Source organism: Lissotriton helveticus, chromosome 6, assembly GCF_964261635.1.
Source record: "Lissotriton helveticus chromosome 6, aLisHel1.1, whole genome shotgun sequence".
In the NCBI taxonomy this organism is placed as follows: domain Eukaryota; kingdom Metazoa; phylum Chordata; class Amphibia; order Caudata; family Salamandridae; genus Lissotriton; species Lissotriton helveticus.
The window spans coordinates 1,657,375,661-1,657,664,018 of record NC_136067.1 but is presented as its reverse complement, the minus strand read 5'-3'; the positions used below and the strand labels follow the sequence as shown (position 1 = coordinate 1,657,664,018).

At 43.7% G+C, this 288,358-nt stretch overlaps 1 protein-coding gene across 2 annotated transcripts; it reads right to left on the bottom strand.

Moving 5' to 3' along the window:
- Positions 1-148,340: 148,340 nt before the first annotated feature.
- Positions 148,341-281,477, bottom strand: CRLS1 (cardiolipin synthase 1). 2 transcript variants are annotated; one of them, XM_078649517.1, is made up of 7 exons: positions 280,987-281,477; positions 242,168-242,305; positions 230,047-230,176; positions 215,001-215,086; positions 178,210-178,278; positions 174,123-174,214; positions 148,341-148,637 (listed from the first exon to the last, which is right to left on the bottom strand). In XM_078649517.1, the coding sequence occupies exons 1-7, from the start codon at positions 281,314-281,316 to the stop codon at positions 148,553-148,555; spliced, it is 930 nt and encodes a 309-aa protein (XP_078505643.1). In that variant the 5' UTR covers positions 281,317-281,477; the 3' UTR covers positions 148,341-148,552. The 2 variants fall into 2 exon arrangements, 1 of the variants encoding a protein (XP_078505643.1); XR_013596251.1 differs by lacking the exon at positions 148,341-148,637 and adding an exon at positions 165,149-169,271 and having other exon boundaries at positions 172,736-174,214; positions 280,987-281,413.
- Positions 281,478-288,358: the final 6,881 nt, after the last annotated feature.

Below are 288,358 nucleotides of genomic sequence, written 5' to 3'. Positions count from 1 at the left end.
TATATTACCCTCACACACCCTAATGGTGTCATGCTTCATCATCGGGTCACCCCGACCCCTACAAGTCGGGGTGGGCTCGACCACAGTGTTGGGAAGCTCTTCTGATATGTACAAAAAGAGGGGGCTCTAAAATAAGGGTCATAGGACCATAATATCCTGATAAGACCCACTTGTATATATTTTTATAATATTTTAATAACCCAGATAGACCCCAATAATAAAGGGATACCGGGGATCTATCTGTGGTATTTTATTTTAGAGCCCCCTCTTTTTGTACATATCAGAAGAGCTTCCCAACACTGTGGTCGAGCCCACCCCGACTTGTAGGGGTCGGGGTGACCCGATGATGAAGCATGACACCATTAGGGTGTGTGAGGGTAATATAAACAAACTAGTTTCTTCCCCCACATTCATGGTTGGGTTAGACACAACCTTACACTAGGCAGTCCTCCCTTACCTCCCCAGTTCTCTACCTCGGGTACAGTTCTAATTCCCACTCAACTGACCATTACGCGGTTATAATACCAAGCCAAATTGACCGTTTAAAACGGCATTCAGTCTGCAATGGCAGGGCAGGGAGATGTTTTAAGGGACTACTTAAGTGGATGTCACAATAAGTGCTGATGGCCTACTAGTAGCATTTAATTTACAGCCCCTGGTATATGGTATACCACTATAAAAGGGACTTATAAGTAAGTTAAATATGCCAATCAGGTGTAAGCCAATTTTACCATGTTTTTTGGAATGACCACAAGCCCTTTAGCACGGCTTATCAGAACTAAAGTGTACAGTGTCCCAACAAAAATTAATTCAACAAAAATAAGAGGGCTGGAGGTAAAATGTTTGAAGGAAGACCACTCTAAAGCTGACAGGCCTAATAGGTTATGATTTGGGTTTTGTGTCACTGGACAATTCTAGAATGAAAGGAGCACATAAAATACAAGGTGTCAGAATTGGAAATGAGATGATACGGATGGCAATGCCGTGGAAGAGGAGCTGTGAATAACTCTGAAGTGAATGCAAATATTGATTTGCTGAAGATGTAACTTCTGTGTTATTGTCATCTCTGTGGTAAAATCGGCCCTTGTGTCACAAAAATCCATAATGATTTTGTTTTCCAGATACAATGGAACATGAATCAGTTGCAGACACATTTAGCAGCCTCAGCTCAATGATATGTCCACCGCTCCAGTGTTGCTGCAAAACATGAGAAACAAGATGACTTACAGCCCATGGTACTACAGAATCCATTGATTCTGAATAATGAGTTTCTTCAGTTTTCCTAGAGACTAATTCCCAAAGACGGTGCCTGAGTGGGGAGGAAAATTTGCTTACTTAGAGCAGTGCAAGATGTAAACCAAAGTGGACGTTATGTAGATGATGATGTAAATGGCCACTCTGTATCAAATTTTCAAATAATAGAGTGTTATAGCAATTTAAACAAGCATTGGAAATGCAATAGGTCTCGGATTTATTTGAGTTTGAGCTAATGGCATTGTAAATGGCAATGTCTTTTAGCCATGTGTTATGGAGTGTATGCATGTGGTGTGTAGTGGAATTATGTGGGTTGGATTGGAATTGTAGCAATAGTGGCATGCTGCGCTTTAGATGAATATGTTTAAAAGTAAAGTGCACCATACTGCAATTGCTACAATAGTTAATTGTGGATGCGTTAACAATTGATGTGTGCACTGATCGCTGGTGGTGTGTGTGCCTGGTGGAAGTGTGCACTGCCGGCTGGAGGTGTGTGTGCCTGGTGGAAGCGTGCACTGATGGCTGGTGGTGTGTGTCCCTGGTAAAAGTGTGCACTGACGGCTGGTGGTGTGTGTGCCTGGTGAAAGTGTGCACTGACGGCTGGTGGTGTGTGTGCCTGGTGAAAGCGTGCACTGACGGCTGGTGGTGTGTGTGCCTGGTGAAAGCGTGCACTGACGTCTGGTGGTGTGTGCCTGGTGGAAGCCTGCACAGACGACTTATGGTGTCTGTGTCTGGTGAAAGTTTGCACTGACGGTGTGGTTGTGTGTGTGTGTGCTTGCGTGTGTGGTTGCATGTGTGGTTGTGTGTGGTGGTGAGTGTGTGGTGGTGAGTGTGTGTAAGTTTGCACTGAGTGTTTGGTGGTGAGTGTGTGGGGTCTTATGTGTGGGGTCTTATGTGTGTGGTCTTATGTGTGGGGTCTTATGTGTGTGTGTGTGTGGTGGACTTACTTCGAGTTTTTGTACCATGCACACTCACACACTGTTCACCCTACACACTCACCCAATGTTCACCCTGCACACTCACACACTGTTCACCCTACACACTCACACTGTTCACCGCACACTCTCACACTGCTCACCCTGCACACACTGCTCACCCTGCACACTCACACACTGCTCACCCTGCACACTCACACACTGCTCACTCTACACACTACACACTCACACACTGCTCACCCTACACACTCACAATTCTCACCCTACACACTCACAATGCTCACCCTACACACTCACACACTGTTAACCCTGCACGCTCACACCCTCTCACCCTGCATACTCACACACTGTTCACCCTGCATGCTCACACACTGCTCAGCCTGCACGCTCACACACTGTTCACCCTGCACGCTTACACACTGCTCACCCTACGTAATGCGAAAAGACCTAGCTCTGCCCTTTGGCCTGTGTTGTAATCGTACAGTAGGTTGTGAGTAGTTGCGCTTGATTGGTTGGGGCGTTCCCTCCTTCTGCTCCCCTCACAGAGGGCCGGCTGCCTCCATGAAGCTCCCAAGACATGTGTTCAGCTGTTCTTTGTTTTAGCTCCTGTGTGTCAGTGCACCGTGTAAGCGCACAAGCATACCCTGCTCTCTCTGCACTCACTCACTCTGCACTCACTCTCACTCTGCACTCACTCTGCACTCACAGTCACTCTCGCACTCACAGTCACTCTCGCACTCACAGTCACTCTGCACTCACAGTCACTCTCGCACTCACTCTGCACTCACAGTCACTCTGCACTCACTCTGCACTCACAGTCACTCTGGCACTCACTCTGCACTCACAGTCACTCTCGCACTCACTCTGCACTCACTGTCACTCTGCACTCACTCTGCACTCACTGTGACTCTGCACTCACTGTCACTCTGGCACTCACTCTGCACTCACTGTCACTCTCACACTCACTCTGCACTCACAGTCACTCTTGCACTCACTCTGCACTCACAGTCACTCTCGCACTCACTCTGCACTCACAGTCACTCTGCACTCACTCTGCACTCACAGTCACTCTTGCACTCACTCTGCACTCACTGTCACTCTGCACTCACTCTGCACTCACTGTCACTCTGCACTCACTGTCATTCTGCACTCACTCTGCACTCACTGTCACTCTGCACTCACTGTCACTCTGGCACTCACTCTGCACTCACTGTCACTCTGGCACTCACTCTGCACTCACTGTCACTCTCGCACTCACTCTGCACTCACTGTCACTCTCGCACCCACTCGGCACTCACTGTCACACTTGCCCTTACTCTGCACTCACTCTGCACTCACAGTCACTCTGCACGCACTCTGCACTCACAGTCACTCTCGCACTCACTCTGCACTCACTGTCACTCTCGCAGTCACTCTGCACTCACTGTCACTCTGCACTCACTCTGCACCCACTATCACTCTGGCACTCACTCTGCACTCAGTCACTCTCGCACTCACTCTGCACTCACTCTGCACTCACTGTCAATCTCGCAGTCACTCTGCACTCACTGTCACTCTGCACTCACTGTCACTCTCGCAGTCACTCGGCACTCACTGTCACTCTGGCACTCACTCTGCACTCACAGTCACTCTCGCACTCACTCTGCACTCACTGTCACTCTGCACTCACTCTGCACTCACTTTCACTCTGCACTCACTCTGCACTCACTGTGACTCTGCACTCACTGTCACTCTGGCACTCACTGTCACTCTTGCAGTCACTCTGCACTCACAGTCACTCTCGCACTCACTCTGCACTCACAGTCACTCTTGCACTCACTCTGCACTCACAGTCACTCTCGCACTCACTCTGCACTCACTGTCACTCTCCCAGTAACTCTGCACTCACTGTCACTCTCGCAGTCACTCTGCACTCACAGTCACTCTTGCACTCACTCTGCACTCACTGTCACTCTCGCAGTCACTCTGCACTCACTGTCACTCTCGCAGTCACTCTGCACTCACAGACACTCTCGCACTCACTCTGCACTCACTGTCACTCTGCACTAACTGTCACTCTGCACTCACTGTCACTCTGGCACTCACTCTGCACTCACTGCCACTCTGGCACTCACTCTGCACTCAGTCACTCTCACACTCACTCTGCACTCACTCTGCACTCACAGTCCCTCTCGCACTCACTCTGCACTCACAGTCACTCTCGCACTCACTCTGCACTCACTGTCACTCTGCACTCACTGTCACTCTCGCACTCACTCTGCACTCACTGTCGCTATCTCACTCACTCTGCACTCACACTCACTCTGCACTCACTGTCGCTCTTGCACTCACTGTCGCTCTTGCACTCACTCTGCACACACTGTCACTCGCACTCACGCTACTCTGCACTCACTGTCGCTCTCGCACTCACTCTGCACTCACTGTCGCTCTCACTCTGCACGAGCCCTAAACAAGTGACTAGTCAGTGAACGCTGCACTACTCCAAAACGCGAACATGACATATCACTGTATGACATCTGCTGGAGGGGAAGCAGCCATCTTAGTAAACTGCACCGCTAGGCCACATATCTTTTACCTGCATGCAAGATTTAGGCACCGCCGCAGGCATACACCGAGGCAAAAGAAAATCAAACACCGAGCCCAAGTAAAATCATTAACAGCCCACCACAAACAAGCTAATGATTCTGCGAACGTGGTAGAGAGTGGATGGGCCAACAATACGACGAGACACTAGGAGGCCTACCCACCCCCAACGACAAGTAGACTGTAAAAGACCTCTCTGTCTGCATTGTCCCCATTAAGAGCGAGACAAAGGATCGGCACTAATTAACATAACAGACACACTAAATAATGTGCGCCCATCATCCCTGGACGAGTTAAGTTTGACAATATTTGCTTTTTAATGTTATGTCAGACTTATATCCTCTGGAAATCAAGCTTCTTCGTCTGGCAGATGCAGGTAAAAATACTGTCCCACGCGTGGCCGTCTCGCGGAGCACAAATTAACATATGTGTGTAACTGACCCCCGAGTGGAGATGCCAGGAGCCTCGTTAACGTGCACGTTACCATGAAGGGTTAAGTGAAACACCAACCCGTAGCCAGCCTCTCTGCAGGTCTCTCTAGCAGAAGCGGTCCTATGCACGAGACCCAACAACAAAATACAAAGGGTTTCTGAGGACACAGATCACAATCTGGGAAAATAGGACAATCTGCCCACGGGCCATGGGAGACACAGGGAAATACTGAGAGAAGGAATTAAACACAAAATAGTTGTCTAAAAAAACAAAACAGACTGCTAGGGGTACAGTGTGTAAACATACAGCGCCTGTGTCTAAAACAAGCAAAACAAAAGGTTTTGAAGTTCAATTCCCCAAATTGTTCAATACTTTCACATACCACACATGCCTCAGCAGAGACAGGAGACATGCCAGTCTTAACAACACAAAGGCATAAGCTTCTATAAACAACACACAGGTAGGCAGACAGATGCGAACGGGCCGCACACTAAATGCTTAGTTAAAACACACAGCATCCTACAAAAAATACAGGCTTCAAAAGACCTGACAAAGACAGAACGCAGCAACACCAAGACACACAGCATAGGATAAAAAGATATTGGTTGCATAACACATCAGGCGCTTGTTTTGTATTATATGGTATTGTTTCAACAGTTTCACAGTATACAAAATCTATCTTATCATAGGTCCACTTAGAAAAGTACACGAACTCTTTAAAACTAAAAACCGAACATTTGTAACTTCGCCAACACAAGCCAGGGGAGGCGGCGGTCTATGTTGTTATACTGAGTGTAGGTTTAAAGGTCTCATGTTGCACATCTCTGAACACAGACAAATGCAGTCTCTGCCTTCCGTCCCGCCCCCAGAACTGCAATCCGTAGACAGGGAATCCTCCCACCTTCAACGAGGCTGCCCGTAAAGCACAACAACATTTAGAAGGGCCTGTATATTCACAAGGAAACTTTAAATCGGACGTATTAAACCCTATGCTTTAACACCAATAAAGTAAATGTATTGTATTTCCACCTGCCATTTTGTCTTGTAGACCAGATGTGTTCCTAGCAGCAGCACCTGCACCGCTTGTAAACAATGTATTTTTCTACTCTGTGCCTCGGCATGAAATCAACAAACTGATTGAAATATTCGGTTTTCTATCAGTTCTTTCAAAACCTATTTAACAGTCAAGGCAGCTGAAATTCTCAAAAAAACAAAAAAAAGGTTAGAGGCTGGGCACTCCTTGTATTATAAAGTTATTAGTCTAATTATAAACTCTTTAAATGCGTGCTGCTAAGGTGAGCACAAAGTCCAAATTGTGCTATTCAAACTAAACAAACAACTGAAGTGAAAACCACTTGACCTTATGCGCACTGTTGCGTTTCCTGCTGGAAGGCTAATGATAAATCTGTTATCATAAATTGTTTCAATTATTCATCAACATCAACTTAATTCAATTCACTCAAACGTTATGTGATTTGTTCATTGTTACTTTACTTTTTTTCATATTCGGAATTTCGATTCAAATTTTCAAACCAATTGCATATTCATTGGATTACAATATTTCACAAATTGTTCACATATACAGTTAATACTTTTTTCAATGCCCTATGCATTTCGGGCCTCTTGGCCCTTCATCGGGGGCTGTATCTGAAAATAAACAGACAAAATTCATGCTATTCATTATGATCCTTCAGCGTAATAGAGAATGCAGTTCATTCATTTGTTAACATCGTGACTTTGTATTGTGTAAAAGTGGGTTCATGCTGTTTGGCTGTGACTTCGATTGTGAAGAAATGAGTGAAAATGAAGGAAGATTAAAGAAAATTAAAGAGAATTAAAGAAAATTGTAAGGGTGCTCTTTTTAAAAAAATGCGTAAAAATGCGTAAAAATGGAAAGGTAATAGCCCAAAGGATATCGTCCTCTAGTCATGCGATGAACTTAAATCACTGTGGAAACTAGGGCTGGAATGTCACGCAAGACCTACTGTGACCTCATTAGTACTGACCTTCACAACGCTGGATTTAATCACATGCGTTTCAGCTAATACGTGCCGTCTTGTATAGATCCTGAAACCACGAAAGAATGCTACTAAGTTACAGCTGAATTACAGCATATGACTTGAGATTCAGAAATACCACTATGAACCGTTCCTACCTTCTCTTCAATCTTGTGCTCTTAGCGGATAAGTCATCGGAATTCTAATACGATCTTAACCCCATTCTGAAAAAGTAAACGGCATGCGGTCACAATCACGCTCATAACTGAACGGAGGACCAAAAAAAACCAAGCAGTTAAGCACTCGGCGTTTACCTTACTCGGGTCTCGAAACTCTGTGTCACTCCGCAAACGGGGAACCGCAGTATCTGCTACGCTCCGGCGGAATACGAGTGCTTGGGTGGGTCAATACGTGCTGTTTTAAAAGACGGACTACCGGAAAACTGTTGTGTGTATCGGCGGCCATGTTAGCTTGGGCTATCTGTTAGATATATCGTGTGTAGATAGTGTAAAAGTGAATGTCGTGTCGAAACTGAAGTGTAATGTTCTAGTCAGTTCGATGTGCAATATAGAAAAATAAAGTAAATGTACATTAACATTTATTATGACTTTTTTCAATTACTATGTTTACAATTATACAATTATACAATTATATCAATATATGAATTCAGATCGCACGCAGGCGACATTCGGGCAATATTCATAAAAAGCATCCTACATCCACCCTGTTGTTGATCCCTTTCGGATCCTGTGAGTCTAGTCTCCTTATCCAAAAAATCTCTCATTGTAATAATGCCTTGGTGAGGTCCTTACCGGGGGTGGGTTTGGAGGATATGAATACAAGATTAGAAATATACTCCAAAGATATACAAGAAGGCAAACTAAGAAAGTACAAACGGGACACTCTGGATTACAAGTTGAACGAGGTTTATACTTGGGCAGAAGTATACGCACAAAGGAAAACATATTTCAAAAAAACATCTACCACCTCATCTCAAGAAAGTGTCACCTCAGAAAGTGAAACAACAACCAATCGGGCTCCTCCAGTATTGACCCACCCAAGCACTCGTATTCCGCCGGAGCGTAGCAGATACTGCGGTTCCCCGTTTGCAGAGTGACACAGAGTTTCGAGACCCGAGTAAGGTAAACGCCGAGTGCTTAACTGCTTGTTTTTTTTTGGTCCTCCGTTCAGTTATGAGCGTGATTGTGACCGCATGCCGTTTACTTTTTCAGAATGGGGTTAAGATCGTATTAGAATTCCGATGACTTATCCGCTAAGAGCTCAAGATTGAAGAGAAGGTAGGAACGGTTCATAGTGGTATTTGAATCTCAAGTCATATGCTGTAATTCAGCTGTAACTTAGTAGCATTCTTTCGTGGTTTCAGGATCTATACAAGACGGCACGTATTAGATGAAAAGCATGTGATTAAATCCAGCGTTGTGAAGGTCAGTACTAATGAGGTCACAGTAGGTCTTGCGTGACATTCCAGCCCTAGTTTCCACAGTGATTTAAGTTCATCGCATGACTAGAGGACGATATCCTTTGGGCTATTACCTTTCCATTTTTACGCATTTTTACGCATTTTTTTAAAAAGAGCACCCTTACAATTTTCTTTAATTCTCTTTAATTTTCTTTAATCTTCCTTCATTTTCACTCATTTCTTCACAATCGAAGTCACAGCCAAACAGCATGAACCCACTTTTATACAATACAAAGTCACGATGTTAACAAATGAATGAACTGCATTCTCTATTACGCTGAAGGATCATAATGAATAGCATGAATTTTGTCTGTTTATTTTCAGATACAGCCCCCGATGAAGGGCCAAGAGGCCCGAAATGCATAGGGCATTGAAAAAAGTATTAACTGTATATGTGAACAATTTGTGAAATATTGTAATCCAATGAATATGCAATTGGTTTGAAAATTTGAATCGAAATTCCGAATATGAAAAAAAGTAAAGTAACAATGAACAAATCACATAACGTTTGAGTGAATTGAATTAAGTTGATGTTGATGAATAATTGAAAAAATGTATGATAACAGATTTATCATTAGCCTTCCAGCAGGAAACGCAACAGTGCGCATAAGGTCAAGTGGTTTTCACTTGAGTTGTTTGTTTAGTTTGAATAGCACAATTTGGACTTTGTGCTCACCTTAGCAGCACGCATTTAAAGAGTTTATAATTAGACTAATAACTTTATAATACAAGGAGTGCCCAGCCTCTAACCTTTTTCTAAGTTACTGTCCAAAAAGCCGGAGCACCCACTTCATAAAATATGTCATTTGACGCGATAACAGGGCTGACAGATAACAGAGCAAAAACTTTGGCCTACACAAAAGAACAGGCCACGGAAATATATTCATTAATTAAGGATATACGCTCCTTCAACGTACAGGGAAGCAGTCTTTCTCAACAGATTAAGCAACTAGAATTCCTAACGAAAAGACAATTGAACCAACGATTGCACGCATCCACTTTGGTGCAATATCATTGAGCACAAAGAATCCCGAGAGGATTAAGAATGCCAAACCGATGTTATTCAGGTTCCATATGAAAAAGGACTTTATGGATAAATGGTACGCTGTACTAAATAAATGTTCCTTAGATTTGTTGTTACTACTTATTGAAGAGTTGGCAGTAGTGATCAAAGAGATCACAGACGAAATAACTCAAATAGAGACAGATTTAGAAAGCCGGATGGACCCCACTGATTGGACAAAATTTTTGGAGGATAACAATAAAAGATTAGAAATATACTCCAAAGATATACAAGAAGGCAAACTAAGAAAGTACAAACGGGACACTCTGGATTACAAGTTGAAAGAGTTTTATACTTGGGCAGAAGTATACGCACAAAGGAAAACATATTTCAAAAAAACATCTACCACCTCATCTCAAGAAAGTGTCACCTCAGAAAGTGAAACAACAACCAATCGGGCTCCTCCAAGTGCACAAGCAAGTGATAAGACTCCAGGAACATCAGGTGAACCTAGCATAAGTAGTGAGCCGAGCACAAAAGGAGCAGCGGGCGGGAAGCCGTCTTTTTCCCAACAGGACGGGGATTCAAGCCAACCACCAGGCAAACAAAAAGGAAAACCAGGCGAAGTAAAAGAAACAACAAAACCAAACCTAAGGAGCACCAAACCAACATAGTAGTGAATATATCTTCCCAAACCATAACAAGTCAACAAATCAAAATACTCAACAAAGGCTTCAACTTTGTACCCACCTACCATACCAATCAACTGGAAACTGAGATAGAATTCTTCAAATTCATGAGAGTACTACGTCTAAAATATTTCTTCATGAACATTCCAGATTCAGGAATCACTCCAATCACAACCGAGTATGAGGAGTTTAAACCCAAGTCAACATTTACAGCTCCAACGACACACAAGATTTTAGACGCATTCGAAAATCTGGTACTTAATGACATAAAAAAGATTCATACATGGAAGAAAAGAATAACGAATTTCACTAAACAAGAAAGACAAATATTAAAACAATTAGCAGATGACCCAAACATACGGATCGAGAGAGCTGATAAGGGAGGAGCAATCGTTATAATGGATCAATCGTTCTACGATACCAGCATTCAAGAACATATTGACGACACTGAAATTTACCTGAAACTAGACAAGGATCCGATTGAAGAACTCAAACACACTCTTAATCAGTTGCTGGATCAAGCCGAGAATATGAAATGGATTACAGCCAAAACCAAACAATTCCTGACAGTACAGCACCCAAAGCAACCAAAGATATACATGCTACCTAAAATTCATAAGGACCTCTTGAAACCACCATTCCGTCCCATAGTAGCAGGGTGTGGCACAATCTTTGAGCCCCTGGGCAAATATCTGGATCACTTTCTGCAACCATTTGTACAGAACTGGTACTCGTACATTAAGGACACCACCCATTTTCTACAGAAGCTTGTTACAGTACAATACAGAGAAGGATTGATATTGTGTACACTTGATGTAAAAGCACTGTACACCTCCATTCCACATACAGGTGGAATCGAAGCAGTAGAATGGGCTCTTCTTAAACAAACGGAAATAAGGGCAGATAAAGTATTTCTATTAGAAATGCTGCATTTTTGTCTTCATCATGGATACTTCAAACACAAGAATGATTTTTTTCTTCAAAACAAAGGAACGTCTATGGGATTTTCTGGAGCACCGGCATACGCCAATACCTACATGGCGAAATTTGAGGAAGAATTTATATTGGCAGACCCTGAATGGACAGAAAACACAACCATGTATTGTCGTTATATCGACGATATCTTTTTGATATGGCAAAACAGCAAGAAAATGCTTGAAGAGAAAATACTCCAATTGAACACATTCAATGAAAATCTGCAATTCACCAGAACCATTGAAAATAATGAAATATCATTCTTGGATGTACTTATAAAAATAGAAGAGAAAGAAATTGTCACGGAGGTCTATCACAAGGCAACAGATAAGAACACAACCTTAATGTACAATAGCTTTCACCCTAAAAATCTAATAGAGAACCTGCCATACTCACAAATACTAAGAGCTAAAAGGATTTGTACAGATTCTCAATCTTTTGAATGTAACCAAGAAAAAATCATGGACAAATTTCTTGAGAAGAAATACCCAGAAAAATTGTTACAAGATACCATTAAGAGAGCTGCAGGAAAAACCAGAGAATCATTGTTAACAACTACAAATAAAACTGAGAAGACTCGCCAAGTGTTTGTCTCAAAATATTCCACTAGCTCTCGAGAAATCAAAAAAGGCATTAATAGACACTGGGAGTTACTTAGTAATGAGAACGACTTCCAAGGAAAGTTCAAAGAAAAACCAATATTTGCCTACAAAAGATCTAAAAACATTAAAGAAATGTTGAAACTACCTCAAACAGATTCTCAAGAGACGTTCAATGGAACTAAGAAATGTCACAACTGTGTACAATGTAATAACGTTATTGTGAGTAACAGTATCACACACCCTCACACAGGTGAAACCATTAAAACTAAACATAATGCTGACTGCAACACAACAAATTTGATTTATGCCATAAAATGCCCCTGTGGGCTACTATACGTCGGAAAGACTGAGCGAAAAATAAAAACTCGTATATCTGAGCATAAAAGCACTATACGAAATAACAACCCTAACAGCAGCTTAGCAGTACATTGGTCCAAAAATAGACATACCATAGCTCAGTTAAAGTTCCAGGTACTCGAGGTAGTTAAACCCACCCCCCGTAAGGACCTCACCAAGGCATTATTACAAAGAGAGATTTTTTGGATAAGGAGACTAGACTCACAGGATCCGAAAGGGATCAACGACAGGGTGGATTTAGGATGCTTTTTATGAATATTGCCCGAATGTCGCCTGCGTGCGATCTGAATTCATATATTGATATAATTGTATAATTGTATAATTGTAAACATAGTAATTGAAAAAAGTCATAATAAATGTTAATGTACATTTACTTTATTTTTCTATATTGCACATCGAACTGACTAGAACATTACACTTCAGTTTCGACACGACATTCACTTTTACACTATCTACACACGATATATCTAACAGATAGCCCAAGCTAACATGGCCGCCGATACACACAACAGTTTTCCGGTAGTCAGTCTTTTAAAACAGCACGTATTGACCCACCCAAGCACTCGTATTCCGCCGGAGCGTAGCAGATACTGCGGTTCCCCGTTTGCGGAGTGACACAGAGTTTCGAGACCCGAGTAAGGTAAACGCCGAGTGCTTAACTGCTTGGTTTTTTTTGGTCCTCCGTTCAGTTATGAGCGTGATTGTGACCGCATGCCGTTTACTTTTTCAGAATGGGGTTAAGATCGTATTAGAATTCCGATGACTTATCCGCTAAGAGCACAAGATTGAAGAGAAGGTAGGAACGGTTCATAGTGGTATTTCTGAATCTCAAGTCATATGCTGTAATTCAGCTGTAACTTAGAAGCATTCTTTCGTGGTTTCAGGATCTATACAAGACGGCACGTATTAGCTGAAACGCATGTGATTAAATCCAGCGTTGTGAAGGTCAGTACTAATGAGGTCACAGTAGGTCTTGCGTGACATTCCAGCCCTAGTTTCCACAGTGATTTAAGTTCATCGCATGACTAGAGGATGATATCCTTTGGGCTATTACCTTTCCATTTTTACGCATTTTTACGCATTTTTTTAAAAAGAGCACCCTTACAATTTTCTTTAATTCTCTTTAATTTTCTTTAATCTTCCTTCATTTTCACTCATTTCTTCACAATCGAAGTCACAGCCAAACAGCATGAACCCACTTTTACACAATACAAAGTCACGATGTTAACAAATGAATGAACTGCATTCTCTATTACGCTGAAGGATCATAATGAATAGCATGAATTTTGTCTGTTTATTTTCAGATACAGCCCCCGATGAAGGGCCAAGAGGCCCGAAATGCATAGGGCATTGAAAAAAGTATTAACTGTATATATGAACAATTTGTGAAATATTGTAATCCAATGAATATGCAATTGGTTTGAAAATTTGAATCGAAATTCCGAATATGAAAAAAAGTAAAGTAACAATGAACAAATCACATAACGTTTGAGTGAATTGAATTAAGTTGATGTTGATGAATAATTGAAAAAATTTATGATAACAGATTTATCATTAGCCTTCCAGCAGGAAACGCAACAGTGCGCATAAGGTCAAGTGGTTTTCACTTGAGTTGTTTGTTTAGCTGAAACTCTCAAACAAAAAATACGCTGAAGTAATGTTTGCGATCATAGAGATGAACACATTTGTTCAAATCTTACATAGCAGGAAAAGAAGATTGTCCAGCGGAAAGCCAGTCTGTCATAACGCGGTCCCGAGTGTCCCTCTCTTTTACGCGATGGGGAAAGCGTACACACAGAAGAGGCGCTGACAGGGAGAGCTCCGTGAAATGGATTAAAAAAAAAAGAAACGTGCGCTCAGCATCTGTCTTCAATTACCGCGGCCCCTGACAGCTGGTAATTGAAGAAATATGGCCTTCTGGTGCGCGTGACCGCACACAATATGCCATAGGCGGAGCTACTCTACCGCCTAAGGCCTACTGCGTGCTCTCTTCTAAAAACACACGCATGCGAGGCCCAATTGCCATGCAGCTGGCAAAAAGAAGGACGAAAAATCACGAGCAGCCAGGAATTTGTTAGGTAGATTTTCAGAGACCCTCAGAAAAGGACTCTTAGGCTCTGCCTACACTGCTAAGCAGTGTGACGTAGGCCCGAGCCCTAAAAACCACAGAGAGAGAGCCTTTCTGGCTAACTGTACCATCCATGTCCCTTCCCCGGCACTAGGATCACACCTTGATCTTCGTGGGGGTATCCTTCCGGCTTATTGGGCATCTCTTAAGCAGCTTGCACACTCCATTCGCAGGCAATAACCTGGACCCGCTACTCAAAACTATTGATGCGCTTAATCATTGGACCTCTTAGTTTGCCGAATCGTGGTTTCTTATGACCTTTCCGCCCAGTACTGTTCCAATTATTCCAGAGCTTCAGCCTTTTACTATGTGTCCCTGCTTTATCCAGTTTATTTATTCTGATAAGTGAATTTAACCACTCTTCTACTGTGGGGGGGAGGGGATTAGCCCATTATATACAAATTTCCCATCTAGCTGCTAACACCATCATAAATAGTACATTTCTAAGCCTTTTATTAATGCTACAAACCCCCGTATCCTCTAGTTTTACCCCAAAAAGAATCAAATGGGCGCACACCTGAATTTCTTGTTTGACGACCTCGGAGAGGATCTTACCTACATTATCCCAGTAGGATCGGGGATGCGGGCACTGCCAAAACATATGGATGTCGTCCACTCTCTCTTCACTGCATTTGGGGCAACTCCTTATTCTCCCTTTGTTGATTTTCGATAGCCTCTTGGGTGTCCAATACGCTCTATGCAGAGTGAACAAGAAGTTTTTTTTCAAAGGTGCGGATTTAATCACATCCCCACATGCAGCCGCAGATACTTGCCATAGTGCTGCGACATCCTGCGACGGCAGCGCCTTCCCCTATATCTAGTTTGGTAAGGTGAAATCCTCTCATCCCTCATTGATAGGCGCCCAGTACCAGTAGGCTACTTCTTTCTTCTCAAATCTTTGTCGAAACTTGGCCTCTAATACTACATTTCCTGGTCCATCTTTTCCTCGGGTATTTGCCCAGCTTGCACATTCTTTAAGCATTCGGGCGTGCCAGGTGAGTCCCAAATTGGGGCACAGCTACTGTAATAGGGGATCCTCCATAAGCGTCTTATCTGGACCCATAGTCTAATGGCTGTTCCCAGGATTTTCAGTTTAATCTTTTTGAAATACTTTGTGTGGCCAAATTTGTACAGAAAGTAGTCCCCTTCTAAACCTGTCATTGCTTGCAGGTAAACTGGAAAGCAGTTAAGTGTTTTAAATAGCATTCTAATATTCTTAAAATGGAATGCCCTATAATATTGAAGAAGGTCTGGGCTAGCTATCCCTCCATGTTCGTGTTTCCTCGTCAGCTTCTTCCCTGAGATTCTGGCTCCCTTGAAGGCCCAAATAAAGCTAGTGATTTCACCCTGTATTTTAGCTATCGATTCTTTTTTGAACTCTAATGGTATCGAGTTGAAGAGGTAGGTAAATTTAGGTAGGATCATCATTTTGACCAGATTGGAACGGCCTATAAATGACAAAGGGAGAGAGCTCCAAGCATTAAAAAATGTTTGACCTCGGACTGTACCTTATTAAGGTTTATCTGGGCAATTTTATCGATCTCCTTCACAATTAAGATCCCTAAGTATCTGATTTGAGGTTTTTCCTGAGAATAATTAGCCTGAGTATTCCAGCACATTATCTCTGTCTTTTGCTGGTTAATTTGGTAACCTGCTATGTATCCAAACTGTTGTAGTGTACCTATTATTTCGGGAAGAGAGCCTGTCAAGTTGTTTGTATAGATCATTAAGTCATCTGCGTAAAGCGCGACTTTCTTTTCCCATTTCCTACAGATGAAGGGAGATATATGTGGGTTAGATCTTAACGCACAAGCCAGGGGCTCAATATAGAGAATAAATAATATAGGAGATAACGGGCACCCCTGCCTAGTACCTCTTTCTAATTGTATTTTCTCTGTTAAGGATCCGTTAACCCACCCACATGAGGTTGGGGAGCTGTAGATAGCTCTAACTGCTCTTGAGAAATTATTGCCCAGGTTATAGGCTTCTAGTGTGTTATGTAAAAATCTCCACTTGACCCTATCAAAGGCCTTAGCGGCATCAAAGGTGACAATCGATAGGGGAGATTTTTCCTCTGTAGCAAGATCTATGGCTCCTATCAGCTCATGTGTGAGTTCCAGAATCTGCCTGCCCCTTAGAAACCCTTTCTGATCTATGTGAATCAGATGACCTGCACAGGTTTCTAATCTCTTAGCCAATAGCTGCGTGAAGATCTTATAATCACAGTTTAGCATTGAGATTGGCCTGTAGGACTCAGAACGTTTAGGATCTTTCCCTGGTTTCAATATTATACAGATGTTAGCTTCGTTCCATGATTTAGGAGGTAATTGTCCGCTTAAAAAATATATAATCAAACAGGTTGGTAAGTTCTGGGACCAGCACCCCTCGCAGTGCTTTGTAGAATTCATTGGGCAAGGCGTCAGGCCCCACTGATTTTGCGCTTTTTAAACATTTAATCACGTCTTCAACTTCAGATTCCATAAATTCTGCATTTAGTTTCTCCTTCTGATCTTCTGACAGAGTTTGTTTTACCCATTTCCTGAGGTATTCTTGAGTTAGGGCCTTGTTATTCATTGTATCATCCCTATTTAATTGTGAAAAGAAGTTGAAAAAGGCGTTTTTAATATCTACTTCTTCCACCAAAGGTGTAATACTGTTTGCCTCCTGGATGCTTGAGATTTTATTTTTAGTTAGGTCAGTCTTTGTTTTCCAAGCTAAGAGCTTGCCACACCCCTCCCCGTATTGATAGTGAGCTAACTTAATCGCTTCCCACCTCTCCTAAATTCTAGAATCTATAACATTTAGTAGATTATTTTTTGCCTTTGTCAGTTCCTTCCTAAATGTTTCTGTCCTCTCAACTAATGTTTCCTCATTAATGTTCTCTTACCACCTGTGTATTTCCTCCTCTAACCTCTCTATTTCCTTCTTTTTTACTTTGTTTCTGTGAGCCGTTATGCTAATCATTTTGCCTCTAAGCACCGCCGTATAGGCCTCCCATCTAATCTGGCTCGAGGTCTGTTCCTGGTTTAATTGAAAATATAATAAAGTTTCATCCCTGAGGACCTCTACTATTTTGTCCTCTAAAAGTATAACTTTATCTAGAGTCCATCCTGGCCGAGTCCGAAGTTTATCAAACTCAATTTCCAGGGTTACAGCGGAATGGTCTGAGAGATGCTCAGGTGAATGTCTAACCTTTTTAACTTCCCCTAATAGTGCTTAAACTATTAAAAAGTAATTGATTCTAGAGGAATGTCCCAGTCTTTTATTTTTGAATGTGAACAGTTGGTTTGTCTTTTCTCCCTTGACTCTCCATACATCCAGTAGCCCCAAATCTTCTTGATAAGCCACCTCCTCATATTAGGCAAAGTGTGTCTGTTTTTTGGAGGGCTCCTATCCAATACCGGATCTAACAGGATGTAAGTCACCCCCAAGGATAATAGGCCCTGGTGCGTCCAGGAAGTGTGCATAAAGCTCCTGCAGAGCTAAGGGATCTTCGATATTGGGCCCGTAATACCCTCCAATTACCAGTGTTCTACCGTCAATACGTAAATTTACAACCACCCATCTCCCTTTTACATTGGCTTTGTAAGCCTCCATAGTCGCTTTTGCTGATTTTTTGAAAATAATGATTACACCTTTAACACAACATGTTTGTTTCGTACATATATAAAAATCTACCCATCGGTGTCCTTTCATTATTCCCTCCCATTCAGATAACAAAGATGGGTTTCTTGGAGAATAATTATGTCCCAATCCTTATTTTTGAGGTATTCTAGGATCCTTTGCCTTCTTGTTCTAACTCTCAAACCGTTCACGTTCCATGAGAGAACTTTAATTCCCATGGATTAAATTGGAAGGGCACTTGCTCGCTTGGCTTTGCGTGCTTTGCGTTATTCGGACCAAAAATGTTTTCGTTTTTTTCCCTAATATGCTCCCATACCCTGTGCACCATATTTTATGTGACGACCGTGTCCCCCCTTTCACCCCCAGTTTATCCCTCCCCTGGAGAACTCTCCCTTTACTTTCGGCAGGCCTGTCCTGCCTGTTCGAGACCCCTACCCCATGGGCAGATATTCTTATTTGACATCTTTTACAGTCCGGCTTTTCGCACCTTAATCGTATCTATAAGTGCTTCTACTTCTTGTGTCTCTTTCAGGTTATACATATGGTTATCCCACATAATCCTCAGCATTGCGGGGAATTTCATTTGCACATTAGCCCCCAGGGATTTTAGCTCCTGCATTTATTGACTTAACTGCCACTGGTGATCTTGTGTTGTTTTAGAAATATCAGATCTTACTCTAAAAGACCCCTCCCCCTTTTTGTAAGATCCCGCACTTATTGCCTCCTTAAGAATTCTTTCTTTTAGTGCATAAGTTTTAAAGTTTACAAGATTCTTCCTGGGGTTTGTCCTGTTTTTATTTTTTGTGAAAGGATCTCTGTGAATCCTCTGTATATCATCGGAGAGATATTCAGTTTTAATCCAGGGAAAAAACTATTTTAGAAGGTTTATCACGAAGACCTTTATGTCACCAGTCTCTTGGCCCTCTGGAATTTGCAGGAGCCTCAGGTTATTATGTCTAGCCTGGTTTTCTAATGACTCAATTTTGCTTCGAGGTTCTTTCTCAGTAGTCTGCAAAGCCCCGTGGTTTTTTCGTTACGGGTGAGCCTCTTATCTATCTCTTCCACATTAGTTTCCAGAGTAGTGACCCTTTCCATCATAGAGTTCCTCTTGGTCTCCAAAGTCTAAATACCCCCTGGATTCTGAGCTGGTTTATCTCTGATTTCGCGAAGCTCGATCTCATTTCCGTGATCAGAATCTCCATTAATTGATCTGCATTTTTGGCCCCTTCTTTTTTCTCCTTTAAGGCTGGGGGCTGTGTATTTTCCTGCATGTTTTTCTCACTTTCCACTTCCACTTCCTTATCTGGCTCTGATGGTGCCAGCTCACTAAAGCGGTTGAGGGAGGGGGGGGGGGGGGGGGGTTGATAGACACAGGAGCTACATGCTCTACAGTTAATTCTGTGGAGGTTCCAAATCTACCCCTCTCTGGAAGAGTAGTCCAAGTAGTAGGCATTAGCAAAAAACAGATTGTTAACCAGATTACAGAAGATTACCCATTTAAAATGGTATCGATGCAGAACAATCCTCAGTTAATATTGTGCAACTCGAGTCCTATTTATTTACTGGGCAAAGACTTGGGGCCAGATTTATCAAACTTTCACGCAAGACAAAGCAGCAAGACACCTTGCTGCGCTGTGTGAAAGGGCAGGCATATGCCATATTTAACATTATATGGAGTGTTCCTTTCCTTGCACTGGTGCACAATGTGTTGCCTTGCACCAATGGAGGCACCCCTGCCCCATGGTGCAAGGGTGCCTGCATTTGAGGCACTTTTGCGCAGGGAGGGACACCTTCCTGCACAAACACAATTCTCTAAGGCTTTTACCTCTTTCATGCTGCAAAATACAGCACATATAGAATAGTCCCGGCCCCTTGCTATACCTTCTTAAAAAAATGTTGTCCAGAGATTTTCATTTTTGATTTCTGTTTTCGGATCATTAGAGAAGTAATTTAGCTTGAGTAGACATTGCTGAACAGGGCCAAATGTTTCTGGACAACATTTTCAAAATTAGCGGATGTGTTGCAGTGATGATGTAATATTTCAGGGACCTTGAGGCTTATATACTTCATTTTGGCTTCAATACATAGGTTTTGGGAGTCAAGTAGTGTTACAGAAAATAACTCCTCAGAGCAACACTTTGACCATTTTCCAAAATGGCGGCTATAATAGAGGAAAAAGAGACATATATAGAAATTAAACAAATAATAATGGTTTTTATTCCTTTTATGTATAAACCAAACAATGTTTATGATCTGAATATGGACAAAAAATTATGTTTAGCACTCCTGTTTTAGACACATTTTCATAGTTCACGTTAGTTCACGTTATATATTTGTTTCAGCAATTGCTCGTGGTACATTTGCAGAATGTTGGACATTTGAGAAGACCATATCTACAGGGGGATAGTTTGCAGCACAGGTTTTGCGTGGACATGTATGTGTAAGTTCTGTGGGTAGAGGTTTTAGAAATGTCATAGGTTTTAGCACACCATCAATATCTTCTCAACCAAATTCACATGGATCTTTCTCTCCATAAGCATGATTCAAAACATTTACACATCTTCTGATCAAGTAGAACTCTCTTTTCATGTGCACAGAATATGATGTCGGTGGAAGGTCACCTAGCAGGACTAATTTCGTAAACCCATTGTACTAAAGAACGTCAAAAGGGTGACAGTCAGAACTTGTTTTCCACACATGCACAAGGTATGTTTCTACGTCATTAATGTCACATTCTTCTTCTGTCTCAGCAAATCCTTTTAGAAAGTTCACAGGTTCAGATGTTAAAGCTCCAAGTGTTGTTCCAATTTTGCTCATAGTGTCATCATAGTGTATTCACACATAAGAATATGTGCCTTGATAAGAACACTGGAACACTTTGGGTAAGGGTTCTTGTACAGAAGATGAAGCGGAATTAAGTGACTTTTCTCGCCTGTTCCATAACGAATCCATAACTCTTACAATCCTTGACTTATGAAAATTGCAAACATTCTAAGTAGCACAATAATAACATCTGTGTCTTTTGCCAGAACAATGACTCGATTGGAACATTTTCGAACAGCCCACTCAACATGAGGTCAGCTCCCTCCAATTTGCTGTTAAATTACTAAACAATATGGCCCGTACCTTTTGAAAACATCTCTGCAGGCAACAGCTCCTCATTGACAATAATTCCACTTGCAATAATTGGAAATTAAATGATAACTAAAGCATCAGAAATGTATTGGTGAATAAACATCTCCAAGTTTATCTTATTCGATGTTGATGACCAGAATTTCTCAAGTTGCACAGGTATAGGTGTCAAATTGTTGATGCAAGGAAGGTCAACTGTTCCACTTGTAGACATGTGTCTGATTCTAGCACATTCTTTGACAGATAGTTCAAGATAACTGTCAAAGGCAATGTGCAGTACTTGCAAGGTGCACACTGACTTTGATATCTGTAGAACAGTCTGAACTGCCTCTCCGAAGTTTTGCATGGATTAAATCTTGACCATTCGCAATTGCAATATAGACCACAACAACAGCGTTTTTAATGAGGAGACCTCCAATTGAAAGTCTTTAGGTGAAAGTTTTTCTCAAGCTCTTGTACGAGTTTGTGCTTCACTGGTTTGGTTGCAGCATCTCCATCAAATAATGCGTTTGTTTGAAGAAGATCATGCAACAGAATGTCCTTGATAAATTCATCCCTTTCTTTTACTACATTCAACTCTATGTGGTTGCAAAAGTTCTTTTTTTGTATTCTGTTTTGTAGTGGCTGGTTGGGCGAAACTCTTACTATGACAATAAAAGCGTGGAAGTTTAGCTTTAGCTATTTATGTCAAACAGCTTTTTCTTTCTCAATACAAATCTCTACTGCTTGAGGTCTGCATATAGTTTCAATCCATGTTCCAGAACATCTAGCAGACGTGTCTTTATATTGTTTGGTCACAATGTTTTGTAGTTGCACAGGCTTAGTCATTTCAAAGAAGTTTCCTTGCTGCTGCATGAAATGAAGAAGACTGTCAACATGCTTATTACCAACACAGAAAGGTATGCAGTTCCTAATAAAGAAAGGAGACAAGAATGGCTAAGTGTGAGGCACTGCTCACTTCAAAACAGGTGGAAAGAAGGGGAATTCCTCCTTCGGAATTAGGACCCCCACACACTTCATCATAGGGTCTTCTCCTTGTCAGGTCGGCGCTGCAATACCTGACGGGCACCCTATGAGGGGCTCCTTGGCGGAGACCTTTTATTCTATGCTGTTTGGTGCACTGGGTGTGAGGGACCTAAAGAGTGTAGATGTGAGAGATGTGGGTCACTATACCGTGTGAGGATTAAAAGAGGGAATACAAGTCCAATCAAAACAATTTTAATGGATAAGGGTTCTATCCTGATAAAAAATAGATGTTGTGATGCTAGAGGGTACTGTGCTCGAAAAAATAGAGGTCGACATGTTTCTTCCCATCATGTCAATTAGACAGCAATTCTTCAGGACCTAAAAGCAATCTATCTACACTTGTTGTTGCAGTCTGGTATACTAACAGTGATATACCACAAGCAGCACCCTACGTGTGGTACCTGTAAGTCTTTGATAGGCCAACCTGTAGAAACAAAAATCAAAACACAATGTTTACATGGATGCGATTAGTAGTCCACTGCATAGTTCACTAACCGCTGTACAATTAATAACGTGGTGGTGAAACAATTATAGTGTTCAGAAAACATGCATCAAGTAATTGTGGTATGCTCATGCATGAGACAAAGAAGATAAAAACCAGCGGGTATTAAAGTGTCCGTAATTAAAAAGTAGCCAAAATAAGAGAACTCACCCCAGTAGGGTCAATGGCTCATGCCATCGATTCCCGGCTACTAGAGACATTATAGAATGCAGTGTCCCAAGATAGAGAAGGGGTATAAAAGTTACACTAGGAATTGACTCACACCTGATCATGTGGTGCAACCACCTGTATAGGTGACCAATGATTATCCAAAACAATCATCTCAAGATTGCAGTCTAGCTGAATCACGAGTCATGAGCGGGGGACGCCATGGAACCCCGTTGGAATAACTGTAGATTGACGCACACACCACAGGAGAAGACACGGCCCCCCAACATCACAGCTCACCATGTTGGAACGTGATCGCACAAACTGTATGCATTGTGGGGTCGTGGTGGTTGCATCATGTACTATGTAGTGCCACAATGCTCTTTGTCACTTAACAATGGTAACTGGTATGCTTGTTGTCAAATCAGCCGAGAACACCATAAGTGGCTCATTCTCTCTCTCTTTGCACATTCTCACCAGAAATCAATACAGTTTCATCAATGTTGACCATTAATTCATGGATCTCACTGAGTGTGAACCCGTAACCAGTACTCAAGAGGGCTTTAAAATGTAATTTTCTTTTTCAAAGAGTGAAAACTTAACTGAAGGCTAGCGGTTACATTGCTGATTGGAGTTCATTGTATATTCATATTTTCAAATGTGTGTACGCATGCAGTTTGGGTGCACATACAAATCCGCTGCAAATACATTCACCTCACTGTTTAGATCAGTTACTCAGCTAAAAACTTTATCTTGGAAGAAGCTAGCTGCAGATAAAAACATGTTTGCCCTTTAAGACTCACATACTCTGTACTTTGTTCTTTCATCAATCCCTTTGGCTCTTGTTCTGGCTCAACCACAAAAAACACATTGAAGATCCTCTGATTAGTTGCTGGAGGTGGACGAGGGGTAGCCATCGATCTTCTAAGCGGATGGGCATTGCGTTTGGTTGTCATCGCTTTCTCAGAAGCCTCGGATTCTTGTTGTGATTCGCTGGTTGACAATTTTTTTCCATGCTTTTTTTATTGTATCTGGCTTGTAGCACTTGTTACAATGATAAAATATTTAATCCTCTTCACCCATCAGTTCCAATCTTTTGTGAACTTTGTCTTGCCGCATTTCTGCAGCATCTCAACCTCTCTTCTGTCCAGCAGCAGTGGATGTTAGCTTTTCTTTCAGATTAGTTTGGCATAGAACACATTTTTCTTTGTTGAAGGAATCCTCAGATTTTGTAGTTAGCAACACTCTGTCAGGAGGTAAAGATCCTCTTCTACCACCTGCTTCACTCATGTGTACGAATTTGAACCAACGAAAAATCTGAAACAAAAACAATATTAAAATAAATTACCAGTATGATGGCTAAATACATCATTATAGAGCTGCCATTTTGGAAAATAGCGGAACAGTTGCTCTGAGGAGTTATTTTCTGATAAGACTACTTGAATGATTAATGATGTGGGAAGAACAATAATAAGGGAGATTAACTATATGAAATTGTGTGGTACAGGAAACTGGTATCGCTTATTACGCCAGGGCCTGAATAATAAGCTTATTGAGGAGATGCTCCCAAAAATCTCACAGGAAACAGTCTGTAGTTTAAAATTAAAGAATGGCAACCAGTGAGTGAGATTAGTCACAAAGCCTTGAGAGCAGCCAATTCAAGACGATGACTTTTCTATCTAGATGGTTGACATATTATACTCTTAGTTTGCATAAAATGTTCCCATCTACACCAAATCAATGTTTTAGATGTAAGAGTGATGGGGCTGGGGGTGGGGGTGGGTACATATATATATTTAAATGCCCTAAGCTACAGCACATTTGGGAGGTTGTTTTTAAGTTTATTACTCACTGCATGTCAATGGTTATCCTTCCATCAAGGTTGTTGGCCCTATTTGCGTTCTCTCACGTAGGGTTCCAGCTAACAAAATATCGCCAACATTTTACTTTTATTGCAATAGCAGTAGATAGGTCCTTGTTGCTGCAGAATTGGATATCATCGAAGGTACCCACAATAGGACAGTGGCTTTTTAAGTTGGGCAGGACCTATCAGTTTGAGGAGACATATGCAAAGAGGGTAGGGGCACTCCGCAGATTCAAGGCTACGTTGGTGGACTACTCTTCTGTCTTGTTCTCAGTAGGAGTATGATAAATCTTTGCTATAGGTGAAAAAGGATAATGCTGCTTTATAGATCCTAGTAATGGTTATATGCATATTTATTGTCACTGTTTGTTTTAAGGAATTATTGCACTATGTGATAGGATAACAAGAATGCAGGTGTTGCTAATATGGAAAATACGAGTTTATCGTATTTGATGCTAGAAGAATTAGACAATTATTTTTTATGAAGTGGTTTTTATCTGCCGTATACCTGCATTTTGATCAGTAATGTGTGAATCCTTTTTGTATGACCTGTTTGTTTTTCTCGCGCAATAAAAAATTTATAAAAAGACTACTTCACCCCAAAAACCTATGTTTTGACATCAAAATGAAGTATGTAGGTCTCATGGTTCCTGATATTTTACTTCATCACTGCAACACATTCGCCATTTTTAAAAATGTTGACCAGAAAAATTCAGCCCGGATTAGTAATGTCTACCCAAGCTAAATTACTTCTCTAATGATGCAAAAACACAAATCAAAAATGAAAATCTCTGGACAAAAATTTTTACTGAGGTATATCAAGGAGCCAGGACTAGAAAGATGAAAAAAACGAGGAGAAATAAAGATATTTCTCCTCATTTCACCTTCCCTTGGAAGGCTTAGCATTTTGAAGCATTCCAAGTTTTACCAATAATGATAAATCTGGCAATGTGCCAAAATCCATGAGTGGAGGAGTGGCAACACCCACGCTCCATCAATGGAACGCCTACCTGGGGCAGAGTAACATAAGGCAGCAACTTGCGCTGCCTTGCATTATTCCAGATTTAAGAAGGACTGCAAGACTATGCAATGTGGCCTTGCCTTGTTTGGTAAAACTATGTTTAGTGTTGCATTGCCCTTGGGTTCCCTTGCATAATGCAAGAGCAACGCAACACTGTGATAAATCTGGCCCTTGCTTTGCAAAATGAACTGTTAGATTTATTGTAAACCGGATAGTATCACAATAGAAACCCCAGATACGACTCGGGCCAGACTTATCAAGGGATTGCCTTGCCCTTACCTCAAGCAGGGTGACACAAGGGCAACACAATCCCTACGTCAGATTTACCAAACAACGCAGGGCCACCTTGTGTGGCCCCACATTGCTTGGTACATCTGGAGTAACGCAAAGCAGCTCAAGTCGCTGCCTTGTGTTATTCTGCTCCAGGGAGGCATCCAACTCAGTTAAACCTGGAAATGCATCAAAATGCTATGTCTTCCCAGGGAAGCCGTAACGGGGAAAAATATCTTTATCTTTACTAGTTGTTTCCTCTTTCTAAGTGTGGTACATTCTGCAGCACACTTATAGAAAGGAAATGCCTCTGAGGATTGTTTTTGTGCAGGAAGGTTTCCCTTCCTGCAGATAAACAATCCTGCCTGCAACACAGACACCCTTGCATCACGGCGAAAGAAAGCACAGAGAGGGCAGGAATGCACCATTAATGTTAAATATGGGACATTCCTGCCCTCTCCCATTCATGCAGCACTGCAAGTGTACTGCTGCATTGCGTGAAAGTTTGATATATCTTCCCCTCGGTGTTTAAAATTAAATCACAAGATTCAAGAGTTCAGTAGTTCTCAGTTCTAATTAAAGATAATTTGCCTCTGGATTTAAGGTACACTGTCATGTGAAAAATTAGTGCGTTTTGGTGAACATTATCTGCGCCATCTTGCCTCTTCCCCTGATGCCACACTTTGTCGTACGCGCCCGCCATTTTAAGATGTCCCGATCAGAACAAACCCTTTTTCATGCCGCTGGCCCCTGACATAGCCCTTTGCCTTCACTAAGCCTGCACGCTGACCACCCCCTGCTTGCACCTGCCTTGAGTCATAAACCCCTCTTCGGCGCTGCTCTACCCCCCGGCCCTCATCCTGTTCCCAGCGCGACACCTCCCTGCTTTCCTTTCATGATCTCCGGCCCTTAGATGCAAACCCCCTTTTTTTCCCCGTGAGCCCGTTTTGTCCTCCCCGTTCCCAAGCCGACACCCAGCTCTGCCGATACCATCCTTGCCCCTCCCCGTACAATAGAAAGCTTCCCCCATCAAAGATTCCCCGGGTTGATCAAAGCCCCCCCATCCCACGAGATCCGATCGAAACCCGCACACTCCGTGAATCGGCGGAATACCCAGCTGCGCAATGATCATCACCTGTTGTGAACGGGGCGGGGACTTCCACTGTAGCCTTGCATGGGAACGGGCTGGGAAGGGGGGATTCTGAGGATGTCTTTCCGTACATCAAAGTATCGACGAGAATGTGTTACATGTAATAAAGAGATAAACTCGTGTATAAGAGGCCAGGCCTCCGGGATGCAGTTAGAGCACCTCAGAACGATACCTTCTGTCCGTTTCGTTGTGTTCTCCTCCGGAGAGAATAAAAAACCTTGTTTCCTGCTTTCCAGTCTCCAGCGCCTGCCTCTTCATTGATTTAAATAACTAGAGGGTCACAGAGGCAATACCGCCGGGCAAATATCGATTGTCCCCGACCCGATTGAAACTGTTTTTACAATTGGCGTCCCAAGCGTGGGGCCCATCAGCGACTCGTGGATCCAGTGGGAGAGGTCCCGACGACAGAGTGAACGACTGCAACGATCGGGAGAGCTCTTGCCCAATAGACCCTCGTCTGGCAGCCGATCATCCGAACTTCACTAGTTCCGAACAGACCTCTCTCGAGTGATCTACGGTCCTGACTGGGAACCATCAGGAGTGCCGTGAGAAATACGAGAAAAAGAGGACGATCGGGCGCTGGATTCGGAAGACAAGAAACTGTCCACATGGTCCGGGTAAGGTCGTGTTGCCACGACAAGTTGCGAAAGAATTTGTTTTGATTGCTTGATTGTTCAAAAATACTAGTATTGCCTTGTTTATTTTTATTTAGAGATTCACTGTCTGCAAACGGAGAAGCAACAGGCTCTCTCTCCCTTTGCAAGCAGTGGAGGATAAGTAGGGTAGCAGCCGTGCTTGTTCTTTTTCTCCCCCACTCAATAATTGCTTGAAACTGAACTGTTGTTCACAAACTATTGTTTCCTGGAGATTCTCTGTCTGCAAGCAGGGAAGAGACCATCCTTTTTGCAGATAGTGAAAAGGGTAGGTAACGCAGATCTTTGCGGTCCTACTCATTCTCCCCATTGTTATTTTGTTGGTCTATTGGTTTTTTTTGGATCCATGAGGTATTCACTGCCTGCAAACAACGTAGAATAGAAATATTCTGTCTAGTCTTTGCACCTAGTGATAAGATAGGCAGTGCTGACTTTTTAGTCCCTCGTTACGAGCCGTCATGTCTGTCTTCTCCCCATTGATAAATAGCCTGTTTAGCCCGGACCGGGTGTTAGAGGTGGACCATATGGCTCCACTAGAAGGCACCCCTAATAAGGACATGTTCATAAACTATGGGTTAGTCACCATAGCTTATAATAAATTATGGCACAGGTATACCGAAGATAGCCAAGACAAACAGTGGCCACTGGCAGGATCCTTTGACCTTGATAAAATAGAAACGTTAGAAATAGCCCTTCGAAATAATAAGACGACGCCAATTATGCTCGACAGTCTCGGTATGTGGCGCAGAGAGGCTACGAGACGACATAGAAAAGACGAGGATAAACCAAGTAGGGAAATATACCGACAGGACAACCCCAGGACACCGCTACCCACAACTTATCCCCCGACACTATACAAAGGACGACCAGACTTAGGGTCAGACCAATGCGCTTTTTGTAGGTATGTCGGACACTGGAAAGCCCAATGCCCGACTCTACTGAGCGTGAGTAAAGGCAAAGGGCCGACAAGAACGACAGACCGACAGTACGAGAAAAGGCGCGAGACAGAGAAGAACCCGACTTACATAGACGGACCAGACAGAACTACCACGTTTGATTATGCCCGATGGCACAGATTTCGCCAGGAAAATCTCAGCGGCATGATCAAGTTCTCCTAGGTCGGCCAATGTCAAGACGGGAACCCAGCCTCGTTTAAAATTCACAGACGGAAAGAGATAATTATGACCAATAACTGTTTTTATATTTGTCTTGGGTCTTTGTATGTCGTACTTGTACTGTCCCCCGTCTGAGTTCGTGTGTATGTAATGTACAAATCTGCGTCATCCCTTTTACACGTGTTTCCGTGTTACTCGACCCCTGTTAGCAGAAACTTAGCATAAAAGCAACCTGGAAAGAAAGAAATGATAAAACAAAATCCGTAGAACATTAATAAACTTGAACTTTTAATTTAACACAACAAACAAGGAATAATAACGATAAACTGTAGAAAGTAGAAGTCAAACAGAACATTCGCCCCCCCCCCCCCATTCTGGAACCTTCCAAAGTAGGGCAGGGTTACGGCTACGCCCAACCAACGGCAACCCATATAAGGCGAGCCCCGCCGCCAACTCTTGGTCAGGAAATCTTAACGTATGGGGGAGCCGGAGGAGAGGCGGGAGCCCGCAGCCTGGGCATTTGCAGGTAGTCCCGCCACATGTCTCCTTGGCCGGCCGCAACGGGCCTGGAAAGACTAAGGTAGTCCCGCCACATGTCAAGAGGAGAGCGAGGCACCTCTTCCTTTTCTCTTCCGTCACAGCCGCAGCAGTCCTGGACGGCGGGATGTCCTGCACGTACCTCCACAACAATTTGTCCAAGTTGGGCTGGGAGGGAGAGGCGACGCGGACGAGCCTCTCCCACCTCCACCGGTAGGAGGTTTCCCAGCCCCCAGCCCGGCGCCGAACACCCCCAGTCAGGCGATGGTGCCCATACTTCCACAGCACCGGACACACCATGGTGGCACCCCAGTACTTGCGCAGCACCGAACACACAATGGTGGCACCCCAGTATTTGCGCAGCACCGAACGTACAATGGTGACGCTTGGGGAACACCGGATGTGGAGAGGCCTTCATGCAGGGCGATGAAAAGGAGCGGCATGGAGTGCACCGGGAGAAGGAGACGATGTGAACGAGTCTCCCTCGCCCCCCCAGGTGGGGGCATCACAGCTGCACCCCAGCTGAACGTCCCGCTCTCACAAAACAGGGACCTCTTCCCTTCACTCCAAAGGGTCTCTTCCATTCTTGCAAACTCGACAAGAGTGGCCCCTGTAGGGCCTCAAAATGGCGTCCGGATCCGCTGGAAGGCGGGCCCCGGCCACTAGAGTAACTTTGGCCAGCCATACAACTCGAACATTTGTCCCATGGAGCACGAGCCCCCATCTCCGACAGCATCTCCGCAGCCTTGAAGATCATGCAAAGGTCCCCGGCGGAGCCTTCGGCCTTTGCAGGTTTCCGGTAAGGGACGGCTGCTTCGATCGCCAACGAAACAAACATGACATTGCCACACCTTCTGTTAGCGTGAATTCTAGAACTGCCGAAAAGGACTCTGGTCCAAACTGCCAGTAATGGAAACATTTCCCCCTGATGCTGCTTCCGGACTGTGCCGGCCCCGCCCAAAATGGCGCTGGTATCAATCGGAACTTACGAACACCTCGTGGTGTTCCTTCGCACTAATATAAACTTGATGTTCTGAGATTTTTGTGATCCTTTGTACACTTGGCTAGAAAAGACAAGGAGAGCTCACTCGACGAACAGTATGAAAAGATCCCCGTTACAAATGTTGACTACGAATATACAATGTATTATATTTTTATAACTGATGTAAACCTCATTTACGATGCATACGTATGGTATGCATATAGGAAATCTGATTACAACTGTTATGATTATGTTTCTAAATTATGAAAATATATGCCCCCGAACCCCCAGCCAATTAATAGACGTTTTAGTCTCTTACAAATGAATGAGTAAAACTTTTCCGATGTTTTTACTGTTGCAAACGACACCCCCCCCCACTGTACGCACTTTAGCCATTGCCACGACCGACCAAATACGACCACACCCTCCTAATCCATATGCTGAAATGAATTTGCAAAATAAAGTCTTTGAAACTATGAACGGGTATTGCATGCTTTATTTTAAAACAATATGGGATGGGTAGGAAAGTTCTTTTTCTGTGCACCCTACTCTGCTCTCTCTTTAAGGTTAAAGGAAGATGGTTGCCCAGCCCTGGAGGACGGATCGGATCGACAACACGACACTCCGTCTTAAAAGTACGCGACTGACTCATGAACTCTCGCGTAGAGGAAGACCGTGACTTCCAAGGATGGGTAAAACGAATGGTGTAAATGAGGGAATGTAAAAGGAGGGTGAAATGAAATAATGTAAATATTGTAAAGTACAACGTTCCGAAGTAGCAGGGACCCAAGAACCGAAGAACTTTAGAATGCCACGGCGTTGAAAGAGGTTTAAGGATCCCGATAGTGAGATATATCCTTTGACTAGATACCTCGCACTAGGCACCTCTGGTTTCCTTCTTATGTTTCCCCGCACACGCCCTACATGAACACACTACCGCCCCCCGACTCCGAAAACTATATCCCCGGGGACCCTGCCCCAAGGAGGAAAGACGAGTAAGAGGTAAGTAAAAGACTTATGAATCCATGTATTTGAATGCGCGCGAATGCTGTCTCCCCCACCCCCCCCCCCTTTTTTCCTCCCTCTGCAGGTTACATCAGAGATTACGGCCAAGGTGTGGCGAAGATCTGAGACCTTGCCACGTCTAAATACGCGAAACGGACTAGCGCCGCGGGGTGGTGTCTAAGCACGCCTGCAAACTACTCACGTATCGGACAAACCCGAAAAATTAGCACAACCTGATAAAAAGTGATCACCCTTAAACCAGACCGGACGAATGAACCCACGTCACGTATGATGCGAAACTGTGAGGGAATGTGTGTGTGTGTGTGACTGAGGCGTTGACCCAACTGGTCAAAGGACCGAGAATGCGAGAAAGTGCGACAAAATGGTACCTCCTTTTTTTCTTCTTTCCTTTTCTCAAAGCACGTCCCCTCTACCCTGTCTAATGCTCAAACTGCATGATTACAAGATTCTAACGCGGACTCGTGAATACCCTTTACTGTGTAATGCACTAAATAGCCTTTCTTGAATGCACTGCCGCCCTCTCCGTTGCACGTGCACTATTTAGCCTGCCGTTGCACTCTCTCTCTCTCTCTCTCTCTCTCTCTCTCTCTCTCTCTCTCTCTCTCTCCCCCCTCTCTCTCTCTCTCTCTCTCTCTCTCTCTCTCCCTCTCTCTCTCTCTCTCTCTCTCTCTCTCTATTTTTGCACTACCACTCTCCCGAGTGGTTAGCCCCGAAATTGGCAGATTGCCGCCCCTAGCACACCACCTAATTGGTTTCAAATACCGTCAGTATTTGCACAAACATTTGTCTTTAATACAATCACCCTGAGGCCGCGTCATTACCTCTCCTTTTCCGCTAGAAGTCAATGAACCCAGGTTGGGCCGTAAGGGAAAGGACAGGTAAGACGACAGAGGTTCCCTAATCTGGCCCGAAATGAGGGAACTACATGTCAACGGCTCCTATAGTATAAAACAAGGACCTCAGAATACGCGACCCTCCCCTCCCCGAATCGTCGCAATACCCAAACCAGAAAAACGATCACCCCCGCTACCTCCCCTGTCTATGTCCCTGGTTGTTTCCCATAAAACCCCTGTCCTTCCTAGTTAAGTAACCGGGCTGTAAAAGGTTACGTAGGACCCAGAATGATGTTTTACAAGGTTAACAGACTAGACCAAGGTAAAGAAATCATCAAAATGAACCCCGCAGTAGTTGAAAAACAGGATGCGCCGATAGAAAGGAAATGTTTAGCCATGTTCGTCTCTCAGCAAAATACCTGTGTAGTACCATGTTGACGACTCACTGTACCCTTTTGTAAATGTGAAACTCTAGAGAACGGCATATCTTTGCCAGATTTGTCTCCCGAAGGTGGGTTACCATCAGATGAACTGTCATGCCTGTAATAAATGATTATGAAGGAAAGTCATAGTAAATCCAGCAGGTCCGCCACCGGTCATTCATATGCCAGTTGTGAACGTTAAAAATAACGGACATTTTCATTCTTTGCCTGGAGCTGGGAGAGAAATAGACTTTTTTGATTATCTTCATCCGCGAATTTTTCTAAAAGACTGTCTTTTCAAACTTGTTTAAGGGTACTGCCGTTGGAGGAGAGAAGGACCGGATGTGGGAGCACGAGGCCTGACTGCAGACTAAGGGACACCTGCGACATTAGCCAAGGCGAGACCACGACTGAAAAGAGCTGCAGGACGAGGCACTGTTTTCGACGGCATGAAAAGAAAGGGTCGACCTGATGCCCCTGCTCGACGTCCAGTGCCTGTCGACAAGTCCCCGCTCTCTGAATTCCGTCACACGCCCGCCTATTTGAAGTCTCTCGTTCCCCTGGTTTGTTCCTAATTTGGCCTTGCTCCATCCCCCTTTTTTTCCTCTGACCTACCCTATGGACTGTTTTGAACGCTCTTCTTCCATCGGAACTTTCTGACAATCACCTCAAAGGACACAGGGCGAAAAGGACCTTTCCGACCAGAAACGCGAGGAAAGGGGTCGTGCCCTGCAACGCAGAACTTAGAACAGAGCTGGACTTGTAGCTCCACCGCCGGTGCTCAACAGCGCCAACGAAAGACCACAAAGAACAATGAGAACTCGTAAACTTCGAACATTTGACATCCTCAATCACCGTTTTTGCCTCATTTCTCTCCCAGCCGCCATTGTATTGAGCCTGCTCCAAACCGAATCTGAAATATGTATTAACCTGCCAGTTCACGTTATGATATGTACTTGCTGCTCGCCGTTTTTTGTATTTCATTCCTATGACTTTCCTGCTGAACAAATTTATCAAAGTTTATCAAATAGGTGCACCTCCTAAAAACTAGGAACCTCAAAATGTATTGTTTACAACTCTTTTTTTCGAGGGTTCCTACCGGTCTTCTTTCTCATGCCCACCACAATAGACCCGAGTAGAAAATGAACCAGCAAGATGTCTTGAATATGTTAAAGGGAGAACTGTGAAAAATTAGTGCGTTTTGGTGAACATTATCTGCGCCATCTTGCCTCTTCCCCTGATGCCACACTTTGTCGTACGCGCCCGCCATTTTAAGATGTCCCGATCAGAACAAACCCTTTTTCATGCCGCTGGCCCCTGACATAGCCCTTTGCCTTCACTAAGCCTGCACGCTGACCACCCCCTGCTTGCACCTGCCTTGAGTCATAAACCCCTCTTCGGCGCTGCTCTACCCCCCGGCCCTCATCCTGTTCCCAGCGCGACACCTCCCTGCTTTCCTTTCATGATCTCCGGCCCTTAGATGCAAACCCCCTTTTTTTCCCCGTGAGCCCGTTTTGTCCTCCCCGTTCCCAAGCCGACACCCAGCTCTGCCGATACCATCCTTGCCCCTCCCCGTACAATAGAAAGCTTCCCCCATCAAAGATTCCCCGGGTTGATCAAAGCCCCCCCATCCCACGAGATCCGATCGAAACCCGCACACTCCGTGAATCGGCGGAATACCCAGCTGCGCAATGATCATCACCTGTTGTGAACGGGGCGGGGACTTCCACTGTAGCCTTGCATGGGAACGGGCTGGGAAGGGGGGATTCTGAGGATGTCTTTCCGTACATCAAAGTATCGACGAGAATGTGTTACATGTAATAAAGAGATAAACTCGTGTATAAGAGGCCAGGCCTCCGGGATGCAGTTAGAGCACCTCAGAACGATACCTTCTGTCCGTTTCGTTGTGTTCTCCTCCGGAGAGAATAAAAAACCTTGTTTCCTGCTTTCCAGTCTCCAGCGACTGCCTCTTCATTGATTTAAATAACTAGAGGGTCACAGAGGCAATACCGCCGGGCAAATATCGATTGTCCCCGACCCGATTGAAACTGTTTTTACAGTCAAGGAAGAGGTATGTGATTTTACAGGAAAAGATATATGATTGATAAGAAGTGCAAAGCCTGCCTGGATTGATGTGATACCAAATTCATTTTTTCCTAAAATTAGACAATACAGACTTTCAAAAAATACAGAAGGAATGAATCCACTCATTGAAAAAAATATGGCACAATGTATTCTGCGGTAAGTGCTTGGTAGACCTCTTAATTCTCCCATAATGGGCATTAAAAAAATGAGTGGTAAGTGGAGGATACTGCAGGACCTTTGAAAAATACGTAAAATGGCGATCCCATGTTGTTCAGTGGTACAGAATCCAGCAGCAATTGTGTTCCAGTTTCCATCAGATGCAGAATGGTATACAGTCATCAGCATATACAAAGCGTTCTTCTCCATTCTTCTGCACGAGGACAATCAGTTTCTTTTCACATTTCAGTTCCAAAATACAGTTCTTGTTTGGTGTCAAATTCCATATCGAAATCCTTCAATTGTTAGCCAGATTCTAAATGAAAATTAGGACAGCTTGCAGTTGCCCTGTAACTCAGTTCTGGTGCAATATATAAATGACCTACTGGTGGCATCTCAGATTAAAGAATACTGTAAACTTGAAATGATTGTGCTACTGAATCATTGAGCAGACAAGGGTCACAACATTTCCCAACAAAGATTCAGTTTTGTAAGAAAGAAATAATTGATCTTAGTAATTGCATTGAGAAAAGAGCTAGGAATGCCTTAAAACAGTGTTTCCCACACTGTGGTCCACGGACCCCCAGGGGTCCCTGACACATTCCCAGGGGGTCCGCGGGCAGCAGTTTTAAAAGCACTGCAAAGTATCTTGTTTAATTAGCAGCTTTCAAAGAACAATAAAAGAGTCAAGATAACAACAGTGATTAATTTCCCTGCTGGAGAGACATGAGAGTTTTGTCCAGTGGCAGCTGTGACTGAACTAATGTAACACAGAGGGTTAATATGCCTACTGCAAAGAAGTGTACCATGCATTTTAAAAAACAGTATTTGATATGCATCGGTCAGTGAGTTACTGCTTTTGTCAGAGAGATTCTTTTGTTACAGTGCAGTTCATAAGTGACAATCGTAATCTAGCACAGTGACCAAACAACTGTCATCAAACAGCTGCTTGCAAACTGCAAGGTACAAGTTAGTGACATATTTTTTTCCAGTCTTTCAGTATCCTGATGCTTCTAAAAAGGTTTCTTTGGGTGGAAATACATTTTTATTGTTAAAGTCAATACTAACCACTGTGTTATGTTCTGAATCCTGAGTTTGCGCTTCTCCAGACCAGCACTCCTTGAGTTTGTGCTTCTCCAGACCAGCCTCCTTGGCTTAACCCCTTCGATGCTTGTGACGGAACCATTCCGTCATCAGTCACAGTTGAGCTGTGCTGATGACGGAATGGTTCCGTCACGACCGCACCCTGTTCTGGAATGTCCAGCACAGGGGGGGGGAACGGCGCCGCACGGAAGCGTTTAACAACACACTCTACTACTTCAGAAACGCAAGGCTGCACCATATTTACACGAATATGGTGCAGCCCTGCGTTTCCCCTGTGCTGGCGCTACATTTAACAGGGGAAGATTGTTTATGTGCAGGAAGGTCCCCCTTCCTGCACATAAACAATCTTGAAATGTTATTTTGTCACTTCTATGTGTACTGCTTAATGCATCACAAATGGAAGTTACAAAATGTCTTTTTTTTTTTAAACATTGTTTATGTGCAGGAAGGGGCGCCTTCCTGAACATAAACAATCCAAGGCATTTTACAAAAATGATGAGAAATTATGCATTTCTCATTGTTTCGCCAAGTTAAGACTAGGATTTCCATGGCCTTAATTTTGGTGCGGCTTCCCATTTACACTGCTCTTGTAAATAGGGGGCAGCGTCAAAATCAATGGGTGTCACAGGAAACGCCTACCACAACACGCACTGCCCACCCCTTTCACGCTAAGCATTGTGTCAAAGGGGGTCTTATTTACAAGGGACCGTTAAGCCACGTTAAGTGGCTTAACGGTGCCTTGTAAATAAGGCAAAGCCCCTATCGCCACGGGAACGTCTCAGAAAGTGATGTTCCCATGGTGATAGGGGCTTGTAAATATGCCACTAAAATCATTAGTAATTTGAGTATTTGTTTTGTGTGCCCATGTGTGTTAATTTTTTCCGAATTACTGTTTTAATGTTTCAAATTTAAATCCTACAAATTACTTGGGGGTCCCCGGCTTCCAGTGGTGACTGTATGGGGGTCTTCAGGAGTCAAAAGTTTGGGAACCACTGCCTTAAAAGAATGAGTTTATGCAATTCTAGAGATGGGCCCCCTAACTACCCGGAGGGAGGGTTGGTTCTAGGGATTGTTGGCCTCTGTTGTCAGTGGAATCCAAACTTTTCCCTGATTGCTAAGCCTTTAATAAAGTTGATGCACAATGATATCAAAGATCCGATAGCGTTGGATGACAAATGTTTAGAGTTCTTGAGATAATTGAGAGATTATGCACCCACCTTAGGAATTCCTGATTAAACAGAGTTGTATCTCTTTCGTCATGACAGAAGTGGGTGTGATTTGTCGATTTTGACCCAAAATGTTTAGGCCTTTAGCCTATTTGTCAGCTGTGTTGGATACAGTAGATCTTCCTGGCTGTCTGCAATTGGTTGCAGCTGTCTGCATTGCAATTGAACAAAGTGAATGAATCGTTCTGGGACATACGTTAATTGTGTTAGTTTACATTCAGTTGAGATTTTGCGTAACTGGACTCAGCACATGACAAACAGTTGCTTGACCTTATACGAGCCAGTCATATTGGCAGCTGAGAACATCTCTATCAGAATCCTACAATTCTGCTTCCTGTTTCAGATAACAATGAAGCAATGAGAGAGATCTATATACCATACCAAGACCAGACATCAGAGAAACTCCTCCTAAAATGGCTTATCTCATTTTGTTTGTAGATAGTTCTTGTTTGAGAGACCAACGCGGAGCATTGAAGGCTGTTTATGCTGTACATTAATTGTCTGGATTTCTTGAGGTATCATACATGCCTATCATAACTTCAGCACAAGTGGCAGCGTTGATTGCACTGACAAGGGCTTACTGCCTTACAGAAGATTTTAATGTGATGATTTATACAGACAACAAAAGAAAGTGCCTGAACTGATGCAATTAGTCATATATGATTAAACTAAAGGAAGAAATTATATTTCCACCCTTGGTTTTGCTAATTAATAGCTTTTTATTTATTCATTTTTTAAGACAAAGACATTTTTGAAAAAGATTAATGCATGTTATATACAATAGGACACTACTTTTTTTTGTTGTTCAGATATAAGTGCTCAGCCTAACTGATTAGAGCCAACTCTTTGTTGCTTATAGATTTATACAGACAGCATGGTTTTGGAGTGGTGCATGACTTTGGTCAATTATGGCTACAAAAGGTTTTTTATGACATCCTCAGGATCTCCCATCAGGGATACTTCCTATATTCTTGATTTTGTTGGAAGTGGTATGAATGCCAAGAGAAGTTGCTGTGGCCAAGCTTACTGCCACTAAAGCTGGATAAGAAATGTCCACACTTGGAAATAAATGTGTGGACTAGGTGACAATATTTTGTGCACTTGAGAATGAAATTGTGAGATCACATGTGCATATTATGATTCAAGAGGCAGACCAAAATGAATCAAGTGAGAGTTCTGCTTCTGGCTCCTCACCCTTTTACTACTGCTGTATCTCTAGCCCGCCCCCGACCTTGGTTAGACTTGTTATATTTTATGGCTTGGTATTGGTCTGGAGCTTGTTTCAATTTTGACCTTGGGGGGAGTTGTGGTTGCTCTTACTGTATTTGTATCTGTTATATTTTGCTTTCTTGTCTGTGAAAGTTCGCAGGTGTATTGCTGGGGGGAGGTGGATCAGGGAGATATGAGTGGCTTTAGGGGTGGCAGAATGGGAGGAGGGGGGGTACTTTGGCAACTCAATGACTAATGTTGCTAATTCTCCTCCCAGCTACAATTATCTATCCTGGAGTGAGCGGGGGATGGGGAGCCACATGGGGGTTCATTTCACCTTGAGGCTCACAGTTGGGAGTAAATAGTGGCATCTCTGGGGATATGATTTCATGTTACACAGACAATGTATTAATATTTCTCCGAGATTAGCACCGGGGCTTGCTTGGGGTGATGGAGGCACTAGAAGATGTTGGTGGGGCCTCTGGCTTGAGGTTGAATTGGTCTAGGTCCTGGCTTTTCCCCCTGCGTAAAATCCACGATGCGGAGCGGGAGGCTCCCCACCACTCTGGTCTGCCTTTCGTTACCTCTAAGTTGATGTTTGCCATGCAGAAAGTGATCTAATAGAGGGCAATCTGGTTGGACCCTGACAAATATGCACCATTCCCTGACTTTCTGGAACACACTACCGCTCTCCCCAATGGGAAGGATATCCATTGAAAAAATGCTGGTGTTACTTTGTTTGCTTTACTATGTCTCGGCCCTGCCAGTCTCTTTATCCCAGTGCTTCTTTAGGGAATTGAGCGCACTCCTTTTTCTCTTGATCTGGGGCCAGAAAAGGAAAATAGTGGGCTTGTATAAGCTGTTCACCGCTCTGGAGGAGGAAGGCCTGGACGCACCACAATTTGAACTGTACTATGCTGCTGCTCACTTGCAGTGGCTTTTGACAGGTCCAACTCCCATGCAGGCTTGCACCGTCTGAGACTTGGAGGGACAGGACACCCTGGACTGGATCATGGGTTCTCTGTGTGACGTGCAGCAAGCAGGGTGCCTAGCCAGAATGGCTAAACACTGTTGAGATAGATCCTTGACCACACATTGCAGCCCAGTACCTTATGTCCCCTCATTACTGCTGTGGGTTCTTCCTGCATTTTGCTGGATTGCTAACCGCCATGCCACGTGTAGGTGGATGGAAGCAGGTGTTCTCACATTGAGGAACCTGTGTGAGCACCAACTCTTGATGTCCTTTCAGGACCTCAGTGAGAGCTATGAGATTCATGTGGGCCAGTTGGTGGCGTAAAACGCCTTGGTATCGGCTGTCGGGCTTGTGTGGGGGCTGAAGTGTGATGAACCAGCCACGACCTTAGCGCTACAAGTACTGTTGGGACACGGTTTGGGTAAGGGCACAATTACACTGCTCTATGACGGGTTGTTGGAACTTCGCACCCTGACTCTCCGGGCCCTAAGGGATAAATTTGCTTGTCTCTTGACCAGGAACTGGCAGACAGGCAGTGGACCTGTATGCTGGAGCAGGTACTGGGTATCTCGAGAAACTCCCTCCTGAAAAACAACCAGTTAAATTATGTCTACTAAATATATATGTTTCGGGTGCATCTTCATTGTATCTTTCAGGGTGTTTATTCAGGATGCTCCTCATGTCCCTGTCTTGAAGCTGAATTTTATCATATGGTATTTGCATGTCCAGAGATTGCACGCTACTGAAGCAAAGCCATTCAGACCCTCTTTGATGTTATGGTCCGCCCTCTACAATATGATCCGCTTTACTGCCTCCTAGGTCTGACCGCTCAAATCGACTTCACAATCGTTCTCCTGAAGCACTGTATAGCCATGGCTTGGAAATCCTCAGTAGCCTCATCGCAGTCACTCTGGTTGAAGGACCTTCTTAAATGGGTACCCGCTGAGACAACGACATAGAGGTCACTGCCCTTGCAATGCGGGGTGGTCCCCTCACTGGATACTTGGGATGTGTATATTGACAAATTGTTGACTAAGCCAGATGAGAGCCCCCCCGTTGAAGCAGAGTGTTTGCCGGGTAAGGCCTAAAACCACTGATTTCTCACCTGCACTCCTGGTGATGGGATCAGGAAGTTTGTTATCTTTGGTACGCGCCCTACCCCTCACCCCTGACCGACAGATGGCTGGCAATTGGTTTCTCATTATTTACCTCCTCCCCTCCACCAATAACTGGCACACATCATACTATGGCACCTATCTTGGGGGCTGTACTGGGTGATCTAGCCTTCACAGACATTTTTGGTTATCCTTCATACTTGGCTGTCGTCATCACATCGCTTCTTCGTATGTGCACCTAATCCCTTACAAGGACCCTATGTGGTCATTGTGTCTACTGCTGCCCCCGTCGAACCAGGTAAATGGGAGAGTTATCCTTTGGTCTTAAAGATATCACACTGAGTCATTCTGTTTATGTAAGACATTGATTGTGTTTATCTGTTGCTCAATTATGAACCCTTCGAGTACGATGTCTGGAAATGTAATGGGACATACATTGTTCTGCTTGCCTAAACCTGTTGTCCTATTATATTTTAGTGATGATCATGATGTTAATGTATGCTCTCAAAATCTTAGTAAAGAGTTTCCTGGAAAAGGAAAAAAAAGTGAGAATTCTGATGAAGGTGCAGAAAATACAGGTTTCTTTGAGTAAATTGAGGGAGCTCCAGGATGCGGTGCCAGAGGATGAATTGCATGGTGCAGTATTTACATGGTCAGTCACATGTTGGGAGGGATGATATGACCAGAATCTTCAATGAGTATTGTTCTAATTTTAAATTCAGAAATGTTCAGAGATGATTTGTGCCAAAGGCGTGTTGTTTGTCAGAACAATAGTCATGGAAAGAGAACGATGATCCATATGTCTAACATTGGCAGATCAGAGGGTTCATTTACAAGACTTTAAGCAGACTTCATTGAGATGCCAGTTAACTATGGCCTTAAGTACATTATTGTGATTGACTGTTTATTTTCTAAATTAGTTGGGGTGTACCCCACCCAGAGATCAGACAGCATGAGACAGTAGCCAAACGTTTGTTGAGTGAGTGATTACCGTACTTTGCCTGCTAGCTTCTATTGAGACGGATCGTGGCTGTTAGAAATTGTGTTTATGGTTGGCAGAGGTATGCATCCTGTCCAAGCAGGAACCACTGTCCTAGTCAGGGTAAATCAGTAATACACTTTAAATTAACCCGTGCTCACCATCTGGTAACTTGGCACAGAGCAATCAGGCTTAACTTAAATGGCAATGTGTAAAGCATCTGTACAACACTTCAAACAGTAAAGCAGTGAAAACACCACACAAACAGATACCACACTTAGCTAGAATAATACAACTTAATAACAAAACAAGACCAAAACGACAAACATACAATAAGTGTAACTAGAGTTATGAATTTTTAAAAGAATAAACTGAAACATAGGTCCTGATTCACAGAACTAACTTAAGACAAAATCCTAAACTTACTACCATTTTAGTATTCACAGAACGTACTTACTACTTTTGGTATTCACAGAAGGCACTTACTACTTTTGGTATTCACAGAATGTCCTTACTACTTTTGGTATTCACAGAATGGATTTACGACTACTAACGTTACGTCCACACTCGGTCCGGAGTTTCCGCACTTGGAGCAGGAATTCCGTTATTGGGCCGGAATCTCTGCTTTTGGGCCGGGATCTCCGATTACGGGCCGGAATCTCCGATTTTGGCCTGGAATACCCGCACTATGGCCGTTGATCATTTTCCTCAAGGGTAAACACCTGTCCAAGTGCCTACCATCCCCCACCATGAATCAGTTCACGCATTGCACCCAATCCCAGCCCTGGAGCATGTATGAATGCAGAGCAGACACACACAAACCCATTCAAAATGTCGCTGAATGTGTTTGTTGCTCTGCCCCTTGCCAAGCGGCAAAACTACTTGAGGAGGAGGAGGAGAACAGAGAGGATCTTCAAACAGAGGATCAACCTATTTGGAATGTCCAGCCAAGATGTCAGGGCCAGGTACCGTTTCCCTCCAGAATTCATCTTGGAGATGGTATGTGAGTGGGAGCAGGAACTTGACTCAGTGACCTGCTGTTCCCATGCCATTCCAGCATATATCAAGATCCTTTCTGCTGTCCAATTCTTTGCCACTGGGTCATTCCAAAGGATCTCCAGTGACCATGTGGGCCTTTCCCAGGCAAGCCAGTCGAGGTGCTTGCATCAGGTACTGAGATGCATCACTGCTAGAGCCAACAACAGCATACAAATGCCCCATACACTGACCAGGAGTCAAAGAGCAGCTCGAGATTTCTATCTCATTGCTCGCTTCCCATGTGTGTTGGGTGCAATTGATTGTACCCATGTGGCCCTTCAGCCACCCCGCCGCATTGCACATAACTTCTGCAACTGACACAGATGGTATTACATCAATGTGCAAGCTGTCTATGATGCCAGTGGGAGATTCATTGATGTGCATGCAGTGTTCCCAGGCAGTACCCATGACAGCTTCGTATTCCGCATGTCACCTCTTGCCCGGCGGATGGCTGCGGGAGAATTTTGCAACATGTGGCTACTGGGTAAGTACCAAGCACTAAAAATGTGGTTTATATGTAATTGAAATGTCTGAATGCCACCTAACATTAAGCATTGTACAATGAGAATCATACAGCAACATACATGGTCTCAAAAGACACTGCATGTACCAAAGTATAGATCAAATCTTGTGCAAATCAAAGAGGGAAATGTAACCAACTGCCCTCCTCAGGCGACGCTGGCTATGCACTCTACCCACAACTCCTCACCCCTTACAGGCGTGTAAACACTGTACCTCAGTGTAGGTACAATAGGGCACACATACGGACTAGAGCCATCATAGAGCGCACTTTTGGTCTGTTGAAGTCGCGATTCACATGTCTTGACCGTAGAGGGGGTTTGCTGCAGTACTCCCCTGCAGTCGTGCGCAAGCTCATCTTAACCTGTAGTGTTTTGGACAACATTGCTTTAACGCATGGCTTACACATACCTCTTGGACCTCGGCTAGCTCTGAACCTGGGAAACCGGGCCATTGCACATAACCGAGGTCAGTGTATGCAAGTCTGTGATCAGCTCGTTGCAACGTTTTTCACATGAGCAACCTGTAGTGTCATGGACAAAATGTGGTTTGCAGGCTGTTGTCAATGATGAAACTTGGACATTTACGACTTTGTCCAAAAATTCCATCCTGAGACTACTTTGCAAGCCACACTAACTGCATGTAAATCACAGCTGTTGACAGTAGTCAAAAGGTGCCCATCTCAGCGATCAGTGTAGTCCCTAAAGAATCTACTGACGCAGATGAAAAAACAATACATGTTCTGAGAGACCTACCTGTACCTTATGAGGATGGGTTATTAATCACAAAAGGGCATAACCATTGCATTCTCAGGCCTGTGCCCTCAACAGATTCGACTCCCCCACAAATGATGGGCCCACAACGTGAGTGACGATATCATGGGTGAATCAGGCACTATGTGTCTGTGATACACAGTACTGCTTGCCCCCCAATTTTCCATAACACAACACACAACTCTTGTGTTGAGCACTAAATATGGACTACATGTACCGTAATGCAAAGTAGGAGAAAACGAAACTCAGGTTTGATGTTGTGTCAGCCCCCCGCCCCCACTGTCCGCGCAAAAATGTCATTAAATGGTCTGTCCCCCCCTTTTGTGATATGTTTATGATTCTCACTTGCACTGTCATTGCAGGTTCTTCCAGAACGGTACAAAAGGGGGTGGTCAGCCATGTCTGAACTGGGGTGACAGAGTGGGCTAAAGAAAGGGTGATGGATCAAACCCAGATCTTTTGACTGGGTGTGAGTGTTTGATTGGTTCAGATGCTCCGTCCATCACCACCCCCTTTTGTACCGCTTTTGGACGCCATAATTGTGGCAGGGTATGCTCAGACGTGAGTCCCTTGCTCACTTTGCCACTGGATTCAAGCAAGCCGGGCTGAAGACGGCTGTAATGCCAGAAACCGGTCCTCGGAAGCTTGTTTCCGGTCCAGGGAAGGCATGGCTTGGCAGTTCGGGCTGGACTGTTCCCATGAGGCACAGGGTCAGACTGATTTGCATATAGCCATGTCTGAACTGGGGTGGCAGAGTGGGCTAAAGAACGGTGATGGATCAAACCCAGATCTTTTGACTGGGTGTGAGTGTTTGATTGGTTCAGATGCTCCGTCCATCACCACCCCCTTTTGTACCGCTTTTGGACGCCATAAGTGTGGCAGGGTATGCTCAGACGAGAGTCCCTTGGTCCCTTTGCCACTGGATTCAAGCAAGCTGGACTGAAGACGGCTGTAATGCCAGAAACCGGTCCTCGGAAGCTTGTTTCCGGTCCAGGGAAGGCATGGCTTGGCAGTTCGGGCTGGACTGTTCCCATGAGGCACAGGGTCAGACTGATTTGCATATAGCCATGTCTGAACTGGGGTGGCAGAGTGGGCTAAAGAACGGTGATGGATCAAACCCAGATCTTTTGACTGGGTGTGAGTGTTTGATTGGTTCAGATGCTCCGTCCATCACCAACACCCCCCCACCTCACCCCCTTTTGTACCGGTTCTTCCAGAACAGCAGGATGGCAGTGGATTGGATTTGTGATTGTGGATGGAACAGGATGAATGCAAAATAGCTGTCAACAACTTTCTGTGATGTACTTCAAATCAAAATCACATTAGAGGAGATCATACAAAAAGCAGTAGATGAAGGAGTCATCAATGAGAAGGTCAAGAAATACTTGATTCAGGAAAATCCTACAAGTCCTAGTTTTTATATGGTACCTAAAGTGCTCAAGGACCTCCTAAGACAACCATGTCGACCCATAGTTTCAACTAGAAAAAGCTTGCATGAACCTGTGCGGAAGTTTCTGGATAAATATTTGCAACCGTGTGCGATGAAGATGAGATCGTTCCTTAAAGACACAACGGATTTTCTCAACAAACTCAATATGATAACCATCACAGAAGAACAGCCAATAGTGTTATGCACGATAGATGTAAAATCCATGTATACATCAATCCACCACCAACAAGACATTGAAGCGGTAGAAAAAGCATTACTGCATAAAGAATGCAAGGACAACATGAAAGTGTTTTTGATGGAACTACTAGAATTCACACTAATGCATAGCTTTTTGAAATGGGACAACAATTGGTACTTACAGAAGAGTGGAACATCTATGGGCAATTGCGCAGCACCAACATATGCGAACATCTTTATGAGTGATTTTGAAGAAAAGTATATCTTGGAAGAAAAAGCATGGAAAGAACAGACACTACTATACCTAGGATTCATAGACGACACCTTCGGTATATGGAAAGGCACAAAAGATACTTTGTCAACTCAAATCACTCAACTAAACACCATAGACGAAAGAATCCAGTTCACCTCCGACATTCAGGAAAGTATCATCCATTTCCTGGATGTAGAGATAACCAAAAAAAGCTACAGGATTTGAAACAAATTTACACAGAAACCCTACTGACAGGAACAACATTCTTAGGTATGAAAGTTTTCATCCTCAATCTACCTACCCTATTCTAAACTGTTAAGGGTAAAAAGGGTAGTCTCAGAGCCCAATAATCAAACAGAACAAATTGAGCATATGATATCTCGCTTCAAACAACGTGATACCCTGAAGTTTTATTGAAGGAAGCCATCAATCGAACAACAGAAAAAACAAGAGGGGAGCTCTTAACATCACAGCCCATAACCAAGGATGACAGAATAACCTGCGTGAGTAAATATTCTAACATGAGTCAACATTACAAGAAAATAATCAGAAAACATTGGGGCTTACTAAGATTGGAACAAGATTTCAAAAATATTTTTGAACAAGAGCCATTGTATGTATACACGAGGTCTAAAAACGTTGGGGAAATATTGAAACATCCAACAAGAAGCATTGGATCAAAACAATATAGTGGTACTACCCCATGTTGGAACTGTAACAACTGCCATAACATAATCAGAGGAGGTTTCATCACACACCCTATGAAAGGTCATAAAATTTGTTTACAAGTTAATGCCACATGTGATACCACGAATATTGTCTATATGCTTAAATGCCCTTGTGGAAAAGCGTACATAGGCCAAACTGAACGCAAACTGAAGACGAGACTCAATGAACACAAGAGTAACATAAGAAAGAAAGTCATGAAATCCACAATAACAACCCATTTCATAGAGTCTCAACATCACATAAGCCAATTAAAAGCATGCGTTTTGCGATTATCCTGTATTTCTCCTGCCCCGGGAAGCCCTCCTTGCTGTGTTTCTGTATTGCGGGCACTTTGCGGACACTTACCCATTGCTCCGGTGATCCTGAGCGCTGTCGATCCTGTGCGGTGGTCCCGCTCGGAGCCTTCGGGGCGGACTGGCCTGGACCTCCTTCCAGCGACGGGACGTGGCGGAGCGCGATGGTCGGCCCTTGCTGGCGCTGTGGATCTGGTTGCAGAGGCTGATGTGCGAATAGGCCGGCTGTGCCCGTTGGCGGACCCGACGGGCCTGGGCCTTGGGGTGCGGGCGCTGCCTCCCGCGGAAGAGCCTCCTCGTTTATCCGGCTTGGTCTCCCCCTTTGTTCCCCGGCCCGGCCATTTTGGATTTTCCGCCCGGGCTCGGAGAACGGGGCCGGTGGCACGAGGGGGCCGACGAACATCCTTCTTCTGGTGGGTCTCCTTCCTGCCTTGGGGCACCCCGCCGCAGTTCGGCTGACCTCCTTTTGCTTTGGTGTTGCTCCGGCCGGGGCCCCCGACGACCGAGGGCTTGCTGGGCTCCTAAGATGGCGGCCGACCCTGGGAGTCTCCGCCGGGCCTGGGCGAGCACTGGGGGCCCGCCGCACGGCCCGGATGTCGGATCTTGTGAAGGGTTTCCTGCACTTCAAGTTGTCCTGGATGCACTATACTCCTGGCAGTCTTCCGTGGCTGCGCCTGTTTCCCCTGTGGAGGCCGACCCACTTTTCGAATTATACGGGCCCCCATCGTCGGATTTGGCTTCCTCGTTGCAGGGTACGGCTGGTGTGCTCCTGGTCTCTGTGCCTCCGGCGGAGACCGCATCCTTGGATTGGAAACTCTCCGACGCCCTTCGTCGACCTGCTTTGTTGCCTCGGCCGCTGGTCTGCGGTCCGTTTGCATCCTGTCCAGGCTTCGATGATCCTTTCTGTTTCTCATCGCGTCGGCTCCCCGGCCGGGGCGCCTGTGCCGACCCAGCTGGGCTTGCCTCGTTGGACCTGTCCTTAGAACTGTGCCTGCGGTGCGAAGGTTGTACCGTAACTTTTTTGTATCCTCCGTATTTTCTTTCACGTTTCTTCTCAGGACTGCCGCTGGAATTACTCCTGAACCCTGTGTCCCTCGTCGTTTGGACTTTGTTTGTTCGGATGATTACAACCTTGGACAAAAGCGGACAGGGCTGAAATGACTTATTATAGGCGGTAGTCTTGTTTTTGAACTATGACCGACTTGTGCTGTTGTGATGTTGAGTAACTTCGTGAGACTCCTGAGACTCATCCTGATATTAACTTCCCGTGGGCCCTGCCTCTCCCCTTTTCACAGGTGGTGGGATGGTTGCAGATAATCCTGTTTTTTCGCCCTCTCCCGTGTGTATTGTTCCCTCCTTTCCCTGGCCCTTCTTTTTTGCCTTGTTTCTACCTTGTTTCTTCTTCTATATTTCGGGTTCTATTTAGGGCGACAGGCACGCTGCTGGGGGGTTGGCCGTAGCCTTCTGCAGGGGTGTAGGGTGGGCTTGTGGGGTGGGTGGGGGGGTCTGTTGCTGTTTTTGGGGGGTCTTTTTCCTCCTTTCTTCTCCCTTTTTGGTTCTATGGCCCTTGTGTATCCCTTCTTTCGGGGCTCTGTCTCGTCGTCTGTCCCCCTGGTGTCTTTCTGGGATATTTTTCCGGTATCACGATGATTCTGATTTGCTGGGTGTGTTTTCTTTATTTTTAATGTCTATTTTGTACCGGGTTATTGTTTTCCTGTTTCGTCACCCGGGGGCGGGTGTTTGGGTAGGAGTCCCTTCCTTTTCCTTCTTTCCCCTTCCCTTCCCCCCCCCCCCTTTTGTGGGGTTCTCTTCTTTTATTGGGGGTACATTTCGTATTGTTTTCGTAATTGGGTCCTTTTCTGTGCTGTTCGGTGGGACGGGTGGTAGCTGCGGTGGGCGGGCATTGGATGATGTGTGCAATGGCCTTTCCTCATGTCCGTTGTTTTGACCGGTGCTTATTGGTATGCCTATTTCGTATTTGTTTCTCCTGTGTTTTTTACGATCGTTGTGTTGCTGCCCGCCGCGGCCCCACCCCTCTGGTTTGTTTCTCGGCCCGCCATACTCCTGTACTCCCTAACCCGTCCTTTAAAAAAATAAGAAAGCTACCTTTCTAATTCTTGTCTCCTGTGACAGCTCTAGGATGCTTGTTATTTCTCCTGTTTCTTCGCCTTTGTATACTGTGATACTCTGTGCATTGATCCTGACATTCTGCTCTGTGGTGGCCAGCCCGGTGGGTTGTAGGCCCGTATTTGTGAGCTCTTTCTGTACAATAAAGGTTTTAAAAAAAAAAAAAAAAAAGCATGCGTTTTGGAAGTAGTAGAAAAGACTGAAGGAGATGACCATAGGAACGCTTTATTGAAAAGATAGAATTATTGGTTTTACCCTTTGAAACCTCATGGTTTGAATGAACAGGTTGAATTTTCATATTATTTGTGAATTAATGACTCGGGATATATGGCCACGCAGATTACACATTTTCACCCACGGACTACTGGCATGCAGCGTTGAGGCTTATATAGCACTAAGGCCACTCACATGAACTTTGTAAAAAGCTATTTTCATTCAGAGTTTTATTTAATGGTATCACATTACGGTTCATTTCATTTAGCTTTATTATTCTGTGTTAAGCACATTTTTATTTATCATTGTGTCGATCATGGACATTGAAATCATTATCCTTAGCCCACTGAGCAGGAGAGATTTGTTCCACCCTCTCGTTTTAGCTCATGATTAATAATGCACCTCACTTCTCACAGTAGGTGAATAACAGTAAATAATCGCGCCGTAACATCATTTTTCAGCCTCGTTAATATTTTAATTTTTTTATCTTCGTTGATCTTTATTGACGATACTAACTACTATCACTTTAACACATACGTCAGCATTGGCTGCTAGTACGTAAAGACGCACGTTCACGCTCTAAACCAACAACCGTCGAAACAGCCGACACACATCTCCAACGCAGGAGAGATTTTCACTGCGTTTTGAACTTTGGAAAGCAACAAACTATCTCGCATTTAAACCTCAGTTTTTAGCATCAGCGCGATAAACGAGTGACTAGTAGTATATTTAGAACGTGTATAATACGCATGTGTTTAGATTATAACATAACTCACGAGTTAACTATTGACTACAGACGGCACGCAAATAGAAAACTAACACACAGGAGGCATTGAGTAAACGCAAATCGGCACGTAGATAACAGCAGTTTCACGTTTTAAAAGAACCACACATGATTAACCCATCTTAACCATTCGGTGGTGGTTAAAAAAATCGGTGATTCATCTGAGCATAAAACGTAATATGTTGCATTTAATTTATCCTTTAGCGATTCCCCTGACGAAGGCTTACATAGTCGAAATGCATTGGGAGGGAGGAAGTAATATGCATGGACAGCATATGTGAAAACAATGCATTATGGGAAATGAAGTTTGCATTTTCATATGAAGAAATATGATGTGAATTAAACACATTGAATGGATAAAATACAAGTCAGGAAAGAGAAATAAACGTTGTTTTCTTTAAACTTGGCTGGATACACAGCACCTCGAGCCTGTGCCTAGGGAGACAGACCAAGGAATATTGGGACTGCTACCTCATTGTTCATTACACACACTCATGAGTGGGGAGTGATTCCCCGGAGCACGGCCTACTGGTAAAATTGGGACAACACATCAGTGGCGCACGGTCTATACCTTATAGTCATACACACGTCCTACTCGACGATCGTAGCACGCACATTAGTTAAATATGCAGTATGAGGAGATAACCCACCTTACTGAGTCAAGGGCTTAGACATTTGCATTCGCCGAAGAGGATTTTGTATAGCGTTGTAGGACCCTAGTGTAAATTTTCCCGATTCATGCCCTTATATAGATATAAAATACCGGATCCTTATATAGGCATAGAAATCATAACCATATTAAGACATAACTCAAGTAGTCCTAATACGGCTTGGCTACTTCCACCAGTTCCGAAAATCTACAACGATTTCTTGGAAAAACCCGCCTTCAGCAGTCAGGGACTTCCCCCTGCATGAATATTAAGTTATCCAAGAAATCATGGAGTTTTCAGAGAATTAAGTCTATGATGGCGTTATTATGTCCGATCTTACGTCAAACTCGGCACCTTCAAGGTATAAATATGCCCACACTTGTCCAAACAAACACAGTGGTTTGGAGCAGTTCGACTATCTACTTGCCCGACGCGCCCTGCTGCAGCAAGTGCCGAAGGAAGCCGACCCTCCAGCTGACGCACTGAGAGACGCTGTACTTTCTCCTGCCGAGAAATCCAGCTCCAGTGTTTCCAGGCTACCCTTGCGGGTTGCGGGGAAATAGAGTCCTGAGAGAGAGATACAAGACCTCCTACATTCTAAAGCAAGGTACGGAGCTGATTAGACCCTAAGAGAATTCTTGGAATAGATTCTTGGCAACTAATACTAAAACTAGGCTACACCTCACTTACCTCTTCCCTTGTGCTAGACCTAGGTTAGCTACACCGGGGTAGGCGTATTTTAGAAGCACCAGTTGAGTACTTTTAGTCATTATTTATCACTGTTTGTATTTTATGTATTTTAGGTATCTTATGGCTTAGAAACCATATCATGCTTTTACAGTATTATTTTATAATACTCATCGTATTATATGCTCTGTACTTTACATCAAGTATTACGATTGCAGCAGTTCATTTCTTATGCTTGAGAAAGAAGACTGTTCAATATTATATTATTTTATTGAAAACGCCCGTCTCTCTATTTCTCTGCACCTCTGGTGAAACGAAGCATGCACGATTGACTGAGTGAAATAACTATCTATTGTTTCCGCGACTCTAGAGATATATTTCTTATTCTTGGGGAACAAAGTTGTCATGTTTTAATTGGTTGTCAGAAACTAATCCCTCCTTGTTTATTCGAGAAAGTTTTTAGTGACCTCTGAGCCAGCTGGCACACACACTATTAAGTTTAGTATATTCGGTAGAGACCTAGTTGACTTCAGTCCTACGTCTAAACTGCAGGATACACTATTCCAATGCGCAGAGCCTATTGGGAATATAGGAACTACACTACATGGCGCCCAACGTTTGGGAAGGCGATAATTTAACGCTAGATACTAGAGTAACTCAGTCGTTTTCACACAGACCCCTTTTCCCCTTAAAATACTCCAATAGACGCCCGGAGTGGGTTAAAGGATAAAATATCCGCTTTAAACTGAGTAGGACGAAAAAATCCTATGTAATAGTTTTTAGTTTGCTCAACGTTGAAGGATACAGTGTTCCAAAATATTGTGCACCTAATCTTTGTTTCCTTGAAAACTTGCTCTGCAAACTTTCATTAAACAATGCCGGATAACGGTGACAATAACGCAACCGGTGGAGCTGCAGTAAATGCAACACAGCCGGGTGTAGACGTTACAGGGTTTAATGAAGAAGATGTTGCTATAATCATCCCGGAAAACTTAAGGAAAACCATAGCTATAAAACTTATAGAAAATGGTCTATCACCCAGAGGTGGTAGAGTTATATTTGTCATAGAGGCACATGAATATCGGCAGACAGAGGTATTCTATTCATGGATTATGTTTCCACAAGCAAATCCAACAACACATATGTTCCACTACTACAAAGAAGAGGAACCTCCAGCGGAATACGTTCCTTTCGAGGACGTTGAAATTTAACTAACTTACCAAGTGCATCAGCTCTGGTTTAAAGGTGCCCTACAGCATCAAAATCACATTACCAGGCTCAGTCCACTAGGTAGACCAGGAGCAACATGGCCGGTACTAGGCAGCTATACACCACATCCTGACATTGAAACAATGACAGGTCCTGAACTATTAGCTCAGCTAAAACAGCTGATTAAAATACACAGGCAGTTGGTCCAATATGTCATGAGGACTGTAAAAGTCCAACCAGCTGTAATAATTCCACAGCACATCCCTTATCAAGGGAACACAAACAAAATTACACCACAGACTATACAGTCAGTCATTGGTAAATTGCCCGCAAAACGAGAACAAATTCCGTTCTGGTTAGCACAAAAAATTACTTAAATAGAGGCAGTATTCCCTGATAGTATACTTCATGAGAAACACAGGATTCTGACAATCTGTTTACCAATGGGGATTGAACCACACGTAGAGGACTGCGACACTTGGGGTACAGTCTTTGCTTCAATCTACACAAAAAGACATGGTGTCCCATCTATGGTGGTAATACCAGACGTTCTAAGACAGATTCAAAAGGAATACGGTCCAGAAACGGCCTTAAATCTGGGTATGAAATTACTGAAGGATTTCAAACAGGTCTCTGCAATACTATTAGCCAACATTAAAGGTGAAGCAACATCAGTGGCGATCCACAAAAAACTAAAAGAAACAGATATTACTGAGCAACCGTACGAGCTTGCCAGAATTTTTGAAAAATCCGATGAAGAACTAGGTAGAGATAGTTTGGGTGGGAAACCATTAAAACCCCAACTAACTGAAAACCCTGAAAAAGTTTTTATTAAAAATAATGTCACTACTCCTAAGAAGAAGTGGGAAATCACTACATAGACACTTCCTAAAGAGAAGCGTTTCCAGTCCAGAGGAAGGTCTCCTCAGAAGGAACCCTCCGAAAAAAGGTACAACCTTAGAAATAGGGATAATTTGAGAAAACCTGATAGATATCAAGATAATAATATACGTTCCTCTCGTACATTTCAGACTTCCTCGCAGAAATCCGAAAGAAGAGGACGTTCGGAACAAAAAGAAGAACAAGTGAAGTCCAAAGATGAACAACACGTTCCAAAAAATAAGAAAAGCCAATTTCCAAAAAAGAAGGAAGCAAGTCTAAAGATCAGACATGCCGAGGATCTTGAGGACACAACTCAAGAACGGGAGTGGGCCCAAACAATGCTAGACAGCGCAGCAGAGGTAACCATAGCTCGCAAGATCCTGAAGGATCATCTGGAGACAGTGGACTTGAATGAAAGAATCCAAGTTGAAACAGCAGATTCCAGGGTTAGTGTACCACATAAGTTATATGAAGTAACACTCCGATGGAGGGTGACAAACCAAGAAAAATCAGAGCACTCTTTTGGGAGAAGCTCTCTAAGGGTTAAGACATCTTACAAGCTGAACAAGACTGGCCGCCTGAATTTGTCAGGGAGTGCCCACATCGCGAAGATATAATTATGCCAGCCTTCTCAAATCACATTCCAATTCATAAAAAATACACATAGGCTAGGAAATGGGCTGTGGCCCAGGCCCCAGCACTATTCAAAAATCATGTAGGATATGATGAGGATTCCCCTCACCAGAAAATCCAGTTGAAAACTCAACCAACAATGCATAGGCAATATCCTGTAAAACAGGAAGCTAAAAAACAGGTCAGGGAGATTTTAAATCAACTTGAATACCAAGTGGTGATTGAAACATGCACCTCATCAATGAACAATCCTTTGTTTCCTGTCTCCAAACCAGACAATTCATATCGTCTAGTTTTGAACTACAGACATCTAAATTCCTGTTGAAAAACTTTTGCAGTACAAAACGCCTATAGTGCAGCACTGATGAATAACATCGTGCCCAAAAAATATAAAACTACATTAGATATCTCAAATGGTTTCTTTTGTCAAAACATTGCACCTGAAAGCAGGCATTTGACCGCTTTCTCCATAATGAGGGCACAGTGACAAATTTGCCGTCTCTCCCAGGGATTCAAGAATAGTCCAGGGTTATTTTCAGCCAGAGTAACAGAGTTGCTGCAAATGTACGATGATGAGGCATTTTCCTATGTCGATGACATCTATCTTACAGATGATGATTTGGACGTACACTTGAGAAGAGTGAACACCATAATACTTGGGTTTGCTTCTAAAGGGTATAAATTCAATTTCAAGAAATTACGAATTGCCCATCTCAATGTCCTATTTTTGGGATATGAGTTATCAAGTGAAGGCAAAAGCCTGGCAGCAAGCTTTTTAGAGAAATGTGCGCTGCACCAACCTCCAAAAATGCTGAAAAACTTGGTGTCAATTCTAGGTTTCCTGAATTTTGGAAGAAGTTATGTTCTAAACTACGCAGAAAGGGTTAAACCTCTCTACGAACTAATCAAACCTGATTTCAAACCTACTAATTGGACACAAAAACACACAGAAATTTTGTGTTCAGTGCAAACAGACGTGTTAGCAAAAACTCAGTTACAAACACGCGACAACATGCATAACTTAGTGATCCGAATCATCCCCGGGATATGCGGATTCACATACCTAACCTTTAACGAAGGTGAAACGGTACCAATAGCATACAAGTCACACTTGTACACACAAGCTGAAATGAAATTCACTTCAACAGAAAAGATACTGACAGCGGTTCAGACTGCAGTAGCAAAAGAAAGAGCCCTCGCACAGGCTAAACACATAAAAAACTTTACACCTGTACCTGCCTTAGAGGCAGTGACAAAGGCAAGCATTCCAAATGCTAAAGGTTTACATCCGAGATGGATACAATGGGTTAATTCTCTTGCTGCAACAGACGTTGAATACGTTTTTGACCCATACTTGAAGACACAAGAATTTCTACAATACGAATTAGAATGTCCTCTGCCGACTGAAATTCTGCCACTTGAACATTACGGCTGTATAATATATACAGACGGATCAGCACAACCCGCAATTGGGGGTAAACAAGCTTACAGTGCTGCGTGCGCGATTGTTATAGGTCGCTGGCGCAAAGGTAAATTTAGAACAATGGTCACTAAAATTCAATCACTAGCATACTGTACAGCTCAGCGAGCTGAACTACAGGCTTTCAAGATGGTGCTTGAAAATACCAATCGCCAATTCCCCACACTGATAGTGTGCGATTCGTATTACTGCGTCCAATCTTAAAATGAATATTTGCAGAACTGGGTTCAAAACGGTTTCAAAGACGCTAAAGGTGGGACAATTAAGCATAAACTGCTATGGGAACAAGTAGTTCTTTTGCAAAAAGAACTACAAAAGACTCACGTGATTCATACACTGAGTAATTAGCGTGATGGCGTTCACGTTACAGGGAATTCATTGGCTGACGAAGCCGCAAAGGCAGCTGTGCAAACGGCTTCCGTAGCTGCAATCACTCGTTCAAAAACGAACATAGACAGCGAAATAATGCAAGCTGTCACTGCTTCAGTAAAAGACAGTGGTAAGACACTCCCGAAAGGCTTTCAAGTAAAGTACTCATATATAACTGATGCAAACAATGTTCCTTTTGCTCAAATCCCTGGAGTGGGGGATAGGGCAATCCCAAACATGGAACATAGGTTAGGACTAATCTTAGCAGCACATGAAGGGCTCGCCTCTGTACACGCAGGAATTTCCGCCACAGTATCATTGTTAAATTAGAGATACTGGTGGCCAGGCATGAGGAAACAAACTAGAAACTATATGCTAGAATGTGAAATCTGCCCAAAAATTTAAGTTTCTACAGTGAAACGACCTGCGCAGACACCCCTTCTAATTTCAGATAAACCATTAGCATGTGTTTACCTGGACCACTGTGGTCCCTTACAGAGGGATGTTAACTATAAATATATCCTGGTCGCAGTGAATTCCTGCACAAGATTCATTCGGATGTGGCCCCAGCGCTCGGCTGACGCCAGAACTGTTATAAAAGATTTGCAAGTCTTTATCGGCACATATGCAATTGGCACGCTACATTCTGACCAGGGTCCTGCGTTTAGCTCTCGAGCTTACAAGGAGGCCATGGCCAGCTTGGGCGTTGCATTGCGGTTCTCGAGTCCCTTCCATCCTGAGGGAAATGCAGTAGTGGAACGAAAAAAACGTGACATAAAGCAATCTATAACAGCTAGGGTATTAGGTTTGGGTGACGTGTGGGTCAAACATCTAAATATTGTCCAAAGAAGTCTTAATAATCTGCCAAGAAATTCTCTGGGGGGAATCACTCCATATGAATTATTATTTGGTACTAGAATGCTTATCCAGGACCTTGATTGTCGCACTTCAGAGTTGGAACAGAAACCCTTTGATATCAAAGACCGTTTGGCTGTTTTACAGGACTTAAATGAAACAAGAAGAAGTCTGAGTAACACAACACAAAGCCCAACGACCACTGAAGAAAAACCACCTGTCCCAGCAAGACCTGTCTGGATTTCAAAGATTGGGGATCTAGTCAGGGAAAAGATCGTGGTGAAGAAGGAATTTGGGCCTTCTTATAGAAAAGCAGTACCTGTCTTAGCAATTCTTAGAACAAGATCAGTGTTACTACCACCGCTTGCTGGTAAAAGGGAGAACAGAACAGTATCAATTGACCTGGTAAAACCACATCATGTGGCCGATAATAAGTAGTAGGCCCAGTGGACTCCCAAGAAGTAGCAGACGACCAAATCTGGCTACTATTCAAGAGGTTCAAACTGAAAGACTTATCACCTTTGATAAACCTACAGTGAGAAAAGAAGGACTAAGCAACAAAGCTATGGAACTCGTCCCTCTTGATACCCAAATATCAGTTCATCAAGAAACTCCTGTCTACAATGATGTAGCATCTGACTATACAAACATGTCAAAGGAAGAAGCAATTTCAGTGATTTCAAAGAATCCGGATGCAATACCAACTATTGACAGAACTGCCTCTAGCTATTTTATCAACTTCGATAACTTTTCTGAGGATCCCAGTAAACCTGAAACAACGCCAGCTAATAAAACTTTCAAAGAAAAAATAACAGAACTCTTTCATCAACTTGAGAAACCATATCTGGTTTCGGCATGGGTTGAATTTTGGGCAGGATTAGGTATACTTTTTCTACTACTATGGCTCATTCTTGATTTGAGTTTGGGACAAATGATAGATGGAAAATACAGTACAATGGACACAGCAAGTAAGAACATCAACTTACTCCTGCAACCTTACAAATCAGCTCATCGAGAACGAAGAGACCTGTCATCAGTGAACATCACAGCCGTTCCTATACCTGGTGGTATAGCATGGTACTCAACTGACTATGGCATTTTGGGCCCGGAGGAACTGTTGAAAATTCCACACCAGTTCAAGGTTTCTTTAAGTGATTTTGTTTCATCAAGCACCTTTTCAGATGATTGGGACTTGGAAACTGTTAATAATATGATGTCAGACTTAGAAATGTCAGCACAATTTGAAAAAACATGAACACTTAGAAGGTTTAACAAGTTATGAAGAACTGTATTGTTATAATCATTTTGGTCACCATTATTTGCATAAATCTGTAAATCCTAGAAATGTTTTTTCTTACAATCAATGGGAACATTCTCCAACGCCGCCAAAAGGCAGCTCTAAAACATTTTATGACAAATTTCCATACTTTACAGGTTTTAATGTCACAAACCCAGAACCGTTTTATTTAAAAAATGTGAATAAGACAGGGATGAAAACGATGTTGTCCAATACTAAACAAATTTATTCTGCAAACTTTTATGCTCAGCTTTCTACATTAGGTTTTAACTTTTGGAAAGACAACATTGAGACAAAAACTGTCTGGGGCACAAAAGAATGGCAGGTGCAGGGTTCAGAAGCCTTGTTCAGAGCCTGCATTATACCAGAACAAATCATATTTTTGAACGACACCGTTCAACAAACATCATGTATTGACTTAGCTAAGATAAAAGATTTAAATAAACCGTCCATACCTAAGGCCACACGTGACAGTATTGGCACTGCAGATTAGGAGTTAGACGTAAAACAGATTTTAAAACAAAACAGAACCAATCCTGATTGGAAACAATGGTTAATCTGGCCCATAGACATGAATAACTGTCAAGATAGATTCATGAATAAAACAAAATGAACAGGCCAGATCCAAAGTACTCCCAGAGACAACATCCAGGGATAGTCACCACATACAGTGTAGGAAAACTATGCCTTGATTGGCTACAGAAATCCACACTCCCAGAAATTAAACAACACTTGACTTTACTTAAAGGAGGCGTTGACTTACGAGACTTCTTACTCGGGCCTCGCGAACAACGACAAAAACGTTTCATATACGCCGGTATATACGCTGCGTACAACGAAGCTTTGAAAATACTGCAAATGGAAACCGCAGAAAAAATACGAGAAATTGATTGTATTAATTTAGAGAAAGCACTCTCTGTAGTGGACAATGGGTTAACGACTCTGTCCTCCAGAATTTATTCTTTGGACAGCATTGTATCATCTGCCATTGACATAATAGAACAGGATTTGCTAATGTTACAACATGGCCAGTCTCAATTGCGTTCTATAATGCTACTAGGCTGGACGTTGCAAAATCTCCATTCAGGCTATGTGCCATGGCGTCTAATCAATACCACCTCATTGTTTACTGTCCTTAACCGTACAGATAAACACATCTCTTTGGCACAAAGAGGCGCAGACTATATGGTGCTGAGCATTGAAAAACTGGAAAGATTACTATTGACAGTTTATGAGAAACCTGTCATTGAATGGATAATACATGGCACCATCTCAATACCAGTGACGATTTTCCAATGTCAGTATTGTCTACAGCACATACCAGCAGGCCTGTATGAAAGGTTGGATAAAGGATACATTAAGTCAACCTGGAATTTACCATATACACACAAGTGTTGGAGAGGGGGAAAGGAGGTATTTCTTAGTACAAAGAACTGTAAAACTTACTAAGCGGTACACTTTTATGTAAAGGTATTAATTTACATGGAGCCTGTGAAGGTTCTTTAAATACCCTTTCTTGCCACATGCACGGTACTTCAGCTGCCGTGATAGAACCAATTTTTAGGCAGCTTTCCAATGGGAGCTACGTTATGCTCAACGATCACAGCTGTTGGGCATGTTGCCAGGAAGAGCCTATCTGGTTAGTGTGTCAGCCAGGGTCACTTGTTGTATGCAAGTTTTGTATCCAAAGAGTACTACAGACAGGGAGACGGCGTTATGGCCTTCACTGAATATCTCTTCTATACGAATTGATACTTTAAGCAGAATGAAAGCCATTCTTTTACAAAAAACTGTGCTACTGACCTCGTCTAGAGAAACGTATGATCTGCAAGTTGCAAGGACTTCTGTAGAGATACATGCATTATTATCAACAAAATACCCCGTACATATTGCAGAAATGTTAGGTCAAATCTTAAACATGTCTGATACCAGTGGCATCGCACATGTATTTAAGACGATCTTTTCGGGACTGTTAACACCATTTGAAGCAGTCCTCGGCATTTTTCCAAATTTTGTGCACTCTGTGTTCCGCCGTCTGCCTCTCATTTTGGGACTCGTAGCAGGAATTCTATTTTTATTTCTCCTGCTCCGATATGGCAAGTCCAGTGACCAACGATACCCAGACTACCAAGGAACAAGCTCTCCTAGACATGCGGTATTGTGACAGAATTACAAAGATTCTTGGCTTGGCTCTTTTAAGAGATCTGAATACCACTTGGTTCCTTTCATTCAGACCAATCTGGCAAAATTGCATCTTACCTGTTCTACGATGCCTGCTTTGCGGAGAAGAATGCATGTTAGACATCTGTCTTACACTTCCATCAGCACTGCCAACGGATGTTGATGCCTTGCTAGGTCCAGTAACGACTCATGCATCGTGTTGCCCCCAACGGCTGCCAATCCTGATGACGGCATTCATTGAGATCCCGCCAGCAAATCCAGCTCTTGGTGAGGTACGTGGAACAACAGGCACACAGGTACCATCTACATCGAACATTGCTAATGCGACTGACGCCGACGGCGATGCTTTACATCTATGCACATTTGATCTACTTTAAGTACTTCCACTTTCACAAACTATGGTAGACGGTTTCTTTGCCAGCTTAGATAATTTGATGTTTTTTCCCGACACCGAGAATAACTTTTGAAAGTGCACACAGCGTTCCATGAACTCTGAAATTCGGCCTTCGGTTTTTCAAAACAAACCCTCTAACTTGAGAACTCTATGTTTCTACAATCTACATTTGAAAACTGTTTTCTCATCAACCCAGAATAGACCCTTTTCACTTGGCACAAAGTAATCTGCTTAAAGTAGAACTATTCTTAGAGAACAAGAGATTCATTTGATACTTCCTATAGACAAATATTTGGCATTATTTCATAAAAACTTTAACTGTCTATATATTATGATATGGAATGGTCTCGACCTTTTTCTTCTGTAAATTTAGAGCCATTTCATAACTATCATTTCATGTTTCGTTTAGATAGCATTTGTTAATGACAGCGATTGCTTGTAAAATGCGAACAAGACAAATACTCATGTATGTGTATAAACCATGTTTAATGCATTGCATGTATTTTGGGTGGGATTATGAACACATGCTTTAGTTATGTTTTTTATGCTTATAGATTTAGTAATATTAGACATAGTACGTGGAGTGGGTGTTGTATAGCGTTTTAGGACCCTAGTGTAATTTTCCGAATTCATGCCCTTATATAGATATAAAATATTGTATCCTTATGTAGGCTTAGAAATCATAACCATATTAAGACATAACTGAAGTAGTCCTAATACGGCTTGGCTACTTCCACCAGTTCCAAAAATCTGTAACGATTTCCTGGAAAAACCCGCCTTCAGCAGTCAGGGACTTCCCCCTGCATGAATATTAAGTTATCCAAGAAATCATGGAGTTTTCAGAGAATTAAGTCTCTGATGACGTTATTATGTCCAATCTTACGTCAAACTCGGCACCTTCAAGGTATAAATATGCCCACACTTGTCCAAACAAACACACGGTGGTTTGGAGCAGTTCAACTATCTACTTGCCCGACACGCCCTCCTGCAGCTAGTGCCGAAGGAAGCTGACCCTCCAGCTGACGCACTGAGAGACGCTGTACTTTCTCCTGCTGAGAAATCCAGCTCCAGTGTTTCCAGGCTACCCTTGCGGGTTGCTGGGAATTCGAGTCCTGAGAGAGAGATACAAGACCTCCTACATTCTAAACCAAGGTACGGAGCTGATTAGACCCCAAGAGAATTCTTGGAATAGAGTCTTGGCAACTAATACTAAAAAAACTAGGCTACACCTCACTTACTTCTTCCCTTCTACTAGACCTAGGTTAGGTACACCGGGGTAGGCGTATTTTAGAAGCACCAGTTGAGTACTTTTAGTCATTATTTATCACTGTATGTATTTTATGCATTTTAGGTATCTTATGGCTTCCCGATATCATGCTTTTACAGTATTATTTTATAATACTCTTCGTATTATAATAATAATAATAATAATAATAGGACATTTATAAAGCGCATGGCTGCACAACTGTGTATCCCCGCGCTTACTGCTAACAAAAAACTGTCAGAGGGAGAGGGACGGTAGCAAACAGAATATAGTTATTGCGGGAAAATGTGAGTTTTTAATTTAGCTCTGAATAGAGTTTCTGAGGGTTCCATTCGCAGATGAACTGGGAGGGCATTCCAATGTTTCACTCCAAGATAGCGAAAGGATCTGCCCCCCATTTTTGCTCTGAGAATATGGGGGAGTTTGAATTGTGTCATTCCAGAAGATCTTAGGTCTCTGATCGGGCGATGAATAGTTAGGAGGTTTCTGAGATAGATAGGTCCTTTATTGTGGGCAATTTTATGGGCGTAGCAGAGGGTTTTAAATCTGATTCTTCTTGAATCAAAAAATAGATTTATCTGCTCTGTACTTTACAGCAAGTATTACGATAGCAGCAGTTCATTTCTTATGCTTGAGAAAGAAGACTGTTCAATAAATACCCTTTTATTGAAAACGCCCGTCTCTCTATTTCTCTGCACCTCTGGTGAAACGAAGCATGCACGATTGACTGAGTGAAATAACTATCTATTGTTTCCGCAACTCTAGAGATATATTTCTTATTCTTCGGGAACAAAGTTGTCATATTTTAAGCGGTTGTCAGAAACTAATCCCTTCCTGTTTATTCGAGAAAGTTTCTAGTGACCTCTGAGCTAGCTGGTACACACACTATTAAGTTTAGTATATTCGGTAGAGACCTAGTTGACTTCAGTCGTACGTCTAAACTACAGGATACACTATTCCAATGCGCAGAGCCTATTGGGAATATAGGAACTACACTACAAGGAAAGTTCACAAATCTATTCTTTGATTCAAGAAGAATCCACCGAGTACACCACCACCCGAACGAAAGAACAACATGTGAGACAATTACTGTATTTATCTAGGAAACAAATAAACCAATGCCTCCATGCCAGCACAATGTTTAGGTACCACAAAGCTCAGAGAATCTCGAGAGGCCTGAGAATATCCCTAAAACCATCATTATGTAAGAACTCACAGAAATTTACTGACAAGTGGTATGCAGTACTGAATAAGACTTCTTTGGACCGGGTCCTTTTGATAATAGAAGAATTATCAAATATTCTGGAAGAATTGAAAAAAGAAATTGACATAGTCAAGACGGAATTGGATAAGTCAGTCACAGCCGAAGAAATGTTGAAGATTCTAGAGGATATTAACAGCCAATTGCAAAAACACTCCCAAGAAGTCAACGAAAGGAAAATAAGAAAATATCGAAGAGATACTATCGATTACAAGTTAGGGGAAGTGTATACATGGGCGGACATTTACGCAAAAAAAAAGACAAAACAAACCTGACACCACCAATATAGACACTTCCTCAACGGACAGTGGCGCCTCGTCAAGAAACATATCACGGGGCAAGAACATTGAAAGACAGCAGGATGTAGCAACCACATCATCTACTGGTCCTTTTTTAGGAACAGGGTGCGAAGATCGGGAAGACCCCGGCAGGGAAAGAGATAAAGTAAAGGAGAAAGAAAAAGAACCCCCTCAAACGAGGAATGTTACAGCGAAGAAGGACAAAACCAAGAAATAAACTCGGGAAATAATTTAGTAATCAACATTTCAGATTATCAGCTTAATGAAGATCAAATACGGGTATTACAAAAGGGAACATCATTTGTAACAACAGCCCATACAAACACGTTGGAATTAAACGTCAGTCTTTTTAAACTAACAAGAAAGTTGAGATTACGTCATTTTTTCTACAACATTGTTACAGAACAAAGAACAGAAGAAGAAGATCAGCTTAAAGGATTAAGACCTACCAGCACTTACATGGCCTGACAAGTCATAAAACCTTGGATTTATATGAGCAGCTACGCAAACAAGACATTTTAAAATGAAATGTACATAAGAAAAACAAACAAAAAAATCTAACGGCCAAATAATTTTGAATGCTACAATCCATTGCCAGCAATAAAGAAGTAACCTGTCAAAAAGCTGATAAAGGGGGCGCCTTAGTGTTGTTGAACAGCTCTAACTACGTGGAGCAAGTAAAAAGCCATCTTGAGGATGAGAACATCTATATGAAATTGGATTTTAATCCAACAATGGAAATCAAAATCACATTAGAGAAGATCATACAAAAAGCAGTAGATGAAGGAGTCATCAATGAGAAGGTCAAGAAATACTTGATTTGGGAAAATCCTACAAGTCCTAGGTTTTATATGGTACCTAAAGTGCACAAGGACCTCCTAAGACCACCATGTCGACCCATAGTATCAACTAGAAGAAGCTTGCATTAACCTGTGGGGAAGTTTCTGGATGAATATTTGCAACCTTGTGTGTTGAAGATGAGATCGTTTCTTAAAGACACCACGCATTTTCTCAACAAACTCAATATGATAACCATCACAGAAGAACAGCCAATAGTGTTATGCACGATAGATGTAAAATCCATGTATACATCAATCCACCACCAACAAGGCATTGACGCGGTAGAAAAAGCATTACTGCATACAGAATACAAGGAAAGCATGAAAGTGTTTTTGATGGAACTACTAGAATTCACACTAATGCATAGCTATTTTAAATGGGACAACAATTGGTACTTACAGAAGAGTGGAACATCTATTGGCAATTGTGCAGCACCAACATATGCGAACATCTTTATGAGTGATATTGAAGAAAAGTATATCTTGGAAGAAAAATCATGGAAAGAACAGACACTACTATACCTACGATTCATAGATGACATCTTCATTATATGGAAAGGCACAAAAGATACTTTGTCAACTGAAATCACTCAACTAAACAGCATAGACAAAAGAATCCGGTTCACCTCCGACATTCAGGAAAGTATCATCCATTTTCCGGGTGTAGAGATAACCAAGAAAGCTACAGGATTTGAAACAAATTTAAACAGAAAACCTACTGAGAGGAACAACATTCTTAAGAATGAAAGTTTTCATCCTCAATCACTTAAACAGCACCTACCCTATTCTCAACTGTTAAGGGTTAAATGGGTCCTCTCAGAGCCCAATAAACATACAGAAAAAATTGAGCGTATGATATCTCGCTTCAAACAACGAGGATACCCTGATGTTTTATTGAAGGAAGCCATCAATCGAACAAGCAGAAAAAACAAGAGGGGAGCACTTACCATCACAGCCCAAAACCAAGGATGACAGAATAACCTGCGTGAGTATATATTCTAACATGAGTCAACATTACAAGAAAATAATCAGAAAACATTGGGGCTTACTAAGATTGGAACAAGATTTCAAAAATATTTTTGAACGAGCCATTGTTTGTATACACGAGGTCTAAAAACTTTGGGGAAATATTGAAACATCCAACAAGAAGCATTGGATCAAAACAATATAGTGGTACTACCCCATGTTGGAACTGTAACAACTGCCATAACATCATCAGAGGCGGTTTCATCACACACCCTATGAAAGGTCATAACATTTGTTTACAAGTGAATGCCACATGTGATACCACGAATATTGTCTATATGCTTAAATGCCCTTGCGGAAAAGCGTACATAGGCCAAACTGAACACAAACTGAAGACGAGACTCAATGAACACAAGAGTAACATAAGAACAAAAGTCATGAAATCCACGATAACAACCCATTTCATAGAGGCTCAACATCACATAAGCCAATTAAAAGCATGCGTTTTGGAAGTCGTAGAAAGGACGGAAGGAGTTGACCATAGGAACGCTTATTGAAAAGAGAGAATTATTGGATTTACCACTTAAACACTTTGAAACCTCATGGTTTGAATGAACGGGTCGAATTTGTATGTTATTTGTGAATTAATGACTCTTGATATATGGCCACGCAGATTACACATTTTCACCCGCGGACTACTGGCATGCATCGTTGAAGCTTATATAGCACTGAGGCCACTCACATGAACTTTTGTAAAGAGCTACTTTCATTCAGAGTTTTATTTGATGGTATCACATTATGGTTGCTTTCATTTAGCTTTATTATTCTGTGTTAAGCACATTTTTATTTAGCATTGTGTGGATCATAGACATTGAAATCATTATCCTTAGCCCACTGAGCATGAGAGATTTGTTCCACCCTCTCGTTTTAGCTCATGATTAATAATGCACCTTACTTCTCACAGTAGGTGAATAACAGTACATAATCGCGCCGTAACATCATTTTTCAGCCTCATTAATATTTTTTACAAATTATCTTCGTTGATCTTTATTGACAGTACTAACTACTGTCACTTTAACACATACGTCAGCATTGGGTGCTAGTACGTAAAGACGCACGTTCACGCTCTAAACCAACAACCGTCGAAACAGCCGACACACTTGTCCAATGCAGGAGAGATTTTCACCGCGTTTTTAACTTCGGTAAGCAACAAACTAACTCGCATATAAACCTCGGTTTTTAACATCAGCGCGATAAACGAGCGACTAGTAGTATATTTAGAATGTGTATAATACACATATGTTTAGATTATAACATACCTCACAAGTTAACTATTGACTACAGACGGCATGCAAATAGAAAACTAACACACGGGAGGCATTGAGTAAACGCAAATCGGCATGTAGATAACAGTGGTTTCACATTTCAAAAACATCATTGGTGGTACAATTCCGTTCAGACAAAATTTCACTTTCAGCACTGTCAAACATATTATTAGATTGGAAATGTAAATTATCAATAGCTTCATAAAAACCAGTAAATCCATCTGTTCTTTCCCGAGGATCAACAGAAGAAAATGTGCCCCCAGAATTGAATTTAACTAGCTGATTTCCTGAACAAATAAGTGTAGTTTCCTTTTCATGTGATTTACATACAGAAATGAGTCTGACATTCCCAATCTTTCCACCTTCCACTCTAGCAGCTTTACTAAAAATTTCAATCATTCTCACCGGCTCTGACCATTTGGACAACATTTTGTTTTCCTGTCCCCCAAATCTTACTTGCACCCAATCACCCACTTTCAATTTGGAAACATTAGATCTTCCTTTTGAATTATAGTTTACCATTTTCTCTTGATACTTTTTCACACGTTCTCTAACTTCTCTTAAATCCAAATCAGTATCATAAGAATTCTTCAACTTTAACCACCATGGCATGAGTTTAGAGCCAGGTTTCTTGCCTCCTAGCATTTCAAAAGGAGATAAACCTGTTAAAGAGTTGGGAGACGTGCGATAAGCCAATAATATTGCTTGCAAAGCTTCCCTCCATTTCAATCCACTTTTATTGGCCAGCTGACAACACTCTTTCACCACTCTGTTGAAACGTTCCACTTGACCATAGGCCTGGGGAAAATAATTTGAAACTCTTTTGTGTAAAATGCCACAACTTTTAAGGAAAATTTCAAACTCCTTACTGATAAATTGTGGACCATTATCAGAAATGAGCTCTTCCGGCAACCCTTACCGACAAAAAACTTGATCAAGAAACTCAATAACTTGCTCAGAAGTAACCTTTTCAGCAATTTTTAACTCCAGCCACTTCGAAAAATAATCAATCAGGACTAAAGCATACATGTCCTTGCCTGATTGATACTTAAAAGGACCTATGATGTCAATGCCTAACTTCCTCCAAGGACCTTGAGCAATTTCAATGGGAGTAAGATCAACAGACAATGGTTTTCACAGATTTATCACTCTGAGTACATGGAGAACAATCCCTAACCCATCTGTCAACCATGCTGTCATTGACGGGCCACCAATAAAATTCTCTGATTCTCCTTTTAGTAGTAGATAATGTCCTTCATGGGATAACTTACAAATTAACTCTCTGAGCTTCTTTGGAGGAACAATTTTGTCGGCCCTAACAACCATACCTTGTAAAAGCATGAGCTCATCCTTTATTTTAAAAAATGAAGCTAACTCACCACTTAATTTTCTTTCTTCAGGCCAACCTTCACGTAGGAACACTTTAACTTCTTTCAAAACATCATCTAGTTCTATACACTCCTTCCACTTTGTTTCAGAAATCACAATGGCTAAATGTTCTTCTCCTAAATTCTTGTTGATGTCATTCATAGTGTAAGCTACATCACCCTCTTCACAGAGTACAGGATCAGAAAAATTCCCTACATGCAAACGTGACATACAGTCAGCATGAACATTAAATCGACCTGGGACATATTCAACCTCGCAGCGAAATTCTTGTAATTTGGCAGCCATCCTCCAGCTGATAACATATTAATCAAAGGCTTATGATCAGTTCTTAAAGAGAACTTTGTACCCCACAAAAATTGACGGAAATGCTGAGTGGCCCAAGTACAGGCTAATAATTCTTTCTCAATAGTTGAGTAATTGAATTCTGAATCACGAAGCATTCTTGAAGCATGACACAACATATTCACCTCCTTTGTCTTTTTGCATCAGTACAGCTACAAGTCCTACATTGCTTGCATCAACACAAACTATTCATTCTTTACCAACAACATAAGGTTTCAAAAATGGTGCATCAACAATTCTCTTCTTAAGAGTGTCAAATGACACTTGTTGATTCTTCCCCCATACATACTTAGCATTTTTTTAACAGCAAACGTAGTGGATGAACAATGGAGGAATAATTTTGAACAAATTTTCCATAAAATTCAGTTAAACCTAAGAATTACAATATTTGTTCTTTCGAAATTGGAGTAGGAGCATCCATGATGCTTTGGACATGGTTGAATTTGGGTTTAATTCCTTCACTAGAGATTTCGTGACCAAGATATTCAACCTTACTTTGTTAAAATTTACATTTTGAAAAGTTTAATGTAAGACCTTTTTCTTGAATATTTTTCAATACAGAATCTAAATTCTTGTCATGTTCTTCACAATTACTTCCAAAAATTAAAATATCGTCATGAAAAGCAATAGCTCCCTTACAATCTTCTAAAAGTTATTTCATTAACTGTTGAAAAACAGAAGCTGCGCTGGCTAAGCCAAATGGCATGCATGAAAACTGAAACATGCCTTCAGGAGTTACAAATGCAGTTAATTTCTTAGAATCATCATGCAACTCTACCTGGTGATAGGTGGAAAAAACAGCAGCACTGGAAATTAATTCAAGAATATTGTCAATCCATATTTCTTTGTTTAAACTGCAGGGATCCACACATAAACGAAGATCTCCTGTGCCCTTAAGTGATAAAACTATTGGAGAAACCCACGGAGAGGATTCAATAGGCTTGATTATGTGTTTTTTTGATCAAATAATTTAACATATCCTTGAGTTTGATCCTGTAAGCTAAAGGTACATTTCTGAGTTCCTGTCTAACAGGAATGGCTTCATCATTGAGAATAATTTTATGTTTAAAATTGGTAAATTTGCCTAATGTGTTGTCAAAAACTTTAGGATAAGTATCTTTGATCTTATTGACATTATTGGCACCCAAGCCAACCGAACACGCACGCAACCTGGGCTTCATCCTGGACCCCTCCCTCTCGATGACCAGACAAGTCAACGCCGTCTCCTCATCGTGCTTCAACACCCTGCGTATGCTTCGCAAGATCTTCCGCTGGATCCCGACCGAGACCAGGAAGACTGTCACCCAGGCACTCGTCACCAGCCGACTGGACTACGGAAACGCCCTCTACGCCGGAACCACAGCCAAGCTACAGAAAAGACTCCAGCGCATCCAGAACGCCTCCGCCCGACTCATTCTGGATGTCCCCCCACGCAGCCACATCTCCAGCCACCTGAGGAACCTGCACTGGCTCCCCGTCGACAAGAGGATCACGTTCCGGCTCCTCACCCACGCACACAAGTCTCTCCACGGCCTGGGCCCCAAGTACCTCAACGACCGCCTGACCTTCTACACGCCCACCCGCCAGCTACGGTTCACCAGCCTCGTCCTCGCAGCCGTACCACGCATCCGAAGAGCCACCGCCGGAGGAAGATCCTTCTCTTACCTGGCTGCCAAGACTTGGAACTCCCTCCCCATCCACCTTCGGCTGACCCAGGACCATCTCGCCTTCAGGAAACAACTCAAGACCTGGCTGTTCGAGCAGTAGCATGCCCCTCCCCCCAAGCACCTTGAGACCCTCCCGGGTGAGTAGTGCCCTATACAAATGGCATGATTGATTGATTGATTGATTGACATACATCTCATTAATAGTAGACACAACACTTAGTGAAGGAGAAGGATTAGGATCTAGTTATATACTTAATTCTTGTTGGTGTGGCCAACCTAAAATTGATACACCTTTCGTAGCAACATACACTTTACCTCTTGTACTTCTACCTTCAAATTCAATATTTTCCCCCCCAAAAACCTTCCAGATCAATTTTATGTCCTCAATACCCACCAGGTTGGATGTTAGGAAGAAATAATTTTTTGGTACTACAAAGTTCATGAAACAATTTTTTCCCGATAATACTGTACCAAGAACATGAATCTACCATCAACTGAACTGGTTTCTTATCCAATTCCATTGCTGTGCATGAAGGAAATTTCTTTTGTTCAGATTCGTTAACAGAAAGTATACAATTTAATTCATGAAAAACTTCTTCTTCCTCGTGAGAAATATAATTAACTTTCTGAGTGGAACGACATACATTACTAAAATGCCCCTTTTTTGCATTTCACACACACTTTGTCCCACGCAGGACACCCGTTATAATTACCAACATGGTTGGTGCTGTCTCATCTATAGCAAACAATTGTATTCCTTTTAAAATAAGATTTGTTCTCAAAACTTTTCTTATCAACATCTTTCTTAATAAAACTTTTTTTATTAGTTTTAGTACCCATTTGACGTTTAACTAAAGAAACTTCAAGCTCTATGTTTTGTACTTTTGAGGTTTGGTTTCTAATCTCTGTTACAAATTTTTCAGATTGTTCAATTCCTTTTGCAATATTAATGACAGCACTAAGAGAAGATTCTGTGCCCAACCAAAGTCTTTCTTGATTTTTTTTACTTTTCGTTTTCATCATTATTTGATCCCTGAGGACTTGTACGTACGAAATAGTTTCAAATGCGCAAGAGCAGGCTAGGGAACGCAAACCCGAGACGTAGTCCTCTAATGATTCTTCCACTTTTTGAGCATGAGAATAGAATTTGAATCTTTCCATTACTATGTTGATTTCTTTTCCAAAACGAATCTTCATCTGTCTAGTTGCTTTCTCAAAAACATCAATATCACCAGCATCTTCAATAGGGGGAAGATTGTCAAAGCCTTTTATACCTGCACCACCTAAACAAAGTCTAAGAAGAGTTAGTTTTCATTTAGCAGAACAACCATCTTTTTCAAGAACGTCTACATATGCCATAAACATAGGAAACCAAAGATCCCATTCAATATTTGGTTCGCCTGCTACTTGCAAAAAATGTGGAGGTGCAGCGATATTAGCCATTTAAAATTGCAGTTAAAAGAAAAATAGTAGAATGAAATGGCAAGAGAATAGAAATTATAGATAGTACCTTCAAGTGATGATGATGATGGTGGAAAGGTGTGCGAATCACCGTGATGCGCCGGGAACTAGAAGATGAAAATTTTAATTATGAATCCACATGTGAAGATTTGTAGCGCAAACATAATCTATGCGCTGGTATAGATGTGCTTAAGAAAACAAACGCTCAAACTGTGAAAATATCTATTGGTGATCCTGAAGCGATGAAACTAAATCCAAAATGGTGGCACGTAGGTCATGTCAATCACGTTGCGTGAACTTGGACCTCGCAGAATCCCAGAATGCTTTGCAGGAGAAGCTGAGCGTTTGGGCAGAACGTTGGAGCGTCAAAACAGATCGTTGAAACATTGGAGCCGTGTTTACCGATGAAATGAAAAGCGTTGGTGAGTAGCGCGAGCTCAATGGGTGGTGTAACCTTGTTCAATGTAGAAAATACCACATATAAGTAAACGCCAACTCACAAGCAGATGCAGGAATGATAGAACAACAGCGGTAACACCTCCAGGGCTCACAATGATAACAGCTTCAGGGCTCATAAAATAAGTTCCACTACAAAAAGATAAATCCTACCAAAAGAAAATGGTAGCGATGGTTGCAGTCGAAATGATAGCCAAAGTCAAAACATAAATGGCTTGAATACGAGTGAATGCTGTAAAATCCCTTTAAATCTTCTTTCTCCCGATCGTCGCCAAATTCAATGTAGAAAGGAAACTCAGAGGTGGTGGATTACGAAATGAAGATTTATTGTCAGGTACAGATAGGTTAAACACTAACCTTAGAAGCTGGATACAGCAGGAGCGATGCAGGTAGCTCAGTCACCCTCTCCCCTTTAATGGAAGTACCCGAGAGCCGCCAGATAGTGCTCAACAGGCAACACCACTACAGGGGAAAGGGAAAAATAAACAGGGAATGAAAAGAACCAAGAATGAAGTAGCTGCAGAACTCTCTGAAAGGCTGGTCTAGAGTTGAAGTCTCACTCTAGTTGTGTGCCCTCTTGTACCCTGTAAGAGAAGACCACAGCGCCTTGTAGTCTCACTTGCTTATGCCAACACATAGACATGTATGTGGAGTGGAGCCTGACAAACTGTGACACTTACGTAGCTACTAACGAGGTCCTGCCGCATTGCAGCCCCAAGAGAATTTACCGTATTCCCCCCTGCAGGCACTAGGTGTCGTGGTTGTCCTTTCGGTGAATCACCTCGACAAGCTCAGGGGAGAACCAACCACCCGCCTTCTGATGTTCGATGGCGTCGCTCTCCGAGCCTTTCAACCGGCTCCAAGCGTGCTGTTGCACAGAATGAGACTCCGCTCTCCGAGCCTTTCAACCGGCTCCAAGCATTCCGCGGAACTAATAGCGCCGGCCCAGAGGGAGTTCCTCCGGGACTGCTCCAGGTAGCCCCTGTCACAAAGCAGTCATAAAAATACAAAGTAAAAATGTCCAGAGAAGCTGTGCCGTGCTTCTCAGGGGTCACACCGCTTCTTTCGGCGTACCTCAGGCGAGATTCTTACCGGGAAATTTGCTGGCGTAGTACCGCTCTCCAGTGCTGTGACCCAGGAGGCAGGTCGCCGCTCGTCCATCGTCAAGGTAGAAAAGCAAGTCCAAGGATTAGAAAAGCTTCTCCGGTGGGCTCCCGGCGGGAGCTCAGAGGGAACAAGGTGTAGCTGCGCAGCGCGTCAAGCGCGGCACACAAGGTGAATTAAGTCGGGATGTGTTCGAGTCCATCTCAAAGCCCAAGCTAATCAGGACTAAAAAGCACCGGAGGATGTGAACGCGGAGCCTTTATAGCCCGTGTTCAGATTGGTTTTCGGGTCCTCTCCCAGGGAGTTGTGGGAGATGTCGTCCTGCCCGGTGTAACTGCTGTTTGTGTAGTTACATGGCCTAGCCCGCGGGTGGATATCTTCGGCAGCGTTGCATGACATTTATTCAGGGAATAAATAACAGCTTAGCAACCACTAGAAAGAGTAGTCACAAGAGCAACTGTCCAACAGCAACCCTCTCCTGCTCTCACGTAGAACAGTCTTACCCATACATTCTACTATGACCCACCAACATTCTAACAATGACATAAATAAGAATACTACATTAATATAATGAGTGATCCCACATATAACTTATAATGGGCCCACTACCTAGAAGCGACGTCTATCAAAATTACATGACTACGAATCCTGAAGTAAGGTCCACTATCGTGTTTTGTTGATGGCCAACAAACAAGCTATCCAATAAAAAAAGTACACAACCAGCTGGGTGGACTGGGTGTTTTTTATATATAGTGAAAACATTCTAAGTTGGACAGTGGATGCATTGTCAATACTACTGACAATAGTATCTCACTTTTTGTTCATCATTGTCATATTTGTTAACATTGGATTTCTTGATCAGGTCTACAGAAACAATTACAATATAGTGGGGACCCCCTTTTGACTTGTTGTGGCACTCGATTCCAGGATTGAGTTCCCAGGTCTGGGACTGTTGGTGGAATACATGTTATGTTCCCCAATTACAAAGGTATGATGAGCCAAGACATAATATATTTTGTCTTTCGCTATTCACAAATGTAATTTGCTAAAAGTGAATGTCCATTGACAACTCCAATAGTTATTAAGCTAGTTTTTCATCTCGGGTTACCTTTCATATTCGGGCACTATATGTCCATCTGTTGTCTGCTGACAATAAATGCATTTTGACCATCTCCTGACCAGTTTGACTTACCAGTTAATGAGGGTGGTAAGCGTTGCTCTGGATGAAGTAGTTTTCTCCCAGAATATGCAGGCACCTCTGGTACTGCAGTTGTCTGTGGTCGGGCTGAATGTGTCAATAGGTGAGAAGAAAGAAAAGTAACCAAATGGGAAATGTACATTTGGAACTTGTCAGGCATTTCCCCATATCTTCTGCATGCTAACAGTGTTGCGAAGTGCAGCCGGTGCAGGTAGGAGCAGTGGGGCGTTTGGGATGTAATGGAATGGCAGGGTGGGAAATGAACAACGGAATATGCGAATTACATATTTTGATCTGAGGATTCTCTCACCTTCTGCTTAGTGATTTTGGTTGGCACAGGGCGAGTTACTTTTTGGATAATTTGGGGCAGATTTACAAACCCCTTGCGACAGATTTACGCCGCTGTTGCGTCACTTCTGTGATGCAGCAGTGGCGTAAACCATGTGCCGCGTTGCGACTTATTTACAACGTGACGCATCTAGGGAGATGCGTCACGTTGTAAAGCCCTGTGTCACATTAAACCTGCGTCAGGTTTAATATAAGCAGGGTAAGCGTTCCATCAGAAAATGCCTCGTAAAAGTGACGTAGTGAAATCTACAAGATTTCACTGAGTCTCTTTTCAGAGGCCGATGCGACTAAACCTTACACCTGCTTGAAGCAGACATAAGGAGTGGCGCAGCACGTTAGGTATGGGCGGTCCCTGAACATTGCTGGAGTTCCGTCACGCTTGCGACAAGACTCCAGCAAAGCGCCGCCCTTGCGCCATTAGATGCGACACGCATCTGTCTATCCCTGTGCCACAGTACGCCGCATTGTAAATGCAACGCATCTGTGGTGGCGCAAGGGTAGAATTGCGTGTCGCATCAGGACTGGCCCATGCCTGCTAATATGCAGGGATGTGCCAGTCCTTGTAAATCTGCTCATTTGTATTTTCCCAATTCAGTTGTTAGTTGATTTTCCTATGCTCCGCAACCTCTACCCACTTACGATTTTGACTGGCCCAGCCGCATCTGGATAAGTGTAAAGGGCACTTTGTCAATTGCTACTTAGCAGGGTTAGGTATATACTGCAGCAGTACTGGGCCCATGTTTTCAATAGTGGGAGAAGGATTTGCCATTTCTAATACAAAAGATTTTGGGACTTGTGGTGCAAATATAGAGGGTAACACATGAGTCTCTGACTGACTATATTTTTTATATACACTTTGGACAACTTCCTTACTCACAATGGCAGTGCAACGCAGACAATCTTTTCATATACATATTCTTGTCATCCCATTTACCTGGTGCCACGTTGCGGACATCACTCACAGACAGCCCATGGAGCATGTGGGGGTGGATTGTGGTAAGGATATCCTCCTCTAGTGGGGTGAGACAGAGGCAGGGTCCAGAGTGTGGGGCAGGGAGTACCCTGTTCAACTCGACCCTGGAGCACTTCTCCTTCACCCTCTGTTTTTCGTCCTGCCACTTTTTCCTGATGTCCCGGACTGTGCGCCTCTCCAGCCCCAAAGCTGTGACAGCTGTGGCTAAATGCTGCCATAGAGATGCCTTCTGTGTGCCACTGGAGCAGTAAGTTGGGAGACCATATAGGCGTTTGTGGTGCCTCACTATGAACTCCACAACCATGGTGGTCTCCTCAGTAGTAAAGTTATTCTTCCTCCTCATTTGTTCCATTTTCCACTGGCGATGTACAGCAATTATAACATGAACTCTCTGTGGCCAAACCTGTTCCTTCAATGTGTGCTGCTTTTATATGTTTGGTGGTGCTGATCTTGCAGTTTGTGTTAATTGACTTCAGCTGGAGCATGGTGGGGGGTGGTAGGCACTTGAAATGATTATTAGGCCAAAATGGTGGTATTCCGGCCCGGAAGCTGATATTCTGGCTCAGAAGCGGATATTCCGCCACAAAAGCGGAGATTCCGACTCGGATGCGGAATTCCTGCTCCGGGTGCGGGAATTCCAGCCCAAGTTCAGACGTAAAGTTAGTAGTCGTAAATCCATTATGTGAATACCAAAAGTAATAAGTGCACTCTGTGAATACCAAAAGTAGTAAGTGCCTTCTGGGAATACCAAAAGTAGTAAGTACGTTCTGTGAATACCAAAATGGTAGTAAGTTTAGGATTTTGTCTTAAGTTAGTCCTGTGAATCAGGCCCACAGTGCTTAACAGCATAAAGCGCCAATTGGAGCTATCTGGTCGCACTAGTCTGGGTTGAATCCAAAATTTCAGGTCGACCAAGATAGACTCTGTAGCAGCAGAAACCTACCTCATCCGTGAAGATTCTAGGAAACTGTCAGAGAGGATCACTGCTTTGGAGACCGCTGCGAATTCCCTGACACCCACTGCATAGGCTACGGCCTTCACTTCACTGAGTCGGAAACCCAAATGAGGTGCTTAGCTGCTATACTGGACGACCAGGAGGGGTGGGACTGTCGAAACAAAATCCAAATGGTAGGCCTCCTGGAACATATCAAAGGTGATTCTTTGTTATCCTTTCTCGAAGATTGGCTCTAGGAGGTTGTGTCCCCGTAGAGTCTGTTGAAGCATTATGCACTGAAGCAGGCTCACTGCATGTCCTCACAGCCTCCTTGTCCGAGGGATCGCCTTGCCCAGTAATAGCTTGCCTCTTCAATTCAGTGACACAGACTACCTACTACAACAGGCCCTCACACATGGGCCGTTCCTCGTGCAAAAAGCTACGGTTTCCTTATTTTATGACTTTACTTTCCATGACCAGACCTAGATGACCTCGTTTCTCATAGTTAAAAAAAAGCTGCATGACCTGGGTCCCTGCTGTTTCTGGGATGGCTGAGTCTCTAGGCAGAGGACCGGGTGTATTTCTTCACAGATCTGCCAGCGGCCTGCGACTAGTTGGAGTCATATGATCAAGGTACACTATGCCTGGTTCTGACAGAGCACAAGAATCTTCCAAGATCCCGGAGCAGAGATCCAGCCATAGAGGTACAAACAGGCCTACCAAGCTGCAAGCAGCCTTACAGCAGACAAGAGCAGTGGAAACTGCAGCATCCCTCGGGCCGAGCAAGCAAGCTACACAGCAGGCAACTTCGACCAGGTGCAGTTCTACTACTACCTTGGAGGATTCTTTGGTGCTGGGAATGGAGGTTATATAGTTGGGGGTAATCCTGGGTATGGCAGAAGACCTTGTTTGACAGGCATCTGGTGGGGTTTTCCTTGACGAGTGAACTGCTGTTTTCCTGGGGCTGTAGAGCAGCAGTGACTGCAGGATTCTTATTGCTGCTGATCTCTACCGTTTTAGGATTTGCATTGCCTGGGCGTGGGAGGGAGGTTTGCAAGTAGTCTTCCACAGCACTAATTGCTTATATTCTCTCTTTCTCCCTCTAGAGGTGGTTTCCCCACATATTGTATAGCATTACAGATTTCATTTGTCTTACTGTTGGGACTGAGTTGGCCCTGTGTTAGTCTTGGTTTGGACTGGATGTTGTAAGTCACAGTCCTTGGGGGGGTGTTAAGGGGTTGTGTTTATAGGTTTGTGTTTACAGTGTTGCTTTCTTTTTTTGTTAAGGTACGGGTTGCACCGAATGATTTGATCTATACTTTGTAAAAGGGGCCCAAAATGCCTCATGGGGGGTGGGAGTACTCTGTGAATATGTGCCCAGACTGGTCCTCATGGCATCTCACTTTACGTTGATCAAGTGGAACGTGCAGGGCCTCTCCACCCCCTCTAAGTGTTATAATTTTCTCAACTAGATGAAGCGCAGGTGGGGAGTAGATTGCGTTGCTGAAGGAGACTCACCTTATGGACTTGTGCATACGATGGAGGGGCCACCACTTATTCAGCTTTTGAAAAAAGAGTATTGGTTTGAATCCGGCCTGGGATGATTTCCCAGTAGCAACAGAGTGTTATCAAACCTACTTAGATGATATGTGCTGGAACCAGGCGGGTTAGATGACAGGGATGTTGCCCTCTTGAATATATTTGGCGAAAGACATACAAATGATGTTCAGAATGCAGAACAAATCAAACATTCACCCCTAGTCAAGAGATCTGGGTTAATTCTATTGCTCTTTTGCTCATCATGCCACCCCAGTTTAGACTTGGCCATTTGCAAATCAATCTTGATACTGCTCCTCATGGGAACAGTCCAGCCGAACTCCCAAGCCAAGTCCTCCCTGGGCCAGAAACAAGCATCCTGGGATCAGTTTTGGGGTATTACCCCTCAACAGCCAGGCTAGCTTGAATCCAGTGAACCCAGGACCCACATTCCCAATGTGTACAAGTGGGGATTGAAGTTGATGACATGGGCAGACTGTGTGAGAGACGCGATAGGGAGGGAGGCCAGAGGGATGCGCCGTATACCTATTCTGCCTGAGTGGGATGCTATATTGGTGGCTTGCCCTAGGCTGAGCCCGTATGGCCAAATTCTGGATCTGGAACTGTTGTTTGCGGCCCCCTCTAATTCTGCCCAGTGAGGCTGACCGCACAGTTTGGTCCTTGTAAAGATTGAAGTGTGATGATCTGATAAATTGTGGACACTAGGCTTAGGATGACTTCACGGCTGGCTACTCGAGGTGGTTGAATGTGGCTGTTGTACTCTCTGGGAGTTTTGCGTCTGAATTATGGATACTTTGGCTTAGTTACTATCTTCCATCTGATGCATTTCAAGGGAGATTCATTACAATGCAGGCATTACATCGTAATCGTAACAACACAACTTTTAAACGCAGGTGACATTGCATCACATTCCATTATAATGCATATGCCATTACAAAGCGTGCCATTACAACGCATGCTATCATATCGCATCGTAAGGTAAGTATTGGTTGTATTTGAGGTAAGTTGTTATTTTTGATTATTTTTTATGTTTTAGGAAAGTAATAGTTAATAGTAATAGTATTAGTTTACAAATTTTTTGTTTAAAAAAATATTTTTAAATAGATTAGAAAAAAATATACCATATATACTGTATTTAAATTGAATAGGTTTGAGTTGGGTAGTGAATTGATACTCAAGCTTATTTTAAAAATAGTTTTATTAAAGAATATTAGGAGTTAATTTATTTTAAAAAAATCTATAATTTAATAAATTAAATGTATAAAATGTGCTTTACATTTTTTCCCTGGGATGGGATGTATGGAAAATATGGGTATTCGGTGGGGAGGGGGGGGGGGGGTATTAATACTCGGGTATTAATCTTAATACTTGAGAATGTAATGATATTTTGTTTTAGTCATATACATTTTTAAAATTAAATATTTTTAAATTATTAAAAAATTGGCACATATCCTCTGGGATGGGAAGTATGGGTTTTGGGTGGGGTAGTGTTTTAATACTCAGGTAATATTCTTTTTAATTACTATTACATTAACTTTAATTTATATTGATTGAAATATTTAAAAATTATTGTAATTTATATAATTGTAAACTGTCTAAGCTTCTATAATTTGGGGATAGATGCATGTGAGCAATGGGTTTTGGGTGGGAGAATGTATTAATACTACCGCATTAATATTAATACTTGAGAATTAACACATTTAGTTTTTCTGCTAGATAATTTGTGAAATTAATTTTAAAGTAATTAAATTAAAAAGTATTTTGCATCAAAAATCTGGGAAATATGTGTTTTAGGTGGGGAAGTGTATTAATGCTCAGGTAATTTATAAAAATTCTAGAGTATTAATTGATATTCAGATTTAGTGATAGTTAATATTTAAAAAGGCATCTGCACCTATCCTCTGGGACGGGATGCAAGGGAAACAGATGTATTGGATGGGGGAGTGTATTAATACTCTGGTATTTGTTTTAATACTTGAGTATTATGTATTACTTAAGTTATATTTTTTTAATTCTTTAACTTTGAATCGAACTATACAAATGTTTTTAAAGTAATGTGCATATCAATTCAGGGAGATTTTGGGAAGGGGGTTATTTGATGTAAAGGAAAAAATATAATTAATAATTTAAAAATTCTTTAATAATTTTAACTTTAATTAGAAAAAATCTTTTAAAAGTTAATTAGGATATTTATAAAAGTTAATAGAGCATAAATATACAACATAAGTATGCATAAATAGACAACCTCTGCAGAAGAAAAATGTAATAAAAAAATAATATTTAATAAAACAATCAATAGACACATTAATAATATTGTAAATGTTTATTGTATTTATTAGAAATATAAAACAGAATAAATAAATGCTCAAAAAAATTTTTTTATTAGCAGTATTTTTTTTTTAAATTAACTGATTTTTGTATGTATTGTAACATATATTTTTTTATTTCTGTGTAGGTTTTCTCACGGTTTCCCATTGAAGCCAATGGTGAAATTGGCCTTTTTTCCTTTTTACGGAAAGAGATGACGTTAACGCTTGTATGTAAGTTTCGTCATTGTGAGGTTTGTTGCGGTCCGGATCAGAAGCAAGGGAGAGCTGCGTCCAGGTAAGGCAATTTTAAATTATTTAAAAAAGATTAAGGGTGGGAAAGTTTATTGTAAGGAGAAAGGAGGGAGGTAGTAAGAACTAGGAAAGTTGTATTTTGATGTTATTGTGCGTTGTAACTTAAAAATCTTTTCCAAAACAGGTAGCAGTTGTAGGCCCACGCCGGGTTGATTGCTTTTGTAACACTTTTTGTTTAATAGGATTACTTTAAAAAGATGGATTCTTTTTTCTATTAAACAATAGTGTCATGAAAGTAAGTAAAGAAGAATAAACATGGAGAAAGACTTCATGGGTTGGATAAAAACTTTTTGGGCCATTTTTAAACCATTGCTCCATGGATTTTGGGACTTCTGCTGGACTTTGGTTGAGACAGGATTTCAATGATGGTTTTTTGCGTTGTGATTTTTTGCAAAAATGTATTACTTTTTTTGGTTTGTTTTTTTACTTGAATTCGAGCGAGAGAGGATTGCATCAATGTAATCTTTTTGCGTTTGTTGCCAAATAAGAGTTATTTTTCGGGATTTTTGTTGGGGTGTGTTTTTTGTAGGTATGCAGAGTATAGTTTACAGCTCAATTCTTTGCTGTTAAAGTATGGCTTTGCTGAACTATACACTTTTTGGTTCGTTTAACTCGGGTCAAGGATTATTTAACAGATTATGGATTATTTGCAATGATTTAAAGGACTGCTCAAGACTCTTGGTGAAAGGCTGAATTGTACGTAAACCCAAGAGTTGAAAAAAAGAAGACAACTGAAGGTAAGAAATCCAACTTTAAAAAAAAAAATGTAAATGTTTTTCAAAAATGCCAATTTAATTAGGCGGATTCTTTGTCAAAACAGGCAAGTAAGGTTGTTTAGGAGTTAGTGTAGATTAGAAATGTAGGATGTGTGCAATATTAACTAGGTAGTCTGAAGCCACCATCAACGAAAATTGTTGAATTGCACCCAATAGTCTCTCGGACATTTATTTTGTTCTTTTAGAGATTCGTGGGATCAGACTACCAGTTAATGATTGCGCAATTCTCATTTCTTGGAAACTTTGCTCCTTCTTCACCGATAGATTTGTTAAAGGAGTTGTGCCATCCCAATATGGCATTATTTCTTTTTGCTCCTCCCTCTAAGCAGGTGAGGTAGTAGTTCGACCACTTCACATGGAAACGTGGTTTCCTCCGGCGGCCTGACCTGCATAGACGGCCAATCCATGTGTCTTCAAAGTAATTTAGAAGGGGTGCCAATTTGTCCTCGTTTGCAGTAAAGTAGTCTGATTCAGTAATAGATGTGTAGTATTCATCTACACTGTCAGGAGGAACAAAGCAAAGTGCAGTTAGTTTCTTTAATTTAAATTGCAGATTGCTGTCTGATATATAATCCTCAACGAAGGATTATTTTTTTTTTCGCCAATATGCCTGTGAAAAGTGAAAAAAACATCCTTGAATTTGGGTATCTGTCTACATTTTGGTAATTGTGTTAATCATAGGTAATTCGAAGTCAATGAACACTTTTCTAGGACTTATGTTCATGGATTTAGCTCTAATCACTGAAAAATTCAGTGTATGTTGCGGATTGTTTCTCGGAGAGTAAACTGTACACAAAGGGCACTACTGTTTGATTAATCTAGACATAAATAGTGTATATTTGGGTGAATGGATGGGGTGTGGATTTAAACGTCCCATCAATCGTCCAAATATCCCTACTCTCTAATTTAACAAGATTATGGGGTGTGCTAAAGATTCATATTCTTTAAAGAGGGTTTTTGTTGTCATGCAAAAGAAAGGGTTCATTAGTAACAGTTACAGAAAGTTCAGGTGGAATGTTAATGAAAGAAAAGGTTTGGGGTGTTACACGTAGGGGGTTACTTGCCTGTTTTTTACCCTGAATAATTCTGCGCAGGTTGGGGATTGTGGACATACAATTTGCTACATGTGTTGGAATGTTTTGAGACACCTTCCTCAAAACTGAGCCACAGGGTTCATTGGAGGTGGATACCAGGGCTTTAATTTCATTTAGATTCTCTCTTACTTCTATCTCTATTGCAGAGGCAAAGTGGTTCTGCTCGGTGGTCCTTTCAACAGTATCAGCAAGAGTAACCACTCTGCCTGTGCAATGGGATGAGTAATAATACACACACCTCATATGACACCTGGGCTCAGTTAACAATAAACATAGCCACTGTGATGTAACAGTCTATTCCCACGGCTTGATTGTATATATTTGCCTTCTTTTCTTGCTGCCATTCTCTGTAGAAACAAGAAAAAGAGAAAAGGATTGTATTAGTGATTTTAATTGTGGTCGTTTTAAAACCTAATTTGCCTGTAAGTGAAAAGTTAGTACACACTGTTTATTTTACAGCTTTAACATTTTCGCAAAATTGTACCAGGTTTTAATTGCATTGCTTTGATAATGTGTTGTTGGAATTGTTTCCTGCTTTTGTTCCTTGGATGAAAACAATGGTTAATTTTGGTTAGATTTTAAAGAATGGTAAAGGTTACCTTTTTAAGGTTTTTCTGTTGTCTTGTTGTCTTGTTGAAAAGGCCTGGTGTATTTGCTGGTCTACTTGGGGTTTTTGCTGCAGTTCTTCACTATGTTTTCTTTGTTGGTTTGGATTCTTTGGTTCTGTAAAAAATGGAGAAATATTCATAGTTTGTTATTTCGATTTTTTTTGTTTTGCAATTAGCCTGCAAAGAAATTGATTAGTGCTTTTAACGTTGAAAAAAAAGTAATTTTGCTGTTGCTTATAAGGCTGACATTTTCACTGCAAAGATACTTTTTAAAATAAATGGATTCTGTACTTGACTGAGGAATGTGTACTTCTATTCTTGCTGGTTTTTATGGTACAATCTGTCGAGAAGTTAAAAGAAAATACAAATGTTTGACTGTATGCTTGACAAATAAACAAAAATAGGAAAGTTACCGTAATTTTGTTTATTTTTATACATTAAGTAGAATGAAAAATTTCCTAGCTAACGTAACGGAAAGTATCAATTCTGTTAAGGACTCAGAGGCGAGTATTATGCCTTCTTTCTTCACTTTATTCACATAGCAGCAAGAAGGTATAACACAAGACTACGTTCTCATGATCCAAAAGGAAAGGGTATTGAAACAAAACAGTGTTATTAACCAATCAGAACAAAGTAACAATGTCCAATCACTGTCGTCCAGCAGCTCTATAGCCTCTTGCCAGTGGCCTTTCCTTCTCTTTCGAAGCGCGGATACAGCCCCAAACTTGCCCTTCAGGCATCCCGTTTATTGGAATCCGAACCTGAAAAGATCAGACAGGAATTACTGCAGGTACTACCCCATCACCCTACAAGGAAACGTGAGGTAAGTACTAACACATGAACATCAACCATCAACATAGTAAGTCAACGAAAACTGATACTTACTATTGTACGGGGAGGGGATTCCTCCAGGAGCAATGGGCGGGATAATCCTCGCCTCCGAGTCCTTAATAGAATTGAAACTTTCCATTACCTTAGCTAGGAAATTTTTCATTCTATGTCAGGACTGGAGGTGAGGATTATGCTTGTTCAAAGCTTGCCCACAACAGTATGCGCCATAGCCAGAATGGGCTTGAAGTAGAACCTTTTAAAGGTGGAGTCAGAAGACCAGTCAGCTGCATTGAGTATATCTTCCAGGCGAGCACCCAGCCTGAACGCCTTGGAAGCCATGGCACCTCTTGCTGAGTGGGCCCCAAACTGACTGAGACTGATGCCTGCTTCCTGCATCACCCACCTAACCCATCTGGTGATGGTAGGAGAAGAGACTGCCTTGAAAGGCTTATGCTGAGCAATCAGCAACTGCTTTTCCCCCGGAGGGCGAAGCTCCTCTGTCATCTCCTCATAGGCCTTGAGGCAACGAGCCACACAGAGTTTAGGGGAATCCGGGAATTGCGGGTAGGATATGACCCTAGTGAGGCACTTAGTGAAGCTGAGCAAAGTGAAAGTAACCCCGTTAGGGGTGAAAACTCAACCAGTAATGTCCAGGGCACGCACATCCGACACCCTTCTACAGGACACTAAGCACAAGAGCATTGCTAACTTAGCCGACAACTCCTGCCTGGACAAGAACCTATTAGGTTGCCAGGATAGGAAAAGATTCAGATCCAAATTAACATCCCACATAGCGGAATAACACGGTTCTGGAGGGAAAGAAAGTTGAATACCCTGTAAAAGTTGACAGAGGAAATGGCAGACCTGAAGGTATTAATCGACCGATAGGCCAAACCCTTCGAGGTCAACTGGGCCAAAAACGTCACCACGTGGACCACATCCGCGACCAAGGGATCGACACCCCGTTGCACACACCAACGGGACCATCTGCCCCAAGCGGATCTGTATATCTTGATGGTACTGTCCGCCCACGCTTTAGAGATGAGGATTTCAGCTTCTCTCAAAAGGCCAGGGGTTTGCCAACTGCCCCTGAAATCCTCCACACCATGAGAGACAATGAGCTTGTCACTATCAGTGGATGAGGATCTCCGTTCAGGTCTTTCAGAAGAGTAGGAAACCAGGGGGAGTCGGATTAGCAAATCCCAAGAAAGTTCCCGAAGAACTGGAAACCACACTTGAGACCTCCAGAGCGGGGTGACTAGCACCATGTCCGCCGCCTGTCTGCGGACTTGAGCAGTTGTCCGCGTAATCATCGCGAAGGGGGAAAAGCATACCCCCGTTCCACGCTCCAGTCCGGGAGAAATGCTTCCGTGGCCACCACTATAGGGTCCGGCCTTCAAGCAAAGAGGTGGATCGTGCAAGGCCCCCACAGGTCATGGAGGGAAGCAAAGACCTCCTGATCCAGTTTCCACAGACGGCAGTCCCTGAAATGACAGGAATGGTAATCTGCCGTCACATTGTCCCAACCCAGCAAGTACTCCGCCGTCACCGAGACCCGACTGTCCAGGCAATACTGCCAGAAGCTCGCTGCGAGATCTGAAAGAGCCTTCGACCTGGTGCCCCCCAGGTGATTTATGTAACGGACTGCTGATACGTTGTCCATTTTTAAGAGGACGCACGACCGCGCTGAATCTTTCGTCCAACACCGTACGGCGAAGTAACCTGCCAGGAGTTCGACAGTTTATATGTAACCTCTGTTCTTCGGGAGACCACAATCCTCCTGTAGAAAAGTCTCCGCCGCGGGCGGACCAACCGAGTCTGCTGGCGTCTGACTCTATGACAAGGTCAGGGGCCGACCTGAAGATCGCCCTGCCATTCCAAGCATCCATATGCTCCAACCACCACCGGATTTCTGCCTTGGCTTCGGCGGACAAATCCACCTTGTGCGAGTATGGGTAGCACTTCTGAAGAAAGTAAGCCTTGAGGCGTTGGAGGGCCCGGTAGTGGAGAGGGCCTGAGAAAATGGCCTGAATCAGGGCCAACAGAAGACCGACCACACGCGCCAGCTGGCGCAGGGAAACTTGTTGCTTGGACAGAACACACCGCAACTAGTGGTGAATTTTCACCACTTTCCTGGTTGGGAGGCTGAGAGTGGAGGATACGGAGTTGATGACGAACCCCAAGAATGTAACCGATTGGCTTGGAAGTAACAACGATTTTTTCTCGTTGATTAAAAAGCCAAGACCCTGCAGGAGAGTCACAGCCATCTGAAGCTGTTCCGACAATTGACGGGGGCACTAGGACATCGGAAGAAGATCGTCTAAATAAACAATCATCCTGACCCCCGGGCTCTCAGGAATTCTACCGCTGGCTTGAGCACCTTGGTGAAACACCAGGGCGCTGAAGAAAGCCCGAAAGGTAGAGCCGTGAACTCTAAAACCTGTTGGCGCCAACAAAACTGGAGAAAGCGGTGGTGGGGCAGAAATATTGTAATCAACAGATAAGCGTCTGTGAGATCCAAGCGGACCATCCAATCTAAAGGACGAAGAACATCCCGCAGGAGGTGAATGCCCTCCATTTTGAAATGGCGGTATACCAACCGTTAGTTGAATCCGCTCCGGTTGATCATTGGCCTTTTGCCGCCATCGGTCTTGTCGACCAAGAAGACATTACTGAGAAAACCCTGTGGATGAAGCAACGCGGGGACAATGGCTCCCTTGTGGAGGAGAGATGAAACTTCCTCGTCCACCAGGGACGCATCTTGGGCTGAGAACTGGATGGGACGTGGTGCCACCTTTTGCAAGGGAACCCCAACAAACTCTATATGGAAACCCCTCACGGTCTGGAGAACCCAAGCATCCCCGGTGAGGGCCAACCAGGCCGGGTAACAACTTACCAACCTCCCCCTTATGCTTTGAGGGGAAAAAGGGCGAACACTCACCGGAGTTAGAATTAGACGTTTCTGTCCTGAAGCCTCTGCCTTTCCCACGTGGCCACGAGTGGGGTAGAAGTTGCCAAACTTGGATCGGTCCTGGTAAGTTCCGGAGCCTCTTTGGGTGGTCAGCTGATTTTGACGACCGGTCGAGCGGCCCCTTCCTCGACTGGCCCCCCCGAAAAACACGAGGGTAAACCTTCTTAATGGTAGATTGGGCCCTGTCTAGGGATGTAAAAGTATTAACGAATTTTCCTAATTCTTTTATGAATGGCTCTCCAAATAGTCCACCTTGAGCGACGGCGCCGAATCCGCTAGGTCTCCTAGCTTCGGATCGATCTTAAATCAGGATGGACCGGCGGCGCTTAGTGGAGAGGGCACAGTTTGCGTTACCTAAAAAAAAGATCACCCTCTGCGCCCAACCAGACAAAGTCTAGGGGGAGATAAGCAAGCCAGAAGCCTTGGCCTTCTCTGTCATGTCTAGAATCTTGGTGGCCGGACCGAGGGCGTCCAGGAGCTTGTCCTGGCACCCCCTCCAGGATCTATCAATGCCCTTTTTAGGGTCCCTTGTACATTTCTGTAAGAATGTCGACATTCTAGGATCAATGTCGGAAGTGAGCGCCACCTTCCCCTCCAAGGAAGGACGGGGACACTCCGCCCGAAGGCAGTTACCGGCCTCATTTTCCAGAGGGCGGCGTATGTGGTCTGCGACATACGTGGCAACCTTCTCCGATGGGGACCATTCAGAAGATCAGGGATGAACAATTTCGTTGGGATCTAGCACGTCAGATGGTGGAGTAGCAGACAGAGTCTTTGGGAGGACGGGATGGGAAGTGGAAGCGGGGTCTGGGTCTCCCGAGGGGCCGGAGGGAGTGCAGGAGTCAAAGGTTTAACTACAGATGCAGAACCTGATGGCTGAATGTCCAAGAAAGCCTTCTTTAAATGCTCAAATGCATCTACATCCACCCCGGGTCCCCTAGGGCGCTTGGTAGGCGGGGAAGACCTGGGTCCTGGGCCGAAGTGGAAGGAACTTGGGAGGGGGTCGCCCCCCTACGTTCAAGGCATTCAAACACCTGCTCAATCTGGCGTGAAAGCCTATTTTCAAGAGGTGAAATGGCCAAGTCAACTGCCTTATAGATAGATGTATCAACTGCCTCATAAAAGGCATCCCCCCAGGGCATGTCTGCCAAGGGGTCCTACTCCTCCTGGTACTGATCGTCATCGTAATACTCCATTCAATAAATGAATAATAGAAAGGCTAAGCCCACTTCTCAAAATGTCCCGTTCCATGGAAAAAAATATGTATATATATATATATAACAGCCACTGGGTGTCAATGAAGAAATATTTGGATGGTGAAAAAATGCAATTTGTGGGGTTCTAGCCCCTAGGGGACCACTGCTGGCCAAAAGGAATCAAGTACACACGGTGTCCCCTCAAGGGACACTCTGGTCCGGGAAGTCCCCTTTATATATGGCCTCAGGGCCATTACAAGACCTCAAAGAGGCGTTCAAAGGTGGAGTACAGACTTGGCGCTCTAACGGGCCTCACAGAGAAAACAAGTGTGCAAGAAAAATCATCAACAACACTTTTAAATAGGAGCGCTGATGACTACAGACCATTCCAGGCATTCACCTCGGACCAGATCCTGTCAGAAGTTGCGCGCGCCGTTAGCCCGTTCCATAGAGGCTTCGGCAGCGCGACTTCTATACCTTCTTGCTGCTATGTGAAGAAAGTGAAGAAAGAAGGCATAATCCTCGCCTCCAGTACCGACATAGAATCAATTTTCTACCAACACCAGCCAGCACTTTCCCTGAGGCAAGCACAGGTTGGAGTAGGAATAGTACATTTGCCCCCCACCACCATCCAGCACTTTCCGAGGCCAGTACAGGTCAAAGGAGGAATAGTAAATTTGCTCCCCCCACCATCTAGCACTTTCCCTGAGGCAAGCACCTATTGGAGTAGGAATAGTAAATTAGCCCTCACCCCCATCCAACACTTTCCCTGAGGCAAGCACATGCCGGAGTAGGAATAGTAAATTAGCCCCCACCACCATCCAGCACTTTCCCAGAGGCAAGCACCTGTCAGAGTAGGAATAGTAAATTTGCCCCCACCACCATCCAGCACTCTACCTGAGGAAAGCACAGGCCGGAGTAGGCCCCTGACCACCATCCAGCACTTTCCCTGAGGCAATCACCTGTCGGAGTAGGAATAGTAAACTTGCACCCACCACCATCCAGCACTTTCCCTGAGGCAAGCACCTGTTGGAGTAGGAATAGTAAATTTGCCCCCACCACCATCCAGCACTTTCCCTGAGGAAAGCACAGGCCGGAGTAGGCCCCCACCACCATCCAGCATTTTCCCTGAGGCAAGCACCTGTCGGAATAGGAATAGTAAATGTTCCCCCCACCATCATCCAGCACTTTCCCTGAGGCCAGTACAGGTCAGAGTAGGAATAGTAAATCTGCCCCACCACCATCCAACACTTTTCCTGAGGCCAGCACAGGTCAGAGTAGGAATAGTAAATTTGACTCCACCACCATCCAACACTTTCACTGAGGCAAGCACCTGTCGGAATAGGAATAGTACATTTTCCCCCCACCATCATCCAGCACTTTCCCTGAAGGCCAGTACAGGTCGGAGTAGGAATAGTAAATCTGCCCCACCACCATCAAACACTTTTCCTGAGGCCAGCACAGGTTAGAGTAGGAATAGTAAATTAGACTCCACCACCATCCAACACTTTCCTTGAGGCAAGCACCTGTCAGAGTAGGAATAGTAAACTTGCCTCCACCACCATCCAACACTTTTTGCCTCAGCCTGTTTCCAGAGTTAAAAACATGAAGTAGTTAAATTTGTAATATTTTAAATATAATTCTGATCTTTGTCTGATAATGTTTTATTTCTGGGATTAATAAAGTTGTTTTTTCGTTCAGATTATTAATAACAGTTTACTTAGTTTTGATTCTGTAAGGGGTTATTTCTTCCTGCTTGGTATTTGGTGTTGATTTATGTCCAAAATCTGTTAATTTCAAAAGTAAAATGCAATTAAAAAATGTTCTAGCTCATGGGCTTTTGAAATTTCCGTACATTTTTTTCATTTAATTACTTGCTTTTTTATGTTAAGATAAATTTGTCGAATATCTGCTTTAGGCTGCTTTTCAAAACATGTAATTCCTGCAAATTATTGTAAAATTATATTGTATTTGTGATTTATGTGTTAATATTTTGATGCTGTTTTATTGTAAACGTACACTTACTGCGGTTTGTAGATGGCAGTGTTCAATTTGGCAAACAGCAATATTCTTCTGCTACTCTTGCTGTGTGTGGTCACCTCAGAAGTCAGGTTACCACCGAGCACAAAATGGTGGTCAGCTTCGTTTTTTGAGGGTAAACAACAATTTAAAAGAAAATAGGGATTGGAAACAGTATTTTCGTGCAATTCACAACCTGACAGAATGTATATTTATTTTGTCATGTGTAAAAATGTTCGTTTATACGTTCCTTCTCGGAATGTCAGCCATTTTGTGTAGTTGCTAGCACAGGGAGTGTAATAAAAATAGTTGAAGGATTTAAGTGGTATGTTCTTCGAAAAAGATTGTATGTGTAATATTTTTCTGACTTTGAGAATAGTGTTTTTTTATTTTTGTAAAATGTTTTAAATGTACGCTCTTTCCCCTCTCTTTTTGAACATCTTTTTAGATATGTTTATTAATACTCAGGTATTTTAATGGAAAGGTACTTTTAAAAGTACACAAGTATTAACATTAATAATCTCCCCCACCCAAAACCCCCATTACCCTTGCATACCGTCCCAGGAGAAGGTTAGAATTTTTTTTAACAAATTTAAATATAAAATATACGTTGTAATGGTATGCTTCATAATAGTATGCATTGTAATGGAATGCATTGTAATGGTAGCTTTAATGTATCTCAATTTACATGCGTTGTAATGGTATGTGTTGTAAAAACTGCGATGTAAAAGCATGCGTTGTAATGGTATGCGTTGTAACGTAATTTATTTGCATTTCAAGTGTCTTTTGTTACACCGCGTGACCTGCTACCGACATGCATATATCACTATTCATTCCCTATTGCTTCATATGCCTGTACTACCTTTGTTGATTATTTTGTGATTCCTTGTTTCATTACATTTAATAAATAATGGCATTGAATGCAATAAATGGACACATAGGGAAAGTCTAGGCAGTGGATTTACTGATAATAGATGTACTAAAATATTGGGCGAGTATGTAGACATGATGGTGGTTAAGAATTGCTTGGTATTTACCTTTCTCTTTTCTGCAGATGAAGGTGCGACCTACATAAAGCTTCTAGTTTCCAATGGATTGTCTTGTAATGTGCTTGCTGGACTATTTAATAAGAATGAGCTTCTAGAAGATAAGAGAACAGATTAAGGTAGAGAAAGAATTCAGGCTTTCGAATTTGCATCCAACATTAAAAATGGAGCTAGAAAGAATGGGCGAGTTGTGTATGGTGCATCGTGAAACTACAGGAGTTAAGTTAAAAGAATATATAGGCGAGTGAGTGTGAAAGAAGTTAGGTTGTTATTGGTGCTTTTCTGGTTGCTGAAGAACCAATTCTGAGAAGGATTGATTATATGTGTGGTAAAACTGCTTATTTCACCTGCCTCGTAATTGGGTGGGTTTGTAATATCTATCTTTAGTGTTTTCCTAGAGTCTATCATGTGAATGGGGAGAATGAGGCTGTTGAGTTAAGGAGAATAAAATGTGATTTGGGGACAATAATACACGATATATTAGGAGCTATGATTCCATCTATAGGAGTGGCTATGAATGATGTTAAGATTAGAAGGTTGCCTACGCTTGAGAACCGGTTTGCTTCTAACACTGCTGGAGCCATGACTTGGATGAATTCTCAACAAATAGTGTGGGCAATGATTCTGTAAAACCACTTAGCGCTCAATATCCTTTCTGTAAAGGAAGGCAGTGTTTGCAAGGTCTTGAAGGTTAGGGTGGGCTGCACCTTTAAACCTGATAACAGTAGGGCTATTAATGATTATGTCCAAAACATAACTAATATCTACTCTGAAGTTCAATCCTTAGAAGAGCATGACTTGAGACACCGTAGGTTCCTGGGTTAGTGAGATAAGAAAAGGGTTTAGCAACACTTGTGAATAGTTCGATAGTTTGAGTGGTGTTACGTTTAGATTACTAACCCCTGTAATTATTGTTTTAATTTGTGCAATTGTCCTGTTTCACTTGTTCAACATTTTTCAGCACATATTTCTAAATTGTGGGTGTAAAGAGAAAAAAAGGATCTTCAAAGAGGAAAAGACAAGAGTTTGAAATGGATGATACCAGAGATCTTGATTATTGATGAAAGAATCAACTTGAAAGTAGCTGAAAATTATGCTGTCTGTGTTATAACTGTTAGAATAATTAGATTTTTTTAGTGATTATAGAATAATCGTAAGGGGGTGTTTTTTTCCATTCATATTTCTGTGCATCATTAATAACGTGCAGTATGTGGTTTTATTTGTGATTTTTAATGTATACAGTGCTTTTGTATTTAAAACAAATTTCCTATGACATGCAGCAGTGTGTTTTCCTGATTCCTGATAGCTAGGTGTCAATTTAGTCCTTGGTAGGCATCCTTTCCAAAATGGATGTATTTTCTGTACATTTCACTTATTTCTGAAGCACACAGTCAATCAGTCTTGTTTATATCCAACAATCTTATTCCGACTGTATTCTTTCTAGAATGGTCATAATAATGTAACATCCCCCAAGGAACTTCCACTAGCTCCCTATACCATAGTCATTCATAATAATTTGCTGTTGTTCACAACTATTTTGTTCTACCGTCTCCATATGACATTTGCATAGAGTGGGAAGAATCAATATTCATGTGGTAGGAGAGTGCTTATGTGATAAGGAAATATGACATTTAATAAAACTGTGCTCTACATTTGCTAATAATGTAACACATTTGATCATACCATGATGAATTTGGAGTTTTAGTGAAATCTGTGAAAACAGTATATATAAACCCTTGATTTTAGGATTGAGCCAGAAGACTTTCCTGAAGACAGTGCCAGATGTATCACATTAGGGATTGCGATTTCTTTAAATTGGGGTTCTTACCGAATAGCAATTTGGAAATCTCGATTCCTAATGTATGACAGCTTTATTTTTAAAATAATGATTCCTATTGGGTAGCAAATCGACCTAACTCATGAATATTAATGAAGTAGGACGCAATCTGCGACCCACTAGGAATCACAACCATCACAGGGATGGTGGCCTGCTGGGGTGAGCAGACCACCATGCCTGTGATTGCTTTTATTGAGTTTAGAAATGCTTTATTAATTTGAATGTAGAACAAACACCATTTACAAAAATCTAAGAAGAAAAATACTTCACTCAATCCAAGCAAATATCGAAGAAATAAAGTACAATGAGATAATAATACATCTATCTTATTAACATAAGAAGGAAAAAAGAAAGAATAGAAAACCATTTGAAAAAAACATAGCTTACGATATTAACCCCTTCCATGTGCAAGGACAGCAGGGAGCCGTCCTGCGCCACGGTGCTCGTGTGCGCAGGACGGCTCCCGGCCGTCCTTGCACATGGCAGGGGAAATCCCTCTGGTGTGGGCACCAGAGGGATTTCCTCCCTCCCCCATCCCACCCCCCTCAGGCTATCTCAGCCCCCGAGCACGAAGAAAGACAGGAGAGGTATCACTGGAAAGGGGAGAATCTCCCCTTTCCAATGGTACCCCTCCCTAGTCCCCAAGCAAGGATCCACCCACTAGGCACCAGGGAGGGGGGAGTGGCCCCTTGGGCAAGGGCCTTTGCTCCCCCCATAAATATTAGGCTAAAGTCAGTCTTTCTGCCGCCCCCCCCCCCCCAGGGGGGCAGAAAGCCCACTAGAAACAAGGATTTTTTTAAACCCATAAATTAGGGTGGGGCTGCCAAATATGGGCACACCAATGCCCCCACCCCCGCACAGAGTCTTTCTGCCTCCCTTGGGGTGCAGATGGGGGAAGTAGCCCCCAATCTGCCCCCCGGGGGGGGGCAGAAAGCCTACTAGGTCTACAAAATTCCAGTCTTTCTGCCCACTAGAAACCTGGGATTTTATTATGTAAATTAGGGGTGAGGGCTGCCCAATATGGGCAAGCCAAAGCCCCCCCCCCTGCACAATAACAGTCTTTCTGCCCCCCCGGGTGCAGATGGGGGCAGTAGCCCCCAATCTGCCCGCCGGGGGGGGCAGAAAGCCAACTAGGCACCAGGGTTGGTTTTTTCATGGTGAATTTAGGGGTAGGGACTGCCCAAGATGGGCATGCCAATGCCCCTACCCCTCCCCCCCAAAATTCCAGTCTTGCTGCCACCCCTGGGGGCCAGATGGGGGCATTAGCCCCCAAACTGCCCCCATGGGGGCAGAAAGCACCCTAGACACCAGGGATTATTTTTTTTATAGGCCCAGGGTGGGGGCTGCCCAGAATGGGCATGCAAATGCCCCCACCCTACCCCCCCCAAAGAAAACTAAAGACTCGTTGCCCCTCCAGGAGGAATATGGGGGCAATAGCCCCTGATCTGCACGGGGGGCAGAAAGTACATTAAGCGCCAGGGAGTTCTATTTTATATAGGATGGGGTGGGGGCTGTCCAGAATGGGCATGTCAAGGCCCCCACCCCCCAAGAAACTGGTATAGTCCTTCTGCCCCCCCCCGAGACAGATGGGGCAATATCCCCCGGGTAGGACAGAAAGCCCACGAGCCACCAGGGATTTTTTTTTTTTAGAAAGTTCGGGTTGGGGGTTGCCCAGAAAGAGCATGCCAATGCCCCCACCCTCCTTTCTTCCCCCCCAGGAGGCAGATGGGGGCAGTAGCCCATGATCAGAACAGAACAGAGGTGCTCATCCTAGGATCTTCCCCATCTGCCTGGGACAACTCTTGGTGGCCTTCCGCTCTGGGCACAGCACCCACACCCACTGACCACGCACGTAACCTCGGCTTTATACTAGACTCCTCTCTCTCGATGTCCAGACAAGTCAACGCAGTCTCATCCTCCTGCTTCAATGTACTTCGCACTCTCAAAAAGATCTTCCGCTGGATCCCCCTCGAGACAAGAAAGACGGTCACCCACGCACTGGTCACAAGTCGACTGGACTATGGTAACACACTATACGCCGGAATCACAGCAAAATTACAGAAAAAACTCCAACGCATCCAAAACGCATCAGCGAGACTCATATTGGACATCCCTCGCCAAGATCACATCACCGGACACCTTAAAGACCTCCACTGGCTTCCCGTCAACAAAAGAATTACATTCAGTCTTCTCACCCACGCACACAAGGCCCTCTACAATCTTGGACCCGAATGCCTCAACACTCGACTGTCCTTCTACAAACCCACCCGCCAACTAAGATCGTCCAATCAAGCCCTCGCCGTAGTCCCGCGCATCCGGAAATCCACCATGGGAGGAAGATCCTTCTCCTTCCTGGCGGCCAAGACCTGGAACTCACTCCCCACTCGCCTCCGCCGTACTCATAACCACATCTCCTTCAGAAAAGAACTTAAAACCTGGCTATTCGACAAACAATGAACCCCTTCCCAAGTGCCTTGAGACCCTCTGGGTGAGCAGTGCGCTATATAAATGCCCGAACTTGAACTTGGATCTTAGCCCATCTTAGCCCACATTGAATTCCAAGTATGGACAGAAAACTTGTGTTGAAGATCAGTTTCCCACAAAGCTCTACTTTGTTTTTTGTTTTAAACTTAGACGAACCAATCAAGAACTTATATATGCCAGAGGCCTTCATTTGTGAGGAAAAATCTAGCGAGGAAGAGGGAGGTTGTGTGTTCGAAGTAATGGTGGGTTGTTGAGAATATAAAGGAGAAGAAGAGGTTTAAGGCATTGGTATTGAGTGGCATACTGAGAGGATATATTGTATTTTTCCTGGAGGCCTGAGAAATCTAAAAGAGAACCATTAGAGAGTAGATGACCTATGATTATAATCCCTTTATTAATCCATTCTTTCCACAAGGGAACTTGATTATTTAATTTTATGTTTATTGCACCAAATTGGAGTTTAAAAAGGTTTTTAAAGCAAGAATAAGAGGAGATAAATAAAGGTTTAACAATAGCTATCGAGTGAGTAAGTATTGGAGAAAGAAAAGTCTTGGGGGGTGGGGGGGGGGGTGAGAGATGTGAACCACCTCCATGAAGGCAAAAGGTGTAAATTGTGTGTAGTTTAGCTGACCCCCACACTGTTGATGAATCTACTGCAACTTCTGATAAGGAAGTCCAGATATGTTTCAATGTGAAAGCCGAGTGATATGACCTAAGATTAGGAAAGTTAACCCGACCAGTATCTTTGGATTGTTAAAGACGGGCTAAGGAGATTCGAGGTATGCATTTGTTCCATAAAAAAGTGAATCAAACAACCGTTAATAGTTTTGAAAAAGGCGTGTGGTAATGAAACTGAAAGCATAGACAAGTAAAAATTCACAATTGGTAGCAACATCATTTTAATTGTAGCCTGCCTACCCCACCAGAACAGAAATAAAGAAGACCAACCCTCTATTAAAGAAGCGATTTTTATCATAATTTCATTAAGATTGGTTTTAATAGTTTCTTTAGTATTGTTTGAGTAGAGGATACCTAGACATTAAATATATTTTGAGTTCCACATGAACCCAGAATCTTTAAACATATCAGGTAGACAATATTTATTTTGGGGCAGGACCTCGTATTTATCTATATTAAGTTTGTATCCCAAGATGCAGAGTATGCATTTAATAGTGAAAACAACTCAGATACACATGTTTTATGGTTTTTAAAAAAGCATTGTCTTTTTTAAATGCAGCCTGTTTTCCTTAAAGGAAAACGGATTGCGTTTCAAAGGAAGGAAATTAAACGTGTTGCATTTTTTAAGAGTAAGCAGTGGTTTGTGGGATCACTGCCTGCTCTCAAAAAATATTTGGTTTAACATTCTCAAAGGGGTAGAGGTCCTAGGAGACCCCTTCCCATTTGCAAATGGGTTACCATCAATTTTAAATTGATGGTAAAGTATTATTGTTTTCCAACTGGAATTTGGTCGCAAAACATTAATACATACCAGTGTAACTTGGTATTTGGAAAGATTCCCTAAACATGCTCCTTTCAAATACAGAATCAGAATTGGGTCACAAACGCAAATTGCAATTAAGTTACCCAATTGGAATTTGCCTTGTGCACATTTGAAAAAACTTTTTTTCGGTCCCATATACTTCGACTCAGCGAATAGAACTGTTTGAGACTTCGAAAAACCTTTGTACACCTGGCCCTTAGATGCTGCCTGTTTCGCTAGGAGTTTTGCTGCCCTCTTACTCAGAGCGTTTATGCCTCTGTTGAACTTTTGTAATAAATCCATAGAATGTATTCGGCTGATCTAGAACTAAGTTGAGTGGACCCTTACTTGAACTGGCTGCAATTTTGAGGATTTTGGTGTGCTGGAAGGTGCCTTACCTCAGGGACACATTGCCTCGTGAAATTGAGGCTTAACACCGTCACTGATTATCAATCGTTCATAGTTTTGTTAAGATAAAAGTTTGTGGTGCAAATGATGCGGGTGCCCGCGCCCACAATGCAGCACAGCAACCTTTGCTGCTGATCTTTGGTGAAAAGTTAGTAAATTTGGCCCAAATGTTTATTAAGTTAAGCATCTGGAAAGGCAAGGCAGGCGGAAACTTCAAGTCAAGAAGTAAAACCTGATAAATTTTATTTTACTTAGTTGTTTTTCTACTGAAGACAACCATAATCACAAGTTGGCACCAACAGTCTTACTCTTTATCGATTGAGTTGTTAAAGGAGAAAAAATATGCGAAAGTGCTTCCACTATCAATAAAAATCCACTTTCAATAACAATGTGCTTTGACATACAGTTGAATTTTTTACAGTCTTAGTTGAGATTTCACAGTTTTCTGCCTGTTAAGTAACCACAGTATACTGGGGCTCAATGAGCAGGAAGTTGAGCTGTAATTTAAATACCTCATAACAGCTTCATAGTTAGGAGGCTAATTCAACTAAAAATATCATACATAGTTTTTGAGCAGAACTTTGCCTTCAGATTAAGGTTAAGTGGTAAGCCTTTTGTAAGGTAATCTCAAGGAAGTGGTGATTTTTGAGTTGCTGACTCTTAGTCGAGGGCCTATAACTTTGAGGCATAGAGTCTCCGGTTAGCTGAAGTATAAACAACCTTTTCAACTTCCACAAACCTTAAATGTTAAAGACAGATAAACCCTGCAGGAAGCCCAGTGACTTGAAGAAGACCATTTGCAGATCCAAAGCACATTCCAGCAGGTCTTCTTATTGCAAGGCTTTGGCCCGTTTGGACTTGCATACAGCAACAAGTGGAATGACCCACTAATTTTCAAACACTGCTGAAGAAAATTAGGATTTGCCACTCTTCAGTGTCCCCTGCAGCTATCCACTTGACTTTTTCACATACCACAGGTAGCATAATTACTGGCCATATATTTCTTTGACTATTTCAAGCCAGCCCAATGAACACCAAGGCATAACTGGGGACATTTATAGTCTAGTATCTGGAACTCGGTACCTGATGGTGCTAGGGGCGAGGATTCTTAGTTGAGTAAGCGCACATGGCAGATGTCCCATGGGCGACAAGACTGGTGAATGTGTGCGCAAAAACACCATGGTGTCCAATTTCTCCTGTAGTGTGTCCTCATGCCACATGGCAGCTCGAACCATCAGATACTGAGAAACAGTTTCTTTTTGCAATATTAGCAAATATATGGAAAACTGACACTCAAGGTTGTAATGGTCCTAAAGAGACCCAATTTTGTGTTCTGAAATGAGCTGACCTTCTACAGAAGAGTTCAAGTATGAATTACTGCAAATTTGGTGATTAACTCATACTAAAGAAAAATACAGACTGCAACAAATGATGTACAGTTACCTTGTGTTCTTTGCTACTTTAACTACCTCTGGATGTACGATAAACAGTACATGCATGTGACAACAACTCTATGTCGGAAATCTGTACAAGGACTGTGCATTAATATTGAATCACGAACCTTGAGAAATAGCTCCATTCCATCACTATGAGAAATTAATGCGTTTCGGATTGATTCTCAAAACACTATCTTCTTCCATGGCTAATTTTCAAATTAAAAGTACAGCACTATATTACTGCGGACAGATACCGGCATCAACTATATATATATATATATATATATATATATATATATATATATATTCACTGAAAAAACCATAGGTTATAGACCATATATAGTTAGGAATTAGCATTTAAAAAACCTTATTTTACTCACACAAAACCATTTAAATTCCATATATAGTTAGTTGCACTAACTATATATCGCGCACCCGCAATCCACTGCTGATGATGTCACATATTACATCATTCATGACATGGTCAGTGACATCACTGATGACATCACTGATGACATCTCAAATGACATCACTGATGACATCTCAAATGACATCACTGATGACATCATCCAGTGACTGTGTGTTTCTGTAAAGTTTAAATATGTTTGATATATTGAAGAATGAGTGGATGTATAAGTGTCTGGATGAAGGATTTAGTAAGTGCGTGACTGACTGTATGAGTGAGTGAATAAATGTGTCGTACTAAATGCATGGGTTAGTGACTAAACTGTCTGAATGTGTGCATCAGTATGTCTGTTGTGATGTAAACTGCTGCATGTGTTGATCATTAGCTATACGAGAGGCTATATGTGTTACTGATTGGTTGCCCAAGTATTTGTATGGGAGATTGAGTTTGCGTGGGGGTGGCTGGGAGGTGTGTGACTCTGTGCATAGATGTGTGAGCAGTTGATTCACTAGGTGTATGAGTTCAAGAGTGCATGTGGAAAAAACTACATGGGCGGTTGACTGTGTGCATGAGTGTATTGATGAGTGAATGGATATCTCAATGCTACATGTCATAGTAAGTACATATGTAAAACACAGTACATGTGAGAGTTGGCATATATAAATAACTGTGCATGAGAGCCACTGAATGTGTGAGTGGCTGTATGGATCATTGTGAACTTGTATCAGGGATTGTATAAGAGAGTAAATATGTGTTAGTATATGTTTGAATAAGTAAGGTGTGTATAACTGTATAGTTGAGGAAATGGAGGTGAGATTGTTTCTTTGCATGACTGACTAGGTGTGTGAGTAACTCCATGGATGAGTGATAGTGTGTGAGTGTCTGTATACACTGAGTGTATCTAAGGTTATATTAGAGTCTGAAGAGGTTTATCGTATTAGCACAAGAATGATGTCAAATGAGATGTCATCAGTGATGTCATCAGTGATGTCATTTGAGATGTCATTTGAGATGTCATCAGTGATGTCACTGACCATGTCATGAATGATGTAATATGTGACATCATCAGCAGTGGATTGCGGGTGCGCGATATATAGTTAGTGCAACTAACTATATATGGAATTTCAATGGTTTTGTGTGAGTAAAATAAGGTTTTTTAAATGCTAATTCCTAACTATATATGGTCTATAACCTATGGTTTTTTCAGTGAATTTTCAAGGTTTTTTAAATGCTAATTCCTAACTATATATGGTCTCTAACCTATGTTTTTTTCAGTGAATTGCAATGGTTTTTTAATAGCAAATATCATAAGCTGTCGAATGTCAAGTACGTGCTAAGTAAAAACATTTTCGTGTTTATGCACACTGATCTGCTTTGAATGCTGCCCCGCCCCCTCATTTCTATTACGAGTACTCTCTCTTTGCAGATAGTGAAGGGTAGTTAACGCAGGCCTTTGCCCCCGTAGAATTGGTTCTCTTTGGTTCATTCTCTATTTACAAACAAGCACAGAGTCGCAATACTCTGTTTAGTCTTTGCAGATAGTGAAAAATCGTGTAAAAAAACAAAAGGAATCGAACAAAATCAGTAGGCCACTAATGGGATCTCTTTTTGACCTCGCTAAAATAGAAACATTAGGAACAACCCCTCCTGATTGCTCGTGGAATGGCCACGACGGAGCTACGAGATGGTGGTGCCAGCTTCAGTCTGAAACATCCAGAAACACTGTAGACTACCAATTCGATAAGTTCCGGTAGCGCCCCAACGTGACCCGATAGAGAAGAACTTGCCCTCCCCTCTTTGACTGATGGTTCTTGTTGCCTGTCCCTTCTGTTGTCATTTAACAGAACTATTTAGCCTGCTGAAAGGGGTTGTGTTCCGACCGCTGGTTGGTGGAGACATTTTGACTATATTCTGGACCTGCGTTGTCGCGTAATGCATCATATGACGCGCCGCGTTAGCGCTTCCGGAAGTGCTCCGATGCGCGAAGCGCAGCTTCCCGGAAGCGATCCGGGGCGCGCCGCGCAGCGCGTAATGTAAGCATAACAGGTCGCGTGACTTGTTAATAAAACTTTTCATTGGTTCATTTTACTTTTCTTATTCTAATGATGAAAGGCTTGGTCATATGACCTAAAAATTACACTTTTTATTACTTTCGAACATTATTTTTTCTTAAACATATATGTTATAATGTTCCAGGCTAATGTACTTTCCCGGAAAATTTACAACTGTCCTGCAAGTAAAATATATTCCTTTTTCGAGAAAAAGGGCGTTTCTTCGTCCCATGACGGAGCCGTTGAGCAAAAGAGGCTCCGCCTGCTGTCTTAGTCGCCGATACGCCTGAATATCAGATACTTATCGATCACTTTATGTTGCAGGAGTAGAAAACACAACAGCCCTTGACCATTTATCTTAACTGCGTTCCTGCGTATTATACCTTTTACCCTTCATGTAATTGGACTGCTTTATTTCACTTGCCTTTTACTGATTCAAAAACAGTGACTATTATTAAAAACTTTACCAATCTAAATACTACTACCATGTTTTCTTTTAAAAACCTTTATTGTGAAAATGTCAGTATACAAATACGGGCCTATAACCACGTGGGTCGGCCACGGAGCAAACTGTAATCGTACATGATGAGGAGACATTTACACTTTAGAGGAACGTAACGGGCGGGCCATTAGGTTGCAAGAACTAAGGTGTCTAACAGTTGCGGAATCGGTGGACGTACATTTTATAATTAAAATACGACAGGGCCAGTTACAATAAAATTATCTAGATATACATTTGCGGGCAAGTACCATGGGTGACGTTAATTCGAACTTTCAATAATACAGTAATCAATAACACATCAAAACTTAATATCAATAGGGATGTCGAAATATTCAATCAATTCTCGTCCCCGCCCGCCATGTGCTTCAAAACTGCATACATATCTCGTGATATCAAGGTTGTGCAACCAGTACACAACAAGGAGTTACGAGTCCTAATTATTCCGGCGCCATTTTGGGCGAGGACGGGCAGGTCCAGGATATAGTCAAAATGTCTCCACCAACCATCGACTATGATGATGTTCATATGCTGTATTTATTAGAGTAACACTCATCTATCCACATGAAATTAATTTGCCACAATCTAAACATGTCATTTTAATCTTTCCAAAGTTCTTCTGAATATTTGGGACCGTTTCCCTTGCCTCTGATGCTGTCAGTGCCACTTCTTTGGTGAATGTACTGTCAGGTCGGGGGTTGTCCTCCAAATCTCTCTTTTGTGCACCACTATAATTAATCGGTGCCACCTCTCCATATGACGATGCATGGTATAATTACCATAACTATATTTTTTTTCGGTTCCTCTGGAGAGTACATCGTGGCAGATGAGGCAGGTAACGTACCGGGCATTTACCTTTTTTGCATGTAGAGGAAAGGAAAAAAAATTAGAGCGTCCGAGTTCTAAGGTGTCCCAGGGCCATTTTAGTGGACCAGGCCCAAATCCAAAGAACAGGCCGCCATTTTGAGAGTCGTGTTGCAGCCGCCTGTCGCTGTAGCAGCAAGAGCGGGCGAAACTCAGCTAGACGGCGCTCCACTGCAGATGAAGTGCGTCAACCTGGAGAGGCGGGAGAGGCTCGTTTGCGCCGCCTCCCCCCCCCCCCCTTCGGGCACCCCACGCCGTCTTTCGGCGTAGGATGGCCACACCAGTGCGGCAACTTGCTAGACACCACCTCGGTGCCATCCGGATCTCGGCGCCCCACTGCAGATGAAGTGCCTCCACATGGAGAAGCGGGAGAGGCTCGTTTGCGCCGCCTCCCCCCCCCCCCTTCGGGCACCCCACGCCGACTTTCGGCGCAGCATTGTTGGATGGCCACACCAGTGCGGCAACTTGCTGGACACCACCTCGGTGCCAACCGAATCTCAGCGCCTTGTGGTGTCTTCCATTCCGAAAATATTGTTGGCAGCATTTTAAAAGGAAAGATAAACAGCCGTTTGTGGCCCTCACTACACCGTTCTCCTAGTGAGTCTCACATTGTTACATTTAGGAAGAATGTTGAAGAGTAGTATGTTGAAAATCTGAAGCCATTGTTCTACAAACTCTCAACCAGCCTTGGATGGAAAAATCCTAAAGAATGTACAAACTGAAAACCAGTTTTTGTCTGTATAGGATCAGCAGCAACGCTTGAGTCAGCTTTGTGTGAAGCCGCCATTTTGATTCATTCAATAGCGTCCCCCTGCACACATTCATTGACCTGGTCGTGTCTTCAGGTCAAACGGATTGTGGGACAAGATGCACAAAGGAAAAGGAAAAAAGTTCCACCGGACCCCGAGAGGCGGCCGCCTATGTCATGGGCGATCTTAGGCCACACCAGGGCAATAGTGAAGCTGCAGCAGGTGCGAATAAGCTTCAGACAGTGTTACAAGCGCTGCTCGGAACTCTCAACTATGACACCACCTCGGTGCCATCCGGATCTTTGCGCCTTGTGCTGCCTTCGGCCTATTCGCACATCGGTCCGCTACTGACGCCACCTCACAGGCCAACGGGGCACCCCACGCCGTCTTTCGGCGCAGCATTGTAGGATGGCCACACCAGTGCGGCAACTTGCTAGACACCACCTCGGTGCCATCCGGATCTCGGCGCCCCACTGCAGATGAAGTGCCTCCACATGGAGGGAGAGACTCGTTTGCGCCGCCTCCTCCCCGCTTCTCAGAACTCTCAACTATGACTCCACCTCGGTGGCATCCGGATCTTGGCGGCTTGTGCTGGTTCCGGCCTATTCACACATCGGTCCGCTACTGACGCCACCTCACAGGCCAACGGGGTGCCCCACGCCGACTTTCGGCGGAGCATTGTAGGATGGCCACACCAGTGCGGCAACTTGCTGGACACCACCTCGGTGCCATCCGGATCTTGGCGCGTTGTGCTGCCTTTGGCCCTATTCGCACATCGGTCCGCTACTGACGCCACCTCACAGGCCAACGTGGTACCCCACGCCGACTTTCGGCGCAGCATTGTAGGATGGCCACACCAGTGCGGCAACTTGCTGGACACCACCTCGGTGCCATCCGGATCTTGGCGCGTTGTGCTGCCTTTGGCCCTATTCGCACATCGGTCCGCTACTGACGCCACCTCACAGGCCAACGTGGTACCCTACGCCGACTTTCGGCGCAGCATTGTAGGATGGCCACACCAGTGCGGCAACTTGCTGGACACCACCTCGGTGCCATCCGGATCTTGGCGCGTTGTGCTGCCTTCGGCCTATTCGCACATCGGTCCGCCACTGACGCCGCCTCACGTGCCAACGGATTTTCTACGCTTTTTATAACCCTATGCCGCATAACAGGTCATGTGACTTGTTTATAAAACTTTTCATTGGTTCTTTTTACTTTTGGTTTCCTAATGAGGAAGGCTTGATCATATGACCTAAAATAACACTTTTCATTGGATTAAAACATTTTTTTTTCCCAAACGATTAAAGCCCCACCTTGTTTCTGGATGTTTCAGACTGAAGCTGGCGTCAGCATGAAAGCACCACCATCTCGTGGCTCCGTCGTGGTCATTCCGCGCGCAATAATGGCAGCCGCTCCTCACCGGAAACCTGCAGGAGTCGGGGGCCCCCAAGACTTTTGTAGAATCTTCAAGGCTGAGGGGACGCTTTCGACAATGGGGTCCAAGACCTAGCAGACAGGCGTCCGAGTTCCAAGGTGTCCCAGGGCCATTTCAGTGGACCAGGCCCAAAAAGGAAAGAGCCTGCCGCCATTTTGAGAGTCCTGTGGCAGCCGCTTATCGCTGCACCGCAAGAGTGGGCGCAACTCAGCTGAATGGCGGATTTTGGCACAGTGTACCAAAAGCGGGCGGAATGACAACTGAAACGGTAAAGGGGCGCCCCACTACAGCAGACGAGCCTCCACCTGGGGAGGCCCGTTCACGCCGCCTCCCCCCCCCCCCCCCCGGGGCGCCCCACGCCGTTATTCGGAGCAGCATTGTAGGATACCAAAACCAGTGCGGCAACTTACTGGACATCACCTGGGTGCCATCCACATCTCAGCGCGTTCTGCTGCCTTGGGACTATTCGCACAACAGACCGCTACTGACAATGCCTCCCCCGGGACGCCCCACGCCGTTTTTCGGAGCTGCATTGTACGATACCAAAACCAGTGCGGCAACTTACTGGACATCACCTGGGTGCCATCCACATCTCAGCGCGTTCTGCTGCCTTGGGACTATTCGCACAACAGACCGCTACTGACGAGGCCTCCCCCCGCACCCCCCGGGACGCCCCACGCCGTTTTTCGGAGCTGCATTGTAGGATACCCAAAACCAGTGCGGCACCCAGGTAACATCACCTGGGTGCCGTCCAGAACTCAGCACGTTGTGCTGCCTTGGGACTATTCGCACAAAACACAGCTACTGACCATTGTTGCTTCTTTTTTCCATAAAATGTTTAAATGTATTTACTGTTTTTGTTGCGTTGTATATATTTATAAGTTATTAAAGTTTTATAATCCTACTACTTTGTTGGAGTGCTATATATTTTTAATGTGACACATAATTGTAAAAACTTTGATGTACAAAGAGGCATCCCTGGAATCTTCCGCTTCAGGCTGGGTCCCCTCCCCAATCACAATACAGGATGGTTTTCAAATAGTAGGAACGCGTGTGGTGTGACGGATCTCATCGGGTGGGGGCCTTGATCTACTGTAACTCCTTTGAAGAGGGGTGATTCTTTACAGCTGGAGCCATAAACTACATCTGCAGGGCTAGGTGATAGCCTGGGACCGGCCTGGAGAATCGGACACATAGGAAGAGGAGTGTCAGAGGGTGCGGTAGTGAATAGGGCGAAAGGGAGGTGTCGAGCGGGCACAGGGTGTGATTCTCAGGGAAGAACAGCGCAGATGGGGGGAGGTTTATTGCCCATGCATAAGACAGAGAGCGGGGGTGACCAGTGCCTGGGGGAGATGCTTGCGAGGGTGGGGAGCCATGCTAAGGATCGACAGCGTGCAGAGAGTGGGTCTGGTCAAGGCATCTAAAATGGCTGCCGTGCACGACAAAAGTGTGGCATTTGAAAAAAGGCAAGATGGCGCAGACAATGTTTATCAACACTTCCTGATTTCCTTCGAATCTAACGTTAACAGATGTTATCTCTCCCACACTACCGGTCCCCCTGGGCTTAAACGCCGAGATGGTAGGGACTGCATCCCGTGGAGATAGGCCGAGACGTCACTCGGCAGAAAAAAAAAAAAAAATCTATAAACATACAATAAGTTAAAAGTCAATCATTCTTGTTTCCTTGTAGTACGCTCCCCAGACCGCTTCCCGGTTCGCGAACTGGGCGCACCCCACGAAAAAAAACAATTTTTTTTTTATTTATTTTTTTGCCCCGCGGGGCCCTTTTAAAGCCTCCACATCAAACCTAGGGGGTCAGGGAGGATCTACTATGCCCCCTTATGGTCATTTGCCCCTTCGCTTTGGCCTCCTCTTGTCTCTCGATCCTACCGAGAGACAAGATGGCGGCCGCTACGGACTGTTTGGAATGTTTACAGACACCGGAGAGCCAATCAGCTTCGCTTCGCAAAGCTCCGTAACGCGAAAAGTAAGCGAAACGGAGCGCTACCCGGGACGCTGTCACAGATATATATCTTTTTTTGAACGTTAATTTCTCAAAATCCACTGGAGCACATATATTGAGACCTAGCAAAGGCACATCGGGCTACCAGTCCCTACAATTTTGCCAAGTTTCGTGCAAATCCATTCAGCCGTTCGGGCTAAAAGTGAGGCCAACCGCCCTATGGAAATTAACATGGGAAAAACGCGTTTTGGGACCCCCCCTTTTTTCTCGGCCCCCCCTTGACGAACCCCCCCCAAATTTTCAGGGGCTGCTCAGAAACAAAATGTTCCATTTTCCTGAAAATTTCAGCCAATTCCGTCCACAAACGCCGAAGTTATTAGACATAGAATTTTCAAAAATCCCATAGAGGAAAAAATCCTAACTATATATACCTACTGGCGACCGCCAGTAGGTAATATATATACATATATATATACATATATATATCCAGATCCAATTATAGGAGTATGTGTAGGACAGAGACCACAGATCACTTATCGCAGAGCCAGGTCTCTCAGGGATCAACTGGTACACAGTTATCCTGGGGAAACATCACAAGTAAAATGGCCTCCAAGACTGAATGGATTTACGACTTGTGGCAGTTGCAAAGCTGACCGCAACGGGAAATCCTGCAAGGACTTCATAACCGGCACAGGCCAAAAGAGACAAATCAGGCAACAAATCAACTGCAACACGGAATTTGTTGTCTACGTATTGGAGTGCCCTTGTGGCCTCCGATACGTAGACAGCACAAAACACCCCCTTAAGGTGAGAATATTACAGCACTTACGTGCTATTACGAACAGGGACCACAATTATCCGATGGCCCGCCATTATGAAGAGAGTCATAACAGCAATAATGGCAGTCTAAGATTCTTTGGTATTGACAAAATTCCCAAACACATACGTGGTGGAGACCACGAAATACAGCTAAGGGTCAAAGAGTCCAGATACATCATAGATCTGGACAGTAAGATCCCGAAGGGGCTAAATTGTGGGGAGGAGCTATCCTCACATATAGGCATTTGAAGCTGGTAAGGAGCATCGTGAAAGCTACTTCGTAGAATGAGGAGTATTGTAAGGAGGATTTTAAAATCACTATCACTTTTTTAAAATGCTGGCTCACACATATACTATAATCGCCAATCCAGTTAAAGGAGGTGAAGGATATCCACAATTGTGGTATCGCCACAGGAACGTCAGTCGCTCCAGGGCTAGTTATAAGGTAATAGAGAGCCACACAAAAGTCACAGAAGAATTAATTCCACTTAAATTTCATTTATAGCTTATACAATTACACACTCACACTAATATGTCATCACTTCCTCATCCTTAATCGAAAGCACTTGAACATAAGGCTAACCACCATGTAAGTACTAGCACATCTGACTCCTTCTAGTAGAGCTCTACTATTACTAGAGATGGGAGCACCCATCGCACAAGACGGAATTTTTGAGAATGTGTGGTAGTTAGACTAGGGAGCTCCCGGTAATTAAAGACACAATCTGCATAATTCGCAGGATACAGAAACATCACGATAGTGGAATTCCACTAGATAGCAGTCTCGAACCCCGCTCGCATCCGGCGGGTGAACTACATTACCCGGCCAGCTTTGCGACCGTCACACATAGTTGCGAGTCACATGACACAACGCCAGTAAATCCAACGCCAGTAAATCCAACGCCAGTCCCTCGCCGAAACCAATATCGCAATGGCATATAATAGTAAGAACTAGATTATATTGACACAGTTCAAATACAGCAATTGAATATTGTGATAATGTAATTTTGTATTTGGTTTAAGAAAGGAAATATGATAGTATGTTTTCTATCTTTATGGTTTAGTCATCAAAGAAGGACTTAAATAGGTTTGAACACAAAATGGTGGTAACTTGATAAAGGCAAACGCCGAAACGCGTCGTCCTTGTTCTATAAGTGCACAATAAAGGATTTGTGCTGGATTTCCCTGGCGTGCCGTTTTCTGTGTCCAGCTATTGGAGGTGGATGGGAAGCAGGTTTAAATATATATATATATATATATATATATATTCACCGAGAAAACCATAGGTTTTACACCAGTTATAGTTAGCTGGAAATTTTACTCGCATAAAACCATTGAAATTCCCACGTTATAGTTCGTTGGACTCACTATAACTTGCGCGTGCAATGCACTGCTGATGACGTCACATATTACATCACTCATGACATGGTCAATGACATCACTGATGACACTATCCTTGTGACAGTGACAGACCTCCTTTCACTGTAATCTAACCCTTGAAACACATATTCAAAAACAGAAACTAAAATTTTCAAAAAAATGGATACCCATATCAGTTACAACCAATTCAGTAATTCCACCATCTATATACACATGCACTCACATTCACCAACAGTTCTATACAGTCACTCATACATATACTCACACTCATCATATGTAGTGATACACCTATACATCCTGTTACACACCGACAGTCATCCAAAAATTACTCACACACATACTCACACATGCAAATAAAATATTGAACATCCATTTATTTGCATATACAGCTATACACACACTACCACCTTACTTCTAAGGAAATTTACACATATTTATTCTCTTAAACAATCACTTATAGAAACACATACTTATTTAAACAGGAACTCTTACAATCTCTTACTCTCACATATACTGACTTATATACATCAATATTCACATATACTAGATTTAAACATATGTAGTTACTGATAAAGACACTAGTGAGATAGTCATTCACTCACTAACAAACACATATACACACTCATCCACCCATACAGTCCTTCACATATGCTGTCTTCAAAACACATACAGAGAGTCAGTCACTCATGCATCTATGTGCTAAGTAATACCCCCACCAAACCATATAGGCGCTCATACTGACATTAAAACAAACATCTAATAACCCATATACATACACATGTACCTACTCACCAACCCATGCAGCCACTTATACACAAAGTGAAACACTAATCCTTATATTTAAATATTTCAACATTACTCACTAATATTTATTTTTCAAAAAGACACACATTCACTGGATGGTGTCATCAGTGATGTCATGAGTGATGTCACTGACTATGTCATGAGTGATGTAATATGTGACGTCATCAGCAGTGCATTGCACGCGCAAGTTATAGTGAGTCCAACTAACTATAACGTGGGAATTTCAATGGTTTTATGCGAGTAAAATTTACAGCTAACTATAACTGGTGTAAAACCTATGGTTTTTCCGGTGAATTTCATAGGTTTTTTAAATGCTACTTCCTAACTATAACGTGTGTAAAACCTATGGTTTTTTCTGTGAATTTCATAGGTTTTTTAACTGCTACTTCCTAACTATAACGTGTGTAATACCTATGGTTTTTTCAGTGAATTTCATAGGTTTTTTAAAGGCTACTCCTTAACTATAAACTGTTTATAAGTTATATTTTTTCATTATATTTCTTAGCTTTTATTAATTGCGAAATATAAAATATTTTTTTAATCTATTCTATCGTTTTATTATAGATTTTCGAGAAATGCTTTCATAGTATTACAAAGTTTTCTTCACTGTCAGAATTGCTTAGGAACTCCTTGCAAGTCTCAAAAGCTTTACAAAGTCTTTACCTTACGTTCATTTTACCGTTTTCTGACTTGTCAGATGTTAAAAAACGTACCGGGGTGCGAGACAGAGTGCGCGCACCCCGGTGTTTTGAAACAATAAAAAACAGTTTGATACTTTATCGCCATTGTTCTTGTGACCCCATATGAAGGTATTTAATATTTGAGAATGTATACCTTTCCTCCTTTTCACATTTTAAAGCTTCATTAAATTAGACCGATACTTCTAATACACGTACGTGTCCGGATTCCGTCACCGCGTATACGTCCTAATACGCGCATGTCAAATCATGTGACTTGAAAAGAACACTTCCTATTGGTTCATAGTAGTTTCTATTCCGCAATTTTCCAGAAACCACCAACTTCCCTCACTATCTATTTGGCGCTGAAGGGAGAACAACCTTTTTCATCTTTCCGGACACTTTGCTGAAATGGCGGCCGGACGCAATTCTTCTTCGGAATCTGAAGAAAATGTTTATCTTCCTTTAAAAAAACAAAAAAAAAAAGGAATCTTTTATTTGGCAATTTTTTACCTTTTCACAAGGTCAAAAAAAAGTCAATGCTCCGAAAGTAACGTGCACAATTTGTAGCTCAGTACTTTCCAGAGGAAATCCAACCAAAAAATATTCTTTTTCAATTCATACCATGAAGAGACATATGAGCCAAGTCCACCCTGTGCAATATGCACAGGCAGCGACAAGAGCTCTGGCAACAGAACTACCACCAGCTGAGCCCAGCACTTCATCGACCAGATGACCTAGATCTCCATCGACTGAACAGATGGAGTTGAAACCATTTTTTTTAAAAATGCATATAAAATGCAACAAGTGCAATGGATTGATTGTGTACGGGGAGCAAAGCCTCATTCTTATTGAAAGAAGATTTAATCAGCATAAAATGTTCGAATGCATCTAATGTTTTAACAACTTCAAATGTTCCTGTTTTACAATTCAAAAATGTGGTTCCTGTTTCACAAATTTTAAAGAATGAAAAACTTTTTAAAAAAAATAAAAAAAACAGTTCTTTTCAGAACTACCTCATTGTACTAAAAAGAGCTCTATTCATAAGCTAAATTATTGCCGCATTTTAGGAACAATAATTAAAGAATGCGGCAATACTTGGGACATATTATGAAGACGTGATAATTTCACTTCGCTTTAATCGGCATAACGCTGTTAACAAAGCGCCGATAATCGCCTTCATAATATGAGCCATATTATCAAGGATGGACGATACAATATCACCGCTTCTATCGACAGGAAACTGACGATAAACCGGCGATAATGGACTTGATAATATGCTGTATGAAATTCCTAGCGTAGCCCATATTACATGTTTTCGCATCTTACATGGGCTTTGATAGGATTTCCATAGGGCAAATTATGAAACCCATTATCGCCGCTTTATCGACAATTTTCTGTCGATAAAAGCGGCGAAAATGTATCGACTGTCCATTATAATATGCCCCTATGTTTTTCAAAATTCAAATTAAAATGTATGTTATATGCCTTTATATCTAACATGACGTTCGACTGCAATTTATGAAGCATATTATGGACGCCGTTTTCGCCCCTATATCGGCAACTTCCTGCCGTTCAAGGCAGCGTTAAACTCTTTTGAATCTTTGTAAATATTCTTCAACATCTTTATGAGAACGTGATAACACCGCCTGCGGTAAAAGCACTTTGCATTTGTGCCGCACAGACAGTTAATGACATGCATAGTAGGCGTATGTTAAACTACAAGCAAAACCTGTTTAAAGGCGAAAATACTATCTCGTACACGGCTCCTGTTAGGAAAACAGTTTAAATAAACTTGTTTATCGTACGAGTGCCACGGGCAGCTGTGATGAAGCGTTTGGCAGCGTTAACGTGGAGGTGTGGAAAATAAAACTAAATCAACCCCCTCTCGTATTTACAAAGCACACATTAGTGCATAAAAGCAACGCTTGTTTTCACGCGGCAATATTAAGTGCCGCAGACTGTTACAGGGGTTCTATCACATATGTATTCAAATTACGTTAAGACACGCCTCTTTTGTAATTCTCTGCTAACATGCACTCTCATCACTAGAAGTGAAATCATAGTCCTTCTATTTTCATTTTATGTCCCGTTTTTTGCCTTTAGCAATCTACTTACCGTATACAACTAGCAAAAATTATCACTATGTTGGCTTACTTCCAATAATTTTTCATAGACCAGCGGCGATCTTTCACGCTTAGGAGTGATACAATTATCAAAGTTTAATTCTAAAACTAGTGATTCCCAAACTGTACACCGCGGCTCCCCAGTCCGCCGTAATGAGGTGCCAAAAGCACGGCGCACACTAGGATGCCTAACCGTCTGTAAATTCCACAGACGTCACTACCCTGTTATGTGTAACTGTATCCATCTCAGAAAGCTGCGCGCTCCTCCCCTGTGATAACGCTGACAGTCCATCCTGAAACGGCCTTGAATTATACTGCAGCAGGAGCACCCGTCCCACGCATTGGAATTCTCAAAGGAGCTTTCTGCCTCAATAAACAGATCACATTGTTTAAGATAAAAAAAGTAAAACTACCATCAAGGCTTATTATGAAACAGTTTCTTTAAAAAAGTTTGTAAAAGAAAATTATTAAATCAGATTAACGTTCTTTCATTATCTCATCAATTTTAAACAGCAGTCTTTTTATTAACATATTCAACAATACCATGGTTACTGCTTATGTACATAAAGGAAGTAGCACCTAATCTCAAAGGCAATAGTGTTTGCTTGTTATTTGTGTGAAGGTATTTGCTAAACTACATATCTGCATGCAGTAAGACATACAACATACCTCCAGTCGACCACCACACTATACTACACGCATATTTGTAGGGTTAGGTGCTTTAATCTGCCTACAGAATAACATCCAACACCTCCTTTGAAAAGACTCCTTCCTTTTTTAAAACAATGCTGAAAGTCAGGGGCGGATTACCAAGGCGGACATTTGGGCATGGCTAGAAAGGCCAGTGCCTCAGTGCCCTCTGTGGGCCGTTTTTTTCTCCCCTGCCCCAGTCCACACAGAGTGCACTTGGAAAAGGGAGGAAAAAAAAGCCGACCCACAGAGTACACGGAGACAGACAGCGAAAATAAAAGCAGCCTCTCTGTGCGGCTGAACACCCCTGCCCTACCAAGCAATAAAGCTAAGGCTGGGCTGGGGAGGGGTGATTGTTTCCAAGAATCGACCTCCCTGGGGGCTAGGTGTTTCTCAGGCCTTTGAGCCATTTTCACCTCAGCCCCCCTGGGGCCCATGCAGCCCATGCAGCAAGTATCTAAAGTAAACAAAAGTAAAAGGTAGCATACAGTGTGATACCAACAAAAAGTGAAGTGTGCAAGTAACAAAAGAGTACCATACACAGGTACAAGGATAATACTACAGTAAATGGTAAAGACTTAATCTGCCAGAACACACTGGGATGGCACTTCCCATGCACCAGCTTCACCTCAACCTCCCCCTGCCTACCTGGCTGTGTTTTGTGCTCCCCTGCTAGGACATCTTCCCGAGGCCTGTAGGACTGATTAATTATCTAATTGCAGGGGCCTTACCTCTCTTCAAGTGCTCCTAAGCTGAAGGCCTGGGAAGGACTAAGTAGGTTAGTAATAGCAGCGGCTATTCTGCTTTTCAGGTGCTCCTGTGCTGAACGGCTGAAATAATTTTGTGACAGAAAGGGGCCTTGCTATTTTTTTTAGTTGCTCAGCATGTTCCCATTAGCACCTTGGCCCTGTGTCCTATAGAAGAACAGTGTCCTCCCACTTTCAAGCTTTGTATGTGCAAATGATGTTTCATGAAAGGGCACGCCCCTTGAATGTGGACCACACCCATTAAATATGGACCACGCCTCTTGAATGTGGACCACTTTTTTTGCTCAGGGGCAACTATTTGATTTTGATCATTTTCAAATATAGCACAAATATGTTCCAAAGTGGGTAAAAACAGATAGTAATGTTAGCAACTGTTTGCAGTCACTTACATCTTGCAATGTTAACTTTGTATGTCAATTATATTAAATTTCACAGACAAACAAAGCAAATCCCAATATACTCATTATCTATCATTAGTTGTCACTAACTGCTGTTAGCATCAGCTACATACTAATAAGACAATTTTATCTGCACCATCTTGCCTTTTAAAATCAAAAATGCAGAATAAAACTCCCTTGATAATTTGCTGAAAAGTTCTGTAACACATCATTTACCTGCAATATTTTCACACATCCGCATTAGTGAACTGACTGACTGAAATGTTGTTGATTTCTTAAATTAATTTTTTAGACACTCCTTGTGACCGTGCAGCCAATCCTCCATGGAAATGCTTATATAAAACACAACACTAATATGACCAGGATACTCAAAGAAATAACACAGGGTGTAAAAAGTAGTTTTATTATTTATACTTACCTAAGAAATAGTAATAAAGAAAATATTGAACAATTTGAAAAACATGGTATCTGTGAAAGAAAAGTAAAAATATGGTTATAGTGTTATTTCATTAAACAAAACTAAGTAGAAGTGATTGAAGCAGAAAGTGAAAGAAAAGAAGACTGAGGGACAGAAATAGACCAAGACAGAATATTTTGAAAGAAATAAAAGCACTCAAACAATGACAGTCTAAAGGAAAGTAAAGTGACAGCCAAAATGAGAGTATGATCAGTGATTATACACAAAACAAATAGTCTCTGAAATAAACAGACTAAGAGTACCTAAATATCTTAAAGAGATAGATAAAATAAAGAACCAACACTAAGAGAAAAAGAGTCAAAAAGGTAGAGTAACAGAAGATGAATAAAATACAAACAGACATGGAGTATAAGAGAGACATATAAACAAAAATAAAGTAGGGTGAGAAAACTAAACTATAGATTTTATATTGGAAATTGTTCATAAATAAAGAAAACAGAGTAAGGGAACAAATTGTAAGGTACAGTAAGACAAAGAAATTAAGATTCAGGAAACAAAGCCAATAAAAGATCAATGAAGGGGACTCTCTGTAAAGCAACGTAAGTAAGAAACTGAAGACTAAGAAAGACTGAATAGAATACTAACAAAAAAGATGTAAAAGTAAAAGCATGAGTGAAAGAAAATAACCATATCTAAACACCATTATCAAAGGAAGAGGATGAAGAAAATTAGAATAAGAGATAGGTACACGAAACTTTCAGATATGATTAGTTGTTCTTACCTTAAAAATATAATATCTGTGGAAGATAATAAAGAAATCGGTTATAATACATACTTCTAAATCCAATATAACAAAATATCTTAAACAACATATTTACTGGTTTATTTTTGCTGTCTTCAGATAAATTGATTTTCACTATAAACAGTGATTTCAATAGTAATCCTCATGTAACAGCGGGGGAAAAAAACACAATCAAAATGATTGTATTTAAAAAACCCATAAAAGATCTCTATACATACTATAAATACCTAGAAAAAAACATGTCTTAAATGTTTTTCTCTAATTCGCAATTTCTTGAGTAAGCACACCACATATTCCACAATTATAAACTAACTAAAGTATACCAGTTACTTTTAAATACCGCTCCACAAATAACCGTGCAACTATGTTGTTAAAACATTTATCTCAAATCAACATTTTGATATCTCATTTTTTTCCACATGGCCAAATACTATGAGATAAGTCCTTATTTTTTTGAGTACCTCTCAACAAACTCGCGAGTAAGTATGTTCTAGAAACATTTATCTGTATTCCACATTTAGATATCTCATACATTTCCGCAAGGCCAAATGGTATGAGTTAATTCGTTTTTTTTGAGTACCTCTCCACAAACTTCCAAGTAAGTATACTCTAAAAAAATTATCGTAAGTCAACATTTCCATATCTCATTGTTTTCCGTGTTGCCAAATAGTATAAGTTAATTCCAACATGTCCTGTATCAGAAACATTAAGGAAACCTTATCTGATGCTATCACTTTGGCACATAATAGTCTCATTTCCATATTTGAACACCCTTAATCACATCATATTTCTAAACAACACATTTTCATATCTTTACAGTATTACTCTGACTCGACCAAGTAATTTCACTGAAATTTTGGTTGCAAAAATATCAGATAAGAATTTCTTAACTCAGAAGGCAAACGTTTCTTAAAACTTAATTGACTATCATTGCACAGCGTCCAACCAGTTGGACTCTTCAAATAAGCTATGTAATGTCCTGATGATATAGATGACCCTTCATGAAAAATAATTGCTACATTTACAAATGTTCTTCTAGAAATAGATATTTGAGAAGCCACATAATTTTTAATTAAAGTTGACAATTTACTTCCATCAGCTCTGCATCGTTGAAGCATTAAAATAACATACTGTCCATATCTATGGATAAATAAGGTAGATAACATTTCTGAATTACATTGAGAACAGACCATGTTCTGATATGCATCATTAACTAGTTTATTAAAGGACACTGTTTTACAATCTGGTAATGTTAAATATATAAATCTTTCTGTGTGTATGTCAGTACTACTTGTAAATGAGCAATTATCGCAAATATGTTCCCATTTATAAGAAAGGCCAAATAGACTATCAATACCTACACCTTCTTCTTCCAAAACTGTAAGCATATACATAATAAATTCCTGACAATCTTGCTGAATATTCTGAGAAAATTGATTTAGTTCTGCACATATGTCTAAAACATTCCTTACTTCTGAAACACTTGCTACTTCACTATTACCACTAGTACATTTTTCAAACACAGAATTTAAAGAACAACAAAATGTTTGCTCCTGATTTTCTCTAATCTGTTCCTGTAACCTTTTTAGAAAAAAAAACACATTAACCACTACATTTGCATAGCAGTTGACACCAGACCTATTTTCAAATTTAAATCCAACAATCTCTGTAGAACTAACGTTTTTCTGACTCTTATCAATGACAGTCTCATCTTTTTTTCTTCGTTTCTCTAATACTTCACTACATTGTTTCTCATTTCTCCTTTTCTGACCAACTATACTCTTTTTAATTAAAGGATATTGAGGTAAATGTGGAGCGTATTCTCTTCTTAACCTATTATACTCCTGTACACATTTTAAATCTGCACTGATCTTTGTCTCATCAAAATCAATTAGATAAAGCCCAGATAAAGTTCTAACTCGAGATAAAGCAACATATCCCATACCCTCTTTGAATACACGATTTCCAATATTTACCAAAGCACAATCTACACTTAAACCTTGCGATTTGTGAATAGTCACTGCATATGCCAAACAAATTGGAAATTGTTTCCGACGGACATACAAGTCTTTTACAAGTAAAAAACGACTTGAGCAGCGACTGATTAGTTGAACTTCCTCAATTTCATCAAATTTTATTCGTAAAAATTCAATCTCATCTCTATTTGGGTAATTTACAAAACTAACATTACCCATTGCTCCATTCACCAGACCTCTTTCTACAAGTAAATTTCTCCGTAAAATAATCCGACAATTTAAACATACATACAGATTCTTCCCTAAACCAGCAGTTTTAGATATAGAATGTCTGTAGACTATCCAATTTTAACTTTAATTTATCAGACAAAACAATAGTACTTCCTTCATACTCTATTTTATCTTTTGCTTCCAGTTTCTTAATTTCTTGATTTTCCAACTTCAAAATTTTCTCATTGAAACTGAGCATTCTTTTAGAGTTGGCATCAAGCATATAACTGACTTATCTTTTACCTCTTTACTATATATTTTCTCAGGTACATTATCTTCATTGGGAAACAACTTACATATTAATCGAGTTTGTAGAGCTTCTTTTGCATCTTCAGTTAGTCTTCCAATCCTTATATCTTGAAGAATCTCTCCATATTTAGTATCCTTTGCCTGTCGCATTTTGAATCAGTTCAGTATATTTGAAATGTGACCCTATATTTACATTTCCAATACTGCCAAGGCACTTTCTGGTGTCTTCATGTGTCACAGTTTCAAATACAGATTGTCCTTTTACAGGAGTTAGTTGCAGTAGATCTCCAAAAACTATGACATGTTTCCCTCCAAATAAAACATCATAGTCAGTTTTAAGTATCTGCTGCATTCTTAAATGTACAAAAGCAAGCATTAAATTGGATACCATGCTTACCTCATCAATAATAAGAAGTTTCATTTCTTTAAGAACTCTTGAAACTTCATAAACAGCATCTCCAGATAGCTTGTGATATTGTAATTTGGTGTCATGTTCAACTGGCAGCATCAATAAACGATGTAAAGTAATACCTTTAATATTATGCGCTGCCAATCCAGTTGGAGCTGTCACAACACAAGACATGGTGACTGAGTTTTTTGCTGTAGATATGCAGTAATTCCTTTTATAAGAAAACTTTTCCCTGTACCAGCTTCTCCACTTACATATAGTCGAATAGGTTGAAATGACATACATGAGCATTCTTTTTTCTCATGACGAAAACCATGCTCAATGTGCTCTGTCACTTCCACATATATTTGTCTTTGCTCAAGATTAAATTCCTTCTCCAATTCTTCTAAGTTTATTATATCCTCTTGAGCTTGCTCCATTACTCTTTCCACCTCATCCATGGCAGTGGCTGCTTCATTTCGGATAATTGGTTCTCCCAGTGGATCCTGACTCAACGATGCAGAACTTTGTGTATCTTGTGAACTTTCTCTAGCAATATCCGCTGCAATTGTTGCTTCTTGCTCTATTTCGTCGTTCAACATTTTCAGATAATTACTAAAAGCAGGACATTCTATACTACTTTTAGATGCGTTAAAAGAATCTTCATAACTTATAAACTCTCCAAGTAGTTCCTCTTCGGTACGCCATGGTTTAAAGAGTTGCAAAAGAGCTAAATAGTAAAATTCTCTTTTGTCTGGATTTTCGCAACTCAGTTTTCGGTGATTAATCAAATGTCCTTTTGTTTGTTTCACCAGACATCCTTCCTGTCCAATTACAGCGTACATACCTTTTTCAACATTCTCTCTAACATTCCTTTTAAAAGTGTATTTTTCAAGAACTTCATACAGACAAATATTTTCTAGCAGAGTACTTCTATTTGTATAGTATGTATCCAACATATTTGTTTTCAAAATGTCTGTACTGTTTGGTTCTTTCTGTGCTAAATATTCAATTTCTTGCACAGTTTTCAAAACACGGTTTCGTGTTCCTGCTAGACCTAAACTCACCCACAGGATACTTCGAGATTTCGCATAAAGACTTGCTGATGATAATCGATCACAGCATTCATATGCTCCAATTTCTCGATGTGATAACATCTTCAAACTGTATGTATACAATTTCTTGCTTAGGCTCTTTTCATGAGAAATATCTTCCCACATATCCTTCAGTTCCGTCTTTTCAGATTTTGTGATGTAAGACGTTACATATCAAGCCACAGCAATAGAGTTGTCCGCAACATATTGTATATCCATGTTAGCATTCCACATGGACAAAATGACAGGGTTGTAGTCATTTATATATTTGGACTCTTCTCCTCTTCTTAAATTATAAGTATTTTTGGGTGATCTTCTAGTGATGTTATGTCGCAAAGATGACATCAAATTATTCACTCTTCCTTTTGAAAGCACTGGTCGTGCAAATCCAAAACGACATTTTGTATAGAACTTATCCTTTGTTTTGAATTTTCGCAGACAATATTTCCCACAACGATGTCTTTGAAACCGTAACACTTTTCCTCTTAAGTCTTTATCACTTGTACTGTTAGGTATGTCACAAGTGGCATATTCCTCAATAAAAGACAGTACAGTTTCAACGGAGTCTTATCCAAATTTGGGAGCATCCTTGATCCATAGTAACATATGAATATGTGGAGCACCTCTAGCTTGATACTCTTTTCTCCAGAAGAAATCCAAAACTTCACCAAGCGGTGGATTCTTCTTGTTTGTAAGAAACGACATCATTGCTTCAAATCGATGATTAAAATATCGGCAAACATTAACCGGATCCAACAAACACAATTCTCCTGGTGTCTTGTAGTTTATATTTTCAATATTTACATTCGCCTCTCGAAGATATTCAAGTAAATCTTCCCAGGCGTACTCTGCACAGCTTATAGTTACAAACCATGTTGGTGCTCCCAAGATTCGTAGCATGCATTTTAAATCTCCATGACGACGGTACCAATATTCATTAGTACCACGCTGACATGCCATTAAATTAATTAGATGAGAATCCAAAACACTATCTTTCTGTTGCACTTTATCCATGAAATCCTTTGCTGAAACATTATGCAGATGCACTCCACTTTTTAAGACATGGTTTACTGCATAAGAAAGACCAGATAAGTCACTCTCAAAGAGAAGATGAAACAAATATGGAATACATTGACGAAATCTGGGATCTTCTGCATATAACCTTGTTGTCCGGTACTCAGATGCAGGAATCTGCATAGGTCGATCATCATATCGCGCACCTTCACCTGTTGGGAATAAGTGTGGGAAACAACGACCTTCCAAACTTTTTTCCCACACACTAATAGGACTTCCTTCTGCTTTTTTCATCGGAAATAACTCAATTGCATTCCCCATTGCTTCTTTGGAATGCAGTGGATGAACACTGTAATGTTCATAAATGTCTTCACTTCTGGACATGTCAACTTTTTCAATTTGTCCAATAGAGAAATCATTATTCTCTTCATCACTTACATCTTCTTGTTCTACATACACATTTTTATAGTATTTATTATTTTTAACTAAATACAACATTGCCTTCTTCACTTTCCTAACATTCACTAAATCTTGCCAGATTTTCTTACTCTTTGTAGGTACACCATTAACTAGAATAACAAGAGGTTCCTCTTCTACATTTTCAATACCAATTGTCTCTATATTTTTTTTTTAATCAAGTGGCAAATATACAACTCTACCCTTTAATCCTCTTTGTAAATCTGTAGGATTTAATTTCCCAGTCCTAGGCTCCATACGAACAATAGCCTGAAAAGGATGTACACATTGAATTAATATAGTTTCATAAGTATTTAAATCCTTCAGTTCCGATGGAATATTTATCAACTCAAGATTATTATGAACAGCTCTAGCAGGCATTTTATTTTCATTCAATTTATTATAACAATATTTACAAATACGTTGTTCAAAACCCAAATCAAAATAGTTTTCTACCAGCAAATAAGTTGCAAACTTTCTCCACTGAGTATTATCTTCATCTTCACTTTTTAAATATAAATCAACTAACCTAGTTTGACTTTTGTAATGAATGCGTCGACAACACACACAAGTTAAATTTGGTTTTTCACCTGCAATGACCTTAAATTTTGTTATTTCCTGTTCAAATTCTTCAGTATTAAAGTGTCCAACATTTTCTAACACATTTCCTTCTGTAACTATATCAGTTTCTACATTCTCTTCATCTCGACTAAAATAACTTGCCTCAATTTCTGCACAAATACTCTTCACATCTAATACACATCCATGCAAAAGAGCACTATTTAACTCTTTAAGTTTAAGTGCTGGACTTTTTGCATAATACATATTTCTGACTAATTTTCTCATTTTGGTATGATGCACTGCTAACATCCTAAAGTGATGAAAAACACTCTGGCAAATTTTTTTTGAAAGACAAGCCAAAGAATGTCCTTGCAAACCTATTTTTTCTCTCACTCTGCAACGATCTAATTCTTGCAACAGTACAATTTTTTTTTTAAACTTTCCTTAGTGTACTTACGTAAGAAATTGCGAAAGAAATCAATTGAATCCTGTCGCACACTGCAAATACTGCTACAATTCCAACTATAAACAGGAGCATGAACGCGTCCCTGTAAAACTTCTCCACCTATTTCCCCTTCTGTATTTCTGACCTCAATTTTCTCTTTCTCAATAGGACAGCCATCCTTCACTTCATACGCTCGACCACTGGTGTCAACTGCATGCAACAAATCGTTACTTTGAAAGTAACTCTCTTCTTTAAAAAATGGCTCAGAAGTTGAAGTATGCATCCATTTACCAGAAAATATTTTACAAAAATTAGTTCTATTTATGTGTCTCTTCCATTTACTCTTACCTTTTAAAACTCGGATTGCCTTATTAAGTGTATTTATTCTTTTAAGCACTAAAATAAACATTTATTTTTTCGTCTCGAACGCATCATCCACAACTTCCTCTTTATATATTTTTTTCTTATAAAAAGCAGATTTCCTTATAGAAACTTTTTCCTTTTGTAGTAAATTCATAACAACTCTCTTATGAAACATACGTTTCCTTATTTCCGCAAACTGATTTGTACGTCTTTTACTGTACATATTTTCCTCACCACTCTTTTCCAACACAGTTTTCTTTTTTCGTCCATTTCTCCTTGTAGATCCTGAAAACTGTTTTTCCTTTGCAACATTATCCAATTGACTTTTCCTCTGACACAATTTTTTTTAAAATTCCTTACTGCTCTTACCAGGAGCACTCGTTTGTTTTGTGAACCACATTTATTTATCAAATTTTTCCCCCTACATTTTTTTAAATCAATCATTATATAAAATATAATCTACCATACATTACCAGGATACTACATGCAATATTTTTGATATACACTACTACACAACCTTACTTTCTATATTTATTACGTAAATACATATACATTATGTGCAGGGAGTTTTTTTACATAATGGCGCTCAACACTTTCTGAATTCCCCCAAATTGGGCATATTATCAAGGGAGTTTATCTCCACTTTTTTGCCTTCAAGAGCCAACAAAGCGAAGATAAAATTATCTCCCTATTACGTAGCTGTCGCTAACACCAGTTAGCGACAGCTAGTAGCAGATAGCAACCATCTAGTGCGCCACTTTGCATGTCAGTAATAATTATCACTAATGATATCCTAAAGTGGGCGTGGCAAGATGATAGCAACTGGAAACAGTCACTAACATCACTATCGCCTATTACCAATTTTGAAGATATTCGCGCTAAGCGTGAATATCTCCAAAAGCTAACATCTGCCCTGAGCAGTTTTTAATCATGTAATCAAATGGGACCTAGATAACATAGCTAAGAGCATTAGCTCAGTATTGCATGAATATCGCTGACTTTTTAACAATATGCATGCATTGCAGCCATTTTTTATAGCATTTATTATAATTAGCTGCTCAACGTCTGTCAACATTCCATTCGGAGGAAATAAGGAAGTGTTGCCGCCATTTTGTTAATACGACTGCATATATTCTACCGAACAAACGGTGAGAACATGGAAACAGAAAAAGGTACAGATTATCTAAGCGAGTACGTTTTCTCAGGGAGTGCACTATAGACCCTGAACGCCAGAACAACATTTTTTTTTTCTGAAAAAAGTTACGGGGTGCGCGCACTCGATCGCGCAACCCTATTTACAAGACTGTGATTCACATGCTTTATAAGTAAAATTTAATGGTGCAAATGCAGACGACACTTGAAGATCGTTTCACATCTTTAAGTTTACTTATTTTGCCTATTGTTTAAAATTACAAAAATATACAGTTCATAGAATTCTCATTTGCTGTTTAACATCTGTTAACATTAGAATCAGTGGAAATCAGAAAGTGTTGGCCGCCATTTTGTAACTGCGAGTGAATATATTGTACTGATCAAAGGGTTAGAACATGAAAAGGACAAAAGGTACAGATTATGTAACCGAGTACGTTTTCTCAGGAAGTCCAGTATAGACCCTGAACGTGAATGAAACTTTTTTTTTTCTCTGTAAAAAGTTACGTGGTGCGCGCATTGGATCGCGCACCCCTATTTACAAGACTGTGGACTATTACCTTTTCTCACAGATTAATAGCTGCACATATTAAATACACCATAATTTACTTATTTCACTAATCTTTATCAAACTTCAACTTACAGTTCCGCTAACACTGTAACAATATTCTCATACCTTACTTTGTGAAAAAAATAAAAACTATTCCATACTAAATGTAACTCTTTAAAGGTTTTCCGTTCCGTAACTACACTACACTCACCTAACATCATTTCATTGCGTCACTTCTACACTAGTCATAAGTACACAGAGCCTTATTTATGAAGCCCTTGCGCCGCCGGTGTGTCACTTTTAACATGGGAAAAAGTAACGCATCTATGGTGCAAAATTTTCATAAATGAGGCCCACAGTGTCAAAAATATCAATGCCGCACATAATCGTTCACATCCAGGCACTACCAATTGCATAACTTGTTTAACATGAAGCGCTGTAATGTTGCATGTGTTTTCAAAGGTACACCGGTATCTCCTATAATGCCTAATTTTACCATAACACTCAGCAGTAATTATTTATTTTCAAGCAATGTTAATTACTATGACTTTTTAAACGACAAGCTTTAGTCTGAAATAGTCACTCTGCAAATGTTTCTCTGTAAAAATGAACTTCACCCACCCACGCATGGGAACCTTCATGTTTGCATCTGGCCGCAAAATACGGCCTTGAACTCAAAGTTCCATCCCAAGACTTGAACAACAGCCTTATTGTCCCAAAATCAAGCTACCCGAGCATCTGTTCACAAACATATCTCATTCACTTAGCTAACACTCGCAGAAAACTGCATATCTTATTAAATAGTGACCTTCCTTTACAATTTTCTACGGTGACTCTCATAATCTTTAACGCTCCTCCACTTCCCAGCTGCACTATTTTTTTTACAACTACTAACCAATGGTTTGGTGCTTTTTTTGCACCAAATCATTTAAAGGCATTCTGCTACTCTCACTCCATACTCTCTGATCTATGTTTCTGGACATCCTCATCTATTACCAGCAGCTGCAACCTTTGTATTCCTATTTTCGTTATTACAAAATGGAAGTCCGTCCCGCCTTCGGAAACGAGCTGGAACACTTAGAACTATTTCGCCACAGGATGCTTGACCAGTATGGCATTCTGCCACTCGCGACTTTGATTGCATCATATGGATTATCGTTTCGATTTACCTATTTCACCTGTGTGCAGCCTGTATTTCATTGCCTGAGCTGTGATTTCATGTGGGCCCTGGAATTATGTCTCTGCAACTCAGTACCTCCTGAAGTGAATTACAATCATCTCATGAATCCGTTACTTGATCATGAACAACTTTGTTCCGACGGAGGGATTATGGCCTTTGCAGCGATACATGGAGTTCTGGGTCATTGGAATATTTTCGCAGCGGCGCAAGATTTCTTGGCACACAGCTACATTGAAAATTCACCGAGTTCTCCTCTGATGGTACTAGAGGCGCAGGTAATAATGACCATGTATGTTCATTTCCTCTTTTCAATTGGATGGCTGACTTGTTTTCGGATGATAAAAATGACTTTCTTTTAGAAGCAGTTGCCACTTACTTTGCCTATTCAATGGAAGGATAGCTGTTCTGAAAACCATTGACATCTTGACTGTTTTTTCCCTTCCTAATTTTTCTTAGTATTTTTTTATTATTATATTTTATATAAACTGACCTATTGGCTTTACTAACATTGGACATTGTAATTTCCTGCTGGTGTGAATTTTTTAAATTATGTGGAGTTAATTTTTTTTCCACACCTCCTCGATTTTGTTCAAAACATTTCATGATGCTCTAATTTCAACAAATCACTACCTTATGTTATCTTATCTGATTTAAAATATTCTCGAACCAAGGCTGCGTAAAATATGGTTAAATGTGCCCTGATAAATGTGTATAGTTACAATGACTTTTTATATGATTTTATATGGTTTATCACCATTCTCGCTTTCTACTCCTTATTTCCGCCTCACACACATGTGCTGCTTTTAATTTATGCCTATTGAAAGATTTTTGATTCATAACTAAAAAGTTTATGATTACCCTGATATTACCCTTGCTTATCAACCTGTATGAGACATTCTGTACTGAAACCTTTCAAAAAATTATATCAATACAATAGTTGTTCTGAGTACTGATTTTCGAATGTCCCTGCACATAACATACATGCACCTCGAGCCAAATTCTCCCTTTTGGCGTGTTTTTCATTTCCTTTCACAATACCATACAACAAGCTTGTTACTGCTTCGTATGCTGAAAACTAACTGTTAATGAAGTGATGTTTAACCATTACTATTTTCATATATGATTACTGAACTTAAAATCAAAACACACCTTCTTGCATGCAATATAATTAAATATATTTCATTGCGGGGCTGTACAATATGTTTTTTAAACGTTATTCATTTTGCTTCATACTACATTTCCCTCATTTGTGTTCTATGAACTAGTAACTATACCCACTATTTTCTTTACATTATGTTTACTTGTATTAAATAAAAAACTTTGTCTCAAAACACTGCATCATTGAATAAAAATTTGAAATATATACGTTCCCTCTTTTAACCCATATTCACAACTGAAATAATTTATACTAAAACTGTATTCATGTGTTTCACGTAATCTCAGCTGCACTCAATTCATGTTTTCTTATGTCAACCTGAATTTTTCATACTTCAACCCGCTGGCCTGGGACGGTCAGTCAACCGTTTCTTTACGAGTTGTGAACCATAACATCAATCGTACCTCTGGCAAAACAATTATTTATTACTGTAACAAAACTCCGCCGCAGTTGTGCTTCACTCAGAGTATTAATCACTGCTCCCCCGCTTCCACAGAGCACACGCTATATCCTATTTCAGTACTTATCACCCTTTCATCTCCACTATAACAACTGTGTCTGCCTGCAGAACAAACTTCCTCAGCTCAGACTGAACGCACACACACACACACACATACATACACACACTAAGATAACACAAAGCAACTAATATGGAAAGCAGGAGTGACATGATAATGGAGTCACACTGTAGTACACAGAAACCTCTATATATATTTGCTCTTCTACATCAATTTATAAAAGGCATATACTCCACGAACCTGTCTACAACCTCATGGTCACAATTTTTCATTTGATTGTACTGGGACACCTCTCCTTCTCACCCCACCCCACCCCCACCACTGCATCCCTCGGCTGCAAACCACACTGTAATTTTTTCCTCAAACTTAAAGTTTAAAATACCTAAAGCATTACCACTTTTTTTCGACAATATCACATTTAATCAACTATTTTTCTCTCTACCTGCATTATCTGTACTCTACCAATTCCTTTTTTTTTATCTGTAACCAACTTTACAAATTATGTGCAAACGCTCCCAAATGTTTATTAATTTCTGTCTATTTCATTACATTTTATATTCTATTTATTCAGTTTACCACAAATACATTCAAAACTATAATTCAGACTTGAAAGAAAGTGAAGAAACGGCGCACAACCCCCATTAACTTAACAGAACTTCTGCCCCTCCCCCCCTCTCTCGTCTGCTGTGGAAGCCCAAGATAACACACATCCCAGATACACACAGAGCCGCACCTGAACGTTTCACATCTCTATAAAGAACCATTTGAATGTTAATTAGGCCTTGCACTTGTTTTACCCATTGTAAGAGCCCCTCCACCTTTACTCTACCTACTGATTACACGTTCATGTCCCCCTACAAAAAATCATTTTTTTTCGTCCTCCCCCCCCCCCATTTCGTTGCAGATCCGTCTCTAAGTAACATTTAATTCATAGACCTAACAGTAGCTCATAACTTAAAAACATGACTGAACTCCACTATCCTTAATCAAATTAATCGTAATTTTAAACTAATAATTACAAAGAAACAATGTTCCAAAACATTGATGTAATAAAATGGAACATTATTTGAAAACATATCAAACTGTATCAAAGTCAAAAATGTGCTTCCTTAGACACAGTAACTCAAATAATCAAATATAGTGATCAAACCACATTTAACGGTACATCATAAAACAAACAGTTATACACTCACCTTTACCAATGCTTTATCAGATGTAGAACAATGATAGTTGTAAAACGATAGCCGTTTGACGGAGCTCTCAATAATACTTCTATCACTGCAACCAAAGAATAATGGCATAGATTTTCTGTCAATACACACTCATATATGTCTCTTCAACCAATCATATTTGTTCCCGCACAATTTCATATTCAAATTAACATTTCAGTTGGTTATCCTTTCAATATTTTCAAAGTCACATAACGGTCACCCTTCACCCTCTGCCTTCTCTGGCTGTTACCATGGTAACAGCTCAATCTGCACCTGGCTAAAGGCACAGGTCAAAAGTTCATATCTCAACGTTCTAAATCCAAGCAAAAAGGATAATTTCCCTCCAAACACACCTGCCTATCCACTCTTGTTTTACATTTCTTTTTTTTCCACAACCAATAGAAATTTGTTTGTAATAAAACTATAACATACAGCGTAGTCTTCAATCTTGAAGTATATCAATTAACCAATCATGTTCAGTTTTTCATTAACACCAAACCTCACACACTTTTTTTATCGTGACTTTCACCATCTACTTGCCATTCCACTTCCAGAACCCATCGGAGTACTACTGCATCTACCTTGAAAATGAAGGTTTGGCTTGTAGGACACAGTTATATTCACTGGAGTGAAAAATATGCTGCAAACAGACGAATTTCTAACCTTGACTTACCAAATGTGCAGATTACGTGGATTGGCCAAAGAGGATTAAGATGTCACCAATTGATACCATTGGTGAAAACTTTTACGCATCTCCCTGAACCTAACCTGATAATTGTGCACTGTGGTGGGAATGATCTAGGCACAGGTGTAGGTCTAGAAATGCTTCTAAAAGACACCTTTCGTCAATTGATGTCACTTTTTCCTCGAACTGTCTTGGTGTTTTCAAATATATGCCAAAGACAAAAATGGAATTGGTCCAATGAACGTTGTCCACAGATTGAGAAAGCAAGGAAACATGTAAATAAATCTGTTTCTGCTTTCCTCAGAGAATATAACATGGGTTCTATATACAACAACAACCTACGTTTCAACATGGAAGGCATCTATCGGAGAGATGGTGTTCATTTCACGGATGAGGGAAATAGAATTTTCCGTTGTAACATGAGACTCTGCATCGGAACTTACTTATAAGTTCAGCAAAAACTCAATTAACACAAGGGCTCTTTTAAGAGCCACCTTACATCTAAACACTCAAACTTGTAATTTATCTCCATCTTTCTTTATGTTTTTTGATCGCCGTGCGCAACCGAGTGCGCACACCTCGTAACTTATTTGCGAAAAAAAGCTACTTTTAGACTTTCGTCATCCTTAATAAACCCCTCAAGAAACCTACGAAATCAAACAGTCTCCACCCTGCTTCCTTTGCATTCTCTCCACTATAGTTTTACACAGTCTTGTAAATAGGGGTACGCGACCGGGTGCGCACACCCCGCAACTTTTATTCACAAAAAAAAAAAAATTATCATTTCGCGTTCAGGGTCCATACTGCACCCCCTGAGAAAACCTACCCGGCGAGACAATCTCTACCTTCTCCCCTTTCCATGTACTAACCCTTTGTTCTGTATTATATATTCACTCGCACTAACAAAATGGAGGACAACACTTCCTCATTTCCTCCGAATCGAATGTTGACAGACGTTAAACAGCAAATCACAATGCCGCTCGCGCACACCCGCATAGGTGCACGCACCCGTGCTCGCTTACAGATATATAACTGATTTAAACTTTAATTTTCTCAGCAACTACTGAACGGATTTACACCATTTAAACAAAAGCGTGATCTGCGACCCACACTCTACCTTTCTACCAAATTTCTTATAAATCCATTCAGCCGTTCGAGCTGTAGCCGTGTCCAAACGTCCTATGGAAAATAACATGGGAAAAACACGTTTTGGGACCCCCCTTTTATCTCAGCCCCCACTTCACCAATCCCCCCAAAACTTTCACAGAATGAGCGCAGCGGACCGAGCCATCTTCTTTGAGAAATTCGCAAACATTCGTCCACCAGGGCCAAAGTTATTCCCAATAGAATGTTGCGGATTTCCTATGGAAACTAGGTCCTAACTATAACTACCTACTGGCGACCGCCAGTAGGTAATATATATATATATATATATATATTCACTGAAAAAACCATAGGTTATAGACCATATATAGTTAGGAATTAGCATTTACAAAACCTTGAAAATTCACTGAAAAAACCATAGGTTATAGACAATATATAGTTAGGAATTAGCATTTACAAAACCTTGAAAATTCACTGAAAAAACCATAGGTTATAGACCATATATCGTTAGGAATTAGCATTTAAAAAACCTTATTTTACTCACACAAAACCATTGAAATTCCATATATAGTTAGTTGCACTAACTATATATCGCGCACCCGCAATCCACTGCTGATGATGTCACATATTACATCATTCATGACATGGTCAGTGACATCACTGATGACATCACTGATGACATCTCAAATGACATCACTGATGACAACATCCAGTGACTGTATGTTTCTGTAAAGTTAAAATGTGTCTTACATATTGAAGAATGAGTGGAAGTATAAGTGTCTGGACAAAGGATTTAGTAGGTGCATGACTGAATGTATGAGTGAGTGATTAAATGTGTCTCACTGAGTGCATGGGTTAGTGACTAAACTGTCTTAATTTGTGCATCATTATGTCTGTTGTTCTGTAAACTGCTCCATGTGTTGATCAGTAGCTATATGATTAACTATATGGGTTACTGATTAATTGTCCAAGTATTTGTATGGGAGACTGAGTGTGTGTGTGGCTGGCTGGGAGGTGTGTGACTCTGTGCAGATCAATGTGTACTTGTATCAATGATTGTATAAGAAGGTAAGTATGTGTTAGTATATGTTTGAAAATGTAAGGTGAAAAAAAAAAAAAAAAAAAAAGAAGGGGGCTCCCCGTAGGGTTTTAATGATATAGGCAGGCCAAAGGGGGGAGAACAACTGTATAGAGAAGGAGAGAAGGTACCCTGCCTGATATTTATAGTGGTCCTAGCTGGAGGATCCAAACATGATAAGATAAAGGGGGGTGATTAATCCAGAGGCTGGAGCTGCACAGAACAAGAACCAAGTCAATCCAAACAGACTCAACAACATATATTGTAAAAATACATATTTTTTATTTTTCTCTTTTTGAGTATATTATTTATGATTTTCAAAAGACAGACATATATAAATTAATTGACGCGCGTTTCGGTGAAAGGCCGAAGTGGCCACACCTTCATCAGGGCCAGGGTAGTATGCTGGGCAAGGGACAGGAATAAAATCTGGAAATAAAAAAGCTATGTCTTAGTTCCGCATTCTTCATATGTATACACAAAGACAAATTCCAACATTTCTTTTTCCTCATATTACTTTTTTTTAAAAAAGACATATATACAGCATAGTGATATGATGCATACAGGGTTGACATTCTTGACACTGTGCAGTAACAGACTACAAGGAAACACTCCCCAGATAAGATTCCCTGTTTCATGGAATCCAAAAAAGGCAAACTGATAGCCTAAGCCAAATGAACCTTAGAGTCCAATCCACAACACTACACACACATTTTATAATCTCACAATCATTATCATCCACCTCAGACCTCATGAATACCACCACTCTTCGTATCTGAGTCCCAGGGATGTTTATAGAAATCAGGCAGTTCCTGGAGCGATGGGCTCTTATATCGAACCGTTGCTCCAGGGACTGGATGATGCTGATTGTGGAAACGGCCCGCACTGTAATTGACATTCTGAGTAAAGAAATTCGCGAGCTGGAGGACAAACTGAAAGAGGGGGATGCAGTGGACGAGGGGAAGAGAAAACTAGAAGAGATCCAATTTGAATTGGAATCCTTCTCTGATTACCTACTCAAAAGGAAAACAGAAAAATTGAGAAAGGACATCCGAATGTTTAATCAAGAAAGGGCGTACCCCTATTTGGGAAGTGACTTCTATACCACCCAAGAAGAAAATACACCTCGCGATCAGGCACCTAGATGGGGCCAAGGGAGGAAGGTTACCACCTTCTCAGATACTACTGATTCCGAAGGGGAAACCCCCGATCAGTATGACCCTAACTATGACTCTAATTATGATCAAAGTCATAATTCTAATCGTGGTCAAGACACCAATAGAGGTAACAGGAATGGAGGGTTTGAGCGCAATCATCAACAGAACCGTTTTTTAGGGAATCGCCGGGGCAATCCCCGACCACCGTCGAGAACCACACAAACGAGGAATTACCATCAGGGTCGGGGTCAACCGCAAATATATGTGCAGACCCGCCATCAGCAATATTGGAGAACATAAGGGGGCTCCCTGTGTTCAATCTGTCTAGTGAGAACATAGACCCAGCAGCCATTAAACTTTTATCAAGGGGCTTGTCCTTTGTACCATCTGCGAACTTCAGTAAATACGAATTGAATAGAGACCTACAACTTTTCTTCAGGAAGGTTCGACTTCAGAAATTCTTCCTAGAAGCACCGCCCATTGACAATGATCTTAATAGATCAGGCTGTAAACCACCGTCTTCTTTCACTCCCACCCTTGAAATGGTGGGGCCTGAGGTTAATATCTTTGAAAAGACAGTCATGCGAAAAATAAACAAAATGACCAAGTATGTACCCATTCCTAAGGCCAATATGCCTACCATAGAGAATAGAGCCCTTAAAGACCTTGAAACAAATCGAAACATCACAATAAAACCGTGCGATAAAGGGAGAGGAATCACATTACTTGACACATCTGACTATAAAAGAAGAATGACTGAGCTATTGTCTTCTTCAGGCCATTATATACGGATCACTCGAAATCCTGAGAATGCCTTAAAAAAGCGCATACTAAAAATGGTCCAGAAAGCTGTGTCACAGAATCTTATCTGTGAAGATGAGGCAGAATTCCTGACCCCAAGCAACACCAAAATACCCATAATTTATGGGCTCCCCAAGACCCACAAGTGTAGCTCGGATCCACCCCTGCGACCAATTGTTTCGACGATTGGCTCGGCCACCGAGCCATTGTCCAAATATATTGATAAATTTTTAAACCCAATGGTGATTGAGCTGGAATCTTATGTGCGTGATACAGGACACTTTATTCAGCAGGTGGAAGGCACTCAATTTTTTGAGAACTCTGAAGTCTTGGTCACACTAGATGTGGAAGCATTGTATTCTAACATCCCCCAAAAAGGAGCATATGATGCGATTGAAACCGTTATCTCTAGAAACACCGAGATCACTAACAAGGAATTCATTTTGGAATGTCTCAAAATAGTCTTATTTGAGAATTACTTTGAATTCGACAACACCATGTACAGGCAGGCATCTGGAGTAAGTATGGGAGCAAGTTGTGCCCCAAGCATAGCCTGTCTGTACATGGGTGAGTTTGAAAGAACAAACATTTTTAATGAAATGGCCCCCTTCTATGAAAACGTCAAAAACTGGAAAAGGTTTATAGACGATATTTTCTTTATCTGGAAGGGGGACGAGAAACAACTTCACGAATTCATTGAGTGGCTCAATGCGGCGGATGCCAATTTGAGGTTTACTAGCCACGTAAGTACTACCAAGATAGAATTCCTAGACATTTGGATCGAGCACCACGAGAACATCATTAAAGTCTCTCTATATACTAAACCTACGGCACGAAACACTCTACTTCAGTATGCCAGTTACCATCCGCGTAGCCAGAGGGATAGTATCCCATACAGTCAGTTCCTCCGTATCAGAAGGAACTGCACGTATCTGGATGACTTCTTGATCCAAGCAGACATTTTACAGGAAAAACTTCGTTTCCGAGGGTATCCACCCAGACTCATTAAGGAGTCGTTCAAACGAGCGAGGTACACTGACCGGGAGGCTATGTTTGTGGAAAGAGAGTCGGAGAAACCAAAGCAAATTGTATGTGTGACCCGCCATTCTGAGATGAATCACAAAATAAGACAAGCCGTCAACTCAAGCTGGCATATCCTGAACCTAGAAAATGAAAAAACACATTTAAACCGCCCCATCTTTGCGTTTAAAAAGAACCCCAACCTTAAAAACCATCTGGTTCGGGGGAAGATTCAAGAGACATCTGTAAATAGCCAAACAACCATTACTGGATTGGATCCAGTATATGGCAACCATAAATGCGGGACATGTCATATCTGTCCACAGGCAATTACTGGAGATACTGTCAGTACAAACACACGCACAGTGTCCGTACAACGCAATGCAAATATGACCAATTGTCGTACCAGCAACATCATTTACTTGATATTGTGCCCATGTAATCTCCCCTATGTTGGAGAAACTGGCAGGGAATGTAGGGTACGAATTGGCGAGCATAAATCTAATATCAGGAATCAAAAGCTAGCAGCACCATTGGTAGCCCATTGGGTGGAGAAAAATCACACAGAGCTTGAACTTCGATGGTTCATCTTAGAAAAAATAAAAACTTGCCCAGGAATTAACACCACAAACCTCCGAAAAAAACGCAAGGTATTTTGGATTTTTTATCTGAATGCGGTGGAAAAAGGGCTGAATGAAGAATGCCCGTGGCACCAAGCAATTCTGTAGAAATATGCTTGACAGCTGAAAGTTAATATAGATGGAAGATACAGGAGTGTGAATTCACATAAAGTATAATCTGAGACCTGGGGTAAATATATGGAAATGAACATGATGTAACTTACGCATTCTGACCTCCTACACCCACTCGTGGGCAATAGAATGGTTTTTGTCTGAGCGCTATCATCTCATCTAGTTCATACCATATCTATAAAAAAAGTAAAAAATGATATAGCTAAGTTTCGGTCTCCGATTATAATAAAATCCTCCTCGACTATTTTCTAGAATTACTGGTTTACACAAGATGGCGGAACCTGTTTTCCTGTAAATGAGGGGCAGCGTTAGCAACAACTTGGCCACGATTTGGTAGTTTAACCAAGATGGCGGGGATTGTTTCCCCACAGCCAGAAGTCCCTTCTCTGTGTCCTCTAAATGTGAGACACAGCTGAGGAGAGTTTGGGAAAAGCGCAAAAAAAATATCTATTTAAACGTCATCAAAGGGCGCACAGGCTAGTGTCCTGTATCGCGCAGTTGGCCGACCCAGGCAGCCGGCGGAACCCCATCGGAAGACGACGACCGACTCCGTAATGGTAAGTACAGTTGAGCGACTGCTTAATTCCTTGAATGGACCGTGTAATGCCCCTATGTAACGAGTAGTATGCCTCTCTCTCGTTGGTGCCCAGGAACTTGAGTGAGCAGCATTCCGGTGTGATCCCAACATAGTCGGTGGAACCCCAATCTAAAAACCCGACTCTGTCCTATTTAAGGTAATCACCTTGTTTATCTAAATAATGCCGTACCGGTAGAGCTATCCTCAATATAGCCCATGTGTCTATAGCCCCGAACTTTTGTTTAACACCTTTTAAGGGATTTGTAAACTCCCACGCTAAGGGTGTCCCTTACTCTGTCTGTCTGCCCTCGGGACCTTTAATGATTGGTCCCCGGTTATAACATCATGTAGTGTAACGTAGCCAGTGGGAGGTCTGAGCTTTAAACAAACCCGGTTCTGGTCCTGAAGGGAACTGCCACTGTAATGAAAGTGATAGACCCGTAAGCTGTAAGAGCCATCTTTGTTTACATCCCTGTCTTCCGTCTGTTTCTTTGTTTTACTATCTACAGAAATATCTGACCCAAGTGCTTTGACCCGGCCCGCGGCACTGAAGGCACAGTATTAGTGCTTGCAGGTAACTAACTCTAGGTGAATCTGCTTTGCTAATAGAACGAATGAGGCGAACTATGTAATTAATGTGTTTGTCTCATTGCGCTGTGTTACCAGCAGGACTACCGCCTTTCGCTAAAGTCGACTTAGACACCAATGTGACAGGATCAACCGCCGACTTGATGACGTACAGAACTATCTTGGAGAGACGAAAGAATAATTGCCAGACCAAGATCTCGGAAGGTACTAGTCCTGTTAGTTGGTCAATCGAGAGTGGGGCGTGAATGCCCCTTTAAATATAAAGGATTGAGATACAGTTACCTTTTCCCCTCTAAATATAGAGAATACGACGAACAGGGGCCAGCAGCTATCCGTTGTCTCTGGTTATTAGACCTATATGAGCCACCCGGTCGAGCAAGGCGTTTCTTTAAATCTTACCAGAGGATCAACGAGTTGAGACCCAATAGCTTGGTAAATTAATATTTCCTCTTAATGCCTACTGTATAAAGTTTGAAAACTCCACATTGAATAAAGTAACTATATGTACCCTTTTATTAAGGTAACAAGTGGAATTCATCCCTCCCTGAATCTGTGAAGGTGGCCTTTAATCGTATGCCTTGCTGACTAAATAAACAGGTAATCGCAATAAAAGCAAACCGCTCAACGTAACAGCATGGTCAAACAACCTATGTTTGGCCTTTGGCCAAATAGGACAATGTGGTTACCCAACTGTGTGCAAAAAACTTTCCCCTTTAACTTCAACCCCCTTCCTTTTTAAAAAAAACTCAGATACGAAGAGTGGTGGTATTCATGAGGTCTGAGGTGGATGATAATGATTGTGAGATTATAAAATGTGTGTGTAGTGTTGTGGATTGGACTCTAAGGTTCATTTGGCTTAGGCTATCAGTTTGCCTTTTTTGGATTCCATGAAACAGGGAATCTTATCTGGGGAGTGTTTCCTTGTAGTCTGTTACTGCACAGTGTCAAGAATGTCAACCCTGTATGCATCATATCACTATGCTGTATATATGTCTTTTTAAAAAAAAAAGTAATATGAGGAAAAAGAAATGTTGGAATTTGTCTTTGTGTATACATATGAAGAATGCGGAACTAAGACATAGCTTTTTTATTTCCAGATTTTATTCCTGTCCCTTGCCCAGCATACTACCCTGGCCCTGATGAAGGTGTGGCCACTTCGGCCTTTCACCGAAACACGCGTCAATTAATTTATATATGTCTGTCTTTTGAAAATCATAAATAATATACTCAAAAAGAGAAAAATAAAAAATATGTATTTTTACAATATATGTTGTTGAGTCTGTTTGGATTGACTTGGTTCTTGTTCTGTGCAGCTCCAGCCTCTGGATTAATCACCCCCCTTTATCTTATCATGTTTGGATCCTCCAGCTAGGACCACTATAAATATCAGGCAGGGTACCTTCTCTCCTTCTCTATACAGCTGAAAATGTAAGGTGCTCTATGTTTAACTGTATAGACAAGAAAATGGAAGTGTCATTGATTCTTTACAGGACTGACTAGGTGTGTGAGTAACTCCATGGATGAGTGGCAGACTGTGAGTGTCTGTATAGGTGTATGAGTGCATATGATAGTGTTGTAAAGATGAGTGATTGTATGTATGAATGATTGTATGGGTGAATGAGTGAAGGTGTGTGTAGACGTAGGAATCAGTGAGTGCGTATGTAGTAACTAGTATTGGTGTGTCAATGGTTTCAAAAATTATACTCTGTATTTAACACTGGGTGAAACAGAGGTTATATTAAAATGTGAGGAGATGCATTGTATTGTCACATGAATGATATCATCAGTGATGTGGTCATTGATGTCAAATGAGATGTCATCAGTGATGTCATCAGTGATGTCATTTGAGATGTCATCAGTGATGTCATCAGTGAAGTCACTGACCATGTCATGAATGATGTAATATGTGACATCATCAGCAGTGGATTGCGGGTGCGCGATATATAGTTAGTGCAACTAACTATATATGGAATTTCAATGGTTTTGTGTGAGTAAAATAAGGTTTTTTAAATGCTAATTCCTAACGATATATGGTCTATAACCTATGGTTTTTTCAGTGAATTTTCAAGGTTTTGTAAATGCTAATTCCTAACTATATATGGTCTATAACCTATGGTTTTTTCAGTGAATTTTCAAGGTTTTGTAAATGCTAATTCCTAACTATATATGGTCTATAACCTATGGTTTTTTCAGTGAATTTCAATGGTTTTTTAATAGCAAATATCATAAGCTGTCGAATGTCAAGTACGTGCTAAGTAAAAACATTTTCGTGTTTATGCACACTGATCTGCTTTGAATGCTGCCCCCCCCCTCATTTCTATTAGGAGTACTCTCTCTTTGCAGATAGTGAAGGGTAGTTAACGCAGGCCTTTGCCCCCGTTCTAATCCGTCGTGCCTGCTTCTCTCTCCATTTGAACCAAATTAAATTTAAGACGTTATGTATCGTCTATAAGGCACTTCACCATCAGGCGCCTCAATTCCTGTGCGACCACCTTGTCCCGTACATTCCCACCCGAATGTTACGATCTGCAGGACAGAATGACCTGGTAGTGCCACGAACTAGATTGGTCAACTGGGGAGACAGACGTTTCCTAGCTGCCGCCCCAAGATTGTGGAATACGCTTCCACAAACAATAAGATCAAGCCCAAATCTACTGTCCTTTAGGAAGAAATTAAAAACCTGGCTATTCAACCTCTGAAAAACTGTACAGATCATATAGGAGGGTAAAACAGTACAGCGCCGAGATGCCTGCGGGCAATTGTTTGCGCTTAATAAATGCCAAAAATAAATAAATAAATAAATTTGATTGATTGTTCTCTTTGGTTCATTCTCTATTTACAAACAAGCACAGTCGCAATACTCTGTTTAGTCTTTGCAGATAGCGAAAAATCGTGTAAAAAAACAAAAGGAATCGAGCAAAATCAGTAGGCCACTAATGGGATCTCTTTTTGACCTCGCTAAAATAGAAACATTAGGAACAACCTGTTGAAAATAGCAATGTGTATGTACATAGGCGGCGTTCATTTGTGTTCACAGTACCCCTTGTTGATTGTTTGAATCGAGCATTGAATTGTTCGAAGTTGGTTCTCTTAAGGATCTTCTCTGCCTGCAAACGAGGAAGAATAGGAATATTCTCTCTCCCTTTGCAGATAGTGAAGGGTAGGTAACGCAAACCTTTAACACGTCGTGCCTATTTCGTTCCTCATTGATTGATTGTTTGCCCGAACATTGACTGTTTGGGAATTGGTTCTTTTTGGAGGTATTCCCTGTTTGCAAATAAACATAGGAAAATCTTTGCAAGTAGTGAAAGGGTACGTAATGCGGACCTTTCTCCCCCGTTGTAATCTGTCATGCCTATCTACTCCCCACTGATTGATGCACCTGTTTCACCCGGACCATTTACTAGAGATAGGTCATCTGGCCCGACCAGAGAGCACCCCTAGTGAAAAGGACATATGCAATAATAACGAAGTGATCACTGTATCCTGTTAACAGAAACTTTAGCATGAAACAACCTGGAAAGAAAAGAATAGGAAAACGAAAATCAGTAGGCCACTGATGAACTTTGTATTAAATAACAAACAAAGAAACGATAACAATACGTAATGATAAAACCTATTATTGTCCTAGAAACAAGAAACGTTAGAAGTAAGCCCGTAATAAGAACCCTGAAAACATCGCCCCTCACTGCCCCAAAACGTGTCTGTCCCACCGCCTGCCACGGCCAAATAACGGCAAACTGGGAAAGATACAAGTCAGCAGACATCCGCCCCATTCTAGAAACTTCCAAAGTGCAACAGGTTTTCGGCTACGCCCAGCCGGAAGCAACACATATAAGGCGGGTCCTGCTGCCAACCGTCGGCCAGGAGATCATCACGTAGGGTGTAGCCGGAGGAGAGGCCGAGGCCAGCGGGACCCGGCCAGGGGGATTGACAACACTGGAGAGTTTCAGGGGGGGGAATGTCCGTGTCCTCGACCCTCCCCTCTCTCTCCCAGTCCGGCCGCGGTGGCCCTTGAGAGTTGCAGGTTGTCCCCCCACACTCTCTCCCGGTCCGGCCACCAACGGCCGGGGGCTGGGGCCGACGGGATCCGGCTGCAGCCGATGAGCCAAGGAACCCGTTCATGGGGCCAGGGCAAAGGGCCCCCGGCCGCCAACCGCCGGAAGCCCGGCCCGAAGACGGACGGGACATTTCTTCTTTCTTCTATAATTGCTGCAACAACCCTGGGGGGGGGATGTCTTGCACATGCCTCCGACCCACCCCCCCTCTCGTCCTCATCGCCTGGTCCGGCCATAACAAATGTCAAGCGAGACGCCGTGGGGTGCACTGGGAGGGAGAGACGGTGCAAACAGGCCTCTCCCGCCTCCCCAGGTGGAGGCTTCCCAGCTGCACCCTCAGCGCTCCAGGCGCCCGGAAAAGGGTTCTTCCACTGTGACGATGCTGCAACGTCTCGCCCGGCAGGGTGGAGCCCGTCCGCTCATTTGACCCCGCGATCGCCAGTAGCTACCGAACTCTCAAAATGGCGGTCGACCTGGCAAGAGCGGGCCCAGCATAAAGAAATGGCCCGGTCACTGGTTGACTCCACCACCGTAGTCCTCCACGACCTTGAAGATTCTAGAGGAGCCGCGGGAGTCCCCGACCCCCGCAGACACCCCCGATGGGGAATGACTGCCATGATCGCCCGTGGAGTGACGAAACTGTAGCCGCGGGACGTCGGCGCTCCCATGCTGGCGCCAGCCTCAGTTTGAATGACTAGAATCCTGTAGACCTCAGTTCCGGTGAAAGCACAGTGTGACCCGGTAGGAAAAATTGTTGCACCCCTCCCCTTTTTGACTGATGGTTCAAACCACCGATCCTTTCCTTTGCCCTTTTAACGGAACTTTGGACTGCCTCCTCCCCCCCCCCCCCGCGGCGCCCCACGCCGTTATTTGCTGGGCGGCAACATACTAGACATCACCTTCGTGACATCCAGATTTCAGCGCGTTCTGCTGCCTTGGAACTATTCGCACAACAGACCGCTACTGACAACCCACCCCCCGGGACGCCCCACGCCGGATACCCAAATCAGTGCGGCACCCAGGCAACATCTTCTGAATTTTCATAATTTGAAAGAACTAGTAACATGTCCTCATCAGGAATTTCCTCTTCAATCATCTCATCAGGAATTTCCTCATGAAAAGTCTGCAATGATGATTCTTGTAACTCTATGGTCTCCAAACATTCGATAAATTCGCCATCAAGAGATTGATCAAAAAAATCATTCAAGTCATCTCCTCCTTGTGAGAATATTTCATTATTGGTGCTGTCAATTTCAATAAATGTAGTGGATAATTCAAAAGAAATTGCCACGGTCTCTTCGTTGTTTAAATGTTTTTACCGTTTTTGTTTTGTTGTATATATTTATAAGTTATTAAAGTTTTATATTCCTACTACTTTGTTGGAGTGCTATATATTTTTAATGTGACACATAATTGTAAAAACTTTGATGTACAAAGAGTCATCCCTGGAATCTTCCGCTTCAGGCTCGGTCCCCTCCCCAATCACAATACAGGATGGTTTTCAGATAGTAGTAACACGTGTGGTGTGACGGATCTCATCGGGTGTGGGCCTTGATCTACTATAACTCCTTTGAAGAGGAGTGATTCTTTACAGCTGGGGCCATAAACTACATCTGCAGGGCTAGCTGATAGCCTGGACAATCGGACACAGAGGAAGAGGAGTGTCAGAGGGTGCGGTAGTGAATAGGGCGAAAGGGAGGTGTCGGGCGGGCACAGAGTGTGATTCTCAGGGAAGAGCAGCGCAGATGGGGGAGGTTTATTGCCCATGCATAAGACAGAGAGCGGGGGTGACCAGTGCCTGGGGAAGATGCTTGCGAGGGTGGGGAGCCATGCTACGAATCGACAGCGTGCAGAGAGTGGGTCTGGTCAAGGCATCTAAAATGGCTGCCGTGCACGACAAAAGTGTGGCATTTCAAAAAAGGCAAGATGGCGCAGACAATGTTTTTCAACACTTCCTCATTTCCTTCGAATCGAACGTTAACAGACGTTGGTGCATATTACCAAAGTTAAGCGATATCGCTAACGATGCTTAGCAACACATTTTTTACCGCTAAGCATCGTCAGAAATTATCGAAAATAAACCTTGCTATTATCAAGGTTTATCGCAAATGTGATAAAAAACGGCCGCAATGCATGAATATCGCTAAAAAGTCAGCGATATTCATGCATTACCGAGCTAATGCTCTTAGCCATGTTATCCAATGGGAGGTGGATAACATGGCTAAGAACTGCTCAGGGCAGGTGTTAGTTTTTGGAGATATTCGCGCTTAGCGCGGATATCTCCAAAAGTTGGTAATAGGAGATAGATATCTTGCATGTTGTAATGCAAGTTATTGTGGTATATGGAACTCATACCATAATCTCTCAGGAAAGCAGAAACTGATCCTTTTGGGACCGCCTGAGAAGGCCTAGGGGGTGAGGGGTACTCTACTTTGCCCCCTTTTCACGTTCCGAACTATTTTATTTTACTCTCTTCTGTAATTACACAAAATGGCAGCGATAAGATGCATCAGAGACAGACAGTGAGAGAAAGGAGGCTGGAGATGAAGAAGAGATGTCAAATACACATTGGAGATAATATAGTGGGAGAAGGAAAGTAAATAGGAGTAAACTTACCATGTAACATAAAAATGTTGCACTCTATACTATAAGTCTCATTTTATACTACAATCACTTCGCTACAACCTCATAAATTAAAAATAAAAATGAATAATGTCTCAAACAATTTTTGATTTCTAAATATAAATTTATTCTTCTGAATTTTCAAAATTTGAAAGAACTAGTAACATGTCCTCATCAGGAATTTCCTCTTCAATCATCTCATCTGGAATCTCCTCATGAAAAGTCTGCAATGATGATTCTTGTAACTCTATGGTCTCCAAACATTCGATAAATTCGCCATCAAGAGATTGATCAAAAAAATCATTCAAGTCATCTCCTCCTTGTGAGAATATTTCATTATTGGTGCTGTCAATTTCAATAAATGTAGTGGATAATTCAAAAGAAATTGCCACGGTCTCTTCATTGTGAGCCATTTTATTTTGAAATTGCTTGCTGTAAATTGCAGAAAAAAATAATCACTTTCATTTATCGTTTTTAGTAATACATAATATAAAACTAACTTTATCAAGTATTTAGTATAACAGAAGGACTGCAAATAAATAACAGAAAACATTTTTCAAATTATCTTCAAGTGTACAACATAGTTCCCCTTACAAATTAACAACTCACCTTTTTAAAAGTAGGAGAAGTGTTAGTACTGTGTAAATCAAACACCAGAAATTGACCACCAAAAATTCCTCACAAATGTACCTCAGACAGTAGTATCACAAAATGGCTGTGGTTTCCTCTCATTTTAGATATATACATAACCAATTAACTTTCATCACACACAAATACAAAACCAAAGTAACATTTTAATTGGTCCTAAATTTCAACACTTTCAAATGTGTTTTCCCCATGCAATTTTCCATAGGACATTTAGATACGTCTACAGCCTGAATGGCTGAACGGAATTACACCAAACTTGGCAAAATGGTACATCAAACCTAAGAGGTCAGGGAGGATCTACTATGCCCCCTTATGGTCATTTGCCCCTTCGCTTTGGCCTCCTCTTGTCTCTCGATCCTACCGAGAGACAAGATGGCGGCCGCTACGGACTGTTTGGAATGTTTACAGACGCCGGAGAACCAATCAGCTTCGCAAAGCTCCGTAACGCGAAAAGTACGCAAAGCGGAGCGCTGTTACAGATATATATCTTTTTTTGAACGTTAATTTCTCAAAATCCACTGGAGCACATATATTGAGACCTAGCAAAGGCACATCGGGCTACCAGTCCCTAATATTTTGCCAAGTTTCGTGCAAATCCATTCAGCCGTTCGGGCTAAAAGTGAGGCCAACCGCCCTATGGAAAACTCAATGTTAAAAACACGTTTTGGGCCCCCCCTTTTTTCTCGGCCCCCCCTTGACGAACCCCCCCAAATTTCCAGGGGCTGCTCAGAAACAAAATGTTCCATTTTCCTGAAAATTTCACCCAATTCCGTCCACAAACGCCAAAGTTATTAGACATAGAATTTTCAAAAATCCCATAGAGAAAAAATCCTAACTATATATACCTACTGGCGACCGCCAGTAGGATGGATATAGATATATATATATATGTCCAAACACAATCCTGGAAAATGAAACCACCAAGGAAAGCAGCACTCGCAGGGGGTTGTTCCAACCAGTTTATTACGGCGGAACAAACAGCTGTTTGTTCCGCCGTAATAAACTGGTTGGAACAACCCCCTGCGAGTGCTGCTTTCCTTGGTGGTTTCATTTTCCAGGATTGTGTTTGGACATTTTGTAACGGGTACACCCCCGTTGTGGCGTGCACCCGCCCACGAGTGCAACCGGCTGGTGTTTGGGAGTCGAAGAGATATATATATATATATATATATATATATATATATATATATATATATATATAATACGTGGCGTTCCCGCGTTGAAATAGTCAGCAACAACAATCACAGCTGATCAGCAAACAGGAACAGCGAGACCCAAAATTGGTGCAAATGTTCTTTATTGAATGTTAGCCCAGCACCAGTCCGCCATGACGCGTTTCGGCTAGAGATAGCCTTGATCACATGACAAGTATATATATATATATATATATATATTGATGTGCAAACTATGTTGGTTGCAAGTTTCAATAATGACAACCATTACTGGTGATTGAAAACACTACTTGGTTAATTTTCTCCCTGTAGAGCACCTATTGTTTTCATGATTAATTTTGATCCCAGTTTGTTTAAGGGTATCTGTGCTCTCCTTGATAACCTATATTTGTATGGGGAAAAGAAAAGAAAATATACCATATATTAATAGATTTGGTGCATTTCTTCACTCTCCCCTTGACGCAATGTAATGCAGCAACTTTGGTTGCTGTGCCATCTTGCAAATATTAGTAAATATGGGCCTAATTTAGATCCACCAATATATGATGACAAGGGCCACAGATCATACTGCATTAAGTATGATCCATCTCATTCCTGTCCCCAAAACACACAAGACACCAAAATGCAGATTCCACCTTAGACTTTCTTTTTATCTCCATCACTTACAAAGTGCTACAGCAATGAATTGGGCACAAAAGTGATTTTGAGACTGAAAGAAAGGCTACTTATCCAAAGGAAATCGCAATTATATTCACAGTTCTGTGATATCACCAAAGAACCAGATGGGAGGTTATATATCTATGACTCACTTGGCAGGCGATCATGGAACAAAACTCCTTTTAAATTCTGCCTCAGTTATAATACTAAATAAAATCCTGTGGGCCAACCTTCACCAGCTGTGCAACTTATGTTTGCCAAAGAGGATAATTTTAAGACCTATTGATTTAAAGAGAACATTCATCATCGTATGGACAGGCTGCGGGCACATTATGCATTACTTTAAAAACAATACCAAGTTCTGTTACGGTGCGCACCAGGAAGAGCACGAGAGCCACCAATATCTGGAAGATTTGTGGGGATATTGAAAATTTGTTACCAATGTTGAGGAGAAAAAACAATCACCTATATACAAAGAAGGCCCCAACTCCGTAAAACAGCACTCTGCAAAACCCTTGTACAAAGTCACACCACTCAGGACAAGGGCTCCACCCAAGTAGGGCAAGACATGTTCAACACTGGGGAACACGGGCAACAAAGCTGACCTTGAGAGGATCAGCACTGACAGACGTCTCAGCACAAACATAACTGACAGCCTCTAAAGGAGCACCCCACTATGAAGCATAAATCCCAAAAAGGGACAGACTTCAAGATACATTATAGCATCGTCAACAAACTTCAGGTGCCAAAAACTCTCCACCTTGAAAAAGTATCTTGTGCCGCAACAACATAAAACACAAAAACATCGTTTTGTCGCCAAAAAACCTTCAGTTTTAACCACCTCTTTGACATCGAAACACGACAGGCTTAGAAAACATGAGGATATATGTACTGCAGAACATCAACCATTTGGTATTAATCAATAAAACATTCACATTGACCCACACAAAGGTCATACTGTGGTAAAGCTCCAAGGAGGATAGCTTTAGATTCCTCTGCAACCATGAGACTGCTTTTTGATTAATTTATACCTTTAGAGGTCAGTATCTTACCCATCCTAAAATGAAAACAGATGCCACTGTCAGTACACACACGCCGCCAATTTGCTCACCTCAAAGGGCACACTTTCAGATTCTGAACGAGATACAGATCCAGATCAGCCACAATAGGAAGAAAGAAGATGTTAAATTGAACAGATATTGCATTGATTCTCTCAATCCTAAAAGGACCCCTGCACCACGAGACAAAATCTTTATAATGCAGTCATCTAGAAGTCTTTTGCATCATCGCTGTAAGTGCGTGGGGTATGCCCAGACGGGGGTCCCGGGCTCACTGTGCCACTGGTTTAAAGCTATCCTGGCTGATGAGGGGTGAAACCCCGAAACTGGTCAGAGTATGCTAGTTTCCAGTCCAGGGAGGACCTCGCTTGGCAGTTCGGGCTGGACTGTTCCCATGAGGCACAGGGTCAAGACTGATTTGTATATGGCCAGGTCTAAACTGGGGTGGCATGGTGAGCAAAAGAATGATGGATTTAAACCAGATCTCTTGACTGGGTGTGAATGGTTTGATTGTTCTGCATTACGTCCATCAATTGTGTCTCTTTAGTAATCTAGAAGACAACATTACATCCATGGAGCCCCCTTGAAAGGTAAAGGAAGTGGGGGACAGCTCTCACATGGACGAGTCACATAAAATAGAAGCAATCTATTTTTTTGCAGAAAACTGTACATAAAAGCACAAATGAAAATTTCAAAGTAACATTAAAGATCACAGTGGTCACACATGGAAATTAGCGAGTTAAAGTCTGCATCACAAAACTGAGAGGGTGTAAAGGGACACATATTGACCCCAGTGACTTACTGGAGATATGTTGACCAAGGAAAAGGGCATTTTAAGCATGACAGATTCCCTAAAAGGGAATCAAAACAATAGAGTCAGCGGACAAAGGGACACCAGATGGGGCAGAAATACATTGGCAGATTGTGGGGCTGAGCCACAATGCCAGGTGTCAGTGGGAGGAAATGGACAAACTGCTTGAACATCTTCCGGATGCACAACATAAGCGCACTCAGGAGATTGTGCAGGAAGGGAAATCTACTTCCAATGACAGCATAAAATGTGAATTACATGCAGTGGGAACAGCTGCTAGAAAAGTAAATACTATCATGTTAATACACAAACGTGCATGTTAGGGTTTTGTCTTGAGGTACAGCATCATCTAGTACCCATGTTACATCTCTTTGGACCCAAAGGTCGCCAAATCTCTAGAAAAGATACAATACATTTTTTTAAAAGGATACAGGCACAACTAAATATATGGAAGGGACCTCTGCAACCTTTCTACTATGGACAGAATCTCAAGCCAAGTTCGAGCACTAAACAACCCTTCAAATGAAAGCAACAATACAAAAGAGACCCACAGCAGCAATTATTGTTTGAGAACTACAAGGCCTCGGGCAGAGGGGTCTCTTAAACAAGGACTCAGGAGACATTCTCCACAGATCACACTACACTAGTCAAGAAAAGACGAAGGTTGTTCCAAGAAAAATGATGAAATAAACTCAGACCACGGGATTCAAACCACTATCACATTCACCAATTGCATGGCATTCCAGACGACTGGCTAGTAAAGAGGATAGGTAGAATTTGGGATGCCACCAGCCTCATATGTGAGGTCCTGAGAAGGGAGGAACCTATAGTTTTACAGCTAGCCTAAGTAAGAAATTTCAGTGGATTATTAACATTTTGATCACAACCATAATGCCCATTCAACTGATAAAAAAAAAGACTACACTAAAGAAAATCATAAGAAGGTGAATAAAAAACATCACTAGCAGTGTATCATTTCCCAAAACATTTTCAAACGTAGATACTTAAATCTTTTCAAACACAAAAACACCTTCACACATATAAATACCAAGTTCATATGGGGTAATATGTGCTTACATCATTCTCAGACATTGGTTCTTCTTTTCCAAAATATCCACTTTATCAGTTTGTATATATTCCTAGAAAAGGTAACTGTATAGATGAATGCTTCGGATTTTCAGTTCATGCCAAATTAAGTACATCACTGGTACTATGTAAGAACACCACATTGTCCACAGAAGTAGGTGTTTCATTGGTTATTTCACAGTACAGAATTTTCATGAATGCATTACATCTTTTGCTCCCACACCTGAGGGGTGGTGAAAGCTTTCAATATGAGAAATGTAAAATGCATGTTAAAAATACCATTTATTTTTATTGAAAATTTCCACAAATCTGATGAAAATCATTGTATCTACAAAGCATGATCAAAGGGATAAATGTCAGCTTAGAATCTATAGTTCCAATGTGATTTAGTGTATTCCGCCATGTTGCCTTCATTTGGAAGCACACTACTGTATTTTCACGCTACGGTCGCTAATTGGACATCATGACATTCTTCAAATCTTCACTTCTTTAAAACATTCACAGTTTGTCGTCCATAATGGTAATAACTGTATGCAGATGCGGCTGTGGTGAAAGCTGTGATGCACCTGTTGAGATACAGTAGGCGTAATTAGTCCAGTAGACAAACTAGATGAAATAACAAAAAAAATATCTGTATTTCTTAATTGTAACGCTTTGTAGAAGGAATCATACATTAAGATATGTCCAAAGGCTAGTGCAGTAATCACGCAGGAGTCCTGCAGACGTCCAATGTAGTTTGTGTGGCACAAAGCCCCAGCACTGTTAAATCGGTCAACTAAAACTAGTGCATTTAACTCCGTGCCCCACCGTAACAGCCCAACTCACAGTCCTTACACACACCAACTTCCACATTCCAGAACCTACTCAAGGTGCCATAGGATACATACAAAACACCTATCATCGAGGAAAAAAAAGAAAAACTTATATAACCACAACGTCACAAAGAAAAACAATAGCAAGTTATAATACACATCTTTCCCAAGGAATTATGTATTGCATAAGTAATCCTGAAATTTCACAGGTAGTTTAACCACCCAGAAGGAGCATGTTCCAATTAAACTGGCACTCCCTGCCATTCCATCTGCGGGTATCATACTCTGCTCTTGGTCTGCTACTCAGTCTCTTTCACAGCATTACTGCTAGCATGACTAATTCCAACAGGCAGACCACACCTAACATCTGCACCAACATCAATCTGACTTGCTGGAGAAACATCTTCAGCAAACACTCCAGAATCCTTTCCCATAACTAATCATACTTTTTCTGTCATTATTAACTGATGCACTGCCATTCTGACACCTCTAAATCCAATTTCCCTCTTGCTATCATAACACAACTCAAATGCCAGGCTTTACCATCACTTAACTGAACATTTTGTATTATACTGGTGACTTCCCTACATAGGTATTAATGTCTTCAGGATCCCACAAGAATACCACTGCTTGGTCTAATCACGCAGGGCACACTTTAGCGTTTGGTATGCACCTTCTCGTTACACTAAACGGAGTATGCCTTGTGGTCTCTAAAGGCATGGTGTGATTTGCCCACATCATTTCCAATTCATGTTCAATTTTCTTACCACCTGTAAAAGTTAACTGCCCAGTACCTTTACAGAAACTAGAAATACATTCACTGGCACCGTTTCTTCTTGGGTGGCAATCGTATCAGAATTCAGTTGAGTACCACTACTTGTTAGAATGCAAGTAGAAAACCATTTCTTGAGCAAATCGTGGACAATGTCCATATCAGGCGTGGCCACAACTTGATGATAATCAGACAACTTCAAGAACCTGCTCACCAAAACAAGGATCATTTCAGTTCTGTCTACTCCTAAACATACAAGGCCCGTAAAGTGGAGACTCACACATTCCCAATACCATCTTAAGAGAAACAGTTGATTCCCAAGAGCGCTTCAAGGTTGTGCAAAATCTAGCTGCACTTCCACACATGAAACAACTCCTAAGATAACTCTCTACAGTCATTTCAACCTCAGTTTACCAATAATCACACACCGTTTTCTTAGCTTTTACAATTCACATACGACCCTCATGGAACAAACTGATAATCTTAAAGCTCAGAGGCAATGGGTCTGATAGGAATAGGAATGATTTTTGCTCTTCTCATTAGGAGCAGTCACTCATCACTCCTTTCACTGCGTACTTTCCACAGTGCAATCTCATGAGACTCCGACCGTGAGTTACTTGGCCAACTAATTCAGATGGATTCTTTCATGTTCTACAGGACAATTTCCTCAAAATATGTTTTTTTTCCCTTTGTCTAAAGTAAAAACAACTTGCTCACGGGGGCGGAGCTAGCCAGCGTCGATGGTGGACGCGTGAGCGTTGGGCTCCTCGCCGATACCCACACGATCCTGCTCTAATATCCTCCCATTGCGGTGAATTACATACCAGGCGGCGGCATTCGACTGTGAGAGGCGTCCGGTTCCTCCGGTCAGAGACCTGGGCTCCGGGGGAGAGCCGTGCCGACGGACGCTCACAGGACGCGCGGGCTGACGGACTGGGCCCAGTCCCCAGTCTCGCGCTGAGAAGGATCCGAACAGCGTAGCTGTGCGTGCGGCGCGGTGACTGACCTATTCCCGCTACGGTGCGGAACAGCCGCGTCGGAGGCCCCCAGCGTACTTCCTGCCCTTGAACACCAGTTTGACACCTACGGGAGTGTCTCCAACCTGCCACGGACCTTTCTCACGGCCAAACGGGGGCAGCGGACAGTATTGGCGGCTGATAGCGGAGTGCCCTTGCAACGGGCGCGGGGCCCCGGTGCGCCCTGGGGAAAAGCCGGAACCAGTGTGGACATTGCCTGCGGAGCCCGGACCTGTAGCCCATATCGCGCCTGTGTCCCGACGGTGGCGGGAACCAAACCAGTCAGGCACAGTAACCCAGTCGGACTGCTGGTGCTGAGGTCTTGAGCGCTTGCATCGTGAATCGGGCCCTGAACCCCGGCCTCCCCCTGTGAAAGTGAGCGCGGACGAGTGCTCCGGTCTGAGTCTGCCCCCTCGCTGAAACGAGGAGTCCCTCCTGGAGGCCTGGCGTTTGGGGGTCACCAACACGAAGAGTGCCCTGCAGGGAGGTGGGAGCATTGTCCCTCCGGTCTGGGGTAGAAGTACCCCACCATTGCAGCCTAGTGAGGTTAGGCTGGATCACCCTTCAGGCGCCACGTGGCATCGCAACGAGAGGCGAGAGGTGCGCGGGGGGCGGTGAGGTGCGTCTGCCCACACAGCACCCACTGCCCGGCAGACACTGGCCCCTCTCCCCCCCCCCCCCCCTACCTCACTTCGACCAGCATACAGAGTGAGGAGCGTGACAGCGGCTTCACTGCAGGATATTCATTGACAAGGGGTTCCAGCGAGCTTACCATAGTCTGATAGCCTTACGAGGGGTGCATAGGATCTGGCGTGACGTGGAGTGGAGGCACTCTGAGGTCTCCCTGGCATAGAGTGAAGCCGCAACAGGACGTTTGGCAGACAACGATGGGTAAGGGCGATAGGACTCAGCCCAAGCTATCATTCGATCAAAGGCGGGCGAAGGACCCGGATACACAGGCCGTGGGGCCGCCTCCACAATCCACAGCTCCTGAGAGTGGGATGTGCTCAGAAATCAGGGAACTGCTGACGCACATGGAGAAAGGACTGCAAGATAGCATAACAGCGATCGGCACCAAAATAGACGCCCTTTCCTACCGAATGGACCGCATGTCGGAGAGGGTTGATAAAAATGCGGAACGCCTGGACATGTCGGAGAGGAGGATCACGGAGGTCGAAGAAGCGCAAATGGAGTGGGACAAGGACCGCAGGCAGTTCAGTAAGCTGCTACAAGTCATCCAGGACAAGTCGGAAGATTTGGAGGCGCGCTCCAGGCGCTCGAATATACGCATCACGGGAGTGGCGGAAACGACAAATACTGGCAAAATGGAGCTATTTGTTGAGAAACTCTTGACCACTCTCCTGGGCGAAGAAACCTTCTCACCGATGTTTATTGTTGAGAGGGCGCATCGCACCCTTGGACCCAGGCCTAAAACAGGGACAACACCGAGACCCATCATAGCCAAACTCCTGAATTACAGGGACAGAGACGCGGCGTTGCGAGTGGCCAGAGAAAAGGGGTCACTGCAGTATGAGGGTATGGACATATCTTTGTACCCGGACTTCACGGCTAAGGTACAAGAGGAGAGACGCCACTTTGCCCCGTACAAGAAACAGCTGCGAGAACTGGGTCTAGACTACGCGATGTTGTACCCCGCCAAACTTCGCATTAATAAGCAGGGCCGATCCCACTTCTTCACAGACCCGAGGGAGCTGCAGAAGACTCTGAAGGTGTGGTTGAAGGAACAGCGACATAGCCCGCGCAGCCAAAACGAGGAACATGAAGATACAGCGCTGATGGATGAGCAGGACTGAGCGAGTGACTTGCCTCTCTCTACATGGGTGGGGGGGTTTGCGGCCGAGCTGTTCCAGAACTCTGTGGGCGATTGGACTAACCTGCGGACCAGCTGCCCATATGCGAGAGCAGCGGCGACTACTGGGTGAGATCTTACCAATGTTGGGCTACTGGCCATTGCTTGCAACACTGTTTGTATGTGTGGTTGGAGGTTATGCCGCGCTCTGTGGGGAACACTCATTGGCTGTGATCTTTCTGAGTACATTAATGGCATCATCTGCGGGGGAGATTTTGATTTTACTAAGATGGATGAGATGTATTGTGGTCACTTGAGCACTTAACAATCCATTTCAGGGGCGGGCTGTTTACCTCGAATGGAGAGATATACCCAAGTTCAGTGGGAATGGGGCATATGGTTTTTACCCCCCTCTTTCTTGAGAATCGCTGAGATACGTCACACAATGGTAGACTATAAGGGTATGCGGGCGTTGGGGTCAGAGTACATGGAGAACTGTTGGACTTACTACGGCTGACTATGTCGGCGACCTCTGCCCCCGCGCCTTTGGCTACTGTGGTTCCGATGTGGGCCACTTGGAGTAAAGTTAAGTTTGGGAAGGGAGACGTTGGGGGTCGGGAGGGTGTGTTATACTGTCGTTCCGAATTGGGGGAGGTCTGCTGTGGGAGGGTGGGAGGGGGTAGGGTTTTGTTTTTCGAGATGCTGCGGCAGGTTGACACTTTCAGGAAGGCCTTGAATGATGGTGCTGACAATGGCTTGCTGTGGATGTACTATCAATGTGTGTTGGATAATGCAAGATCGCACTTGTCGGCCGGATACAGTAGTGTAGCCTTTGGTGCATTAGTTGGTTGGCACCGACCTTGCTCTTTGACCCTCCCAGCGTGCTACAACATTGCTGCTTTTGTGTCCTATATAGTGCAGATTGCCTTGTAATGTCTATGGCTGCAGAGATTAACCATGGCTTGAATGGTGACACGGTAAGCCTCAGAGCACTGACATGGAACGTGAGGGGCCTTAACGATTATCGTAAGCTCAGGAAAGTATTGAACTATTTGCAGAGACAGCACATTGACCTGGCCCTCATACAAGAAACGCACTTAGTTCCAACTAGTCCGATGCTAAATGCTAGAGGGTTGGTGGGATGCACCGTGCAGGCAGGCTTCACATCACACTCTAGAGGGGTGCTCACATGGGTTAACCCCAAATCCCGGCTACAGCTCACACTGCTGAGGGCTGACCCGGATGGCAGATTTGTTGTTGCGAGGTGTGTGGGGAAAGGGCAAGACTTTATCGTAGTCAATGTATACGGCCCGAATTATGACACTCCCGCATTTTACACTACATTGGCCAGATTGTGCTCCCAGTATGCAGGTTCCAAGATGTTATGGGGGGGCGATCTCAACTTAGTGTTTGACCCTGAGGTAGACAGATCGACTGGGCCCCCACGTCGCCCGGCGGAAGCGGCACAACAGTTGCAGGTGGAAATGCTGGCACTCGACTTGGTCGATGTTTGGAGGGACAAATATCCGACCACAGGGGGTTACACACACTACTCGTCTTTTCACAACATATATACCAGAATAGACTATTGGCTGGCATCGTGTGTCATGATGACACAGGTACGGAGGTGTGAGGTACTTCCTCGTACGTTATCTGACCACTCCCCAGTGCTGATGGTGATAGACACTCCAGAGAAGAGAATACCCCCCTTCACCTGGCGGTTCCCTCCTCACTCACTGATCGACAAGACTTTCCGAGCAGAGCTGGCCGAAGAGATAGACTCCTTCTTTGACACTAATATTGGGTCGGTTGACACCTTTTTCACGGTCTGGGAGACTTTCAAGGTGGTCATAAGAGGTCAGGTGATGGCGAGGCATTCTGGTGTACTTAAGGCTATAAGGCAGAGACTGACCCACTTAGAGCAGAGTATAGCGGAGTTGGAGAGGGCACACCAAGCGAGCAATGCTGAGGCTGATTTGACTCGAATGCAGGAACTTCTCCGGGAATTTTGTGAGGAGGCAGACAGGGAGGTACGACATCTAGGTAAATACGCCTCCGCGCGAATCTATGGCAAGGGGGAGCGTCCGAGCTCTTTACTGGCAAAACTCATTAAGGGTACCAGACGTGTTGCCCCACTCAAGGAACTTCATACAGAGGAGGGCCGAATTCTGCGAGACGAGGGCGAAATTCTCAAGGAATTCACAGACTTTTATTCGCGGCTCTATTCTGCTAGGTTAACCAATGTGGAGAGCGACATTGATGACTATCTGAGCTACATTAAGATGCCATTCTTGGAAAATTGGCAGAGGGAATTCCTTATGGCCCCGATACAAAAGGATGAAATCGCTGATGCGCTAGAGGGTATGAAATCGGGGAGTGCCCCTGGGGCGGATGGTCTGACGGTGGGCTTCTATAAAGCCTTCAAAGAACTGCTGGTTCCACATCTCTCCACTCTCTTTGACGAAATATGTGAGTCGGGAATGATGCCCCCATCCATGCGAGAGGCTCTCATAGTCACGATTCTTAAACCAGGGAAGCCCCCTGTACATTGCGGGTCGTATAGGCCATTGTCGATGATCAACGTCGACGCTAAGATCTTCGCGAAAGTGTTAGCGACACGCCTGGCGTTGGTAGCTCCCGGATTGGTGGCACCAGACCAGGCTGGTTTTATCCCCGAACGCAACCTGAACTATAACATTCGCACGGCACTGGGCGCGATCCAACACACCCGCCAGGACACGCAAGCAGTAGCTGTCTTCTTGGACATGGAGAAGGCTTTTGACTCTGTGGAGTGGCCCTTTCTGCTTAGAGTTTTGAGGAAGCTGGGGTTGGGCGAACCCTTTGTCCAAATGTTAGGTGCACTTTATCACAATCCCACTGCCAGGGTACGTATAGGAGACGCAGTCTCGGATCCTTTCCCGATTAGTAGAGGCACTAGACAGGGCTGCCCCCTATCTCCGCTGCTGTATGCACTGATTGCGGAACCTTTGGCGTGTGCACTTAGAGAATACCACAGGCACAGAGCTATCAGCTTTCCGACATATAAGATAGGGATATCCACGTATGCGGATGACACACTGCTATATATCAGGGATCCTGTCAGCGGTCCTGCGGGAGGTGGTGCGGTTTGGGGCACTTTCCGGACTTCGAGTGAATTGGACGAAGTCGGTGGCTTTCCCGTTAACGAGCGGTACAGACTGTTTTGACATGGAGTACCCACTAGTGTGGTCTACGGACCCAGTCAGATACCTTGGCATTCAGATACACACTTACCCAGACATCTTAGCCCGTGAAAACTATGGCGTGGCCTGTGGTAAGCTGGCTACCGATGTGGACAGGTGGTGTAAAATTCCGCTTTCCCTCATGGGAAGAATAGCCATCATAAAAATGGTGATACTCCCCCGTTTTCTCTTTTTATTCTTTAACCTCCCCATAGTAATGCCGAAATCATTCTTTCGTACTCTCACGCAGCTCCTAAGCCGATTGGCCTGGGGTGGTGGACAGCCTAGGGTGAAATGGGAGGTCCTGATGCTCCCATATGAACAGGGTGGATTGGGAGTGCCCAATTTCGAAAGATACTACCACATTGCGCAAGCTACGCACTTACACACCTGGATTCATGGACGGCGAGACATCCCACACGTGATTATGGAGCGGCTCTTTGCAGCCCCTGTCCCGTTACCGGCTACGGTGTGTGACCCAATGGACCGCAGAGTGGGAACACTTGACTCAGTTAGGGCCACTAATCACGCTTGGCACTCGATACTACGATCGCAGGCCTGCGAGCTGCTGTATTCCCCGCTGATGCTGATTGAATGGGCAAGATGGCTCCCCACGATTGTGGAACCCGGGGTAGTCAGGGCTTTGCAAAAACTTGGTCTTAAAACTATGGGGGATTTATTCGAGGCTGGGATAGTCAAGACCTGGGCGCAAGTCTCGCAGGGCGGAGAGCACCATACGCTCCTAGATAAATTCCAATACCATAGAGTACGAGGGGCTTTTCTGGAACTGCTTGGCCCGGACCTAGCGGAGCCCCCTGAGGTACCGGAGTACACATACGTGATAAAAACATCATCCGAGCATAAGCTGATTACCAATTTGTACAAAATTGGGCACCGACACTCTCAAGTAACATACACTAGGGCGAGATTGGCCTGGCAGACCGATCTTGGCATACAGATAGACGACGCTATGTGGACATACTGCTGTACGAGCACTAGGAGGGTATCCCTGAATGCCAGGCATCGACTGATACATTTTAAATACTTGCAGCGGGTATACTACACCCCGGAAAGGCTTCACAGATATGGTCTTAGACAATCAGCGGAATGTGAGCGGTGCTACACGCCGATAGCTGGTTTTATGCATATGGCATGGGAGTGTCCGGGAATACATAAGTTTTGGAAGGCGGTCTTTAGCGAAATGAGCAATATAACTGAGGTAGAGATACAGCCGGATCCGGCTTTGGCATTGCTGGGCTACTCTAAGCCGGTCCCTGCTCCACTGCGCCGGCTCGTCGACATGGGCCTCTTGGTAGTGCGTAAAGTTGTAGCGACCTGCTGGATGCGAGGGCCGCTGCCAGTCCTGAAAAGATGGTCCCGTGAGATGCTATATTGTAATACGCAGTCTGAGGCCTTTGGAGAGCTGCTCCCCCCTAGGAGCCGCCCTAAGAACTTCTGGGGACTGTATCAGGCTTACCTGATAGCTAAGGATGCGGAGGGTGACACACTGACACCTTCACAGGAGGACCGAGAGGCGCTGAGGGCTGACACACGAGATTAGATGACGGCGGCGGGGGTTAGACCTCACACCCCCCCCTCCACCCCGATATTGGTGGGTCGCGGGCGGGAGACGCGCTATGAGACACGAAGAACTGCACACATTCAGTAAAAGAATGGGAGTATGGTAAGGCGAATATGCACACAACCTTACTACAGGTCACCTGGCACGCACACAGAGTTCAGGGCGCACAACACAGTAGGACTTAGGACCTGATGAGCGCATCTAGTTGGGGTTAGTTGGGGGGGTGGGCTGTGTGATAGGGGAGGGTAGAACAGTCTAACGGGAGGGAGACATAAAGATGGGTTCATTTCTCTTTGTCTCGTTCGGAAGGAATATGCTATGTAGTGCAGGCATGCATTGGTACAGCTAATGATCCTTTACCTTACTGTAAATGAAAGTTACCGTTTTGCAATTGTTAACTTTGGACATGATTTTTTGATTTGACTATGACAAATGATGCGGCCGGCCCGAGAAGGGATGTAGGCGAGAGACTTTGTACCACTCCCTGTTTTTTCACTGGTTTAAATAAACTATAAATAAATAAAAAAAATTTAAAAAAACAATTTGCTCACATTCTGACAAATCCTAGCAATGGGATACTCATTTTAGTGATCTGTAATGCTCCCTCAAAGTTAAAGGCAAGCTACTTAAACAACCCGCAATGGTGTTTTCTGCCACCTAGAAAATATTCGATCCTATAATTAAAATAATGTAGTCTAATTGATAATCTGGCAACTCGGGCTGATGTTTTCTGTATCCCAAGGAGCCTTGTATGTGGTTTGTGGTCAATTCTCAAAATAAAATTACCTCCCAAAATGTGTTTCCCAAAGTTTTCCAGATCCCACACAGAGGCAAGTGCCCCATTTTTCAGTCGTGGAATACTTCTCCACAAGTGAACATTATCTTAAAGCATACACTATGATTCATTTATTACTTTTGTGACCAGACCCTCCCAAACCCTTTCCCACTGGGATCCGTGGTAACAATACTCACAGTTGTGTATTCAAGCCCTTGTAAAGGGGATAACTCACAAGTTTTAAAAAAAGAAAATGCCTGAGCACATTCCTTCACTGATGCAAATTTAGATTGGTTTCTGAGAAGTTGTCCAAGACACTATATAACTCTCGGGCAAACTTTGTACATAACTGGTCTTCAATACCTGGGTTGAGTGAGGGCATAACTGGCCTCTGATTAAGTCCTCCTGTAATGCATCAAAATTACAGGATAGCTAGCAATGACAGAGTCATCAACATTTTCAGTTTTATACAAAGCCCAATAAAACAATTTTATCGCTGTTCAGCAAGACAAACTGTGGGAACATAATAGTCATCCAGATCCGCAATGGTATTGGGGAAAAAACATCACCTTTTCCAGCCTCACATGACTTTTTATTGAGCGGACGGTAAATGAGAGGACCTTCAGGGCCTAAAGAATGTAACAAAATGTTCCTTTTTACATCTGGAGTAGGTGTGGTGATATCCTCAAACGTAGAAATGTAGTTAAAAAAATATTTGCCTTTCATCGGGCCCCACTCATTTACAAATTCTCCTGGAGATTGAAAAAAGGCTTATGGAGGGGTTAAAGTCAATGCTTGTGCCATGGCGAGGATAGCAGTTAAGGAAGCATGCTATGGATATACTTCAACTTAAGTCAACTCTCAGAAATTTTGTGTAGAAAATGGTTACTCCTAAACACGCTTGCAATACGTGTATTGAGAACAACCTTGCCGGTAAAGCATAAGTCAACAACAAGTCAATGAGTGTGGCAATTCAACATCTAATGCGCACAGATGTGCGTTACTTACACTGTGAAGTGACCAAAGATATCCATTGCTCATAACATAACCCTTGTGAGGAAGGACATAGTGTAATCCTGGGTCTGATGCTTTGTGATAACAATGAACATGACGTCCAGCCAAAGTGCTGATGTGTAACCTCAAGCTGTGAGAGACGCATGGTTCCTATGAAGTGTACTCATTCTTAGTATGTACCCTTAATATGAACGCCTTCAGCCTCAATCTCAAGATTACTGTGCACTACACATGCTACTAAAAGGGCTCACACAGTTCATAGTATCTCTTCAATAGTAGTACAAAGTGATGAAGAGGTTGAACTTTGCTTAAAAGGACTTATTTCACAAGCCCCATCCTCGACCTTTAAAGTGGCAGTCCCTAATTTATTTTCGTCCATAATCTTGTGATGCCTGGAAAATTAGAGGGCAGGAACTAATTTTGTCCAGCAGATAAATGGTTAATTTAAAACCATTGATGCCAGTGCTTTCTGCCCACTGTTCCTATTATTAATACCAAACTGGGTTCCAAAAAATGTCTCTTCTTTCTCAGCTCAGACCATTCTAAACCAAAAGAGTAATCTGGAGGTAGGTAGCTCAGAACAGGGTGTGGTGGGGGTCATAGAACTAAAGTTAGCACCTTGTACATCAAGTCTCCAGTCATACAGAGTAATGAAAATATTTTTAAAATACCAAATCTATTAAACAGGTTGGATGGCAGTAGGCAGCAGAAAGGGAACGCGGTCCTCAACAAGACCCTGTCAAACTGGGAATTTGATCTGCTTTGTGAAAAGCATACAAATAGCCAATGCTGCATGTCTTTTTTAGACCCCTGAAGCAGCACTTGAGAATTACAACCAGGAAAAGCCTCACTTATATCAAGAAACAGTTTTTACACCTGCAGTACTTACAAGTGCTAGGTAATGCTCAGAGAAGTAACTAAAACGTTCACTAACTGCTTGTACATTTATAAGCTGCAATACGGGACAAAAGGTCTGTCTGTCTTCCTTAAGGTTCTAGCCCTATCCAAAAAGTACTCAAGTGTGCTTATCGCAGTGCACCAATATTAATGTTTTCTTCTGCAGTTTTACACCCTCAAGCGCATGCTATCTCAAAGATTCACTCTACGTTCGAATAACCTTTCATGAAAATGTTGACCTAGACTTAAAATTTCCGATTGCCACCTCTCCGTTTTTAGGTTTCGCGCCTAGCTTTGCAGTGCGCAGCAGTGCTCGCGCAGCGCGAGCCCTCATGTAGGGGGTTCTGATTGACCACACGCTTGTGCGTGTGCTTTTCTTTTCGCCGTCTGCAATTGGCTTTAGCGTGCGTTTAAAAAACAAATTATAGCACGTAATTGGGCAAAGGCGGGCGCATGTCCTGCCTTTGCTCTGCCCACTTCCCATCGGTGTCTGTTACGCGCTGCCGAGCTCCCTCGCCCCGCTCCTCTGTAGTGAAGGAGTATCCTGGGGGAGTGGATGTGATTGAGAGGTCCGGGCTCGTTAGAGCTGTAGGTAGAGCAGGCACAGCCAGCAATGACATCTGGGGCGCTCGCTGTGCAGGGAAGAGCACGCTGATAAGATGAATCACAAGAGGGCTGCATCAGCAGCGCACCGCCGGTCCTTTCACGAGGACAGGGTATGTAGGAGGTCCGCAATGCTTATCCGTGCTTACAAGCGAGGCCGCGCGGCCCTGCTGCAGGACAGGCATTTGCACATCACATTCCTTAACGCAGGGGCGCGCGCGACCCGGCTGGGCCTGCCTGTTGGATCAATGCTCTTGTTTGTGCAGCGACTAATGATCCTGCCTCTACAGACACTGGTCGATAATAGAGAGTCAGGCCTGGAGGTTGAAAGTAGCTCGCCATGTAAAGCCGTGCTGTAAATATGAATAAATAAATGATAGATCATGTGTGTTCTGCCTGGTCAGGGATGATCTACGGCTTAAGAAAAAACAAAGGTGGTGATGGACGGAGCATTGACAATACAAACACTCACCTCCAGTCAACTGATCTGGGTTTAATCCATCACCGTTCTTTAGCTCACTCCGCCACCCCAGTTCCCATGAGGCACAGGGTCAGACTGATTTGCATATGGCCATGTCTGAACTGGGGTGGCGGAGTGAGCTAAAGAACGGTGATGGATTAAACCCAGATCAGTTGACTGGGGGTGAGTGTTTGTATTGTCAACGCTCCGTCCATCACCACCTTTGGTTTTTCTATGATCTACGGCTTGCCTTGAGAGATGGCAAGTGTCAGGCCTTCACCATGTGCCATTGCACCATAGCATCTTAGAACATCAATCCCAGGGAGTGAGGACACAGCTCACGCTGTCAGGCCTGTGTTCAAGAGAGTCTGTTAGGAGGACATCCCTCCTCAACCAAAGCGTGTTAGTCTGAGTTAACATGTTTCTTGATGAGTACTACAGGGAATATTTGTGTCAAGAGGCTATCTCGTCCGTTGTTTGTTGACTTACTGAACTCTGTTCTGCTGCAATGCCATGTTCCCTACAGTAACTTTTTGGACCAACTCAATTTTACATAAATGTCCAGGGTGCAGGGAGCCAGTCTGCTCCTCCCAGCGCATTGCTTACGATACTTTGAATGGCCTGCAGCATCCCTTCCGAGAGCTGTCGAAGGATGGAGAGGAATCCAGCTCATACTAGGCCTTGTTTGTTCCCAACGTTGCCTCTGGAATTAGGTAAAGAAGACAGGGTTTTCGTGGACAGGAAGTAATGGCGCTATGCTAATATTAACGTGATAGTGTGTGGATGGCAATGATATGTTATGGTGCTGACAGGAAAGGGGAGACCCTACAACCCCTTAATCAGTGTAGGAAAATCCAAACACAAGTACATATAGCAACAGTCCTGCGCACTCATGTAGTATAGTAATACATCCGGTTGATGCCGTTTAAAAGCAATTGGAACCAATCCACCGTTAAAGTTCTTTTGATTTCTTTATTTGGTCATCACACAAAAGGACGCACAGCCAGGCGACACGTGTTTCATCAGAGAAACAGTGTTCTCCGACTCTTCAGGGCCCCAAGCTGGTGATAATACCAACCCGGTTGGGTATGCTAGTACACATTGAGGCGATCGCCTCCCAAGACTCAAACTTGAGGGCTATTCAAAAGAAACTATGAATCGGGACACCAGTATGGGTGAGTGAGCGGGAAAATTCCCCAACCATAATCGTTACATAAAACAAAAGAATGTATTGGCCCAGATCGGTCTTGAAAATGCACGTGTTTGTGCCCTCCGATACTTTCATGCCACCAAGATTCTGGCGTTCTGGCATCTGTATTGCAATCCGGGGGTTGCCTCTGGAATTCTCTGAACATCTTAAAACAAGCATTGGCAATGCAATAGGCTTTGCATTACTGAATGTTTGGGCTATTGGTTTTGCATAATTATTAGCAATGCCAATAGCTCAAACTTTAATAATGCAAGACCTATTGCATTGCAAATGCTTGTTCTTTGAATGGCCGTCTATTTACTTTCCCTTCTCTCCGTGCCTATACTCTCCGGGTGCAGCCTACTTGAAATTATGTGCATGTTTGCATTCATCTCTATTATTGTATTTCTGCAAACTGCCTACCCCCTCATCTCAAAGATCACACACGGTCATACCTTGTAACCTAGCAATATCTTATCTCTTATAGCTCTTCTTTGAATTCCACCAACCAACTGCATGAACTCACATACCCCACACTAATGATCATACCAACCTTCTACAAATTTAATTCACCACAAAGACACTGGTGTGCAAGCAATGATCTCATTGAGAGCACAAGGCAAATCCCAATAACCAACCACCACTGGATTAACCTTGGGTTCCGGAGCAGCCTGCTGCCCGGCATTAAGCACTTTAATGCCTCGTCAGAGGCAATGAGCACTATATCACTGCAATTACAATATTAAATTCTATACCCCCAGGGACGGTGGGGTCATTGAGTCGAAGGCTTGACCTAGAAGTCTACGGTACTTGGCAACCACTTTGTTCAATGGAGGGTAAGAGCAAGGCTTCTCTTAGGTGCCCATCAATGTGTTAAAAAGGGCTTCATTGAAAGAACGGCTCAGAAAAAGCCTGCCTGGGCTTTAAAACCTCTGAGGGACAATAGTCTTTACCCCCACAGAAGGAAGTTGTAGGTCCAAAACATCAGCTGCACATCTAAATCCCATAGCGAATGAAGCACTATCCTCTGCTGGAGATATAGGGGCAAAATCAAGGGGAGTATCCAGATCACTGCCTCCTGCAAGTCTATGTGGAGATAGTTATCAACAAAAGAAGGGGGCAAGAATATCCCATCTTCACTACCTCAACTGCCAAAGGCTGCCTGTGTCTGATCAGAGTTGGAACCAAAAGGCTAGTGGAGTACCTGAGGGCGTCCAGTGGCAGAGGCAGTGTTCCACCTGAATGTAACTGAATGGGGACCGGGTATGTCAAAGTGGATTCTGGACATGACCTCAATCCAATTCGGCCCAGAGTTGGACACCAGTATCAGTACAGGGTTCTCTTCTGGCATTGGGGACGGTGTAGAAGTCAAAGGAACTGGCACAAGTTTTGGCATAGGAGTGGAAGTTGGAACTGAAGCAGGTGCGAAATGCGAACAGAGGCACAGCGGACAGATCAGCCAGTGGTAATCAGACTAGAGGCCCCTGCAGATAGCTGGGGCTTGACGGTACGCCAATAGGAACTGGAAGAGTGCTAAAGATGCTCAAAATTTCCTCCTTAAAGCCCTCAATTTGTTGTGACGTAGCAGATGACCCAGGAAACCGAAAGTGCAATCGGGCCAATAGTGTAATCAACTCCTCGGTGGATTGGGAGCAAGACCTAGAGGCATGTTAACACCCTTGCAACTTCTCTGGAGATAAAGACTGGTGGGATGGGGATAAATCCTGCTTTGTTTTTTGTATTTGCATTTTGACTTCCATTTAAGCTTTAGACCAGCTAAGGACCTGCCATGGCAGTGACCTCGAGAGAGGGTCCTCACTCTCTACTTCAAACAGGAGTGGGACTGCATCCATTAAAAGCTGTTTTCCATGCCAGGTTGGTGTACAGTAAAGGACACGGTTATCAAATTGCTACTTTTCATAGAAGGTTGCACTTTGTGACTCTTCGAAAACTCAAACTGTCATGCTTTATCATCTGGCAACATTTCAGAATTTCCGGAGTAAAACTGGCTAACAGAGAACATTTGATTTAACACAACAAGTCACATATTACTGTAGTCGGGGAACACAAATTATGGAGTATGGGTGCTTTTCGTTCCGCAATGAGCACACATCTATGTGTGCTGGTAACTGTAAAGTATGTTAATGCTCACCAGGTGAAGGGCCCCATATGTTCTGTTACTCAGTGTTAGACTGTCATGGTTATCTGCACAAGAGTCAGCATTCCTCCTTTCAATCCCCCTCTCTTCTATAACAGTATGAATGGGGGAAGAATGTGAAGCAACATAAAAACTATAACTCCCAGAAATCCTGGGAATGCAAGTGCAAGAAGAGAATAAGAGGCACATGTGGACCGGCTACTTAAAATCTGAGCAGGAAGAGAAAGATGCTTGACAATTTACTGGATTCTCTAGTGGATTGTGCATTCCCTAGCGAGCAGCCGGCTCATGTATTTCAGCTTACTTTGAATATCTTTGAGACTCCACATTCTTGGCGAGTTCCTATTTAAGCTGCAACCTTTGTTTTCCGCTGTCAGCGGTAGCAGTAATCATCTCTGCTGGAAGCCGCCACACAGCTTCACGTAGGATTTCAGCAGAAGGATTGGCTTTGGGACGGAGGACCTGTTGGCGTCTGTCAGAGGGTTTCTGAGACGTATCGATTAGTTTTCCCCATTCACAATCAGGCAGCACTCGACTAGTGGCTGGAGCCATTTATCGTGACCATCATAGGAGTTATAGTGTTCCTGGCTAATTACCATTTTTTAGTTGGGTCCTAGTCCTTCTCCCCTTGAGTGAAAAGCGGATCAATTCAGACTGCAGGGCTTCTCATACACGTTACTCCAGAAGTGGTGATTGAGAGGGTTTCATTATCGAGGCCAGCAGTCAAGTAACCTTTTCTTTATTTTTTCTTTGAATATTAATTAGTTATTTTTTCTGAGCTGTTCTATTGTTTGGATATCATTCTGGTTTTGAATTCCCATGGGACATAATGCGTCGCATGATGATTCATAGACAGAACAATGATTGCTATGCATGCTGAATCATATACAGAACTATGATTACCTTATGCTTCGTTCTGGAGGTGCGAGTCTTAACAGGGTGAGGAGTGTTTTTGTTATTGAGTTTACTGGTGAATATTTGAGTTAAGAGTGAATGGTCGGATGAAGGAGATGTTTAATGTTCATTTGTGAAGAAGTTGAACAGTTTCACGCTCGGCGTAGCCTAAGATCCTTGTATGTTGAGCCAAGTGTAGAAGACACTTCAGTTAGCATTGCCGAATGGTATTTCTTGTTTTAAAGAGTAATTGTTGTGTACAGTGTGAGGTACTGTCACCTGCACAATCAAGACAGGGACACTAATAAATTGTTGTGATTGTATTAATACTGATTAATGCTAGCAGAACCTGATTGAGCAAAGTGTAAAGCTGCATTGATTAGGATGATTTCAAGCTGGTCGAGACTTCACCTACAAATGTGAAATTCTTTTTCTGTGGTCAAAGTCAGATGGTGTAAAAACCTTAACATTCCTGTTGTTGAATTACTAATTTTGCCTTTAGCAGAGCGAATATATATGGTTATATGTTTTGTTATTGCCATTTTGCAGATTTCTGTTGAATTGTGTGAGTGCAAGAGAAACTGTAAAGGCGGGTGAACGACGGCAAAGAGTGAGACGTGGTTAGTGACGTTATGATGTCATGCTGTGATAGGTCAGTGGTTGTGTGAATATCACATTGGGATTTGTTACCAGGATTTCGATAAACAACAAAAGGGACAGGATCGGAGTAAAAGAAATCTGACATTTACAGAACAGAATAAAAATATGTGAATTGTTTACTTTAAGATTTGTGGGAAATGTGAAGTTATTTAAGGAATTCAAGAATTTTGTAGACGGTGACGCTACAATTCCGATAGGGGAAGATTAAGAGGCACCTCCTGACGGTACGCCTACACATTACATGACAAATGAATTGGATTACATACAGGTTTATGGCTTCGTCAATGGTGCAAGGTTTCTGAGAAGGAGGGTACATTAAGATTTCTAAAATGTGGTAGCTTGGAGCCTAGAATGACTTAATTACTGAAAGACTGGGAAAACAAAATTGTATGAAATGAAACTGCCCCAAAACCTACACAATACAGAGAATTGAATATATGGGAAAAGGTTGACCGAGAGAAAGAAAGAGAAAAATATCAGAAGACCACCAAGAGAGCAATGCTTAAGTATGCAGATGCTCAATGGAATTAAAGACAGCAAAGAAGGTTGAAAGCTACAGTTGCAGGGACTAGACTGTATACAGTTAGTTCCACAGAAATGGGAAGACAACAAAAACCCAGGGAAGGAACAAACAGAGAAGAAAAAGAAAATGAGACAGAATGTTTCTGGGAATTATATTTTAGAGGACATGTTAGCAGCACATCCCCCACCTTATGCAACACCACCTGTCAGTACTGGAAATGTTGCCTCTATGAGACGTGTTATGGCAACTGCCCCTGTAAAAGCCAGTGTAGTGCAAGTTGAGAGACCCCTTCAATTTTGCCCCATCATGTGTTTCACAGCCATAGACTGGTATTACACCTGTGATGACTACATCAGTTACAACTGGTCCGATGCAAGTACCACAAATAGCAAGTGTACAGACCGTGCCTAGACCAATTGCAAATGCCCCAGTAAAGATTGACTCCCGAGACACAAAGAGCTGTAGGAGGCTTACCTATGACCGGATTTATTCAGACCTCTCAAAATTCACTGTTTATGGAGACAACCTCAGCTTCAAGTACTAAGAGATGGGAGAAGTATTGTTTTGACAACATCAAGAGCCCGGGGGAAAACAAATGTGTTTGAAGATGGAATATTTCCACAATGGTTTGCGGAAGCTGCAGGGATTAAATAGACAGAGCACAGTGCAAGTGGTTAGCCCAGAAAATGAAAAAGAGAAACCATGAAATATCCCCAAATTAAAAGTTGAACTGGAAGAAATCCTTAGGGGCGGTTCAGATTTAGAATATTTAAGTACCTATCAAGAGAAAGAATGGATTTGCCTGTGTAAAGAAATTACAAGACGAGCAGCAATTACACATAAGTTGTCAGAGTTGGCTTGGAAATATGAGGTTAATTATTCTAAAGGTTTTCCTTTGCAGAGAAGTTAAAGGGTTCAATTGGATGATGCAGCAATTGAAATAATGCGTTCTTCAGGAATGCGGTTGCACATTACCAAATAAATCAAATGTACTGATAAATGCAGACATTTTATCGAATTAGAGAGCAAATGGGCAAAAAAAACATGAAAAGAAAAAGAAACAATATGAGTTAGGAGAGGAAAATAAGGAACAGGATGAGGAAGGAGCTTCAGCTTATCCACTGAGAGGAATAGCGGGAGGAGTGTATGTCCATGTGCCAAGGAGCAGAGGTGATCTTGCAGCTTTAATGAACAATTTTCCAAAATTAAGAGACAAGCCTGTGCAGTGGTACATACAAGTTGATCGATTTGTGACAATTTCAAAGGTGCTGTGGATTTATTTGAATGAGTTCTTTGATATTGTGGTACCAAGTGACTTGTGGGCTGAGTGTAAAATTGCTGTACAATGGTCACAAGAAGAGCCAACGAGAGTGGTACACACCAATGCGCCATCTCCTGTAGTTATGGAGAAATGTAAAACAGTGATTATCTTCCTGAAAGGCAAAGTACCTCAGAAGGATCTTGATTGGTTAAAATCAAACTAACTACACAAACAGACAAAATAATCAGTACAAGAGTTCTATGAGGGTTTGTTGCAGGGGTAGTGAATATCTAGCTGAGTGACATGGAGATTTTTTTTATCTCTATTTGTATTAGGGTCGAGAACAGAAATTAGCGTGAATATACAACAAAGTAAATCACTTGGGATCATGAGGTATGCAAAATATTGCAGTGACGAACAAGAGAAGAGCAGAAAAAGATTAAAGAGAAATTTATGATGGCTCAGACAAATCTTGCTCAGAAAGATTTTCAGAATTTTTCTTTTGCAGGGAATCAAGGAGGTATGGAAGGTGCTGGTGCTCCACAAACATAATTTCAGAGTAATTCAGTAGGTTTTGGTGCTTCACAAAGTAGAGGCAGAGGTGTTATAATTGATCCAGGTTCAGGAATGGATATTGCAGCAGTGAAGAAATTGACCACTGGTCTTTTTTGTCACAGGATCGGGCACTGGAAGAAGGAGTGTAGGTTTAATACTGATTATGCAAACAGAAATGTTTAAATGCAGAAAGGAGTGCCGATGCAAAATATACCAGTACAACAGATGCAGGTGCCAATGCAAAACCAAGTTCCAATGATACAGGTACCACAGGCCCAAATAATCCCACAAAATATGGGATATCCGAGATTTAATTTGAACCAGATGCCAAAAGCAAACTTAAACCTTTCAAAAATCATAATCAAAATACATTGCAGCAATTCCCTGTGTTAGAAAATGATGGTCCAGGCTCCGACACTTCTTAATGACCGTGCCTGAGGGAGAGGAAGATTGTGTGCTTGGCGCAATTTTAGGGGTAGGCAGAGTGGTCCATTCATGGAAGGTGAGGTGAATGGCCACCTATATCATTTCTTATTTATAGAGGTGCTACCAGATCCACCATTAGAACTCTGGAATCCCCAGACCTACCCTTATCGGGAAAAAAGATTCAAGTCAAAGGAGTTTCAAATAAACAGATTACAAAACTAGTTTCAGAGAAGGTTTCAGTAAAAATAGGTTTGTTAGAGGAAAGTCACCAATTATCTGCTTGGATCCCAAGCCCTGTAAACTTGTTGGGGAGAGATTTATTGTGCAAGTTAAATTGTACAATCTATTGAACACCAGATGGTGGGGAATTTCTGACTCATGATGAAGATGTGGAGTTTAAAGTGGCTCAACAAAAGACATTTGTAGGACTGTTTCCACTAATATAAATTGAAGAATTACCCTCTGAATTGAGAGAGACTGTGAACCCAGAAGTGGAAAAGATATTGGACTGATTAGAGGTGTAGAACGAGTCCAAGTCACCCTAAAGGCAAATGCAGTGTATCTAAGAACAGCTGCTTGCATATCTCCCGAGGCGGAAGCCGGGAGCACCGATAATTTGCTTATTTTAAAAATTACCTGTTTGTGTTTTTAACTATTGCCTTTGTCTTGCACTTATTGAGCGTCACTACCTTCCCTCGCTGCTCGTTCCTCCGCACAGCCGATTAGGCGCTGTAGCGGGGACCGGCGAGTTCCGACGCCATCTTGAGGGTACTCGGGGGTTGCCGGTGCAGTTGCTCGGCCACTCCCACCTCTGGCCAGCATATCATGACACCTCTTTCCCGGCCACGAAGCGGACGCGCACAGGGGGCGCGCCAAAGGCAAGCCCGTCTGCGCCCGTCCGCGACCGGTCGGGAGCCGGGGCCACAGACCCTGCTCCTTTTCGGACCTACTCCCCCGCGCAACTCCTCGCTTACCAGGGCGATTGGCCCCTTAGCCCTCCTACGCTCGAATGCATCCACGGCCTTGGCATTCCCGCCCCTAACCTCCCTCTTCCTGTGGTCCTACCCCCCAACCCTCAGTCGGTTGCTTTTTCTGATCCTTCCCCCCCCCCCCCCCTCTCCTGGCCGCCTGCTGTGGCCTCGGCCTACCTCCTCAATACCCGCTCGGCGGTTAAGCACCATCTGGAACTCTATACCCTTCTTGATACTGAGAAACCTGAATTTTTGTTTCTCACTGAAACTTGGTTCTCTGCAGATTCATTGCCCGATGTATTATCAGCACTTCCCGACTTCTATTATTCCCTCCGTGCCGACCGCCCTGACGGGAAGGCCGGTGGAGGAGTGGCTATGATCATCCGGTCGAATCTCCAGTTCCAGCCCCTTTCTTACTCTTCTATTTTGAATGTGGACTTCATAGTTGCCCGTTCGGTCAACCTTTCGGTTCCTCTTACTGTTGTCCTTTTTTACCGTCCCCCCTCAAATTATGTCTTACTTCGTGCCAGCTTTACAGGAACTCTTGGCCACCCTTGTGGTCAACAATTCCTCAGTTCTTTTACTGGGTGACTTCAATTATTGGCCTGGAGACCCCAGGGAAGATCAGACATCCAAAGATTTTTCTGATACCCTTTGTTGTCTTAATTTCATTTCTCATATTCATGCCCCCACCCACATGCATGGTCATACTCTTGACCAGATTTGGTCAGCTAGTCGGACCATTCTCTCTCCTATTATTCTCCCTTGCACCTGGTTGGACCATTCTCTAATCTCCTTTTCCATCGATTTGGGAGCTATTGACAAGCCCCCCCTGCCTAAGAACGTCCCGGCCCGGAACTGGAATCGGGTGGACCTCAATACTCTCTGCTCCTCTTTGGCGACCTCTTCCCCAACCTATCTGACCTTACCCTTGACCTCCAAGCGGACGCCGTTAACAGCTGGCTGTCCACCTCCTGCAACCTGGTCGCTCCCCTCAAGAGGGTTAGGTCTTGCCGCCTCCACGAAGCTAACAGATGGTTTACCAGTGATCTCAAAACTCTCAAACTGGCTCTTAGACAGTCAGAGAGTGAGTGGAGGCGCAATTACTGTCCCTCTCTGAGGGCTCGATACATGTCTCTTCTTTATAACTATAAGAAAGCTATTCTTTTAGCTAAAACGGAATACTTTACTGGGAAGATCTTACTTGCGGCTAATAAACCCAAGGAGATCTTCTCTATCGTTCATAACTTAGCTGCATCTGACAGAGCTAATCCTAATCCTGTCCCCTCCCAAGTTCTTTGCCATTCTCTCAACGATTTTTTCCTTGAGAAAATTGCTAACATTAAACAAAGTATTCCTTTGTCACTCCCCTCCCTTCCCTTTTCCCCCTCACCCCCGCCGTCTCCTTCCCTTGACCATTTCTCACTTATTTCCAAGGAGTCTTTCCTTGCTCTGCTCAGAAAGGTCAAGTCAGGCTCCCCTGCCGACTGTGGCCCAGCCCACATCCTGAGGGAGGTGTTTTTCCGGTTGCCCTGATCCTCCCTTGTCCTTTCTCAACGCTTCTATCTCTCAGGGCATAGTCCCGGCCTCTTTCAAATCGGCCACAGTCATCCCCATACTAAAAAAACCCGGTGCTGACCCCACTCTCCCCGACAATTTTAGGCCCATGTCCTTGCTCCCTTATTTGGGCAAGATCTTGGAGAGCCATATTACTTCTTGTCTCTCGGCTTACATCGAGGACAACCATCTCCTGGCCTCCCATCAAGCGGGTTTTCGTTCGGCCCATTCAACGGAATCTGTGATCCTTTCCGTCCCGGACGAGCTGAAGAGCAAGGCAGATTCTAACTTTCCCCAAGCCTTGGTACTCCTTGATTTGTCCGCTGCTTTCGACACGGTCGACCATTCCATCCTTCTCAGCCGTGTCGGAGCAGCGGGCATCCGGGGGACCGCTCTCACTTGGCTCGCCTCATTTCTCTAAGGTCGGACGCAGGCGGTCCAACTTGCGGGCTTTACCGCCCCTACCCGCCCTGTGCCCTGTGGGGTTCCCCAAGGCTCTTCCCTTTCCCCCCCTTCTTTTCAATCTTGACATCTATCCCCTATATATCCAACATGGAGGTCTCTGTATTTAATTACGCGGACGACCTCCAGCTTGTTTTTGATCTGTCTTCCTCCCTGGACTCCATCCTTAAATTCCAAACTACACTTATCTTTATTTCTGATTGGATGAATCAAAATCCTCTAAAACTTAATCCGGACAAAACGGAGTTGGTCCTGACTGGCGGCTCCACCAGTCCTTGGACCCCTGCCTTTTGGCCCTCCATTCTTGGCCCTGCCCCCGGTTCCTTCTGCTTCAGTTAAAACCTTGGGAATCAAAATCAGCCAGGACTTCTCCATGCGTCCTCAGATTAGCTCTGTTGTTTCGTCCTGCTTCCTGTCCCTCAGAATTATCCGTAAAATCTCCCGTTTCTTTTCCCTCGAAGCCCTTAAACTTTTTGGCCATGATTCTCTCCCGTTTGGACTACGGGAACTGCCTGTACGTGGGCATTCCTGCCTACGAACTGCGGCGCCTTCAGTCCATCCAGAATCAGGCCGCTCGTCTCATTTACCGGCTCCCCAAGTTCCATCATATTACCCCCCTACTAAAGTCTCTTCATTGGCTCCCCATCTTGCAGAGAACCCTCTTCAAGATGGGCTGCATGGTCTTCATGGCTCGCGCTGGCACGGCCCCAGTTTACATCAACTCCATGATTACCTCCTATCTTCCTGGCCGCAACCTCCGCTCGTCCACCCAGGCTCTCCTCAGTGTCCCTCGATTTCGAAGGTCCAGAGTGGGCGGCACGAGGTTCTCCATTCTGGCCCCCCGTTTCTGGAACAGTCTCCCTTTGACTACCAGGTCCATGACTGTATACCTGCATTTTCGTAAAGCTCTCAAAACCCATCTGTTTGCCCAAGCCTTCTCTCTATAGTAATTTCCTGGTGTCTCCCCTCCCCCGCTTGTCAATCCCTCAGCGCCAGGAAACCGCTTGGTAGCAGAGCGCTTTACAAATCCTTTCAACTTTCAACACGACCGTACCATCTGACCCCTGAAACAATTGCAGGAATCACAAGTGTAACAGAAGACATGATACAGAAAGGAAGTTTGCGGGAATTGATTGGGAGTCCACTTTACTCTTCAATCATGGGCTTACAGAAACCCAATAGGAAGAATAGGATTGTCACACATGGCATCATAGAATTCTTTTAGTTGGGCGGGGGTCGCTTCTAGTCCCGGTCAGGGAAGGAAACCCGGAGCCGATCCAGGTACCAGCTCCCCAAAGTGGGGCCTCAAACGCAGATACTCCTCCATCTCATCGCTGGTGCTTCTTACCTGGCCGCGATGATTTTGACTGGGAGGAAGAAGACTTCGACCCCCAGAGCGGTGCTCGGACCTTATTCTTGACCAAGATCGATGAGGTAACCTCCGTGGCGCCGAAAGCCGGGCCACGATTAGCTTTAGGGACTGCTCCCTCAAAGCCTTTAGCGCCATGGTCCAGAGCAGTCGGAGCACAGCTTCAGGCTGTGGTCGCACTTTAGGCATCATAGACACCAGATGGGGGTCCATGACTGACAAGGCACAATGACAGGCGCCGCATGGTTTAAACCTTGAGGTCTTCTTGCTGGATATTCTACACACCAAAAGAATTTGACAAAAAGTCAAAACAAATCTGTCAAAAAGTGACAGGGGGTAGCTCTCTGACGGATCTGCGCTGGCTGGCGCGGAAAGAAAAGAACTGACATCAGCACGTTGAGTTGGCACCTATATAGACGACGCGCACATCACAACGACAAACTCCATGCCTACGACATCACGCGGAGTCGAGAGATGCCACGGATCAGCGCAGGGGTACGGCTAGCAAAAATCTTCAGGATTCAGCCTGATGTCTGGATGTTCAAAGGTAAGGAATCTGCGACTAGATGTATCTATCAGATTTAAAAAGTCTGGTCACACTAAAGATTCCCAAAATTAGGCTGCCACTTCAGGTTTATATGCTAAACTGAGGAAAGGGTGCGTATTCCATCGTTTACTATGAGGGCATGCTTGGGGCATCCCCCTTTTAGGTCTCAGGACAAGTCCCGGACCTCGCATTGATAGTGCAGTCCTAGGCCATGCAAAATTCGTGACACCAGGGAGAAAAATAAAAGTCAGGATATCACTTTCATATGCAGGACTGTAGAAGACTTTCCCATCCCAACATCCAGTAAGGAATATCGTAACAAGAGAAAACTTTAATGTAAAAGCATCACAAAAAGGTGTGCGGGGAGAATACTGCAAGGCAGTAAAGTGGACCTTGAATTTGAATTCATCATGATGGAAAAGATGTGGTGAATAATATTTAGACCTGCGGGCTAAAAGCTTGAACATTTAGACCCTGGACAAGATAATACTGGCATAAAAAGCATAAAATCACTTACCATAATGTCTGGAGGTATATACTATCCACATAATTGAAAACTGGAGCTGCTAGGGACGCTGCTACCAGGATTAATTGAACCCCTGTATTCATCTGAAGAGAAAACATAGAAAAATGATGAGTATTTGTTGTTAGCTCCATCACCCTGAATTCCTAAAAAAAAAAATACATTTGGAGAAGATTAATGTATTTTCTTCGAGTAGTAGTAGAACATGGAGTTCATAAAATCGCACATTCTAGTTAACTGCTTATATGGATAAGGGGTCTAGGAGAGTTACAATTACTTCTGCTAAACTCGTTTTAAATATGCCCCTTTGAAAAGTTTAACCTAATTATGTTGCCCAGCGGATGTCAAACAAAATGAATAGAGCAAAGAGCTCTGTTGCAGTTTGCTTAAACGACACATGACATAACAAAAGTCTCAAAATGCCCTTTTGACCCAGAAAAACTTCTGAAACAATGCCAGCAACTGATGATGCCTCATAATCTGATGCTCATTTCGATGCAGCCCTTTAATCAGTAGTTGTGATGCAAAGCTTACACAAGAATTAGATATTCAAAACAAAGCATGTCAAACTCCACCGAATAGCTGTAAGCTCGATTTGGTATCATGTCAAATATGTCTACAATGGCAAGATCAATTCTAAAATAAAAACGCTTCATGTTCAAAACTTAAAAAACAATATGGCAGCTGTGGCTACCACTACACCACACGTCTATCAGTAATGTTCCTGCAGGGATGGTCAGGAGAAACTCCACGGTCAGTTCATTAAAAGGAACAGATTATCCATACCATGAACATTTTTAATCTCTTTATTCTTCTTTTAATTTCCCAACATTCAAAATATGATACAGTTATCAAAAACAAGTCAATGGCCCAGCCAGCGCGTTTCGTCCCTGCCATGGCAGAACTTTGAGCTAATGGACGACTCAACTGTGGGTGGTTACTGTGGAATATACAGGAATTGGTGGGTCGCTGGAGGTGCTTCGAAAGACCTAATGAGCTCTCAAGTGAGAAGAAGACACTTTAGTCCTCGAAGAGTCTATTGACAGTTTACAAGGAGAACAATTATGCTAGGAGGAGTGGCAGTGGCACTCTAATGATTGGCCTGAATTCTGTGGAAAACAAAGGCTATATTGCATGTGAGACTGAGCCAAGAGGTGTGATGGGGAATCGCGGTCTCTTGCTCTTCCTAGGTTTCTGTTCGGACACTCACTGAAGCATGAGCTAATGGACGTCAGAAAAGACTTGTTGGCCAGGGGCAATAAAGCTACAATTGGTTTCTCAGTGAAGACGAAAGTGATATACAAGGGTAAATGTCTGTTATCTCCCCAGGGAAAGGCTGACAGAGTGTTTTTACAGGGACTAGGCGAGAATGAGAAATGAATTTGAAGAGGCTGGTTTGTCGCTGGCTCCTACTCTGAATGCTAAATTGGGGGAGAATGAGCGGTATGGCTCCCCTGGCCTCTCAAAGTTCTGGAGTGGTGCGACCTATGGAGGTTTGAGGCTCGATTTCGGTTTGGTGAGAACTGGCTGACTTTTTATTACACCTTTCTTCTTGGTCTTCCTCAATCCCTACCTAGGGCTCCTAAGAAACTTCTGAGCAATACAAATTCTGAAGCTTACTAAAACTTTGCATTTTTTTAAAAATCTGTAGATTGCCTTTTGTGCCGAGTAGTTACAGTCATTGAGAGTAGTATTTCTTGAGTGAAGGTTAGAGTCATAGAGGGTCTCTCAAAGGGGGATATGTTGTGGTTGAGCTCCTGCTAAAACCTTAAAACTGTGATGCCATAAGCGATGAGCAAGACAAGTGTAAAAAGGATTTTGTAGTAGCGGAGGTCTCTTTTCCCCATGGTAACTGACTCCTCACCCTGGTTCCAGGTTTTACCTTCAGACAGTCCCTTTTTTCGTTCTCAAAATCCTCCATCATGGCAATACCATGAGGCCAGACACCTTCACTTTGAGTTCTTGCAGAATCATTGTTCTTCATGGTAAAATGCTCGCAAATGAGCTCAATGACTGGGGTAACCTAAGCAACTTGTCCTAGTCCTGCATAGGTAGGAATACTGCCTAAGTCCCACAAAGTTCTTGTTGATGGGAAGTACTGTTTTTTATTTTTGCAGGTTTATATAGCACAAACTCAGCACAACGGTATTGAAGCGCTTTATATGAGCAACATTTACATGACAAGTAAGCATTCATTTTATATGGGCGGGTAGATTAAGTGATTTGCCCAGAATCACTGGATGTTGAGAGGAGACTTCGAACCTGGCTCCCCAGGTCCTAATTTGGCAACTCTAGCCATAATGCCACATCCTCTGCATAGTCCATTCCTAGTACCCCCTACAAAGAACAGGCACCCAGGCAGGTGTCTCTCTCCAGCTAAGACATTCTCATGTTCCAATCCCAGATGGGCTTAATTCAAAGCAGGGAGAGCTTCCGGAGTTTGTGTTCCTGTAGCAGCAACAGGAGACCACCCACTTGACCCATGTAAAACTATTTTTTCTTGTCATGTCACTACAGATATCTTGAAACTTCAGCCCAGCCAGAGTTCAATGGCGCCCTCTGGAGGTATAGTTCTGTATGTGAGGGGTGTAAATGCACACTGTACCCCACAGACATTTAATTCCACGCCACTGGTGCATTTCCTATGCCAACTTATCATGCTTTTAAGTTAAATAAACTAATTTCACAATACATGTTTCAGGGGAAAAGCACATGCGCTGTGACACTGTTTGGCAGTGTCACTGCATACAGATTCCCAAAGTTAGCAAAAGCAAACAAGAAGAAATTGGGAGGGGGCAGAGGAGAGGGGGAGATCTGCAACACTATATTCGCTAATACAGGTATAATTTAAGATATACTGCGCCCAACAAATATTATCTAGGCAGCCTCTTAAGGTCATCAGTGGCCTCCAACACTTAGTGATGTAGCTGGTGTCACTGCTGTACTGGGAATGCGATGATTTGCTCGACCAGTAAGAACCTAAAGTCTTTAAGCATAGACTGAAAATCTTAGAAGCAAATATGGAAACTAGTAGAGACGCCATATTTGACAGAGTCAGGCTGAGTTGGATAAGTACATCTTGATGTACTGTTGACTGGTGGCACGAAACGAGTTTGACCAAAAGAGGGTATTGATGAGGACCTGCTGATTAAACATGGTGAAGGCCAAAGAGAGATAAATGAAGACCATGAGGCAGCAGTCCCACTTCTTGGGGATTTTCATGGTTTTATAAACACCACATATCACTGCAGTTTCTTCCGAAGCTCCAGACTCAACTACCTCTGCTGCCAAATGCCTTTCCCTAGCAAAACGTCTGACACTTCCTGAGGGACTTCGATATAGTTCTCTAGTATCACTACTGTACTGTATTGAAGGTGTTCAAAAGCACGAACCTAACTATAAAGGGCAATGGTAGAAGGATTTATGCTCTAGGGTGCACGTCATCCAGCGGTAAGAGCACCGACACAGATACCCAGTAATACTTTGCATCCAGAGCGTCAGGTGGAGAATGGTAGAATGTCTTGGATATTACATTGCAATGTCATTGGCGAATTGATTCCTGTGCATTTACTGCTCCCATCAGAGAATGTGCTCTTGGATGCTCATTATGTACTATGACCATTGTTGTTAGAGCTGAATTGTTGGTTGTGATTGTTAATCTGAAAGAGAATAAAGTTTTGTTTTTTTTTTAAAGAAAAAAAGGTCGCTAGCAATGTGCACCGAGGAAATAGGTATGTCTCAATGAACCAGAGATCAAAAACACAGCCATGGCACCACAGTGGGGTGAGGTGTGGGGAGAGAAGGGACACAATTAAAGATGGAAGAACGACTGTGAAGATTTTGGTTTAGATAAATTTAGATATATTTAGAGACAGGACCACCAAGTAAAACCTTAATTTCAAGATTTTCCAGGACCCCTTCCTTATATGTTCCTCGTAACAATAACTGAAAGCAATCCATCCATGTCACTATTTGTTCTAAAATGTATTACCTGACAAGCCATAAAGAGCAGAGGTACAGTAGGTGCTGGCATAAATTAATCAAAACATACTATTACGAACAAGAACCAAGCAGATCTCACCTTGCTAATGAAAGTTGGCTTCAACTGTGCAGTTGCATAACAGGGATTGAAGTATCGACTAATGGTTTTCTGAAAAAGAAAAAGAATCTACTCTGAATATCTCAGGACCTATACTTAATATAATAATTTCTTTACGCAGATTCTAGATCTTCATGACATTTCATAAGGTAATTCTCTGTCTCTGTAAAATATGGCCCAACAGCACGTAATTTTCAACAACTAGTGTATCAACCAACCATTCGGCACTACAGCAATAAGGACAAAGTCCATGTTTTAATACAGTACTTGAAAAATCACGTCAAAATAACTCGGATTCAATTATACAAATTCGTTTACAGAATTAAGCAATCCGAGCATTCATTAAAAGGCTTAGTTATTGTGCCGTGGATTTAACACGTAAATCGAATTATATTTTAATACTTTATTTATGGTTAAAGCTTAAGAAAAAAAATAAAATCGGCATTAAGTATAAAACCTGCTGCACAAAGTGCAATATGCTATTTAATATTACTGTTGAGCGAGAACTGGACATCATGAACCACTCAAGGCCATACCTCATGATTCGTGTCTCCCGAAAACACACAGTCAACAATGTACGTGCGCATCTGCATAGATGTCATATAGAGCCATGGCAGCGAAAATAATTGTGATCCAATAAAAATGTTGGATAGAGTGAGTGGACTACTAAGATAACATTAACATATTTTGATCTCACGCCCCAGACTTAAGTGCTAGGGTTACTGGTAAATAACTTTGTTTTTAACTTCTAGAATTGAAAGAACACTATGGCATAAACCATGTATGGAGATCAGCCAAGAGTAATAATATATTTATTACCACTGCTGAGAGAGGGGCAAGACATCATCATGGCTATTTCAAGGTTGCATCTTACTCAGGTGGATGAGTCTAGGCAGACTGAAATCAAGACTGGCTGGGGCTTCACATGACCAGCTCAAAGGTTCGCATAACTGAAAGGTGAGCCAAAGATGAGATGCGGAGTTCTCCCCCCCCCCCCCCCCCCCGACTTTATGAGTTTTAGTAAAAGAAAAACAAGCTATATCCTGCAAAATAAAGGCAAGGCGCAAATTACATTGTTTAACACTTTAAATTGCAGGAGTGTGTTATATTAATTGTGTATAACTGAATTGCACTGGCATTACCCAAACTTTTTTGACAAAAAATTCCAGGAAGATGGAGCATGAGATCTGTATACTTTGCAAGTCAATTTCATTAAACATACTGATTAGAGTGTACAACTATGCTCAAAGTATCGTCCTTTGCTGTAAATCTTGAAACAGGAGGTAACCCCTATGGCTAGATTGCGGTCTGTGTGACCGGAAGATTGGCCTATAACCACAGCTAAAATCCCTTGTGATCTTGAGCAAGCAGCTTTGGAGTACCAGGACAGTTAGCCCAGTCCTCCCTGTACCACTGATAAATGCAGGATTTGGAGGACGACTACCATGGCAACCTCCATCTGCTATACTCTGGATGACCAAGTCGCAAAAAAGAACAAAGAAAGACTACGGTCTTGGAATCTAATCCTAGGCATCTACTAGTTTTAAAATAAAAATACATGTGCATAAAACCAGGCATTAATTAGGTCAGTGGGTCTGATTTTTTTTCTATTTATTAAAATAACCAGAACTTCAGTCCTTGGCTTGCCAGTCTCTTGGTAGAGAAGGAATATGCTACTTACCAGTATGCATCTGTTCTTGGCATGTAGGGCTGCTGACATTCATATCTGTGCATAGATCGCCGCCTAGTGTTGGGTCCGGATGATTGCACATTGTTGTCCTGGAAGAGTCTTCGAAGTATCACAAGATAGGTGGCTCCTCCCTTGGACTATAGTGCGCATGGGCATCCTCTCCATCCTCAGATTGTTTTTCGCCGTTGTGGCAGAGATAGAGTATAGTACAGTAAGGGATGTCCATGCAAAGAGTGAATGCTACAGCTGCGACAGGCACCGGGGAGGCGGGTGGGCGATATGAATGTTAGCAGCCCTACATGCCAAGAACAGATGCATACTAGTAAGTAGCATATGCCGTTTGAGGCATGTGGGCTGCTGAATTCATATCTGTGCATAGAATGTATAGCAGTATCTCCCCTAGCGGTGGTTGCCTGTGCCAGCTGCAGCAGTCTGAAAAAGAGTCTTGAGAACAGCCTGTCCTACAGCAGCTTGCTGTTTGGAATGTACATCTACACAATAGTGTTTGGTAAATGTATGTATGGTTGACCATGTGGCTGCTCTACAAATTTCGTGTAAAGGAATATTTCCTAGGAAAGCCATGGATGCCCCTAGTTTGCGTGTAGAATGCGCCCTAGGGGGAACTGTTAAGGTGCGTTTTCCTTTTAAATAACATATCTGAATACATTTAACGATCCATCTGGCTATACCTGATTTTGAAATAAGGTTACCTTTGTGTTGCGGTGAGAAAGCAACAAACAACTGTTTTGTTTTTCGAAATGCCTTAGTTCTATCTATATAGTATAGCAGAGCTCTCTTGACATCTAGCGTATGCAAGGCCCTTTCTGCTACTGTTTGTGGATTTTGAAAGAACACTGGCAGTTCTATGGTCTGATTTATATGAAAATGGGATACCACTTTTGGCATGAATTTAGGGCTTGTTTTGAAACTACTCTATTTGCATGTACTTGAATGTATGGTTCTTGAATAGTTAGGGCTTGCAGCTCACTAACTCTTCTAAGTGAAGTAATGGCAATAAGGAAAGCCACCTTCCAAGTAAGAAACTGTATTTCGCATGAGTGTAGTGGCTCAAAAGGTGGTCCCATACGTCTGGTTAAAACGATGTTTAGATTCCAGACTGGTGAAGGTGGGTGCATTGGAGGAATTACTCGTTTAAGTCCTTCCATACATGCTTTAATTGCTGGCACTCTAAACAGTGAAAGGTGTTGCCTGTTTTGGAGATAAGCTGCTAGCGCAGCTAAATGTATCCTGATGGATGAGTAGGCTAAATTGCAACGTTGTATGGGCAAGAGATAGCAAATTATGTTTTGTATAGAAGCATCTAATGGGTTTATGTCGTTGTTTCTGCAGTAAATGACGAAATGTTTCCACTTTGCTGCATAACATGCCCTTGTAGTGGGTTTTCTTACCTCTTTGATAATATTCATGCAGTCTGGAGGCAAGTTTAGGTATCCAAACTCTAGGATTTCAGGAGCCAGATCGCCAGGTTAATCTGTTGTGGATCTGGGTGTTGGATTTCTCCATGGCTCTGAGTTAGAAGACTGGGTGTGAGTCGCAGTCTTTGATGAGGCACCACTGACAGTTCTAGGAACGTTGTGTACCATGGTTGCCTTGCCCATGTGGGAGCAACTAGGATTAGCGTCAGCGAGTGTTGGCGCATTTTGCGTGCCACTAGCGGTATTAGTGGAGCTGGGGGATAAGCGTACGCAAATCTGCCTGACCAGTTCATCCATATCGCATTGCCCTGCGACTGCGGATGTGGGAACCTGGCGGCAAAGTACTGGCATTTTGCATTTTCGCTTGTGGCAAATAGATCTATCTCCAGTTGTCCCCACTTCCGGAAGAATGGTTGGAGCACATTGGGGTGAATCTCCAATTCGTGCATCTGTTGACTGTGCCTGCTGAGCAGGTCGGCTATTTGATTGTCTTTGCCTGGGAGGTGTTCCGCCTTGAGGAACATGTTCCTTTGAATGGCCCATTTCCACACACTTTGAGCTAGATGCGATAGCTGTGGGGAATGTGTTCCTCCCGGTTTCTGAATGTAATACATAGCTGTCATGTTGTCCGTCCAGATCAACACAGTCTTGTTGCACAAGTGTTTTTTGAACGCTTTTAGTGCTAGAAAGATTGCCATCAGCTCTAGTAGATTGATTTGCATCTTCTTTTGTTGTATTGTCCATAGACCCAGGACTGTGTAATGCAGGACAAGGGCTCCCCATCCTAGCAGGGATGCGTCCGCCATCATTACGATTTGTGGGATAGGCTCCTGGAACAGTCGTCCTTTGCAAAGGTTTTGTGGATTCCACCAATGCAGAGAGCTGTATGCCCGACTGGTCACCAACACTAGGTTTTTTAATTGTCCCTGAGCCTGGTTCCACTGCTGTGCTAGGCACTCCTGTAGCGGACGCATGTGTAGTCTGGCATGAGGGACTATGAATATGCACGAGGCCATCATGCCTATTAGTTGCATAAGCACTCGAGCTGGCAATGAGTGTTGTGGTTTGAACCTTTGGATTAACGTTTGCATTCCGTTGATCCGTGCTGCGTTTGGATATGCCTTTGCTGCTAGTGTATCTATTGTCGCTCCCAGGTACTGTTGGATGTGGGAGGATTGCAGGTGTGACTTTGTGGTAGTTTAGAGGTCAGAAACCTCTTCTCCCAGGGCATGAAAGCAGTGGCACGATGGATGTCTTCCAACTACTTGCAATGCAAGGTTGGGAAGACAGAAGTCATGTTGTTTGGTAAGGCTAAACTTCTCTGGACCCCAGACTGGTGGCCACAAGATCTCGGCCCAGTGCCCAACCCTAAACATACTGTCAAGAACCTGGGAGTCCGATTAGATCAGGAGCTCACTTTCAAACAACATGGCAACCAGGTGGTGGGAGCCTGCTTCCATGTGACTGGCATGCTGCGAAAAATCTTCCCCTTACTACCTGATACAACTAGGAAGACGCTGGTCCAGGCGCTTGTCCTGAGTCGCCTGGACTATTGCAATGGCTTGCTCCTGTCTGCCAATGAGGGAGTTATGAATAGACTACAAGTGGCACAGAACACGGCTGCTCGCCTGGTTCTGAACGCTCCTCCCCGCACGCCCTCTAAACCTCTGTTGACAAAACTTCACTGGCTGTCAGACAGAGGGCCAAATTCAAGGTATGCTGTAACATACATAAAAGCCTGAATGGAAAGGGTCCTGCATACCTGACTACTAAATGTATCCCTTATACACCTTCTCGGACGCTTAGATCGAGTGAACAAGGCCTTCTGTGTGTGCCCAGAGCGAATAAGGCCAGACATGGAACGAAAACACTATCCATAGCCGGACCCTCTCTCTGGAATAATCTCCCAATATCCCTCAGATTATGTGAAGATCACCTTCCTTTTAGAAAAATGCTTAAGACCTTCTTGTTCAAACAGTAGACTATAACAGCTTCTAAAAACCCTTCTTCTTAATTTACTGTAGAAACCAAAGGCGCGGAGATACTCCTTCGGGAGTGAAGCCAGCGCGGTACAAACCTGTAAATAAATAAATAAAAATTAGCGAGATGCCTAGACTGTGCAGGAGATGAATGGTCTTTGACATATGGCTGGCACATTGCTGGGCTGATGGCGCGTGTATTAGCCAATCGTCCAGATATGGGTACACATGAATGTGTTGTCTCCTGAGATGTGCCGCCACTGTTGCTAGGCATTTGGTGAACACCTGTGGAGTTGTTGTTACACCGAATGGTAGGACTTTGAACTGGTAGTGTTGTCCTTGAATAGTAAACCTAAGATACTTTCTGTGAGCAGGGTGTATTGGTATATGAAAGTATGCGTCTTTGAGGTCTAGAGTTGCTAGGAAGTCTCCCTGGCGCAGCAGTGGTAAGACTTGTTGCAGAGTGAGCATGTGGAAATGCTCTGATAAAATGTACAGGTTGAGGGGCCTGAGGTCCAATATTGGTCTGAGAGAACCGTCCTTTTTTGGAATGAGGAAGTATAGTGAGTATACTCCTGTTCCTTGATGTTCGAGTGGGACTAGTTCTATGGCCCCCTTTTGCAGCATACTGATGACCTCTTGCTGCAGTAATGTTATATGTTCCTTTCACATTGGACGGTGTACGGGTGGTATGTTGGGTGGTATGTTGGGTGGTGTTGATGTGAGTTCTAGGCAATAGCCATGTTGGATAATTTACCTGACCCACTTGTCTGTAGTGATGTTTAACCAGACTGGCAGGAACTGTTGTAGTCTTCCCCCGACCGGTGTTAAATGGTCTGGGGGTAGTGCCAAGAAGTCACTGTTTGGTGTTAGTGGAGGATCTATTGCATTGCCTCCACGACCTCTGCCCTTGTTATTATTTCCTCTGTATCCACCCCTGTTTGTGTTATGTGGATTGCGTATTACTTTTGTATGTGGAGGATTGCTGCGATGTGTTACCTCGCGGTCCTCCTCTATAGTTGGAGCGACGAAAGGAGTCTCTGTGTTGTTGGGACTGAAGAGCTCCCATGGACTTTGCAGTCTCTGTGTCCTTTTTAATTTTGTCCAGAATTGAGTCAACTGCTGGACCAAACAAAAAATCTGGATTTATAGGCTGGTTAAGAATTGTGGCCTGTACTTCACTCTTAAATCCAGATATGCGAAGCCATGCGTGCCTCCTAAGCAGTACGCTTGTGTTGATAGATCTGGCAGCTGTATCTGCTGCGTCTAGAGCACACTTAATGGAGGCATTGGTGATGAGCTTTCCCTCCTGTATAAGTTCATCCGCCTGCTCTTTGAAAGGCTCAGGTAAGTGGTGGAGAAGTCCTTCTAAACTGTCATAGTGTGCCCTGACATATCTGGCCAGCAAGGCCTGAGTATTGGCTATTCTACATGAGTTTGCTGCTTCAGCTGCCACTCTCTTGCCTGATGCTTCTAAAATCTTTGACTCCTTGTCAGGAGGAGGAGCCTCTCCAGTAGTTTGTGAATTAGCACGCTTTCGTGCGTTGGATACCACCAATGAGTCTAAAGGCAGTTGTCCCCTGATGTAAGTAGGGTCTACTGGTGCAGCCCTATACTTCTTCTCTATTCTAGGGTTGATGACACGTGCCCTAGTAGTGTCTTTGAATATGTAATTTGCGTGCTTTAGGACGCCCTTTAACATGGGGAGTGTTTTGACACTTCTTTCTGATGTTGCCAGCGTATCAAACAGAAAATCTTCTTCTATAGCATCTCAATGCATGTCTACATTATGGTAGAGTGCTGCTCTATCTATTAAAGAGTTAAAAGCCACTGTGTCTTCTGTGGGTGATGGCTTAGCTGGGTACACAGTTGGGTCTGTAACGGGTAGAGCCCCCTCAGTGTCTGGCTCACCCCCCCCCCCCTCCCAATGGCTGTGAATTGGGGTCTACATATGGGTTTTGTGGATATCCAAAACCCACATCTGCGTCCTGATCTTCATCTGGGTTGTAGTCAGAGCGTGCAGGTGAGTATGGTGCATATGGAGTAGTAGGCATAGCTGGAGAGATAGGTTGGAAAAGAATAGGAGAGGTTGCACAGTCTCTCTTCTTTTTGAGTGGAATTCTAGAAAAGTCTTCAGCAGGCACTGGTCTTTTCTTCCTTGTATTAACAGTCACTTTCCCAGTATTTGGGTCAATATATAGCTTGGACTGATCTTCTGTGGAGGGGTCTGGATGGATGATCTCCTCCTCCACAGTCTTTTGCCTTGGCGCCGTAGTTTTAGGTTTGACCTTCTTCGGTTCGATGCCTTTAATCGGTTCGACCGCTTTTGGTGCCTGGATCGGTTTTTGAGGCTTTCCGACAGGTTTTGTCGGTCCGACGTCTTTCACAGGTTGCACCAGTTTTTTCGGACCGATCGGTTTCGTCGGTTCGGTAACTTTTTGCGGCTGTAGAGGTGTCCTCGGAGCCTGCGGCTTTGACTCGATGCCCTTCTTCGGATCGATGGGCTTCGGCTCGACCGCTTTCGGTTGGTCTACCTTAGGTTTCGCTTTCGGTTCGACGACCGCCTTGGGCGTAGCCCTTTTGCCTTTGTCGGCAGGCTTCTTTCCTTTTTCGGCGGTAGAACTCGATTTGGTCGATTCAATGGCCTTTGGCTTCGAAGGTTTATATGGAACGCTGGCCTTCGGCTCGGCGCCCTTTGGGTTTATCACCTTCGGTTCGAGGACGTTCGGTTCGAAGACTCTCGTGTCGATGAGTTTCGGTTTCGATTGAACCGGCCTTGGATTACGTGTCTCAGAAGGCTCTTTTTGTATGTTCTTAGCCGGGCGGTATTGCGGGGCTATAGAACCAGTATTTAGATCTTGGCTAAGGCCTGTTGGCGATGCCTCGACCTGAGTCTCTGATATTGGTGTAGTGTCTGTATGGGGCGGTGTACTCACGGTTCGCCCCCCGTTGTCATCGGAGTCTTCTTCGACAGCTACGATGTCTTGATCGTATTCTTTGACATCGACGATTTGTTCTTCCTCGTCGATATAATATTCAGAGTCGTGCTCGGAATATTGATCTTCCTCTTGATCCGAGTCTTCGGCGTCAACTAGTTCTTCCTCATCGTCGAAGATATTCTCGGGCTCCGGTGCCGACCTCTGCATTTCTTGCCTTGCCGCCCGCCGATTCCGGATCATCTTTTTGGACCGGAACCTTGCACAAGCTAGGCAATTATCTTCATTATGATCTGGTGATAAACATTTGTTGCACACGGGATGCTTATCTGTGTGCAGGAACTTGGAGTTGCACTGCGGGCAATATTTGAATGGACTTCGTTCCATCGACCGTCGGTCCACGTGGCGTCGAGAATTCTACGACCGCGAGTGCAAGCAAATGGTGAAGAAAGCTTTTCGGTACCGATCGAAAACAATACCGACGAATCCATGGGCCTTTTGGCTTTTTTGAATAGTTTCTTTCGATTCCGAACTTGGAGTGCTGGAAAGTACATCCGAACCCAATGGCGGAAAAAAACAATCTGAGGATGCGCACTGTAGTCCCAGGGAGGAGCCACCTATCTCGTGATACTTCGAAGAATCTTCCAGGACAACAATGTGCAATCATCCGGACCCAACACTAGACGTCGATCTATGCACAGATATGAATTCAGCAGCCCACATGCCTCGAACATAACAATACATGCCTTAGACTGACCATCGATCCAGTCTACGCCCCCCCAGATGCTCCCCCCGGGGACGCCAAAGCGAGTAGTTAATTCCACAGCAGAAGATAACCAAAGCCTCAGGTAAGCAGCAACTGACGCAAGAAGGGAGGAATACTAAGCCAACAGGTAAAAGGGTAACTAAAACTATATGGAATTGGAAAAACAAAAGAAAGACGAGGGACCGCAAAATCCAGGTGCGAACCACAGTGTTTCAAAAACTGAAATAATTCAGTACATGCCTCCCAGTTGTGTTCTTCATGCCATGTTGCTCATGAAATAATTTGGATTAGCTTACCTTCAAAACGGTCAAGCTAACCTAGATGCTAGTGTCTACAGCAACTAGTATGCACTCTAGTCTTTTGTAAATCCCTAGTCTCCACAGTTTGTCACCTTCCCCATTTGCTAGCCATTGTATAAAATCTATCTAATATTTTTTTCGTCAAAGATTTGTCTGGGATTGTGCTCAGTCTGGTTATTGGGCCTGGGTCCTTTTCTAAGTTGGAAATGCAATAATAAAACAAGTGAATTGGGAGTGAATCTGAATAAAGCATAGAATGTATTCAAGTCGTTTAAAATCGTATTCAAGAAACGCGTAGTACTGCCTCATAACATGCCAGCACTATAATGCATCCACTCCCTCATTCTGCACCCTACTGACCACCCATTATTAAATATTCTGCTTGTTTATTTTGGAGACGGTCCATTGAACCTCTGGGTTATGTACGCAGGACATGAGATACCCAGAGCTGCATGAGGGCAGATGGAACAGTGGTGACACAAGAGGTGTAGAGGGTCAAGAGAGGAGCACTGGTGACACCAGAAAAGCACTGTGAACAGAAAAGGGGACTTAGGTTCACAAAAAGAGTAAAAATGACACCAAAGCTGCAATAAACATAGGGGAGCATCAATGGTAATCACAGAGGAGGACGAAGGACTGGAGAAGATGGCTGTCAATACCAGAAGAGATCTGGTCACAGCAGAGATGGTCTACTGGTGAAAGGAAGAAGACCAGAATAGTGGTCATCCTCTACAATTGCACTTACGCAAGCCCTATACACTGGGACAGGACAGAGAATGTGACATATTGAACACAGGGTGTCCAAATCCATGTCTATTAACTATTGTTGTCCTTGTCCTGAAACCAGCTTAAGTTGGATGAGGTAGATTCCTTTCTATGTGCGAGTATTGGTGCCCTGTGCACAATGATTAGCAAATAAAAACTACGGGGTACCAATAACCCTCAAAGATGCCACAAGGTGTTACTGATCTACCCCTGAAAAAGTGTGGACAGCTCCATTCTCAGCCTTGGAGCCCGATTTATATCTTGGCGGGTGGAGGTAAGTCAGCCAGGATGATGGAGTAAATTCCTCAGCTTCCCTGACAAAGCCTCCACCGGCCAAATTTAGAAATGACTGCCAACCCGCCAGCCATTTCTGTAGCAAAGTTTTTTTTTTAATTCAATGAAATTTTATTGAATTTGCTTACAACACAAAAAAAACCAACATAAAAGAACGGGCGAAGTATTGTATGTACACCACGTCATTCATGTAACCAATACTAGAAGAAACAAGTGGTGGAACGGAGAGCATATTACAATCGGTTAAACACAAAGGAACAAACGAAATTGAGTGAGCAACCAGGCTCGCAGAAGGCCTAATTACCGAGTACTTTGACGAGATAGCATGTACAGTGGAAGTACAGTGGGTGTACACTGGGTACAGGTCCGATTCAGGTCCATATGCTGAATTGTACTTTCCTTGGTAATGTTTCGTTGGAGTACAATTTGAATGAGAACGGTCGTCATGCACAGCATATTATCCAAGAATTTGCTGGTAGACCAAATTCTAGCAAGGGTCGAATTCTGCACAGTACAAGGCCCGCAGAATAAGTTTAGAAAAACCGAAAAAGAAAAAGAAAAGGAAAGCGGAGAGCGAAGAGGTACAGCAGGAGGAGAAATTGAGGGGAGTGAGGCTAGAGCTCGGTGCCAAAGCACTAGAGGTAGTGAATGAAGTCAGATCAAAATGGAGGAAGCCTTCAATTAGATCCAGCGGGAGGACTCCAAGGACAGTGAGTGTTGTGAGGTGATATGGAGCGTGATCATTTTGGTCTAGCAGCTCAAGGAGGTTTAGAAACCTTAAGGTTAGCGTCAAGCGCCTTCCATAGTTTCCTGTGTCTGGGTTTCCAGGGGGAGGTATTTAACACAATATTGTCTGCTCCACTTAAAAAAATTAACCATTCTTGCCATTTCTTGAATGTAATTTTCCCAAAGCTCTTCCATTTACAGAGGACTATTTTTACACGCACGTGTCAACATTAAGTCAAGCAGAAAGCGTTCATCCTCCCCTGTCAAGTCAGGGTCCAAAAAGCCAGCGAAATATAAGATAGTTCTTTAATAGGGCAGATGTTAAAAGTCAGTGAAATGTATTTGAAAATTTGATTCCAAAACATTTCTAGCATTGGGCATAACAGAAGCATGTGCGATAAGTCATCTGTATGGGCATTGCAATTCCAGCAGAGTGGTGATTGGATTAGCTTTAATCTAAATAGACTATCGGGGGTCCAGTATGACCTGTTTATGATCATAAATTTTGTTTGTGAGAGAGTAGAGGAGATTTTGTGTTTGAAGGGCATGGTGTGTATTTGCTTCCAGTCCACTTTGCCACGTTATTCAAATGTTGTTTGCGTGGCTCTCGGATCAGAAGTTTGTAAATCCTTGAGCCTGTGTGGCCTGCTCCTAGTAATTGGGTGAGTCTAGAGGGGAGTGAGGGGGGTGAAAATTAGAGGTAAGTTTCGAGATCTGGACTTTCAATTTCAGGAAGTCATAAAAATCTAACTCGGTTAATCCCTTATCTTTTTTAAGTGTGGAGAATGGATTCGGACCAGTCTCATTATATAGGTCTTTAAGGAAGTTGATCCCTTTGTGTGACCAATCTTTCCAGAATACAGTTTCTTTATTTTTATCGCAGGATTGTTCCAGATCGCTTGTAAATTAGAGGCACCCATTTTTGTTGTGAGGATAGTCTCTAGTCACTTTAGGGCTTATTTGTATTTGCTATGATGTATTTAGAGTGTTCTATTTTATTTGTAGGCATAGTCATAATCGCTTGGAGGGGGGTTCCTTTAGTGAGCTCTAATTCCACATCTACCCACTGGGGTTTGTAGTTAGGGTAATCTATGAACCATGCAGCTCCCTGTTTGCAGAGGAATGCTATTTGATAATTTCTGAAATTAGGAAGGCAAACTCCTCCCATGTTCTTCCCAAGCCTTAATTTACATGTGGAGATCCTCGCTTTTTTCCCCTTGCCATAGGAAGTTACTAATAGCCTTATCCACCTTATTTAAAAAGTTATCCAATAGCATCATGGGGAGCATATTAATGAGATAGTTTATGAGAGGAGCGATCATCATTTTGACCATTTCAACTCTTCCCAACCACGATAAGAATTTTGGAGACCACCCTTCTAGAATATTTGTGATATTTTTTTAAATAATGGATTCGTTAACCTCTAGAGTGGAGATGAGGTCGTTTGTGAATTCCAGTCCTAAGTACTTTATTGGTTCAGGTTGCCATGACAGTCTAGACTCGCCCAAGACCTCCCTGGAGCCACATAGATTGAGTATTTTAACTTCGGTCTTATCCCTATTGAGGGTATATCCTGAAACCTCCACATAGGCTTGGATCGACCTCATAAGGGAGGGTATGGCGTTTGCTGCGTCCTTGGTCACGACTAGAATGTCGTCCGCATATGCTGCGACATTGTATCTATTTTTTCCAAAATATATGCCTTGGTTCTCCTCATTGGCCCGTAGATGTTGGAAGGGAGGTTCAATCGCTAGTAAGAATAAGGAGGGCGATAATGGGCAGCCTTGCCTGGTGCCCTGTTTTAACGCTAAAAATTCTGAAAGCGTTCCTCCTGCTCTCGCTCGCGCTCTTGGTTCATGATATAGTGCCATGATCATCTTGATCATGGTCTCACCTAGGTTATATTTTCTGAGTGACGCCTCTCGGAATGTCCAGTCGACTTTATCAAACGCTTTTTCAGCGTCGAGCATTATTGCAACCGTTGGAGAGTTTAGTCATTTGGCTTTCTCTATCGCATGGCAAAATATTCTGGTATTATCACTGGACAGCCTGTTTTTTAGAAATCCGGTTTGAGAGGGGTGGATGAGTTTAGTTATATATTTTTGTAATCTGGAGGATAAAATCATCACATATAATTTGCAGTCAAGATTTATTAGCGAGAATTGTCTATAATTTTTTGTCAATGAATTATCTTTCCCTTCTTTTGGTATGACTGTGATTATGGCTTTCGATGGTGTGCCACTTATTTGGCCAGAGATTGCAAACTGTTGGTACAGGAGTAGCAGAGGTTCACCTATGTGTTCCTCCAAGGACTTATAAAAGGATGCCTTATACCAGTCAGGTCCTGGGGCCTTACCAGTTCTAATTTTTTCAATGGCCAGTTTGAGTTAATCCATCGTGATTAATCCATTAATGGAGTCACTCTCATGGTCAATTAGTGAGTTCAATGCTTCCTCTTCTAAATATTCTTGTGTTTCATGTGATTTTATTTCAGTTTTGGGACTATATAGCTTTTCGTAAAACTAAAGTGTGAGATTTTTTGGGGGTTTGTCTGAACTGGTCCTTTTCCATCCCTAATACCTTGATCGCGTACCTCTGGGCTTTGAATTTTAAATAAGAAGCCAGAGATTTTCCGGCTTTGTTTGCTTCACACAGGCAAATACTTTTTTGTTTGTTTACCCAGATACCCGCTCTCGTGCTAATAATTTTGTTATATTCGTATTTTTTATTCTGGATTTCTGTTAGAGTCCCAGGGTCGTTAGTACTGATGTGTGTTTTTTCCAGTCTTAAAATATCTTCCTCTAGCTTCTGTAATTTAGAGTTAGCCTCCTTGTTCATCTTAGATCTAAGTTTTATAATTACTCCTCTCACAGTCGCATTTACGGCCTCCCATCTGGAAAGATGAGAGGCGTCATTAATTTTGTTCTCAACCAGAAAGTTAATGATGGAATCTTCAATAATTTCTTTGTGATCCAGTGTGTCTAAGACCTCATCATTAAATCTCCAGAGAGATTCTTTGGTTTGATAGGAAGTGTCTGTAAGCGTCTGAGGTTCTGTGAATTCTGAACCCGTGGGTTCCATTTTGTGTATGGCAGCCATTTTGTGGTTGCCCTCACATAGGCCATGATTGTGGCTGAAACCAGTCTTTTAACGACATGTAGACCTTAGCTCGAGTTCATGCTGACTCCTGTTTGACCTGAGTGAACTGACCCTGTTGCCTGAAGCTGACCTTGTTAAACTAGTTCCTGCCCTTTAGCTGATCAAGATTGAGGATCAAAGCACAGGACATTGTAGAGTTTGGTATGCACACACACACCCCTTATCTGTTTTCTGTTCCTTCTTTTATGGTCTGTTTATGATATGGGTTGTGGTCCTTTTATTATGGGTTTGTCCGGCTTGTGTAAGAAGGAATGTTAGGCATTTTGCATGCTTGCAAAAGCTAGGACTGCCCCTTACTTGTATGCTGAAGTTTGTAACCCTAGCATATAAAAGGCCTCTGTTCTCTGTATTCCTCAGACTACCTCATTCAGTTGCTACGGCTTCTGTGTAACGTGGCCTCACTTATTAAATTTAATAAAGATGTCTTTTCATATTTTCAGCTTCTGTGCCAAGTTCTTTTTTATTAGTAAATATTCCCTGAGAATGAAGATTACAGTTCTTCAAATGGCGCGGCCAACGTGGGCTTCATCAGAGAAGTGACTTTCTGTGGGAGTGATCTTGTCACAGGACTGAAATCTACTGAGGAGGACAGAACAGGATTCTACTAAGGAGGTACTCTGTGCACAGGGATTCTGGAGATTCTTTGATTCTGCAGCCCAGTATATTTCTGATCTTCCTGATTTTGATCCTCCACATGATGTCACTCCTGACTGAGAACCTTTTTGGCGTGAGTATTCTAAAAAAGACCGTTAGGTCATGTAGAACTTGACAGTTAGAATTTGGATAACCTTTTGATTAGTAAAAATAAGAGTTAAGTATAAGTGGGTCGCTCCCAGTCCTTTGTTCTTTGGTTCTTTGAGTCCTTAGTTTTTGGTTCTTTGGGTCTTTGATTTGGTTATTGCAAATTACCAAAGCCGAGGGGCTCGTATATTTGCGAGTGTATTGGTAGAGATAACCCCTTGAAGTTTGAAGCTAGATTAGTGAGCTATAAGATGCCTGGTCTTAGCAAATTTGGGAATGTAGATTTGGAACTTTAGAATTTGTGTTGGCCAACTTTGGATTTGTATAGGTTTGGATATGCGAATTGCAATTTGTGTAGGCAGGTAATGAGGAGATATTTCTCCATTTGGTTTAGTTGAACGTTGCACGTACGAAAAGTACCTTAAGCACCACTTTGATTATAATACTTGCGTATTCCGCAGTATTTTTTGGCATGCCTGTTTGTAAGCTCACATGGAAAAATGTGTTGCTTTTTTGGAAGGTACCATAGTGTGATGTGAAGTAAATTAGCCGGACCCCTAAAGGGAATATCTAAATAGGTTTAGATTTACAAACATATTTCTTCCTTGGTGATTTTGTATCCCCAGGAAATTAAAATATGACATAATACAAAACAAGGATCCTTTGTTCTGCGTAGTTTTATGAATGAAGATATGCAGAACGATTTTGTTTGGTGTTCTGCTAGCCAAAGCTAGTGAATTGAGTGTATTTTCGCTTCTTGGACATACATCAGTCTGTTGGGCTGTTTTTGCAGTCTTTTGAAACACAATTGAGAAGCGTTTCTTGTAAATATGACTTACAACTAGTATTTACAAATGGTTTGGTTTAAGTACAGTATGTGGGCTGTCCTTGGTTTCTGTCCTGAGTATTGATTTGTGGGTTAAATTTGTGTTTAAATGTCTATGTTTTCACATTAGTGCAAATTTCTGTAAGTGAATAGCGTTGGCGCTATTCATGAAATGCATGGCTAAAAGCGCGCCGTATTGAGCGTCCTGAGTGTTTCACCCCTTTCTCTTTATGTCTGAAATGAGCTCAATGTCTGTTCGTGGTTTTTCTTGATGTTTTCAGTCTATTAAGCAACATTTTGTAAGCATATTCTTGGGTCTGTTGCTAAATAAAATTGTCCTTTTTAGAAAGAAAAAAATGGCGCAAACATTTTGTCATGTTTCAAGTTAGGCGTCTGTGCTTGGGTTTATAAATGAATGTGTCTAAAAATGATAGGCAAGGGATGCAGCTTGCTCTTATATGTGGAATTATCAAAAATAATTGGGTTTATTAAAAAAAATTATTAATTATGAAAAATAATTATTAAAAATAAGTGCTACAATAGGGAGCTACGCGGGCATCCAAGATGGTCGCGTGAGCACAGAGCTCCCCGGACCCGTGCCGCCCCTCATGATTATCCTGGCTGCATCCTGATTTCATCGACGGGCTTTTGTTCGCTAATCCTTGCTGATCATCAAACTCTTTGAAAAATCGAAATTGGACTTCGGGGTCCACTTTTATCCAGTTTCTGCTTTCCTAGGCCCACCCCGTGGCGGACCGGGGGTTTGGATTTGGAACGGGCCGTGGAGCAGTTGATCAACAACGGCCACAAGGGTCCCTGCAGGGTCGGCCCCTCCTGAGTTTCGGTTTTGGTTTACTGGCTCGACTGGCAGAGGCGCGGCTTCTTCTTCACGACTGGCCCGTTGCTCTCTCTCTTGCGTGGTGATCCCTGGCCGCCTGCCCACGGCTCTGTCTACTTTTGTCCGTGGAGTCTGGACTTGGTCTTCTTGATTTTTCGGACATTTCCACCCGGCCAATTTCACCAGGTCGCGGGGACCCCTTCGGGGTCCCTTTTCCAAGATGGCCACTGGCCAGCCTCCTGAGAAGCGGAAGACTAAGGCGCCTCTGCGGGGCGGTCAACAGCAGACCAACACCATGGATCACTACGCACATGCCAAGGGATCGCCCGGCGCTGTTAGCCGTGTCTCGGACACTTCTAAGACCCTCTTCCCGGAGGCCTCGGATCCATCATTGAAGGATGTTATGGGAGCCATTGCCGCCATGCAGGCCTCCATGGGACAACAATATGAAGCCCTGGTGACTAAGATCGACACAGTGGCCATCGACATCACGCTGATTAGAGCGGATCTTTCGAAAACTAACGAAAGAGTGGAGTCGTTGAGCCTGAAAACCTCTAGTTTGGTCACCGATGTCTCGGATGCCCAAGCGGAACTTGGTGACCTTCGGTCCTCACACGACCTCATGGCGTGCCGTCTTGAGGATTACGAGAATAGGGCCCGCCGCAACAATGTGCGCCTTATTGGTGTTCCGGAGGATTCCGAGACCGAAGGGGTCGATCTCCTGGTTGAAGACCTGATATCCAACCACTTGGCCCCCGCTGGACTTAGTAAATTCTTTGAGGTGGAACGTGCTCATCGTGTTCCCGGCGGGAAGGCTAAGCTGGGTGCCCCTCCGAGGCCCATCATCGCGCGGCTGTTCCACTTTCGGGATCGGGACGCAGTGCTGCAAGCTTCCCGGGACAAAGGACCGGTGAAATTTGAGAATGCTTCCATTTCTTTTTACCCTGACTTTTCGCCGCTTGTCCAGAAGCAGAGACTTGGATTTCAAGGTGTCAAGAGGCGGTTGCGAGACTTGGGTTTGAAGTACTCCCTACTGTTTCCTACCAGGCTGAGGATTGTGTACCGGGAACGTACTTTCTTTTTTGACCGCCCTGGTGATGTCAGTGACTGGCTTGATGCACTGCCTGAGAGTCGGGATCGTTCCGGACACCCTGGCGGCGCTGATGGAGGTGCGGCCGAGTGATGACCTCGTCGGTGGACCCCGTCCTCTGGACATTTGTCTACTGTATCAGATGAGTCTGTCCTTGGAACTTATTGGACCTTGATCTGCCCGGGGATGGCGGGGGGTGAACGGGGACTCTTCCTCCTCCTGGGTTCATAGCGTAGTTTGGTTTGACTATGGGGCGACAGGCACACTGCAAGTTGGGGTGGCTTCTTAGTCTTATGCAGGGGTGCAGGGTGGGGGGTTTGTCATGGGTGAGTTTGGGGGTGGAGGGGGGGGTGTTTGTGTGTTTTTGTTTTTTCACAAGGCATCGTATTGATTGTTGTGTCCTATGTGGGTCTTGCTCCTTTCACGCATGGGGGATGGGGGGCGGTGAGTTGAGACTTTTATCCTGGAACGTCAATGGTTTGGGAGATAGGATTAAACGGGGTATTGATTTGGGGTACCATTCTTTCGGTTTATATCCCCCCTGGCCTACAGACCTTAACCTTTGCTGACTTGTGTGGTGTCCTTTTGTCTCTTCCTGAGGGGCTTCTGATTCTGGGGGGGGACTTTAATTCTGTTGTCTCTGGCGCTTTGGACCGACATCCACCTAGAGACCTGCCTAGGGCGCACATGTGGCTTAGCGACTTCTTAGAGACCTTTGGGCTTGTTGATGCCTGGAGGTTGCTACACCCTACGCAGTTACAATACACTTTCCATTCTGGGGCCCATGGTAGTATGTCTAGGCTTGACTATTTCTTATTGCCCGCAGTTCAGTCCACTGCTATCAGGGAACTTCGTTTGCTTCCTAGGGGAATATCAGATCATTCCCCATTGTGGCTCCGCTTTGAGGTGGGTGTGGGGACCGAGGGCAGAGTAGCTCAGATTAATCCGTGGTATCTTCGTGACCCCCTGATTCGTTCCAGCCTTGTTAAAGCCATCGAGAATTACTTTGACGAAAATGTGGGGTCTGTCTCATCGTCTGTCTCGTTGTGGGAGGCCTTTAAAACTGTGGTCCGTGGGCAGTCCTTATCCCCGATTGCTGCTGCGAAAAAGGCTGCCACGGAGGAGGTGGTGCGGGTGGAATCTGAGATTGCTGCCTTGGAGGATGATCTCAGTCTTGGTGTATCTAGCTTAAAGTTGCACACCCTTGCTTTGAAACAGGCGGAATACAAGGCTCTTGTTACGGATGCAGCGAACGTGATGTACAGGGAGCAGCAGGGGCGATTCTATGACGTTGGTGATAAAGCGGGCAAGTTGTTGGCTTGGTTGGATAAGACGGAGAGAGTGAATCGTGTTATGCCAGTGTTGGAGAGGATTGATGGTGAGTGTGTCACGGACCCTGTTGAGATAGTTCAGTGCTTTGCGGACCACTTTGAGACAGTGTATACCTCGGTCTGTGATTGGGACGAGGAAGACTCATTTATTGTTGCGGAATATCGCTTTGCCTCGCCTTTCTGATTCAGACAGGGACCTCTTGGATTCCCCGTTCACTGTGGACGAGATCGCAGTGGCGTCCCGTACACTTCGTTCGGGTAAGGCGCTGGGCCCCAATGGTTTGCCTATCGAGCTATACAAGCTACGGCCCGACAAAATGGCGCCTCACTTAAGGGACATGTTTCTGGAGGCCCGGGAATCGGGCTCCCTTCCGCTTGACCAACGGCTTGCCACCATTGTTGTTATTCCTAAGGAGGGTAAGCCTCGGGACCGTTGTGCCTCCTACAGGCCTATCTCTTTGCTCAACGCCGAACCCAAGATATTGGCGAAGGCACTGGCTAACAGATTGGTCACTGTGATTGGAGACCTGATCCATCCGGATCAGTCCAGCTTTATCCCGCACCGCAACACCGCATTGAATCTGCGTAGACTCCATGGAGTTCTCGCGAGAGTTGGGGCGCTTACGGAACCAGCCATTTTGGTTTCTCTCGACGCTACCATGGCCTTCGACACGATCGAATGGCCCTACGTGTGGGCGGCCCTCTCGAAATTTGGGTTTGGGCCGGGCTTCATTGCCTGGGTGAAGCTCCTTTATGAGACTCCCCTCGCCCAGGTAGTGGTTAACGGGCGAGTCTCTAGCGTCTTTGAGCTTGGACGGGGTACCCGGCAGGGCTGTCCGTTGTCTCCGTTGCTCTTTGCTCTCGCTCTTGAACCGTTGGCGGAATGGCTCCGTTGGGAACCGTCCATGCGGGGCATTCGATGGTCCCCTGATTTCGAGGATCGCGTCTCCTTGTACGCAGACGATATCCTCCTATATCTTACGTCGCCGCGGAAATCCCTCAACGTGCTTTTCGACGTGCTTGCTTCCTTCGGCAAGAACGCCGGTCTCGTTATCAATTGGGCTAAATCCTGCGTCTACGTTTTGGCGGGAGATCTTCCTCCGTTGCCGCGTAGATTTCCATTCCAGGTGGCGAGAACCGGTTTTAAGTACTTGGGGATTTATATTTCCTTGGATCCCGTTATGCGCTATAATCTTAATCTGTTGCCTCCTCTCCAGCGACTTAAACTTGATGTAGCTCGCTGGCGTAGGTTGCCGCTGTCGCCCCTTGGCAGAGCGGCGCTGATGATGTCTTTGCCCCGTTTCTTGTACGCGCTACAGAACTCCTTCGACCCTATTCCCTCCAGCTACTTCCGTGAAGTGGAAAATTTGCAGAGGCAACTTGTCTGGGATGGACGTGCTCGTATCGCTCTCTCCAAGCTCACGCTTCCATGGTTTGATACTGGCATAGCCCTCCCAGACATCAGACGTTATTACTGGGCGTCCCAGCTCAGCGCAATCAACCATGCGACCTACGCGCCGGGCCCTGCCCCGGCTTTTTCCATGGATAGGCTTATCCTTCCGGGAGGGTCCTTCAGTAGAGCACTGTACTCTGGTGTTCGCCGTGGAGCACTGACCGGTCCCACTAAGATTGCTGTGAGAGTGTGGCGGGATGCGACTGCGGCCTTGGGCTGGAGTGGTAGATTTACCCGAGCCACCCCCCTGTATGATTCGGGATGTTTGGGTTCTCTGTGGCGGACGAAAGGGTTTGATAAATGGGACATGATCGGCATAAGCAAGGTTGGTGACTTGTGGTCGAAGGGGAAGGTTAAGTCCTTCGACGCGCTGCGTCTGGAGTATGACCTGGGCGGCGCTGAGTTCTTCCGGTACGCTCAGGTCCGTCATGCTTTGTTGTCGGTGTTCCCAGTGGGCACCGATATTCCTGAATCCTCCCAGTTAGAGGACCGCATCCTTGATGGACATGTACCCGACAGTACGATCTCCTTAATTTATAAAAAACTTATTAATAACAGAGCAGACCTACTGATTCGCCTTAGAGACGCATGGTGCTCTGACGGCTTGGAGCTAGATGACGAGGACTGGCAGTCTGCTTTGTCTTCGCCTAAAGAGGTCGCTATCCCTGCCCGACTGCGATTTGTCCAATTGAAGGTACTGCACAGAGTATATGTCACGGGGCCTTGTTTGGTACGTATGGGATTCTCCGTGGATGGGTTGTGCAAGCGTGGCTGTGGTATGACTGGCACCTTTCTCCACATATTGTGGGAATGCCCGGAGATGGTACGATTCTGGGCCAGAGTGCATGATGTCATGCGGAATGTTACGGGTGTGTCCCTGCTGCCCGAAGCCAGGCGTTGTCTGCTCAATGTTTGGGAGCCTAACGACTACAATTCCGCACAAACTAGGTGGGCGGCCCTTGGTAACAAGGTCGCCAAAAGGGACATTGCTCAGCTTTGGGGCTCACATAGACCACCTACCCTGTCAGCCTGGAAGGAGAACATGGATTGGTGCATGTTTCGAGAGAAGACTGTATACCTATCCCGGGGACGTCCCAGACAATGGGGTCGTATCTGGTCCCAATGGAATGCATATCGGGGTAACATCTGTACTCCACCTCACGATTTGTCTACCGATGTATCTGTGTCCCCCTGACCTGACGTTCACTTGTTCTTCCTGACACATTTGCTGTTTGTCCCCTCGCCTGCCCCTACCCCTATTCTCATCGATTGTCATGTGTGGTTTCGTTTTGAGCTCCGCCCTCATGGTCCTACGACGATGTACTAGATATATTTTTTGCCTTGTGAAATTTTATTGTTATTGTATGTCCATTTCTTTCAATAAAAAAAATAAATAAATAAGTGCTACAAAATTCGTGTTTTACTAATAATGAAGCTTAATGCTCATACTATGACATCCTAGCATTAAAATTTAATTTAAGTTGTGCTATACCGCATAATGAGAACATTAGCATATGTCATTTCACTTCGCGCAGGCGTACAAAACTCATTTTTCTAAAGATTTACATGGGATATGTCTGATTAAAAATCTCTGTAATTTGTAAAGAACATTCTGAGGATGATTAATATGTATCACAAGTATAGGATATTTATTTTTAAGTGCCCCAAACATCAAAGTCGAATTTGGGTAAAATAGACCATTTAAAACAGCATTCTTGCCATTTATGATAGCTTTAAAGTGCTTTAGGCTTCAGTAAATGCATACATTTAGGTGTAATACAAATTTGCAGACTGTCCCCATTTGGGGTTTGCTTTTAAATGGCCCAGTGAGATTCATTTAATGTTGCTGAAATGAGTGCCATTGCATAGGGTAATAGCAAACATCTGTTCTAAAGTTGGTATGTTATGTTACTATGTTTTGCGAATTAGTCACAGTAACTGTTTTAATAATCTAAGTATAGAAATAAATTGTAGCCCCTAACAGGAGTAATATATATATCATGTGTTTTAAAAAGGGTTGGTTATTGCAGGTTAGAAAGAGTTGGGAAGGTTTTTTGTTTTTTTCAGCCTTAAGAGTGAGGAAGAGATAAGAGGGCTGAGGAGCCCGCAAGGCAGATTTTAACCTTAAGGTCAGTAAGGTGGGAGTTAGGAGTAAGTGTAAACAGATGGAGAAATGATTGCTTGGAAAAGCAGGGCCTCAAAGGGTGTTGGCGCACGGGACACGCAGAGTGTCGGTGAAAGAATTTTACTTTTGGAAAGTTAAAAGGGCTTCATGTTGCAAGCTGACTGACAAGATGGTAACAGTTAAGTAATGGAATTTTTTTTGTGTCTGTTAATGTGTATTATGTTTTGTCTTCTGATTAAAAGTTATAATTGATGTCTGTTTGTCATGAGAAATGTTTCTCTTTTGTGTGTTGTGTATTTTTTTTTCTTTTTGCTTCTGCTCACAGATCATTCATGGATTGTTCTGGGTGATTTTAAGGCTGACAAGACACGCGAGTTTGGTTGGTTGAAAAGAGATGTGTTTTTGCGTAATTTCTTTGAAAAGAAATGTTTGTGCATTTGACATATTCTTGCATTTTATCCTTTTATGAATTGTTCCTGCTGGTCCTGTGTGTCAGAAGCGACACACAGTAAGTTGCATTTGACAGCCAAATCTCCACTACCTGGGGATTTGCTGTCAAAAGGAGGGTGAGGATTTTAAACCTGACAAATTAAGCAGGCCCGAATATTGTTAGTACATGAGCTGGTGTTGTGCGTCACCGCTCATTTATATATGCTATTGTTTTGTCTATGCTTTTTGTGCTTTATATATTGCGAGTATGGCTTGACATGTCCGTTTTGTGCTTTTTTTGCATGTTTTTGTTTTATGTTGCTGCTTATATTACAAGTTTACCTGTGTTGTGAAGGGATATACATGACAATGTGTATCATGTACAACAGCTGGGTGAATTTGCGCTAAATTTCACAGATATGATATTTTTTCATCCTGTGAGCAAGACAGACAACACTTCACCAGTGCATGTCAAATTTGGCTATAATGGTATTTGAACAAAAATAAAAAAGATATACAGGAAACAAGGTTTCACCTACAGTCACGTTACTGCCCCCTCCCCTTAAGGAACAGGCAGCCCTAAAATTATGTATCCTGAATTGGACGCAAGGATAAATTATAGATCTGTGACTTTTGTGCATGGTGACCTAATTTTTATATTACATTAGTCAGTTTTGTTCTGCTTCCTAAATAGTGTTTGGCCTTGTACCATAAAGGAAACAAGGTTTAATTTTTTTCCCTGAAGAAGGAACTGGAACATTAGCTGAGATTACCGTATATGGTGTAGCGGCCAGCGGTAGAGTTTAAATTTGTGTATTATTTTTTTTTTCACAACCGTGTTTATTAGATGTTTAAGCAGATCATATGTACAGTTCTCCATAATCAGGAGGACACTGTCAGTGGTCAACATACAACAGAATGCATGAACAGCCTAAACGTTCAGCTGGCCCCCCTCCCGCACCCCCACCCCCGGCCAACAACCCCAAAATCCCCCACTACCCACCCCTTATCCCACCCTATCCCGGTGCACGTGATCACTATCAGCTGCAGTATACAGTTTAAAGCAAAATAGGCGTCCTGGAGCCATTTAGGCCCCGGGGTCTCTACTGGTATGCAGTTCATCATCCATGTCAACTGGAGGCTCCAAGGTCAGCTCCCTGTAGTCCGCCCACCGCTTCCAGATCTTATAATGTTTTCAGGGGCAGCCCCTGGCCTCAAACACTGGCAATTCCAACCCCATGAGGAAATCCAAACCCGCCCTCCAGGCGCCAAGTGGGGGGGGCACGGTCACTCTTCCATGCCCTTGCCAAATCCCGCTTAGCCACAACTAGGCCCAGCAGAAGGAGGTGACGCTTATAAATGTTACCACCCACTTGATCCAGGATATGTAGAAGACCCAGTCTGGGCGTACGAGGAAGATCCCACCCCAGCACCTCTGACAAGCAGTTCCACACTCCATTCCAGAACCGGGTCAGGCCCACACACGACCACACAGTATGTACCAGTGTGCCTCTCTCAGTCCCACAACGCAGGCATTCTGGGGTAGCAATAAGGCCAGCCTTCCACAGTCTCTCTCTGGTGTAATAGGCCCTATGCAGGTATTTGTACTGTATAAACCGGAGTCTCACAGCTATTGCAGCCCCACAGGGGGACTCCAGAGCCTCCCTCCAGTCATCTTCATCCAAAGGACCAACATCCACCTCCCAGGAGGCCTTCAACGACAGGAGGGAAGAGGAGCAATGAGTGACTAGCGTTTGGTAAATTTTGGAGACTTTTTTATCCCCCAGGTCTCCCATGAAAAGCTTAGCTTCCACGGGGCTAAACTCCAGAAGTCGGTCCAGCCCTACCAGACTCGGTGCAAAAGCATGACGAAGCTGTAGGTATTTAAAAAATTGGGTCTTGGGCATGTCAAATTCGGCGCTGAGAGCTTGAAAGGATTTGGGGGTATTCCCAGTAAGAACATGGCCAAGTGACGAGATCCCTATGGAGTCCCAGCCGCCAAACCCCCGCAACGAGGCCAGCGCAGGGAGCTGTCCGTTGTTCCAAAGTGGAGTTTCCGCCGTCAGCCGACCCCACCAGCCCATGTGGCGCAGCACCTGTCTCCAAATCATGAAGACTACCTGAGTAGCCTGCGGCAGTTTTTTTCGCTGCCCGGCCGAATACAACAGAGTATGAAGCGTGGCGTCCCCCATCAGAAGATGTTCTAGGGCGTATGCCGGATCGCTATGTCCACCGTACCACCACTCGTTCAGAACCAACAAATGGGAGGCTTGATAGTAGGATAGAATGTCCGATGTTGCGAGACCTCCACAGTACGTGGACAAGAAACAAGTCCGCAGCGCCACTCTGGAAGCACCCCCAGCCCATAAAAATCGACCCAGCACTGAATTTACTCGACGGAACCATTGCGGGTCGACCCTGTGCGGATGGTTTTGCAGTTGGTACAAGAGTCTAGGAAGTGCGACCATCTTGAAAATTGCGGACCTGCCATAAATATTAAGAGGCATGCGCGACCAAGTTTTGACGTCCGATTGAACCTTGTCCCATACCGGCTGTATGTTGCGCTCCCATGCAATTGCAGCAGACTCAGACAGGAAAACTCCCAGATATTTTAGACCACCGATCGCCACTTGTAGAGCAGAGGCCCAAGAGTGCCTCGGACTTTCCCCCCAGTACCCAAAGAGTCGATTTGCGCGGGTTGAGGAAGAGTCCCGAAACTTCTCCAAAGATGTGCATTATTTCCAAGATTCGAGGGCCCGAGCGATTAAGGTCGGTCATAAAGAAAAGGACATCATCCGTGTACAGCGCGATCCTGTTCGAAAGTCCCGCTCCCCACACAAAGCCACGAAGCTGCGCATCAATGCGCACCCACGCGGCCAGTGGTTCCATGACCAATGCAAAGAGGTAAGGGGATAGGGGGCACCCCTGCCGGGTCCCCCTAGCAACCGGGAATCTCTCCGAAATGGCTCCTGAAATACGCACCGAGGCGGTGATGTCCGTGTATAACAGCCTGACGTACGAGACAAAAACCGGACCCAGATTGAGACGCGGCAAAAGGGCGAAGAGGTAAGTCCAGCTGACAGAGTCGAACGCCCTGTCAATGTCCTCCAGTAGTAGCGCCGCCTGTTCTCCAGTCGCTCCCATCGCGTCTACCGCCACCTGCGCCCGTCTGATATTGTGTCTTGTCGCTCTACCCGGCATAAAGCCCGCTTGATCCGGGTGGACCAAGTCCACTATATACGGGAGGAGGCGATTCGCCAATGCTTTGGCCAACAATTTGGCTTCAAAGTTGATTAGAGATATTGGGCGATACGACTCGTGTCTGTCGGGAGGCCAGCCCGGTTTCTGGAAGACTACGATTTCAGCCTGACGCCAGTCCGCCGGTAAGCTACCACGTTCCCGCGCTGCCTCCAAAGCCCGCTGATAGTGCGGTCCCAGCTGCAAGTGGAATTTCTTGTAGAATTCACTGGGGAGTCCGCTCGGTCCGGGCGCCTTACCAGTGTTGAGTTGTCCCAGTGCATCACCCAGTTCCTCCGCCGTCAAGGGAAGGTCTAGGGCTGTTCTGGCTTCATCCGATATCGCACGGGGGGAAGGTCAGCCATGAACTTGTCAATCGCCTCTGGTGGGAGACTGTCCCTAGGGGCGTATTGTACCGTATAGTAGCCAGCAAAGCTTGCCGCAAGGGCAGCAGGATCTGTCATGGCAATCCCTTCTCCGTCCGTGAGGCCCGGTAGAGTAATTGGCTGTAGAGTTTGTTGACACAGCCTATTGAGCATGGTGCAGGACTTGTCGCCCCACTGGTAAACCCTGCTCTGTGTCGCCAGCCAGGCTTGTCGAGCTTCGTCTAGTAGGACCGAGGCGTAGGATTGCTGCGCCTGCAGGAGCAGTCTCAGCGCTACACCGTCACCGTCTTCCCGACACCGATTCTCTAATACTCCCACCCTAGCCGCCGCTGCCACTGTGGCCTCTCGTTGACTTCGACGGGCAGCAGCACACCAGGCTATATCCACGCCCCTCAATATGGGCTTCATGGCCTCCCAGACCGTCATACCATCCACTCCCTCTGTCAGGTTCTCCTGCCAGTAGTGGGCAATCGCTCCGCGCATGTGTGTTGTATAATCTGCCTACTGGAGATGCCACGAGGACATCCGCCACCGGAATGGCTGGTGCGACGTGCGCAGTTCAATCCGTACTACGACCGGGGAGTGGTCAGACAGCCCCCGAGGCTGAATCTCGGCCTGCTTCACTCTGTCGAGAAAGGCCCCTGGTACAAACACACAGTCCAGCCGGGAGAAGGAGCCATGTACAGCAGACACATACGTGTACTCACGCGTCCTGACATGCAAATGTCTCCAGGCATCCACCCAGCCCAACCCATCAATCATCGCTTTCAAACGTGTAGGGGAGGTTGTCACCGCAGCCCCTTGCAGCCTCTTTCTGTCCAGGCACATATCCACCACATCGTTCCAGTCGCCACCTATCACAGCCAAGGAATCAGGGATCTCGGCCCACAATTCAAATAGGCGCTCTGCCAGGGACCATTGTAGAGGAGGGGGAGCATACACACTGCCAAACACCACTGGCTCCGCACCAATCACACCCTTAACAAACACATATCGACCTTGGGGATCGAGCCAATGACGCTCGTGGGTATACGACAGTCGTCGATGAATGAGGATGGCCACCCCCCTCGAGCCCCTGGAAAACCCTGCATGAAACACCTGGGTATATCCAAAACATTGTAAACTCAGTACCTTCGTTCCCAACATATGTGTCTCCTGTAACAGCATAACATCCGCTGAGTCCCTCTAACCCCAGCGCAGCACTGCCCCACGCTTAATTTTGTCCAACATCCCCCTTACATTCCAACTTAAGATTCGCATAGAACCACTAGCGAGCGCTTTCTTCGGGAAATCACCCATAGTCTTGATGGGAAAGTCTCTGAAAGCCCCAGGACCCAGCCCAGGCGCCTAGTACCATGTAAATCACTGCAGCAAAAATCACGTGCATCCCCGTCAAAACACCCCTTACCCCCCATCCCTGCCCACTAACACAACCCCTCCAACTACCCAACGTCCGTCTATCCCCCCTCCCCCACCCCTATACCTCATGAAACACTGAAGTATCTGTCGCGGCATGGGGAGCTTCAGGCCCAAAACAGAGCACCCAAAGCCGCCCATACCAATGGATCCCACTACTCCCCCCAACTAACGGTACCTTCCCTTAGGGCCGCCCCCCCGAACGTGAGAGGACTAGGCCGCCCACAGGCCAGTACCCCGAGCCCCATTGAACCACAATTGTACCACAGCTCGAATGGAGCGAGGCAGTCAGACAACGTCTATATCGCCCCTCCTGAGTCAAGCCATGCTCCAGATCTCACCACACCAGATGTTAGTCACTCGATCGACGCGGCAACCACTCAGGGCCTCCCGTAAAGTCCAATGACGAAGAGTAGCCAGGGAGGCAAGAAAGAGGTCCCACAGCCTTCAATTCCCAGTCCCGGATTGAGCAGTGTCAGACTGTGCACCATCCAGAGGACCACCCCCGGATCGGGAGCGCCGCCGTGATCGAGATTTCCTGTGTCGTTTACCCCTGATGGAAGATTCGCCCCTCTCCTGCGACGACCCACGCGATGATCCGGGGTTCAAGCCCGGTTGGGCGTTCGGTCGGAGCCTGGTCGTCTCATCAGTCCAGCCAAACACTGCCTCCGGGGTATCAAAGAAGTGGGTCTTGGATTAAAAGACGACTCGAAGACGAGCCGGGTACAGCAGCGAATATTGGATCTTCAGACCACGCAGTTTGGCCTTCGCATCCTGGAAGGAACGGCGCTGCTGCTGCACCATCTTAGTATAGTCTGGGAAAATCATAATCCTGTGATTGTCAAACAGCAAAGTCTCCTTGGCCCTCGCTTCGCGGAGTATAGTGTCCCTGTCGTGGAAGTTGAGGATTTTAGCTATGACCGGACGTGGCAGTTCTCCCACCGGCGGTTTCTGCATCAGGGCTCTATGGGCGCGCTCCACCACAAAGCAGCGCGACAGGACGTCCGGGGGAAGCCAGCCCTCCAGCCAGCGCGTCAGGAACGCATCCATGGGCCCCTTCTCGCAGTCCTCCGGAAATCCCACGAAACGCAGATTATTCCTGCGCGCTCGCCCTTCTGCATCCTCGATGCGGAGTGCCAGCCCCTTTTGGATCCTGTCCATTTCTGCCACTTTCTTTTTCAGGGTATCTACATCATCCTCCACCCCTGTGATCCTGGTTTCGGTCTCTGTGATGCGAGCAACGGCATTGCGGAGGTCCTGACGTAGTAGCATGACATCGGCTCCCACCGCACCAATCTTGGCATCAAGCATGTCCCTGGATTGTGTAATGGCGGCCATCAGGGCCGCGTTATCGGGTCCCGTGCCCTGGCCGCCCCCGGAGGTCCCGGATCCCACACTGGGTCCAGTGAATTTGTCGATCGGTCCTTGCTTGGCGGATCCAGCGCCGCCCCCGCCTCTCGTCATGGTCAGCAGAAGGTGGGCGGACCGCTCCGCGCCCACGGTAGGCCCTTCACCCACTGCAATTCAACAACAGAGTCCACTCGGGGGGCCCAAGGTAACCACAGTCAAGGCCTGGAGGCCGTCCCCAACGAGCACCCCCAGAGGCCAGGCACCCAGCTAGCAGGAGTTCTCGTCGTCACTCAGGGCTAAGGCCACTGCAAAGCTCCGGGCGGCAGGCCTCCGGCAGAATACGTCCGCCCCAACCAGCGGTGCAAATATAGATCCGTCTCCTCACCTGCTCGGGGTCTCGAAGGTCCAGGTCCAGGCCCCCGCCAAGATCTGCGAACCAGGACGTGCACAGTAGGGCCCCGAATCACAGGGCAACCAAGCCACACCGGCCCTCTAGGCTCCCCCGGACCCCGCTCGGGTCCCAATGCAGCATATGCGAGGCAGGCACCAGGCTCCTCCAGCTGACTGGCACAGACACCACACCACCCCCGGGGCCACAAGTCTCTTCACTGCGCTTCACAAGCAGGCACACTAGAGTGGGGGGGGGGGGGGGGGGGGGGAGGGGGCACTCACAATCCGTCGTGTACCATCGCCGGGTCGGCTCCCGGTCCACACCAGGGCAGCAGGTATGTCTCTCCAGGCTCGGATATGGGCCCCACCGGATAGCTCTATATATATCCGATCCACCGCCTCAACTAGTACAGCTGTGACAGTCCCAGCACTCCAATCTTGATGCGGCACTCGACCCTCCTGCACCCCGGGCCGCACAGCGTCCGCTCCCCTGTCTGGGAGCCAATGAAGATGTTGCCGGGCGGGGGATCGCCAAACTCGAGGCCCCGGCGTCTCCAGGGCCAGGCAGGCCGCAGTTCCCCTCCGATGTCCCTAGGGTCTGAAGTCTCCCCACCGCCACAGCAGAATCAATCAGGGATCTCCCCCGTCGCGCCACTAGTACCAGGCAGCCCCGGGCCCAGGCAAAGGAAGCACGCCACTGGTCGCACACCACCATAGAAGTCCAGCCCACGGGGCAGACGGGCCCCAGCCGTGAGCCGCCCCTCCGGGCACCTCCTGCACTTGTCTGGCGGTCTCTCCGGGCACGGCCACTGCCCCACCAACACCAGGGACCATCCGCGTCGACTCACCGTAATCCGGGCCCGGGCCAGTCCGGGGTCGCGAAACTCAAGGCCCCGGCTGCTCGGGGTCCGCACAGGCCGCAGCAACTCTGCGTCGTCTAGGGGTCGCCCCGGTGCGCAAGGCCGCTCCACAGGGCCCCACAGTGGCTCCTCTAACCTACGGCGCTGCAGTCTCTGGCCAGGGAATCGCCCGACCGGCCCGACCACCGGCCGCCGGCCGCCGACTCCGAAAATCGAGGTCCCGGCTCCGCCTACAGACTCCAGGCCGCACCTCGTTGCAGACGATCCCGGCTCACCGGAGCGGCAGAAGGAGTGATTCGGCACACCGGGGAGATCTGGGTGCTGCCAGGAACCCTCGCCACACAGGTAGGACAGTTAGCGGGCTCGGGGGCCAGGATAAATAAGCGGATTATGACTGGGCTGGCGGGAGCTCTACTACGCTGCGACCGCCATCTTCGCCCGCCAAGCCACGCCCCCTAAATTTGTGTATTATTTTGACCTTTTGTGTATCACCCATACTCTTAGTATTGTGTCACATGCCTGACTATCACCCAAGCGCATCGTGCCTAGTTATTGGGATTTTAGCTGTGTCCTAGTTCCATTTCCCTTTCCCATATTCTTTTCACCAGTTGGCCCATTTCTTTATTGTTGGTGAATTATTCAGGTTCACACTTTCAGATTGCAGTAATGCACCATGGACCTCCATCTTATGTATAATTCCCTTTTGTATAACCAGACTGTTTTCCCTGATAATCTGTATTATGCGATTTTTCTTTTGAGATGTTCTAGATAAGGAATTTAGGAACACCTATATGTAATCATCGAGATAAAATGTGTTTACCCCATTAGACGATGCCACTATGTGTGAGGACATCCATTCAGATAGAATTCCCATGTCGCTATCTACCCTTAGATGGTATAGGATATGCTCTCACACGGAAACCCAATTGAAGAGCCTAGAGGCACGGTTTTGCCTACTGCCTTTGTTTTTGTATTGCCTTTGAGAATGACAGTGTATTTCAACGCAGAATTGTCCCATGGCGTATGGCCACTCCTTTGAAGATTGCAGGCCACCTGTTTTCAGTCCCCTTGTTATACAATGAACTGTTGAAAGCATCGCACTTGCTCCATCAGACGGCATTATACATCACAGACCCAGATTTTCAGTGCAAAAGAGCGCCTGTCATGTACTGGTAACCTCTGACAGTGTGCAGTCCCTTGAGTCCCTTGGCCTGAGTTTTGGCCACACACCCCCTTTTCCTTTGCTCCAACGGAAGTGCAGTGCACCGGAGGATCCAAGATTGGCAAAAGGCACTCCATTCTGGTGCCCATGAAAGAGCACCCTGAGCGTCCTCTGACACTGAATGATGAGTGTTGGAGTCTGAGAATGGTCCCGGGTCTGCACGAGATGATTTGTGCTCATGATCAATGAAGATCATGCTATCTGTAGTGTCTGCCGCAGAGGAGAGATACTGGTGCACTGCCTTGAGACATTGAGACTTTCGAATGAGCTATGAGTGTTTGCCACGAGGGCACTCCAACGGATACTGAGACGCACCATTTACATGAAAGGCCTGAATGGAGAGGCCCATGCGGAATAAAACAACAAAAGAAGATTTGATGGACAATAGAAGCCTGCCAGAGAGGCTTTTGAACGGACTCTGGGCATAGTTGGTTTCACAAGTGGTTTCCGTGCGATTGCATATAATGGGTGTTAGGAGACTAATTTTTGCTGTTTTGCTGGCATTGTTTTAAAGTAGTATTCTGTTTAGTAAAAGCAGAATAAAGTCCATTCTCTGTGGAAGAGTATCCCTTTTCATCTGAGAGCATTAATAAGGATCGCCACTGTTTCACCTGAATATATAATAAGTTTCTGAAGGAGCCCTAAAATGTTATTAGATAATTTTAGGATTTGCTTTTGCTTAGTGTTGTGAAAATTATAATTTTGTTTGTAATAGTGGTCATTACTTTCTCCTGTAGTCCATATGTTCTTAATAACATGTTTTTTTGTATTTTTAAGCATGAGGTTGTCTTTTGTGGGTAGGATTGTTATCACTACCCAATTGACTTCTGCACCCACCTCCCAACCTATGTCTTTTCCTACTACTACTTCTTTGCATTCTTTTCATATCTTACCTGAACACGAGCAGATTAGAAGGTCGGAATTTGTGAATAATTCTTTTGTACAGCTTCTGCATCAACACCAGTTGGTAGTGAACACCACTAATTGTTGGGTGTGTGGTCTTATGCCACATACTACAGATAGAGGTATTCCCTATTTTGGTTCTGCCATTTAGTTACAATGGGTCTGTATGGGCATATCAGACGATGTTTATTTATGCCAACGAAGTCTATCCCTTGTGTTCCATGAAAGATAACTCAAGTAATAGTGCCTTAGTGAAGGGAATAACGGATAATATTGACATCGATTCAGACACAGACTGAGTGATTGCCTATGTAAGGGCAAAAGGAGGGTCTGAGGTTCTGTGAATTCTGAACCCGTGGGTTCCATTTTGTGTATGGCAGCCATTTTGTGGTTGCCCTCACATAGGCCATGATTGTGGCTGAAACCAGTCTTTTAAGGACATGTAGACCTTAGCTCGAGTTCATGCTGACTGTTTGACCTGAGTGAACTGACCCTGTTGCCTGAAGCTGACCTTGTTAAACCAGTTCCTGCCCTTTAGCTGATCAAGATTGAGGATCAAAGCACAAGACATTGTAGAGTTTGGTATGCACACACACACCCCTTATCTGTTTTCTGTTCCTTCTTTTATGGTCTGTTTATGATATGGGTTGTGGTCCTATTATTATGGGTTTGTCCGGCTTGTGTAAGAAGGAATGTTAGGCATTTTGCATGCTTGCAAAAGCTAGGACTGCCCCTTACTTGTATGCTGAAGTTTGTAACCCAAGCATATAAAAGGCCTCTGTTCTCTGTATTCCTCAGACTACCTCATTCAGTTGCTACGGCTTCTGTGTGACATGGCCTCCCTTATTAAATTTAATAAAGATGTCTTTTCATATTTTCAGCTTCTGTGCCAAGTTCTTTTTTATTAGTAAGTATTCCCTGAGAATGAAGATTACAGTTCTTCACGTCAATGTAATGCAGGTTAAATGGTTGATTGGTCGACCCTGCTTATATCTTTCCCTGATACCAAAAATAAATCTATCCGTGAATATGAGTTATGGGGAAACAAGTAAAATGTGTGGTCCTTCTCTGAGGGGCTTTGCAACCTCCAAACATCTAGCATATTGAATCTTTAGAATAAGTTTATCAGTGCCATAGTTTTTAAAGTATGACGCACAGTACCGAAAACATGACAGACCCTTCAAATGTATTTTTTTATTTTCAAAAATAAATTCCTGAAGCTGGATTTTAATTTTGGGAAACAAAATAATGAATGCCATCCTTGCCATGGAAGTTGGCCAGGGGCATTCAATAGTTTTCACTGCCCTTTAACACTTGGGATTTCCTGGCGGTGACAAAAAGTGAAAACAGACCTGTATGCCCGTCCATCTAAATTAGGTAGAACGATATACAGGCCAACCTCAGACGGTCTTTACTTCGTCGGAGGGGTGTAACCATTGCAGAGACTGAGTAGTCTCCACCGGTATTACACTGAAGGTCTGCCTGCATTTAAATCAGGTGGCCGGACCATTATGTCGGTGGTAAAGGTACTTCATCACCATTGCAGCGGAGTATCCCTACTGCTAACACATAAATCAGCCCCATAGTTAGGGGGCCCTGGGTGTCGCTGCACCCGCATCCTTGAGCAGAAGAACCTGCATGGCCTACAAAAACAGTGACAGGGCTGTGAGCGAGCTTTGGTATTGCTAGACTTTGTGACTTAAACCAACTTATTAAATATTCACATTTTCTACACTTGTCCAGAGCTGCAACAAAGTAGAAAATAAGCGTATAATATATACAAATAAGCCATTTGACTTCAGCGTGTCATCAGAGAGGACCTTCCAAAGGCAAATCCTTCTCCTGTTTTTTGGGGGGGTTTTTTGGTAGGAAAGAGTTTTCCCTACCCACGTGCCTGTTTGATGTGGATTCCTGCTCCTCAATCGTAGGTGGGGCCACAATTGTGGAGCAGGAATCCATCCACTAGACCACCACGGATGTATTTCTCAGCATTTTGGGGGATGGACTCACCGGATGCTAGGGATTTTTATATGATGATCACGGGGAGCGACTCCTTGGTCAAGGGTTGCTCCCCTTAGAAGACTTTGGTTTTGGAATTCCACCTGCTCCAGAGGGCAGATACGGTGTTTCAGGCAGGTATTTTCTCTGGAAACTTGGGGGAATGCTGGCTGGCAGGAAATTTGTGTCTGCCTTCAGACTCCAGGACACTTCCTTACAGAAAAGCAAGGAAATTTTGTTTTTTGAGGCAAAGTTTGAGATTTGCAAAGGATACTGGGCGAAACAAAAAACGGACGAGAGCCATCTCACCCTAGTCTCTCCTGGGTGTCGAGTTTCCAAAGATGTGCTGGTTTGGTAGGTTTCCCCAGGTGCCGGCTGAGCTGGGGCCCTGAAATCCAGAGCTACCCACATGGAAAAACACATAATTTTTCAGTGGAAAAGGTGATGTGTCTATGTTGCGTTTGGCACCCTTTTGTGTTGCGGGCACTGGGCCTACCCACACAACTGAGGCACCGTTGTTCTTGGAAAAATGTGTGGTTGACTGCAGATTCTAGAACGTTACCTAAGAAACACATTTTCCTTGCATTTCTCTGAGGAAATGATTGAGATTTGCAGAGGATTCTGGGTAAAAAAAAAAAACACAGGTGAAAGCCACGCAAGTCACCCCAACCTGGACTCCTCAAGAGTGTCTAGTTTTTAAATATGTACTGGTTTAGTAGGTTTCCCGAGGTACCAGCTGAGCTGGGTACCAAAATCCAAAGCTAGCTACCTTGTAAAAAACACATGGGTGAAATATGTGCCACATAGGTCACGTTTTGGGGCGTTTGTGTCACAGGTGCACGGTCCAGCCGCACAAGTGGGTTATCATTTTTATTGAGAGCCATATAAACAGAATAGAATATAGAATAGTCGAACATTTGTTATCACTAGTTGAATATATCTACGTTTATGCCTTTCAAATGTAAGCAAGTGTGTAATTTTACAAAATGCCCTCTGAAACATGCTAGTATGGGTACCCATACATTCAGAGATGTACAAACAAGTGCTGTGCTCCTCAAGTCAGTGTATATTTCAGAATTACAGACTTTTTCTTCATACCCTTTTTCCATTCTTTATTGTTTACCATTTGAATTTCTGAATAGTCGGTACACCATAAAAAAACATTGTATGGTGCAGCACGGTTGTTGGCTCTGGGTACCTCTCGTTCTTGAAGAACCTACAAGCCCCATACATCCCCACAACCAGAAGGGTCCACCAGACACGATATATTGGTTTCGAAAATCTGCCATAAGTTACAGATGAAAACGTAGACATAAATGGCTGTTTTTTCCCCAACTCAATTTCAATATATTTTTTTTAACTGCTATTTTTGAATAGGAACACTTTGAAAGATCTACACAAATGAGCCCTTGCTGAATACAAACTTTTGTCTAGTTCCGAAATGTATAGGTTTCCGGCATCCACCATGGTTTCAACCCAGTTTTCACCACAAACTGGAGGCTGAAAGCAAAAAAATAGGTAAATTGGGCTATCTCCCAGTAAAATGCCAAAACTTTGTTTTTTTATTCCAGTCTGTGTGTTGCTGAAAGCTGTGAATATGGTGATTTTTAGTACTGCAAACCCTTTCTTGATGCCTTTTGAAGGGAAACAGCTTTCTTCTGCAGCACATTTTCACCCAAAAGAACTAAATGTAGCTAAATTTTGGCAAATCTCTCAGTCCCCTCCAGGTGAATCTTCAAACCTGTGGTACCTTTAGACTCCCCAGGATGTAGGGAAACAAGGGCGTTAATTAGGCCTGGGCAGCTTATGTGGAGAAAATGTTATGGGGGCCTAAGCGCGAACTACACCAAATAGCTAAAAAAAAAAGGCTAAACGTGATGAGGCCCAGAAGTGTAGGGGTTAAGGTCGTTTTCTAGTAGTATGCATAGCAGAACATGTCTGCATAATCATTTTGATCTGTCAGCTGTAAGACCTTAGGAAAAACTTGCATAATCAATTTTTTTATGCCTGATCAAAATACTGCAAGAGACTGATGGATTGACAGTCAAAATATACTACCTAAAAATATTTTTGCTTTTAAAAAATATGTTAGGCAAAATTAGCTGATAAAACTGCTGATAATACTTACAGGTGGTGGAAGGGTTTGGTATCGTACATAAAAAACAGCAGCAATTAAGACAATGTCCCTCAACACGATCATTGCAGTCAGTGGCACTAAGTAATGAAACAAAAAACAAACTCAATGGTACATCACTGCTGATTGTTTTTTTTTTTTTTTTTAAACAAAAGACAATAATCATAAACAATCCACTACTTACCTATTTCAATAAATATATTTGAATTACGAAATGTATACACAGTCCACAAATTCAGCGATGGATCATGTTTCAACATACCACAGGTGAAAGAACGACGATAAAAACAAATAAGCTAATGGGAACATTCTGTATGCTTTCAAGTAAATCACAGACCCAATTTAAAGACTTCGTACTACTATTGCTGGCATGTACACAGGAAACCTTTTTAAATGTTACCATGGGCTTCTACAGTATCTGACCTTTATTTACTATTGTGACAAGACATGGCTGTTACACAAAATAAAAGAGGTACCCCCTGGTAATCTGCGGTCTGGGATAAGGGGGAAATCAGAAAACTAAACAATAATAACAAAAAATCCCAAACGACCTGTATCTCATCAATGGCTGCTCAAAGTGCCCAGTGGGCTGACTAGAAACAATTTAAAACCACATATGCATGTTACCTTAGCATATTATTTTAGTTTGTTGTCGTTTTTTTTAACCAAGTTAGTGCTTGATGCTATATTTACAAATGTTCACAGGTAAGGTTTTAATTAGTTACGCCTCATTTCATCAATATCAAAACACATTTTCGTAGCGGAGACATTTTTTTTATACATTCTCTACAAAAACACCGCCTTAGACTGCATGTCACGTGTGCACCTATTTCTATCCCCATATCACAAAACCACTCACTCATTCACTTACATAAAAACACACATCCGCTCTCAGATGCAATTTATACCCATCCAGCCACTCTTCACATACACTGCAAGTTACAACGGGAAAACATCTCCAATTTCGGCCATTGTAATGTTGCGTACCAGGATCTCTAACAGAAACATTCAATGCACGTTTCAGTTGGTGAAAGATAATTTACATATTTGTAATAACTAAAGCACGACTATCGCTCCAAAAGAAGCATCTTGGCGCTGTGTCGAAGCATAGACAATGCTCAGACTTGCTGCAGCCTCATGTGTAAGATTAGATAAGCGAGAGGCAAAAGGAATCTGGGGCTGCAAAAATCCAGGGTTTCAGCGATCCACCTTCTTCAGGACCACACAATATAAAACATAGTAATGGTTGGCCAATGGGCGATGATCTGCGAAGGCAATCAGTCGGACCACATATTAATGAATATTCAAAGAATGAAAAAGTCATAAGGTCTCAATTATTAGAACCTACACAACAAAACCCTCCACCAATGTGTACAAAGTAGTGGAGGATAGGGAAATAAGTGATATGTTCTCAGTGAGTACAACCTAAAATCAAAGAAAATACATCTAGTACCTTATAGCCCATATACATAGAAAAGCCCATCCAGTCATGTCTTCTCATCTAGACCAATTTTATCAGTGACATGAAGAGGGTGACAGAGGGCTAGACTGTTACACTGCATTGTTACGCCCACGTCATACTACCCCCACCATCATCACCCTTCTATCTCAATCCTGCAACTCACGCAATGGCTTCAATTGCCCTGTCCTGTGTGGCAGTGAGATGACTTCATGGTGTTTCTGTAATTCAACTAGGGTCCAGCCGGCACTAAGTATAACTTTTCCCAAGGGGTAAAAAAGCTGATGAATAATCCGTCCAGTATCCAGTGTCTATAAAAAATGTAAATGAGGCTTACGGCATGTACAATATACCTAATAAGATTTCTTTAATATCCTATGTAGATCGAGGCTGTTGAGTTGTGGGCTTCTTTTAGTTTGCTTAGATAATGATGCTTCAATAGGGCAGCCCATAAACAGTAGTAATGAGAAAAGGTGGGTCACAACATTCAAACAATGGCATGGACTCTGTGCCCACATGTTGTACCATGTTCAAAAAGAGTCCACTAAGAAATGTTGCTTCAACATGAAATACCTTGAATAAAACGATAGAAGAGGCATTTGGCAAAACAGGAACAATTTGTTTTATTACAGAATCCAGTCAGGAGCACAGTCACAGGGTTGAGGACTGTCTCAATATACAATTGGTCTAATAGACATTTATACAGTTCATTAAATGTAATCAAATGTTTCTGGTGATCGTTTTTTGGGAAGGAATTTTTACATCTATCTTTAGAGCCATAAATTAAGGTATCGGATGAGTAATCCGGGTGGGCCTTGACCTTGTGCGGATACAATGAGGCCAGTGGGTAACATGTCCAGTTGTTCGGCATGGGGCGAGCATGATTACTGTGTGTACTGTGTCCTGATTAGTTATGTGTTCTTAACTTCATGTAGCATCTGACTTAATGGTGTTTTGGGAACATGCACACCCCTTCGCTTCGGCCATGTGTGCTTTATTGGGGACAATCTCCCTAGACTATTGTGGTGTCGCTGCACCTATCTGTGGGATCTATCTGGGAATTACTGTTCAAACATTTGCCTGCTGACTACGTGCCACCCCACCTGTGAACTGTCAAATCAGTGACCTCGGTCTCAGGGCCTGCCTAAATAAGCATTTCTGAGGAGTCGGGTTTGACGTGGAGGTCACAACGGTTGAATTAGTCAATAAAGATATGATTTCATGTTTATAAATGAATTTATCGTTATTCATATTGACATAGACTAACAGAAGAACTGCAGATGATAGGTGAAACAGAAGATATGGAAAGGGGGGTGGCAAAAGAGAATGGCTGAAGCCTTTATAAGGTGATAAGCTAATTATATTTGGAATTCCCGATAAGCACGCAGTCTACAATGGGCTCCATGCCACCAGTAAATAGCTCCTATCTATTATTGCAATTACTGCTCATGATGTAGACAATGTAGCACTGGAGCCGAGGTGAAACAAACCTTAATTGATTATAGAGGAATATGTGATGTTACAACGCATGCTAATACATTGCATGCCGTTGCAACGCAAATTTTTACTCCGACTTTCTGTCGGGGCGCTGGAAGTTGGAATAGATTAATTTTCTATTCCAACTCCAGTGTGTGCAACAGTAGGGAAGGTGTTGGTGTTAAATCCAACACCTTCTACCAACCGCTGCACACCTTTTGCATTGCAACGACATGCGATGTAAAGGTATGCGTTGTAACACTTCCGTTGTGAAGGCTGTTTCCCTTATAGACCCACATCAACTGCCCAAATGCGTTCTGAAGGAAGGTATAGATTTGGCAATGCAGAAATTGCCTGGTTTGTGCTAATGAATGGTAATATGGCACAAAGGTACGCCGGGATTACGCTACGTACAGCACCAAAGTTGTTAAAATATGCTCAAACATGGACATACTGTAGGATTCAGGGAATGCGTCAGAGAAGGAGGAGAACCCTATTCATTGCATCTCAGGGTCCATTCTACAATGCGCTAGTCAGGACCTAGCTGCGGTCTAAGTACAGGCTAGACATGCTCCTATACAGTATGTATATGAAGCATTTAATGACAAGATTATATAGCTGCAAACTTGTGGCTCTCTATTCTGATAGGAACTGAACACACAGTAAGCCGAACACAAGCGGTGTAGCGCTGCCTCACCTAGTTAAAATCTGCATATCGAGTGCCTCGAGCAGCACCGGACTCCAGGTGGGTTTTAGAAGAATGAAGCTGGAATAAGCCTGTGTGGCTCAGCTTTCTTTGGGCTGTACAAATTTGACATTACCCACATGTCGGTGATCTAGAAAAGAGGGCATTACCTTACACAATACGGGCACCATTTTGGTGCGGGTACTGAACCCTTAGTTGCCTTGAGGTATGTCTCTATAGTCAAAGCTGGCCCGCTGCATCTGACATTTATGAATCTTATAGAGCGAAATTCTGTAGTTCTTCTTAGTGGACTCTTTTTGAACTTATGGGAACAGAGTTCATGCCATTGTTTGAATGTTGAGCCCTACCTTTTCTCATTGCTACTGTTTAGAAGATGCCCTATTGAAGCATCATTATCTAAGCAAACAAAAAGAAGCCCACAACTTAAAAGCATGGCTATGCATAGGATATTACTAGATACAGAACAGATTATTCATCAGCCTTTTGTCCCCTTAGGAGAAATTATACTAAGTGCCTGCAGGACCACATTTAAATTACAGCAACTCTTTAAAATTAAATCACTGTCACACAGGACAGGGAAATTAAAGCCATTACGTGAGTTACAGGACTGAGATTGAAGGGCGATGGTGGAGGTAGTACGATTTGGGTGAATGGATACATGTGTAAAGGCCTAGCCCTGTGCCACGCTCTTTTAAGTCACTGATCTAATTGGTCTAGATGATACGACTTGACCTCTGGGTGGGCTTTACTCTGTATATGGCTATAAGGTACTTAATAAAAAAAATTACAATTGTAAGTTCTACTCATTGAGAACATATCACTTTCTTGGTCTAGATCCTAAAACATGGCCTTTGGATGGGATTTTCTATGTATATGGGCAATAAGGTACTGGATTAACAATGGAGACCTTATTTGATTCTTTGAATACTCATTACCGTGTGGTTTGACTGGTTGTCTTAACATGCTGCTTTGAAGATCCTCTTCTACTGGGCAACTATTATCTATGTTTTATATTGTGTGGTCCTGAAGAAGGAGGATCATCATTATATTTCATTTACAGAAACATGCATGGACTGTTTCTGTGAGAGATCCGTGCCCGCAAGACAGCAACGGCAAAAACTGAAGATCTTTTCTCATAGTTACTTGCAGTGTATGTGAAGAGTGACGGGGATGGACACGAATAGCATGGGTAAGAGGATGTGTATTTTCATGTGAATGAATGAGGGAGTTGCATTGTGATATTTGGGCAGAAATAGGTAAACACGTGAAATACAGCCAAATGTTTTGTGTACTTTATAGAAAAGGTATTAAAAAAAATTGTTTTCTTGTCTCTAAAAATTAATTTTGATATTCAAGAAATGAAATGAGGCGTAAATAATTAAAAACTTAGTACCTCTAACACAGCACGAACAGTGGAAGGGTAATAATTAATTAGAATCATTCTGTGCTTGTTCCATGCCCCAAAAAAATAAACTGAAGGGAAGCGTGGCCTGCGCTTGCGAATTAGGAGGCACCAAACAAGAGGGCAAATAAACATTTTAGCACAAAGATCCAAGTAGGTACCGCAGGTACGAAGAGGAAACTGTGCATGGCATACTGCTGGCAAGCTATGAACCTTAATGTGGCTATACATGGGAGGAGGTGCACTAGATGTAGTGTGGCTGATAAAACAATCAAAGCCAGCAAATGTCCCATTACATTTGTCTCGCAGCTTAGCAAACCACGGATTAAACTAGGCATTGATTTCTTAAAACCGATGGGTGTGTTTCCTATTAGCATGCACTTTATGCCATTGTGCCAACTAACTAATTTAGCAAGTGCATAGAGTTAACATTTGTATCCCAGCCCAACACCAAGGAAGTAGTTGATTTCCTTAAGTAAATGACTTCCTCATCAGTTCCTTAGTGATAATGGGGTATAGTCTACTTACCAAGAATTTAACAAGTTCATTAAGGTTAATGACATCTAACATGTCAAATATTTTCTGTCCCACCCCAAATGCAATGGACAGGTGTAAAGGTCCAATTGGCTGATTAGAGAGACCATTCAAATAGCACTTGGGTTGCGGTGTTCTGTCCATGCAGCTTTCAGGACCAGATTATGGGCTCACGAGTATGAGGAGAGGTCGGCGTGTGGGCTCAGGACATTTGCAGTGATACTAAGACGTGACCGAACCCCAATATTGAAGAGCAAGGATATTTTATTTCTGAAACACATTTCTACTAGTCCCCCCACGCCGAAAGACAGTGTGGGATGGAATTAACACCACACTTCAAATATATAAACAGAAAACAGAGAAGCCTTGAAAAAGTTGCATGTACATATTATTGAGGCGACGAAACGCGTGTTGGCTTAAGAACTGTTAACGAAGAATCCACAAAACGGAATAAAGATCTTAGAAACAACTTTGATTTCTGTATATATTTGTTTGTGACTTACAATAGCTACTGCTGTCATCGGTTTCATTTTCAAACTTTTACGTGTGCTGGGGATTGAAATTATGATACCTGAGAGTGGTCTGAGGACCCCTGGAGGGCTGCGAAGCCTACTCACTGATTCGTGTGACTGTATACAAAATTAAATATTAAAGTATATATAAATAAAGAAACAATTTTGAAAATTAGAAGAAAAAAACATTTTGATTGTGAATTAAACAAGATATTTCAATAGACATTTGTTTATTGTATGTTCCCATCTTCCAATGAGGACTCTGTGGCAGTCCCTGGGTTCCAGTAATGATTCTATGGGGTCCACAAAAGTAAAAAGGAGAAGAGGTGCTGCTTTATAGAGACTGCAGGAAGCCTTCTTGCAAAGAGGGTGCGAGGTCCCACTCACAGAAAGAGTGGAATCTGAATGTCTGAGAATCCTCTGCATACTCCACTATATGAACTTGTCACACATCAAGTACCTCAACGAGGGAGATGGGACAAATGAATGGGGCCAGGGAGAGCAGCCCAGTGATTCCCAGTACTCAAGGTGGTTCAGTTCATTAAAAGTAGGTTAAGGAAACCCTCGGACAATGAGGTCGGGGACCACCTTTGGAAAGAGCGTACAAGGGCATCTTTGGAGGTCAAAGCTACCCCCTCATCAGAAATGAAAACTAAAACGCCCACCTTCCTTATGGAATATGGCAGGGATCTCAAAAAGGGTACAGATCGGTGCAGTTGACTGAAATATTCAATATGGCAGAAATGAGAGAACTCTTTCTCTGGAAAGCTTGGGCTCAATGAAGGATTTGCTCAGATTCCCTTTTCAGATTAAGAAGGATTCTAGCCATTTGGGGGCAAGTGGCCTAGCGGCTGATGGTGGACTATTAAGCAAATCTTTCATCAAGGAAATAGGCAGATTTATTTCCTTTTCTTTGCTTGATAAAGCCCATGTGTCTATTAAAAAGAGATTTGTGTCCAAAGATCTTAAAAGGGACCTGCTAGGCAGGGGTCCTCGTTGGACCATCACAGATTACGGAGAAGCAAGGCTGACATAAGAAGGGAATAATAGCAAACCACAGTAGATCTGAAGGGCCCTTCTGCACCACAGGCTGAGATTGCGGATGTGATGACTTAGGGTGCTTCAAATGCTCAACTAATGTCCTGGAAGATATATAATTAAGAACTACCCTTTCTTCCATTCCATATGTGAGCGGTGCACTGGCTCTGTTAGTTGATAGGTTGCACCATTTGACCAGGGATGTGAGGGCACTCCAGGTGGTCAGGAGTTTCTAAATGAAGATCTATGTATGCCCGGTACAACAGACTATCTCCCAAGAGGAGAGTCTCCTCATAGACAAGGAGGGGGTAGATATAGAGGGAAAAGGAGTAGTGGACAAGAATGTACTGAATCTCAGACATTTACTGATACCCTCTTATTTGTGCAAAAGGAGGAGAAAGGTCACTGCCCAGCCATCAACTTTTGAAAATTCATCCAATGGTTTGTGTATCAGCATTTCAAGTAGGCCTGGGTGACGTTATTACTGCTATTAAGTCAGATTCCAAAAATTATGTTATTCCACAATGTCGCACAATTACAAGTGTTCATGATAAAGAGTTAGCACAAGTACACAGCAGAACAAGTGCAGCTATTGTTTGTGGTGCTCGTGGTTTTTTAGCTATATTTTTCAGCACTAACTCCATACTCTAGGCTGAAATTGACATGAGTAGCATTTTGCGCTAAAATACACAACCAAATATTGTTATGATGTTATGTTAAACTAAGTTTATATAGCGCACGGCTACTCTAAAAGAGTGTCCCGGCGCTTTCCACAGGCAGCTCAGTACCAAATAACACAACAATAAAATCAGATACAGAAAGCAAATAAAACAAAACCCGCTCGAAAGGAACTACAGATTAAAAAGCCACGTCTTCAGGTTCTTCCTAAACTGGAGCAGATTGGGGGTACTGCGTAGTGCCAGTGGCAGAGTGTTCCACAACTGGGGAGCCTTGCAACTGAAAGAGCGGCCCCCTGTGCGTGCCTTCCTCACACGCGGAACCACGGCCATGAAAAGAGATTCTGACCGTAGCGAGCGGGCTGGACGATAGAAGGCCAACCTACGCCTTAGGTACCCGGCCCCTGAGCCGAAAAGTGCTTTATGCATCAACGTCAGGGATTTAAACATAATCCGCTTCCGGATAGGTAGCCAATGGAGCATCTGCAGCAGCCCAGACGCTCGTGCTCGCCTATGCAAACCGAAAATGGCCCGGGCAGCAGAGTTTTGAGCCACCTGCAGGCGCTGGACAAGGTAATCAGGGAGGCCAAGAAAAAGGGCGTTGGCATAATCCAGCCTGGATCCGATAAGCGCCTGGACGGTTATCCGCCTGTGCTCCGCAGAAAGCAGTGGAAGAAACTTGCGGAGCATTTTCAGAATGCCAAAACAGGTGCCGGCCAGACCCAGGACGTGTGCTGTCAGCGAAAGCTTATTGTCTAGTTTAACCCCAAGATTTTTTGCGACCACTGAAGACTGTGCAGGAGGGCACATTTCAGACGGCCACCATAGCCGCCACTCAGGGTCGATAGCACAGCCGAAGAATAAAACCTCCGACTTGCTGGAGTTAGCCTTCAGGCTGTTCCGCTGGAGCCAATCGAATACCATGCCAAGACAACCCCGGATATTCTCTCCATCGAATGCTAGATCTTTACCGCATGTGAAGAGAAGTTGCGTGTCATCGGCGTAAGACACGATCCGGGCCCCATGAGCCTCCACCGCCGCCGCCAGAGGGGACATATAGATGTTGAACAATGACGGGCTAAACACAGAACCCTGTGGAACCCCTACTCCCAACTGCGGCATCTCGGAGGAGCTCTGGGAGACCCAGACCGTCTGGCGGCGACCTTCCAAAAAAGATGTAAACCATTTGAACACCGTCCCCCTGATGCCGGTGTCATGGAGCCTGGCAAGAAGCGCCTCATGGGGGACGGTGTCGAAGGCCGCCGACAGGTCCAACATGACTAACATGGCCTTGCCACCAACATCCAAGGTCTCCCTGATGATCTCCGAGACCTCCAACAACGCCGTTTCCGTACTAAAATTAGGACGGAATCCGGATTGGGAAGAATGGAGCAGGTTGTTGGTTTCAAGAAAGCTCGACAAGACGCCATGAACATGTTTTTCAGTGATCTTCGCCAAAGCCGGAAGAAGTGAAATTGGCCTGTAATTGGCCAGAACATCGGCGTCAAGACCAGGCTTTTTCAGGAGGGGGATCACCATCGCCCTTTTCCAGGTGCTAGGGACACTCCCCTCCCTCAGAGAGATGTTGAGGATGGGATTAACCAGGGTATTCACCACCGCCATCTCTGCCAAAAATTTGGCAGGGCAGGGGTCAAGTGGCGAGCCTGATTTGAGGCCGGCCAGCAGCACCCGGGACGCCTCGCTAGAGACAGCAGGAAAAACTGCCAGCACTGCGTCAGGCGTGGGCGATGGCCCATGCCCCAGCCCGGGCCTGCAGCCACCCTCCTCCGCACTCTCCGAGAAAGAAGCCTGAATTGCCTTGATCTTGCTGGTAAAAAAGTTGGCGAGATCACACGCCCACGCATCAGAAGATAATGACGGGGGAAGGTAGGAACTAGGGGTGGTGAACTCCTTCACCACGGTGAAGATCTCCTTACAGGAGTTCGCCGCCATCTCAATCCTCCTAGCAAGGTATTCTTTCTTTGCACATAAGATGTCCCGGTGATAGGCTTTCACTGCCGCTCTGTAGGCCAATTTGGCCTCCCCGTCATACTGACGACGCCAGGCCCGCTCCGCAACCTTACATTGGCTGCGGGCCAACCGCAGCGCCTCCGTATTGGTTTTGCATTTCACTTAATTCTGTGTACGTTTGTCAATTTCTCCCCAGATTTTAAACAAATAGAAAAAAGCAATAATAGAAACTTCACCCACCTTTATTTTCAAGATGAAGAGTCTGAAATGGGAACGCAATTTTCGGCCCCAACCCGAATCTGGTTATAGAGTGGGATACTAGTTGCCTAGGCTTGGGGGCCAGAAGTGTGGATATTTCAACAGGAGGTCGAAGGTCAGAAAAACCACAGAAACTCAACATTAATTGCCTTGAGCACATAGCAGGTTGGTAAAGAGCCTTATCAAAGACAGAGTCACTTGTTGAAGTCTCTTAAAAATTACCAATGTCTCAGCTGTAACACACACGCCATGTGGGAGGACACAGCTCCGAGGATGTAGCAGATCTGGCTAGAGATTGTTGGCACTTGTTTCTTGACAGATGGATTCCTGTAGCAGCAGAATACCGTAAGGACAAGTATAACCTGGTGGCAGGCAGGGATTTCAGATACAACCACTACTCTAGTGCATGGAAGCTACATCCAAGGATCTAGAGCGACCTAATGGCCAGGTGGGGCTCTTGTAAGATAGATTTATTTGCTTCATGGTTAAACCACCAACTTCAAAGGCAGGTGCAGAGGCAGTGGATGCTTTTCTGTTTGATTGGGGGATAGACTGCAACCGTGTTTATCTCCCCTTTTGTGATGGTCACACAGCTAACCAAGCAGGTATGCAGGAAAGTGATGTATCTAGTGCAGATAAAACTCTTTTTGAGGTCTCAAGTGTGGCTGCACTTCTTTCCTAACTCTTGGGGTGCATTTGTACAAGAGGATGCAACTTCCATTTGGTATCTTGGTTTGTGCTACGTTGGAGCCAGTATGTTTCAGTCACCCTGACCCTAACACTAACTGGATTGCCTATAACATAGCCTCTTTACCCTTTACTCCTCCTTCCACTTGTTCTCCTCCCCAGGACTCAAACATTACAGAGTGGTTGACTCAACGTTTTCAGGCAGCATAAGCGGGGAACTGAAAGAGTAACAGATACCATGAAACAAACTATGGACCCTGCAGTGTAAAGTTTTACTGATAGCTACTTACAATAATTATTTGTGCGCCTCTCATATGCCCTCCTCCATCTTACTGCTAGATGCTGTGCCTCAAAACAAGACAGAAGCATCTCTTGTCACTCAAATACAACATCACAGTGCTTCCCAAATACGTTACCTACAAGTACAACACTCTGCTAACCATCACTCCTGCGCGCTGAAGCATGCTACTATTCAATAATGCACTTTGGTGCCCCGCAATGGGGTGTGAAGCGCTAGTTCAAATCTATAATACAATATGTCATTTATATAGTACGGCTATCCTTCAGGTAACAGATAAAGTAGATGCACTGATACAGGCCTACATCAAAGACAAAATATATGCATCACCCTCAGAAGAAAGTGTTGTTCGTGAGGTTAAAGGCGACATGCCAAGCACCTCAGGAAAGACACCTACACCACTCAGGCTGCACTTATAACAGAGCAAGGTACTTCAGAGAGCAGAGCCATCAATCATGATGGACAGGTGACACAGGAAGATGATTCTAGCAACAGTAGCCTGATTGGACATTGTTATGGACAAGGGGTTGTTCAACTCCACGTGCTCAAAGTATAGGTTTGCGCAGGTTTGTTGCAGTGTTGAACGCAGCCTGCCATGGCTTTGTGGCATACAGCTTATGGCTACCGTTAGACAAGGGATAGGAAGTGCAGCTATAAATTAATATATATGATGGAGTACAAGTCTTGATTCCCTGGCACGAAGGATAATTGCTTGAATACAGTGTCTTTCTTCAGTGCCCACATGACATTCTGTCCTGTACGAGACGGGTCTGCCCACAGGTAAACATCAGAGCTAAATATCGCTGTATCGCAGTTGCTGTGATGCAACAGCTTAGCTAAGCAGTAGAAAGCCATGTTTTTGCTTAACGTAACATGCAGCTAGACCGGTCAGAGGGGGGCCAAATTTCAAAAGCATGTCATCACACCAACAAGAGGGTCTCCCACTGCACAGGAATCAGCAGTGGCCCCTCTCACCGTTTCAATACATTTGAGAAATTATGTGTATAGTATGACCTATAGGCCAGCACTAAGATGACAATGACAGGAAATGCAGTTTGCAGTGCTCACATACCATAGGTCTGCCCTTAACATCACCATGCACTACTAATCCTTCATTCTAAACCTTATCACTTGCTGGGAGTAAAAGCATGTATATAATGAGGGGATGGGGAAGGATTATTACCATGCGTGTGCTCAAAGAACTTAAAAAACGTTAGAAAGCGCTTAGCAACCAAACTTAGGATGGGATTATCACACAGAAAACATTGAGAACGGTCAACAAGGCAAAGGAGCGTAAGCCTTTGCACTTGGAGAGAGAATGTGGACAAACGGCTAGGGCGTCGACCTCGGAGCTGGGGAACCGGGTTCGAGTGTCGGCAGGGACGCTCAACATTCTGTGATTCTGGGCAAATCACTTAATCCCCCCGTGCCTAACAAAAACGAATGCATGTCTGTATGTAAGGTAACTGGTTCTCACGTAAAGCGCTCTGATACCGCCGGGTCTAGTTTGCGCTATAAAAAACTCCACAATAAATAAATAAATAAATAAATAAATAAATAAATAAATAATGGAGAGAGAATGTAATCATTCATGGATGGTGGCTCTTTGAAAAAGATACGATAGGATTGAGGAAAAGGTGATGGACTTCCTTGCTGCAACTTAACTTGGTTTTGTGGTGGTGGTGAAGGGAGGAGATTTGGATGAGCTTCCCCAATTCAGAAGGGAATTCTCGCATTAAAATCTGACGCATGTAGATTCAAAAAGTATAACTATAATAGGTACAGTGGATTTAAGACTAGTGGCAAAGTGGCATTTTCAGTGAAGTGCACATGCCAAGACAGACTACAACGCTGTGGGGTTCGGTTTCCATTCTAAATAGGCATGATGGAATCTGCTTAATCGTTGCCTCCATATTCCTTTCTTTTCCAAAATAGAGGACAACACGAAAATGCCATCATGCAGAGCAGATAGAAATGAACACTCTGCTTGTCCATGTACAAGAAGACAGTGCTTAACATATGCACCAATGGTCTTCTTTACTTGGAGCAACGAGATGAAGGACTTAAAGATCAAGATTTAGTTGCAACATGTTTAAAACCAAGTTTTCATTAAATCACAATGTACAACTTTCAACTAAGCCCAGATTTCCTCTCTTCATCTCAAGCTGGTGAATCACATTATGGAGATCTGGTAATTCCAATTTTTGTATTGCTTCTGCAAGGTCCTACTCACTCACAAGAAGATGGAGAAAGCGAATTGAATATTAATTGTTTAACTGATACTATCGATCTGACTTAACTAACTGTAAAGAGGCTACTCTGAAGAGTCCATGTGGAGAATGGGTGGTGGGACATAGCTAGGTGCGACCTTTATGAATAGACGAGTTACTCAACGTAACAAATGCCCTGCCCATAGTCCTAAACTTCTCTTCTTTCCCAACATCCCCCGAGTCCATCTGGTGAATCGACAAAGGGCTTATGACATATCACTGACAAACAAGACAGGACTGCATGCAAGATCCAACACCAACAGCTTACTCGCACTCCACACCTAACATGCATGGTCAGTCTCATTAAGTCTGGTATGGCGAGTAGGCATTAGATGATCGATTCATATGAAAGAAGGTGGTGGGTGAGAACAGGGGAGACGTATCAAGCAGCACATACACCATGGGTAGAGGTATGTAGTATGTAGTAATCAGAATAACCTTAGCCAAGAGTCCTTTTCATGACTTGCTAAATCTGTGCTATCCTACCTTATCAGTTCCTGCAGTGAATTATACAATCTGCAATTCACTTGCGTGAAGTGCTCCAAGCTATACTTTGCTGATCATCAGCTCCTTTTATCTGTATGTTATATGTGTACATATCTTAATCGCTAATACTAGATGGTGGGTTTCTATTTAGGGCCCATCGTCTAAGGGTGCACAAGATAGTGGTCTTCCAGGATCCTGTCCTTTGTTCTTGGTGATGTAATTACTGAATTTTACGATGCTGTTATCATTCTGCCCAAAACCAGTTTCACTCACAGATGGGACTGCGATTACATACCCCTCCTTTGTTCTGTGGCTTATTACTCTGTCTCGGTGAAACTTCCACCTTACCCATGATGATCTATGTTTTGCTAATTATCGCATAGAAAAAGTTTACCAGCTCTTGATCTCAGTCTTGCCCACATCTACATCCACACCTCGACCAGCAAAAACCGGTCCATATTTGGACGCACTGAGAATCCCCCCAAAAATGGGACACAAAGAAATAAAATGCACTTCTCTCAGATTATGAGAACGCCTCAAATACTGAACAAAGCAGATCTTTGATTGACTTGCGGTTCGCACTCGGACCACCAAAAATAAAATAAATGGGTACTCTCGAGTAGACTGCGATTCATCAGTGCCTGAAAAGGAACAGAAAAAGTTCTGGTGCGCACACATTGTTCATGCTCAGGAGCTCAGCCAGTGCAGGCCAAAGATGTAGTAAAATGTCCCTTGCCCTACCATCCCATATAGCTCTGAATTCACACTTCTCAATTTAGGATCTCTAGCTATCAATGCAAGCTCAAGGTGTGGGCTGCATGATGGGAATTGTAGTCCTGTTCACTGGACTCACCACTGGCACAACAGCATCATGGAGACCCAGGTGGCTCTTTAATGGCCAAAAAGCTGGAAAACCACGAGAGCCCTGCTCTACTATGTGAGCCTTAAGAGTGGTAAGGACAAGGCCCACAGTGCAAATCTCATTTTAGGAAGATGGCGCAGCCTCAAATCCTTCAATCTGAATCTCAAAAGCATTTATTTATTTCTACGTTTATATATCATATCTATTGATATCAGGTTTTTCACATGAACCTTTCAAGTGCTACAAAGCAAATCAACCGAATTGTACCTATGACAATAGGCATTGAAAAAAGGACAATACACATAAGATAGCGTTTTTAAAGAGAAACTCTGACATTTAAACTCTGCAGTTAATACCAGAATTAAATGAAACATAATTGCATCAATGGACCTTGCCATACTCACCTGGAATAAGTCCTGTATAAGTTAGCGAGACATACAAAAAGCTGATGAGGATTTTATCTGCCAATGGGTCAAGGGCACTTCCCAAAACTGATTTTTGATTTGCCCAGCTCCGTGCAATATACCCGTCCAACTGCGAAAAGATAAGCATTGCAGATGTGGTTATCATAGATCTATAAATAAAAGAGCTATTGCAAAAGTTCTTTAGAGCATCATAATGATATACTGAAGCACCTCCCTGTCCACAAATACCAACAAAAACTCTAGTATGCAATAGTAAAAAATAAACCAGAAATATTACTGACCTAAGTGAATCACAGTGGCAAGAGAAATTAAACAACATCTAACTACATATTAACGCATTTTACATCATGATATTTAACTTATGCCCAGTATCGTGATGTGGTGGCAAAGGCAGAATTACATGGTGGACGCTGACTAAACGTCAAGATGTATTGTATCGTAATTGCACGCTACTCCGGAACCCATAAAGGATTAGTGTTGAATTAGTATAGTGAAATATGAAAGTAATTTGTGTGTGCCTTGTAAATAAAATACACAAATATTCACAACAATGGCAGTGAGAGACACAAAGAAACCAAAGTCTTAATCAACAACCCTAAGAGACAAGAGAACAATGATGGGTTCAACTGGCCTTAAAAGCGGACTATGCAAGTAGAGTAGGTGAGTAATGATCAAGATATACAGGGTCTCGAGAGAATCATGTGAGGTGACAGAGGATGTTTAAAAGCAAACCATGGACAGGAAAGTAACGCGTATGCAACTAGAGTGAGAATCAATTTTGACTCAAGCAGGCTCAAGCATTTGATCAAAGTCAGTAACCCATGCAACTAACTGCTGTATAAAACTCGCCTCCTAGAAAAAGAGTGTAGTGATGCAATGTTAGAAAGGCACTCGAGTATTCAAAGAACAAGAAATTATTGCCTCTCATCCAATGCTAGACGGCCTACGGATAAAAAATTCTCAAAACATGAATCACAAAAACAAGCAACAACTTATATCAGGTGTCTGAACCTGTAGATGTTAGAGTGGCTTACCAATAGCATTTAAGCCTAGTTCAGTGTATAAACCAGGTGTCTGCAACCTTTTCTATCGCGGCCAGGGCGACTGACGCTGGAATCTGGGGACCACGGTTCGATCCCCGGCTCCGGCGGCAGGTTAGCCCAGCACCATGTGACTCTGGGCAATAGCTCGCTTAATCTTCCCGACGGCCCCCCAGCGCCTAGAGACCCTTACGGGTGATTGTGCGCTTTACAAATGTGGACTTTACTTTACTTTCTATCGTGAGAGCTACTTCTAATCAGTGGAAATCAGCGTGAGCTACTGAAAGCTAAGCAAATCGAGCATTGTTACAAGATACCCCCACGACCATCTTCATTGACTTACGCCTTATGTACATAGAGCCAGATACTAGGATTTGAACAAAATACCTTGACTAGGGGCACTATGACAGGGCTGCCATGTGTGTCAGTTAGAGCGTGGTCTATGGGGATGTATGAACATATAAGCGTTTGAATGGGATGTATGGGTGACTGTCAGCCTGTGTCGTATGTACTTGTGGCAGAGGACATATCTTTCGCCATATGTGGCACCGTTAAATATATAACAGAAACATAGAACCATTTGTTTTTAAAAATGGGAGACAAAGTGCAGATAAATGCTCTGCAAAAATGTTCTTAATATGGAACATTTTTCTCTACTTGAAATTTCTCTCAATTAAACTAATTGATGTATTTTCCAGCTATAAATATGGCAAGATGCCGGTTGTGTGTAAAGGTGACACTTTGAAACGGGAGAAAATTAAACTGAAAAGTTAACTTTATGTTTACATGGATTCCATAAAGCTCATCATTTACATTTTGCCCCATTTCCAAGTTTCACATTTACAAACAGCAAGCATCTTGCTCCCAGTGGCCTGCAGATTCGGCTCACACAGAAAAATAAATCCATTTCTTTAAATGAGAGGAATTTAAAGTGAAGAAACAGATGTCCTAAAACATTAAGTAATTGGCTTAAGTAGAGAAAACAAAATCAAATGAAGACTTCTCTTAATCATTAAGGTAACTTTTAATTTTATTGTTCTCCCATTTAAAAGCTCTCAGAAGCATCATTTTGTTCCACACTCCAATATTGAGTTGACAAGGACTTCTATTTAAGAGTTGAATACCTCAGTGCTTCAGTTATTCATCTCCGTGTCCCATCCTGGGTCATAAGTCTGAGCACTGCTCATTCTCAGGCCATGCCATCTGCAACCTGATGATAACGTAAAATAACACAGCCTTCCCGTAAATTCAATAGAAAAATTTGACTTTTTGCTTATTTAAAAATTAACATACGGCTGTAAGCTACTCTGAAAAGGTCTGCGAGCTATTGGTAGCTCGTGATCGACTGGTTTGGAGACACCTGGTGTAAAACCCTATCCTAACTCTCCAACCTGTTTCTGGAATAAAAGGGGATTGTTACAGTGGGGACTCTAACTGCTAGACCAACAGTAGACCACGTGAAGTGGCATTTTCAAGATGTGTAAGCCACATGAGGAAATATAGCCCAGAGACTACAAGCAAGAGTATGGGCCAAGACGATGACAGAATATCTCAGCACCATTTCTTCCACCAACCAATGCCTGCTCAGGACCAGAAACGTTGAAAGAAAATATGAGTTTGAACCACCCCGTGCAGTAACCAGCTAAGTGGAATACGATCCTAAGAAATACAACAAAGGGACCTGCAGAGCTGCTCTAAACCACCAAGTTACTGAAAACCATAAAATGTACATCCATCGTTCACACCCTTTCATCCACCATACTGCTAGGAACTGATTCCCATTACATAAAACCTGCAACTCTGTAGTCATCAAGTATGATATGAAAACACTTTTCACACACGATCAAAAGCAAAGACAGCACCATTCTAACTACAAACCCTACATGGTGCAACCTGGTGTCTATGCAGGCAAGCGCTTCAGAGCCACACATAGGGTTAGTAAGCGCTATATAAATTCTGCAATACAAAACAAGAAGTAGCAGGCTAATTGGGAAATGGTGAGAGGAAGCTAGCAGGGGGGATTAGAAGAGAGGAAGCAGTAACAGAAACAAGTAGAACAAAGATTTGTCTTCACTTCTGGGAACACAATTGTGATGCGGAGTGATCACAGGCGCTGAAGGGATGTCTGGCAAAACCTGGGAGGATATCAGCTTCCTCTGGTTCACCCGTTCACCATTTCTCTTTACCACATATACAACCCCCTTCCCCACTGATTAAACTAAAAGAAGATCAACACTCACAATTACAAAATGTAAATAGATGCTACTCTGACCCATATAAGCTGAGAAATCTAGCGGAGAAATGATCTAACATTACAAATCTGTTTGACACAATGCTGTTGAAGAAGAGAATTCAGAACAATGCAGTGACATTAATTTCCTGGTCTATAGTGAAAAGTAGAAATAAAATCCATCATACTGTGACCTTAAGAGAATGATTTCCACTTTGAAGAGTTTGTCTAGTTCAGACAGCAGTTTTCGGGAGTAGAATAGGAAAAATCTTGAACTCTGGTTCACATGTAAGAAAATCCCCTTATCCCAGAGAAGGATCACTCATCACTCCCACAGTGCTCCTCTATCTTGCTCTCCCCGTAGGGCTCTCGCTGAGCTTCTCAGACATTTTTCCTGTCTTGACAGAAAGTTATATTCAATTGTCCAGCTGCTCTTCGTCTTGCTGAGAGAGAATGTGAGCTGAATATGTTTCACCTGTGCAACATCTTTTGGCTTTGTCAATGTTTTTTTTTAACATGATGCACTGCAGCGTGGGCTGCTGTGTAACATGGCAGAAAGTAAAGAAAAATAATCTGCTGCGATATGGCCAGGGTTCACTGTGTCATATCGCTGTTTTTGCTTTAAGCCATGTTGCACAGCAGTTCGCTCTGCTGTGCAATGGATCGAAAAACATTGAACAAAGCTAAATAGCACTCACATCCGTACAAGCTTTTTGGCTTTAATGGTTTTGGTGGTGATGGTTGGAGAGAGCAGTGGAACCATGGTGGGGGTGCAGCAAAAACTGACATCAGGAGGAGGGTGGAGTACAAGCAATACAATGGAGATTGGGTGCGAGGAAGGAGGACGCAACACCACAGAGGGCTGGGTAACTATGGGGGGGGAGGGGCAAGCAACATGAGGGGGATGAGGAAGGGAGCAGCAACACAACAGAGAGTGAGAAGAGGGCGAGAGAGCAAGCAAGACAAGAGAGGTGGGTGAGGAGGGAGGGAGCGGCAAACAATGGAGATCGGGAGACGGGCAGCAAGATGCTGGGAGGAAATGGAGGCACATGCACTCTTAGAATGTGCATGTAAAAAATTAAATAAAAAGTACCTACAGGAGCTTTCGGACAGTGGAAGGACAGTGGCTGTATTTGGTGTGTGCTCCACGGTACGGACACATGTTGCCCCAGGAGGAAGTAGGAGGCTGTGACTGTGGAAGTTGAAAGTTATTCCGTAAATTTACCTCATAACAATGTAAAAACGTGCTTTAACGTAGAAAATGCATGTCAAAATAGCGGTTAGAGAAAATGTGCTTTTATTAAACACGCGAAAAGTTCAAATGCTGCTCATTTCTGCAGGAAGTTCCCAATTACATCATTCTTTAACTGAAAGGTCTCAATATTTTCTTGAATTCTTTCCTATCCCTTTAATAAAATAAATGCCTTTTTGTAAATGTTGATTTAACATTATAGCTGAACTGTAGAACTTGACACCTTCATTAAATGTGCTGTGTGCTGTTTGCTGAAAAATATATTTATTTCCTTCTTCACACCATATGCCTCCATTATATTTCCAATTGTTTCTTCTGCCACATGTTTATAATAAACAAGTATATTAATGAAAGAAAATGCTCATTGTAGGTTGACATTTTATGATCTAACCAGGATATTCCAGATTATAACTTTTATTTTCAGAGAGCAGCTCATTGTTCCACAATGGGACACTGAATAGCTAACAGAGTAGGCTTGCAAAGGTTCTCATGAAAACCTTCCTAGATGTATCTTTCTGTAATACGCTGTAGCCACATTCAAATAACTACATGTCGACATGGAAGCTTACCGTGGGAATAGAGGAAGACAGACATTTGGAAGATCCTTTCCTATTGGTTAGAAAGGATTCAACATTCGAGGTTTGAAACCTGTTTTGTGCTTTCTATATAATGTTCTCCTAGCTAGAGAGTTAAGGCATTAGAATGCACCCCTATTGTACCATTCCCCTTAGCCCTTTTTTGTGCTAGCCAGAATTGCCATAAGCTACTGCTAATGGCGATTTATTTGTTTTCCTTACGCTTTATGAGGAGCCTTTCTATCTTTATGCTGATCATTGTTACCGCTGTGATTAATTTCTTTCCCTGTTTTAACGGTTGCTACTGCATCTGTAAGGGAACTCCGCTTAGTCTCCAGAACTACTCGGATTGGGAAGTTCAACTTCTTCATAGTTCTTAGTCTTTTACTCAAAATTTTACTTGCTCTTTTCCGAAAGGAACTCTTTATGGGTTCTTCCCTGGATAGGTTAGGTCCTTTAGATAAAGATAGAGACTAATTCCTTTATGGAACATGCTGTTCCAACCAAAAATTCCTCGATTATTTCTGTAAATGGGTTTATTTGACTAATCTGAAAAAAAAAATACAGACTAATCTCTTAAAGAGAAAATACATTTTTAAAACATTATCAAACCTCTCATCAATGACTGACCATCAAATGCTGAAGACAAAGTTTATTTTAGAGATGTGTTTGGGTTGTGCTCCATTCTATTCTAATACGGTGATAAAGATTTATCAACGCCAAGAAGAGTGGAAATTGGAAGTTCACTTAGGAAGTTTAAAATTGAACTATTTCTACACTTTTTATGAGATTTCCGCGCTTGCAAATTAGTGATCAATAAGAAGCAAGGAAATGAGGGACGTCCAAGCCAACCAATGCTAAATATTAGGAGGGCTTTACAACATGTTACGTTTTGTTTTAAATGTAACAAAAGATTACGCTGACAGCGATTTGGCTGTCTTAGACGAAACCCAAAAATGAACCAGACATGGCAGTTTGTTTGTTTTCTTACTTTTCATGCGCCTTTTTGGCATTTCCCCCTCACCGAGGCAAAAAGAAGAGATGAGGGTAGCTAGAACATCAGTTTTGGCAAAGAGAGAGAGACAGAGAAACACTGCAGGATCTCATTGGTGAGCTACAGCTCCTGCATCCATTGCACTCATTATTTGGACTGGGTGGTGGAGCTACAGCATCATTGCCCTTACCTGCAGAACAATAACACCTGTTACTTAATGCCTTTTTTTATGCACCCGCACTCATGGCTCAGGCTCATAATTGCATCGAAGGCAATTAACGACTGTTACTGCCCATCTCTGCAGGCAATAGAACTTAAATAGTATCTTAGTATTCTCAACTATCCCAGGTGTTCGCCAATCCATCCTTGATTATTGGAGTCAAATGTATGGTTTCCAATTCCACGATACAAAGTCCTGACGATTCAAAAGGCACAGGATAACAATTACAGTATTGGTCTAGAACGACAAACAACTGCAGCATCCAGTCAGACTAAATGCCATTAAGTGGCAAGGATTGCATGGCACAGTTGGCGTTGATATATTTATGGAAACTGTGGCAGGCATGAACAGCACCCTTTGCAGTTGGAGGTTTCTTACTGAGGCTGTTGAGCAATGAAGCCAGCCATATAGAGAAACGCTGAGGCCTAAAGACCAAGACAAGTTCCGAAATGTGCACAAGTACTAGTGTTTCTGTTGGGTACATACGAGTCCTACAACGGATTGGTAAAACTAAAATAGATTGGGACTGCTGAAAGGTTAAAGAAGCTGAAATTCACTGGTGTGTTTATTGAAAATATACTGAGGTCACTTGGGTCATGAATGTAACCAATCACAAGAAAACTCTACCCAACAAGCTAGCAGAGACTGAAGAATGTCAACTTCAGCTGAAAAATACTTGCTGATTTATTCCTTGGCACAGAAGCATGTTATATGACACTACCGCCAAGCAATCGTGAAAACAACAGTGCAACACACGATTGCATCTCCTCCAGAAGGGAAAATGCTTCCATATGTTACATGGGAGACAAAACAAAACAAGCATTAGAAATGCAATCGGGCTCGGATTTATTTGAGTTTGAGCTAATGGCATTGTAAATGCCAATGTATTGTTGCTATGTGTTATGGAGTGTGTTCATGTGGTGTGTACTGCCAGTGATCTCATTGTGAGTGTGAGAATATTGCACCGTTACTGCCTGTGTTGTCCTTCTTGTGAGTGTGAGAAGCTTGCACCTCTGCTGCCTGTGGTCTCCTTGTGAGTGTAAGAAGCTTGAACTGCTGCTGCCTGTGATGTCCTTCTTGTGAGTGTAAGAAGCTTGCACTGCTGCTGCCTGTGATGTCGTTGTTGTGAGTGTGAGAAGCTTGCACAGCTGCTGCCTGTGAGTATGAGAAGATTGCATTGTGCATCTCTGTGCTGTGCCTGTTCTTTATAAGGGACTCTTGCTCTGTTGCTGCTGCTGCCTTGGCACAGTACCTGCTGTGAGTGTGTGAGGGAATCTTGCACCGCTACTGCTTGTGATATCCTTCTTGTGAGTGGGAGAAGCTTGCACCTCAGCTGCCTGTGGTATCCTTGTGAGTGTAACAAGCTTGCACAGCTGCTGCCTGTGATGTCCTTCGTGTAAGTGTGCTCTGTCATCGGTAGTTGAGAGTGGTAGTGGAGAGTGGAGAGTGTTAGTGGAAAGTGTTAGTGGAGAGTGGTAGTGCAGAGTGGAGAGTGGTAGTGGAGAGTGGTAGTGGAGAGTGGTAGTGGAGAGTGGTAGTGGAGAGTGGTAGTGGAGAGTGGTAGTGGAGAGTGGAGAGTGGTAGTGGAGTGGTAGTGGAGAGTGGTAGTGGAGAGTGTTAGTGGAGAGTGTTAGTGGAGAGTGTTAGTGGAGAGTGGTAGTGGAGAGTGGTAGTGGAGAGTGGTAGTGGAGAGTGGTAATTGGTAGTGGAGAGTGGTAGTGGAGAGTGGTAGTGGAGAGTGTTAGTGGAGAGTGTTAGTGGAGAGTGTTAGTGGAGAGTGTTAGTGGAGAGTGTTAGTGGAGAGTGTTAGTGGAGAGTGTTAGTGGAGAGTGTTAGTGGAGAGTGTTAGTGGAGAGTGTTAGTGGAGAGTGTTAGTGGAGAGTGGTAGTGGAGAGTGGTAGTGGAGAGTGGTAGTGGAGAGTGGTAGTGGAGAGTGGTAGTGGAGAGTGGTAGCGGAGAGTGGTAGCGGAGAGTGGTAGCGGAGAGCGGTAGCGGAGAGCGGTAGTGGAGAGCGGTAGTGGAGAGCGGTAGTGGAGAGCGGTAGTGGAGAGCGGTAGTGGAGAGCGGTAGTGGAGAGCGTTAGTGGAGAGCGTTAGTGGAGAGTGTTAGTGGAGAGTGTTAGTGGAGAGTGGAGAGTGGTAGTGGAGAGTGGTAGTGGAGAGTGGTAGTGGAGAGTGGTAGTGGAGAGTGGTAGTGGAGAGTGTTATTGGAGAGTGTTATTGGAGAGTGTTATTGGAGAGTGTTAGTGGAGAGAAGTTAGATCACAGAAGCTCTTTGTGCTCCACGTGCCGCCAAGCTCTGCAGAACAGGAGCTTAAAGCGAAAGAGAGAAACTGGTGTGCTATAGGGGAGAGGAAAAAAAGAAAAGCTTCAGACTTCAGTTGAAGGCTAAAAACGCGTAGACAGACAGGTCCAAAAAAATATTAACGTTTCTTAACAGGCAGACGAGAGGATGTGGCTTAACAGCTAGAGCGGCCGACCTCCAAGCTGGTCCAACTATAACTGCAGGCAAATGCTATTTTTACAGCATAAACCCGAACACATTATCTCCAGGCATGTTCGTGGTATACAGAATAGAATGGTATGTCTTATTTATTAAATTTCCTTCCCAGAAGGTACCGAGAACGAGAGACGTAAGACTACAGGAGAGAAGAACAGGAAAGATGCAAGCTTGTGTGGGAACAGGCACAGAAGGGAGAACTGACACTAGGTGACTAATGGGGATTAGGAGCAGGGTAAAGAGGAAGTGTTACACTACAAATCCCACGATGCACCGGAGAACTGCAGCAGCACCCGGGTGGCACCAATGTCGGCCCGAGATGCCCACTGGCTGGATCCCGTAGTTTCCCGTTGAATTTCGGCAATCTTGGAAAGGAAAGAGGCCCGGCCCTTTGCCCAGAATCGGAAGGGTGCCCGATCTACGGGGAGCACGTGACATCAGAGCATGAGAAAGGGCACGCGAGAGATGTGCAGCGCGGAACCCCAGGCAGACAGCTGGAACTCATCTCTAGCAAGGCGGGGGTGACCACGGCAAGGAGCGCGAGCCCGCCCCTGGGTGCCAGGGAGGGGCGCGCGGTCTGGAAGGAGGCCACCGCCTCCCTTAGTTGTGCTTCCCAGCCTGGCATTCCCGCCTAGAATGCGGCATGATTATGAATCCAAAAGTTGTGAATAACATTTGAGCCATTGTGGTAACAGCCCCGGACAAAAATCTACAACCGAACAAAGTCTAGTCCCAGGAGCGCGCTGTGAACTTTCCATGTTCTATGGCGTAAATCACATTCACATGTACAGCTCCATCCGAGACCCACGCGGCATGCGCTCACCACAAGATCCATCCATCTCACAGCGGCACCACTACGGTTTCAGGTGTATATGCGCCTTCTGCTTTTGACACCGGTCTTTGCGTGCTCACAAATGCAGTGCCCAAAAAAACAATAACTTAACCTTCGTGTTTTCTTATTTATTTCCATGGATGCTATACATCATGTATGTGTACTTCATTCACAGTGGTCACCAGCGAGTACATAAGCATTTTAACAGTGCTACGTTTCAGTTTAAATAACACGACATCGGCTTTCCGCTTTCTTCTGGACATCAGCTGCAGCGTAATTCTGCACACAACCCGCGGCAAGTAAAAGACACACAAACGGAGGAAGCAGGGTTTAAACTTCGACAAAGATAGAGAGCTCTGAGAGCGGCAGAAGCTGCAACGGTGTGCACAAACCAGCAAATGACAAGTCCTGATGAAATGACGACTCTGCTTCGTACCCCGTATTTCCAGTGCCCAAATGTAAACAAGCCCCGGAGACCACCGCAATGATCGGCATGTCTGGACCTCAGTGACATACGAAAGAAATTAAAGCGGCGCCATTACCGTATCCCCATTTATTCATACAACGCAACGTAGTCATAACATGCAAGAACAAGGAAGCTGCGCGCTGAGCGCTGCAGAATTGTGAACGCGCCCGGCCATCTGGATTCACTAACGGAGGCACCCTGACAGCTCCTAATTATAATTTATGTACTTCTTTGCGCGAGCACGAACGAAATATGCCCAAAATGGCGGAACAAAACTACATTTACCCTATCACTTCAAGCCTATTAAAACGAAAACACAAGGAAGACGAATCACTGGCCAGATGACAGAAAACGCTAAGGAATGTGTGGAATTCCTCTCGCCAAGGCCCTAGGAGATACTTCTTTTATTTCTTCTTTAACATTAGGATCTCGAAACTCCTCCCCCACTTACAGTGGGGAGGAGTCCGAGCCCTAAAAAACTGCAACAATCTCAAGCAAATGAAAAAGAAAATCGACAGAAAAACACTTACATGCCGGTTGACCAAGACTAAAGTAAAACAACTCTTCTGTAGAATAGACTGACTTCACGGTCTTCTTCTGTTTGTCCTCCTCTTTCCTACTAGAGCCTTCTGTCAGTTTTACCAAAGGATTGTGTACAACTCGGATGAGGTGTGAGCCGGAGCGAGGGGTGGGTTGTAGAAGAGGGGTGGTGAGAAGATGCAGAAGCTCACTCTAACCAAATCATCAAATTACATTAAAAGCAATCGGCTCCTTCTAGTTTTCAGATTTAAACAGTGCATGCTGAGTCAGATGTGACTGCCGATTCTGGAGCTTCGACACCACAAAAGTCCCATTTGACATACCCAATGTGTCACTTGCCCAGCAGAAGACAACTATGACTGGATAAGCAATGTACTAGATAGAGGAAGGTGTAGACACCATGGAAGACTAAAGCAACTGCAAACCTACTATATTTTCTGTTTATTTTCCCTCCTTGGGTCGTATTTCAAAAGAGCCCACGTGCAGTTAACTACAAGGCAGTTGCCTTCTCGTCCTGTGGTGGACGGTATTTCAACAATAAATGGAGAGGCAGGTTGGAGAGACAGCTACACGCACATCTATAACACACACACCACATGCATTCACAAGTGTGCACACTCACCATTCACGTCTACACACATCCCCAATCACAGAACGGACTCACAAATAATAAACACATTCATACATGAACATATGCACGAAACATTTTTTTTAAAAAGAACACTTACCTTCTGCAGGATGATACGTCTTGTGGTTCCAGAAGGGTTGGGACTGCTGCCTCCTCTCATTGGCTCATTGCTGCCACCTCTTATTGGCTGACCTTAAGTAAGCCAATGAGAGGAGGCAGTAGTCCCTACCTCCTCACAGAGTGGGATAGGGTCAGTGAGACTGCTGACCTTTCGCCCTACTCTGTAAAGTGGTGTCAATGATAGACACTTGGTCCACAGCACTTCAGAGCTTCAAACTGAAGCACCCAGGTCCAAAGCTATTCCTGATGCTCCCCCTCGTCACGAGGGGAAGGCCTCAAGGTGCCTTGCCAGCTGAAAACGTCATGCCCACAGAGCTGTGGTATCTTCAGCCCAGCTAAGTTCCACTCAGACAGCCAGGCGCCAGCGCATTTTGCACATGTCTAACTCCTGGCTGTCTGACATGAAATAGGAGTGTCTGTCAGGCTGACCTTTGCTCATCCCGACAGACACTCTTTATGTAGGTCAAAAAGGTGGTGGGGGTTGTCCCTCCACCCTAAAGGACAGGCCACTGTTGCTCTCGTCTAAAGGCATGTCACCCACTCATTCCTCCGCCCTGACGAAACATTGCAATGTGCTTGCTACCTTGTTACATCTTACCAAAAGAGCCTGAGGATCAATCCACATATTGCTGATTTTTTTACAACGTTTTTATGCAATTCATTTAGACAAATTAATAAATTAAAAACTTCAATATAATATTTACCAAATCTGTTACACCAGCCAATGCGAAAACGCCCAGCGCAACATTGAAATCTTCTTGAACGATTAAATAACCCAATACGGGCGATAGTCCAATTCTCGTCATGGAGAGAAGATTTGGAATTGTCCAGGGGTTTTCATACTGTGGGAAATACAACAGATCGTGAATACATCATACAAGGTAATCAAAGAATAACTGGCTGATTATGTATTTTAAAATTGGTATCCCAACCTTAAACAACTAATATAACTATTTACACAGAGAAAGTAATTATCATAGGCAATAATACAACACATTCTTAAGTGACAGAGTTTAGGTCTAGTATCCACTTATGCATCTACCTCGCTTTTGCTAAGACCTTCGGAAACTCTGGTGAATTGTTTGCCAAGACCAATCAATCATTTTCTTTTTCTTCAAATCTGGCATTTGTCCTTATGTTTTGTTGTTGTTGTTGTTCAAAAACAGAAAACTAAAAACCTGTATTGATCAGCAGACTATCGCGATTGATGTACCTTTTTAATTTATTTTATAATTAATACTGAAAGAGAACGGTAATCGGTGTTCTGTTATACCCTGATGCACGATAACTGCAGAAATGCGATTGCGGCCGGCCCTCGGGTTGTAGGCCAACAGCTGTGTTATTCTAAAAGGTACAATAAAGGTTTTTAATATAAAAAAAAAAAACATCTGCCATTTGCACTGGAGTCGGTTTGTTGGGGAGGGTAAAGGACGGCAGTATAATTTACAGGACCCTTAACATTATCCATTTTACATCCCATTGATTGCCATCAGCACCCACAATACAAACTCATCCTGCCAAAAAGGATGCCAATATAACTCGAGAGATATTTTTCAAGACCCGGATTCCATCTCCTTGATCGCTATCAGATCCACCGCTTCAGGGTTTTTCTGCCACTTCACTGGCACCAGTAGCTCCCCTCATAGCCTTCACTAGATAATCCCAGCAATAGACAAACCCCTGCAGCCTTCAGCCACATCATGATAACCATCCATTATGCTTTTGGGTTCTTTCTTTTTAGAGTCCTTATAATGCTGAGCACCAGGCACACTTTATCTCACAAATACTTCTTAATTTTATTTGTTTTAGAAATATGTTTCCTTTTGATTAGGTTTTTCTTGAATTATGATTATCTTGTTAAACTCTGTTTTACTAACATATTGATTCTCTAACTAGGGACCATTGTTCCTTGATAATTCATCACTGATACTGGTGGCTTGTAACATGGGGATGGATTTTTATCTTTACTTCTTTTTGGATTTGGAGATGGCACAATAATCATAATATTGTACCATTACAGCACATAGGTGTGCAAAATATTTGATATATGCCCCATAACATTGAGTAAAATGAAAGTTATTTATGAAACCATCAAAGTGACCTTGATTACATGCAAATTGGATAGTTTGTAGTGAGGACATTTAAGAATGTGAAGTTTTAGAATAATAATGTTCTGCTTAACTTGAAAGGTGTCCATCATGTTGCTTCTTGAAGTAATTTTGGTAAGTTTTTCTAATTTGATACGTTATTGTGTTTCTGAAACATGAGATGGATGCTTTGAATTGGAAACTCATCGGTTTTGATGTAAATAGATAAAGTGCAGGATTTTGGTACTATTGCAATTTGTTCCATTAGATTAGAGATGTTACACTAAGTAATTGGTTAATTCTATAAACTCTTTACCTCATTACATTTGTAGGTTCTGCACTATTAGATTATGGAACCAGAATGATTAATCTTATGCTAGAACACTTTCTAATTCAGAATTTGCTTGCACTGGCTGTATAAACAACATATATGGTAAGAAAGGATAATTATCGCATATCTTTACTCAATCACAATACTAATGAAAACTGTTAAAAAAAAAATCATTCAATGGCTTCTCTTGCGGATAGATTTTATAATATGGGCGATATAACTTTTCCTGATGTAACAGTAAGGATGACCTTGTAGAGATAGAGGAAGATAAACAGATTTGCCTGAAGTTAAATTATTATTGAATTCAATTTAAAATATGAAGTATACAGTAGGTCTTTAGGGATTTCTCTGCCTGCTCAATAGGATTACTAAAGATACTAAATATTTTAGTTTTATCATATCAGTCCTATAATATATATATATATATATATATATATATATATATATATATATATATATATATATACAAACACACACACACACACACACACACATATATGTGTGTGTTTCTTTATGAAAAGATAATCTCCTCGAAATATGAATATCTTTAGATAATTTTTTGTTTGGTGTAACAGATTACCTGAAGTTCTGTTAGCAACAGCGCTGGCAAATATAATTGTAGATTGAACACCTGGTCAATAGATTCCAAATTGGCTAACCATTTCAATGTATTGCTTACGTTTTCAATTTTTATTTGTATTTTATACTGTTCTCAAATTGCTGGATAGTTAACTGTTTTTGCATCTATTAGTAGCGATGTGTCTCCTTTTTTATGGTACACCCAACTGTTTGTCTTTTCTTTCCATCTACTCTTTAGTTTTTCAATTTTAGCCCCAAACAGCCATACAGATAAGCAAATAAAACACGCGTGGCAGTAAGAGCTATAAGAATTTGGAATCATCATTAAGATATTAATTTACAATTTTCAGCTCCATTTTAAAAAATAAAAGCGAATGAACATGGACTATTATCTGCAATGAGAACAAAAGCTTGAGGTGAACAGAGATTGAAACTATAGGATCTCTGTACAACATTAATGTGCATATAAATGTGGCAATATGTCATTCAAGCCATATTGGAACTCACAAACGCATTTGAATACTATTTCATGCAAGTTTTTGACTTTATTTTTGTTAATACTGACATCATTACTTACACTCCCCAATCAAATATTGTGAGCTTTGATGTATAAAATTAGATGGATTTTTGATCTATTTGGCGATCTTCAACTAATTCAAATCTATTAAGTTCAGTAGCTGTACGCTATGTTGCTGGCACTTGTATAACACTTTCATCTACAATTATGGCACTAACAATTTCCATCTCTGTACCCTTTAATTCAGAATTCGAAAAAGCAGAATAGAAGCGTGCATTTTGTTTGTTGGAGTCTTGCGTATGGTTAGCATAAAAATGTGGTGTTTAGTTTCAGACTGCTTTGTGTGACTTCATTTAAAAGTAAAGCAAGACTGATTAAGGAAGATCTTTGTAGTGTTTTATGTGTGTGGGTGTACCTAATGACCTCTCTGAAGTTTCTTCACATTGGGGTACTTACCCATTGCTTTGTCATTGAGTACTGAGTGCTTACTGGACATACATCACAACCCAGGGCAAAGTTTTGCGACAAGATTTTGAGCATGAGGTGTTTGTGTTGTGTTTATAACAATTTTATCTGTGTATTTTTATGGTATGTGCTAATATGGTGTGTCACAATGCTGTTGATTTAGCTGTGCTTCACAAAGCCATGTGTGCATGATGCGGGCATCCCGTCTAGAGAGTACTTTTAGAGTATGATCATTTCTAAGTGAAAAACTACAGTGTGATTATTATTATTGTGTTAGAAACGGTTCTGGTGTGTGTGGTAAGTACTGTCTATAATGTTCTTATGGGGAGAAAGTGACCAGAAACTAGCTATTCCCTAAACCAGAGTTGCTGAGTATGTGATATTAAGCACTACAACCTGAGGGATGTTTAGTCCGCACTATACATACGCACATGTATGCACTGTAGACTGACAGAGTGCAACATTTATATTTTTAAATCATCTCTACATAGCTGCAAATAAAGACAATCTGAGTAGGGCAAGAGTATATATCACTTTGCAGGGGATGTGAAACAACCAGCTTCAGACAATCCCAGGAAAATTGAATAAATCCTTCGAAATTGAAATTCCGCAATACTTGTCATGGTTACAGAGAGTCAAGTTTATCCTGTGCCCCCAGGTCCAGCAAGCAGTCATTGTGGAGTGCAGTTTGGCTGGGAGGGTGCCCACACCTCCTTGGTGGCTGCAGGAGAAAGACGGAGGCACCAGTGGGACACACTGGGAGGTATGGGCTTGCTGACCACACTGAATGCGAGAGGCTGCATAGAGTCCCTGCTGAGCAAGCCTTGGATGGGACAGCGAAGAAGGCTACATAACTCTGTAGGCCTGGAGAGCACGGATGTGGTGAGCTGTACACCTGGTAAACTATGTCTCTCTTCCAGGCCCTGAAGTTGCAGCAGACATGCAAGAAACACTGTAATCCAATGGTGGATTTTCGAGGCTGGACTCATTCCTCATGCCAGAGACTGACGTTAAGCAGGTACACTTTCTTGCACGTGGTCTATCAAACCACTCACCTATGGAAGTTGTGCTAGGCAGTCGATGGGAGACCCACAGAAAGGGGTGGCGAGTCTGTGGTTTGTGGGTGACCGATATAGGTGCCAGGATTACATTGGTGAGGCAATGAGTGCATACTGCAATAAATGAATAAATGAGAGAAAATGTATAGAGCGCATGCAGGTACTTCAGGGAAGATGTGTCCCGGTGGTATTATGACAATGCAGGAACAAATACACACCCAATCAATCACATCAGTTGCAATTTAAATGTTGTTTAAGAACAGAAAAGTTTAAGTTTCTTCCAGAAGGAGTTAAGTCCTAATAAAGGCTCTATGGCCTCTCCCACTACCCCATGGGGAGCCTATAAGGATTATGTTCAGGAACGGACCATGTGTTATATCACTGTCATTCACTGCTGGTAGCATGAGGAGGTGACAACCATGGGAGGGGCTTTGTTACAGTTAGAGAATAGGACTACTCCCCTGAAATACCCTAGAATAAAGACCACTACCATGCAAGACTAACACAAATCCTATTAAAAGAGGCGAAGATCACCTGGTGTGCACTTCAAAGCTGGGTGTACCAATGGGCCAACAAAGCAAGCTCAGCCCTTCATTAGTTATGCCAAAGAAGAGAAATCTGCCCCTACTTGCGGAATATAGCACTCACACAGCCATTTGGTGACCAACTGCATCCATGCTGAATAGGTCTTAGTGGAATACTAATGGCACATTAACACTAAAAGAGCAAACCTGGAGAAGACCAATTTGCAAGGATCAATATGTACATGCCAGTGAGGCTATCTTCATCAGATAGGCATCTCCTCAAGAAGGAGACAGGCTAAAAGGAATTGACAACCACTGCACCGAAGGAACCCCAGCATGGCAAAACACTTGGAAGCAACACATTTTCGGCACTTTTAAAAAATACTTTGCCGCAGTTGTAATGCCACCTGTTGCGGCAATGCAGATTGAGCTACGGTGTCCTCCTCCGAGGTACGAATGGCCAACATAGTTGTCATATACAGTCCAAGTAGACAACTGAGCTCCTAATATCGGCAGTTTTTGCTAATCAATTTTAAGCCGAAAAATATTGCCATGGTACTGGCCACGTGTCTTACTGGTGTGATAAGATCCCTAGTTCACCCAGATCAATGCAGCTTTATGCTAGGTTGCTCCATCCACACACTATATTAGTTTGTGGCTGCACAATGCTCTTCTGTTGTCCAGCCACCTAGAGGTTGGCCAGACTCTTTTAGTGTATCTGGAAAATGCGAGGTTCCACATTGGGCCCCGGTTTCTGGGCTAAGCATACCTTTCATATATTGATTTAGCGGCTGGAGCTTGACTTGGTGGTGTTACTCTGGAGGCCTTTCTGATCAGGAAGGGAACCAGGCAGAGATACCAATGTCGGCAGTGCTATTCACAATCGTGACTGAGGGTTTGATGGAATGGGTCTTAACAATGATTTAATACAGGGATTTGAAAGGGAGCCTGGATTGGCACACATGGTTTCTTTATATACACAGATGACTTCTTGTTCCTTCATAAACTAGAGGAGTCTGGTCCCACAGCCTACTACAGTACCTCCAATTATTTGGGAAACACATGGGCTTGAGCCCAAACTTGGCCAAGAGTAGGGTACACTCTACGAGACCGGAATGACTGGACCTAAAATGGGCAACTGGCATGATGATTTCTTCGCAGGGGGTTCCCATACCAGGGGGCAGGGGCAGTTACTCCATTAGGACTCAGGGGCAGCGCCCCTCTGAAATTCCTACACATTTACATAAAAACATATGAAATACATAGATTTATTTAGAGATACGATCTGATCTCTAAATAAAGTGATCTATTTAAGTCTAGGCTGTTTGTTTCAGGCTGCTTGCCCTGCTTTGCTCTGAAGCAGGCGACGTAAGCCAGGCACTGCAGTAAATCAACTTTCAGAACTGTGATGCAGGACGCAGGGCTTTCTGTTTTAAAGCCCTTCATTGCCATTGTGGTCATTCAAAGGCATAGATCCCATCCTTTCGTCATACGTGCAAGTGGATGCAAGCCGGTCTGATCTGGTGCCTTGTTCTCTGTAATGATAAGTGTTGACAAGCTAATCTTGTGTTATGTATATTGTGCTGAGGCCCTTCATCACACTAACCTCATGCACTGTGACACCCAAGGCCCTCATTGCAGATAAGTGGCGCTGCTCTATTTGTTCAGCCGCGAAATGAAGTTGATCCATATATCCGAGTCAAGCAAGGCGAGAAATATATCTTTACAGTGGACAGTTCTCTGATGCATGACTTTAAAACTGAACATTTCTTCATGCCCCTAACTTAACACTGATGCCAAAAACATGGATTGACTTGCGAACAATGAATGTTAAAAACGTTAAGGGAATGCATTTCAGCTATTTAGTTCCTCTTTTATTTCACATGCTTTACTTGATCTTGCATTCCCCAAGAGTTAGCTATTTTATAATTTTGTTGTTTATCTATTTTTTTTCTCTGCATACTTTGAGGCTTAAGCCATGCCAGGTGTTTATAAGGGGCTTTGATTGAGTGCACAGGCTGAAGCCAAACAAAGTGTGTGTCAGTGGGTTGGCCTCTCTAATTAGCACACAGAACAATGTTTATGTATTCCATTTGTAACTGCAATTCTGTGAATGGGGGTGTGAAGGTACACAGATGTCAAAATATTTGCAAGGCAAAAGTATGAGAAATAAAGTTCTTATATTTGAGGGACTGCAGTGCATGTTTGGAGGTAGTGAAGTGACAGATGTGAGGAGGTGCATTGGGGAAGAGTGTAAAGAGGATGCTGAAGAGGAAAGAGGGGGTTGAAGATGTGCAGATGGACAACATATGCAGGAAAAAAGAGGATACATATCTAACATAACTGAAGGCTAAAACTCCTTCCACATGCCTCAATGCCAGTTAATCACAGACTCACAGTTTCATAATTGAAACATTTCCAATGTTAATTATTTATAACAAAATTGCTGTTACTCATTTGTCTTAAACGGCTAACAACCATTGACAAATCCAATCGTACTGACAGGTTTTAGGTGTATGTCAGTTGTTGTGTCATCTCTCTGGATACAATTACTTCTCAGAGAGAAACAAAAATACCGGTCAGGTGGCACACTATGGGAATCACAGAAATGTATTTGACACGTTCCTTTATAGAGAGCCCCTACATTTTTCATCCCACTTAAAGACCTGTCAGCGCATATTTCTATATGACTGGTTGCAGCCAGCAGCTGTGGGTTCTTCTCAAAGTCTGGTTAGAGCATGTTTTTCCTATGTTAATGTTGTATGCAGTGCAAGACACTGGGCAAGCATAGATTTTAAAAGGCTAAATTGGTCATGCTGTACAATTTACACATTACAGTAACTGTTGGACATATTAATGCAAGAATATATTGGGCAGTTTTTCATGTGTTTAATATTTCAAGACTATACGCTCACACTGCTTTATAATCCTTGCTTTATCACTACATTCCTTTGCTTTAAAATGCACCATTTGGCAATCTTTTTTTCATTTGTTTCTCAGGAGAGGGACTCACCCTGGACCCCAAGTTTGTCCACTGAACTTGTTCACATTGCACGGTATATAAAAGTCATGCCCAACATTTAAGCTTCACCACTTTCAAATGTCACCAGACGCCAGTGCCTGGGGGTCTATAGCGCCTCTTATGACTTCCCGTTGGTGCAGTTGCAGAGTGACATTAACTTTTGGTCCCCTCTTCCACTATCATTAAAGGTATGAACCACCATCTTCAAAATGGTCTTATTTCCCAGGCTGCTGTACCATCTACAGAACTACCCATATGGCATCCGGTTCTTTTTTTTGTGTGTGTTGATGCAATGGTGCACTTGTTCCTCTGAATGTTGGAGGGCCCCATGTATTTCCTTGACAAAAGCTACTAATCACTCTCTGTGATATGTTATCATGCAACTCAGTTCCTTGTATATAGGGGAGGGTTGGAGGGGGAATTAGGGAAGGTCACACTTATCCCCTGCTACAATCACGGTCATTAATTTATGGCAAGGGGAACTAGGGGACACATGGTGACTGGACCGCCACACCTGTGAAACACCACTTTCAGTGGGAACAGCCCTTGGAGACGTTAGCACCATTACAGATTTCCATAGCTGGGATGTAATTGGCATATCTAAACTGGGATGTCAAGACTGGTAATGTCATGAGCTCCTTCGCACACCTCTCATACATATACAAGCACAAAACAAATACTAAATGCCAGATCTCCCCGACTTTAAAAAACTTGTGCCAAAACTACTATTAGGCGACATGTGCACGTGCAATATATCACAGTTATACTGCTCCTTAGTGATGGACATCCCAAACTGATTGGATATCCTTCGGCTCGAATGGGTGATGGACACTGGGGCACTCACAGATGAGGCCTGGAAGGCAGCCAGGATGCCAGTGCATAAGGCGACAACTGTAACTATCAGATGATCAGCTGAAGTTATTGCACAGAATTTCTGTCACCCTTCACAGGATGTGGCTCCCCTGACTGCCTCGGATGTGGGGCTCTACTGGTGCATATAATGGTGGTTTGTCCCAGGATACATTCAGCCACTTTGGGACAGGGTAATGGGCACACTGATGGAGGTAACCAATTGACAAGTAACATAGGACTCAAAACTACTGCTCCTTCACATACTCTTAGACCCTGAAACAAATTGCTTTAAACTTTGGCAGATACATCACAATGCACAATATTAAGCAGAAATGGTATAATAAGGGACCTCCTACCAACGAAAGCTGGGCATGACAGAAGAGACCACTGTATGATACATGAGATTCCAATCTACTGACCACACGGCTACCTGAAGAAACATGAGAAGGTCAAAGGAGACTGTGTGGACTATATGTGAATAGTCAGATCACTGAATATCAGTGCAGCGCTTCAGATTTGCCAGTTTCATGTTGGGCTCGGTTGCTGCGGGAAGATAAACAGAATACTACAAGTGTCATGTTGTGTACACCACGGATAAGAAATGAAAGTTGATACACATATTGTATTCTGCAATTGTTGATCACGTTAAAAGAAATTGTTTTATTTTTTGGAAAAGGTTGCATTTCATTCATCGCTTTCTTTTATAGGCAGGGGATGGTAATGGATGAGGATCCTCACAACATGTCAAAGACAACCTTCCTCCCGACCTCTATTTCTTTGCTCTTTTACGGGTTCAACAGCTCCTCTGAGTTACTACTCAATTATCTGAGATATAAGCAGTTATTTTATCAAAACATTTTTATTATTTGCTTTTAAATTATTTTCTTTCAAATTATTTCATTAGTGTACAAAAACATACATATTATACACACTTTCTTTTCCATTTTTTTTGTTTAGACTTCTTTTGTACAGATGCAAATATCATAACAGTCTTTGCACATCAAAAGTAATATTTCTTGGAAATTTGTTTTTTTCTAAGACATATTACCTTTGATGTGCAAAGATGTTATGGTATTTGCATCTGTACAAAAGAAGTCTAAACAAAGAAAAATGGAAGAGAAATTGTGTATAATATGTATGGTTTTTAATGTTTTTTGGACACTAATAAGGACATAATTTGAAAGAAAATAATTTAAAAGAAAATAATAAAAATGTTTGGATAAAATAACACTGCGTATGTCTCAGATAATAGAGTAGTAACTCAGAGGAGCTGTTGAAGCCCTAAAAGAGCAAAGAAATAGAGGTCAGGTGGGAGGGTGTCTTTGACATATTGTTTGGTTTTCTTGTCCCCCCTTCCTCCTAGACCTTAAATGGAACATTTAGAGGGGGTCCCTTTTTTGTAGGAGTACAGATCCTCAGACATACTTTGATTGAACCCTCTGTAGATGAAATAAGGATTTTCCTACCGGAATGAAGAACGTACAATCAGCCCATTTTGTAAGTTCTCTTCAAAGTATTCCTTAAGAATCTCTCTCTAAGTCTCTGAAAGTGAATAAATGAGGCCAAACCGTTCAAAAGCGCCTGTTTCAATAAGTTTAGTGAAATCATAGAACAGGTGCAAGGGAAGAGAAATAACCAAAAACTGTAGCAAGTGAATGATACTGGAGTGGTATTGAAAAGAGATTAACCACCATTAGATTTGAAGCAGCCATGGATTCTTTCAGTTCTTTTATAAAAAAAGAACAGTAACCTCTGAGGCATACCAATGACCATGACAAAACTGTGCACCAAGGACACCAGCAATGCCAGGCTCCGGTCAATGCAGTTAAATTTAATGCACAGTACATACGTCACACTGGCAATGCTGCACAAGAGGGACTCCCGCAAATCCCCATAACAGTCAACAAACTGATGCTACGTACTTCCGCCTGGCATGATAATGCTCATTGATACACGTACATTGGCCACAAGTTTTGATTTATCATGAAGGGCTCCGGCTAAAGTTGGAAAACAGTCTACAAATGTGTGTTGGGTATGCGTATGTATTCACTTTACGTTATTGCGGGTGGGAAGACAACTGGCTATACACTGGATAAATCTACGAGCCGTCAATGTGACCAGATGGAAAAAGAATGTAGGAAAATGGTGTATGCCAGAAGAGAGTAGAATGCAATTGACAAAATTAGTAACTTGCGAAATAAGTGGACTTGTGACAATCTCTCACTAAAAGTTACAATTTCCATCACATAAGCACTCACCTTGAGCAGCACACAGATATTAGTGTTAAGAGTGTAAATAGAATATGACAAAAAGCCCGCTCAATAGCCAGATGAATATAGAAAAGTGATACTTTAACAGGAAGGAGACCGACATGTTGTTAAATTAATATCAAAAGTGTGAATAACTTGGGGCGTGGCTAAGGCGGCTGACATGGCGGACGCAGCTTAGAAGAACTCCGTCCCGCCGTTCAATCCTTTCGACATTTATCCTGCCTCCCCCCTCGCCTGTGCCCGTCCCGCGGCAGTGAGGGGTGGCGGAAGGTGTCCGGCAGGTGCGACGTGCTTTTTGGCCGCACCGGTAACACAGATCGGGTGCAATCGCCCCGGAGGCGGAGCGGCCTACACTGACACCTGGCGTCGGGACCTCGATTTTGAAGGCACCCGGGGAGTGGACGGGCGACCGGCGGAGCGAGACTGCGCGGCGACCCGGTCCCGGCCGAGACACGGACACCGGCGTGTGGCCACTGGCAGAGTACACCATCAGGCCTGGCGCTGCGCCTGGGGGACCGGACGGCCGTTGAGTGGCTGCGGCCGGCGCGGCTTCGACCAACTGACCGGAGCTGGCGGCGGGGACCCCTGGAGAGGCCTGGGCCCGGAGACGTGATCCTGGTGGTGAGTGTCCACTGGGGCGCGCAGCAGCAGATCTGAGGAGTGGAGGGGAGGACGTGGAGGACCCGGCGGTCAGGTCGGACCGCGGTGGACCAGGTCCCTTAGGCGCGAGTGTGCTGACCTTGAGCCGGGGTGCGCTGATTGGCGCCCAATTTGAAATTATAGTGGCCTGAAACTCGGCGGTTGAGTCGGGCCGCGGCGTGGCCCCCCTGGGGAGCCCCCTAGCAGCAACGCATTGATCCTGGGCACTGGGTACACAGGGCGGTGCGCCATCCAGGACATCAGCCATAGACTGACCACGCGGAGCTGCCGGGAACGGCGCAGAGCTTGGTGATTGCGCCGCCGTGCCCCGACCGCGAGTTGGTGGAGCTGCATGGAGGCTTGGGGTGAGCTATAGAGATCTCCGGGGCCGACGGACTGGCAGCGGAAGACGGCTGCTTGAACCGGTGCACTGTGCTGTGGATTGCCTGGTTGTTTAGGCCCGGGGCCCCCCAGGGGAATAGCAGGTGGGCCTGCCGGCAGGCGGCTGACGGAGGGCCCCTTGGGACGAGACGGCGAAAATCCAGTGGGTTGTGAGTGGAATTTTCCTACCAGGCTGACCCCACTGGCTACGGACCATGACCAGAGGCGGAGGCGGCAGCAGAACCTCGAAACAAGGCACCCTCGACAAATTCACCGGGGCGGGTGGAACGGCCGGGGCCTCCGGAGGCTCCCTGCCCCAGGGCCCGGACAATGCTGCGCTTCTGGCGGCAATCACCCAATCTAGGGACACTTTAGACGCCAAGATAGGGGCAGTTGGAGCTGATGTCACGCTGTTGCGCCAGGACTTACGAAACGCTGTAGCCCGCATCACCGAGGCTGAAACAAGAATCACCAGAGTGGAGGATGATGTGGCAATACTGAAAAAGAGGGTTGCCGCCATGGAGGGGATCCAGAAAGGCCTGGCGCTCCGGGCGGAGGATGCCGAAGGGCGGGCTCGGCGCAACAACCTACGGTTCGTTGGATTTCCGGAAGATAGTGAAAAGGGGAATATGGAGGCCTTTCTTACTCAGTGGCTGGAGGGATGGTTGCCGCCGGAGTCCCTTTCTCGCTGCTTTGTCATAGAGCGGGCGCACAGGGCGCTTGCTCCGAAGCCGCCGGTGGGAGAGCGCCCACGGCCTGTAATAGCCAAACTGCTTAACTATCACGATCGGGACAATATCCTGAGGCAGGCCCGGCTGAAGGAGCCCCTCATGTGCGACAACCATCGGATCCTGATATTCCCAGACTACACCAAGCTAGTACAGCGACAACGGCAATCCTTCACAGAGGCCAAGGCTCGCCTGAGGGGACTAAAAATCCAGTATGCCCTGCTTTACCCAGCCCGCTTGCGAGTGATTTATCAATCCCAAACCCTGTTCTTCAATTCTCCGGAGGAAGTCTTTGCATGGACTGACGAGACGGTTCGGGGTCGGCCGCACACTCCACCGGCTCGAGACTCTGATTCATCCTCCTCGACGGCGCCGCAGCAGACCCACCGACGCTCTCATAGTAGGAGCAACTGGCGGTCCCGCTCCACCAAGACGTCCCCCGCCGAGAAGGGCGCTGCGGAGGGGACTGCTCCTCCAGACTCTCAGAAGTCTGACCCTTGAGAGGAGGGGGACACGTGGTACCTAATTGCGTTGTGTTGCGGAGTGGGCTCCGCAGGCGACTGGGAGTGGCCCAGCCGGAGATGCGGGACGCTTGCTGGAAACACCGCCATCCTGTGATACAGACTTGACTAGCTGCGATGGGCTGCGGGATGGGAGAGGGTGGGGGACTGCAAGGCGGACTATTGCCCCAGGGTAGCGGCGGTCCGGTCTTTCACAGACGTTAATTGCCCCCTGGTGGGGCTAGTTGGGGTTGAGGGGGTGGTTGATGGGGATCCATTGGAGTGGGTGGCCGCTGACCTCCCTTTGGGGGTTGGGGCACTCCCGCACCGCGACAGGTACTTCAATGTTGTTGAGGTATAGGGGTGGAGGGAGGTCTGTATTAAGGGAGTTGGGTTGGGGTTTGGTTCAGGGTCTGGGGGTGGGGGGACGCGTAAGGTTGGGGTCAACAGGGGCAGCTCGTTCATGCACGATGGTCCACCAGGTTCGATTCATGTTGTATGGACAGTTACACTCCCCTGCGCCCAGGCGATTGCAGGTTTCCCCGATTGATGGCGGCTAGAGGTTCTGATTCGGAGCTCCCCAGGGCCGAGCTGCGAATAGTGAGCTGGAATGTGAGGGGCATGCCGGATAAAATCAAAAGAGGCGCTGTGCTGCGACAGTGGAAAAAAGAGAAGGCTGATGTCCTACTGTTGCAAGAGACCCATCTCCTTGGTACCAAGACCCTTAGTTTGCAGCGCTATGGGTTTCAGCAGGTGTTCCAGGCTGGTTTTGTCCGGGGATCCCGGGGAGTGGCGATCATGATTCACCGTAGAGTGCCGTATGTCCACTCACAGTGGGTGGACGCCCAGGGCAGATTTGTATTTGTTAAAGGAATGTTTGGTGGAGAACCGGTAGCCTTTGGTAGTGTGTATGCTCCCCCCCGTTGCAATGGTCCTTGGTGGAAAAACTGTTCAATGTCTGGGCTGAGATTCCGGACGCGCTGGCGGTGATTGGAGGAGATTGGAATGACGTTATGGATGGGAATGCGGATCGCTACAGGCCGAATGGTGGGCAGATGGTAACTGCCCCTACGAGATTGAACAACATGGTGAGAGGCATGGGATGGACGGATGCATGGCGATACCAGCACACACACGGTCGGGAATATACATATGTCTCGGCAGTTCATCGATCCTTCTCACGGTTAGACTACTTGTTCGTTCCCTGCGCCAAGATAGGGAGAGTGGAGTCAACGGCTATACTACCGCGCGGGCTTTCTGACCACTCCCCCATTACGATAGATCTCCTTCTTGACAGGAGGCGGCAGGCATTTCGATGGTGCCTCTCTACCTGGCACCTACAACAGGACGACTACCAGTCCCATATGCGGGAGGCCATAGCTCATTACTGGGATGAAAACGAGAGATCGGGCCGGACGTGGTGACCCTCTGGGAGGCCATGAAACCTACACTCCGGGGAGTGGATATAGCCTGGTGCGCGAAGGCCCGAAGGGCCCGGGGTGAGGATCTAGAGAGGGCAGCGGATCGTGTCCGCACTCTGGAGAGACAATGCACAGAGACGGGGGTGGAGGAGGACATACGACGGCTGCTGCAGGCGCAGAGAGATGCTGCTTCCCTACACCTTGAAGAGTCACGCCACATATGGCTTGCAACGCAGAGTAGAATTTACCAGTGGGGGGGACAAGTCTGGCTCAATGTTGTATAGACTGTGCCAGGGCGTGTTCCAAGCTCAGACGCTGCCGGCGCTGAGAGATGAGACCGGGAATTCTTTATCCGATCCAAGGGTCATTGCTGACAGCTTCGCGCGCTATTACGCGGCACAATATACCCCTAGAGATTCGCTCCCGGCGGAGGCTGCAGACAAATTTCTAGCGGATCTCCCGCCACGGGGGAGCTCCGATGAGGAGCGTAGTCGTCTCGAGATTCCACTGTCCGCGGAGGAATTGGGAACGGCCCTTGGAGAGCTGAACGCTGGGAAGGCCCCAGGGCCCAACGGATTCCCGTGCGAGTTTTATCGGAAATATCATCTCCAATTAGGGACACATTTCAAGAAGGCATTGGATGCTGCTAGAGAGTTGGGTCACCTGCCGCCCGATTGGAGGCATGCGGAGATCGTGGTGTTCTGCAAATCGGGGAGACCTCTGGATCGCCATGAATCATATCACCCTATCTCCCTTCTGAATACTGAGGCGAAGATACTGGCGAAGGCACTCGCTAACCGACTCCTCCCGTTGATCACCACCCTGGTCCATCCGGACCAGGCTGGCTTTATGCCGCACAGGGCCACCAGACAACATTAGGCGGGCCCAAGTGGCCTTGGAAATGATGCGAGCTACCGGCTCCCAGGCGGCACTTTTGCTGGCCGATATTGATAGAGCCTTCGACTTGCTGAGCTGGGCCTACCTTCAAGCGCTTCTGCCTCGTATAAATCTCGGACCCCATTTTCTCTCGTATATACGGCTACTATATACTGATTTGACAGCGTCTGTGCGAGTGGCCGGCGGGATCTCGGACGCCTTCCCTATTGGACGGGGTACCCGGCAGGGGTGCCCTCTCTCACCGTACCTATTCGCTCTCGCGATGGAACCTCTCGCGGCCTGGGTGCGTATAGACGCGCAGATGAAGGGATTTGAATGGGAGGCTGGGTCGTCCGATAGGATTGCCCTCTATGCAGACGACGTGCTGTTTTTTCTTACAGATCTCAATAGATCTCAATAGGTCGGGCCCGAGAGTTCTTGATATCATGAGGGTGTTTGGAGAGGTTTCGGGGCTTTATCTTAACGTGAAGAAATCCATCTTGTGGACCCTGGGCAGCGGTGTGGCTCTTGGTACTTGGGCGTCCGCTCTCCAGGAGGCGACAGGAGGTTTTAGGTATCTTGGGGTGTTCCTAACGGATATCCCTGGAGTCTCGTGGGAGCGTAAAATTGTTCCGGTCTGGGACAGGGTCCGATCAGATATGAAAACATGGTCTCGTATGCCCTTGAACCTGTATGGCCGCTCGGCCATCTTCAAGATGGTGGCCCTTCCTCGGCTGCTTTACCAACTGCAGAACCAACCCTATCCTATCTCGCCGCAGTGGTTTCGCCAGGTTAACTCGGCGCTGGGCCGCTTCCTTTGGGTGGGAGGTGCTATTCGTGTGGCCCTCCGCACCTGTTTCCTCTCTGCGTACTGCGGTGGCCTGGCGTCATCGGACATCCTATCCTACTATCAAGCATCCCATCTACTGATACTCAACGAATGGTGGTATGGAGATCGGAGCGATCCGGCGTACGCCCTGGAAAGATATTTAATGGAACCGGACACTTAGCATACGTTACTGTACTCGGCCGGGAAGAGGAAGAGGCTCCCGGTGGTTACGCAGGTTGTCTTCCAGGTCTGGCGCCGGGCGCTTAGTCGTATGGGATGGTGGAACAGGCTGACTGAGGAGACCCCGCTGTGGCAAAATGGCCGCCTACCAGCCTTGGCAACTTTGCAGGGGTTTCGCGGCTGGGACGCGATAGGGATCTCGGCGCTGGGGCATGTCATGAGGGGCACGACCCTTAAATCCTTTCATGAGCTGAGGGACGAGTACGACATGCCACATACCCAATTCTTCAAATATCTGCAATTTCGACATGCTATCTCCCTGCCTTGGAGGGATTGGACTCCCTGCCGGAATTTAGTCCACTAGAAGCCAAATTGTTTATGGGAGAACTGACAGAAAAGAAAATATCCCGCATTTATCAATCACGGCTTACTCATTGCTCCCCCCCAATGGACAGCTTGCGGTCTACTTGGGAGAGAGACGTCGGAGAAATTGATGAGGAGGGGTGGAGGAAGGCCCTCGCGGCCCCAAGGGAGGCGGCCATAGCTGTACGACTGCGCTTTATCCAATTTAAATACCTACATAGGGCTTACTACACGAGAGAGAGGCTGTGGCGAGCCGGATTGATTGCCTCCCCCGATTGTCTGAGGTGTGGCAGAGAGGTGGGCACTTTCCTTCACACAGTATGGTCCTGTGGGGCACTGGAGAGGTATTGTGGGAGTGTATGGGACTGCTTGGATGAGGTACTGGGCTGGCAGCTCCCACGTACATCGCAGCTGGGTCTTCTGCATGTTTTGGAGCAAGTGGGTGGCAACATATATAAAAGACACTTGTTACTCCTGGGCCTTACGGTGGTCAAGAGGGACGTAGCCCGCGCCTGGAAGGACCCTAGGGCTCCCCCGATAGAGGTATGGAAGCGGGGTTTGGACCATTATATGGGACTGGAACGTCCAGTGTTTGAGGCCCGTGGCTGCCGCAGAAAGCATTATAAAATTTGGAAGAGGTGGGCGGACTACAGGGGGCTGTGGCTGGAGCCGCCGATGCAGCAGGATGTAACTGGAGACCAATTGTTCTGAGAACCGGGGCGAGGGTGAGTGTGTGTTACCATTACTGCATAGACTGATTAGCCTAGATCCAGGTGGCCATCGTGAACAGGGCTAGGGTGGGACCCGGGAGGGGGTAGTTTTGCGGGGTTGGGAGGCAAAGGGTTGTTCAATGCCAATGCTTTATCCTGTTTACTGTACTGATTGCTATTCTTTGCTTCTTGATTATATGCTCACAGCCCCTCCGGTGTTCGGAGTACTGTGGATGTCTTGCAATCTTATCTGAAATGACAATAAAATTTTGTTCTGAAAAAAAAGTGTGAATAACTTGATTGTACGTGAACCTTATCCCCCCCCCCCCGACATGAATACGTTAAATATATTTTGTTTTGCAACATGCAAATCCATAAACTTAATAAAATGTGTTAAAAAGTTGAAAGTGGTATGCATTTCCGGGTGCATTAAACAAGTAACGGTGCATGTGTCAAGAAGCTAAGACACTGTAATAGATTTTGCATTCAAAATGATTGCTAACTGTTTTCATGTGTACATTGTTTTAATCCGTACCAAAAATCAATAAAACTGTTTAAAAGAAAGAACATCTAATAGGAAGCAGCATCCAGGATAGTATTTATTTTCAGTTGAAGGACAATAAACCAAACAGAACATACCGAGAAGTACTTTGTCCATTTCTGTGATTTTTTTTTCCTGAAAGGAATTACTTTGTTCATTCTTAAACCTAACAAGCGCACAGAAGGCAGTGTGGCGGCACTAATGTGGTAAATTCGTACTGCGACCATAGAAAAAAGAAGGTAGGTTTCAAATCAAAGAAGACTAAAAAGAAAACACACCGAGAGGTCAGGCCATATGCAGATATTATGAACTTATACGAAATAACTCTGGTCGATTTAGCATTGCACATGTTCAAGAGCCCGAGGACCCATCTCATATTTATCAGTAGAACAGCATAGAATAGTAGAACAGGACAGAAACAAGTATTGGCAAAGCCAACAGCTCTCGTCTAGCATAACAGGTGGGTGGGAGGGAAAAAAGCAACACAGACAAGAACGACTGGGAAAAAAGAAAGAAAAATAGTATCTCATTCACCCCAATCACAGTGCTATCAGCGGAAAGACCCTAATCAAGATGCAGCAATCAATATTTGGTCTATGCTACACACGAAAGAGGAAGTGAAGCTGGCATGCACTGGTCAATTAGGAGGCAGCAAATTAGAGTGATAATGAAGCCAACAAATGGTAAGCAATGGGAAGGCTTCAACCTCCTTGTAAAATACAATATCGCTCGCAAGCACCAGCACATGAGTGTCATCTTAGGCAGGACCTAAGCAGGGGAATAGGGAGATAGTGAACTTAAGGGCAAGTGAGAACTCATAGGGCCATGCCTCTTTACAGTCTCTCTGCCTATCTTCAACTCTCAGAGAGACAATACGGCAAATTCCTTTCAAGAAATGTATTCCTTCAAAGCCTGCCCATGTCAATGCCCCACCTCTTAATCTGGTTACAATACACCAAATACATCTTACCATGATTCCTTCTCTAGCAGGTACACTTGAATCTTCCTCCCTACCCTTCCTGATTGCTCCATCTCACAAGGCATGGATAACATGAACCAGTGGATTACACATTACTTCAACATGATTGTCCATGCAAAAACATTCACTCCTACAGAGAAGGACAAGAATGTAAGATATTTGAATTAATTGAATGGTACACTCAAACCCTCACCACACTCTGCAGTGTAAGGGAAAGAAGTACTCCAATAACAGAGGTAAACTGGCATATTAGTTTCAGCTTGGACCCTGCACAAAATAAAACAAATTATATAATTCCAACATGATTGAGAGAGCGAACTAATCAATGAAGGAACTTTACAAACCAGTTTGTAGAACTCACTTTCGACACTTCTCAGCCACGCTCCTTGCCTTTCCTGCCCACTCACCTATTGTTGTCCTTTCTCCTCTGCTTCCCATCCATTCATCCAACCACTGATGCATATTCTATTATCTTACTCCTGTTCCAATTTCAAGAAACCTATTGCCTAAAGCTTGAAGGCTGGCTTCCCTACAGACCTGCCTATCTGCTGTAACAGGTAAATCTGTTTCTCCACTTAAGCTGCCAGTATGATGCACAGCATGCCGACTATTTCCTTGAAATCAGGAACATTCTGGAACACTTCATTATAGCTATATGAATACAGCCACATGATTGGTGCTTAATTGCCTTTTGACTTCTTTGGACCCCCACTTAATCACATGAACCCGGGGACCCCACAGAGTCGTTACTAGAAACCAGGAACCCCAGGAAGTATTTGAACTGCAAAACAATACACAATTAAATCCAGGAACACATGGAGATATATTTAATTTAATTCACTAATATTTAATTGTTTTTAAATGTAATGGGAATGTTGGAGCTTTTCTAAATTCAGTTGAGGCTGCTCAATGTCCACACAATAGTCTGACTGAAACACTTGCACTGCTCCTACAAAGAATACCAACATAAATGTTAGCCTAAAATTTACAACTCCTTCATATTTACAGACCATTTTAAAATGTGTATATTTACAATTTGCTTCTTTATGTATGTACACTTAATTAATCTTAATAATATTGTTTTCTAAGCAGTCACAGACTCCCTGAGTAGGCCTCGTGGACCACATGAGGTCACCAGTCAACAGGTGAAGAACCACAGCCCTAGATTCTTTAGACGCAGATAATTGCAGTGCCAATCCAATTCATACTTCATTGGAATCATCCTTAAGCAGACTAGTTCTCTTCAACTCCATGAGTCAACGATATCTAACAACCTAGTCAATCTTGTTCTACCAGAGAAAGACCCCAAGGTGCAGGCTGTATCTCTGGCTCTTCGTGATCTCAACATTGCATTGGACTGTTGATCATACCAGTATTGCTCGACAGATTTCACTTGCTGGTAGTTCAAGCCACAATTCTAAGGCCAATCTTTTCTATTGTAATCTCAGAAATGACTCCGTAGCTCAATATCTATCCCAATCCTGACAACTCCAATCCATGCTATTTAAAAATGTGTCTGCCCCTTTAACTGTTCCATAACAACGGCATAAATTAAATCCACACAACAAATCAACCTTGAACAGTCCAAACAGCTAGGGAGATATTTTGTTGTTGAATTTGATCATTTGATGACATTTATCTCACTTCGTGCTAAGCCGTGTCAAAACGGAAACCCTGACCTATGGTAACTCTTGTCTCCTATATGACAATTTCAGCTGATCCCTGGGTTAGCACCAGTCCCCTCTGAGGCAATATTTGTACAATTAAGGCTTAAAGTTCTCGCTTTTAGGACCGAATGACTTTGCTCGTGCTTTTTAGACATGCTGCACAGCATTGATAAAATGGTGTGCAGCATACTAGTGAAAAGCTTAAAAACAAAGCACAAGATACATTAACAAGCAGGCACAATGACTTGGCAGCCTCATTTTACAGGTGAGTGCAATCTCCATTACACGTGCTTGCCTACAAAATGATGGGGTGCCGTCCCCAATATGCTGCCTGATACTCCCCAAAATAAAAATACAATGAACAAATTAATTTAAAAGAAAAAATAGACCACGGATGGGGGGGGCAGCACTTGAGGAATAGGCACACAAGAGATAAAGCAATGCAGAGGTAAGAAGCAAAATGGGAGTGAACACAACACAGACAGAGTAGGAAGAAGCAAAGGGGCAAGAGAGAGCAACAAGAATCCTGGTGGAGGGGGAGAGAAGTACACGAGGGATAACACATGCACGATCATGGAGGTGGAGTACTTCACCCCCCCAAAAAAAAAATCTCAAAATGTATTAAATGGAAGGACACAAGTAAAGATGCTATACTCCAGGAGAGGGACAAACGCTAAAGGAAAAGGAAAGCCCACAAAAGGCAATAACAAAAAAGCAAGCTAAGGAGTGTGACAATAAAGACAACCAATGGAGAGTTCTAAGCCCACTGTAAATTCACAATAGATCTTTTGCAACCAGAAGACTTGAGCTGTCTGGAAGACGTGGTCTAAAAATAAGCCTTTCCCTGGCACAAACTTGATCCATTCTTCCTAAATCAATTCAATAGGAAATACATGCGTTTTCCACCTCAACTCACTGAGGCACATTTATCCTTAGCCTATGCTGTCAAATGCCTTTGCCTCCAAGAGCACCCACATTAAAATGACAGCAGTACCAAAACACAATGATTGTCAAAGAATGGACTTAACTTAGTGGATGAACGGGAGCTGCTATGCTAACACCAGCATGTTTGAGCTCGATGTCTAAATTGCATTTTCAAATGGGCTTCAGAGACTACATTACCTCAGCAAAATAGGTCCTTCATTAGCTACCACTATTCTTCTTGAATCAGATTCAAGGCACTCTGTTTCGCCCTCTGGGCACTGCATGGCACAGATCCTAAAATTCCACAGTCCAGACATATGTTTTCAGCCTAGAATCACTCTCAACTAAACTGAGGCACACCTGTTGGCAGTTCCAGATTTCATTAAGATGCACTAGATAGAGAGAACTTCTTTCTCTGTAGGTCCAGCTGTTTGAAAAAAGTATGCTGAAGCACATTTACAGTCATAGAAAACCATCAGACATCGGGTAAAGATCTGAAACTGTAGCTTTGTGTATCCTATATCCCTGCTGATAGCCAATCCTTAAGGTTTCCCTGTTCCTTCACTTTTTCCAAGCTGTATCAGAAGCCCACCAACAAATAGTCAACGGTACACCGTCTCAACTGGCTTTTTCACATCTTCGTACCAAAAAGTGTAAGACTTTGCTCATTCTACTGTGTTCTTTCAAAGACCTAGCTATGTGCAGCTGGCCACAGGAAACCTGCTGCTCATTACATCACCTCTCAACTACACAGACATTTCCTGCAGTGACACTATATGAAGGAACATGGTTCATAACATTTTGAGGACTACTATATATGACAACAGACACTTCTTACTTAAAAATACTCCATACAAGGACCTACACAATCACAGATTCATATAATGGTTAGTTGCACAAGCAATATTTTCTACACAAATGACCTACTATGACAAATGGGAAGGAATTATTTGTGGCAGCATATTATGTAGAATGTCTTTGGACATAAGTCACATCCCGTTACAGCACTTTGGTTACCACTGTCTAGACTAGAACAGTTTCAGTGTCTGCAACAAGCTCATTTTTCCAGTCTGCTAGCATAAATTAATTGTAGTGACAAAGCAGCAAGCCAGACGATTTATTGGAACATTGTAGAACACTGAAAACAGTGGTGGACATCAATCAAGGTAAGCGGTAATCCACCCAACACCACTGCAACTAAGCACTCACTACACTGGCGAACACAGCAAGTGATGCTACAGAGAAGTGATATTGGCCAACAAGGCAGTCAGAGCCCATACAAATGGCAGTTGTATTCTCTACAAACACAGTGCAAAAGCACAAACTAACACCTACTCTTCCATATATAAAAAAACGCTAAGAACCACTGGAGATGCTGTTGCCTGGCACTACTCTAAGCGAGCTGAAGACAGTATGGTGTGGTAAGGATTAGGCATGAAACATCGTTAGTCGGGCTAAACCACTCCGTAAGTACAGACTTCAGGTTCCCTATAATCAAAGGCTGTAGAAGCAACAAAAACTCAAGTCATACTAGACCATGGAGACTCCAACAACCTAAGCAGGTGGTTTAATGGTTGTTGTTTACTCATCACATTTAGTGCAGGTTTCACACACTTTATGTTGTATATGGCTACTGCTAAGGTTTCCCACTATTTGTACCGGTGTGCACCCTAATCCAGGGAGGCTACTCCACGAGGGCAGCAGAGCGTAGCCCCACTGCTTTCTCGCAGTGCGAGAAGCAAAACTGTAAAATGGTATAAATACCATTTTACGTTTCTGCTTCTCGCACTGCGAGAAAGCTGAAGAAGGGTATGCCTGGTAAGGAGCGGGCTGGGGGGCTGGTCTGGAAGTAGTGTCTAGCCCAATGTTATGGGCGCTGGCTGTTTGGTCGGCAGCAGGACCGACCAAACCAGTCCTAGCACCCTCTGTTTTCTCCATGTAGGCTGCTGAGCAGCCTGCATTAAGAAAACGGCCTCCCCATTGACGCCTGCAAGGACAGTGTCCTAGCCAATCACAACGCTGCCATTGCAGCGTTGTGATTGGCTTAGGGGAGGAGAGGGAAGTTGCCTGCTTCTGCTTCCTGTGAGCAGAGAGAGAGAGAAGGAGACACAATGCAGGAGTACGGGACCGGAGGTGAAGGTAAGTTTATTTTTTTATTTTTATTAAATAAAACCCCCACGCGAGTCATGCCGGACGCGACTGCCCTAATCTTTGGACCAACTCCAGCCAACAGCCTTACAACAAACACACCCACTCTCCCAAACTCAAACATGGATATGGTGTCAATTAACATTGAAATTACTTCGAAATTGACAGCAGGTAAACAGTAACAAGCTAACACATGGTTTAAACTGTGGTTTAAATTAAGGATTTGGAGGAAGCGTTATATATTTAGCAGCAAAGTTATTAAAAGGAGTAAGTGTGCAATTATCCTTGAATTTAATGTGATGGTTAGTAGCAAAATAATTCTGAGTGTGCTTTGTATTTAAAGATTATAATGCTCTTACATACCAATTGAAATCAAAAGGTCTTTATCCTGCTATAGTTCTAGATCATATAAAGTACATAAAATATATACACAATTATTAAAATAGTTAAAAATACAAAGAAGATTAAAAAGATTCTCAAGGTTTAAAAGTAATGGAACAAAAGCTTCATCATGAAAAATTCATCCCAAAAAGAGTTACTGTATTACAATAAAATCATTTAATCACAAATTCATTAGCTAGCACAGATTTGCATGTCGGAATGAGTTCTCCTACTCTTTTCTAAAAATGAAGCAAGCGGGTAACATACAAAAGGATTTGCTAGCTGTTGGATAAAGTAAAAGGCTACCTGGCATTGTCTAAAATTGTGTCTGTGCAGAAGAGGTCAAATGAATGCCTGCATCCTACTAAGCGTGTATATGGAGTATAAACATAAAACAGAATAACAAAAGAGAGAGGCTCAGGCAGAGCGACTTGCTTGTATGTTATACATTCAAATAGCACAAGCGAAGATGTGATGGGGCACCGGAACACATGAGTAGTATTAATTAGAAAAGTGTTTGCGGTGTACATAGAGTCAACAACGTTTCGATCCCTGGGGGGCGCTAGAGGGTGCACTGCGGGATGGCTGACTAAGAGGACAGCTCCGCCGGACAGACTCCAAAGTGGCGTTATAAATCGCGCATGAGACGATAAACTTGTGCCTAACGTACAGAATATCCAACCGGAATGTGGTAGGGAGCTCGGAGACGCGCTTTCACGGTACGGTGATCCCGGAACGCGGGGAAAATGCTGCTTTTGCTCTGGCGGCTGCACCAACGCGAAGCTGACAAGATGGCGGCCCCCACGATCTTATGGAACGGAGCTGCAGCGACAGAGGAGTCACGGTGGCACTGACGGGAGAGTGGAGAGCGCTACTGCTGGCTGCTGCCCGTGGACATAAAAACGAATTTGGCTGGCGCTGGGGACTGGCAGATCTGGATCCCCATCTCCGCTATCAGTTCCCTGATGTGGCCTGCAGACAAGATGGCGGCTCGCGCAGCAGTACCACGTCCGGGGGCCTAAGGTGAGTGCGCTTGCTGCTACCTACCCTATGAGCCACCGATGGGGAGACATCGACCCACCACAACGCCCGGTGACTACATGCAGTGACCAGCTGGAAAGACGCGGCAGCCGACTCCCCTGCAGCGTATTGCGCATACATAACGTACACGGACATTAAGATGGTGGCCACGTCCCCGGACATATAGGCACATCAGGTCATGATATGACTACCAACGCACACACTGACAACGAAGTGCCGCCTGCCCTTCAGGCATTCTCTACAACATACCGTGCGACAGTTGATATGCCCGATGCCGCGCCGCTGCAGTGACTGAGACCAGGGAGAAACAAGCGAGAGCCATTTTCTATCTGCTATACTTGCATCATAACGTCTTGGAACACCGGACCAACTCGGGATTAATAGAGACGGTGCAAGATCCTGGAGTAAGGTGCATTCGGGCCTCAGCCAGGATATAGCGACAAATCTTCACGTCCAGCACAACCCACGGCAGCCACAGTGTGCCACTGCACCGCCGGACGTGGTTAGTACGACCATCTGACACTGTACTCTCATCATCTAGCGAGATATCCTGATCAGCATACTCTGCAGGCTCGTTGGTATTGTACAATTAATCGTCCTGACCTACTGGTGCTGGGAGCTGTTGGCTGTGTATTGGCTGTACTTCCACAGGGACCTGCCCCAGATCCACATTACCTCTTTGCAATGGGGAAACCTGATAAACAACAAACAAAACTAACCTTCGAATCGCGCAGATCAGTGAGAGGTCCTGCCACTCGGACACAGAAACCGAAACAGATGGTCCTACTGGTGACGGCATGGAATCCATATTGAAAGCAATCCAATCCAGCCTTCAAGACATCAACGGAAAGCTTGATCATTTAACTAGTCGCATGGACAACATGGCGGCGAAAATGGAACAACAGGGTGAAAGGTTGGACGAAGCAGAAACTCGACTGTCGGCAGTGGAGGATGAGGCACATACCAACACTACAAAATGCAATGAGATGGAAAAGGTATTGGAAACGATCAGGAACAAGGCAGAGGACTTAGAAGCGAGGTCGCGCTGCAACAACGTCCGAATTGCAGGGGTGCCAGAATCGACTAACACGGGCCGAATGGAGACGTATGTTGAGGAGCTTTGCCGGGCAGTCTTTGGGGTAGAACATTTATCATCGATCTTTATTATAGAGCGCGCCCACAGGTCGTTGGCACCTCGTCCACCGCCAGGTGCTCCACCCAGACCCATAGTAGCTCGCATTTTAAACTATCGCGACAGGGATGGCATACTGAGGATGGCGCGTGAACAGAAGCAAGTCACCTATCAGGGTAACCATCTGGAATTCTATCCCGACTACACCATGGCAGTGCAACAGGCGCGTAAAGAGTTCACTCAAGCCAAGGCGAAATTGCGCGACATGAAGGTGGAGTACGCCATGCTATATCCGGCGCGTTTGAAAGTCACTTGGGAAGGTAAACCTACAATACTATTCACGCCTAAGGCAGCTCAAGAGTTCATCAAGAAGAACAATGGTAAACGGAAGGAGCGAAAGCAAAACAAGCAGGCACATGATTCGGACTGAGAGCCCATTGCCACAGACTATCCTATGAAACCGTTTTACGCAAGTATAAACTGCCATACTACATACAACTGCTCGATATCTAAAGTGGACTAGATACAATTCCACCTCAGATTATGGGTCTTGCGTTTATGCACAGATTAAAACTTGAGCTAGAGGTATATAGGCTGCAGTGCTGTAAAACGAGCATGAGGGTACAAGCCATGTAGAGGATAATACTATGTAACTTAGACCTGTGAACGGCGACGGGGTTCTTAATGTACACAAGGCTGACAGACCCATCCGCCCTACTGGAGGTTTGCTGAACAAGGGGTTCTGAAGTAGCTACATGTTAGTCCCTGTCCTCAGCAGACTCAAAGCCATTTTCTTAGATGTCATGACACATGTTGAATTGTTGAGCATGCTGATCAGAGTACAGGGATTATTGGCTGACTGAGATCGTTGTCAGCCTCTGCATGGCCAATCTAAACACCTTAATGGACTAGAGGATGACATGAGATTGTTTGATTATCCTACACTGCCACTCTTGCGCAGCGACACCCGGATTCCTAAACTCTATGTGCCGCTGAACGACACTCGACATGGGAAGGATATACATGTTGCTGGCACTGTGGGGGAGCGAGGGATGTGCTGCTTGGTGGATGTGAGTGAAATGTGACATATTGGACCTATGCTTGACCTGGTAAACTTGAGACCAATATGATACCTGGTTGAAATGTTGAACGTACTTAGGACTTCGGTAGTGATATGGACTCCAATTAGCACAGTTTGTGTCTCTAAATTGGATATAGTCCGTCCCCATCTATTCAGTTGGGTGGTGATGTGTGCCCCTGGCGGACCCCTCAATGGGTGCTCCCCACACGGTTTATGTTCAATGGGGGTGTTAATGATGGGGTATGGCTTCGGCAGGATTGGGCTGCTGATGTGGGTGGGGGCATGGGGGGTGGGGGTTATGTTATGTTTAATGGACCACAATACTTGAGATGCATTGCTGAAATCCAAGATAATTACAATATGTATATAACGCCTTTTGTATGTACACACTCCTGGCTTTTCCACATGGAAGGGCACAACACACAGGTACTTGACAGATATCTTCCCCAACACATACGTCAGCTATGAAACGGAATACCAGGTAAATTATCGATAAATCTACTCATGTGGAATATCCGGGGTTTGCGAACCCGAAGAAATAAGACAGATGTTTGCTTGTATGGATAGGTGGCATATTGACATTGCGATGTTGCAAGAAACTCACGTAGCTCCACAGACGCATGCGCACATTGGCCGACGATGGGCGGAATCTACACCCAACTCTACATACTATTCCTACTCCAGAGGGGTTTCAATATTGATTAAAAAAGGTACACATTTTAAGATTGAAAACGGATAGTCAAGGGCGATACATTATACTTACAGGGGTACTACGAGGACAACGACTAACACTTATCAACACTTACGGGCCAAATACTGACGCACCTGACTTTTACCACGAGGTTTGGCAACATCTGCATGGGCTACAAGATAGAACCTGGATATGGGGCGGGGACCTAAATTTGGCCTTAGACGATCAGTTGGACAGAGCGGGTATGACTACAGAACCGCATAGAAAAGCGCGAACTAAAGTACTGAATGTTATGGCAGAGCTACATTTGCACGATTTATGGAGAGTCCGTCATCCCAATATGAGCGAAGCGACCCACACCTCAGCAGCACATGGTAGCTGGTCCCGCATGGACTACTGGTTAGGCTCAGACACAGCCTTATTATGGACCACGGGGATTAAACACATGCCCAAAACCCTTTCAGATCACAATCCCATCGTGCTAACCATTCAGATACCACATTACATGTCACCACCTTACAGCTGGACATTCAACGCCAAAGCCCTCACAGATTCCATATACGCTGACACTATTACTAAAGCCGTTAAAGAATACTTTGAATTAAATGTACAATCCACAGATGACCCATGCCTTCTCTGGGAGGCGTTCAAGGCCACGCTGCGAGGGGTATGCATGAGTACAACGGTTGGGATATTAAGGGACATTCGAGCACAATTGACAAGGTGTGAGGCCAAACTAACATTGCTGGAGAAAAGGTATGAAAGTACCCAGGATGTAACTGTACTTGGGGAAATACGACAAACACTCACGGAGCATCAATCCTATGCTATGGACGAGCTTAAATATATCCATAAGCGTCCCATGGCGAGAACCTTTGGGGAGGGTGGGCGACCAGGCAGAGTACTAGCATCAAGGATCTGCGAGGGGCGTAAAGCGCAGACAGTCTTACAGATACGGGATGATAACGACGCCATTTGCGCAGACCCACAGGGAATACTACAAAACTTCGTGCAATCATACAGCAACTTATATAGATCGCAGCCGACTAACTCGCCAGCTGATATATCACACTATTTAGAAGCCGTGGCCCTTGCATGGCTGTCAGACGGGCAGAGAGCCTATTTGTCACTTCCGATTACTGTGGAGGAGGTCTCTGAGGTAATTAAAGCATTGCCGAATGGCAAAGCCCTGGGCCCAGACGGCTTCACATGCGAATTCTACAAAACGTACGTAGACCTATTGGCGCCTAGGCTGGTTGCGATGTTTGGAGGTGCCTTTGAAAGTAATATGCTCCCGCCAACGCTAAGGGGGGCAGTGATAATAGCGCTATTGAAACCTGCGAAGGATCCGGAGCTATGTGACTCCTATGGACCGTTGTACTTACTCAATGTGGACTCAAAGATTTTAGCTAAAATACTGGCCACTAGGCTACAACCCCTCATGACCAGACTTGTCCTTCCAGACCAGTCTGGCTTTATACCGTCTCGTGCCACCACACAATACTAGGACGCTATTTGCCCTATCCCACTACCTAACCCCTGACACCAAGGCAGTGGCGGTCATGTTAGACGCCGCCAAGGCATTTGATTCCATCGAGTGGCCCTACTTAATCACGGTGCTTAGCAAGATGGGATTTCCCCAAATGTTTATAGAATGGGTTAAACTATTGTATACGAAACGAGTAGCTAGAGTACGAGTAAATGGGTATGTCTCTGAAGCAATGAATATAGAGCGTGGGACAAGGCAGGGATGCCCACTATCCCCATTATTATTCGCTCTCGCCCTGGAGCCTCTCGCGTGTAAGGTCAGACAATTGCAGCATCCCTCCGCACTGCAGTTCCCCAGTAGACCCCTGCACATTTCGTTATATGCGGACGACATGTTGCTATACGTTCGAAATCCTGAGGACCATCTAGCTCCATTACTTCGAGAATACATTAAGTTTGGAGGGCACTCAGGCCTACAAATTAACTGGGAGAAATCTTCTATCATACCATTAACTGACACAACTACACCACAGCCTACTGAATTTCCGCTGGAATGGCAGGTTGATCCCATCAAATACCTTGGGGTGTGGTTTCACAGAGACCCGGAACTTGTCCTCAGAACTAACTACGGTAGGACGATAGAGTCCCTAGAAGATAAGGTGAACAGATGGATACAGCTTCCATTATCACTGGCTGATCGTACAGCGATTGTCAAAATGGTAGTGCTACCAAAGCTACTCTACCTATTCAATAATATCCCGATACAACCCCCTAAAGAGGTATTCAAACGAATATCATCTGTAGTGCTCAAGTTAATATGGGCGGGCAAACAAGCTCGCATCGAATTGCACACTCCTTACCATATTCCAGAGGTGGACTTTGCGTGCCTGACTTTCTGCTATACCACCTCTGTGCCCAGGCGCAATACGCCGGGTACTGGTATCATAACGTTCCGTATTTGACTCACACAGCAATAGAAGAGGGAGACGCCCTGCCAATACCCCTCACCACAATTATCACGTATCAACGACCACCCCTCCACGCCAAAGATATTAACACTATTGACGCTACCACTAAGGCATGGCGTGAACTGGGCAAGCTGGCTGATAAACTGCCCCTTTACGCTCCGGCTCTTCCACTGCACTACCATCCTAAACTCTCAGTTACAGGCGAGGAAATGGGTATGGGGCTACTTCATCAGGTGGGAATCGATACAGTAGGAGATCTTTACAGTAACGGAACATTCAACACAGCGCAAGATTTAGCTTATATACAGAACCAGACACTGATGTTCCGATTTACCTACCACAGACTGCAAGGGGCGATTACAAATTTTTACCCAAATTACCCTAATGAGCCGGCACAGTTAGATACCTTGCAGCTTATAATTACATCCCCAAACACCACGCACTTAGTCTCCCGATTATATACTGTAGCGCAAAATGAGATCAATTATAACAACCCCAGGGCCAAGGAAAGATGGAATGCGGTGTTAGACGACCCTCTCACAGAGGTAGACTGGAAAATAGCATGCACTTTGATTCAAATGTTAACACCAAATGGCAACTTACGACTTGTACACTTTAAATACTTGCATCAGGCATACTACACTCCTGTGAAACTCCATAGATCTGGGCTTAGATCTGAGGCGGGATGTAAAAGGTGTGGCTATGCCCAGGCAGATTTCATTCATCTGGCATGGTATTGTTTGAAAATTCACGCATAATGGGACAAGGTCACATCAATATTGGCGGATATGGTGGGAGTGGAGGTTAGTTGCACCATTCGAGTATGTCTACTGGGACTCCTGGATGATGTCCGGGCTCTGAAGCGTAAATTTTGTGCGGTGGCATTACTGTTAGCCAAACGTAGGGTTTCCATGTGCTGGGAGAGTAAGAATGTGCCAAGTGCCAAGCAATGGATCAGTGACATTACCCACTGTCATGATACATTATGGACTTATGAAGAAGAATAACCGATCCGATCTCGACCAAAGGATTACTGGAAGTACTTAACAGACTATTTGAGTAGTAACCCTGATGTTTCCTAAAAAATGAATGTCAATGTACTTATGCACCCTTTTCATAACGTGTGTACTATTCTATGCAATTTTTCTTATTGTATTGTCTGGATGATGAATGCAGTAGTGTGCAGGTCCTTGTTGTTTTTCTTGGTATTTGTGCTGTAAAATCAATAAACAAATTAAAAAAATTAAAAAACAACCTTTCGATCCCTTTTAAACATTTTTGGGATCATCATCAGGACATAGTGTTAAATGCCGGAGCAAAATTGCCTCTAAAGAGATAATAAGAGAAAGGAAAAATGGGAAAGACAGATAGGATGAGTTTAAAAACGACGTAAGATATCATGCAGACGCAAGTGAGGTAGTGAAAACTTCAGTGCAACAGGCATTCAAGTTGTGTAAAAGGTCTAGATCTGTGTCAGAGGTGGAGTGTCGTGAGGGGACATTGGCCATTGTATCCTTAGAGAAACCATTTGTTCTGTGACCGGGGTGAACACAATGAAAACAACACAGGGGCCAGTGGCCGTCAGTGGCTGTGTAGGTGTGAGGGTAGCAAGGTTCATTAGACAAGATTGGCATGGCAGTGTGAGAAATCATGTGTCCTGCGGCACACAATGTGGATCACAAGGGTCGTGGCCCAGAAGTAGTTGGCCGTGTTGACTGGCGGATTGCCGTGTGAAAAACATGCCACTAAGAGGACCGCGGCAACGTGTCCTCTCGGGTGGTTGAGAAGCTTTGTAAGGGAGCATTCTGAAGTAAACTCACCTCGAGTGACCTAAGTAGGAGTGAAGAGTCAATGCGGTGAGCCGTAAGACTGCCTGGGTTACATGCACTGTGACTGATGGAGAAATTGAGGAGCGTACTGTTTTCCAGTAGAGAATACAATAGAAGAGATGTGAACCGCGCCTGCTGTTACACACCATGCAGGATTGAGCGAAGGTCACGGAGGACCTGATGTGAGCGAGGTGAGGGACCGTTCCAAAGTAGAATTGCCTCAAGTGACCTAAATGGGAGAGTGAAAAGGTCAATGCGGTGAACCGCAAGACTAACCGGGTTGCATGCATGGGGACATGAGAAAATGAGGAGCATACCATTTTCCAGTAGAGAATACACTGGAAGAGAAGTGTACCGTGTCCGCTGTTAACTACTGTGTAGACTTGAGCAACGGTCTCGGTGGACCTAAGGGGAACGAGTAGGTGAAAGTAAATGCGGTAGACCGCATAACCTCTGGAAATGACAAGGGTGGTTACGGTGAATGGCTTACCTGGTGCAAACAAAGCGCTTCGATCAAGGCATCTTCACTGTGGGCATTTTAAAGGAAGTGAGCAAGAAACTGAGGATCCCGCTATGTTAAAAGACGAATTACCGGAAGTGGAGAGTCATGTGTGAGGTCACATGATCATCGTGAAGGGTATGTGGTATACTGTGCTGAAAACGGCTGTCATATTGGGAGAGTGAAAGTGGTGAATGACGTGTGCAAAATAAAGACAAGGGAGACCGGAAAAACAGTGAAAGAGGAAAAAATAGAACATCAAGGAAGCTCAAAATATTCTAATGCCAGATGTAATTTACATCAAAGTAAGAACACGTAATACATTGGAAGCAACATTTCCGTTTGCATGATTAAAAATTAGTAAATTATCACAAAAGGGCAGAGCCCATGGAGTTTGTTATGCAGTACCTCAATTAAATATAAACAAAAACGAGTAATACAACAGAAGCGCCATTTCTATTTGCATTATGCAAAAGTAACAGAACAATATCACAAGGGGCAAGGCACATAGAGCTTGTGGCAGGAACACGAATATTCAAAAGAGAGGGCAAGAAGAGTCAGAGGAGGTAAATTTACAGAATTTGGAGAAATTGGCGAGGGCCAAGTTGACCTTTTATTTAGAGAGCTGGGAAGGTCTGGAGACAGAGCCATGGCAAAGAGGATAAGAAGGACAAATACAGTATAATTTACAGCAGTCGTCCAATCCTCAAGTCTGTTGAGACATGTTCGTATGCTCCCAGTGCGTAGAGGATCTACTGGAGTTCTTCTTTGTTGAGGAGTTGCACATTGGCCGTGCCTCTTGGTGGTGGTTTGCTTACACCGATAATGAATGGTCCACCTGATGTCGTCCTTGGTATGTCCAGTGGCCATAAAATGTTTTACAAGTGGGGCATTGGGTGTTTTGCAGCATAGACTGCTGCGCTGCTGGCTGGATGCTGTCCAACCAGATTGATCATCGACATGCTGTCTCTGATATAGCAGTCTGTAACTGGGACAAAATCTTTAATAAAGAAATCTACGTATTGCCCTAGTGGTTCTAAAAAGATCCACAACCAGAAACTATTGGTCGACCAGGGGGATTTTCATGTTTTTTGTGGATTTTTGGTAATGTATAAATGACAGGGGTACATGGCGACTGGATGTTAAGTAACAGATATTCATTTTTTCTCAGGGGCTCTTGCGCTCTTGCCTCATTAGTAACTTGGAGAATAAGATGTTGGAGTTCTCTGGTGGGGTTAGTGAGTAATTTGCAGTAATGATTTGTATTGGATAGTTGTCTCAGTATTTCGTCTGTGTACAGGTATTTCTCTTGAATGACTATGCCACCCTGTTTATCAGCAGGTTTATTAATAAGGGTTTGGCAGGCCTTGAGGTCAGTAAGGGTGGACTTCTCTTCCAGTGATACATTGTACGCGATGAAACGGTGGGTAGTCTCTAGTTGTGAGACATAGTTGAGGACCATCTTCTCAAAGGTCAATACCCTGCCTGGAATCATGATGGAGAATGGTGAGAAGGTGGATGGGGGACATAGCGGACTGTTGGTGGTGTTACCTGGTGTGGGGTTGAGGAGGAAATAGGTATGTACTAGGCACTAGTCAGCGCATAGTGCACGAGGTCAGGAATGCACTATACGCTAAATTTGGCATCTTCCTGCCCCCTACCTTTCATGCAATGCAGCAAATAGTCTTGCTGTGCTGCATTGCGTTACATTTTTATAAATCTGCCACTAAGTGTGCATAATCGGTGTATGTTCCCTATACTGATGAGTACTGTTAGCACCCAGCATGTGCTATGCTTACTTCAAGCATGCACTGTACATCTTTGGTACACACACTTTGTGCGCTGCTCATGTACCAGGGGGTTGAGCTGAGTAGGAATGATAAATTGAGAGAAGGGGAACTGGTTAGAAAGAAGCTCACAATTGGCAGTTTTAAAAAGGCGTGTATTGAAGGTAACTTGCCTTTTTTTAGATACTTTGAGTAACTTGCACTGTTGAACTCACAAATAGAAAGTAAGTTGCAATGTTTTGTCTCAGAAATGGAAAACTTGTATACAGTTCGTATCCCTAACAGGAATTAATACATTCAGTTTCGTTTAGTAATTGAAAGGACTAGGCAACTTTTCTACAGTAATAACAAACATGAATATGCTCTGGTCTATTAACTACTAGAGATGAATGCACAGGATTCATTCAATACTTAAAAGAATCATGCAATGTTCAATTCAGTAGAGGTGAAGATAGATCCACTCAATGCTCTTTGGCAACTGGATAGAATGAATTAACACAATTTTACTTACTAAAGAAAAGCAATACAAACTGCTCTGTTTAGCATGTTAAATAAATATGAACCATGTTATTCTACAATTGAAAGATAAGCAACTGGTATAGCGCCTTAATAAGAAACATTGGTTCATGGCTATTCAATCATGTAAAAGGAAAAGGAATTCCAAGGAGGAGCCTGTGGCTGCCTCGATCTCTCCCTGGTGCAATTGCTGAAGAAAGTGCTGTATGACAAGTATTTGAAATTCTCAAAGAAAAGACTCTTTACTGGCTAACCATAGAGCAGTGTGTGCAATTTAAAGCACTGTTTCTTCACTGGCTACCCATATAGCAGTGTATGCAATTTAAAGCAATGTGCTATATGCACAAATGTCAAGCAAAACAACGGACCTTTCTATCCGAGATCGTTGGTGTCTCAGTACTCACCCACACGTTCTCTAAGCTCCAGTCAATTGAGACTGGCCGTAGTTTCTAAAATCAGGAAATCCAGCTAATTAGGCCAAGCTTTTGCTTATCTTTGACCAAGACTTTGAAACAATCTGCCTACAACATTTAAAGAATGAGATTATTTCCCGGCGCTAGGAAACTCCGTTTAGTGATTACATGCTACAGTGACCCCTTTACCATGTGAACTTAGCCCTGGGAAATCTTTTTTTAGGTAGCCATACGCTTTACAAAAACACATAATATTAATAATATCCCTCTTCAAGCTGGTCTATTATTATTTCATTGACTCGTAAATCCCACTCCTTTAAAATGTTCTATGTTTGCCAAGGACAGTACATCATCCAAAGCAGTTTTCATGCAGTGGCTTGATTAATCACCCACAAAAGAAGTTTGAGCACATTTCCCGATACCTTTAGACTTGCCCGCCTGTTTTTTTTTGCCGTCTCTCACATGTCCTGCTTTCCCACTCGAATCTTCTCCCAACACTCCAGCTCATCCACTATAGAGGGAATGACAACTGCAATTGGCTGCTTGGTCACTCCATTTTATTTATATTTTTTAATCCCTTTGGTACGCATTATTTTATATTTTTTTAATTTACAATTCAAGATGTTAGTCCACAATCATGAATGGTAAATTAAAGCAAAACCTCAAAATGGTTGTTGCGTCATAATGCATACAATGCATGCTTGGTGACATTAGGGCTGCAGGAGCATCATGACGCACAAGTGGATGACATGCGTTCATTTTTGGCAGATGCTAGTCAGCAATAGTAATAACCATTTCTTTCTTTTTGTCATAGGTAAAAAAGGGATAAAAAATAAGGCATGTTCAGTGCCCAAGCTTGTGTATAATAACTTGTGTTTAGGCTTGTCGTTAGCCAAGACATTTTAATGTAAGTAAAATTCTTATGCATAATTTTTAGCTCTGGCATTATCCAAGACTTTAAGATGTTGGTAAAATTATACAAATAAAATACTTCTTTAAAGGGGTATGCAGCCTGCTTTCTTCATCAACTGATAAGTGAACCAGAAAAGGCTTGAGTCCTGTCACTACCTTGCCTGGACCACTATAATTTAAGAAACAGGAAAATGACCAGAAAGGTTGTTGAACAGTTATTTTGCAATACCTAGCCAATAAATCTTAAGTATGCACAATTTATTTCGGATAACTTTATAATTTCTCAACATTTTACATGAACACATTTTGTCATGTCCTCAAGGGAAAAAGAAATGTATTCCCCTTTGGTGAAACAACCCCGTTAACATTGAGCAGTCTTCAGCCCAGTAAACAGGCAGGACCTTTTGAATTAGGCCATGTCCGCCTGTTCTTTCATCTGTTGTGTGATATGTTATTGTTGTGGTTTGAAAGTGTGAGTGTCGCGTGTTGTTCGCGTGCTGTATGAATGTAAACTATGTGTCTCGTGTGAGTGTTGTGATTTGAATGGAGACCGAGTGTGTTATGTGTGGCGAATTGACGGTTTAGCGGCATTCAGTGATGGACCGTGTTGGTGATTACTTGTAAAATAAAGCTCCGCTTTACCTTTCTACTGGATTCTGCCGTTCTTCTTTCTGGAACGAAATATCCCCTTTTGTAACACTGGCGATGAGGATGAGTGTGTTATGTGTGGCGAATTGACGGTTTAGCGGCATTCATTGATGGACCGTGTTGGTGATTACTTGTAAAATAAAGCTCCGCTTTACCTTTCTACTGGATTCTGCCGTTCTTCTTTCTGGAACAAAATATCCCCTTTTGTAACATGTTACCCAAGGACTGGTGCCCTCTAATGATTTTTGGAGGCAATTGGCATTTCACATGGTGTTCATGTTTTGTATATGTGTTTATTGAGTATTTTGTGTTATGATTTATATGTATTTTGGTGATAAATGTGTAACATCTGTGTCTCTCTTGAGGACATGACGAAATGTGCTCATGTAGAATGTTCTGAAATTATAAAGTTATTCGAAATAAATTGTGCATACTTAGGATTTATTGGCTAGGTATTGCAAAATAACTGTTCAACAACCTATCTGGTCATTTTCCTGTTTCTTCATCAAGTGGGCTGTCGTGTCATTCACAATGTTTTCTTCTGCCCACTACAGTATGCAGCATGGAGCCATGGCTCATCCCACTTCACTGCTGGCCAACTTCTTGTGATTACAGGCATTCTGATCTTTCCCAAGAGACAGACGCCCATACAAAGTAGCTCCCACGGGCTACTATATCTATAGGTGCCTTTTGTTTAAATATTGGCAGATTCCCTAAAGCTCCCCACAACATTTCATGAAAACCATGGCAAACAAAATAAGGTACTAACAAAGCCAAAAGCAAGACACACTGGCTTTACCAGTGCTTGTTTAGTATAACACTTCCCCTACCCTTCATCAACATCTAAACACAGCTAATAACACGAGTTACTATTACTCAATTGACTGACCCTGAGTATGGACTGAGGATTTAAACTCGTGACCTGTAGATCGCCACTTAACACACAGAAGAGCTTTTAACTGGAGTTAGCCTGCTGTCACATCTGTATGCTACACATGAATTGAGTACTGCTACTATAAACTGTGGTGTTATTTCCCTTCCATTCCATCTAAACTAATTACTCTAATAATTAATTTATACCTGGTCTCCCATTGGTAGCGAAGGGTTCAGAAAGAATTACAGGGTGGCGAAAGCGCACGCATAAAAACCTCAAAGAAATAGGTTTATTTCATGTGTGCAATGCCTTAGCTGACTTTTTTTTACTCTTTTGTAATTTAGTATGGCATGTGCGCAAAGAGTGATCACTATATTATTTATTCATATGTGCACTCAGCACTATGTAGTGCTACCTGTGCAACGCGTGGTCTATGATACAGGCGACCCTTTGCGGGGGACGTGTAATTTCGCCTATACAAAAACAATGTGCTATGCATGCATGCATGCATGCTTTTAGTCTGCCTCCCATATGCACTTGTCCTTCAAGGTGTTAATGGAGGTGATACGACTTTGATACATATATATTCTGTGACATATAGATTGCTTGTATGCCTCGGCGTGATCTGCATGTGCTCTTGAAACACCTGGACAGTGTACTAGGACTTCGTACCAGTTCGGAGTGTCCGCTGGAGTAGCTCCCGGAGGGAGGCGCTCTGCTTTCAGCTTCTCCTTCAGCGTGGGGCGCTGTGCTCTTTGCTGTACTTCTGACGCGGCTCTGGCTTTCCGGACAAGGCTCGCTTGAGCAGAGGCGCCACTGCAGGCTACGGTTCCATGGGACTGTAGGGCAGAAGGCACCGCACAGCAAAGGCGACCCTGCTGCCAAGGGTGGGCGCCACGTCCCTTCCGTTCCCAAAGCATTGCCTCTCCGCCGCCGAGGTCCACTCGCTGCTCTCTTCACGCACTGCACCGTCGCCCGCCAGCCCCTACCTGCAGCCAGCATTGTGCCCACGCCTGGCAGGCCGACTGGCTGACCGCCACTACCACATGCAGCCCAGAGTCTCCATGATGGGGTCTGACACGCCCCTTCAGTGCTCTGGGTTATTGCACCCCTGGGGCGGGTACTTTACCGCACCCGGTGCAGAGTACTCATGCAAAGACTACAGCGGGGCGGAAATAGTTTGCGCGTCCCGTTGTGGTAAATCTGACGGCCATCTTTGAATGTGGTGATCCTACTTCCCTGAAAATTGACTGTAAGACTCTCCCTGTTCTGACCCGGAGATGAAAGTGTTGACGCATCTCAACGTGTGTTGCTTTTTATTATGTCCTCATTCAAGTGCAAGTTAATGAGCGATATCTTTGTTTCCGTGGATGCAGTGTCCGCAAACTTAATGTATGTAGCATATTGGGCACTTGTGGACGGGGTATTCCTGGAATGTCGATGCAATAACCCATACATGCCAATAGACCCGATTCAGGTGGGAGACTACCCATTTTCAAGCCAAAAATGGCTTTATTTCAGCTGTCTCCCACCTGAAATTGCATTTTCTACACTAGAAGTCAATGGGGAATTTTCATTCTCCGGATTTTTTACTTTAAATCTCCCACTTCCCTGTCCTAAAATGTTGGCATGTATGATAACCCCATTTGGTTGCTAAATGCATAAAATGTGTGGGAACTATCATCCCGAGTAGAGTTGGAGCAGGGTCAGTGAATGAGGACCTGCGTTGTGAAATATTTATTCGGCATCCCAGGTAAAATGTTTTCACCCATGCAGTTGGATTAACTTCGAAACCGTGCCATATTTGGACAACCCCGACGGCTCTTCTGTAGCCCCGCCCACTGAAAGTGAAGCAGCAGTGTCTGGAGTCCTATTATCTCCGGCACCCGAGTTTTTCACAGGTTTTTATTTATTTTTTATTTAATTTGTTTAATGCGATTTTATATAGCGCGAACTTTACCCGAAGGTGTCAGAGCGCTTTACATAAGAACCAGTTGCAAAACATAAGGACTAAGGATTACATGCGTTACATAAAAGACACAAACAGAAAAAAAAATTGCAAATGTACAAGATGTAAAGTCACACAAGAACGAGATACAAACAGAAAGACAAATTGCTAATGTACAAATAGTAAAATCACCCAAGGAAGAGATACGAATGGATATACTCTAAGAGTCACATAGGAATGGTAGAGAGTACAAAGGTCTACTGCATATACTAGTGATTAGAGTTATCTCTATATACATAGGGAAGGGATACGAATGGATATACTCTAAGAGTCACATAGGAATGGCAGAGAGTACAAAGGTCTACTGCATATACTAGTGATTAGAGTTATCTCTATATATACAGAAAAGCAGAGTTCCATTAAGTGGGGTCGGAGGGGGATGCAGTCACAGCACCAAAGGAGGGTGGGAGGGATACACAGGTATGGAGAAAAGGCAAATCAGAAAAGGGAAGAAACATTTGAGGATCGTCAAGGGGGGAAACGAGGGAAAAGGGTTGAAGGACGAGGGAATGGGCAAGATGGCGGGTCAGGGTCCAGAGTAAAGCGGCCGAGAGCAGCAGCGAAATGGCGGCCAGCACAAAAGAAAAAGTAAAGAAGTCCAGGAGAGTCCGTGGCGTAGGTTCTTTATTTCGAATGTGGCTGCAGGGCTGCTGCCTCCAACTGTTTTTTTCACGACCCGCTGCTTTGGTTTGAGGAGGGCAGTGTGTGCCCCGAGGGCCGCTCCGCACTGGCCCTCTCTACTGGCCCAGAATTGCGGGGGCTGCTGCAGACCTGTGGTAATGGGGCAATGTAGGTGGTGCTTCTGGTACTAGGGAGCTGAGGGCCTGCGCAGTCTGCGTGCTGTTCTAGTGCCCTCTCCCTTCTCCGTGCGTGGTTGTCTGATGGCAGGTCTAAAATGGCGGCGCTCTGTTGTTCTGCTTCCAGTTTCGTTTTGGTTCTTAGTGTCACTGGGCTTTTCCCCCGCCCCACTCCTGTCTCTCTACATCCCCCGGTTCTTGTGTGATCGCCCCTGTGAGTGCCGCTTCTGGCAGGGGTCTGGAGGCTCTTAGGCACCATGCGGATCATTTTATGCGGCTGTCGCCTCTCGCCGTCTGTGTGGTGCAGCTGACGCCGTTCCTCTCGCTGGTCGTGGTTTTAAGTTCTAAAATGGCGGCGCATCTTTGTTGTGTAGTCGTGCCTGGTTTCAGTTTCGGTTAGGGGTTAAGCACATATGCGGGCTTTTCGGCTCTTCTTTTCATCTCTCCCCCGCGGTCCCGGGCCGATGTTTCTTTCACCTGTTGCTCCCTTGTTTATGTGCCACTTATTTTGGGCGTGCGTCGTTTGGGGCTTAGTGTTTTCTTTCTGGTCTCCGTACCCCCTGGGCCTCCACTCTGCCTATTTCTTACATTTGGATTTTACTTATTGCCATAGTGTGAGAATGCATTTCATAAAAAGAAATATAAAGAAAGATTGCCCAAAAAAAAAATACCAGCCATTTGTTAAGAGCCTGTAAAGGCCTGTATTGACTCTAAGGGGCCGATTATGATGGCGGACGGACCTGAGTCCGTCCGCCACCATAGAGTAGGAGAGACCGTCCGCAGGGGCTGCGGCGGTCCTTCCCTGCAGATTAGGATGTGACCGCCAGGGTGGCGGTCACATCCTCATTCTTTAACATTGCGGCGGGTGCAGCTTCAAGCTGCACCCTCCGCAATGTTAAAAATGCATACATTGCATTTGTATGCAGCAAGCGGCAGGCACTGCGCGGTGCCTGCCGATTACTGCATACAAATGCAGGGGGGTACCATAGGTACCCCCCATGTGCACCCCCCACCCCCCCTTCACCCAGGGGGCCCGCAACGGGCCCCCGCAGTGAAGCTCCGTATGCTTTTCCACGGCGGAATTCCCGCCGTGGAAAAGCATTTCTTTTTGGGCATCCTAATATGGCTGACGGTGTCTGAGAGACACCGTCACCATATTAGTGCTTTTCCGCCGCGGTTGTAAGCCAACCGCGGCGGAAAAGCTGCGGACGGAAACCAGGACCCACCAGCCATCCTAATGTGGCGGTGGGTCTTTGGTGGGTCCGCTGCGGTTTTTCCGTATCCTCCGGGCCGGCGGTGGCTTCCGCCGGCCCGGAGGATGCGGAGAAACCGCTATCCTAATCAGCCCCTAAATTGGGTTATAAATAAATTATGTATTCATTTGTAATGTTACTTTTCTGTGTTTGTTCCCTTTAATTATCAGTCATGGATCATTCAGGCAGCTCTAGACCACAATTAAAAAATATTTCTTTTTATATTTGCTGTTCAAAGTATGCACAGATAAGTGCTGAAAAAGGCTTTAGGTGACTGCTTATTTTGGTAATAGCTGGGACATCAATATAATGAGCTGGCAACCCTAATCACAAGACTGGAAGTTTGTTGCAGGATGAGCAAAATATTTATTTCCTCCACCCTCGATCCCTGAACAGGGCCATACTGGGAACGCAAACCAGCCTTCGCAATTTTGTCACATAGGCTGTGAAGGAGGAGGTGGGGGGCTTAGGTGGAGGGTGCGCAAGGAAAATACTGCAGCTGCTTTTGGAACAGGAGACCGATAATGCAGCACTGCTGCAAAACCGTCTCCCTGTACCAAAAAAGGACCCCACTGGTCCCCCACCGGTCCAAAATCGGCCCCCACTCTTCCGGCCCACCAAGAAAACACCCGGTGCCTGTTACACCCAATCCGGCCTGGTCCGTGAATAATGCCATAATAGCAATAGTTTAACTTATATCTGAAACCTTATGCCAGCCCTCAATAACATGCGGAGTTAATTCAAGTGTCTGTAGATGCACCCTGCATTCAGACAACTCATTACTCCTTCTCGCCCTTCACTTTCACACTCACCCTGCACTCACAGCGATCACAATGCACTCACACCGATTACTATGCGCTCACAATGACCACACAGCACTTATGCCACTCACCATGAACTCACACCGTTCTCCCGCCACTTACCCTGTAGTCACATGAGCACACTGCTCACTCTGAACTCACGGTGATCACTCCGCACTCACAATGTACTTGCACTGTTCACCCTGTACCTCACCCTGCACTCATGGGACACTTCACTCACCTGTCCCCCTCAGTGCTCACTCTGCAATATCACTCAACAAGCCCATCACTAACCATACATTCATTCGTCTCACTCCGCATTTACATCTGCACCTAAATTCATATGGTCATCTCATGCACCCTGCAGTCACTCCTTTCACCCTACTGTCGCATCGCTCACTGTGCACTCACATCGGTACTTCTGCCACCCACACAGAGCAGAGGGTTAATGTGCCATCTTCAAAGAAAGTGTACCATGCAGATCACAGAAGTGCGTGAGTAAACTACGAGTAGCTTTATAAAAAAATGAAATGTTTGTTAGAAAAGGGCTATAGATAGATGAGGTGCATTGTTGGCGAGTGGTAGTGAGGGAATTAATGGAGAAGGAGGAAATGGGGAGGGGCGCCAAGAAAGACTGTTGCACCGTGCGCGACCAATGCTATGGCCAGCCTTGGCTAGGAGTCTTAGCCCCTCGAAGTTTGGGTCTAGTTGTGCCCCTGCTCCGAGGAGAGGTAGAAATATACCTATTACTATTTTGATAGCACCTGCCAGAGGCATAGCGGGGGAGTGTGGATTTGGGGTGTTACCCCCTCCCCTCATAAATGTATTATCTAATAATTAGTTGGGTTCAGCAGCTTTTTGTCTGGTATGGTAGGAAGTCTGTTAGATTTCACCAGGGATTTTTAAATACTCTTACAAAAAAACCAAGCATTTGCAATGCAATAGGTCTCGCATTTGAAAAGTTTGAGTTATTGGTATTGTAAATGACAATTTTTTTATTTGGGTTGGTTTTGAAAATAGCGAAATTAATAGCTTTGTCATTTACAATGCCAATAGTTATAACTTTCGCAAATGTGACACCCATAGCATTTGTAATGCAATATGAGTTGTATTTACGTGACTTAGATGTATTGATATTACAAATAACATTGGCTTAATTTTTTTAAATAATTAATACTTAAAAGTTATTGTAATTTATAATGGGAATAGCTTAAACTTTAGTAAATAACTTTTGTGAATATTATGTTCAGTGTACTTTATTGTGACGAAAATCCAAGAACAGAAGTGAAGTATTAACATATTTTTGTGACATTTGTAATAAAGCTTGAAACATTGATAGAACATATTTGAACCAGTTGTTGTTGAATCGTTGCACAGATTGATGCTGTGGTGCCCATGAGTGCTGCTGTGGTGCCCCTGAGTGCTGCTGTGGTGCCCTTGAGTGCTGCTGTGGTGCCCCTGAGTGATGCTGTGGTGGTGCGCTAGATAGAGTGAGGGCGATAGATAGATAGAGTGAGGGCGATAGATAGATAGAGTGAGGGCGATAGATAGATAGAGTGAGGGCGATAGATAGATAGAGTGAGGGCGATAGATAGAGTGAGGGCGATAGGTAGAGTGAGGGCGATAGGTAGGTAGAGTGAGGGTGATAGATAGGTAGAGTGAGGGCGATAGATGGATAGAGTGAGGGAGATAGATAGATAGAATGAGGGCGATAGATAGATAGATGGATAGAATAATTATGTGGCACTGAGTGGTATTTGGAGTGTATGTTGCATTGAGTGCAGTGTAAATATGTGGCATGTAATTATGTGGCATGTAATTATGTGACACAGAGTGGTATTTGGAGTGTATGTTGCGTTGAGCGCAGTGTAATTATGTAGCATATAATTATGTGGCACTGAGGGGTATTATGAGGAGTGTATGTTGTATTCATTAGAGTGTAATTATGTGGTGTGTAATTATGTGGCACAGAGTGGTATTTGGAGTGTATGTTGCATCGTAATTATGTAGCATATAATTATGTGGCACTGAGTGGTATTGTGTGGAGTGTGTGTAGCATTCAGTAGAGTGTAATTATGTGGTGTGTAATTTGTGACACAGAGTAGTATTTGGAGTGTATGCTGCATTGAGTAGAGTGTAATTATGTTGCGTGTAATTATGTGGCACTGAGTGGTATTTGGAGTGTATGTTGCATTGAGTGCAGTGTAATTATGTGGCGTGTAACTATGTGGCACTGAGTGGTATTTGGAGTGTATGTTGCATTGAGTGCAGTGTAATTATGTGGCACTGAGTGTTATTTGGAGTGTATGTTGCATTGAGTGCAGTGTAATTATGTGGCGTGTTATTATGTGGCACTGAGTGTTATTTGGAGTGTATGTTGCATTGAGGGTGCAGAGTGTGTGAGGGTGCAGAGTGTGTGGGCGCAGTGTGCGTGGCCTAAAGTAGTGTGTGCGCGCAGTGTGCGTGGCCTAAAGTAGTGTGTGTGCGTGGCCTAAAGTAGTGTGTGGGCGCAGTGTGCGTGGCCTAAAGTAGTGTGTGGGTGCAGTGTGTGTGGCCTAAAGTAGTGTGTGGGTGCACTGTGCATGGCCTAAAGTAGTGTGTGGGCGCAGTGTGTGTGGCCTAAAGTAGTGTGTGGGCGCAGTGTGTGTGGCCTAAAGTAGTGTGTGTGGCCTAAAGTAGTGTGTGGGCGCAGTGTACTAAAGTAGTGTGTCACCTCATTTGTCAGCAGGGAGCGCAGATGCTCTTCGAGGGTGGTGGCGGAGACCTAAAATAAAATAGGGAAAGCGTCTCCATGGACATGGACATCGATGTTTTACTTACAGATTGTATTCCCAGCCTAACATTTTTTTAAACGTCGTTATGTCACTCCCATACATGAGTGCAAAAAGCGAGCCCCAGCGCCTTGACAGCTGTAGGTGGAATGGGCGCTACACAAACATCTGATAACATAGCAGCCAGGTCGTAGCCTGAGGTTGAGCTACAAACAGCAGAAAAGAGAGGATGATGGAGAGATGAAAGAGAGCTAGAGACTGCCCGAACAGAGAGTCTGCGGGGGAGGGGCTTGGAGGAGAGAGGGAGAGCAAGAAAGGGGGAAAGAAGAGTAAAGAATCATTGAGAAAGCAAGGGGGGGGGGGGTGAGGCACGGAGAATGACTTAGAGGAGGACAGAGATTTAGGAATGACAGGA

Bases quoted from the DNA above. Each gene is read 5' to 3' on its own strand.
- CRLS1 (XM_078649517.1), bottom strand. From the start codon at position 281,316: ATGCTGGCTGCAGGTAGGGGCTGGCGGGCGACGGTGCAGTGCGTGAAG. The intron at 230,177-242,167 runs GTAAATATTATA...ATCTTTTCGCAG, and splicing joins TGGCTGGTGTAACAGATTTG to TTGGACGGGTATATTGCACG. The intron at 178,279-215,000 runs GTAAGTATTATC...TTTCTTTTTCAG, and splicing joins ACCAAACCCTTCCACCACCT to AAAACCATTAGTCGATACTT.